This window comes from Solea solea, chromosome 20 (genome assembly GCF_958295425.1).
Source record: "Solea solea chromosome 20, fSolSol10.1, whole genome shotgun sequence".
In the NCBI taxonomy this organism is placed as follows: Eukaryota; Metazoa; Chordata; class Actinopteri; order Pleuronectiformes; family Soleidae; genus Solea; species Solea solea.
In genome coordinates, this window is record NC_081153.1 from 14,281,766 (window position 1) to 14,523,912 (window position 242,147).

Genomic DNA, 242,147 nt, shown 5'->3' on the forward strand with positions numbered 1-242,147 from the left:
ATTAGGCTAAACAAATGTGTCACATTTCATGCACTTATAACAAGCTTTTGACCAAGACATTAACTAGTGTTGTTGATTAAAATAGTAACCAACTGACTTCTTACTTTCCTTTGTGGGATTTGAAGTGTTGAATGATGGTGTTGGTGTCCCTCGGTTGCCAGGTTTGTACGCAAGGCCGCAAAAGCAGAAACCCATAATTGTTAACCCCTCAATATTTGAGAAAATGCAAATATAAGTCAAAGTAATTTCGAGTCATTTCACTCAAGTCTAAGTCAAGTCTTTTACCGATGTTCAAGCACGTGACTCGAGTCCCCACCTCTGTATCATATCTTTAATGATTGTTTACCACCACAACAATGATATTAAACTTGCCCTAACATTGTCTAATAAAAAGTCAATTTTAGCACTTTTAAGTCACTCTCGAGAAATTTAATGATTTAACCTTCTCACAGTTATCCCGCTAATGTAAATTCACCACGGTCAACTTAATGCACAAACACAAGAGTGGCATTAAAATTCTGCTATAACTGCAGCTAATAAAAAGCATGTAAAAAATGTTTTTTTCAAACTGCCTCACTGTTTATTTTAAGCATTTTAATGTGTTGGTGATCACAAGTAACAGGAGAGCATGGTTTTTATTTACAGTAAGACTGAGTAAGACACAGCGTCACTTGTGAATCTGCAAATGTAGACGCAGCTATCTGTGCTTTGGTCGTCACTGTGTGTAAATGTCTGTGCGTGCATGTGTGTTCAAGAGATCGAGTGACACCTCAACAAGTGAAGCTCATAAATATTAATAAGGACTTCATGAATATTCAGCATGCGGACTATGAATATTTAAACTATGATGGAGCATGTGGCTGGGTGACTAGACAGCCGCAGACAAGAAACCGACAAATAGACCTCCTCCTTTGCCTCTTCACCTCGGTGAGATGTAGCTCTCTTTTAGGCCACATTAATCCTAATTAAGAATACATAATTTTTATGATTTTGTTTTCATGTGAACTGAGGCTTGGGATAAGACTAATGATCTTCCTGATGTTTTACAACAGACCACAAGCATCTGTGTTCATCAGATGAGGTGAACCTGCTGAGTGCTGGCTTCCTAATTGTATTTACGATTAATTTGTTTCTCTACATGATAATATATATGTATATATCACTAATGTGTACTAACCCTGCACTCATTCACACTGTACAGTTTGTTTCATTGTTTTTATCACAATTACTTTAACACCACTACTGTCCTTATCACTACTACTACTACATCCATCCAACTACTGCTATTACTACTGCACTACTGTTAACACTACTCTTTCCACCACCAATATTACTACTATTACTATTGAACCACTGTTAGTACTACTCTTCCCACCACCAATACTACTAATATTACTATAGCACCACTGTTAGTACTACTCTTTCCACCACCAAAACTACTTATTTTATTATAGCACCACTGTTAGTACTACTCTTTCAACTACCAATACTACCACTACTATTACTACTGCACCACTGTTAGTACTACTTTTTTAACGACCAATACTACTACTATTGTTATGACTGTACCACTTTTAGTACTACTCTTTCCACCACCAATACTACTTCTTTTACTATAGCACCACTGTTAGTACTACTCTTTCAACTACCAATACTACCACTACTATTACTACTGCACCACTGTTAGTACTACTTTTTTAACGACCAATACTACTACTATTGTTATGACTGTACCACTGTTAGTACTACTCTTTCCACCACCAATACTACTATTATTACTACTGCACCACTAACACTACTACTCTCTCCACCACCAATACTACTACATCACTGTTACTACTACTCTTCCCACCACTAATACTAATACTGCATCACTGTCATTACTACTCTTTCTACCACCAATACTACTACTATTACTATAGCACCACTGTTAGTACTACTCTTTCAACTACCATTACTACTGCACCACTATTAGTACTACTCTTTCCACCACCAATACTACCACTACTATTACTACTGCACCACTGTTAGTACTACTCTTTTAACCACCAATACTACTACTATTGTTACAACTGTACCACTGTTACTACTGCTCTTTCCACCACCAATACACTGTTACTACTACTCTTCCCACCACGAATACTACTACTGCACCACTGTTATTACTACTCTTTCCACCACCAATACTACTACTATTGTTACTACTGCACCACTGTTAGTAATACTCTTTCCACCACCAATACTACTACTATTGTTACTACTGCACCACTGTTAGTGATACTCTTTCAACCACCAATACTACTACTACTGCACCACTGTTAGTACTGCTCTTTCCACCACCAATGCTACTAATATTACTGCTGCACCACTGTTAGTACTATTCTTTCCACCACCAATACTACTACTATGGTTACTACTGCACCACTGTTAGTACTACTTTTTCCACCACCAATACTACTAATATTACTACTGCACCACTGTTAGTACTACTCTTTCCACCACCAATACTACTACTGTTACTACTGCACCACTGTTAATACTCCTCTTTCCACCATCAATACTACTACTATCACTCCTGCATCACTGTTACTACTACTCTTTCTACCACCAATACTACTTCTATCACTACTGCATCACGGTTATTACTGCTACTGATCTGTTGAAACGGCTGTGATGCGCCTAGTGTGTAGGTGTAGCGTTAGTGTGCATGCCACCTCTCGCTATCAGCCCTCACCGTTGGCTAGTGGATTTGCTCGCAAAAAGAGAGCCGAGTGCGTAAGTCTCTCCTGCCAGTACATAGCCTCTCCACAGCAGTGCCTCCTCGTGGCTACAGATGGAAACTGGCTAAACTGCAGGGAGCTAGGAGGAGGTCTGGACCGCAGACATGCGGCATGCATGGCCCACCGGCGTGTGGACACACCCTGATGCCTGTGAACCAGACCCCCCCAACTATGGGCAAATAGCACGGGTTGAAGGAGCTTGTTAACCTCGGAAGGTAGTCCATCTAGGGGAAGGAAAACCCTGATTCATAAACCTCCACTGCCTTGCGGCTATATCCAATCCTGGAAAAGGCTTTGGAAGTAAACCCAGACTTACGTGAGGCGGTTAACTGTCTTTTTCTGGCATCCTTCTGGCAACTCCTGAAGCCCAACTGTCGCCAAGTGTCACGCCTCGCGTTCCCTTGGACCACATCCTTTGTGTAACAAATACCTTCTTCCAGAACAAAGCTATCCATAAAGCATCCTGGCGACACCCCAGATCTCATTACTGGCACAAGTTGGACCTAGTCATCCCACGACGTGCCTACCACAACGCAGACTGCGACACTGACCACTCTCTTGTTGACACTGGATGGTAGAGGGTTAGGGTTAGGGTTAGGTGGGAGTCACTCCGTAACACCATTCACAGCGTAGCTGTCAAGACTTACGGAAAGAAGGAGCACAAGAACACAGACTGGATCGAAGCACACATCTCCTTGTTGGAACCTATCATCGACATGAAACACATTGCTCAGTTACAAGCAAAACCCCAGCAGTCAAAACTTAGAAGCATTAAAAGCTGCCAGACGAGAAGTCCAGTGCTGTCAGAAGGTATCCAGTCTGCTTCTGACACAGGCAACATCAGGAAAATGTACGAGGGCATCAAGCAAGCAACAGGCAAACCAACCAAGAAGTGCGCACCCCTTAAAGCAAAGACAGGGGAGATCATTAAGGACAAAGATAAGCAAATGGCACATTGAGGGGAACACTACCTGGATCCCTAATCAACAGATAACTCATTCTCTCAAGACGCACTAGAGAACATTGAAGACTTACCTCTGGAAAGCACCGGGGGAAGACAGCATCCCAGCGGAGATTATTAAGATTGGTAAACCTATTCTGCTAAAACCACTCCATGAGCTACTATGCCTCTGCTGGAAAGAGGGTAAAGTACCTCAGTCAATGCACACTTACACAACCGTAGTGATGGGAAACTGTTCAACCTGGCCAGACTGAGAGCCAAGACCAAAGTCTGCACAGTCCTGATCAGAGACCTGTTTACTGACAACGCGGCTATGACTGCACACGTGGAGCACGAGCTACAACAGATTGCACATGCTTGTAGGGAGTTTGCGCTGACCATCAGCATTAAGAAAACTGTTGTCATGGGTCCTAACCCACCCACCATCACCATTGGAACAGAAGTACTTGAAGTGACAGAGCACTTCACTTATCTCGGTTCAACTGTCACTTACAACCTGTCTCTTGATAAGGAAATCAACAGACGGATAGCCAGGGCTGCAGGTGTGTTGATTCAACTTGGAAAGAGAGTGTGGGACAACAACCACTTGACTCTGAATACAAAACTTAAAGTGTATCGCTTGTGCGTTCTCAGTATGCGGCTGTACGGCAGTAAGTCCTGGACCACTTATGCCAGACAAGAAAACCGCCTTGAAAGTTTTCACATACGCTGCTTTAGGCGCATCCTTGGTATCCCCTGGAGAGACAGGGTACCTAACACCACTGTTCTGGAGCGTGCCAGCTCCCTAAGTATGCATCTCCTATAACTATTGTTACTACTGTATCACCGTTACTACTACTCTTTCCACCACCAATACTACTACTATTGTTACTACTGCACCACTGTTAGTACTACTCTTTCCACCGCCGATACTACAACTGTTGTTACTACTGTATCACTGTTACTACTACTCTTTCCACCACCAATACTACTACTATTACTACTGCACCACTGTTAGTACTACTATTTCTACCACCAATACTACTACTATTGTTACTACTGCATCACTGTTACTACTACTCTTTCCACCACCAATACTTATACTATCACTACTGCACCACTGTTAGTACTACCCTTTCCACAACCAATACTACAACTATTGTTACTACTGTATCACTGTTACTACTACTCTTTTCACCACCAATACTACTACTATCATCACTACTCTTTCTACCACCAATACTACTACTATCACTACTGCACTACTGTTAGTACTACCCTTTCCAGGACCAATACTACTACTATTAGTACTGCACCACTATTAGTATTACTCTTTCCACCACAATTAATACTACTATCACTACTGCACCATTTTTAATACTACTCTTTCCACCACCAATACTACAACTATTGTTAGTACTGTATCACTGTTACTACTACTCTTTCCACCACTAATACTACTACTATCATCACTGCACCACCGTTATTACTACTCTTTCCACCACCAATACCACTACCACTGTACCACTGTTAGTACTACTCTTTCAACCACCAACACTACTACTATTGTTACTACTGCACCACTGTTAGTACTACTCTTTCCACCACAAATAATACCACCACCAATACTACTACTACTACTGCACCACTGTTCGTACTACTCTTTCCACCACTAATACTACTACTATTGTTACTACTGAACCACTGTTAGTAATATTCATTCCACCAGCAATACTACTACTGTTGCTACTGCACCACTGTTAGTACTCCTCTTTCCACCAGCAATACTACTACTATCACTACTGCACCACTGTTAGTACTACTCTTTCCACCACCAACACTACTACTGCTATTACTACTGCACCACTGTTAGTACTACTCTTTCTACCACCAATACTTCTACGATCAGTACTCCTCTTTCCACCAGCAATACTACTACTATCACTACTGCACCACTGTTAGTACTACTCTTTCCACCACCAACACTACTACTGCACCACTGTTACTACTACTCTTTCTACCATCAATACTACTATCACCACTGCACCACTGTTAGTACTCCTCTTTCCACCACCAATACTACTACTATTACTACTGCATCACTGATAGTACTACTCTTTCCACCACCAATACTATTACTACTGCACCACTGTTAGTACTACTCTTTTCTCCAGCAATACTACTACTATTATTACTACTGCACCACTGTTAGTACTACTCTTTTCTCCAGCAATACTACTACTATTATTACTACTGCACCACTGTTGGTACTGCTCTTTCCCCCACCAATACTACTACCATTACTACTGCACCACCAATACTACTACCATTACTACTGCATCCCTGTTAGTACTACTACTACTACCACCTTAATACTATAATAGCATATAGTAGCTATTATTACCATTACATAACTGTTACTACTACTAAAGCCCATGCCTCTACTTATGGAAAGCCATTTGAGCATTTATTACATGTCGTTGATATCCAACTTAAGGTCCATGTACTAGTACACTCTTTGACCACACTAGTAAGACAATTCTGTGCACTAGTAGAACAACTGTGTCTTACTCGTAATGATTTGTCAACTACTAGTGACACTTTTAACCTGCTAATATGCAAGCAAACCTTACTAGTAAACGAATGTACCGCACAAGTAACACTACTAGGCCCAACTAGTAGGCATGTGTCAAGCACTAGTAGTCCCCCGGACCTTACTAGTGTCAAAATGCATGCAAGTAACACTAGTAGGGCATTTTGCACCTCACTATTACTACTAGTAATTGCCAGACTCTATTGGTACTTCCACCACCAGCTATAACACCACCGTTACCACTACTTAAACAACCATTCCATTCTGCCAGTGTCAGAGCACAGGAACATTTCCCATGTTTTCACAAACACTGAATTCAGACATTTTCTGGACATATTTTAGGATTCTTGCTCTTCACTGAGCATCTTCAGATTCTGTGCTTGACAAGACGTCTTTCACATCTTGGAAAAATAAGGCTAAAAGAAGCCACATTTCTCCAAATCCAGCCAGTAACTCACTTCTAATTGTGTTTATGCAGCATGATAAATTATTACGATAAATACACTGTAGTGTTGACTCTAGATTTGATTATCTTTAGATTTATTATTTATGCTTTTCCTTGTGTGCATCAATAACATTCAACTCAGGAAATCTATTACTCTATAAGAATTAAAAATGACAGTATTTTCCATAATATGAATTCTGTCATTGGTCCCCAGCCAGGATTATAAAGGACGAACGTTTGAGGGCTAGCGACCCTTTTCATGTAAACAAATGATACAGTATGTCACTATCTATTAGCTATTACTCACTTATTCCCTGTAGGTGTTCAATGAAGACACAGTGGTGAAACTTTGAAAATGAAGCAATGGTGAAAATGAAGCAGAGACCAGGGGGTGACCTCAGTAGTTGGAAGTTAATGGGAAAATAAGTCAATTTCTCACCTGATACATTGTCAGTAAACATTTTCCTGATGCGTCAATATTTTCATTTGCTAGTTTCTGCTCTCAACAGCATGTGATGTCAATTTTGTAAGTAGAAGTTCCCATTCAGAGGAAAATAGAGAGTGATTCACAGCACATAGTAGTGGACACCAGTGTGAATGACAGCAGTTATCGTCTGGTGACAAAGAAAACTGTCATAGTGCTGGATCTTGAGGCAAGATGGGAGTTTGTTTCGCAACTGAAAGACTACGTCCATTCCTCCCTTTCCACTGCATGTCAGGGAACTACGGTGGCCTTCACATTTCAAAACACAAAAAACGCTCTGGCTGGTTTGTCTGTTTGGGCTGCCTCTGTAAGGCAAGGCCCTTGCTTAATTTGCCAATTAAAGACTGATTCTCAGGCCACAAAAATCAAACAATAAAGTGTCTTTACACTTATACAAACATACTTCTGCACGGCATATTCAACTTCTGGTAATAAATCCTCCTAAAAAAGGAAATGATCATACAGGATATACAACTAAAATTGCACAACTAAATTACAAGGTCAGATGGAGCCACTGCAACTGAACGCGCTGCTGCAATGGACCAACGTGCCCAAATGTGTCTTACATTCATACATGTTTTGATGGTGGGAGGAAGCTGGAGAGCCTGGAGGAAACCCATGCAGACAAGGGGAGAAGGGGAGAATGTGCAAACTGCACACAGAGAGGTCCCACACCAGGAATCAAACCCAACACCTTTGTTGCTGTGAAGCAGCAGTGCTTACCTACAAATGAGATTTTAGAAATGTTCTTGCTAAATGTTGGAGATTAACGCATGTTTTCAGGATTTTTAAGTATTTTTAACTTCAGCATTGGTTTGACTCCTGTGTTGGACGTTGTGCTCATGACTCCTCCAGTGACGACTCTCTCTGACCAATCGGTGGCCGGCCGTCTGTCGACGTCACATTTCAGTATTGACTCAGCTCACTTTGAACCTCACCTGAGCAAGTATTAATAAAGTACCAGGTACCAGGCACTTTCGCTAATGGAAAAGCAAAAAAAAAAAAAAACAAAAAAAAAAAAAACCTGAGCCGAGTCGTGCTATAACTGTACAGTGGAAAAGTGCCATTAGTCACCATGCTGTCAAATGTTACACACTGGACCTTTAAAGCAGAAAACCAGGCTATTCCACAGGGTTCACTTTTTTTTGCTGCTGTCCATATGGAGTTACCTGAGGTTAAAAACAAACAAACAAAAAAAAAGCCCTGATGTAACTCTCCAGGGAGAGTGGATGATGAATTTAGATGCAGTGCGTCAGCAGCAGTCAGAATTACAAAGCTATGAGCACAGTGAGGAATAATGTGGGTCCAAACGTGGGCCGAGAGAGAGAGAGAGAGAGAGAAGGAGTGTGTGTGTGTGTGTGTGCGTGCACTGGCATTGTTTCAGCGCCGAGCTAAAACAGTTAGGAGCTCAGGAGAGTCGGGTGAACAGAGGCATCATAAGTTATGAAGAATCCACCTGACTAATTTTATTTTCTGATCAATAAGAGTGACTCACTGTGGATCACCTTCCACTGCAACTGAAATCATCCAGCACTGGGGCTGATGCTCTGTGGACAAGGCTCACATTGAATGTGCGTAAAAATGGCCACCTACACACACACACTCACACACACACACGTACATTGTATGAAAAAAAATGTGTGTGAAGGTGAAGGAAGTGCACCTGTCAAGTGATAGACCTCAGCAGTGCAATGGCTGTGTGGGTTTGTGGTCTATAACGGATGTTTGACAGGCTGATGAACACTGGCTCTAACACACTGCTTCTTCCTCCACACTTTCTTGCCTGTCCTCTCCTCTCCTCTCCCCTCTCCTTCTTTCCTCTTTCAGTGGTGGGTGTAAACTCCCTCCCTTCCTTCCTAAACACCGTCTTTTCCATCTCCACTCTCTTTTCTCCTGCTCCTCAAATGCCTCTGTGCTGTGTTGTTTTTCTGCCGATCGTGAGTTTGACAGGTCTTCAGAGGGAGAAACACAGAGGGAGAGAAATCAAACAAGTCTCCTCAATTAGGCGGCAGCCTACACAAATGTACGCCTGAACTCTATACCATCTTCATCAGCTGTCGCAGTTTTTCATCCTCCAGCAGCAGACACCTTTGTTTCACAGTGGAAAACACACTGTTCACAACAAAGGCAGAGAGAAACCATTTAGCTTTGAAGAACAGAAAGCTGCAACAAGCTTTTAAGATTTATTTGCATTGAGAGGAGACTCGGCTTTATTTTTCTCCCTCCTCTGCTTTAATTGACCCATCGGTTTGCCTGAAATTCACAAAGGCTGCACAGCAGCCACTAATGTGAGGGCATTCACAATGAAAATGGATGTCTGCCGGATTTTGTTATGAGATTTAATATAATCTCGTGTTTTAAAGTCTGCGGCTTAAATGCAGTTAATGAGGAAAGAGGAGATGAGGATGTTATAATGTAATAATTACACCTAACTAAGCTTGAAATGATCCGGTTATGTGTCTGACGTAAGGACGTCGGTTTCTAAGTTCAGAGTAGAACCAGCACACGCGCAGTTATTGGACGACATGAGAACTTCCTGTCATCCTGACCCAAACAATCACAACATTCATCCATTCTCGACTGCGTTGTCGTAAGGTCACGAGTTCATCACAAACAACCATCCACTCTCATACTCACGGGTCAATTTAGAGTGTTCAAGACAAACAAACTCCGTGCAGAAAGGCCCTTGCTCCAACCGGGGCTTGAACCCGGGTCTCCTAGCTGCTGAGGCAAGAGTGCTAACCACTACACCAACCATGTGGCCCACCATTCCCAATATTACTGTGGTTATTGTAAAAATGTGCTTAAAGCCTTCAAAAGGGCAGAAATGTCTGGCCGTACTCTACCTTCATTTGGTATTTCAGAATAACAGCACACATATGAAATAATGCTGCTAAGTGTGACAGTGATGCACATGTACCTGTTCATCCTGGAGACGTGTGTGGTCGCTCTGGAGCAGCAAAGAAGTTGCAGCTGTGTGAGAACTGGATTGAAAAGGCCTTAAACCCTGATTGGAGTGAACCATTCTCCCTCAGGAACAGGGGGAGAAGGCTGGAGTCACTTTGTAAGTCACTTACAAAAACATTACTAAGGATCCATAAAATGATTTTTTTTGATTTGGTAGGAGCGGCAGCTATTCTTCCTGGAATCCATGAAAAGCTTACAATTTAATCTTATTATCCAACGAACAAAGACAAAAAGACAACACACACACACACACACTCCCGATGATACATCACCGGAATGAATATAGTAATGTGATTAATTACACGACTGAAATGAATATTTCAGATAGAAGTCACTGCCACAAGACACATTAGAACTAAAAAAAACCCTGAGATAAAAGACAGTGTTTCAACAACATTTGACTGTTTTCTTGGGTGACAGGTTTTAGCACACCTGATTCAAATAAGCTTTGTCGTTAACAGGCTTCTGCAGAGCTTGATGACGAGCTGACCGTTGGAATCAGGTGTGCTGGAGCGGGGAAACATCGAAAACATGCACCACAATTGAGAAACAAAGATCTAGCCAGCGAATTTCATTCATACATCACTTTGTATTTAATCCTCTGTATGACTAATAAGTCATGTCACCAACATGCAGATGATTCACTGAACTCGCTGAAGTGAACTCAAGCGAGATTCTTGAAAATAGCAATGTAGAACACTCTGTAAACACTAGATCTACCAAAGCAGTCTTTTTTTTGGGCTTTTTATTGCCTTTTAATCAACAGTAGAGAGCAGAGAGAGAGAATAACATGCAGGAAAGGGCTGCCCGATGCGGGTTTTGAACCAGGGCCGCCTGCAGTGAGGACTGTAGCCTCAACATGGGGCGGCTCTACCAAGTGAGCCAAACACCTCCCTGAAGTGGTCATTTTGATGCTTTTGCACTACTTGACTCACCTCAGCATGGCACGACGCTACGCAGTTTGGGTGGTTTTCCATTACAATACAGTACCTCCTCAACGTGGGCGGAGTCATCACAGCACGGCTGCATGAAACTGCCATGACGCGACACAAACACACAAACTTGTGACTTGTAAAGCAGTCTGAATCATTAGAAGATTTATTTTTACTTACTTACTTTTTTACTAGTACTTCCTGTGTGACTCCGTCTGACACAGTCACTGAAATACCCACTGTATTTCAGTTCAGTTCAGTGTCACGGCACACAATTGCCGGCTTTCAGTAGTGTTGTCGCTAAATACTAAATAAATAATAAATCATTTTTTTGTTTTCAGGAGTTTTAAGTCTTTGTTAACTGATCTGCAGTTCGACATTGTTCGGTTTGATTCTTGTGTCCGATGTCTTGCGCTCTGACGACGTCACGCACAGCATCGGCTCAGCTCGCTTGGAACCTCGCCAGAGCAGGTACTAAAAAAGTACCAGGTAACAGGTACTATTGCTAAAAAAAACAAAAACGTGGCATTTTATGGTGAGTCGGGTCATGCTGGGACCATGTAGTGGAAAAGCGGCACATTTTTGACTGTTTTTCATTGTTCGTACTATCTGCATCAGTGAAAATGAGGGTCTCCCACTAATTGATTCCTGGGTTTTATATAAAGTTAAGTGGAAAAACACCAACACAGCCTCTTTGGTCTTATGTCACCTTTCAGATCCTCTGATTCACAGCTGTCTGTCTCTCTCTCTCTCTCTTCTCACACACACACAGACAGACAGACAGAGGAGAGACCGAAGGCATGAGAAAGTAAAACCTGAGAGACAAAGTGAGACAGGGTCCTACAGAAGCTCTAGATGAGTCAGTACTGTACTGATAGTGTGGTGGTGCACTGCAGCAGAGGCTCAGACCTGTTGATGCCATCAGTGATGGAAGTCTTCACTTTTCTCTTTCCTCCCATCAGTCGACTCTCCACTTGGCTGTCAAGCGTTCTCACAGCCCCCTCCACCATCTTTCCTCCTACAACTCCAGATTCCCTCCTCTCCTCTCCTCTCTCCTCTCTCCTCTCCTTTATTACATTCACTACAGGGAAAAGAAAATGCCGCCACTGCAAAAGTCAGTCCTTGGAGATGAAACAAAGAAATACGTACAGTACATATCAGCCTTATTCTCCACGACAACTTTCAGTCATTACGCTATTTTGGTCACGCGTTGCTTTCTTTTGTGCTCGTGTTGTGTCTTCCTCCTGCCCGTGTGACACCAGCTCATAATGTGATTTCTCTGTAACGCACCCAGATACAGTTGCACTGATTTGATTTCGCACTGTATTGCTAAACAACATTCACTGGGTATCGTATGGATTCCGAGGCGCTGGCGCTCCTTGATACGATTTTAGTTCAAGTGTAAAAGAAAAAAAACCCAAACTAGTTGACATTTGAAAGATTTTCCTTTTCAACCGCAGTGACAAACTTTCTTTCAGACTCCATCTTCTTCCTTTCCCCACACATTCATCCTCCTCCTTTTCTCCCTTTCTTCAGGAGCTCCATCATTTCCCCTCCCTTCATCCATATCTTCATTCCCCCCCCCCCTCCCTCCTTTCCTTCTAATTGTCTTAATCATTTTATCCACTTATCTCTGCCCATTTCTCCACATCCTCGCTCTCGTCTTGTGTGATTGACCTGGAGGCTCCTGAGCTTGTTCGTCAGCCGTGGGCATCATGACCATAAGCTGAGTCGCAAGGCTATTTATATTTGTTCCTAATGAGGTGAGATTTCTCTCCGCCATAGCAACAGTCTCTATGGATACGCTGCACTTGGATACCAGATCCCATCCTGTTTTAAACGTCTTATTATGGGCTGTGTCCCTTCCCCCTGTGTATATGCAGCCTAATTAATTCTGAATTATCAATCTTTACCGTGTGAACGATACAGAAACGCCATGAAAGTGTCACCGAGCCGATGGAAGCGGCACATGCTCACATCAAAAAGACAGATCAGAGCTTCAGTGCCAAAGAAACATGAATGCATGGGTCAAAATTGTGGTCAAAAAACTCTTCACAGTCAGTAATATAAAAGGAAAAAGAACTGTCGATTGTGGATTTCATGTTCAATTGTCATACATTATAATATCTTATTTGTCTATTCCTGTGTTTTTTCTTTTTAATTTGAAAACTGGCAAATTACATAACCTATTTCTCCCTGGGGATTAATTAAATATCCTGACTCTTTGCTGTTTCACGCCTGCAAAATAGTCTTCTGTCTATTTACAGCAAACTTTTTAAAATGCCCTTTTTAAAACTGTTAAAAAAAAACCACAGTAAAAAAAACCAAGAGGGTGACAAATACCATGCATTTCTGCACGTATTCCGGAAGTTTACAGATATGAACCCATGTGAGCCGAGTATTCCTGATAAAAATAGATCGTTCCAAACACGCAGCTGATTCCAAGTTCAGCCAAAAGCCTACGATCGCGTTAACAAACAGACGAAATAAAAAAAATCCCAACAACTTCAGAATGACTTTGCTCGAAAACGTGGATCCCAGAAGACGTGTCGTTAAGAAAAACAGCGGCAAAGAAAGAATATGTGGAGAAGAAATTAAACGAATGTTGCATAAATCAGCTGCATCAACATTAAGACATGTTTTACTGTAGATTCTGCAGGATAAAAGTGGAAATTTGGGATGGAGTAGTATACAGTTTCCATATTGAAACACTGATTCATACATGAATTAAAACATTAATCAAGGTGAAAGTTCATTTACGTGACGCTCCGTTGTCTTATGAGTGACCGTGTGACTCAGAATTGTTGTGGATCATGTTTGTGACATGTATGAATTATTTTTGGCCATGATGTGTGTCGGCATATACATGCTGTACGAAGACTTTTGAAAACGTGGCGTCAGCACTGACCGATGCACGTTAACAACTGAAAAAACAAGTGTAAAGCTCGTACACATGCACATTGATGATGGCCTTTTTTTCCCCAGTTTATTTTAATTGTCTGCAAGTGCTGCAACGAGCAGACAAGCATAAAGACCTCTGTGGGACCTGTCCTATGAGCAGCTGGGTGCGCTATAGTGATCAGGTCTGAGGCAAGTGAGGAAGTGGATTTTGCACAAAGACCCAGGCAGCCGAGTTCAGATCATTAGAGGATTCTCTGAGGCCGGGGTCACACAGGTGTGGAGACCCACCTTCTCAGTCCCTGCCACAAAGTGAGACAACCAGTCAATAAGGTGGCACGCACACACACACACACACACACACACACACACACACACACACAGATACGGTGCATCTTTGTATTTACAGTAAGACTTGGAAATGTTCTCTAGGATCTTCTGATGACAGACACCGAGACAGCTGCATGCACATGTACACACACAGGTACACACACACACACGCACACTGACAGGTGCTGCATTGTTATGTTACGTCCAACTCTGGCAGCTTGTTTTCCTCAGACCTCTCACCCTGTGTGATGACTCAGAGACAGTGAGATGAAAGGAGAGGCAGGGACAGAGGGGGGTGGGGGTGGGGGGGCGAGTGTGGGGGTGGGCGGGGAGGCGGGCGTGTGTGACAGGAGGAAGTGGAAGGGCCTGAGAAAGCTCCAGTGTAAGAAGGTTAAGTAAATCATATCATTAATGCTATGTTAAGAGATTGCTTTGACCTCTGCCTGGCTGTCTGCATATGCAAGTGTGTGTATGTGTTTGGCCTCTGTCCTACTAAAGCAGGTGGCAGCAATGACGTCCAGCGTCTTCCCAGCAGTGTACACACACACACACACACACGCGTGCTTGCACAGCGATTCTTCTGAGGACACTGCACTGACTTCCATTCATTTGCAGCCTAAACAAAGCATTCAATCTTACTTTAACCATCACCATAACCTGACCACAGTCAGAATCTACTACTCGCTCCTCAGAAATGAGGTTCTGTCTCATTAGGACCAGGTTTTGGTCCTGACAAGGTCAGTGTTTATGCCAGAAAAGGTCCTAAAGAGGCAACCAATTCAATTACACACACACACACACACACACCATCTCCCTCAGTGTGTACTCTCTGGTGTCAGTCCCCCCAGATTCTATCGTGCTTGAAATTCACCCATCATATCAAGTGGCCTCACTGTGCTGCTTTTCTGTCACAAGGGCGTGCATGCATGCAAAAACACCCACCCACACTCTCTCTCTCTCTCACACACACACACACACACACACGTGTGTGCAGGAACACTGCACACTGGACTGACTTGATTATACAAGTGAAGCAGCTCAACCAGACGAAGGAACCGACACCAAACAGGAAAACACGAAACAAATATAAAAAAAGGGCTTATTTTCCCATGTTGTATAAGCATGTTTCATCTTCCCACTCTCGCCTACCCACACCCACACAGGTTAGATCCAAGAGCTGGTGCCAGGCCTCTCTCCATCTTACAACACAAACATCTCCGCGTGAAGGAATATTGCAGTCAAGTTCTTTTTCATAATCTCTTCCTTCCACACCCACACATGCACACAGTGAGGGGGTGAGAGGGAGACAGGGGGGTAAAAAAAAAAAGGAGAGCTGGTGAAAGAAAATGAAAGGAACGAGGTGAGGGGAGGTGGAGAGCGAGAGAGACAGAGAGAGAGAGAGAGAGAGAGGTGCTCATGAGAGCCAGAAGGTAGTTGTTATAGTAACTGTTTCTCTATACCTGTCAATCAGAGCTATTTCAGGCATCTTGCTTCTATGAAAAAAATGAGAAAAAAAAAGAACGAGAGAAACCTCCATCGCACATACCAGGAGCACAGAGCTGCTTCACTGAGGCACAAATTATCAGCCAACGCACATGCAGTGATACTGGCAACTTGTAAACTGATAGACTGATCAAATTAACACCGTAAATGAGATTCCAGCACCACGTTATTTTTTACTTCTTCTTCTTTAAAGAAGAAGAAAAAAAAAAAAAAGGATTCTCACATTTTTCCTTCACACTGCACTTCATGGAAGTGATGTAGTCGTCTGTGGAAACTTCACAGCTCCATCAGATGAACTTAATCACCCATCCCCTCCCCTCCATCACATCACGCGTCATGTTTCTAATTTCAGTTTCAATTTTAAACGAAAAGAAATGACGCAACTGTTTTTTTTTTTTTTATCCACAACTTTTATCAAACCAAAACAACTCTCTCAACTATTGCACCACAGCTGTGTCATCAATATCTTGCTAATACGGTTGGATCAGCGGTGGAGGAGGTCATCTCCCACACGCCAGCCAGGGTTTTTCCCCCCCGCCGACTCCACTTGTCTACACGCCAATGTGTCCTTGGGAGAAGACACTTAACCCCAACTTGTGGGAGTGTGTGTGTGTGTGTGTACAACAGATGTGAGACAGAAACAGCGCAGCACACAGATGCACTGTATGAATGCATGAGTGAGTGGCACAAAGTCAAGTGTGAAGTGTTTTGAGAGGTCAGGAAGACTAGAAAAGCACGATATAAATAAACACATCATTTTCCTTGATCGCCTGAAGTGGCTCACATGTAAAACAGCAAATGTGTTCCTAATGACCAGGAACGAATGTGGGCATTTTTCCCCAGTAAAGATGCAGAGCTCCAGGGGGATTGTGTCATTTTTTTTCCCTCCCTCCCTCTCTCTGGTTCACTCGGAGTGGAGCAACCAAGTGACTTCATTTAAAGGCAGGATGTGGCCCTGATGGAAGTGTCAGGTACTGAGGGTCTGAGTCGGATCTGTGCAACACCAATTATAGCATCTGGACTTTTACTTGGACATTGTTCAATTATCTCTTACAGGGGTTGTCACAGTCTGTGAAACTGTGGCTCTCTGTTCCGATCGCGCCCGGATGAAAACACTTATACTATAAGTCAATTTGTAGATGCTCACGCAACCGTGACTCTTTTTACCTTCTTTGTTTGACCCCACACACCATCGGATATTGAAAGAAATGTCATCTTATACTGATGTTTGACATAACTTTGACAAACATCTGATACATAAAACATCACTGCCTCAAGGCTGGGCAAAGTTATAAAAAAAAAGCACATTTCTCCAGAACAGCTGTATCTCTGAACTGTCTTTTAACACTTAACTCTACCCTTTCCCTTACAATGACATAGGTAATGTAATATTTGATGTAACATGTGTGCTGCTAAAAAAAAATGACATGTAATGTAATGTAATGTGTCCTCCTCAGGCTCACCTCCCACTTTGAAAACCATCTGATCTTTTACAACTGCACCTTTAAAAAAACCTTATCAATTCATAGCTAAAAAGAAAAGGCTTTTCTGTCCCCGGTGGTTCCGGGTGGCATCTGTATTGGGTCACTGTTCTAAAAATGCAAGTAAATGAGCGCGTCATTTTCCGGAGGAATTGATCAATTTAGAGATAATGGAGGGAAATAAGTACATGCAGTGAACGTGCGAGCTGGCAAACGGCCTTTTTCAACAGTGTGCATTGTGTTAGTAATAACATACTGTTGTGCGACTTGACTGCATCTCGCAAACGAGTTGAAACTGTGGGGGTTGGTGTACAGGGGTGGAGGGGAATTTTTTTTTTTTCTTCTTTCTTTCTTTTTTTTAGGCGGCAGGAGAAATATTGTCTGGGTATTGCAGTCCTTTGTGTTGTAAATCAAGTTGTCATTTCTCTATGAAAACCATGTCTCTGTGGCCGAGAGGAGAATAAAATGGTGACAGGAAAGCGTGCGAGACCAATATCAGTGCGTGTTAACTATCTGTCTGTATGTGAGCTTGTATTTGGATGGAGGATAATGTACTACCTTTATACCCATATTATATATATATATATATATATATATATATATATATATATATATATGCATTTTAATGTTATGTCATTGTAGAGCTGACCTGTCCAGACTATGCATGCATGAAACAGGCTAGACAAAAAAAATCTGATTGATTGATTATATGAAGACTGTTTTTCATGACCTATTTTAGCCAGCTTGTCCATTGATTTATTTATTAGATTTCAACGCTGTATCCTTCATTCTAGCAGACTACAGACTCCCTAGCCTACTTGCTTACTTTTTTTTTTTTTTTATTACTTAAACTTTTCAGTCTTTTAACAACCCCCCCCCCCCCCCCCCCCGGCAAATTCAGAAATAGCCCCAGGTTGAGGATCTGCATGCTCGAAAAAGAAATACGTTTCTTTAATTTTAATAAAGAATTTCATGATAATTGTCTATAATTACTCGCATCACATACAGCCAAAAGAAAACCCTCGATTCAGCCCTATTGCAGATAAACACATGGTGAGGAGGAGAGAAAAGCGATGAGAGTGGGGGAGTTAGAATGGTGTGAACACCAGTATGGCTGAGTGCTGAGTTTGGGAGCCATTAGGCAGAAGGTAATTAATACCTGTCACTGCAGTGCTCTGTTCGCTGCCTTTATTCTGTTTCAGACCAATTAAAATATGACACTCCTCCGGTGGAGAATGTCTTGTTAAAATTAAGCGCCTGAGACACAAAGACACCTTTGATAAACACATCTAGAGCTACAATTGGCTTTGGCAGCAACTGCATGTTGTATAGATAGATGGATGGGTGGAGAGAGAGAGAGAGATGTCAGTGTGTGTGTATACGTGTTGTGTCACCTCCAGCAGATGCAAGTTTTTAGATCTGATTAAGTGTGTGTCCTTCCTTGGGAGTTTCACTCTGTAACACACACATACACACACAAACACAGGAGATGATATGATGATACCGTCCATGTGATACTGACCAGTGAAAACAACTCACTGCAAACAGCTTTGATGGCAAGGACAGACGAATGGTAAGCAAAAACAGACGAGCCAGGGGAGAGAAGAAAAATGGAGGAGAGCAGATGAGCGTATACAAAGACAGGTGGTATGCTGATAAAAAAAAAAAAAAAGCTGAGAAACAAAGAAAAATATGATGAATAGTATAGGATTGAAAGAAGCACCAAAAAACGGGAGTGTGGGAAAACGAATTGGAATATGGGTGGATTTTTTTGTAAGGAAAAAAAAAAAAGAGTTGAGTGGATAGGAACTTGAAAAAGACATTAGATGGGGAGAAAAGAGGAAAATGGAGAGGGGTGGAGTGATGGATGCAGGCAGGGGACCAGCAGCTCTCTGCCAACATCTCCATGCATCCTTCCAGACATCACACTGCGCTGCCATCTGCCTTCCTGCCACACTCTCTCTCACACACACACACACACACACACAGAGAAACATACACGCAGGGAAGAGATATGTGAAATCATTAGAGTCTCCCAACACTGAATAAATATCTTGGGATAAAATCAGTCTGTGGAGAAATCACCTGCGGGGAAATACAATTGGATGAGATCACGACCTCACTGAAACGTAATTTGCATGTCATCTAAATGGGATCTGCCCCAAATGCTCGGGAGGTCAAAATGTGCCCGATTAGTCGAAATGGGACGACTTCCTTCTCCCCGGATTTGCTGAAAGGAGCAACAATGGCATGTACAAGTTCTGTTTGGCTGTGACTGTTCTTCCTGTGAGCGGCAGGGCTGCCCTCTTCTGGCTGCTTCACAAACCTCCGCAGTTGCATTCAAACCCTTCTAACCTTCAAAAGACAGACAGACAGACAGATTCTGGCAGGCAGTTGTTTTTTTTTTTAATCACATTAGAGCTGAGGAATAAAAAATAAACACAAAAAGGGGGAAAGTGCAGCACACAGAGTCTCTCAGGTAACCACATAGAGTCTTATTTATACATAATATATTTATATAGTAGAACCATATCTCCCACTTTTACAGCCTCTGATTGTGACACAGAAATAGTAAACCCACATTCCCTGGGTGAGACAGAAAAGAGCAAAAAGAGAGCAGAGCTCCAACAGTCGTCATCTACATTAGAAAACCTGCAGGCCATTCATATCCATAGGTTTATACAGCCAGGCTTTAGTATTCATTATAAAAATAGGTTTAAAGATGATACAGATGCAGAGGGTGAGTGAGGATGTTGCTGCGCCCACCGATCAGTGGCATGACTCCTATCATCCACCCACACCACAACCAAGATGCAACAAGGTCCTGGGATTCTGTGCGTCTCCGCTCTACAGCAGTCCAGCCCAGACAGTCGGTTATTATTGAAATCAAGGAGGGTTTAAATTAGAGAAGAAGAAAAAAAATATCTATGAGTACATAAAAAATGCTCTTTGAGGATGGTAAAGGGGGGTTAGTGCATTGATGAAAGCTTAGATAGATTTGGAAAAGTGCAGTCACGGAAAGATATGGATGACACAGGAGTGGATGAGATGAGCAAAGAAACGGAAATAAGGAATAGCAGAGGAATAAAATGTTTTTAGAAAAAAGTGCAAAGCAGCTCTGGGGTCACCATTCACTTGGGTTTCAACAGCTGCTGGCGGTAAGAAGAAAAAAGGATCAGAGGAAAGAGGAGTTGATGGAAATTAAGTGTTATTGCTGGGGGTATTTTTTATTTGGTGTTAAGGTGTTAGAAGAGGAGTGAGGGCATGAGAAAAGAGTTATTGTTGAGGGTAGTACGGCTGATGCTGCTGCTGCTGCTGCTGCTGTGGTGGTTGCTGGGGGTAACCGGGGTAGGGCTGTCCAGCAGGAGGGGCTCCTGGGTATCCTCCTTGTCCTGGAGAAGGCTGGTAGGGCATGTAAGGCATGTTGGGCATATTAGGCATGTTGTACTGGCCATAAGCATAGGGGTTGTAGCCCATAGGGGCCTGAAAGTACCTGAAAGTACAACAGAGAAAGCAAACGTGAGCACTCACCAGTCACTTTATTAGGTACACCTGGTTAACTTCTTGTTAACGAACTCAGTGCATTTAGGCATGTAGACATGGTCCAAAAGACATGCTGGAGTTAAGAGTGAGAAGAGAGTAGAGAAGAGTGAGCATTAGAGAGAAGAGGAAAGGTGATTTAAGGGACTGAATGTGTTGTTTCAGAAACTGCTGATCTACTGGGGTTTTCTAACAGTCATCTTTGGGGTTTACAGAGAATGGGCCAAAAAAAAAAGAAAGGAAAATATCCACTTGGTGCAGTTCTCTGGGCAAAAATGCCTCGTTGATGCCAGTAGGTCAGCAGAGAATGATCAGACTGGTCTGAAATTATGGAAATGCTTACTCAAATAACCACTTGATACAACCAAGGTCTACAGAAGACCATTCTGATTACACAACACATCCAACCTTGAAGCAGGCTGACTATAACAGCCAGTAAGGTACCCTTTGTACCTAATTAAGTGGATGAGAGTGAACATTTAAACAATTTCAGCGCTGACCAAGATAGTAGATCAATCATAACAGTACAGAGAGTCTATGGACAGGAGCCATATCATTACAGCTTTGAGCTTAAAAACTGACTTAACCCTTTTTACAAGCAAAAAAATCTAATTAAGGTCACAAAATGTATCACACTGCCATGACATCAGTAAAAGAGTCATCTAAAAACAAAATCTAGTCCGAGATCGGGATGTTGATGAAAAACCTACCCTGGGTATCCCTGGTACGTGGGGTAAGGTGGTCCCTGGGCCTGAGCCATTGGGGCCACAGGTGGCGGGTTGCTGGTGGAAGCAACAGAGGGCGCTGTGTTGGTTGGAGGGGGGGTGGCTGCAACCTGAGGGGTGACGGTGGGAGGAGGAGGTCTGGCTGGAGGCTGGGGCTTGGCTGGGGGTTGCTGTTGGGCTGGTTGGGGCTGCTGAGACGTGAAGGTAGACAGAGAGGAGACATGCATAAATGTGTCTTTTCTACAGTTAAGGTATAGTATAGTGTTAGACTCTGTGAGGTGCTACTTACAAATACAGTCCTGGGTGCAGGTGTTGGGCCGGCAGCCGGGGTGCTCTGATAGGCGGGAACGTTGAAGGATGGAGCACTGGGCTCTCGGGCAATGCTCTGCTGCAGATCTCTGAAACAGGGATTGAAACATTACAGATTTTTCCTGCCCAAGCTGCAGCTTAAAAAGACTTCCAGATACCATCCATCCATTCATTTTCTATGACACTTGTCCTCTGAGGGTTGCAGGGGGGAAGAAGAAGCCAATCGCGGCAAACAGTCATTCGCCGTTCACTGTCCTTGTTCCAGTATTGTATTGTATTGTATTGTATTGAAGTGTGTGTTTGTCTATGGCCTCTTTTCAGCTTCTGGTTTAGCATGCGGCTAAGTGTTAGTGTCGAGCGCTGGCCCAAACTCTTCCTACCATCCATAAACTTAAATTTACAATTTGACAAGTTGACACAGCATAAAATTGGTCTCCAAAAATGAACCTGTCTGGATTTCAACATACTTTTGTTTCTGTTGTGTTAATCTTCTGTGTAGGGGCTTCCTATTATTTCTGGAATGGGAACTGTGGTGCATGTGAAGAGCGCCAAGGCCAATTTGAGACCAACTCTGGTCCAACTGAAGGTTTACATGCAGTAGTAAGCCAAGAAAGAAATGTGATTTACAATTCCAGACAGTAACTGCATTAATGTTTTTGTAGCCACATTATTCACACTGAATGCCACAAGATTTATTTTTTCTAATGGTTAAAACTTATCTCATGTTACTGAAGTGCAAGTAGAGGTTTGATTCAATCAAGCTCCTCTCATGCTTTCTCTCGCTCTCTCTCTGTCACACACACACACACACACACAAACAAACATGTTGACAGCAGAAGCATCTGCACAGTCAGACCTATTCACAACTGGATGATGAGGCCAGACCCAATCAATGTGATAACAGCAGAAGCGTCCAGGATGCATTTTAATGACAAGTGTGAAAAGTCGTACTTGGTCGTACTTGGAGCTATAAACCAGCGACTGGATCACTGAAGACCGATGTCATAACAAGTATGAATGTGGCCTTTGAATAATTAGCCTAACCCCAAACTGTATGTCTTTAGACCGCCAGAGGAAGTCAAAGTACCAAGAGAAAACCCACACTGGCAGAGAGAGAACATGAAAACTACACACAAGCAGTTTTCAGACAAGAACAGTTGTTTTCTTTCCACACCGTGTGCCCAAACTAAAATGCTCAGTGTTACACACAGGATTCAAACACTGCTGTTGTGAGGCAACAGACTAACCACTGCCTTCATTAATATCCCACAAACAGACATAAGTGCACACACAGACAAAAGAAGCAGAGTACATACTTAAGTAGTTCATCCCGCTCCGTCTTGCGTGCAAAAACAATGTCGCTGCACTTATTCTGGAACTTAAGCAGGATTTCTGTCAGGTCGTTGTAGAACTGCGGAAGGAGAAAACAAAAGAGGACAAAAATAAATGCCCTGACTTTGCAAACCACCTTGACACACATACACAAAATAAATAAATAAATCGGAGTGAAATGTTTCTGGCAAGACATGCATTACTGCAGTACAGTTCATTCCTGCATGTGCCGGTGTGTTGTGCTGAGTAAGTACCTTTGTGCCTTCGCGCAGGTTGTTGCTGATCTCAACGTAGCTGTCGTGGGCTGAAGCCAACTTCTTCAGGACCTCCTCCCTCTGGTTGGTCTCTGCGTTTGACTGCTTCAGACTGCTGAAATCCTGGTGGGACGTCTGGAGAGGGATCACAGGAGTGATACAAAAGATAGCAGACTGAAGAGGTTAACCCCTGAAGCGTTGTAGTACATAGGCTGATTTATGGATAGTGCAATAATAATTATTTTTCACACACAAGTAAAACCCTCAGACAGATGCTCTCTCTCTTAGGACTCTATCTGCATCTGCTGCCCGACAACCTACATGTTGTTTTTTTTAAACTAATCTGTTTATCCCAGTAATAAAACCAACTTTTTGTTTACTTTTGTTACTATTTTTAGAGGGTCATATTTCATTTAAACTACAAACAGCACTGTTATAGGTGGTAGAACAGTTCAGAGTCACTTCTAGAGGCCAACACACCATTAAAACATGGTCATGAAGAGGTCACCATGTGTATGTTCATATACCTGAACTTTTCCCAGCAGCTCTTCCTGCATGTGGAGTGAGGCTTGTACTCTCTGGTTGTAGGTACCGTACGACTGGTCCAGTTGGGAGAGTGACAGCTGCTCCTCGTTGATGGCCCCGTCCTGGGCCAGTGCCGTCAGAAAGGACGTAGACATGTCAAAGGTCACAGCCTTGACTTCTTCTTCCAAGGTCTCTCTCTCCTTTTTCATCTCATCCAGCTGGCTGAGCAGGGAGCGCAGCACATTCACCACCTGAGGTGAAGATGGAGAAGACAACTTGACTTTTTCTGCTCCACATGAACCCTAACCTATCACACTTGTCATAATGACTGCACAAATGCAGTGTGGCTTCACTGGCGTTGCACATGCACTTCTTCAACCCTCTCCCAGTTCTGCTTGCTTTAGTTCTTTAAGTTCCCCAGTGAAAAACAAAGCAAAGTCAGCTAAAAAAAGAAAAGAAAAATTGAGCAACTGTGGGGAGGAAGGAAAGAGCACACAATGTCCATTAGGTGTTTTGCATACAGCAGTTTCTGTATGTGGCACACAAAAACTTTAGTTTTATGTTAACTGGCCAAATGACAGAGTAGGCAGGCAGACTGACCTCACTGCCCTGCAGTGTTTTGGTTGGGTTGGCAGAGGGGATGGCAGCAGAGAGCTCGTCCTCTGATTTACACAGCAGAGCGATCATGTCACAGTGGGCGCTGTACCGCTCCCTCACCACTTGATCTGCTTGAACAGCCTTGTCCAAGACGTTGCGGAAGTTAGCGCCCTCTGAGGAACAGAAGGAGAGGTTTGAGGAGATAGGAGAGAGGGAGGATCATGGTGAACAGCACAAAAGTGTTGCCACAAGAACAGTTTCTTCACCTCAGCTACTGGCCTCCTCTAGGGTCCTCCTCTAACTCATATCCCTCCAACACTATGATGTATATAATGGTGCTATAGTGCTTGTTTTCTTATTATGTTTATTTAATTCATTTTATTTACCCCTAATATTTATAAGTTTTGGTCTTTTTATTTGCACCAATGACCAAAACTAATTCTTTGTATTGTGAAAGCTTTACTTGGCAATAAACCTGACTCTGATTCTGATGTGTGTACCTGCACGCAGGGGCTTATACAGATCACCAGAGGGGGTTCTGTTCCAGCGCTGGTTGAACTTGGCTCTCAGCTCATTGTCTGTTGTCTCTTCAGCATCCAGCATCTTCAGAGACTGATGGACAAAATCACAAAAGTGCCTTAACATACACACACATACTGACACATACATACAATATGTTAAAAAAAACAACAACAAATTGTGAGTATTTTGACTGCGATATGATAGATAAATGGTACGGCTTAAAGGTTAAATGTACTTTCTTGACTGTCATTTTCATGAATATATTAATCAAAATCATATAGATTTTACATTTTTTGGAGCATGTCAACAAACAAAAGATATTTTAATTCCTGCAATGCTACGGAATTTCTACATTAACTGTGTTTGGACACACATTTCTTCTTTATCAAACAATTGCAGTGTCTTTGGATTGTAGTTGATCATATTACATTTGATTATTTCTCATTAACTGTACCGACCACACACACACACACACACGATGATCTGATGAGTAAGCCTTTATTGCTCATTTTATCTTGGACCATGAGTCTTCTGTGCATAAGTAATATTGACTTGTGTGGGCCCGTATAGAATTCATTAACATAACCACTCAGAAAACTTCTGCTGACCATAGGTACATGCTGTAACGTAGGGCTGCAGCTCGAACACTTAAGTCAGGACATAGTGGGCTGTTACAAGTATGATATTGATGGCAATTTCTATGTAAAACAGAGCTGCAGGCAGACGCACACACACTCCTTGTGTGACCAACAGACGTACACGAGACGCAGCAGATTAGAGACACAGCTGTCACACACTGCACATGGATCTGGTCTGGCCTCGGCCTAACGTGTAGTAGTTCTCTCGACAGTTACTGATTGTTCATTTTAAAAATGTTTACTGGTTGGACTCCCCTTTTTAAATGTAAAAAAAAAAAAAAACCTATATTCCTGTATTCTAAAAAAGTAAAACTCACATCTTTATATTTTTCTATTTTAGGGTAAATTAGGGTATTTTGGTTTAGACTTTTTAACTCAGCCAACAAACTTGGAAGCAGATTGTGTTTATTGTTTTGTTTGTGAGGAAGGAGTGTAAAAAACAGTTTGGCTGAAGCTCATGGACACACAGTCCTTGGCTCGAAGATTAGTGGATTAGATTTCAGTGATGATCCTGATCTTGGATTTCCGCCATTGGGAAAGATTATGAGTTTTTAGGATTTAAGTGTTCTTCTGGTAGTGGTATTCCAATATTCAGGAGTTCCAAATCATCTGCTAAACAGCATTAGTCCCATATGCTTTTTGTCAATTAAAACAAGCCACACTACAACTTCTTTGTTTACTTTTTAAAGTGGATTTAGGATCAGGATTAACACTTGTGGTGAGTGGTGCGATCACTGGCGTGTGGCAGACTATAACATGTATAATTCAGGGTGTTTCTTGTTGCCTCTAAAACCAACCTCATCCAGGATTTCTCTGTTGCGAGTCAGAAGCTCAGGCAGGTCTTTGATCAGCTGCTCAATGCTCTGAAGTCCCCCTTGCTGCACAATGGATCTGGCCTTCTCAGCAATGGATTGAGGGACAGAGTCTCCAGACAGATCCTCCAGGGCAGCTGGCAGATTCAGCGATGCCAACACCCTAATGGACAGTTACACGACAAATTCATTTTCAACTGCCTTTTCAACATTTTACAGCAAATAAAGCAATTAAAAACAAATGTATGCACTAACTTTCAAAAGACAAAGATTGTACCCATTTTTTGTTGGATGAAATACTGGAGGTTTTTAAGCACTCATTAGTATCTCCATATTGTGAGACAGAAGTGCCTGACTGTTATTTGGGATGCTGCAGTAAAACTACAAGTACTTTTATTGGCATTTTAATACACCATTATATTATGAATTTTTAATAAGCCCATCCATGCCTGGAGACACAAGCTCTCATGGACACACTCACTGGAAGACAATTACACAAATCTACTTGAACATTAGAGATGCACGAGTCAAGTTTTTTTTTTTTTAAATATCATCCACGCCCGTCCTCCCGTTGGGGCAGCCAATCCACACTGTTCAACCATCAATACATGTTTTTATATAAACTGCCAACTTTATACTCCATAACATCCATCAGTGGGTGATTTGTGTTACTGCTAAATGTGTATTTTACTGTTTATTTCAGCAATGAGTAAAAATACCTTTAGATTGTACACAGTGGGCTGGGTTTATTCAGGCAATTCTGCAAATTATGTAACTGTAGTAGCACCCCATCACTATAATGCAAAGCTGACTTGAAGTAAATAATAACTTGCTTGTAACACTGCTTTGAGAACTACTACAACAGTAGTTCTCAAAGCAGTGTCAGGACAACTCACCCGTTGCAGAGGTTGGTCGCCTCCCTGAGTGACCCCACCAGCCTGTTAACAGTCTCAGCCTTCCTCTGGCTGTAAATGCTCATGGACTGCTGCACCGCCATAGGAACCATCTTCTCAAACAGGTCTGAAGAGGAAAAAGCAAACATTTAACAAAACAAAAAAAAATATTTGCTTTAGTGAACTTGCATGTTTTTACAATTTCAAGGAAGAGAAAAACGTATGTACTGTCATCAAACAACATAGACCTTGTTGAAACAAACAAGCATTGGTCTCACTTTATAGCACATCAGTATGTTGTCCTTTACAGATTAAAAATGTTAATTTGGGGGTCTACTACAGTAGTTTTATGAACTGTATGCACAAAAAAAGCTATGACACATTTAAGCAGTGGTTTCTTAACAGTGGGGAAACTGAGACCATGTGAAGGAGGGTCCTGTAGAACAAGTGTGGTAATCATTGCACTACAGGAAAGTGTTAAATCCAAAAACACATAATGAATGAGAGGTGACATGGCAGTATTATTGCTTAGGAGAAAGACTGAAAAACAGGAAGAAACAACTACAGCTGGTCTTCACTGAAAAGAAGAAAATCTACCTTCCAGCATCTCCACAGCTCATTAACTAACACATTATATCTTGTTTGTTTAATTAGCACAAACGCTGCAGTGCAGAGATGGCACACTGCTGGTTTATACTCTATTACAAACTCAACTTAAACTTCCTAAATGTATTTTTCTCACCATGAGGTTCTCGGGCAGTGAAGAAACCCAAATCTTGCCAAACAAAATGTATTTTTTAACTGTGAAATTATTCTTTTAAAACTTCTGATGCTCTGGACAAAAAAGGACTCTGCAGCAATCTGTCCATTTGGCAAAACACTTCCTTTGTCTCTTAAACTCAAATTTAGATCATTTGTTTTGTGTTTCTCTGTCTTGCCAATTAGAAAACTGTGTCAGTGTCTGTGTATGGTACCTGAGAATTTCTGGCTAAGTGGAGGTGAGATAGCTGTAGCTTTGACCAACGCTGCTTTGCCAATAGTCTCCAGATCCTTGACTTCAGGAACGCGGTCGTGGTAGATAAAATCGTTGTCTTTTTTTGCAGCGGTGAGGGCTCGGTTGATCTTCTCACTCAGGTCCTTAACGCTCACATAATCATCGTAACGAGAGGCCACGGTTTTCGCCAGCTCTGCTGCGTGCTTTAGTCACAGATTGAAGGAAAAAAACATTTTCTTTTTGACTTTTGATGTGTGTGTGGGTGATTTTTCTTTTCTTTTTAACTCTTCACAAGCGAAGAGCTGAAGTCAAAAACGTAATTACATACCTGAAGGCGAGCAATCTCCTCTCCAAAACGCTTCTTCTGCTTGGCCACGGCGCTCTGGTGAAGCTCAGCGTTGGCCTGCATGATGCAGCGCTTGGCCGCCAGGACCGGCATCACTTCCTGAAAATAAAAATACTGACCAGGGAGAGGCAACCACAGAGAAACACACAGGCACGCAAACAAATATAAACACACACACACACACACACACACACACACCAACAGCAAGGCAATCCACAAAATGGCAGACAAGCAGCAGCAGAGTCAAATCACAAATGACATCACGAAAGCCAATCACAAAGAGGCACAAGGGGTCAGAGGTGCGCAAACGAAACAGAAGCGTGTGCACATATGCGCAAGTACACACACAGACACATGTAACCAGTGCAAACACCACCAACACAAGGGATGCAGAAAGAAAGGAAGACAAGAGAGAAAACAGAACAGGCAATGAGTGTTTAACTTTTGAGCAAAAGCTGCTGCTGCACCCTCCTCAAATGCCCCAGACAGTGTGTGTGTGTGTGTGTGTGTGTGTGTGTGTGTTCACTTGTATTTGTTTACCTCTTTAAGACCTTTTCTGGCATAAATACTGACCTTATCAGGACCAGTAGCCCTCATGGGGAACAAAACCTGGTCCTGAAGAAGCAGAACCTCATTCCCGAGGAACTGGTTAAGGTTAGGGCTAAGATTTTAATTGCTGTTAGGTTATGGTTAAGGTTATGAATGGAAGTCAATGCAGTGTGCTAAAAAGAATAGCTGCACAAACGTCGCCGAATGGGTCTGTTTAATTTTAGGTTCTCTTGAACAAAGATGCTGTTTTCAAATTTGTATCCCCAAACAAAAAGCAAAAACGTCATTTAATACAATTAAAATGTGTTTTACTATTAAACAATATTTTTATTATGTATCAGGTAAGGTATGTTTATCATAGGTTGGTATGAATGTATTTAAAATGAATAACTAAATTGCATAATAACTAATAAATATAGAGAAAATCCTCTGTTAACGTTTGTTGGCAATTGTCAATCAGCCTCCCACTAAAAAAATCTTGACTTACCCGACAGGTAAAATGTTCAATTTAAATGATGCAATGGAATTTAAGTTTGATTTCATTTAACTGAAAAAAGTAAATGTGTTTTCTGAAACTGAGATCGTATGTATATCAGGGTTGAACAGACGGTCACTTTTTCAGATATCCATGATTATTAGATTGTAAGAAACATCAGAATGAAAACAGGTCAAACTTAAGTTCAGTAATAGTAACCAGCATATCAGAATGAAAATAGGGTGAAAATGAACCAATGAAAACAGAGGGAGGTGCAATGTGGACAGTCCCACAACCTGAGTACCACTCTTCAAACCTATCCCACCCCACAAACGCACACACACACGCACTGACAATACACACAATAAGGCACACCACACAGAATCTGTGTTTGGGTCTTCACCACAATGAACACATGACTGACTGGTTAGTGTGTAAGTGTATGTGTGATTTTCACATACCTTGGGAAGGTTGTCTTTGTACTGCTTGAAGGCGTCACCATAGAAATCTGCTGCTTGATTGGCCAGTTTAGCAATGACAGCATCTTTCATTCTATCTGTTGGTTGAAAAAACTTGCATTTAAGTCGAGCAGCAAAATGCACATTTCAAACACAGCTGCAGTAAGAGTTTGCTTTTGCAAACTGCATATCACACACCAATTACTGCCACTCAGTCATACATTCAGTAGGCAAATCAGAAGTAATGTATCAGCAGTGTTTTTCATCAGAGCAGCTTGTGAACATTTTATCCATTGAACAACGGTATTTATGTTACTACATCTAGATGACATTTCCCTTACATCCAGCAAAGTGTTTAAACTCATTTACAACAATATTATCCCTCTAGGAAAAAATATCCTACTTTTTTCACAATGTAACTTTCAAAACTGTTGTACTTAAAAACACTAATAAGCAATTGTAGAGACAGAACTGGGACACAGGCTGTGTTCAACCTGGACCAGAACTGTCTACTGCCACTGCTAAAACTACTCTACTTGTAGCAAAATACCCTCATGAGTGTGAAGTTAAAGACGCTATTTATTAACTTATATGTAAATTAAGTGTGTGCAATCACTCTAATTCCTATATATGGCAGATGTGTGACACCAGTATCCCTGTGGACGATGAAAAATTAAACCACAAATGCGGTTCTTTGTGTGTGATGTTCTAAAATGGAGCCTTGATCTCCTTTTCTAATTATTTACATGACATAAAGAGCCATAAATCATAATGATGGAGTGCTGAAAAGCAGAACAGTAGTTTGTGTTACATGCCCGTTTGTACAAACAATGAAGACTTGAATAACTGGGGCGTTTTGTCTTTTACCTGAAGTAGCTTTGAGGAAAAAGACCTCCTGGGCCTGGGCAAGCATTATGAGGCTCAGGGTGCCCACAGTCTCAGGAGAGATGTCCATAGTGGGCTCCCTATTCAGGGCAGACAGCACCGTGTCCTTGATGTGACCAAACGCTCCGCTGGCCAGCTTGATAGAGACAAAGATGAATGGTTACTTGGCAAAATCTTATTCAGCTTGGGCAATAATGCCAAGTTCAATGTCAATAAAGCAGCTTTGAAAACCAAACTAAAATAGAAACACAGACAAAACACTAATGGCATACACGCACATCAGTATGCCTCCAGTGTTACCAGGAAAATCAGTTCATGCATCATTGACTCTCAGCTTCGTTGCACTTAGTGGAGATGATCCACAAACAATTTGCTTGCACTGCTATTACATGCACTACACATGGTGGCAGCATCGTGTTGCACGAAAAGGACAATGCTTTGCAAATACAGTTCTGCAGAAGCTAATGCTCGAATGCAAGTATGGAAATGATTTTGATGAGTGACTTTTTTTCATGTCAACAAAATGCAGATACTAAATTAATATATGATATATTGTTCCGTAAATAAAAGGAGTAGTTTAGCCACATAATAGCTGTTACAATATGGTTTGTATTTATCTTACACGTTTCTAGTCTTGATGATCACTCAAAGCTGCTTTACACTACAGTTTTACCATTCACCCACACTTTCATACAGTGCATCTATGTGAAGCACATTTTTTAATCACATGGCATGTAGATGGGAATTTAACCCACAACCTTTGAGTTGAAAGATTTGACTGAACAACAAATGCGTTGGCAATCAGATATTCTATTGCAGCAAAGCTTCCAAAGGGCATTTAGAGAACATCAGAGCAGTGACAGTTTTGACTGAAAATCCTATTTTTGTGGATCATCAACATATATCATATAACACTTATATTCCCCACAAATCCCCACCCGGCCAAAAAGGGCTGGGGTACCCCTGAGCAAGGTACCCAACTCCCAATGCTCCCCGGGCGCTACTCAGTGTGGCAGCCCACGGCTCCTAATTCTAGGATGGGTCAAAATGCAGAGGAATACTTTCCCTAAGGGGATTAATAAAATTAAACTAACAATGTGGTGTTGCTCTCACCTGATAGTATTTAGCTGCAGTCCTCAGTCCTTCATCATTGTCGAGGTTCTGCTCTGAAGCGATCTGGCTGGCCAACGCCGCTGCATTGAACAGCACACACGTCTTCTCGTAACCCAAACTGGCCAAAGCTGCCAACACAAACACACTGTGGTTATTTGAAGGGACAAGTTCAACTACTGAATATTACATTTACATATCTCACTGTCAAACTGCACGGCTACCGACGTAAAGATTAACGAAAATTTCCTTTCACAGCCAAGTAATTACACAGAGTGGCAACTATTTAATATACTTTATATATATTGATTCATATTGATATCGACCACTTTATTTTGGTTGGCAGTGCTGTTTTTGTGAGGTTGATCTTTTATCCAACCAACTTTTTCTACCAATTCATTCTCGGTGAGAAATATCTAGAATGGAAAGAATCCCACAGTCATGAGCTCTCTCAATTCACCATGGGTACAAAAGATTCAAGCGTGAACTGAATAAACGTGCAGAGTGCACATAGCAACAAGGAGCAATCTTAACAATCTGGACATGTTTTTCTCTGGATGCAAAGCAAAACAAGGACATTTTTTCCTTGAATGTTTGTGTGATATAAATACAGACGCAGACAAAAACAGATTGATTAATAGATATTATGAGAGTGAGGAAAAAGTCCTATAATTTTCCCTCTATCTGCAGCTCACTACATCCCTGTGTTACATGCAAATATTCTTCCACAGACATAGATACACTGATAAGAGGCTGTACCTACCGAGCTTGACTGAGCCACCAAACAGTGACCCTTTTTCAAAGGCATCCTTCCATGTGAAGGTTAAGCAGAGCTGCGGAAAGAGAGAGAGGCCTTGTGTTGAACAACATCATTTTGGGGAAATACATCCAACTGACAGTTATGAGATGTCCAATCAATTACCTGGTTTTCAGAGAAGGGAAACTTGGGCTCGACAGCACACAGCTGGTCATAGTATCTGCAAGAAAAATCATGATGTTGAGTCTTTTTATTATAAAACATGTGATAAAATGTGTGTAGTGTAGTCACCATGAGTTTATTGGAACTGTGTGTGTGTATATATATATATATATACAGTAAAATGTCATACAGTGAATCATAATAGGCTGATGATTATTGTGACATAAATGCAGCTCAATATTTGAGAAAGCTCAGCCCTTTTAGAGACACTTGACCATGAGTCATGAAAAAACATCAGAACAGGCAATCATGTTGTGCGCGCACGCACAAAACACACTCACACACTAAGGCTGTGAGGTGAGCAGTCGTGGGAATGGCAGCATGCACAGGGGCTAGACAGGGAATCCCCAAGCACCAGTTTTTCCACCCTGCATTTCTAGTGCCAAGAGAGACTGGAGGGCAAACATATACATAAACAAATCCTTATGTAAACCTTTGTGTCCCATTCAACTTCACAACGACACACAGACACACACACACACATGTAAGCTGAGACAAGGTGTGCCACTCTAGATAGGTGAAGAGAAAAAGAAAACGTCCTCAACACAACAATGGTTACCACGGTAATACAATAGCTGAGTGTCCGCTCGCCTGTGAATGGGGTAGGACCTGTTGCCCTGGCTACCTGGCACGTTGCTAGCAGACATGTGCACTTGCGCAGATAATGCTAACAGTCAGCAATGGCAGGCAATTCTGCACCAACATGCTAGCTACATCCCCATCTCTAATTAGCCAAGACCAGCCCACAGCCATTCAATTTGTCTATACCCATGGTTCTCCAACAATGGTAGGTGTACCACCAGTGGTATGTGAGCTTTCTGTGGCAGTACTTAGAGGAAAATCAGAAATACTGTCTTACTGTATACCAGGGTATGTGATCAGAGTGGAACTGAGGAATTGTGTAGAAAATTAAATAAAAATTACGAGTCAGTCAACTTTTCTCGTGCTCCTACTTAATCTAATTTCACTATACCAGTGTCTGAAGTATATGTGAGGAAGAGGAGGATAATGAGAGAGAAAATTATCTTAATAAATCTGCCTCCTATGAAAAATCTGTAGCTGCCTTTCTTGGCACCACTGTATTTTATCATTGGCAATGTTAACTTTAATAGCTCAATATTTTCTCAGGTAGTACTATTGAATTTGAGGTTTTTTTTCCCTTTCTTTTGACAATAAACAATTTCTCTCCTGATACTCGTTCTGATACCACAACAAGCTAAATCTCAATAGATCAGATACCAGTACCAGATACCACTAATGCTGGAGAGGCATTAGTGAAAACAAACAGTCTAACAAATGACAACTGAATAACATAATTTGAATAGCATAATTTAAATTCTGGCTGCCTCTCAACGTCAGCACTTTACACTCAGCACCTTTTGATGGCATATTTCAACTGTCAAACCTTGGCAAATACTTTACAATTCCACTTTGCACTGCAGCTAAAGAGTAACTAATTTTGAAGGAGAATAGCAGTCCTACACCTTAAGTGCATATTTGGCCACTCACGTAATGTGTGCAAACCCTGTACACATTATGAGTCACACAGAACAAAGAGTAAAACGTCAAAGGGCAAAGTCTGAAGCTGTACATAGTAAGTGAGTGGGATGGTTAATTTAGAGCCCCATAACAATGGTAAGTTTTATAGATGACACCAAATGGATGAGGTTAGAAAAAAACTGTTTACCGAGTCAGTAAACAATTTTAAGTCTGAATACATAACAGTAAGATAGCAGTTGACAAGGCTGATGGGAGAGAGTTTGCTTTAGTCTCATAACTATTCCTTCCAACAGTTTCTCTAACAACTAGCATCTGTAACTCTGTTGCACTCAAAACATTTTTGTCAATGTGTAATTCTGTATTATTTAAATGTAAATGTTTTATTTTAATAAAAAAAAAAAAAACACTGGTTAAGTGCACATGTGAATGACATTTGACAATAATGTTGATTGTGGTTGGACTTCCTCACTCTGTAACTTGCACTGCCTTCAGGAGTTTCAGGGTAACCGACACACGCATGACAACTCAACTTTCTGCTTATGTCACGCCACAGAAATAAGGATCAGTTCAAGTCAGCTGATTATCAATGTTCTAAAAGGTGGAAACTGATGATGATTTGTTTGATTTTGACTGAGTGGCCGGTTTGGGTTTAATTTAACGTTTTATTGACACATTTTAAGCATTTTGTTATGGTTCATGAGTTTGCTCGGCCTATTTACACATGGTGTTATTTAGAGAGCTCAATGTTCTCAGTACGTTCGTTGGCGACAATGGTGATACGCATTTTGCTATGTTTCATGACCACGCAAACTGTTTGATATTATTGGAATAAAAAAAAAGTTTATTTTCCCCAGGGTGTAACTCAATGGCTCACAGAGCTGTCAACTGTGGGATGTGTGAGTGGAAGCTAACTCTAATGCTAAAGTAAACTCATAACCTCTGCAGTTAAACTAGCTTAGGCTATTTTCATTGTTTACGTGTCTGACAGTTTACTTAATCAAGTCCCAAAGCTAAGCGTGTGTTCTGTCATGTAATGCTGACATAAATAATACGAGGCAGACATTTTTTACAAGACTTTTTTGATGATTCTAACTGATTAGCTTGTGCACTTAGCTCACAAGTTAGCATCTAAAGGCTAACAGATGTGGGTGCGGCGATGACTAAGCTAGCTCACCACCAAAGGTGAGAGAGTAGCTCTTGGTGTAGGTACCATGGTGTTTAGATGGTGAGAGGTTTTGTTAAATAGAAGTTTACCTGAGGAGAATCTCCAGGGAGCTCTCGTGTTTGTCCAGCGGCCTCCCCAATGCGTTTTTGCGAAGCTTGTTCAACTCCTCCACTGAGCGTAGATATTCGGCTTGCTCGTCGTTCGCTTGGTATGTGGTCGTCACAAATTTCGACAGCGGTTTCACCAGATCCACTTCAGAGGACTTTTTCAGCGGGACTGAAATAAAAGTCGCCATTTCGGCTCGCGTGTGTGCTGTATTTGATCAGAAAGACAGGCAGCGATTAACGAACCGAGAAACACAACAACAGCGGGCGACGCGACTTCCTGGATTCTCAGTGGGAACGTGAAATGACGTCATGTGCAACGGAGAGGCGCAGAATCACCCCTTTGCGCACACATTTGCTCTTTCATGTTGACTCGTTTTAAACAAATACATGTGTTATTGTTATTGCTTAACGATGCGATTCAAGTCACTAAAATTTATGACATAAAAATATGCCAAAGTCATCTGTACATTAGTAACTCACAAACGGTATTTTTTATTTATTTATTGTTGTTATTATTATTACTTTATTTTATTTGCTGTTGTTGTTGTTCATGTCCCCAAAGAGAAGTTTAAATAAGTAAATAAATAAATAAAATTAAAGTTCCTATTTTAAACAATAAGAATTTTATTTTATATTATTATTTATTCATTGGCGGTTGGCATCCAACGTAAAAGGTGCATTACCGCCACCTTCTGATCCGGAGTGTAGACCAGACATTGCACTACAGTGTGTTCTGCTAATTAGTTCTGCTTCTTAAAATTAAACACAATATGTCTTTGTTTGTGAGATTCATAAGTGTATTAATGCTTAAGATTTTCTTCCATACATACTCTTTGTCTGTGATATTTCTGACACTGTACATATATCACCCTTTGTCAGTTCTTCGAGTTTTTTCCACTATACTTGGTCTCTTTTCATTTTCATGGAGGCTGAATGAAGAGGGAAAAGCAGAATTATATTGTGTTTTGTTTTCACAATGCCTAAAGTGAACTGAGGACTTCAAAAACTCTGAAGGGCACCATTGTGTGCAGTGCTGACTGCCAACGTTGACGTTGTTTGGATAAGAAATTAAGGCAATTTCACTGTTTTGCAATGTTTTCTTTGATCATTGCAAGTCTATTGCTTTTATATATTTCCTGTGGAGCACGGCAACTCTCAGTGTACATACAGCCTGCCAGAAATTATTAGAAGAGAGATCAGATATGCCAAACATTAAGTCTGATAGATGTATGATTGCCAAAAAAGGCATAATACTCTAGCTATGTGATGAAGGAAACTTATTGGAACATTGATACAGTTCTTCTGTCTTCCAATCCAGAAGAAGCTATAGTAAGTCAGAGAGAAACTTATCTCAACATAGATGCAACAAGTTCGTAACAGAAAGTGCTCGGGGATTTGCAATTTGAAGACACTGTGTATTGACCATACAGGAAAAGTCTATTATAGTGTCTGCAACACTAGGAAAGAACTGTGTAAAGTACTCGCAAATTTTAGTGAATATAAATTCAGGTTATGAGTGATTTTGACATGTTAATAAATCTCAAAACATACATCTGTGAAATACTTTTGTTTATAAATGTAACAAGACAGCAGAGAAAGTTATGAAATCATTTATTCCCAGCATGTGGTTGTGTACACCTCCAGCATACAATATTGTGCACACAAGAAGCATCTTCACTGACATTAGACTGTACATAACAGTGGTTACTTCTCCTGCTCACTCTTTCACACACTCAGACACACACAATTGATCAGGCCAAGGGGGGATCTCATCCACATTGTTCTTATTTTTTAGTCAATGGACAGTATTCTGTGTTGTGGTATTTGTGTCCTGGTAAACACCACAGGAGTGTTGGGCTCTAGTGTGTGGCGAGACAAAAACGTTTTGGACACTTTTTGTTCCATTTTCATTAGGTGGATAAAAAGAGGGTGTGGCTTTAGGACTAATGACTACACATTAAGCTTTAATTTTGAAATTTCAGTGCAGGCTTGGTCTCCGAAATCTTAGATACCAAGCTATTCCTCCCTCCCCTCCCCGTCTTCCACATGCTTTACTAAACAGCAAGCTAAACACAGTTTCATTATACCAACAAGAAAAAAAAAATGTTTGTGACTACTACTAACAATCAAGTTTTCCATGTAAGAACAAAAATGATATGCACACACATATACCTTGATGCTTAGAGGCGTGCAATCTGTATGCACTTCACCACTGCCAGACATCGTGCTGCACCAAAAGTAAGAGGGTCAACTAAGCCACCGGTGCGCCCCTGCTACTCCCTGACCTGTCAAGTTTCCTTGCACTTCTCAAAACATTTCACCTGCACTTCCCGTGTTCAGCTACATTAAAAACACAAGATTTTGAGGATGGACATGGAGCTGCCGTAAATCTCTGGTCTACAGGATAAGACTATTGAAACCAGGCTACAGCACTGATGCACTTTCACCAGTCTGCAGCGTGACTGGTTGTTACTTGCAGAGCAGATGCAGGAATGGAAGGTTTGTTACCCTGTACATGCACACAAGCAATTATAACAGATGAGGGGTTTTATTTACCCTTTTGATCAATTTCTTAATTGCTACTAATGATTAAATGTACAGAGCTTATAAAAAAACAAAAACCTATCAATTTTGAAACGCATTTGGTCCACATTATAGCAGGCTATTGGATTGGTGTTCCTACTCTGCACATCAGCCTTTTATCTTTTGTTTGCTCATCTTCTTCTGCGCATTTACGGCCAGAAGCCTTGAAGGCATAAACCCCACTCCACTCTTAACTAGTGTTTCAAAGTCAGCACAGAAAGCAGAGGAGTCACAGAGGTGTGTGTGTGTGTGTGCGCGCGCGCGAATGACTGTAAAAGATTGAGCTTAAAACAAAGTTGATATGGCACCAGAAATAAGTCGATGAGAGCAGTAGAAACAGCTTATCCATAAATTAAACAACTAAAAACAGTAAAAGCACTGAACAAGTAGACCGTACAATAAGAGTGTTTAGCCGAGTGTAACATCATGTCAACTGACAGAGAGATATGTCTGCAAGTCTCAACTCACACAGGGTGACAATTTGGCAAGAGTCATTGAAACCAGTCCATGTGACAAGGCCAAAAAAAAAAATAATAATGTTGACCACATCTTCCATAATTTCAGACTGGATACTTTAGGGGTCACCAAGCTCAAGTGATCAATATCTGGTTTGAGAAGACAACCCAGACAGAATGTTGAAGAACCAGAGGAAGCTGGGGTTCTCCTTTAAGCAAGTTACTATGTTGAGATTGCATGCTGTTCAGCAGCACAGGTTATCAAATACTGGCCTTGTGCTGGTTGTGCGCATTTTGTAGGAAGGGCAACAAGCAATTAGGAAACTCTGCTTTCTTTCCTTCTGCTGTCATACAGATTATCCCCTCCCCCTCTCTCTTAGAGCCCCCCAACCTTCTTTTTCCAACATATAAAACAACAAATAAAACAAAATCAAAATACATAGAAACACTGCTAACTCTTCCCCCAAACCCCAAATCCCCCCCAGTCTCTCCTCGTTTAACTCTCCTCCATTAATAGTGTTTTCAATATGAAACAGTGGACACACCCATGTCAGATTCTAACATTTACATGGCTTTAAGTCAGTCTTTCTGCTTTCCATGAAGTGATCGATTAAGAGAGAGAAGGAGGAAGTAGAAGGAAAGAGCAGAGACAGGTTTCTGCTCCAAAACGGAGGGTGGTGTATTCATGATGCCATCTGTCCTCAACACTACTTCAGGATTAGATGGAGTCCTTCACCTAGTTCATCTGGACAAGAGAAAAGTACATTTAATTATTGTCATATATGGATCATTTCATTACAGTTTTATGCCACAGTACAAGCATAATGTGCTCACCTTTGACGGTGCCGATCAAAAAGGAGCTCTCATCAGGCAAGTTGTAAACCATCTGAAAAGAAAACAGTGAAATGTTGCAAATTATTTCCAAGTGAGGGAAAAATAAAAGCACACATCAAACATGCAAAGTGAAAGAAAACAGAGTTGTTGTTCCTGGTGAGGTGGCGTTTCAAATGTTGTCCCACATTTTACCCAGTCCCTTTGCAAGCAACTTACACTTTCCACAACCTCAGCTTGATTTTAGCTTTTAAACTCGAGCCAGACCAACCATGAATTTCTGAGGCTGATATTAATATAGTAATATTAATATTTAACAGCTGAAACTTAAAATTGTCGTGCAAAACTTGCAAAAGTGCATGTAAATCAATGCAAAAATCTCTCCTGACTTTGTCACCTCACGAGAAAATGTCTTCCTAACCACATTGCCAAATTTGAATGATTAAAAGTGTTGAAGAATTATTTTAAAATCAAGGAAAATTCAGTGACACACACACACACACACACACTGTATGGATGTAGTATCTGCTACATTTTCCTTTTACAGCCTTTTCATGGACAGCCCAGACTTATAAATGAGTATTTGGTATATGCCAGTTTGGACCTTATTAAATGACACCACCCCTCTTAACAGAGAGCTCTTCACAACTGAAAGCTTGATACTCTGTGTTTGAGAGCTAAAAGGGAAACAAAGGGCCAGTGTGTTCAAACCTGGTCACTTAGCAGGATGTGTATGCCCGTTGGACCCTGCCTGTACACCTGGTTGATATTTCCTAGTGGAAGGCTGCACACGCACGCCATCTTGCGGATCAATTCTGCAGCCGTCAGCTCCTCTAGGTACAGAGCATGGTACACTGCGCGCACACACACACACACACACACACACACACAGAGAGACACATTTAGTCAAGACAATTCACATACCATGTCTACTCATTATATCAGAGACAAAGAAGAGTTTCAACATGTACCGTGTAAACTAGAGGAGATGCTGTGCTCTCCATTTTCATTGGTACCATGCGTCTCCAGCAGGGGGCTCTCCTGAGGAGACTCCTGGCAGACATACACAGTCAACCTGGGAGAAACAGACCTACAAACACATAAGCACACATCAACAAAAATTCAATTAGAATTGCTGACACATTGTCAAGACACATGTACAACCACAGAAACTGACACTGAACACACACACACCTGGATTTAAGTGCATTGAAGAGTCTAATCCCATCTGCTGTCCCACAAATCTGAACCAGGTCGTCCCGCGTTAGCTTCAACAAATCAGAACCTATGCAAAAGCAGAGGACCAGTCATTTGTACTGCTGCTGTTTGTCAGTCAACATGTGTGCTTTGTGTGTGTGTATAAGGGGATGTAATGTGTGTACCTGAGAAGTGAGAGAAGAGCCGTGTGTAGGAGTTGAAGCGATTTTTCAACAGCCACTTCTGTGTGTCCTGTATGGACGCAGTGGGACTCAGCTGCTGCAGAAACAGCATAGACACAGACTATGTCGAAACACGGACAAGGGTGTCAGAAATCACAAAATAAATACATCTCAATTTAAAGCTGCTTATTTTGTCTAGACAGATTTCAAAAAAAAAAAAAATTATAGCAGTACTTTTTTTCAAATTATTACATAAGCTCTTTAATAAGTTTCTGCTTCAGCAAACAATCTCAGAGCAGCCTTTATTGTATGACTATATCACTCAATTACATTTTAATAAACTGTGTGTGTGTTGGAAAGCATTTACTAACAGTACAAGTTAATTTACAACAACACACTGGAAGTATCAGTATTATGAGAGATGGCAGCAGCGTAAATGTCTGAGGCTGGATATCAAGCCATTGGTAGAGCTGACATGCACATGGCCGGGTCCTCAACACTGCAGTTTAATATTCATAAATGTCTTTATTGAAAAACTTTCCATACAGTAATGGTGTGTTGAGTGCAGATCAACTAACCTCTGAGTTGCCATGGCTGCCAGGGTCTGCCTGGTGATTAGGAGAGGACGAGTCACTAGAAAACAAGAGATGGCAATAAACAAAGATGAGACAAACACACCTCAATTAAAGGCCAAACTGCACATGCAAGGACATACACTCACACAAACACAGTCGTGTCTCTATGACTTCAGAGGTACCACATTCATTTCTTGATTTAAGCCCGTTTTATACTTTGTTGCATGACACTTTTAAATGGACAGATAAAGTGATGCAGATAGCATCATAGATTAGCATATATTGTCACTGGTATTTACCACCTCCATGTAGATGTTTCAATCTCCCAACTGTTGGACCAAATCATATTCTTCCTGCAGCTCTCGAGTGGATTGATTCAACCAATGACTACTTTCGGTTATCCTCTCAAAGTAAATCTGTGCCATCTGTGTTGCATTAATCATGCTTGAATGCTTTAATGGCCATATAATTATTCTCCAATCTTTTTATTTACAACTAGAAAATACAGGAAATATTCAAGCTGCAATAAAATACAGACAATTATCTTGAACAATAATAGGCACATGACTTTCTTAAATGGTGTGAAACTCTAATTAATGTCATTGGTAACACCTGTGTTTGACCTTCCATTTCAGTGTTTCCCAATCCTGGTCCTCAGGGACCTCACTGCCCTGCATGTGCTCCAACACACCTGATTCAGATAAACAGCTCGTTAACCGGCTTCTGCGAACTTGATGACAAGCTGACCATTTGAATCAGATGTGTTGGAGCAGGGCAACATCTAAAACATGCAGGACAGGGTTGGGAAACACTGCATCTATTTTGAAAATAGCTGCTGTGAATAAGGTATAATACAGCATCTCTCAATCCTGGTCCTGGGTACACACTCTCCTGCTCCAACACACCTGATTCAAATGAATGGCTCATTATCAGGCTGTTGCAGAGCTAATTGCTAATTGAAGACATGTTTGCGTATTACATATACATGTTACAAGTTTAACTTATTTGATGCTTGCTAATATGTATATATTTCAACCACATCATTCCAATTAAAATGCCAAAGGTCACAGAAATAAAATCATTAATTTGAATGATTTAAAGGCTAAGACTTTAACCCAGCACCTTTTATCAAAATGAAGAAAAAGCAGCACAGATACAGGCACAAATAATTATGCTGACCATACACCAATCGGGATGGAACAGCATAAACTAGAAAACCGATAGAGCTGGCTGGAAGTGTATGGTTACATGGAGATGACCGAGACTTTTCCTCAGAGCAAGCAATTTAAGTGACAAAAGAGTAAAAATCAGTCTTTACCCTGAACTTTTTCTGAACTTAACTTACCTAATTTTAATTCTTGTCTTACACAAGACACATCTTCACTTTAAAAGGTATGTGATTTAGGAGCAGCAGGCACACAGACTCATACAATTACCTGTCGGGGACTGAGGAGGTTGTGTAGGTAGACAGAGGAGTGGTACTGAAGGAGGGGGTAGCTGCCTGGTTGGTGCTGACATAGGCGTTGTCTGGCCATGGAGAGCACTAAGGAAAGACAAGTGCATCTAAATTCTTAGTTATACCAAAACTTCATAACGGTGACATATTAATGATTAATTACAGTGATGGCCAACACCAAGAAACCAGAGACAAGTGCTTCAGGGTTGAGGAAAATTCATTGGTTGACTGGGAATTTAGCTTTGCAACATCACCCAACCTAATGTCAAACACATGGCATGATTAAAGCATCTCATTCCCAGCAACTGAGGGTCTAGTGACTATGGATGGAGTGATGGAGAAGAGGAGTGGAGAGCAGGGTGCTTACACTGCCTCTCTTGGCCAGGGAGTCGCCACAGTCAGCGGGAAGTGTTCGCTTGCTGGACTTTTTCAGCTCGTGTTCACCTGCATCCTCTATGATGGGTTCAAGCCTCGTCTATATATACAGACACACAGCAGAGGTTAGCCAGCCAGTGACCGAGACACAAACACAACCACCAACTCCGATAAAAACACACTCCATCACCGAGTCAATAACCTGACAGAAATCCTGCTCTATCATGTGTTTAGGGTTGTAGCAGTAAATCAGTTTTACAGAGGTTTGAAACATATATGGTTTCATACCATCTGTAAGTACATATATTTAAATATTAACATTTAAAAGCTTAATCAAAGTAGACTTGTGCCTGTTGGGATTTGGGAATTAGATTGTTATTTGACAAATTGGTAACACTTTATATTAAGGAACACATATTCACCAATAACTAGGTGCTTACCAACATACACATATGAATATGAATATGAATATGAATATGAACATATATATCTCCACAGGAGGAAATGTATATCTGAGCTGTTTCTCATTTTTTACAAGATAGTTTTCTATCTAGTTTTTTTTTTTATCACTGGTGACCTTTTTACAGTTTGTAAAATGTATATTCATGGCTGTTGCCATAGGGAATATAAAGAATGCACAACGCACACTTCTATTGCATACGAAATGCAACTAAGTATTTTCGTTGATAAACATTCCTTTCAGTGCCTCCTTACTGGGGATGCACACACAAAACCTCAGAACCAGACAACTGGTTCTAAATATTCATATTTATTCATAAATTATTTATGAATAACTGCCTAAACCCATTACATTTTCCATACGAACCAACCCACAGGTTGAGGGTTAACAACAGCACGTCTCAAACAGCTTAGATGTTTTTTTTCTCCCCATGGCAGTTATGAACTTCTGTATAAACCTGTTGAAAATAATGATATACTTTACTTTAATTAAAAGTTAAAAGTCAAATTGCTTCTGATGAATTTTAAACCCTTGAAATTATAAATTGTTGAGTAGTTAACATGCATATGATTTGGATTGTGATATTAAAGAGAAATATCAGAATTTGAATGGCTTACAAATGCAGTAAAAGCATGTATCAGGGAAAAACCAACAATACTGTCAACCATTAAGTATTGAACAAAAGTTACTTATACTCATGGCACTAAAACACTAAACTAATTCTGACTCGCTTCAGACAGGTAATCTACGAGTATGTTTCCATTATGTGTTATCATTTGTAAGGTGTCAGATATGAAGCAAAAACACCATAAGACACCCAGATTTCGAATGGTAAATAATGTTTTACTGTAGTCTGAAGATGTTGTCTGAACTTCAGACACAATGCCTTCTTAGTCACTGCCTGAGACACTGGCTGTCTGGATGATTAAAAGGGGAACACACTTAAGACAATCAAAATCATTATTGCATGTTTGTGGAACGGGTTGGTGGGGTTGTGGTCTTCAAATCATAATACATTACTCCATGGTGGGTTCCTTAGTCTAAATAAATTTTATTTACTCTGGTGCATATGCACCCCCTACCCCCCCTTTAAAAAACAAAACAAAAAAACAAACAAAGCTGTAATGTTTGTTAGTACTAAAGCCACATACAGTGTGTGTCTGTGTAGCCCGACACTTCACTGCAGTTGTGTACTGACCTCTGACAGTATAGTGGTATCGTAAGATGGCTGGTACTTTTCCTTCTCTTGAGCTGTGCGTTTCTCCATCTTCTCCCGGTCCGTCTTTTGCTTACGGTCCGCTCCCTTTGGCTAAACGGGAACAAGAGAAGGACAGATTGAATTGCTTTGAGGGCCGACACATGGGGAATGTCAACATATAATTTCAGTCAGATAAAACATTTCCACTGTGAGAGAATGACTGTGTACCTTAAAGACTTTTATTTGGCAAGAGGCAGAATGGAGATGCTCAGTGTACTCTCCATTGTCTCCCTGGGCGAACGTGTCGATCTGGATCCTGAAGGGGACGCCCTTCTCCCCACCGTGTTTCCTGGGAGTGAACTCTGTGCTGATGCAGTGCACCTGCAGACAGAACAACAAAATATGTGTCTGATGTGGAAATGCAGTGGATTGTCCAACAGATGGCACAAAAGAGAACTCAGTGTGTGTTTGTGTGAATGAGGATGTGTGTTCTACCTGAACAAAAACAGAAGCCCTTTTGTTCAAGTCCCACAGGAACTCTGCTGCGTTCAGCTGCGAGGGATGCGTCTTCGGTTCCACAATGCCCACTGACATGGGGATATCTTTCTCACACACAGACACACAAACAATTATTTAACGTCAACATCGCACATGGGACCATGAAAAAAAACATGTATTGCCTGGCATAATTACCGATGTCAAGGAGACGGTCACCAGGACGATTCCACTTCCAGCCCTCCAGCTGCTGGTGCTCTGTGTACTGCAGCCGTCGGTCATGAAACACCACTCTAATTGTGCTCTATAGACAAACACACAGGTCAGTACAAAGTGCTCTAGATGAAATGCATAAGAGTTTTGTCCTTCAGCTGAGAAGATTACTCACCTTCACCATCTGGTTATTGAGCTCTGGTAACTCGTCTGCCTTCCTGTTGTCCAACATACGCACCTCATAAGACTGGCCTAAAACAAAGACAGAAAGAAACCTTGTGAAAGGGTAAGGACAGGTCAAAGGAACCTCACCTACCTCTACATGGAATTCTAAGACGGCTCCTACTCGCATCAATTGTTAAATTGCACATTTCTCTTGTTTCACATCAAGTCAGTCATACACTTTTAGCTATAGACATATTTTTAAATAAAATTAAATAAATAAATTTGACTTCTCAAGTTGAACACAGTCAACTTGGAGGTAACAACACTCTCACTTCTGATGTAACAAAAGTCAAAGTGGTCAGTGCAAGCACAAAATGATAGATCATATAAAAACAACTCAGTTCAATAAAATCTAAAACAAATGCACAACCAGGACCCTTGAATAAATGCACTGGATTATGCGTCTCACCTTGGTTTAAGTATGTGAGCGTTTCGTCGTGCAGCTTGACAGCGGGTGAGGTGGCGGTGCACAGCACATACTGGAATGGGGGATTTTTGGTCTCAGTTTCAGTGGGAAGGCTGGAGTCCTCCTGCTTAAAGATTGGCAGAGCCAGCACATCACTGAAACAGAGAATACAGACAGAAAGTCAACTTTGGTGTGACGCAGAAGTGACAACTGACAAGCAAGGATAAACCAAACACACAAAAAAAAGGATTTCCGTGTTGAGCTTTATTTATTTTTTGTGAAATTCCTCTGATTTTGACAAACCCGGTGTCTTAAGTAAAGGCTTAATACTTTCAAAAGTGCCACTTCCATTCAAATGGCTTCAAGTGAGATCCTGCCTTTATTCCTCTGGACTGTTTCTTCATGTTTTAAACTTTGCAATTATCTCCACAAAACACATTAAGTGGCTTGAGCCATTTACACTGTTGCACCACTTTCAGTAAGACAATACTTCACATCCACAGTGTGGAATTATTAAATGGATTGGCTTATTTTAGAATAAGTGATGCAGACCCAACATCGATCAAATGCCTCTCCTATTACGTATGCATGAGGCCGCTGCAGGATTAATGAACAAAAACACCCAGAGATAGCCTGAGCTGCTGACACATACTATCTCTCACACTTGGCAGCCACTCCAGACAACCAACCTGTCCTCGGCTCACCCTGACAAATGCTGCAGGAGTGTCAACGAGGGCGCAGTGAGTGGGAGTGGGCCTGTGTGTATATTGCAGTGTGCAGAAAAGGACACCATCCATGCAAAGACTTGTAGATCATGCCCTCTCATTTCCTGGAAAACTTCCTGGCATATCATGAGAACCTTTCTATAACTGAGCCAGAAAAAAATAGTCTGACAGTTTCAACACATTCCTGCAGCACATTCCTGGAAAAAGCAGAATGCTAGATGTACTCAGCCATCACTGCCTCTTGTTTTTATTGCCTGTCTGGGTGTCACAGCTATGCTGTGCCCCACTGCAGAGGAAAACTACATCTGCTTCCTGAAATCTGAGGACCTGGCTGAACCAAGACACATTCTGTTCCTACCAACTGCTGACTCCAATGCCCTGCAAAGCAGCCCACCACCACATATAGACACCCACTCCTTCAGCCAGTGACACCGACCACTTACTCTCATAAAAAAAAACAACATATGAGTAAACTGTGCACTTTCACAGGAGACATGCACACACTGAGATAAATGCATGGCTGCTGATAAGACACTCACATATCCTGGGAGCCTCTTGCCTTCAACAAATAAATATCTTCACCTCCCTTGACCTCCCTTGAAGGTACAGGTCATAGATACCAAGTTATTATTTGTATGACTTTGATCTCAAAAAGTCACTGTTTAACTACTTACAGAAAACAGAGACCTGAAGATGACCAACAAGTAGTCCTGACTAACCTGCGTGTTCCCTTATTGAGACTCCATGTTTGTGAATAAAATATTAAATCACACGAGTGACCAGAGTCTGGTATATTATTAATAAGCCACTTGAGTACATGGTTAACATAGGGTGTGAACATTTGTTACAGGGCTGCACTTGTTTCTAATAACAGCACAGAGCCAGGTGAGTAATGTGCGTTGCATCTGAAATATTGGACTGCTGTGTTTGTTTTTGTATTGACAAATGTGTAAAGTTTAAACACAAGAAATTGTGGTCAACTCAATGCCACTGCTTTGAGATATACACTGACTTCTGGAGATTCTCCAGAGGGGATTTATGTGTGAACACAAATGTCTGGAGTTGTCAGAGACTTTCCTGCCAGTGTGTAAATGCAGCAGGAGAAACTACTGATAATTCAGAGAGTGAATGACCTGGATCCAACATAAGATGTTCTTGTTGTTAAGAATGCATCTCACCGTGGCACTCTCCCACTGCAATCATTGTATGTGAACGGCACCCTCATAAGAGGACGGACGGACCTATTGTCTGAAGTTAAAAAAAAAAAGGTAAACAAATCAAATAATTTGGCAAGCACTGAAAGCAGACTCTTAATATATGACACTTTCTTGGCCCTAGAAATAAATTTTGGTCAGACGTGCTTTCAATATTTTGGATTATTCTTACAAAACACATTGGCTGTTTTGTGGAAGTCCATGTAAGTTTGGAGACTTATCCTAAAATGTAGTAAATGGGGGAATACAGTGAGCATGGACACAGTATCTTTCCTTCACAACAGTGACCCTATGTTACTGAGTGTCTTGTTTCTCATGTTCACTTTGAACTGAACAGTTAAGGCACACATAACAGTACAGTTCATATATTTTTTTAATGTTTAAGTTAGTTTATCTATGTCAGTTTTTATTATTATTTTATTATTGTTCAAGAACTCAGGGATGCCTGCCTGTCTGTGTTGTTTCTGTACTGCATTAAAACAATAGTCTTCTTAGATGAAGATTTTGGTGCCAACATCTCCAGGCCAATTAACTCTTTTTATGATCAGGACTAAAACCAGGTCAGTCTTTTCTGACAACACATACGCATTTTTCTTCTCCAACCACCATACTTCAAAAAACAAAGCTACTTATGTGATAACTGCTGCCACCATGAGGGGTCAAAGTAAGGCTTTTCCTGCAGACATTGGTTTTCAACGCACACAGACACAAGTGGCCTCGTTGCTTTTGAGCGAGTTTCTGAGAAATCAATCTCTGTCCCTGATTGTGGCACCCTGCCTGCCCTACTCCAAATCCCAAAACAAAGAGAAGCCATCACAAAGAGGATAGTGAAGAGAGACAGTGTGTGTAAAATGAACACTTCCATCCAGTGTGTTGTTCTTCATGACCCACTACTGCACCAGAACAGCGGGGTTTCGTTACGTTGACTCTCTAACCTCATGCTATATGCTCCAGCCCCCAGCTCCTGTCCGATACCGGTCAGGCTGGCATCGAAGTCGTGCACCAGCCCCGACTCGATGGTGGCGTCGTCCATCTTCAGCACCCAGGCCATCGGCCCCAGCTCCTTGTCTTCCGCTTCAACTCGGAGGGCCGCCAGCTTGATGCAGGTACAAGACGTCGGCTAGCGAGGAGGTGGGCTCTGCGGCTGCTGGCTGACGCCGTGAGGACAAAGTTATGCTGCTGGCCCTTTAGCCGCTCCTTGGCAAGCTAGGCAGGCAAATCCGTAGCTTTCCACAAACTGGGAGTACCGCCATTATCTCACTTTTGAGTTTTTCAGGGACCGTTGTCAAGTAACACGCGTCTCCACAAGTGACACGCAAGCAATGATAAGCGAGGGTCCACTCAGCTACAAAATATTAGTCGTGACTGACGACGCGAGTTGTCTGTCAGCATGCTAACATTAGCTAACAGCTAGCTAGCTGGCTAGCTTCATAAGGGCATTATAAGCCGGCGAACGTAAATTCAGCGGCGAGCAAATCTTCAAGTCTGTGGATTAATAATAAATAAAATAAAATAAAACTAACAGAGAGTTTATCGCTTTAGTCCGCACGCCGCATCCCACGCAGCGTCCGCACAGCTGTTGCCACCGAGCTATCAAGCTACCTAGCATCAACTTGACTGGCTATGGATCAACTGTGTGCGGCTCTCCTTTGACCTAAGAGTGACTGTCCGCTGACGACGCTCCCTGTACCCTCTCCTTTCTGCTCATTGCGATGCGGGAATCACCGCCGCTCCTCCAGGCGCAGTCCTTTAACCATCCGAAGTGCAGTGGTTGACCCAAAACCAGGCATCAACATGGCTCCCTCCGCGCATAGACTCACTACCACCACAAGCAGCCTCAGGAAGGATGCCAGGACGACGAGCAGCCAATCAGGGGCTTCCTCCTGTGCCCAGCGCAGGTGGATTAGCCAATCAGATTCCTCCGAGCTGCCGTCATTCTGTCCAACTGAAGCTGTACAGTAGAAAGCTGCGGCACCTCTATTTCCCTGTCTTCCGCAAACACAGTAACAACTACAGTAACAACTACAGTGACTCCTGTCTGTGCGTTCATTGTCAAATAGCTCGACAATTAGTTACTCAAAAAGTTACAATGTCACTTTATTTTGAATCTGCAACTTCTCCTTGTAACCTCAGCTTCAAATACGTTGTTTGTTATTATGTTAATCCAAAAATACTTTTAATACCTGATCAATTTTATTATCCTACAAAAAAATGAATTAAATAATCAAAAAATACTATTTATATTATATTGATGTTTATTTTCTCTGGTAATATTTGCTTGTTTTCTCTTAATGTATTACTTAAAATTGTTCTCTTTAAGATGTTATTCCTATCTTTAGGGCTGCAAAGATTATTCAGTTATTAATCGATTACTAAATGAATCGTCAACTGTTTTGATAGTCGATTAATCGTTTTAAATTAAAACAAGCTTTTTGATTCTTCAGTGTCTTAAATGTGAATATTTTACCAGTTTGTTTACTCAATATAACAAAGAAATCATTGAAACTGAATCATTTTGATTTGGGGACAAAACAAGGCATTCGAGAACATTTCCAACATTTTTCAACATTTTCTGACATTTTATGAACCAAACAAGTATTCAATTAATCGATAGTTGCAGCTCTGTGTGCTGTAATTATTATACCAGTTATGTTGTATTTTATTCAATTGTATCAGCTCATATGCATGTTGATTTTTGTGTTGTTTGAGTTCACAAATCATATAAAAAATAATTACAAAATTCAGGGTCAAACCCTCAATTTTATGCTGCAAATGAAGAAGCAGAGCTGTGACAGAAAAGCTATATTCTCCAAATGTAATATTTTTATTGTTTGTCTTGCTTTTTAATGTCCATATATTGTATAATTTATATAAAAAAAACATATATGATTGATTTATTTGTTAAGTATGTTGCACATGCAGAAACAGCAAACATATTATCTGTCAGTAAAGATAAGCCCTGTCAGACAGTGGTGGTGCGTTTAAGTACAAAAATAGAAAGTTATTTGGCCAAAGTAAGAAGAAGTAATAGCAGAGGTAGTTACACATTGTTGTGTAACGCAGTGTTCTTGAAACAAACAATAACAAAAAAAACACTCATATTTTGTTTGGGTTTTGCATGTCTCGTCATACCGTTTGTAAGTGCTGACGTCGTGTCTGTGTTCCTGAACGAGCTCTTTGAAGTTTTCAGTGTAGGACTGCCAGAACAACATGGTGTCCCACAGCAGCTGACTGTCTATCACTACCAACAAACAACACTCTGGCCAGTGCTGAAGAGGAGGAAGAGGAGGAAGTGGAGGAGGAGGAGGAAGCGGAGGAGGAGGAGGGAATGGCCCAGACCAGAGCCAGAGCTCCTCATGTTTAAATCCAGGTCCCTGTGGAGCACAAATGCAGTCCAGCGACTCCTGAACGCGACCTCTGCAGACTGGTCAATTATTATCCACAGCTTGGACTCTGGACGTTGCTCACAGTCAGGTTTATTTTTTCCTCTCCTTGCAGAGTTCACACTTCACACTATTTTAGTTTAGACCCGCCCTATGACTTAATATCCTCCTGTGACTTCAACAGACTGTGGTCACAATTTAACAGCTTTTTATTATTATTTTATACAATTACTTTATGTTTTCTTTTAGTTTTCATTCATTTTTAGTGTGGCCATGTTTTTTTAGACATCAGTTTGCTTTTAATCACTTTTGTTTTACCACCTTGGTCTGTCTTTACATTTTTTCTTTTGTAATATTGTTTTAATACATTTTTTTATTTAACCAGGGAGAACCCATTGATATCAAAATCTCTTTCCCAAGAGGTCAGCAGCACATGTTATAGTAAATATTAGAGATTTAGGAGACAGGTTACAAACAATCATTTTGACAAAAACAATCACAGTCATAAAATAAAAACACAGGCACTGTTGTTAAGAAAGTGCTGCATAAATAAATTATAAATTATATAAATTATTACATGCCACAGTGAGACACTTCTGACATAATTTGCTCATTTTTATGAATGACATCAGGGCCCAAGCCTTTATGGGGCCTTAAGCTGAATTTCAAGTAAACCAGTTTAATGACTTTGTTTTTTTTTTACAAGTTAGAACACATGTGCAAATGTGCACTAAATAAGCAAATCAAATAAGCAATAACTGTTTTATAATTGTGTATAGTGTTTATTTATATTATTATATGTATATTTAAAGTTTTACATTTCATATCATACACATTATTACTGTGTTGTTATTTTATTATATTGGACTATACCTGTCATTGTTTCATAATAACAGGCCTATTGTGTATTTATTACACTCACTGTCTCATTTATACCTATTTTTGTTATTCTATACAGGGCTACTGTAACTCCAGAATCACACACACACACATAATGTATGTGTACATATGCTAAATACAAAAATATTAGCTTAAAATATTTATGCAGTCAACCCAATGTTGTGTAGTTTCCTTTAAAACACATTGTTATGGGTATTTTTCCCACTGCAGCCAATGAGTGCCACAGTGGGAAAAGCCCTGGTGTAATTAATCTATTTATTAAATGGCTTGAGTTCCATTTAGTTTTCTCAGTCACAGGGTGCATGATAGTTCACTGTCAGACTGTACCGGACAGAGCCGTTGTTATTGTTATCAGCAGCAACTGTTCTTTTTCTGCCAAAGCAGATGAAAAACTGAACCTGCAAAGTAACAAAAAAGGGATTTTAAACTGAACAGGGTCTTTGAGAATCATTATAACATTATAATCATTAGAACTGCTCAATGAAATATATAATTATGATACTTGAGTAAGTACAGTGCTTACATGTCACCACAGCTTATGAACAGTCAGGAGGGTTAATAGGTCAGACTGGTACTGTAGCTGCTGCACCTACATTTACAGCTTAGAGAGCAAATGCACACTTGAAATTCAGCACCACTCTCTCAAATAGCTGTGATGCATAAGACATAAATATTATCGTTTGGTCCACGTCAGTATTAGCCCACTTCGTCAGCCGATACACGCTGCGAACATTTGCCAGCACATTTCTTGCCTGCACTTTCTCCACCACTGAATAACATCAATATCAACAACTAATCAGTGACTTTATTGAAAAGTAATGTAATCTCATGCTAATTTTGTCTCATGACATTGTAAAATGAAGCCTTTGCGTTACAGACTGTTAGATGTATAAATGTTTGATACCCTCAATACGGTCTTGAATTTCACCAGCACAATTGCTTACAATATAGAATGTAATTCTATGTTTCTATCACATTTATTTAGGGACTTATTGAGGCATTCAAAGCTAATCTTGATAACTTGCTTCCATTGATTAATTTTCAAATTTTCCTGATGAATTAATTATTAATTAATTCATCATCTTGGCTAAAAATTGTTCAAAGAAATATAAATTAAAACTATATGAAACCAAGAAAACCAGAACTCCTCACAACGGTTTGTTTTGTTAAAAAAAAAGAAGAAAAAGACTTCTTTATCAAAACATATCAATATCCTATCGACTGACGTACCAACTGTTCGTTTTGTCTTCGATTACAACTTCTCGCTGAGGGCCCTTCCCTCTTTTCCACCGCAAACATCCCAGAGGCAGAGAACATTTTGATCTGTACAAGTTCTTTACTTTATTGTAAGCACAGCTTTGTAAATGCACAGAGGAAACAGTGAAAACTAGAATGTTACAAGAAAGGGAAGCAAAGAAAGAAAGACACAATGAAGAGGAAAGAAAAGGGTGATGTTACTGATGCAACTTTCCTTTTTTTTCTGAGCTGCAAATAATACATTTCTACAATTTTCTCAGCAGAGAAAAATAAGTATGAGTGAGACAGCGAGAGAGAGAAAGAGAGAGAGAGCGAGAGCTAACATGTGGATGGGCACAGGTGCGTGCGTGCACGTGTGCAACCCCTCTGGATGACTCTCCTGAATGACACTGTTGCTGCGTAATCCATTTTCACAAGATACATAGATACTTATGCACAACGTCATTCTTTATGTAGTTAGCAACACGCACCAGTGGACTGATCCAAGATGAACTGGGAGAAATGGACAACACCACTGAGTTATCTGAAAGGGTTGGACACTTTCACATCAATTTAAAACCCCAGTCACATTTAACTCTGACTGTGAATAGACTCCAGATAAAAACGATTTTTCTTTTAAATTTAGTATCATGCATATGCGAGCACACAACGCCTCATATACTTTGGAATCTGCCTCTGCACTGTGTTTGCTATGAGCAGGCATGATCCACGGTGACTGGCGTTAGTACTGTGTAGCGTCGGTCGGGTCAGTCGTACCTTTTTGGCTCATAAGCACCTTTTTGAAAGAAAACCTGTGTATCTGTGTGTGAGCACGACGACTCCTGACATTAAAAGCTGCTGCAGTAAAACCTCACTGATTAAATCCAACTGTGACACAACACAATCCTTTCTACCTGGCCACTCTTACTCACTGATAAAGGAAACCTAGATGGCACCGTTAGTTCCTCTCAGTGCAGTTGGATGAATATTAAACTCCACTCACAGAAAAACGTTGATGTCGTTCAGAAGGTTGTGTTTGAGCGATAAAGGAGAGGACGGACATTTCATATCTTCATCCTTGAGTGATTACTGACAAACATGGGTGACTGTATGTGAGCGTTTCTTTATGTTTAATGCAAATTTAAGGACTCAGTTCAGGCAGCGATGACCAGGTGAACCCTCCAACACTCCTCTCCTCCGGGTCTTGTCGCGTGGCAGCACACGCGTGAAGACCGAGTGCGTGTATGTATGTGTGAACATCACTCTGCTGTCCAGAGTGCAAGCGTACGTGTAGGTGTCAGCAGTTTGCTCATGTGACAGAATGTTAGGACGTCAGTTTTGTTCTTGGTCTGTGTGGAGGTGAACACATGGGCAGATGTTTTGTGTTTGGTGGGCAGAGTTGCAGTTCTAGGTTTGCCCTGTGGGAGGGCACAGTGTCTCCTATAGACCTTCAGAAGGGGGTTCACTGCCACTGGAGCCGGACTGGGCACGTTTGATGTACAGATTCAACAGCTTCAGCTACGGACAGAAGAGGAGGACAGATGGTGGACAAGTCAGACTTTTGTCTTTAGAGACTGAAAGAACGGTCATGTGATTTCATATGACAATAATACACTAAATACTGTAAAACAACAACAATTGCTTTGTTGAGATTTTGAGGTTCATAATGAAAGAGGTGAATCTACAGCTGATCAATCTTTGGTTCATAGGTTGATTCTTTTCATGGTTTTATATTTTCATAATTTTTTTTTTTTTTTTAACAATAGTTATGGAAGATTGAATTGATCCAAGTTTAAATACAGAAAGAATGCAATAAATACTGTTGCATGTTGCTGTATAAAAATAAAACAAAAGATAAAAGAAGTGATCTTCCCCCACTGGTCAGTGTAAAATACATAAAGACTCTTAAATTCAAGGAGCAAATGTGATTTTCAAGTCTTAAGATGCCAAATTTAGCCATGCAGAAACAAAGTACATGTTTTCAAATGCTTCAAGTTGTGTTCACCTTGCTGCTGGAGAGTTGGCCGAGGTGTGGTTTGAGGTCCTCTCCGATCACTGCATAAATGGCCACCAAGCAGAACACGCAAGCTTTCCTCACACTGCTCTCAGAGTTGTCGTAACCCTGTTCAATCAGATAAAATATCAGATCAACGAGCTGCAGAGACCTTTGTTCATAACAAAGGAGCCGAACATTTGTGTGTGAATGTGTGGGTTGGCTGAGCCTAGGAGTGGCATTAGTTTCACAGATTTCATGAAACAAATAAGTCATGTAGAGCCAAGCTTTGTGTGAAGCATTTAACCTGTCAAACTGCTGAAAAACTGGGTTTGTGACCTGCAGAATTCACTTTTCGTGTTTTCAGTCATACTCCGGCCTGTTTGCAGCTTAATAGTACAGTGTTACTGTTGCTGCCATCTGTGCAGCACAGGAATGCCGCTGGGTGATTGACTGAGCTCTAGAGGCCCTGGTATACTGCATGTGTGTGTATGAATGTTACCTGTATGAGTCCTGGCACTATCTCAGGCAGCATGCTGGCCAGACCCTCTCTGGGAAACCTCTCCACCACTTTGGTCTGCATCTTAATGGCAGCCAAGTTGATGGGGTAGTCAGCTGACTGGATGATGGGACATAAGACCTTGATACACTGGTCTGGACTGATGGACAATGCCAACATGGCTGCTGTCTCCTCTGCTGCGCGCACCACCTGCAGAAAGAAACACAGTCAAACTTTACATCAATGACACGTCAAATCTACAACTACCATTTCTTTACGTTCTCTTAAGCACTAAAGAACACTTGAATGTAGTGATCTGTGTGGCTGAGTGAACTTACCTCCTTGTGAGGGTCTTTGTGAGCCTCCAGGGCCTTCATGATGGTGAGCTCTGCGTAGTTCTTGAACCTCCAGGGCTGCTTGCTGAGAATTTCTCTCAGCACCCGCAGAGCCAGTGTTCGAATCACATGCTGGGAGAATTAAAAGAATTCAATGATTACTATAAAATAGGGACTTTGGCTTGGTCTAATTGCACAGAGTGAAGACAGTCTTTAAATGAGTGTGGCTACCTCTCGGTCACCCATCGTCTCAAGCAGGAGCAACAGGATGGTCTTGAAATGTTCATCCCACACTTGCAGGGTGTTTTCGCGAATCAGCTTCAGCAGCTCACACAACGCAGCCTTCCTCTCCTCTATTCGCTCATTGTGATTTGACAACTCCTTCAGCAGCTCGGCCACCAGCTCTGACTGGTCCAGACTGCTGTCTGTTAAGAGACAAGAAAAAAAAAAAAAAATCACGGTATTGTATTCATGATATCATTTCCACTTACACAGTGTGTTTGCATTTTTCCATCTGAAGGTGATTGTGTACCATCAGTTAGAAGCTCCGAGTCGTCCAGGCCAGTGTCTTTACGACTTTGTTTAAAGGGAGAATCGGAAAAGTCACGGGCACCTCTTGGGCTGGAGGAGAGCAGCGGAGTGTTCAGGAGAGATGTCTTGTTGTCCAGAGCCATGCGGCCTCCGTCCATCAAATCTGACCCACTGCCACCCTACAGAACACAACATCAGTGTAGCTGCTTTTTAATTTAATTTTTACAATCAACCCAGAAAAGAGATACACGCTGACAGAAAAAACATTTTTGCAGTTTTGTTGACTGCCATGAAGGCAGAAAAATAAAATAGCCGGCTAATGTGGTAATGTGTACAGATTAGCCACAACATTAAACCTGGAAAGTAACAAGTGTAAATATGGAGCAAAATTGGGTGATTGGTAGACTAACGACAGGTGGGCTGGTAAGATTTCAGATGCAGCGCATGGAGAAAATGTCAGAAGGTCATACCTTTGTACCAGAGTACACCATGACCTTTAAAGGGGTCAGTGTTGTAAGGTGGGGCTGCAAAAAGACCTGGCACGGCAAGTTATGAATTTGGCCTGACGTCAAAATAAGCAAATATTACAGGAGGATCTGCTGTATATAAAATCTTCTTGGTTAATAACAATTAACATGTTTCTTTTCAGTAGCCAGAGGGAATTAAGTTCACAGCCATCCGTCCCATAAATGCTTAAGTTATGATGGGACAGATGTCAGAGTCAAACCCTTTACACCTGTTTTCTGTGACTGGATTGCAATCAGATAGCGCCTGAACACTTGTGAGTGCAGTTGTAAATACAGCCAAGGACGAATTGTTATGCAATCTGCGAAAACACTTCAGGAGGTGGTCAGCGACGCATTGTGACAAGAAGTGGAAATGTAATGGGCCTCCGGTGTGACAAAGAATACATTAAAACTGAATCATGACTTTTTCAAGACATTCAAGAACATCATTTTCAGGTTTGAGAAACACTGAGCAGGCAAGTACTAGATTAATTGAGAAAATAACCGGCATATTAATCTATTATGAAAATAATCATTAGATGAAGCCCTAGAACTCCGTAGCAAGTTCCTTCAACATGCAATACTGTGCCATCATTTCCAGCCTGAATTACAGATGCCTAAAAACAACAGCACAGAGAACATCCCTGTGTGTGATTGGGTTGTGTGAATTGTTGGGTTTCTCATCTCTCTATAATATTGTAAAGATTTCTGCCTGACTATGTCCAGTGCCTTGAGATGATGGATGTTGCAATGTGGCGCTATACTAATAAAATTGAATTGAATTGTGTGTGCTGTACTCACCTCCTCTCCTTCCCGCCGTTGAACAGGTTCATTCATATCTTCTTGGCTGCGGAAGCTGAAGTTCTGGATGGCTTCAGTGACACCTTTCAGCGAGCTGTAGATGTCTTCCGAGTTCATGTTTTCTGTGTCGTAATCAAAAGCACTGCACAAGAAAGAGTTACAGCTACATTACATTGTTTTTACTAATACACATTTATTATCTTGTCTTTTTTTCATGCTTGTTTGTCAAAAGCTTCGCTTACATGTTGTGTACATTTTCCCCATTCCATGCAAAAACATTCTGCTTACAAATTACACCCCCCGTTTACAAAGATGTACAAATAAGTAATCTGTTTATGATGTGCGTAGACATGCATCAACCATTTAATTAGAATAAATCATATTGACATGTGCAGGGTTGTCCATTGTCAGGAAATATTAGTAGTAAAGAAAGAAGCTTCACTTCTGCCTGTATATCCGCAAACAAACGCTCTTGTTGCTCTCAGATATTTCTCCTCTGCTCATCCCCTCACTGTGCACCATTGATTTATTTCCCCTCTTCTCTACTTGTCTTATCTTATTTCTAAAACTGACCTATTTTCATTACTTCTCATCTCCATAATGAAGATACTGGCACAGCAGTTAGCAGATATTGCTTCTGCATTCGGTAAACAGGGGAAAGGGCAGGAGGATATTTACATAAATCCAAGCCATTTAATTTACTGTCCAACAATCAGGAGTTCTTTTAAAGTCCCTGATGAGAAACACTTCCACCAGGTTCATATCAATACATGAACTTTCTTTACAAATGGGCCATGTTGGACCAGAGTATTTGGCTAGTTTACATTTTAATTCCGATCAGGTTTTTAATATAGCTATATGTAAATATAGCTAAAGACTAGATTAGAGAATGGATGTTTACCTTGGCGAGGGTGTGTTCTGGGAGGTGTTGGTGGGGGAAGTGACTGGACTGGACCAGCTGGCTGGAGATCGGGGTGTGTGTCGTGTCAGAGGGCTTCCCATTGTTGCCTGTGAAAGTAACCAATTAAATATGGCATTTCTGTCAGAGTAGAACTGCTAACACGTGTGTCTACGACAAACTTGAAACTGTAAACTGTAGGAGACTGTTTAATTTACTTGTGCAACATTGCCAGTGTTCTTCAGATGGTTTTGAAGCAGTTTGGTGGCTCCGTCCTGAAAGGTTTTGGGCAGAGCTGCCAGCAGCATGGTGAACTCTGGAGTGTTGAGCTGGAACAGGGAGATGAGCACCGACTGCGCAGCCTGGTGCACACAAAATATATCCCTTTCATTTACGATCCAATCGCTTAAATGTACAAAGATCAAATGCACAAAAAACAAAAGCAAATCTATGTCTGTAATGTGCATTTTGTGAGCATGAGTACCTTTCTGACATCAGAGCTCTTGGGTTCAGTCGTCCAGGTGATGATGCGCGAGACGGCCAGCCGAGTCTCACTGAGGTTCACAAAGTCTTGAGGCTCCATCTGTAACGTCAGCGTTTCGATGTACTTCAGAATGGCCACCTTCACCTACAACACAAACAATTTTATACACATCATTAGATAATCCGGTCAATCTGACAGAAACTGCATGGACAATATTTACCTGCAAATAAGTAAAAAGTGAAAAAACACCAACACGCACACACACACACACAGAGAATAGTGACCACCACTGTTCACAGTGGGCAGATACAACCACAGCAGAGTGTATAACTCTCGTAGATCTGGGGAAATGTAATGATCTCATGAACCAGTGTGAGAAGATGCGTAACAATCACTTATAAATGTAATTAACATAAAAGCAATGAGAAAAGTGACAAACAAAGGAACCAATAAATCCCATTCTCCACAGGCTCCAAAACAACACAACTGCCTTTCCTCTACTGCACTCTCCATCACTGTATCTATATGCACCTCAAGGACAGGAACTTCCTCCAAATCACTTAGAAGTATCGTGCGCGCCATTTAATTGCTCCCCCCGGAGCACACTGACCTGGGAGGACTGGCTCCAGGCTGCAGCCTGCTCGTCTAGAGAGCAGGCGTGGCGGCGCGCTCTGGGGGGGAACAATTTTACCCCGGACCCTCCCCTGCCTCGCCCTCGCCCGCAACACGAGCTCCGTACAGGCTTCAGAGAGAAAGAGGAGAAGCACCGCATCAATCGGCGAAGAAAGAGAAGGAGACGAAGACATGGAAGGGCAGGGGGAGACAAGAGAAGAGAAAGAAGAGGGAGGGATGGAGCAGAGTTTCAGAGGAGTAAAAAGGTTGGAAAATAGGCTTGGGTATGGTAACTTTCTGTACAGCTGTCATTACACAATGCATTACTTCAGCCACAAGATGGCAGCAAAAAGCTGTTATGCCAATATACCACTATAAACTGATGGCTTGTGAGGCTGCATGCAACATTCTATGAGCTGGATGAATAATGCTACACGTTATCATAATTAAACCTTATGAACTGTATGTCAGAAGAATTCTCCCAAATCACATTTGTCAAAATCTTATAATTTTATAATGATTAAAGACTGCCATAAAGCAACAGTCCCTCAAATTTGTAGCATCATGTAACTCCTTACTTGCAGCACCTCTTCATACTAATCTGTGCTAGTGGGAAATGAGAGCTGTATAGTTCTGCTATGAGTACTGGGAGTCTCAAAAGTTCATGCTTTTTGACAACTATGTTTTATTTAGGCCACAGTGTAGGTCAGTGTTCCTTAAACCACTTCTTACAATACCAAAAACTGTACAGAGTAAAAAAAAAAAAAGACATCTTTGTCATTTTTATCCTTTCACAACCCAAGCCTGTTTGAAACAAAAAAGCTGACTGATAAAGTGCAGTGAAAATAAACAAAGATTGTGTTAAACAATACAGGAAATGGTGTGGGGGAGGCAGAGTTTGATAGTGATAAAAGGGTAAGGAGGACGAAAAGTGCGAGATGACTTAAGATAAATTTGTAGGAAGAGCAGGGTGAGGGGTTAGTGAGAGAGACGACGGAAATCACGAGGATGGAGAAGCAGTTAGAGGAAGAGAGCTTGAAGGGAGTGTCAACACACAAAGCCAGTGGAGTGGTTAGATCAACTGCCATCCAATCACAGCCCAGGATTCAGGGCTTTGTGGGGTTTGGGAGGAGGAGCCAGCATGGGTAGGGATGAGGTCACATCAGTACATCAGTTACCATGGTTATAACATCCTTGAATTTCCAGCTGTACGTCCACTCTTCCCATCAACCACCTGCTTAAGTCAAACCTTGATACACTCAGCCTTCTCTCTCTCTCTCTCTCTCTCTCTCTCTCTCTCTCAAATAAAACACACACCCACACATGCACACACTTAACAAACTTGTCCTTTACCTTAAGGTTGGGTGTCTGTGTCTGGTCGACAGTAAATCTCATGAGAATTGTAAACTGGAGATCATTCGGGAAAGACTCTCTGCAAGTAAAAACACAAATCCACATTACAGCAGCAAGACATGTAGAAAATATACCTCTGAGCTAAAGAATCTTCACAAGTTAAGATTTTTGCCAACATCTTAGCATTATTTTGCTAAGAAAAGAGACCATTGTCTGTGTGGTAAAATACAGAGAGAGAAAGTGGCATTGGTGATGAGAGGCCTATCAGTTCTTTTCCATTTACACTACTGTGCAATATTTTGGGCACTTAAGAGGAACACGGTATCATCAGGGAGGAAAATGATCCGTATCATATTCATTCTGCAGTATGACGACACCCCAGACTAACAGCCAGAGACATAAGGCACTTTCCGCAGGGACTACAAGAACAAGGAGAAGTACAACAGATGGAATGGCCCCCACAGAGCTCTGGTGTCAAGTCATTCTGGGATTGAATGAAGGGACAGAAGATGTGGAGACAAACAAACACAAACAAATTGTTCTCAAATATACTTGAAATAGGGTACCTACTAAGTACCTTGAAAAACTGAGTGACTAAATTACACAGTGCTGTATTACAAATACTGCAAACTAATTACAAACAAATCTCACAAGGTGTTTAACAAAGTCAAGAAGGATCCTCAATCAGCTGAATATCCCACCAAAGGACTGTTCCAATGAGAAAGATGAGTCAAATATTATGAAGGAGTCTTTCCCACAGTGGATTTACAAGGTCTCACCCTCAGCATAAGTACTCACAATCTATTATGCATGTGTTCTGCCAGACAGAAATGACAATAATGCACACTTGCTTGCATGCTCCTAGAATGCTATGAGGGAGTTTTGGAAGGATGCACTAAATAAGGAAGGATCCTTGACTTTGAAAAACACCACGTCTCGAAATAAAGGTGTCCCTTTTAAGATTAACTTCTTTAGCAACATGTTAATCAATAAGATAAAGAATTAGCTGCAATGTTAATAAATATGCATATACTATAGGACATAACACTGTGTTGTGAGTGACACACCCACCGTGTGACATCCAGCGCTTTCTGAACTTTGGCCTGTACAGAACCCAGCAGGTCAGCTCCCATCTTCTTCAACAGCTGTGTGAGCAGGACAAACAACCAGTCGTGTAGGTCGTCCTTATGGACCACGACGAAGTCTACCAGCGTCTCCAGGAACATGCTGAACACCTACAGTAGAATCACATATGTATAGATGTTGAACACACTGAGAACACAAAACACTGCCCATTTTTTACCTCTTCACACACGCATGCATGCACACAAACATTCAGTTCTTGTATTCAGAGGACAAAGATGAATCTGTCATTCCAATTGTGAGGTTAGTGGTTATTCACTCATCATTGCAGCAGTCCACCATCATTCCCAATCACCAAAAAAACACAACACCCAGATTAATGGGGAGAATTGATAACGTAAGACAACCACAATGAGACATTAAACGACTTGAATTATGACACAAACAAACAAGCTGTATGGTGACAATCTCTACATGCTAGTGGTTGTTTTCAATAAAATAGTGCAGTTACAGACAACACTGTGAGGTAGGTTAGTGAGAGTTATGTTGTTGCCTTGGTAACTGGTAATCCAATTAGATTAATGAAGCAGATTTTTTGTTTTAACAAAAATAGTAAGACTGAGTGGCCAAACTTACTCTCTACAGAGAGTTCCAAAGAGCGACGGCATGTGGGGAGAGAGAGACACATCTGTTAGAATACTGACAAAGACTGTACTCAGCTGGTGAGTATGCACTTCTAACGTTATCTTTCAACACACAACCGGCAAAAATACTTTAGCATCTTCAACCAAGTAAGAAACATAAAGTGAAAAATTTGAAGAGCTGAAATGAAATAAAAGATGAGAATCTAGGTCAATGAGAAAGAAGATGAAGAAAGAGAATGTAGTGGGGGGGGGGGGAACAGACCAAATCTGGAGAACCATTGATCGTGAGATGCAGTACCTTGAAGGAGGCTGAGCTTATACCGGATTCTGCCGTGCCGTACACCCTGCCGCAGTCTCGCTGAAAATTCATCAAATCGTCAAAACGTCAAACGAGGGGAGGTGAGAAACTCACACACCTTACGACACGTGTGAGGCGAGGGGCACTCGGTAATGCCGAAAGAGAAGTGGCGGTGTTAGAGAGGGGGCGAGCCGTAGCTAGTTAGTCAAGAGAGAAGAGCTGGCAGCTCAAACACATTCGTGCGCGTGACTGTACATGTGTGGACAAGTGTTTACTCGATTAAGACTGCAGATAGGCAGGTGAGAGACAGGAGGGTGGCAGTAAATGCGGTGAGCACAACAGCTGAGTGGCTGCTGAACAGTAACAGAGCAAACCCACAGGACGGCGGAGAGGGTGAGGTCACACGCAAACTCAGGTGGGCGCATGCCGAAAGAGAACAGTCTGCTGCACGCTCTGCATGCCTGTGTTAATGTTTTTTGTGCGTATATCCATGTGTCTTCAATTCAGCTTCACCAACTTCACCTCTACAAGTTTTGTTGAAACATGTCTGGGTGTGTATAAACCATAATATTTTCTTGTTTTGGCAGAATCCGGTACAGTGAAAGATGGTGGAATAAAATAAGTATTTGAAACCAAAGTAAAACGGAAAAAAAAGTGGGTGAATAATGAATCCATGTGACATGACACTGTGAATGAGTGCTGGGTGAGAACTTTGGCCACATGCACCCATACCTTACTATGAGGGTCTGCAAACATCCTGGTGAAGATTTCACACAGTCTCTTTAACTCCACACGGCTGCAAATAATAATAAAGAAAATTAGATTAAGTAGAATATCATTTTGTACAGTGAAGATACATTTGCATGTTCAGTGACTGACCTGAGGGTGCGGTGCATTTTAAGTAGAGCCTGTAGGCCCAACAGTCCCTCCTTCCTCTCAGACCAGTTGGAACTGGCGCAGCGATTCAGCACCTGAAAATATAAATACTTGTATTTATGATATATAAAAAGACTTGTCACCACTTCTATAAACAGACAAAAGTCAACTCCTGATATTAGAACCTGAACCAAACATGTATTTGTGTTATCTCAAATTTAAGGAACGTGTTTTTCACTGCAGATACAGATCATGTTTACTCAGGAAAAAAGGGTTATTGTTGTTTGGTCTAGTGCCTGCCTGGTTTCCTGAATGTTCTGTTGTGTTGCTGTTGCCACTAACCTCAGCCACGTCCTCTGTCTGCCTCATGTAGGTTGGGATAGATCCTCCATTGCGAGAGCTATAGGATCTTTCTGAACAGGCACTGGACGCGTCACTGTTAGCATCGTCATCAGAGTACATGCTGTAGTTCTCATACCGCCGCCGTGCGGGCTTCTTCTGTGGAGAAACAGACAATGTGTTAAATAAAATATTTGATTTAAAAGATAGAAATTAAAAAGAGCATGAAGAAAATCTACATTTATAGAACCAAAAGCTAGCTAAACACACAAAACACAGATAAGAGACAGGCAAAGACGCTGACCTTGGACCGCATGTCTCCCAACAGCTGACAGCATTAAACAGAGGCAGAATCAAGGGTTAGTTAACACACAGACACACACTCTAGGCAGTGTGAGCTGCACATCCTGACCACTAACTAGAATGTGCACTTGAGTTATTGTGGTTTTTTTTTTTTTTTTTTTTTAAATGTATTGTGTTTGGAGCTGTGTCATTTTCTTACTAGTGCATCTGCGAGAGCCTCTTCTACGTCAGAGCCCGTGTTAAGGACCCTCATGGCACTGACAGATGATGAGAGACGACTGGACTGACTGATGCCCAAACCTGATCCTGAAGAGAGAGAGGAGATAGCCAGAAAGACAGGAAGGACAGATAGACGGACAACAGAGGACACCATTAAAGTCACCTTAAAATAAAGGGTTCAAGTCTGCGGTCTCTTCCCCACTCATCAAATTGTCTCTCACTGGTCCACAGACAATCCACCATACGACCCATCTCTCTCTCTCTCTCTCTCTCTCTCTCTCTCCCCATCACATATTCTCTGACATTTAGTCAACCCACACACGTTGTTAGATGACATTGCAGGTACCACTGGGGGAGAAAGTATGATGGACATAAAACACACTGAATGCACTGGTGTCCCCGCAGAGAGGGAGCAGAGATAAATAAAGAAATTGAATGGACACTTGTAAAACTGGCAACTGAACGGGCGGAAGCATGCGATTCCACTGGAAGGTTTGACATCCTTGAGCAGAATGTTAAAAAAAAACAAAAAAAACAACTGAGGCTGATGGACAAGAAAAGACAGTGGCTGACAAAATACGGGACAAGATGCGCGGGGCTAATGACCATAAAGAAATCGGAACGAACACAACTTAAGGCAGAGTGGGTGGGTGAGGAACAGATAAATAGTTCTACTCAGCCTTCACCTGCAGCCCCAAAAGCATCAGGTGTGTGAAGAGCTCCGGTGGAGCGAGAGTAGCTCCGCGTTGCTGCAACCAAAATTAAAACACACACACAGTTTAACATTCGCACACTCACACACACGACAAACACGTACAATCCTCACACTGGCTGAGCAGTGGCTGAGAGTAGAAAGACAGGCTGAAACACATGCAAACAAATGCAAGTGACTGCTTTTTATTTTTGTTATCACTCGCAAGTTTTTAAATTGATAACATTTTTAGAGGGTTAGGTTTTTTTGTTTTAAGCTAACTTTTATATTTATCTAACCCTTGACACATCCTAATTTTCCGACTCATCCCTCCTCGGTGTGAGTCCACTACTGCTACTCACCAAGTGGTGTGAAGGAGCGTACGGGGCTGGTGTCCCGGCTGCTCTCCCTGCTGGCTTCTCTGCTGCAGCCCTGACTCATACTGGGCCGAGGGATACGACTGCCCCGAGCTAAAACCACCCAGGTTACAACGCCACACCGCAGAGGAGGAAAAGAGGAGAACAGGGGAAAGAAAGGGCAGTGGAGGGAAGAAAGTTGGTTTTATAAGAACACGAAGGACAAGGGGAAGGGACGTACAGAGGATGGCAAAAACACAAACATGAGTAGTTGATGAAGAAGAGGATAGGGAAGATATGTGGATATAGACATATATAAGACAACAGAGCTAAAAGTAACAGACTGAAAAAAAGAGACGATGAGCACAAGTCTGAGCTTAGGGCTGAAACTAACAATAGGGTGATTCCAATCAACAGTTATTCTGCCAACAAACTAATTTATAGTACCACTTTTTGACTTTATCAATTAAGCAACTTCTTTATTTACTTCATTAGTCAGTCTAAAATGTCACACACTATTTGGTATTTGTGTTTCTTTAATGAGTAATAAGTAAATTATTACTTTAAAAGTAACAAATGTCTTGATGTGACTAAATGTCCAACAAGTGAAAAACAGAAAAATAACAAGCACATCCAATAAAAACATTTAGAAGAGTGCTGGATCAACCAAAAATCTTCCTAACAGTAAAAATAAGAAAAGGATCCACACACCTTAATAAATAACTATCCTTTGAATGGTTTTTGTAAGGATCATTTCCCTCTTTTTACTGACTAAATGCACAAGAATACAATAAAAAATCAAAACCAAATGAGTATGAGTATTTGGCATCATTTTCCATTTCTGAACAATTTGAGCCGTAAATGAGATGCACCTGAAAAGAGCACCAGACTGCTGAGCTCACGTTTAAAAAACAAACAAACATGCTAATATTCACACACGCACACACAGAAAAGAGAGGACGTAATAGATGATGGATTTAGTGACTGCGGGGAGGGAAAAGGGATGACTTGCATTTTCATCCAGTAGCATTGCAATCAACTTCCCCGTTCAATGCTCTGTTCATCATCATCAGCAGCTTCAGCATCTAACAGCCAATCACGGTTAATCACAGCGTACCAGGGAGCAACAACCAATGACCCCGCGAGAAAGTTCATTCATCAGCCACTCACAACATGTTAGTACAGAGAGAGTGGAGGTACTGTATGTTTACAAAGCAAGGGCATTTGCTCATCATGGGCACCCATCATCATGACAACACAGCCATGAGGTCAGAGATAGTTAAGAGAGATGGGTTCTGAGGCAGTGAGATTCTGCTTGATTTTGGATGGCAGCGGAGATTTGCAGTGACGGATAGTGACAAAGAATGAAGAATGGAGGGATGATTCCATGAGAGGAGAATGTAAGGATGAGACTAGATATGATTATGGTGGAGGGATGAATAGTAGAGTCTTGTCGAGGTTGGAGCCTTACCTCCTCTACTTGCGCTGCTGTAGATGGAACTAATACTGGAAGGAGCTAAAGGACAGAAATAAGGAGAAGGGAAAAGGGAGGACAGAAAGAGGAACGGAGGAGGTACAGGTGGACAGGGAGCCAGAGGGAAAAACAATGTTGAGATCCAAACGTTTATGGCTAATTGAGGGTATTTGTGTGTGATGCTTTTAAGATAAGAACACCAGTGTAGTGTTTAGGGCAGACATTCTGACAAATCATTGATTAAAACTGTTCAGTATGGTATGAATATTGATATCTGGATCTATCTGGACAATATTGATTCTTCAAGAACACTTTTCAATATATGACACTATGATAAAATTGTTGAGCTATAGAGCAACTTTCTGCTCTCATATTAATCCTGTGCACTTCAGATCAGTCCTAAATCAGGAGTGTCATTAGATCTCTGTCAAGAAGGTTGCTACATGCTTTTGAGGTACCAACATTTTCACATTTTCAATACCCAGTTGATACTACAGAAGTATTAAAGCTCAATATCCAGCCCTAACCACTGGTTACATGGAGTTAATTGCTTACTGACCAACAGATAGCCGAGTGGGTGAAGAGTCTCTGGAGCAGCCCTGGCTTCGAGGGATGCGGCTACGTCTGCGTCCGTCTCCACTGGCTCCAGCCAACACCCTGTGGGCCCCTGAGCTCATGGTGCTCAGCGCCGTACTCGTCAGCACACGACCTGGAGAACCACTCCGACTGCCGGCTTGAGAGAGAGAAGAGAACAAAATATAAAGAAAGGGTTACAGGTGGACTTTGACAAAGCAAACTTAGCCTTAGCTTATCTTTTTTGAGTGAAATTGTGACAATTGTACAAACACTACATATATTAAATTATTTAAATAATTAGGGGGCTTGAAGAGATGAAAACCAGAAAAATAGGAAAGTGCATTTTAAATTGTTGAATGTTGTTAAATGAACTTCAAGTGACATTTCAACATGACAAATTCAATGTTTGTTTGTTTGTTTTTATCTTTAAGATACAGAATAATTTTAACAAGATCTCATGCAAAATAAACATAACATTTGGTGATGGAAGTCTCCAAGTGCAAGGCCAACTGTGTATCTTCTCTCTACACCAAGTGACATTAAAATCAAACTAAGGACAAACAGTTGAGGAGAAGCTGCTCTGCAGTGCACAGTATTTAAGTATTAAGTATTGTGTGTGAACAAGCGTTTGGGGAACAGGCTCCAAGGCACCACACATGATGCTGGATCGCAAATATTTCAGCAGGCAGAGCAGAGTCTCTGATTTTCTCTCACTGACACAAAAACTAATGCCAGGCACACCCGCGCGCGCACACACACACACACACACATACATGTACTCACTACACACGAAGAATATTATACTAGCAACTAGAGTCACAGAGCTACATACATGTGATACATCTAAAAGCAACTAACAAGAAAAAAAACATTGTTTTGATTACTTGAGGGAATAGTGATCACTAACTATAATTTTAATGACATAATGGTAATATGAGGGATATTGGAAACTCCAATGACCATCAGTCATTCAGTCAGATCTCCTCTGATTTCTTCCCCTTAGATTTACAGACATAAAGCCAGTTTAGTTAAAATAATTGACCTACTTTGAATCACATTAATGTAAACTACCTTGATATAAAATTTCCTCAGGTTTAACATATAAAAATAATACATAGATACGCAAAGTTGTCATTCCTGGGTGACTATTTTCCAAGGTGGGAGTCCTGTTGTTAAGGTTAAACATTGATCATAGACCAGATTGGACAATAGAACAATATGTGCCTTTATGTCCCAGCATGCTTCAGCCAGAGTGGAAAGAACTGAAGTGAACTTTTAGGTGCATGTGAAGAAAAAAGGAGTAAGAGCAACAGATGAAAGGCAGTGAGGATAAAGAGAGTGGGTAAAAAGAAGTAGCGTTGTAATCTTACCACCAACAGGGGTAGCAGACTGAGATCCTGAGCCATTAAGGCCATTGGTTGGGAGTAGGGGGGAAAGCAGAGGCGAGGGGGAAGGAACAGCAGGTTAAATCAGATGAATAATGGGTGTTAACGCAAAAAAGCATAATGGGAGTTAGAACACAGAGTACGATGGGAGAGCATCCGGGTGTTCATTACCAAGAATGAAGGCAAAGCTGAAGCACTTTGGTCAAACAAATCCATTTATTTAAGATAAACTTTGCTTAAACAAACACAAACATCGAACCAACTGCTGATAATGGCCCTAAAGAAGCGGTGCATGTCGAGACAGTGGATAAATATATACGAGGTGAGGCCTGTTCACAATAAAGACGGAAAAAAAACCTTAAAGAAAATATGCTTAAAATATAAACCACACACAGTCTCTCACACAAAACATGTAGAAATTATTCTGACCCTCTGTGCAGCTGTCTTTCTATCCCTAATCTGTGGTCTGGGATTTGACAATTTGGATTTGGTCCTTTATTCCAATCTCCACATGTGATCAGCACAATGAGCTCTGTTGCAATCACTTATTATTTCTGATTACTTTTAGTGTCCGAGTAAGACACAAGCATTATATTAGAAGTCTTGGAAAGCAGTACTGCTTCTGTATAGCAAAGCAGTTAGCTTAGTGGCTGGTGTTACACATTTTACAGTGTACAGCTTTTTAAATAACTTGAACAACAGCCAAAGCCAGGCTAGAGCAGCAGAACTAAACCACCCACCATACCATCCTCAGTGATGAGACACAGCATGCAGAGAAAAAAACAACACACCACACACACGCTCGCTCCTCAGTACACAAAACACCTTGATCAGAATGACAGCAATAGCAGGTGGGCCACCTTTCCCACAGTGGTACACAGAGACACAAACCAACTCTGACACACAAACAGAATACCTGGTGTGCAATCGGATTCGTCGGAACCTGAAGGCACAAAAACACGGATCTTATCGCCACCTTGAAGGCAATATGTAAACAAACTCCACAGAAAGTTCCTAAGTACTACAAACACACACACCCGCACACACACATACACACAAACCATTTGTGTTGCTATGTAAGTTGTGTGGTAAAAGGACTTTTTTCCGATTTTCAGCCATTTAACTGATTGAAGTCATGCTATGTGTTCAGGGGTACTTACGTTGTGACTGGGAGACGATCTTGGTACGACTGCGTCCTCTTGAGTCCACTTGGCTGGACATGCTGCTGGCAGTGGACAGGGGCTGCTTGGTACGTACACGGCCTGTATATACATGTACGAAGGGTGAATTAATACACAGAAAAACCTGCAAACACATCTCAGCATTAACATCCACAGGTTGTGAGCAGCCCAATTTCAAAGAAGCTACAAAAGTTGACAAAAAGCAACTAATACTGAAAGCTTAATGATCACACTCTAAACTAAACAGCTAGATTCAGGCAAATGCACACACACAAATGGAAAAGGGATGTTTCAGTCGATTGGAGACCAGTCTTTGTTAGAGATTTGGTGAAAATGGCGACCTGTTGCAATATTTAATAATTAGGGGGCTGAGAGTTATTGTTATTGCAGCTGCACTACTACATAAATACTGATTTGCTTCTTAATCACAATGGATTAACTGATAAATCAATTACTGAAAGTTCTGTAAGTTATCATTTGGTGCATTTCCAGCGGCTCTACTCGCCTCGCCCCGCCACGGTTTAAGTAGCGTTTCCACTAGCATAGTACCTGGTACCAGGTACTATTTGTAGTACCTGCTCCGGTGAGGTTCCAAGCGTGCTTAAGCAGGTACTATGCGATGATTGGTCAGACTGCTGGCCACTGACTGGCAATTATGTTGCTTCAATAATTGATTGAGTGATTTAAAACGCAACCCTGTCTTCTTTAAGACGGTGCAATGCCATATCTGACCTAAGAAATAAATAAGAACCACTAAGGAAACAAATATATAATGGAGGGAACGATTAAGATTTGATCACTTCAAAATCAACAGTCACAATTTAGAAACTGTTGATGAACATGTTCCAACTAGAACATCCCAGAAAAAGCAAAGACAAACATATCCACCTAACCACCATCTTACCATTGTCTGACCTGGTCCCTACAGACAGACAAAGAGGGAGCATGCCGTAAATACCATATTTACCACATTGAGTATATACAATTATATCACATACTTGTGTTCTAATAAAACTCATAATGTACACATACAGGTGTTAATGGTCAATTCATTCCAATATTTAATATGAGATTAAACTGTGATAAAGCAGCAGATGGCATCAAAGGTGTAATTCATTAGATTCATGATGTGATGCGTGGGACAGTGATAGAAATAATGGTTGAATGTATAACTGGCAGCAGGGGGCGCTGTAGCCACATATTGCAATAAAAGGAGTGAAATGGACTGGGTTGAAGTGAGGAAAGGGAATGTTACAGTAGAAAAAAAAAAAACATGAGTAGGCTGGTGAATCAGAGTGAGATGATCTTACCATCCGTTTTATCAGAGGCATCATCTTTAGTAGCAAAGAGAGACAGAAAGACAGGGGGTGGTGAAAGGAATAGGAAAGAAATGAAGGGGAACAAAAAGCAAGGGGTTGAAAGAAATATTAAATAAGATATATAAAAGAAGGGATCATCCAAAGAAAGGGAGTGTCGGAAAAGTAATAAGGTAAGACGGAACATAAAAGGGGTAGAGAGAAGAGAGACAAGAAGAAAGGAGCACAGTCTGTATTAGTAACAGAATATTTGACAGAGATGCAAATGTAGGGATCAACATTAAAACACAATGAGACAGCATTCCTCTTCAGATCATGCAGACACACAACACTGATACACATAGAGGAAACAGTAACAGGCAATGAGGAGGCAGTAGGAGAAGAGAGTACAGGAGCAGAGAGGAGAAAGACCAGTCCAGTCACTCAGGTGTGTGAGTTAGAAAGTCCATTCCTATTGACTGTTTTGGAAAAGGATAAGCTGAGTTGCACTGGAGAGGATGTGTTTTTAACCTGCTTCCACCTCAACAGTGTTACCTCTAAGCTGATCTGAGCTGACTTGTGTAATGTCCGGCTGATTGCATGCTGGCCAGTGTCTGCGCTGTTTGATTAGTTGTCTAACGCAACCAACACAGCCCTTACCCAGTGAAGAGTAGGAGCCAGGGGGCAGGCGGCCGGCTCCCCCCCCAGCCTTTCCGACGTGCCGGTGCTTAGCGACTGCCGCTGCGTTTACATCCACATCACTACGGGAACGTTGCAGGGACACCGACGACACCCCACCCTTTGAACCCGCAGGGACTGATAGGGCAGGAGGAGGAGGAGTGTTGGGGTGGGGATGGAGGTGAAGAAGGGATAAACATACAAGACAACACAAACACATGCAGGCACCACACTAAACGTACACAATATTGATACCAAAACCGAAATACACAAAAAGGTGTGTGTACAGACACACATGTACGCATTTGTGCGACAGTGTGTTGTACCACAAAAAAAAACATAACTTGGTGTGATTGTACAGGACTGCACATGAGCAAGATAATGGTAATGAACATGATATATTTACAGATGGACTGAGCTGCTGTTTTTTTGTTTTTACATCACAGTGTAGTGTAGTGTGTGTGAGAGAGAGAGAGAGACTCACCTCGCCCTGGAGCTGCTGACCATTTAGAAGACAGAGGGCGACTGACAGACAAGGGAGAGAACTGGGTCAATACACAGCAAAACATTCAAAAGCACAAACAAATGATAATAATTAGGATGTGGTGGTACTAGTGCTGGGCGGTATGACCAAAACAATTTTTATTATGCTATCTTTCAAAAAGTCAAAGGTTTCATGATAAACAATGGTATTGTTATGCATGAGCATGAGTGAGTGCTCCAGCACGAGAGAGAGGTGCAGTTGTGTGTGTGTGTGTGTGTGTGTGTGTGTGTGTGTGTGTGTGTGTGTGTGTGTGTGTGTGTGTGTGTGTGTGTGTGTGTGTGTGTGTGTGTAAACTGCATACAAATTTTGAGTCAGCACTGTAATTCTGCTTATTCTCAGACTCAACTACAGGCTTTACAATAAATGCAATCGCACTGAAGACTACTCATGGGCAAGAATCAATAATATGATAAAAGCAGAGTTACAATATTGCTGTAGTATTAATAACATTTTGACAAAGCAAAATAATACATTTTAAGTGCTAGGGTAGATCAACAGGTTTAAGCACTTATTGGCCTTCTAAGAATTTCTTTGTGCAACCTCCTCATAGATTTAACTCTAGTGGATGAATGAGTGCAGATTTTGGAGTCAGTCCACTTCCCTTTAATTGAATACTTTTTGCTTATTTACGGTAACTGACTGAGAACATAGGAGATTAAGTTCCTGACAAAACACTCGATGTGTAATGTATTGGGTATAAACACAGACTCAAAGCAAATTATGGAGGCACAGTATTGAGCACTGATTACTTGAGGCTCTCCTGAGAGGAGGATGAGGAGCGGTCACTCTGAGGAAGTGAGGCCACACTGCCAGAGCTCTTCAGGCAAGACTGAAGGGTCCTCTGGTACGAGGACTCTAAGGAGTTGTAGAGGGAGTCGGCCTCTGCTGGAAATTGGTTCCTTAAACCCCAGTAGGCCCTGAGAGGGACAGAGGTGAGCAGAGAAAAAGCGCAAAGAAGAAAAAAAAGGATGAGAAAGGAGAATGTCAGGAGATGATGGAAAAAAGAGAACAAGCAAAGAGTTCAAACGGGAAAAGGAGGGTGGTGAGATGTCTAAAACGACCTCTCTTTCACATGATGTAATGTTAGGAAATGCCTGTGTGACTATGTCTTACTTGCGGGCCTCCACTCTGGCCTCTGAGTCGGCATCTCGAATTCCCTTCTTGATGCTCTCAACCAGAACTGTTGTGTGCCTGCAAAACAAGTTTGAAAGTAAATTTGTTCTTTGGACATCACACCAAAACAAAGTGTTTAGTTTACAGTCACGGTGTATTATCCGATTATTTATAACAAACACACACACACTTTGACCTGCCTGAGCTGTCAGAGGAAAACAGGTTTAAAGGTAAGTCTACAATGACTGCATACATCCTGGAGAACTTAGACCTAGACTAAAAGCTAAGCAACACCACATGACCAGGAGGATGAATAATCATCAGTCTCTTAATAATGTCTTTTTAATATACTCACAAATAAATCACACACAAACAAATATTCATGCCTACACCATGTCAAACATCCATCCTCACCTCTCTAGAGAGTGGGTTTGCCATTCCTGTAGCAGAAGCTCCAAGAAATCATAGCAACGCCTGTAAATGACATATTTCCATCAGTTCCATCACCACAAAAACAATGATTTAACAACATCACCATGAGCATTCTGATTATAGTTTTATGCCTTTTCATTATGTGATGTCTGCTCAATAGCCCACTTAAACTGTTTGTCATTGCAGTGCTCCTGATAACCTCACCTTCTAACAGACACAGACTTGGATGTGCAGTTGCTGGTTATCAGAGGGATGAGCCGAGGGACGTGTGTGTGCTGCACGGAGGACAGAGAGCAGAGAGTGGGTGTGTGTGTGACATAGAAGATTCATGAAAATTCAATATTCAGATTATAGCAGTAGCACTCAAACTGACTGTACAGCATGTAAAAAAACAACAACTGATGAATGAATTTGTGTGCTTGTAAAACTACTAACCCGTATGATGATGCGGATAGCTGACACACCAGAGGTTGCCATGATTTTGGCACAGTTGGGAATGAGGTTGAACAGGACAGGAACAATGGCTTCTGCTCCATGGTCAAATTTATTACCCAACACTGTCGAGAGGTGGCTGCAAGAACCACAGACAAAAACACAGCAAATTTAAGTCAAATATAAAAAAAAAACCACATGTCACACTTAACAGGCCATAACCACAGAACATGAGCATAAATGAGAAGCTTAGAATGAAAAGATTCTCATAACACTCTGCACTTCAAGAACTGCAAGAATCCTGTTAAAAATGTACAGTCCCACATAAATTAGTTACCACTTCAGGTACAAAAAAGTTTATTTAGCAGAATCAAACATCTGCTGCCAGGAGGGAAAATACATCAAATAATAGACACCTATGAATGCACACTGGAAAATGTTATGGTCTATTTTTTATACATTTACCCTCCAGTAAGTAAAAAGTATCTGTAATCAATACTCACGCCACAGTGATGCAGGCCTCTCTGACCACTTGTGAGCGCAGGTCTTTAGCAGACAGCTTGAAGGCTCCGTCTAGTAGCCGTAGGTGCTGGTAGAAGCAGTCGTAGCTGGTTGCTCCTGCGACCAGCAGTGAACGAATCTTTTTCATCTGTAAAAATATGTCAAAGACGCCATTAAGGATCAGATGAAGACAAAAAATATCTGGTTATTTTATTGTTACAGTAAAACTGAAGAAAGGGTTGAAGGTAAAACTACTGACAGCACTGGCTCTCTGGTCCCAGTCGTGTTTATCATCAGAGCAGATCTCACGGATTTTATTCAGGTTATCCTCAAGATCTCTTGCTGAGTAGATCTGCAAAGAGAAGGAGGGACACAATCAGGAGAGAGGGAAGGGAGCTTTTTCAGAAAAGTCTCAGGGTGTCTGGCAGAAAAGTCACGCAATCAGGCAATGTGTGATTGTCTTGCATTTATTCTCCTGAGTGTCATGTACCTGGACAGCAGGGACATCTGTGAAGGCTTTAATGAAGTCATCTTCATCAACTCCCCCAGTACTTTCCTTAGATACTGGAAGAACAGAGCAGAGTCAATTAAATGCGTGTGCATGCGTGGACATCTTTATTATACAAGCTCTGAGAAGTTTACAATTCTTCTTTAATAAACAACAGCAGCAAAAAATAGAGGTCCAGTTCCACACAAATGCTACACAGTCCATGAGAGCAGCCTGTGTTTTTAATGGACTTCCTGGCAGCAACAGTAATGTCAATCACATCTCTCTCTGGGGGCTGGAAGCTCTGTTGACCACACCTTACCTCTATCTCCCCACCGAGAGGGAAAGACAAGGCAAAGAAAGAAAGCAGACACACACACGCACGCAAGCATGCGCACCAAGATGGCAGGAATGGAGCGAGCAATCCAGGAGGATGGGAGTAATAAAACACTGAGAGAACACAGAAGGTATTATGAGAGGAAGCAGCTAAAGAGTATCTATGAACATGAAGGCAACAAGTGAATATAGACAGGACAAATCATTTCTGTCTGGTTTCAGGCTAAAATAAGATTGTTACTAATGAAAAAACCATTCACAGCTGCACAAATCAGATTTTAAAGCAGATTGTATCTAGCTTGATTTTTTCAGCAGTTTGGACAGCTAAAAAACACATCAGATTTCTTCCATAACCGATTCAAACCACATACGGAGGTGGTTTCAATGTAGCCAGCAGGTTAGCTGTAGCCTCTCAGGGTGTAACATAATCAATTATAAAAAAAAATTGTTATTTGCAGCCCTAGAGGGTTCTACATGCATCAAATGGTTGAATGGTTGATTTCAAAATATCACAATTGTGTGCCGCAATGTAGCCTAAAAATACAGCAATATTAGTTTTAGTATTATGTTTTAGTGTTTGTGTTGCCCAGCCCTCTAAGAAACAATTATTTTATCACAAATGTGCTGCTGTGATGACAGACCATATTGGCCTTTGAGAGAACCTAACATGGATTTTAACTTTTTTGTGTTTGGCAGTCTTTTCTGTTAGTGTAACACATGGCAGAAATGAAATATCTGTCTGTTTGAGCTTTGCCAGAGTGTGTGGGCGTTCTCTCATCTACATGCAGACAATAGGTCCTCCAATCACTGCCATCATGGAGACACATAGACTCACATATAGCAGCAGAAAAGCCAGACAATGAATTTTAAAAAAAATTAAGAAAAAGAAACAAAGACTTACAGCAAAACCATCTCCACAATGCGCACATATTACAATTCGATGGCAAAGAAATCCCAGTCTTTGGAAGTAACAATGACCTCCTTGATTTCAGCCTCTGAACGCCACTTCATTATCAATAAGGCTTTAATGATCCTACAAGTGAACTGTATGTATGTATGCTGACAGCGATATAATTACTATTATTATGACATTATTATTCAGGCAGCACGGATTGACACAGCATGGTTGCGCGTGAACACAGCCATCTTCCAATAGAAAGAAAGACGATATAAAAATCAATGGATGCCAAGAAAAAGCAAACATAACCACACCATTTATCTGTGCAGCGGGAAGGATGACATAAAAACGGTTTCAAAGGCAGATCTGCTGCCTTGAGATATGAGCAAAGGTATGAGGTTGATAAGGACGCAAGAGGGTATCAGATTTCTGACGAGAAGTAGAGGGAGTTTGTCACTCAGTGCCAACCAAAATTATTCAGTTTTAATGATTTCTTTGTTATGTGGAACAAAGAAACCGGAAAAAATTTCCATTTAAGAAGCTGAAAACGCAAACACTCAAACTGAAAAATTGATTATCAAAATAGTCGTTGTAACCCTATGATTCACGGCTTTGTTATTGCTTATCTTGTATGGTGGTATTATTGTCAAGTCATGTATAGAATTACAAATGTTTGAGTGCAAGTCCAAGTGATTCATCTCTTGAGGCATTTTAGCACAAGCACCGAGGATATGTACATGAATGTGCATGTAGGCGTGTAGATTCACAAATGTCTGACCTAACAATAATTTGAATAATGTTATGGTTTAATGAAGTGGTTGCTTGTGTCAAATTCTTATGGAATTTTCACCTTAATGTATATACAAAATAAAACAGTAATTTGCCCACAAAAGGAGGACCCTTTTCAAGCTTTTTGATCCTTTGAGTTGTCTCTCATTCTGTAGATTTTTGTTTGATGCTCAAAAAAAACCCATCAGCTTCACCTTTAAATACAAAATTTTAATTTTAAAAAATGATACTAGTGAGCACTGGGTATGGAAACGGACTGCACACTGAGTAAATGGTTATCTTCTGGCTGCCAGAATAAATGATAGAAAACACACTTTACTGACTGATATTGCTGTACATGTGATTCACTGTGTGTGGGTGGAAATGTGCGTTTATTTAGGTACCTAGCTTGTTGCCAGTAGCACTGGGTCTGCGTGCAGCCGAGGACTCTGCAGGCTTTTTGGGAACCTTTGGGACCTTGAAGGCAGCCTGAGCCGAGGAAGAACGGCTCCCATCCACACTGTCGTCATCTTCAAAATTACGATCTTAAAGCAAGAGGAGAAAGTACAGTTATCAAGTGCTTGTTACATAAATGCTTTGCCAAATCAGAGCAAATAACACTCATTCAAGCTCAGGCTACACATAACAATTATTAGTGATTTAACACTTTGCTCATCATTATCTTCAGACCAAGAAACAGTGTAAATAGAGGAGCAATTGAAATGCTTTCCGGAGACCAGCCTTTTAAATATGTTCACTAAAAATGTATAAATAATTCACACACATGGGTTGTAAGGTATTTCATATAATCTTAGATGTTCACTGCTCCTTTGATGCTGAGCATAAGAAGCTTGAGGAGGTTTACAAACAGTGAACGGTGACATAAATGTAAAAACGAGATGCTAAACATGGAGGAGGTTGTAGTTTTCAGAGAGCTTGGTCAGGAGTCAATAAATCAATACTAATTACAAATACAGTGCAAGTAAGAAAAAAAAGGGAAACTCATGCACATAATGAATCACCTCTAAGAGCCTAACAACACATCTAACGAGCAAACTGTCCACCCATGGACACAGTGATGGACAGAAGTCTCTGGAACCCACATGCTAGCAGAAATATGGCTGGCTAGAAAGCAAAAAGTGAAACTTGAAACACACAGGCAACAATGGTGCAGCCTTTTGAATAAGCCAGCAAAACACTTGTGGAAGACAATATGGGAGGACACACACACATCATTGTGGAGATGAAACTGTTGGCATAGGAATGCACTTGTGCTCTGGTCGCTCTTGACAACCATCCCTAGAGAAATGCGACACGGCCACCACCCTAACATTAAACTCCTGCATCAACTTACCTGCACAAAAAAGTCAACAGAGACGAATAGGCACGAAGGGAACATGTAAAGAAGCAGACACGTACATCCTCCCTCTATCGTCCGACATATACACACTCAGTCATCAACACCGCTAAATCACCCAGGTCCATCCCTGCACTCACGGTCACAGATCCGCTGGCAGATAAGTCGCCTCATGCTTCAGGGAGGGTGTGGTATCGGGGTCACCCCTCTTCTCCAAGCCGTACCCCAAGACACATGAACGCTGCTCACACACGCTTCATATTGGAGCTACAGCTACACATGAGCGTGTGTGCACACACCTCACAGCAATGTGCTGTAAACCCCTCCACCCATACAAGTGCCGGCATTTTCTATCAGTTTTCTCCACCTATCCTCCACCTCCTCTCTCTCCCAGCATCTCTCCTCCTCCTCTCAGCAGCCTCACAGCCAATCAGACGAGAGGTGACATCATGGTGTTGCAGCCAGTGCGGAGGCAGGGCTACGAGTGTGTGTGTGACGGGAGAGGAAAGGAGTGAGATGCACACACACACACACACTCAAACACCCCAAGAATATTAACATCAGATTCTGTGTGTCTCTGCCAGACCAGCGAACCTAAGCTCATTACCATGGAAGACACACACACACACTCCAGAGAGAGAGTCCTTTTCTCTAGCTTTCATTCACAATTCAAACCAACCTCTTAACACACTTTCTAGGCAGCTACATTTACCTGCAACCCATTTATTAAAGCCAACCGTTCTCTCTTCACATCCACATGAGGACAAAGGATGTTGCGTGAATTATGAGAGGAGGGGTGATGACTGAGGGGGTGGGGAAACAACCACACCCCTCCATCTGAGACCATAACCCTCCCACTCAGACAGAAACCTGTGTACAAACACACAGTGCAGCCAGAATGACATGATCTTCATTGTTTTGACCCTGCAGTCCAGAATAGTAGTGGACTGGAAATGAAACTATGATGATGGCTCTTCCTGTTTCAGGTTGAGAATGTTACCATGCATTTCAGAAGAGCAGTGGGGAAAACAAATTTGGTATAACCCTAAATAATGTTATTATATATATATATAGTAAAACTGGGTTATGAATCATTTACAATAATTGACGAACTGAAGGAGTGAAGGCTTCACCCCACAGTCTCCAGCAGCTACTTGGCATCTTGCCTTGAAATGTTTGCAAAACGTTTAGTACAGTAGCTATTTTCACTCCTGGCCCTTATGGGGGAAATGTTTCATTCAATACTGTCCACAAGAAGTAAAATGTATATGCAGGTGAACTTGCAGGCTGCAGTTTCTTGTGGCACGATATATAATATCTATCACGTAAACCCATACAGCATTGTTACAGCTTAACAAACTGATTTACATATTTCAAAGCTAATAAATGAATTCAGTGTAACACTATTTCCAAGCACAATATATATAATGAGGAAATATAGGGGAAAAACATACACAAAGTTATATTTTAATGTTTTGTCTTTCAATCAGATGACATTTAGCAACAATTTTCCTCAATAGCTTTATAAATACCACATCCTAAAAACCCAGGTTTAAAATAAATCTTATTGGTCAGCAGTATAAAGGGTGAAGAGCCGTGGCCAAGACAACTAAAAAATATGCATATGCATAATCACAGTGCAAACAACGGTTACATTTTATGACAAAGACAGCAGTAACACCAAATAAATTAACAGTATCAGGTGAGTTTAATGGATTTAATTTCAATCTATCAAAACTCAGAGCAATTAGCAATTAGCACTCATGCATCAATGAATCTTAGCATTCATTTGCATTAATATTAACATGATTAGCATCTCCTGCTTTTGTCTAGTCAGTCCCCATGGGAATAAATGTGTCAGGGTGAAGGCGAAGACACCAGAGAGCAAGAGAGAGAGAGAGAGAGAGAGAGAGAGAGAGAGAGAGAGTGAGTGTGTGTGTGTGTGTGTGGGATATATGAAGAGAAAATGAGAGCCCAGACTGCACACATGCTGTTGCCATGGCGACCTGTGCAGAACAGCTTCTCAAATGAATCAAGCAGCAAACAGAAAAAGAGATGTCCAGTGAGCCCACCTGTACACATGCACATTTCCAATTTAGTTTCATCAACATGTTTATGGTTTAGTTATCAACTTAAAATTGTGATTTATTACATAAGGATGTATTACGGTGAGCTTCCCCCACCCCTAAAAAAATAAAACATCCATGGTTACATGAAGACACTTTAACACACAGGTTTCAGCTGTGACCACCTGGTGGCAGCACTGGCTCTGCTTCAAATAAACCATACTGTAAAAAAGCTACAGGTAATTATAACTTCTAAGCAGTTTCAGTTACACAATACTGACAACAAACATAGAAGGTGACAAAACAAGCTAACATGGTGATAAATAGTGTATGTATTTAAAAATACTGACTAAATTCTGTGTGTGTGTGAGTAAATGGTCCGCTCAGTGCTCATGTTTATAACTTTATCATAAAACTTCATCATTCTGCACAAACCAGACTAAACACAAACAGTAACAGTAAAGAGACAGATCTTCCTTTCTGGGACATCTGCCAGAGCACTGCAGGAGACATCATCTCATGTATTACAGCTGAAAATCTTAACATGCCTCTGAGAGCATAGCCAGGCATCTTCTACACAGAGAGCCTGTGTTTGTGCTGATCTGCTAAAGCTGCAGGGGGACATGCAATATCACACAGACTCACAGAGGACCATGTGGTGTGGAGCGGCGTTGCATGCAAAAGATTATTTCCCAGTACCGATACTGATTTGAGAATGAAATGGAAAAGAGAACATGAGAAGCAGTGCAACAACTGGGACAAAAGCTCATGACTGCACCAGCTCCAAAATAAACTACAAGAGGTATGCAAGTGTCAGGAGAAAAGGAGAATAAAAAAACCACACAGCTTTTCATGCAAAGTTCTATTACTATCTTCAGAGATGAGTGGTTATTGTTGGGGGAAATTAAAAGCAACGGTTACTTCTCAAAACAATGCACACAAAATGAAGAGCATACTTTATAACCACACTATACACTGGTAGTAGAGAGTTAAATACATTCTAACATCAAGCAGCAAGAGTGAAACGCACATTAGGCCTACACTGACTAATAGAGAACAGAACACACACAGTCACACACACGGGTACAATTTGAGTTCCCATTCCCAAGTGCAGGAGAAGGATAAACCATAATATTCAGAGGAAAGCTTTGCCATGGCAACCAGCCTAGCCTGGAAACAGGGTCACGGTCTCCTTTGCAGAGCCAGAGATGCATTGAAGCAGAATGAGGATGTCTGCGAAAGACTGTGTGTGAGTGAGTGTATGTATATTTGTATGCTTCAATCCCTGTCAAAACCTAAGTACTGTGCAAGCAACAAAAGCTGCTGCGGCTGCTGATAGTCAATTTGCAAGGAAACAAATATCTCACAACTTCCATAGTGAGCATGTCTGTGTGTTTACATTTGGGCAAACTCATTTTCAAAATCGCATGACCTATGAGTTTAGGACATTGCAAGTAGCAAAGACACTCTTTACTTTGTCACAAGGAAACATGGTGCATTCACCTTCACACATGCACAAACACCATTCATTTTAAATGAGGGAAGCTTCATTTTGATTTAAGTTTTTAACACAGGTCATTCATTATTATTATTATTATTATTGTTATTACAAGTTACCAATATTAACGGAGAAAGAAATCTTTATTAATTTCAATGTTTAGTCATGAATACATCTTTACATGTCCAGTTCAAATCTAGTATATTACAATTACAATTAATGTCTGTCCTTTGCTGCCAGAAAATATCTTGTTCAATTTGTAACTGACATACATATTACTATTTTAATTTGAGAGACCAACTATTGCAACAACACCGAAATTAAAGTTTTGCAGCTATATTTAGATGGCATGCACAACAGTGATTTTCTTTGTCCTGTATAAACTGCCACACTTGATGACGATACACCACATTATTGACGTGAACATTTTTAAAGAGCCAGAAAAAAGAGGCACTGAATACTCTGAGCAGAGTCCATTATGTTTTATCTATATTTAACAGCAGTCAAGCCTGACTCTTCAAAACTGGAGTCAAGACAAGTGGAGATAGCTATAATGAACCATATCTTTAAAATGATTGATTGTTCGTAATTACCAATCATCATACATATGTACAAACACAAAAATATTTATTTATATGTATAAATAAATAAATAAATAAATAAATAAATAAATAAATAAATAAATAAACGTTTGTCTTGGAGCAAGAGCTAGAGATAGAAAGGCTGCCAGCACAGACCACCACAAATTTCATCTTAATGTTACTACAACAGAAAGAATTTAGGTGGGAGTGGAAAAGCATGGAAAAGCACTGCAAAGTTAGGTCACAGTATTAATATAAGACCCATTTGGCTTCTGTGGTGCACATGATAACATTCAACCCCAAGCTAAATCTTGGGTTTAAATCAGCCTACAAGTGACACCATCTCTATTAACAATGTCCTGCTAGTTTCACATTCATAATATGAATTAAACAAAAACAATGGAAAGGAAATATACCTGGATATGATATTAACGATGCTCTGGCAGACTGGCACACAGGCTTTTTATACCTTTATTCATTGTGACATAGTGGAGACATTTTTATAAATTCGACACCTCAATTTTCTGTTTTACACATGCAGTTGTAGTCTACATCTAAACCAGAGCACTGATATGCTGACAACTTTGAATCTCTCTCTCCCCCTCCCTCCCTCCCCCAATTGCCATGATTACAGTGTGTACGAGTAAAAAATAAGCCTCTTCTTTGTACTTGCTCCTTTCCCTCTGTTCTCCAGTTCCCTCTGTTGTTTCTCCTTTATCTTTACCCCTCTCGTTTGTTCAATCTCTCTCTGTGTCTGTCATGATGAATCAGGGAAAGGCAGTGATAGGCACAGCGCTGTGACTCGGCTACTCCAAGAGATCTCTTTCTGTTTCCTCCCTCAATTTTTTTCCCTCCCTCCCTCTTTCTCTCTCCTCTAAACAACAGCTGCCACAAACCCTTTACAGCGAACTCCAAAAGCTTGGCTAAAAGACATGTAGGACAAGAGCAAGTAAAGAACAAATTTGTGTTTGTGTGTGTGATCAGAATGTTAATTCTTGGTAGGTATAATGCTAAGTGTTAAGTCATAAGCTGGTCACCGCCTGTGTTCGACCTTCCACCACTGTTGTTGTTGGTGGAGTTTCTTGCCAAATATTGGATGAACCAGTTTTACATATTGAGTGCAGAACATTAACTCACAAGATGTGGACACTATCTGAATAGCAAACGGGGGACTCCTCTGCTCAGCCTCCCTTTTCCAAAAGCAACAGTGGAACTACTGTGACCTTAACACAACAGCAAGGCTGTCGTTTTTCTTCGTTTGTGTAGTAAGCTTCCACTTCAAAACGTGAAACACGTGCTCAGGCTAGTTAGGGCTTCTGTAGAAACATGGCAACACAAGATGGCCACCTCTGTAAAGCAAGGCACTTGCTTATTTCAAGGCTACAAAACCCAAACAAATTTATTTGAAAGTGATTATACACTAATACAAACAAACTTATGGTTAGGATATTCAAAATGCCAATAAATGGCAGCCTTCCCATCATTATCTCAATGCATTGTTTTGCAAAAATGACAAAATCAGGAAAAAGACAACTTTAGTCTAAATCTGTAGGGAGGTTAGAGTAATTAGCTACACTCCCTCGATCCCTCGCCTGCCACCAGAGAGTGCATCATGGCAACTATAACCACGACATGCCCTGAGCTCCTCTAAATGTTTCTCCCAATGTCTTTCTCAGTCCAAGTAAACAGGCTGCTACAGATTAACCAGTTACTATCCAACTCACTGTGACTGTTAGACACACAGATACAGTGACACGGCAGCCTAAAGGTACAAGCGGACAATGACCGTCTCTGCTAGACACAAAAAAGCAGACATAGATGTAGAAAACAAACTCAGCTTAAAACCCACATCAGTTTGGGAAGAAATTATATAAACAAACATGTCATCAAATGAACAAACCCCCTTTGCTAAGTTTACTTACAGAGATGACACCAAATTTACCAAATCTCTGACTACATTAGAGATTTGATGAGTAACATCAGGCATTTTATTGGTGCAATATTGAATGGCTCGTTCATTGTATATTCTAAATTATAATTTGTTGATCTTACACTGTGAATTTATTTATTCAGAAGCCAAATGCTAAACCCAATGTTAGTTGTAAGCTTCTCTACAACCATCTCTCGTATTAGTGTATTTTTAAAGCACAATCTAAACAATTTCATTTGTTGCGTTTCAGATGCTGTGATTACGTGCATGTTGTTTGTTCGATGACGTTCTTTATAAGGTTTGTTTTGCTTCAGCTGCAGGACACTATCAAATTTCACACTGTATACAATGATTTTACCATTGTATTGTTGCCTTAACAATGCTCTTGCATCAATTTGGGGTTGGACCTTCTGAAGAAGCACAAAAGGAACAGCTGTATTTGTTTCAGCAGTCCTCCAGAATTACTCTGCTAGTGAGGCAATCTTTATGATCTGAAGACAAAGTGAAACACTGCTGTGAGATGTGGCCAAGTCTAACTTTCGTAGTCAAACGACAAAGACTTCTGTTATTCTAAACCTGACAACAGAAAACAGAAAAGGCACCAGCAACCCCCAGCTCAGGTCTGGCTCTGCCAGGAAATCTCACAGCATCACAGACACACAGATTAAACCATTAATCCTGTTAGGTCCTCTTACAGAAGCTCATGGTAACAAATGACCACGGCCGCAAGAGCACATGGTGATTTAGGCATGCACATCACCCACCAACACACAAACATGCACTCTTCTCAAACCAGTGCGCAAGTCAAATTGATGGCTAATAATAAATGAGAAAGGACACTGACCGTGACTCGGGCTGAGAGCCATGTTGCCTGAATTCAAGGCTTCATCAAAACGAGCAAATATCGCCTGCAACCTGCAGTGGAGAGAGAAGAGGAAAGGTTAGAACAACACACATGTACATGAAACTGACACTGATCTGTTACATGTGTAAATGGAGAGACACACACACACACACTCACAAAGCCCAGGCTTTGACCTAGAGACGGACAATGAGATGTGATACCCGGGAGAAAGTATCATCAGTGGCAACATGTGAACAGCCTGCATGCCTGTCTGTCTGTCTGTCTGCAAGCTCACTGGTGGGTGTGTCATTATGTCAGTCACAGTGCAACAGCAACTTAACAAGAGTCTTCCTAACATCCTAAGATCAGCATAAAACAAACACACAATCATAACACAAATTGTGTAATTTAGAGTTAGGAATGACTGCATAGTAACAGGGCAACAATCTCTCAGATTTCACAGACAAATCAAGATAAAGCAATTGCTTAGCCGCAAGTAAAAGCCTCCATCAACCTCATTGTTGGGACACATTGGTTACGCATGACTGGTATGACAGAAATAAAACAGACACAATGACCTACATTGCTCAGTAATTGCCCAAATGTAAAAAAAAGCCATTTGAGCACACAAGATTAAGAGCAATACACACCTTCCTCTGACTGTCCACCTGTCTGTCAGTCTTGTGGTATCTGGGTGCCGGTCCACAACCAACAGACAGCTTAGAGTCTCCTGATAAGTGACGATTAGTATTGCACCGGGCTGCTCAGCCGTGTAGCGTTTAAAGTGGTTCCCTAATTTTCATTAGCATTTTAATGTACGTTCTTGGTTCAGAAATAATCTAGCCTATAGTCTTCTGCACTTGTTTGCCTCAGCATTTCCCAGTGGGTTGATAAGTAGGTTGCTGCGCAACGTTGCATTAGCTCCCATGCTAGTGACACACACAGTGATCCTCAGCTCCCCTCAGCTCTTTGTATCCAACATGGTGCAGTGACTCCAAGAGACAGAGAGGAAGAGGGGAGGAGGGAGAGAGAGAGAGAGAGAAAGAGAGGGAGGGAAGCAAACAGCGAAAGACCAAAGCATGCTACACGCATGCGACAAAGCACCACCTACTGTCACACATGCGCACTGAATGCTAAGCTCACACACCCACTGAGAAATCTCCGGAGTGAAACAAGGAGTTAAATCTCAGACAGGGTCTTTGCGAGAGATAGACAAGTGGGCCAGTTTGTGTGACCGCCAGCAAAGAGATTCAGTTACCCTTTACATAACCTCCCTCTCATACCCAGACGAGCACACACATTCACAATCATCAGAGGGGGAGGGGCTGTACAGCCAAAAGCAGACAGAAAGCAATGTTGCTCTTCCTCACTCATTTTCACCTCACTTGTCCATGTCCTCCTATTCCTCTTTTTTAAAATTCTACTCTCTTTTTTCCACAAGTCAATGTGTTATTTCCATAACACTGCACCTTTTACACCAAGCTTTCAATGCTGAATAACTGACTGTCGTTAAGAAAAAGTGTCACCCCAAATTTAGCAGAGGTGACTCAAACCCTTCAGGTAGGTAGTTCATTTCATGGAACATGAAATGTGACCAAGACATGTCTGCTGAATGCTTCTTTAACGTGCATTTCACCTGCTGTCAGGAAACTACTGCCACAACCCTTACCGTTTACTGTACAGAGATTAGTGACTTAAAACAGTTATTCCATACACGTCCCGACTACACCTCGTAAATATATACACTTAGCAAAACACACGTCCTGTTCTCTGAATATGATCTGCTACCTGCAGGCTGATGTTATAGAGCAAGCAAATGTTGTCTCGAGCTCAATGTCTATTACACTACTTACTTACTACTTACACTCTCTGTCATGTTTCATGATACTGTACTCTTTACAGTGTTTTGTATTCAGGTTTTTTTTTTAATGCCCACATTATATATATTCTTTGTTTTTATGTGTTTAAGTTAGGCACAATGCTCATTTTTAGGGCAGGTGCAACATCATTTTTTCTTAAATTCAGTGAACTATACATCCTTTGTTAGCCTTTTGTTGTCAGTAATACAGTGTATTGCTCTAGTTGTATTTAGTTGTATGCTCTTTGTATTATCAGCTTCTCAAATATTTGAGAATATCAACATTTTTCTACACTTTTTGGAACCAACAAGTAATAATTCATCAACAAAATAATCAACAGATTAATCAAATTAAAATAATAGTTAGTTGCAGCCCTACAGCAGACTACAATGTAAAAAGAAGAAAGCAAGAAAAGCAAGCACTGGTTTCACAACTAAAACAGACACACACAGGTCTATATAAAACCTTAGCACACAGACATTATGTTTACACTGGAGACAGACAGACTTAATATGAGCAACACATGACACACTGCAGCAGCCACCATTCACAGACACAGGACTTATATTCATTATTCAACAGTGCAGAACACTGACTGCTGCTCAGATCTCACACATGGGAGAAAGGGGGTAAATGGGGAGAGTCTGGGGGTCACGGTCTGCTCAGAATAACCCTCAACTGGGCACATGTATCCAGGACGACCACAGAGGCCACTCAATGGACCACTTTAGATGACATGAACACACACACGCTCTCTTCAGTTTTTCCACAACTGTGTTACTCCACCCGATGCCTTTGTCCCCCATCTGCCCCCTCCCGCCCCCTTCCACAGGCAGTCAGTAAGCATTGTGCTCAGGATGAAAGTGCCTCTGTGTGTGTGAAGGGCAGGGTGGTGCATGGTGTGGCCTGGGACAGCCTTGGTGCCAAGGCCACAGGACCCTCCACACAACTTAATCCCTGCTTGATTAAGCGCACATACAAACAAATACAACTCATCGCAAGTGACAAGGACAGAGACGATCAGCAACTCACCGCGCAGCAGGCAGGCCTCGCTTTCCCACGTCTGCTCTGACCCTCTCCCCGACGTGACGATAAACATCCACCAATGACGTAATGGCGGCCTCACGTACCTACAAACAGCAACATAAATCCATTAAAAGCCCTGTCCTCCACACACACACACACATAAATAAAATTACATTCCAGCACACAAGCCAGCTTGTAATGTACAAAAATTAATCTACTGTATATCAATGTCAGTGTGGACGTGTTGAAAACCTGTAAATACACAAATAACTCTTAATAATAATTCCTTGGAGATTACAGTCTCTCTCCACTGCCTGGGATTAGAAAGATTAAAGGTTGCAAATGTAAACGTATTAAAATAAAAAACTGTTAAAGCCCCCATACTCATCCTCCAGACATGTGATTTGCTAGTTATGTTGAGGCTAATGTTGTGATAGGGTAGTGGGATAATGTTTAAGGGATTCTGTGGAACTGAGGGTGGGTGGGGTCTATGGCATTGATGATTGGTCTGAACAGTATGTGGGTAGATAATCATTGGGTAGAAGACAGAGGCAGATTTCAGCGTTGGGGTGCAACTCCACTGGAGGTTTAACCAACCTCTCTCTACCCCTCTCTCACTCACTCTGACACACACAGACAGAGTTAGTACCGCTGTGTGTTTTAATGGCTGGGTGTTGAGTGCTCATGATTCAGCAGTGAAACTTGCTTCAGGGCCCACAGAGCCCATCTCCTCACTAATAACAGTAATAATCACAGTGCTGCATTGAGATGCCTGCTGCCACCACACTTAGGATGCAGAAAAATACACCACAAGCTTGGCTACAAGGAAGACACATTGGAATCTGTCCAAACACAAACATACACAAGACACACATGTGCCAATGTGATCATCACATCATGTTATTAAGTGCTTTGCAACTTACCTGTGGGTTCTGATCTCCAGTTAGAGAGCAGAGATGAGGGACTATTTTACTGAGGCTCAGTGACTGGGCTCCATACCTTTAAGAGACACATCAGAGGAAAAGGAAATAAAGGGATGATTATTAATAATAATGCAAAGCAAGTAAGCAACAGATGGTGATCATTCTGTCAATGATGTCCCAGCTGTATTTTTTTTAAATCAAGTTTTCAGGAAGCAGAGGAAACATTTAGATTTCTTTTAGTCTAAACTAGTCTAAACTGCAAATCAATGTATACATATATTAAAGTTACAACACACAAGTTTACAGGGGTAAACAAGTGATTATTGAGTGGATTATATAATGTGGAAGAATGTCAGCTATGTTAAGGAGGATTACGCAAGGATAGAAGGACAGAAATAATACAAAGACATTGATGTTAAAAAAGGCATGATTTCCTTGCCTCACAGTAATATTTTGACTTGAGATACACATCAATCTCAGGCTGCATCAGTCTCCTGAGGTTTAATGGTTACCGTTGTATGCTCAGCTTTACTATCAGGTTGCAGCTCAGCATTTAGCACAACCATGTCACTTTCCAAAAGTAAAAGATGACAAAAGTAGCACTGTGACTCCAAGTAGCAACTTTAAGGTCAGAAAGAAAAAGAACCTACACCAACTTGAACTGCCGATGACTTATTCTCACACGACATGAAGCAAGCACTGTGCAGTCAGTACATCCGTTTTGTTCGTTTGTCTGTTTTGTTTAATGACACTTTAAAATTCTACAGTGGTGGAAATCCTCTCAAAGCTAACGGTAGAAAATTACAACAAACATATTCCTTCAGTAAAATGTGTCAAAAGTCAAAAAGACACAGTAGTTCAATTCGATTTGAATTCAAATAACTATTTTTTGTCTAATTGCGTCATTGTGTATCACATCATATCAACATACTACATATCATTTCACTCATAAACATACTTATCACCTTAACATTTACAATTTGCAAATATATACTGAGAGACATTAATAAAAGACTTATTTCTCTTTTCTCAGATGTCCACAGGAGTTGTGGTTTGTGGGGGAAAAAATGTCTCCACCATGCTTTCTTTCATCTTTTACAGTAAAAAAGACACAGATGAAGAGGAGGAAGTTACTCACGCGCTGAGTGTGGCACTGAGACAGAGGCAGACTCCTTCTCGACTGCGGAAGTTCTTGTGTTTAAAACCAAGAAGCAGTCTTTCCCAAACGTACTGGAGAATGGAGAGCAGGAGGGATAAGTGTGTGGGGGGAGAGGGAGAGAGAGAGGGAGAGAGAGAGGGAGAGAGAGAGGGAGAGAGAGAGGGGGGGAGGGGGAGAGAGAGAGAGAGAGAGAGAAAAAAAATGAGAGAGTGTCATTAAGAATGAACAGCAGATAAAGTTCCTCATCAGGACTTTGAGTAGATTACAGATGTGAATCTCTCTGTAACACATGAGGAGCATGTATTTAACACAACATGAAGTTGTGACATGACCCGTGATATTCCTGGTATATCCAGGAGAGGGAGCCCAAACACAGAGCTCCTCTCTGATGTACTGTTTCTATTATTAATGTGGATGTGATTTGTCTGCTATTGGCTCTGCTCTTTTATCCTTCATCTGAATTTACTACAATTGACCAACAAGTTTCACAAATTTGTAGAATTTGATATTATGTCGGGGACTGTACAGGAAACTCAAACTATTTTCAGGAACAACCAATATGTAGATTTGATCAACTTCTAACAATCCATGTCTTGATATCTATAGTCTTACAATGGGTGCTTGAAATTGATTTGGTTTAAGGAGTCTCTGACTCTGATACTGAGACTTTTATGTACACGTGTGTGTGTCTCACCATGGGTGACGCAGTCTGCTCCATGCAGCGAAGGATTAGAGCTTGGCTGTTCTCCCTGACCTGGTCCTTCCCATCACCCATTCTGTCCACCAGAGCTGGCAAAACTACAAACACAGAGGGAATAAGGGAGAGAGAAAAAGAGAGTGTCAGTCAACAAAGTCAATAAATGAAAATGCATTTCAGTGGACAATTTGTTTAATTGAAAACAGGGGAACATTTATCATACTTGAATCTGAAATGTTACCAGATTTAAGGACACAGGGCGTTTAAATTAAAAAATACAAAAGAAAAAGGACAAGGAGAGAGGGCAACAAATAAGAAATGGACCATGATTAAAATAATGCCAAGATGATCAAATGCTTTCACGTCGGTCTCAGATGTCTGACGTATTAGTGACACCAAAGTAATGAGATGACGCACTGTAAAGAATAAAATATAACGGCCCATAATTTCAAATGAACGGCAAGTATTTTGGCAACTATTCAAATATTTCAGATCTTTTCTTTAATCCTCCATAAGGAGGAAGGCAGTGCCATCACAGCAAAGGCCTACACAGCATGGAAGGGTAAGTCATGTGCTAATTTTTCACAAATATTCCCTTAAACGCCTGTTTCAAAAACCCCTTGCATCACTGAAAGGCTACCACCAAATACTGATGACTTTCTGTTTCCATGGAAGGGCTTTGAATGATCTTCTTCCACCGCAGTTTGCCTGCTGGTGGAACTGATCCACAGACACCACCATCACACCTATGACTATGTGGACATGCATTTTACATTTCACTTCAGTCCATAACAAGGTAAGATAGACTTTACTGAGCCTAAGGAAATGTGTCACATTTAAAAACAAACAAACAAAAATTCTCATGACCACATGCACACAAGAGAGCACATTCAACTTCTCCCAGTCATGCAGGACATCACCACACACACAGCCCAACTGGGTAAAGAAAGACCCAAGTCACTCCAAACATAAGATCACCTCCAGGTGCTGTACCTCGAAATCACGTTAAATGGCAAACATGCCAGATAAACAGGTCCTTTCCTTGCATTTGTAGTTGCAGAGTTTATTAGCCCACATCTATTATATACCTAATACAACACATACTGTAAAATACATAATTATTTCCATTATATAATACTAAATTACATCGATGTGCTTACATGACATTCTTTACTACATGTTTTGACACTGTGACAACTTAAATATTATTACTGACACTATTTGTTCCTCCAGCGTTTTGAACAGTAAATACAGAAACATGTCTGAAAAGCACAATAAAATCAGCTTTTAGTAACAAGACCCCCTTCACAAAACTAAAATATTCTCCAGTAAATCTCACAAGCTTAAAACAGTCCCCAATAACTGAGCTACTTACCTCTGTTTTAGTAATGTTTGCTTTTGACAAAACAGTATCTATCCTTTAATAATGAATGACCGTTTTCACTAATTTCTTCAAAATGTACCTCTGTAGAAAACATTGGAATAGAATATTTCCAGCCTCATTTTCATCCTTTAACACACCAAGTCTAATATTTACAGCATACAATGGTTTAAACGGCCTGAATTCATTCCAATTGGAATCTATGATTCCATTGTTTACATGGACGCAAAATTAAATGATCCGATTATGGCATGTGCAAACATGCATCAAGAACAGAAGAATAGTCGGAACAGACTATTTTGACATGTGCAGTGTTATATAATTCACCAAAAGTAGAAGAAGAAGCTTCACTTCCGCTTCTGTAGTAAACAAGCGCTGCATGCATCTGCTCGTCTCTTTGCTGTCTGCAATCCGTCTCATTTTTCTCCTCATCTGTGTCTGTGACTTTCGCATCTGCTCATTATTCTTTTTTGGAAAAGAAATACAGCAGTAACAAAATGGAAAATACATCCTGTTTATGTGGATCAGACACATGATAGTGCCAAACCAGTAAGTCATAATCAGATCGACTGTTTATATGAATGCCGATCGGCATATACCAGCCCTCTCGTTGGGAATGGCATGTTTACGTGACATATTTTTATTCCGATAATTCTGTCCATGTAAACATAGCTTTAGTCACCAGCCACCAACCAAGCTTAAACACATTAAGCCGCTTAAAGTCCAATCTCTCGTCGACAGTCACATGGAGACACTAAACTTTTTTGAATCGCTCTCACACATACACACACACTCCTAGTCTAAAACACCAGGGGGAGGAAAGGGTGACATTGTGATGTCATCTGTCCTTTCGTCAGTCTCTGTGTACATGTGTGTGTACATACGTTATGTTTCCAAAACAGCTGGTTGCCTGGGCAACACGGACAATTTCCTCAGACAGAAAAATAAAACCCTCACAGTGGGGCATTGTTGCAGACAACAATGTCATCGTCTGTAGTAAAGACAACATACTCACAGACACATTTGTCTTGTATGAGGCATGGTGACTCACAGTCATTTTTCAACTGAATAATCTCACTGTAAAACCACACAACCTCTGAGCCAATCACATCACCCCATCTTATCTAGCATGTATTCAGTAATTCACTTTTTACTTCCCATCTGGGAGCTACTTGGCAAAATGTCCAGCAGCACAGAGTCAATTCCTGGGCACGTACGCACATACGGTGTAATGGCAGCAGCAGCCTTGTACTACGAATCTGTCCTGTAGATCAATACAGTCACTCAGTCTCAATGATCTCATCCTCCCCTAAGAGAGCTTGTGTGTGTGTATGTGGGAGAGTGTGTAGGAGAAGGGTAAGCAGAGAGAACTAGAGCACAGGAAAGCAGAGATGGAAGTCAGATCGAGGGAGGGAGATTCCAGAGCTAGTGGTGGCTCAGAGAGATGGTTTTACCATCAGCCAATACACACAAACGTCTGTGTTTGTGGTGACAGGCTTTGCACAGTGTGACAAGCCCAATCACCTCAGAGCTTTACTGCAGGGTTGAGTGTTTGTTGGTGTCATCAGGCAGCCTGGCTGACAAAGACAGCTGGTGACACCTTGAGTGGGCACAGTAAGGGCTGGCATAACACACACATACACACACACGTTTACCCGTAGTGAGGACACGCAAAGACATAATACATTCCCTTGCCCTTTACCCTAACCTTATCCATCACTAAACCCAACTCTAACCCTAAAACCAAATTTTAATCCACAAATGTGAAGATCAGCCAAAATGTCCTCACTTTCCCAAAATGTATTCACTCCCTATGGTCACAAAGATACAAACACACACAGACCATGTAATCTGATACAAGATTACAAGATTCAGTCAATGAGGTCATATGAATGCGAGGTGTGGTTTTGGGGGTGCAATAGGGTGAGCTACAGAATGGCAAACTATTCCGAGTCTAAATACAGATGCTAGAGGACACATAACAGAGAGGAGGTGGTGCCAGGCCAAAGAGCAGTCAGTGCTGCTGGTTTGTCTCGGAGGAAGCACGGAGTGGAAGTGAAACCCAAAATGAAAGGACAGGGGCCAGAATTATCTACACAATATACAACAACGTGGCTGTTTTTAACTACTAAAACAAAAAATACAAAAAATACAAACTTCCTGTCAATCCTTGACAGCACCATAGACTATACATAAGAAATGGATGTATCCTTCCAATTTGATATTATAGCACATGTCAATTGTATCAATCATGTTTCATTTACAGGACAACAGATGATAAAGAATGCCACATATACTGTAAGTGACTGAAAGCCGGTATCATTCAACTTGTGCCTGGTTGCAGCTGGCATCGTTGAACTTCTGGGTTCAAAAACTGACGTGGCACTGGTCAAATCGCAAATCTGAAGGCTTTAAAACAGGAGTTCATTCTGCAACTGGAAGACTACATCCATTTCTTTTATAAGGTCTATGATTAGGACTAAATGCATTAACTCTAAAGCCTGATTAGCTAAACAGAAATAAAACACCCTCATAATCCTTTGGGAAAGAATAAGCAACTAAAAGACAACAAAAGAGTGTGTTGGCGACAAAAACACAGGAATATGGTTTGTACTGTATGTGAACAGTTTAATGAACAAATATCAGAAAAATTCGACAAAATAATAAAAGTACTCGCTTCCTTAAAGTGCCTATAAAGCACCTCATTTGCCCATCCGTGCTAGTGGCTCTCCTCTTCACACATTATATATCTTAGAAAATAGTAGAGCATGTGAAAAGAATTATGGAGTAAAACTGCTTTTTTGGTTTGCTAGCTACTCGCAGGGCTGTCACTTTTTATTCGAAAATCAATATAATTAGTCACATTCGAACTGTAATCACATGCTCAAAAGGCAAATACTGCCGTCTCATAAGCGCCTATTAAATTTATTCGAACAGGTCATTATAAATTCATTTGAACTTGAAAAACTTGACTTGGAAAAAAACTAGCTGAGATGTCTTTATCCCAAAGTTTAAAACAAGTTTATGTTGATATTCTGTACAAACACTGACCTACAGTGACGTTGGTGGTTTGGTGTAAAAGTGTAAAAACCAGAATGTGTACATAAGGAGGAGGGGACAGAGCTCCTCCAGTGGACGCCGACTCTAATACAGATGTAGTGCTACCAAAGTAGGTGAACCTTGTTGCTCTAAAACAGTGGTTTCTCTGTATTTGTGTTGAACAGGAGGTTTGATAGTTATGCGTTTACATTTTGCACATGCCATAATCAGATCATTTAATTTTGCGTCCATTTTACATTTTGTACAAACTTTGGTTCCCATTAAAGCATATAAACCTGGATGTGTGTAAGTGCGTGTGGCAGCTCCTCCAGCAGACATGCTAATACTTAACAGTTAAGTGTTAAGTATTAAAAATATACATGCTGTGATAAAGACTGGCATATCTCCTTCCTCTCTGGTCAAAAACAGACTGAGCAGCACCTTGTTAGACAGCTACAAATCTGTGTCAGTTTTCATTGCCCGTTGCTCTGCACTCTCTATCCCTCCCTCCCCCCCTCCCTCCCCCTCCTCCTCTCATTTTCAATCAGGCATTGGTTGGTGTTAGCTGCGGAAGTGGGAGTTTAGTTACACTTTAACACTTTGCAACATTTTTTATCATTAAAAACAAATATAAACATTTGATGAATGAGATTCAGTTCCTTTTGAGGGTAGGAAGGATAGCTCACCTGTGGCCAGGTTTCCTTTGAACCGCTCTCCCAAGCGATCTACAAATGCACCGCAGATATCTATCCCCATCAATGCCACCTAAAAACAGGGTGAGACAGACAGAGACAAAGGTTATGACATTTATGACCTTTCACTGGAATTCCCTTTCATTCCAAAGAAAACACATTTCTATCAGTGTCTGATAACATATCAGCCTCATTGTTAGCAGTGATCAGAGCACACGAGGGCTGATTGTTCATCCACATACCCATTGGCCTGATGGAAATGTGAAATGTTTGTATCACTGAAGACTATCCACAAAATAAAGTTCCAATCGCCCATGATACACAGCCACATAATGTACTAATGATGACACCCGAGCATTCTCCAAACCTTGTAAGTGGAGCTGTGAGTTGAGATGATTTCATTACATCTCACTCATATGGTGCTTGGCTGAGGTTGAAAATGTGCTTGTGTGGATAACCTGTAAAACTCTACACTATTAAAATCATATTTTGCAAAGAAAACATTTTCTCAACAGTTATGCAAACAGCTGATAATAATCCTGGACATGCTACCTTAATGTGGTCTTAATCAGGATCTGAAAAGCAGCATCTGATGTAATCACAGAACATGCAAAGTCAAGCACAGGCTAAAATACTCAGGTGAAAACATGTTGATATATTCCAAACATTCACTATGTCATGTTTGTTCAAATAACCCATGAAAATCTATTTCAACATCTTTATTTTCCTCCACTGCCCTTATTGAGCTGAGGTCCTTAAATAGATATATTGGCTTGTGTGATATGACTCGAAGGGGGAAGGTAGACTGAATTTTTGTGTCTAGTGGTGAAGTTGAGTTTTCCACTGTGTTTCTGATTAGGATCACATCCCACACTGCGCTGTGCTCCTGGAATGCTTGTTTTGGCAACACTGTGGTAGAACTGAACAGTCCAAAAAGAAAAACCATTAAAACACAACTATCCAGACTCCTCTGTACTGCTTTGACTGTGAAGTCAGACTGCAGTTTTTCCCTTTTTTAGGTAAAGGAAGAGTAGAGCCAGGTAGCTTCATAAAAATAAAGAGGTGTTTGGGGGACAAATAAAAAGGGACAGAGGACAAAAAATATCACAGAAAGTAAAACACAGTCACCTGGAGAAGAAACCTAATCTCAACATGACTACCTTACACTGACCGAATTTAGGGAGAACAGTGAGGATAGGAGGAAAAACCGTGGAATAAAGAAAACATAAAGGAAGGAAACCACCCCAAGGCCTCCCCTCCCCCCTGTACCCAGCACCCCAACAAGCTGAGCGCCGACAACCATATGGCATCTGCATATGGAGAGAAACAGAGAGGTGGAGTTGGAGAAGACAAAAGATGGAGGAGACTGTGCTTGTTATCCACCTCAGAAGCTGAAGAGGAGGAGGAGACTCCTTCTTCCTCCACAGATCTACTGCAGTAAAACATCTGGCTAAGGGTGAGGAGGCAAGGAAGACTGGCACCTAAACGCCCATTAGGTGTCACCCCCAAGTACTGAAGACATCAACCATGTAGACAAAATTTATCTTATAAGATAACACAGCCATACTCGCAAATGTTATCCATTACACAACCACATCTCTAATCTGTAAACTGCAGAACATGAAGAAAGCTGAGGTATGCAGGAGAAAAAAAAACACAGTAAATATTTAGCCATGTATGAATGGCTCTTTGTAAAGACTCAGGTTGCTGCCTATGGATACTTTGCCTAACACCTTCAGGGTTTAGTCTGGATTCTCAACAGGCTTAAGTGAGTGTGCTTGAGTGAGAGGACAAAGGGAGCAAAGATGGAGTGGAGTGCTGAAACTATTAGACTGAGGCTACAATTCACAGTTGTTTTAATCAAAGAATTTGTCTATAAAATGCCAGAAAATAGACAACAATCTTAACTGTCTTAATTTGCCTGACCAGCAGGAATTGTCAGGATGGTAACTTATCTATGACATGAATCTGCATAAATTTGTTAACAAATAAATAAAAGGGATTGAAGCCTATTGAATTTGAAAATCAGCAATAGAATTCAAGATGTGTTGGTAAATCAAGACACACTCAAATGTTGTGATACAAAACAATGGAAAAGCATGCCATTGCTTTGTTTAGGGGTCAAATTACATTAGCCTAATTTAATGGCATACTGGCCCAGTAAACATTTAATTCAGAACACCATTTCTCCCCTAATAAAAGTATGAATGGTGTCAATCATAAATGTGGGGGATGGCAGAAAAGCGGCAAAGATATAGCATAATTCTGAGTTTTGACAAAACCGCTAACAGTACCAACAGCATGTATATAAAAAAAACCAATAATCAACCCATAATAAAGCACCAAAAATGGTTAAGTGTAGCCATGGCCATTGTCTGACACTGCCTAAAACGAAGCAATGCTGACTGCCTCCATCTCAAAAGTCCTGCAGCTGCTTCCCCACTAAAAGCTGCAATCAATTCAGTTTACTGGGGAGATTTTACTATGAAGCACCTGCAGGAAGAGTCCAGTTTGCAAGAAAAAAATGTTTTATTGTTTAGATGGGGAAGTACTAACATATTAATGTTGTAGTATCATATATTTAAATGCTAAATGTGTTTTCCTGTTTGACCATTGTATCCAGTTCCTGCATTGTTATAGGTGAATCATTTTATCTTGTGCCAAAAAGTTAAGGGAGTAAAACGCTCCATCTTTGGTAAATAAATGAGCTTCCAAAAGAGAGTGTGAAAGTGACTCACTAACAAAAACTTTGACCCAGTCTATGGTACGCATATGAAGTAGAGAGAAAAACATACAACGGACATGTGGAATATTGTATTTTAGACATCCTCAAAAGAGGAACTTGAGGCAGCAGTCTCGTCCAAACATTATTTTTAGGTCATGTGACTTTTTCCTGTTTTCCACCTACCTACCCTTAACACAAATGTATCACTCTAGTTCTCCATTCTCCTCTGAACCCCCTCTTTCATTCTCCATCTTCTGTCAAGTCTGCATCATCGCTCCTCTCTTTCCTCTCCAAGTGCTGACGCAGCATCTTGTGTCCAGTTAACTCCTCCCCTTTGCCTGACAGAGAGCCAATCTGTATCACTAAAAGCCGGCTGTGTAAAGGCCTCTATGGGTGACATCTCATTTGCCCATCCCTGCCAGACAGTGATCTGATATCAAGTTACAGTGAATGCCATCTATATAAAAAAGTTAATCTGAACAGCCCACTGTTAGCTTGCCACAGACAAAGTTGTACTGATATTGATGGGTCACCTTTTATCTTAAAATGTGTTTGGAGGGTGAAAATCAGATAATGTTGTCAGGATAGGCCTAGACAAACTCTACTAATAAAGTCTTATTATGGTGCATCTTTTTAACTTCATTAAGGTTAAACACACAATTAGAGCTGAAGCAATAACTCGTTTAATTGATTACTAAATTAATTGTCAACTGTACTGATAATCGATTAATCGGTTTGAAGCTTTTATCCTTGTAAAAACAAGATTTCTGATTGTTTCAGCTTCTTAAATGTGAATATTTTCTTCGTTTCTTTGCTCATATAACAAAGAATCTTAAACTGAATAAGTTTGGTTTGTGGACTAAACAAGACATTTGAGGGTTTTCATTTACAGGTTTGACAAACACTGATCAACGTTGTTTAACATTTTCTGGACCAAACAATTACTTGATTAATCATGGAAAAAATCTGCAGATCAATCGATAATGAAAATAATCGTTAGTTGCAGCTCTACACACAATTTGTAATTTTTGCTTTTAGGAGTCTCTCAATCAAAACAATAAAAAGACCTAGTTTAATGACGTCAGGAGGCAGCATAGGATCATGGAAATTGTTGGTCATTTGGTTCTAATGTGCATTTGCACTTCATAGGGAGAGCTACAGGAAGTCACAGGAGAGACAGATAACGCAGAGGACATCATTAAAGGGCAACCAAAATGGAATGGTCAATTACCTTGAATATAATGATTTTCTGTGGATGTGTGTTAAGTGCTACTAAGCACACTCCTCAACATACTACTAGATATTTTAATGCAGAAATGTTACATATTATATCTTTAAGTAAAAATCGGTTTGTGAAGTTGTATTTGCTTGACAATGAAAACAAATTAAAGCCAAATCAAATAAGCATATTTTACTGTGCACGCTATAATATGATGATGCATTTGTTTCCAGAATGCACAATTTCTTTTTTACTGCATATCAGGACAGACATTGTTTATTTGTTCAAAGAAATATATGTGTGGGTCAAATTACTGCATGCATTGAAAACAGATTGCAGTCTGTTGACTGTCTTTAAGGATTGGTGTCATATTTCGGCAAAAATGTCACATTCCAACATAAATGAAATATGGCAAAGAATGCAGACAAAGCAGTCAACACACACACATGCCATGAATAGGAAAACTGAGATAAGCCAAACGGGGAGACTGAGAGTCTGAATGAGAGAGAAAGCATAGGTCATAACAATAAGTCTTCTGAACCCTCCCCCCACACCATCCAGTCCTCCAGTTGTCTACAGTGCTGACAATGGCTGCTCTTATTAATGACACAGACTCAATCAAAACATTTATGTAAACCCCAACAAACCACAGGAATGCCTCGCAAACAGCCAATTATGTCACTACTGTACATTTTAAATCATGTCTTCCTCTCGTGTTATACGATCACGCCGCGCTGTAAAACACACAGCCTTCAGCGTTATGGGACGTACGGTGGATGAATGAATCACGGTATACAATTTCATTATTTTATTGGATTAGCTCACAAAAGGGGGGAAATCACATTGTATCATATGTTTGAAATCACACCAATGTGACCACAGCCTGCACAAGTTCTTCGGCCAATATCTCTCACCTTGAAATTGCTGGAGTTTACCCATCCCGTCAGCTCATCTATGGTCTTATCCAGCCGAGGTTTGTCCTGCTCCACGTCCTGTGACCGGAGAGGGTCGTTCAGGTAGTCAATAAGGTCCTGACCGACCTGCAGCCTGCGGGTAACGTCTTTTTGCACGACCTGCTGGTAAAAATAGTCCATGTTGTCATGTTCCTCCATTGGGCACTCCGTGCCGAGGGGCCAGCCACTGAAGCCGACCAAAGACAGTAGACGGCGGTCGGCGGGACGAGGAGTCAAGAACGGAAATGTATACAAATATTAAATTATAGTCCAGACGAGGGGCAGCGATTATGTGCGGTCTGGCCTGCGTCTAAATAACGTTCGATCATCAACATACAGTCCGTTGTATGAATAGTTTAACACCCACCAAAACAAAAGCTAAACTTTGTGAAACCCATACTTAGCTCGCTAGCTCCCATACTATACAGTGTTGTATTTTTGGGTTAACATAAAACTACTGGAAAGTTAAAAACAACAGCGGTTGACCCCTGACAGGTTCACTCAACATACCCAAACCAAAACAAGCCAACACCTCCCGGGTCGCTTTCTGTTATGCTAACAAAAATAGCACCTAGCTAGTTAGCACAGCGCCCAAACAAGGACAGACCGCCTTCACATCAGCTAGCACGGCTAGCTAACGTAAGATCTCCACAGGCCTAACGCCTGGCTCCTATCTGCCCCGCTATTCCATAACCACAGGCTGGAAAAGTCTGCGGGGGTTCAGTTGTCCACTCCTTCAGCGGAAAACTTGCACCAACGTCCAATAACAAGGACACAGCTCCAGTCCTTTTGTTGGGTTGGCGAATTATCACCACTACCAGTGAACCCGCTAGAAGGCGCTCAGCTCTGCGTGACGCCGGGCACTGCGGTTCACCAGGAGGCGCAGCCGATCACCGATCAGGCCGATGGGTCTTCGGGCACCGCACAGCTGGCCAATGTAATGCCTGATGTAAAATGTCAAACGGTCAAGTGCACAAGGAACACCGCTGATACTCGAAGAGTTAAACATATCTGAAGTGGTATTTTTGTAATTGCTTGTAGCTGAGTGTTCTATATTTTCTGGAGGAGTAATCAATCAAACAAGCCGCACTGGGTTTGTGGGTGTGTCAGGCGTCTACACGGCTCTTTGGTGACATCTAGTGGCGAAACTCGTTAAAATTTTGCCGCAGTTGACTACCAATCATGGAGACAAAATTTGACACGGGAAACAAAGTACATTTACTATTAGTCACTTTTATTTATTCATTTATCTGTTTTTATTTATTTATTTACTTCCTTATTTTTTTAAAACATAAACCTGTTAAAACAACAGTCAAAGAGAGGGCATTAGTATCACAGCCAGTCAAGTCAGCTAATATACGTCCTTTGTGGCTGTTCTCCTTTGTTTCAGTCTTATCAATAGTTCTGATAATCTCTCCAGTCTTTGCCAGCATCCTCCTCTGGTGCAATATTGCCAGCTTCTTCACTTTTGCTGTATTTTCTCTGCAGTCATTGGTGGTGTTTCATGCCTCATGTAGATTCCCCAGATAATGTTGAGATCCCACTGATCAGAGGGAGTGTCTGTATGGAGTGAAATAAACTGCTGATTCTCTGGCTTTCTGCTCATATCATAATCATGCTATGTAGATCCATAGATGAGTGTAAATTTGTTGCTGTTCGAATAATTACCAGATCTGTGTCAAGTGCTACTTTTTTTTAACAATTCCTCATGTGCTGTTTTGGGCATCAAGCAAGTCTAGTGAATATTTAATTATATTCTAAATCTTCTGTAAAAGGCCAATTACTCAAAACTAAACTAAATTAATTTTGAAATACATAAATTCATGTGATTGTCAAAAGGTTGAGGTGTCTTGTGTTTACACCAACATCTCAACGAAAATATTTCATTTGGAAATTGCACCAATGTTAGCCCTGACTGAAATCCACACACATGGCAATACATTTGAGTGATGGAGTTCTACAGTTGTATCCATGTTACTAGACTTAATCTGTATAGTAGGGAAACTGGAAACCTACTGATGTAAACAAGTTGGTCTCTGGTGCTCACCTAATCCAGTGTGTAAACAAAAGCTCAAGTAGTCAAGGAGGAGCTAGTGCACCGAGCTACTGACAGCATTGGATCAGGGTCTATGAGCCAACGAAACCACGCAGTACACAAGAGAGGCCACTTATCTCGGCAGCACGCAGAGTCAACAGAATGCTTTTTTGTGAGTGGGAAATATAGGTATAGGTCATGTTTCTTCTCCCCTTCTGTCTCTGGATAGACATACATAGACAATTACAATAAGCACTTGTCTGCAAAAAGAAAAAATATTGTGTTGCTGGCCTTCCCATATTTTAAATGACTTTGCCATCATTATTTTTTCCCCCATGGCAAAACATTCTCTGTACAAACTGAATCATAAATCTCAAAGGAAGTTTCTCAGATGCACAAACACGTCACATGTCACAATATGTGCTCCGAGTTTCTCCCCGACTCCTCCACACCAGAGAGCTAAGCTGGCTGTGCTGAAGCATCTCCGTCTCCTTCCATGCTGCGCGTTTATTGGTCAAAGCAGAATGAATCACAGAATGGTCACACAGAGCTGTCATGTGATTGGTTGAGATGATGCTCCACGGAGAGCGAAATGTTGTCCAAGATGATGACAACATCATCATTTTTTTTTCAAGTCTGAACATGAGCCAACCCAAACAAACACCTCCAGCTGCCCAGGTGCCATCCTCAACGTCCACGGGGGGTCAGGGGGGGGTGTGAGAAGCTGAATGAAGAGACCAGTTTTTTGTCCTCACAGAGAGAGAAAGAGAATGAGAGAGAGTGTGTCCATCCATCCATGTTCCTTTCCTCTATCCTCTTCATGCCAAATCCTGGGGCTGCTGCAAAGCTGACCGGTGAGCAAGAGGTGAGAGGAGGGGTGGGTTCAACTGATCAGGGACCAGTGTTGATCAGTGCATGTATTGATCAGTGATCAGGAGCAGTGAGTGGGTCCAGCCCCTCCTCTCCCCTTTGACGATATCAGTCTTCTCCTCCTCAAACCCCATTAGTCAGCACATATCAGAGCAGCAGGACCTGCAGACAGAGGTGGCCCCCCCTGGCCCTCCACTGTCAGAGGATGATGCAACAACGGCACAGACGCTGGCCACCTCCATGTACAGAGGGCGGGGGTGTCACTGGGGCAAAGTAGGCGTGGACCTTGATCTCTGGAAGATGGGCCTGTGTAGGAAAGAGTTGTGTTAATATAAGAAATACAAAGAGGCAAAACAAATATATATATATAACAGTGTGACATTTTCTGAAATGTGCTTTACTCCCTTAACTTTCTTGCTTAAATAATTATTGAATAACAATGGCCTGTTTCTCCAATCTGCATTATGTCTGCATATTTGACACAAAAACACCTAATATTAAATACATGAAACAGTTAATCAAAAAACTTTAGATACCTTTAGGATGAAAAAATAAAGTTAGCTGATTTAACAACATTAACAAGTTTATAAGACCAATTACGTAAACTTACTTAATAGTAGTCAGCCGATTCATAAAATAATAACCAGTGGAAGCCGATTTAAAAAAAAGAAGAAGTCAATACTCCCCAAAAAGAGTAGAGGAGGAAATACAGCCTTGATTGTTTTTACAGAATTATTTCCACTGACCCGGATGCGTTTGATGCCAGCCCTGGTGACTTGCTGACAGTCATAGAGCTCAATGCGCTCCAGGCGATGGCAGCTCTTCAGGTGCTCCAGGGTAACATCAGTGATGAGAGGGCAGTTGTCCAGCTCCACCACAGTGAGGCGCTCTTGGCCACAGGTACTGCTGCTCAGAGCTCTGATGCCGTCATCTGTGATCAGCTCGCAGTGGGACAGAGACTGGGATGGAAACACACAGATAGAGGGATTAAAGCTCCACAAAGCAGGATAAAGGGATGAGGAAGAGCCTGGCACAAAGTCAGAACTGCAGGTGTGAATTTACCAGGGCTTGGAGACGAGGGCAGTGGATGGACAGCTGAACCAGGGTGTTATCTGTCACCTGATGAGAGAACAAGCTTGATTAAAGGACTCACATGTCTCCAGACAGCAAAGAGGCTCAGTTCATACTCTCTTTGGCAAAATGTGTCAAACTTATTGTCTAGTTCTGATTACCATAAAAAACAGGAAGAACTTTCTCCTGTGTAACTCCTTATCCACCTCCCATTCTGCTTTCTGTCAGAAGTGATTTAAACACTAAAGACACAGGACTGCTCTCTCTCCCTCTTGGCAGAAAACATACCCTGTCATGTACACAATCACATCTGTGTTTCTTCATACTATCTACTGCTTAGACAAACAGACAAAAGCCAAGCATTATTCCAGATTCAACACAAATAAAATACCATGCACATGAATAAGGGAAATCTCTTACCAAAATACATTCTTCTAAGTCCATTTTTTCAAGCTCATGACAATTCTGTGAAGATAAACGGACTGTTTAATCTTTTGTGTGGACAAACATTTAGATGGAGGTAAAATTGAAGTTTGGATTAAGGATATGAGGACAAGAAAGAGAGCAAAAAAGGATGCAAACTATACTTACCCTGGCCAGCACAGTGAACCCAGCATCTGTGACATGGGAGCATCGTGCAGCTTCAAGAATTCTGAAAGCACACACACACACACACACACACACACACACATAAGGCTTGTGGAGAAATGCTGGTATGAATCAACAACAGGCAGGATCACTACAGGACACAGCAGGTTTGCATTTGCAGACCTGATTTAAGAAGAAAGGATGTTTTGCTCATTTACAGTTATTCTAGTCCATTTTTAGTCAAACAGCCCGAGAGGTTTTTTTATTCTGTAGGTATTGAGACATGTAGCATGTTTGTGTGCGTTTCATACTTAAGTTGGGGACAGTTGAGTCCCAGTGCAGTGAGGGAGGCATCCGTGATGTTACTACAACCAGACATGCAGAGAATCTGCAGCTTGTGGCATCCTCGACAAAGACTGACCAGGCCTTCATCTGTTATTTGCTGCAGGCAACAGAAGGAGACACAAAAACAAATTAAGAAAACCAAAAAAAAGAGGCATAATGTCCTACATTAATTATTTTCAGTCTGTTCCCCTCCCAACATTCGATCACATGTTCTTCTTACTGTGCATGACTGCATGTTGATGGTGGTGAGTTCTGGGCAGTGTTTCTGAAGGTGTTTCAATGCTCCATCGTCCAGCTGGGTCAAAATAAAACACACAATATTGTCAGTCAGGACAAGGACAGGACAGGACAGGACAGGACAGTCTGTATGAGTAGCTGCTACAAATGATAATCAATAATCTGTGGTTTGTGAATAAATGACTCTTAAAATGCATATAAATAAATGAGTAAACAGAGAAACATTTGATAACGTTCACCCTGTTCACCCCTCCAGTCAGACAAATAAACAGTGACAGTCACATATGACCACTGAGTCTTTGGTCAGGAAACAACCGAGAAATGGCCTGAAAATGTAAAACGAACAAATAGCACAAGGTTGTAAATATAGTGTGTTGCGAACAGCAATTGAGAAAAGGGGCACCTTTCTCTTCAGTGAGGCCTGCAATAAATGTTCAGTGGGGCAGGTGTGTGCTGTGTACTGCTATATGTTCTTTATTCTTCAAGTCATTCACAGTCATTGTCAACAACACACAGAGGACCAGAAGACAAAAAAAAAACATTATTGTTTAATGCTTTCTTTGTGTTTAATCAAGTGTTTGATCACCAATATTAGCACAAAAAAGTATCCTTAAAAGGACGACACACATATTTTTTGCCAGGTCCTACAGGTGTGTGTAATTTTGTGAAGTACAGTACCTGTGTGCAGCCTCGGAGGAACAGTGCTCGTAAACCGGAGCAGCCTCTCGCTAGAGCCTCGATGCCATCACGTGTGATCTGGTCACACCACGACAGGTTCAACATCTCCAGCATTCTGCAGTTGTCACTGAACACACACCCAATTTGTTTGTGAGTTAGGAGGGTGAACGTGTGCATGAGGCTTTGTGGAGACCTTTCCGTTTTATTGCTGATAATGTAATGTCTTGGGTTTTTCCTGCAGTGAGCCAGTGTGTGTGTCGGTGATACAGTACCTGAGAGCCTTGAGAGAGTGGTTGCTGACGGACACACAGGAGGTGAGATCCAGGTGTTTGAGTTTGGAGCAAAACTTGCTGAGGCTGAGGCAGGTGCTGTCTGTGATCTTGGTGCAGCCGTTCAAGTTCAACACTTCGATGTTCCTGCAGTTCTGAGCGAAGGTCCTGGGAAACAAACAGTGAGGAGGCAGGAGGAGGAATTACTCAGGAGAGGCTTCATTGAATAAATAAGCTCAGGAAGTAATTAACAGAGTCATTTACAGGCCCTCGAGGGTTGCTGTACTACAGCCACATGTTTCTTTTTCAATGTCATTTTTACAAAACCCTCTGAAGATCTGCTTCATTTATGTTGTTTATTTAAATGATTTGCTTATAGAGGTGCTCGGGATCTTCAAGGGAAGCCATGTAAAGCTGCAGATCAAGAGCAAAAAATTACATCATCACGGCTTTCTTTTGTTTTTGTTTGTTGTTTTGTTTGTTGTTGTTGTTGGGCATGTACATAATGACTGGGATTAAATGGACTCAAAGAGTCTCTAGCTAACAGTCCCGCAGGACTGAACAGGCACAGTCGGCTTAAACTTTCAACATAGTCACGCAGGGACAAACACAGAGAGTCATCTCACAAAACCTCACATAAATGGCTTTTATTAAAAAGCCAGAACAAAACCACGCAGTAATTAGTGGTCAGTGTGTGTGTATGTCAGGGAGACAGTGAGACTCTCACTTCATGGAGGCATCTCCCACACTCAGGCAGCCTCTGAGGCTCAGCTGCCTCAGGAAGCCTCCACAGCGCTTTGAAATGTTCTCCACCACCCGGCCCTGAGAGACACACGGAGGAAAAAGAGAAAGAGAGAGTAATAATATGAGTTAGGCCACAGGACAGGGGATCAGCTGTGACGTCACATTCGGCACCAAAGCCTACTGACCCAGCACTAAGCCTTGGGCTGGATAATGCTACTCAATGAGCACAAATGTTCACACACACACCAGCACAGATATGCAGCCAGGCCCTCGCACAAATACCTTCCATTCTCTGCCCCCCCCCCCCCTTTGCTCTCCTCTTTTTTTTCTATCTCATAAACACACACCCCTCTCTCACCTCTATGTCTGTCTGGAAGTTAAACAAATCAATCTTCTGCCAGTTGCTGCCATCGAGAGCCAGAACATTCCACGCCTGAGAGAGTAACAGACAGGTTGTGGACAGACAAAGACAAGTGGGTCAGACAGAGAAGGGTGCAAGGCGGGTTTTTTTCATTGTGATAAAAACCTGTGCAGTCAGTGGTTTTACACTTATTCCTTCTAAAACTTCTGAACTGCGAGGATGTGCTGCTTCCCCCAGTTTTATATACGTAAAGTTTATGTCACAAGCTTTAAATAAACCAGAAAATAACCAGAAAAACAATGTGAGTGGCTGTGGATCAAGAGGATGAGCTGGTCGTCAATTAAACAGAGGATTGGTGGTTTGATTCCCAGGTCCTTTATTCCACATGTCCTTGAGACACTAACTTACATAGTGTAAATAGGGTGGATGTGGCCTGTAGTTTATAGTGTTTGACTGGCCTTTGAGAATAGAAAGGTGCATTTAAATGCACACATGTCACCATTTTAATAACCATAACAGTGGCTGAAAGTATAGGAACAAAGACAACCTGTATGGAACTTAGCAGAGCAGATATAAACTACCCTAAAACATAACACTGACTAAACAGTCACATGGGCACAATATTATATTAACTAGAGCTTTTATGAAAGAAGCAGCCACCACAGCTCTGTGTTCCCAGTCCACATGCCAAGCACTTGATATTATTCACAGAAACCTCATTCATTAATGGCTTTAAGCTGCAGTGCACAAAGGCAAAGCAGTGGTAGGCTTTCACATGACCAGCAGATGGCACTATTCTGTAGCCATTTCAAGAATTCCAACGCTCATAAATCAATTTCAAGTTAATTGTACCATAGGGCTTGAGGTTGTTTGAGGGTAAGGGATAGTTTGTCTTACCTTGGATACCTGGGCACATCTACAGAGCGTGACCACATCTAAATAGGAGAATATTCTAGAAAAAGAAAAGAAAAAAGAAAGGTTTGTCACATACCAATGATCGGTGACAGGAAATAGATCCTTTTCAGGTATAACTCAGTGTTTTTCATTATGAGTTATGATGTTTAGATGTATAGAAAAACATAATAATCCCCTGTGTTTGGTTGAGAGCAGGAGAGCCACACACACACACACACACAGTGTTTGAGCTGTGTGCCGGGTGTCCACAAAGGGCTACATGCAGCAGGCTACTGGGTCAGCTCAATCCATTAATGTGCCAATGAGTAATTTCTGGAACTCAGACAAGCAAGGGCACAGACAGCCTAGGACAGATAGGTAAACATATATGTATAGCACACAGGACAAACAAACACATGATATCTAACATGTAAATCTCCTTTCTAATGCTCTGTTGCTGTCTTAAAATGATATTTTAATTCAAAAATACTTGAGGGATACAGAGAATTGTCATGGTGCCAGGGCTTAAAAGTTCAGCTGGGGTTTCAATGTGTGTCCGTTTAGCCCCAGGAAACAGGAGCTGCCCATTGTTTCCTTCGTATAGATGCAGACAAAGACTGTGTTCTAATGTGCATTTGACTGGGGCATGTTGGGACATGCCTGTGTAATCTATACAAGAGTCTTGTGTCAGGGAGTACATGCATACAATTAACAAAACAACACAAGGACAAACACACACACACACACAAAGCCCTTGATATTATTTTAGGCCACCAGTGAGGCTGACCAATCAGACAGGTGTCCATTGATCTAGGTTTTATAAACTGGTTAATGGCTGTGGCGCTGATTATCGATTGACTGTCTGCTTTAATCAAACCCAGTTTGACTTTCCATTATGTGTGAGACAGGCCTTTTACCTTCCTGTGAAGAATTCTGCTAAACATAGTCACAGAGAAGCAATCGATCAACAAATCCACCTGATCTGGTGTGTCCAGGTTTGAGTCCTGTTAAAGGTACAGTGTGTAAAATTTAGCAATGCTGCATAATGCGGCTGAATATCCCTCACCTCAACCTTCCCTTTCAAGTGTGTTGGAGAACCATTTCAGTTCGCATAAAAACTCAACAGATGTTTAGTTTCTCCAGTGTGGGGTATTGTGAAAGCATGGTGGTTCAAAATGGCAGGCCTGGCTCCTGATATAAATATAAAAGGCTCATTCTGGAGTTATGAAAAACAATAATTCATACAATCAGGTGATTGTTCTCCTGTAAAATAAACAAGTTTAATTATGTTACCTTCAATAATCTGCCAAATGAAAACTAATTTAGCCCACACTGGACTTTTAAAATATTTCTACTTTAATTATTTCTCATAAATAAAAGTATTATAGTTGAGTTTTTGGATGATGTTGCTTCATACAGACAGACTATAACTGTATCACTGACCTGGGGGTTTAACGAGAATAAAAGAATACAAATGAGGTGATATATTCAACAACATTGTGAGGGCTGTCTGTTTTATAACTTTACCACATTCACAAGGAACCCTTAATGCTGCCTCTGAACACAGGCCGTTTAAAAAAATATGTAACTCTCCTCCAATGGCACTGTCAGACCTCTTTTCTGGTGTCGTGCGTAATGGGATTTTAATCGATCATCGTTCCATTTGTTGACAAAATGTACACCTGGCCCTTCAAGCATGGTTAGATAAGAGAGAGTCAAGCCTCCACCACGAGTCTGGGACTGGTTGCTATGGTAACTCCAGTCAGACACGATTTTGGCTGGTGGTAGTGAGGGTGCTGAGTCAGTGCTTTCAGGTAAGAGGACCCTGAACTACTCTGCACTCACTTTGAGGCTCGTCAGTCAAACAAGGTCCGTCTATATATCACTGAAACACAGCTTATATTCATGCTGCTGCACAGGCCAAGAGAACAACTGTTTACACACAATACAAGTGAGTGACCCCCCTCCCCCACAATGATACATTCAACATAAACAGTGAAGCTAATCAACACTAATTCATGAAAGTGTGAGGCTCATTATTGCTAAGACACAACCTTCCAACACATACCACATGCATTGAATATATGTTCCAGTGATTATTAACCTTTTTGGATGGTGAACCACTGACGTAAATTAATATCTTCTTGCATCTCCTCGTTACAGGATACATGTAGGAGTTCTGATGACTTTAACCAAAGAGTGTATTTCTCCTGTAAACCTCTCACATGTCAACGAACTGCAACAGTTATCTGAATAATTAGCTGGAAGCCTGACAGAACACTAATCATCTTTAAAAAATATTGTGAAATATAGTGGGGATTGAGGTCATGTATTAAAAAAAAAATGTTGTTTACCTAAATGTTATAAATGCTACGAAGACAAAATGTTCCTCACTACAGTGCTGACAAGGCACAGCATAATTATTAAAAATAAAAGTGGCTCTAGTCAACCCACTTTCCATGGTTGATAAACAAGATTTACCTCCATCACAATGAGTCCTCTTCACAGCTGTTGTGTAAGTGTCTCGACGCGACACATGTGACAGTAGGTCATGTGGTGGAGAAAGCAAAGTGCATGTGAGTGCATGGGTTTGGTTTTTTTCCTGGCCACCAGTGAAAGTACGCTGGTGTTAATGCGCGAACGGGTCGTCTCTGTGGAGACACAGCTGGAGGAGCGGAGGAGCACAGCACTGCGGAAATCCCCAGCAGCTAAGACTGTCTATTTATAGCACTCCGACACAGACGTACAGTTTGCATAGGAGTGTTGAGTGTGCACACACACACACACACACACACACACACAAACAAATCAGTGTCGAGGGTGAACACGGGTGAGTGCACATGTGATGTCAAATTTATGCTCAGCTGCTGTTTATATTGGTCTGTAGGTCACACAGTCAACACAACCCCATTTCAGACTGGTGACCAACACACACACACACACACACACACACACACACATAATCAATGACAAACAAACAAAAATACAGCACATACACACTCCTACACACTGTTCAAGGCTATTTCAGCTAATGAGTAACCCTGACCCTTGTCCAAGGGTATGTTGTGTTGCATCGTATGTGTGTCTGTATACAGTGTGTGCATGTGTGTGTGTGTGTGTGTATTAATCTTACCTAAGAAGAAGCTCTTTGGGGAGCTTCTTGTTAATGGGGGCTTCATCGCTGTTTGAGAACACCTGCCAAGACACAAGATAAACAACAACAATAAGCGTGAGAGAGTTAATGTGTGTATGTGCACTTTCTGGTAAAAACACTGACTTTCTCATTCCTCATGGGGACCAAAGCCTGGTCCTTATGAGGCAGAGCCTGCTTTCTGAGGCAAAAAGAGGTGAAACGGGAATTGGGAAATCCACCACTTGAGGACAACATCTAATAGATCTAAACCGGCATCTGTGAAAATGAGATTTTACTTCAAAAACGGAACATTTCTTCAACAAAAGAAGACCCTTACACAATATTTGCAGTTATTAATTAGACGCTAATAAACCAGGCTGGGCTGCATTTTGTTTTCCACCTCCCAACTTCTTACAAGCTTATAATTCTGTTAGCCTGGTCAGCTTGTTGGCATGCTTATCTCAATTAGTCTACATGCTGGATGTCTGGCCATCTGCTGAATGGGGAAACACACACACACATACACATACACATACACATACACATACACACACTTGCAGGTGATTCAAGTCAGACCTGTTTGTGTAAGGAACAGAGATAGAACATTCTAGATGAGGTGGGCTGTATTCAGCCATGAATTTAAATTACGGCAAACACCCACATTTGCTGCGCCTCTGCTGCACACACTCATGTTGCCAATGATACACTTGTATCCTCAAAGACTCAGGAGATGTATCTAATGAGGGGGGACTCCCCGCTGTTTCAAATGCAAACATGAACAGTGCGATGTCGAAATCACAAAGGGGAGTGCAGTAAAACGCACAGGAGGAGAAAAGGCTGGTTGTGAGAATGCCTCGACTCCAGCTAGTTCCATGACGGACACGAGCTCCTCGAAGGAGAGCGCAATAAAGAACGATGGGAGAGAGAGAGAGAGAGAGAGGGAGGAAGTGGGGGAAGCAAAGAAAAGGGGCAGAGAGACAGAGGCCAACAAAGAAATGTGAAAGGAGAGTATGAAAGGAGAGAAGGGAGTACAGTGAGGAAGAATGAAGGCCATTTAAAAGGAGGTGAGGTTAAAGATAAAGAAGTCAATCAAGTCAAGGTTCAGCAAAAGATTAACTCACTGGTTTGGTTTTAACATCCAGTGACATTCAGGTTACACCATAACAAAGCAGCCTGAAACACCGGTCTGAACCTACTGATTAACTATATCCCCTCCAGGTAACCTTGTCCATCAGTGCTTCAAGACTCCGGTCATCACCTCTTTCTGTGGCTTAATAAACTGAAGTCCAACATTAATGTCCCTGTCCTCTTTTTCAGTGAGAATAGGGAAAATTCATTCAACAGTCACTCAGGCACCTGAATTTGAAAACTTCTGATGAGATGTAGGACATTGTTAATACAGGAAATAACTCCAGTGATGCAACCTGCAGAACTAAAGATGTTATATAATAATTGTATTCATTCAAATCAGGTTATACAGTAGAGCTAATAAGTGGACAAAAACCACCTCAGTTGAAATAATAAAAAGTCTGAATCCATATTCTTTTAGGATTTAGTGCAAAATCTGACACTGTTGATCACAACATTTTACTTCACTTCTCTTTACTGCACTCCCCTTTTTGAGAGACAGGTTGGTTTCGGTGTTTTAGTACTGGAGGAGAATTTATGTTTGTGTAGATCAGTGCTTCACAACCTTGTCCCTGTTCACACCGAAATAATGAAAGTGAATAATAACAAACGTTTACATGCAAAAATAAACAGCAGTTGTAGGATATAAAACTTTGGTACTTTTATGTTTCCCAGACATGATATTTTGTTGGACAGATGCTGACAACTGGAACGCAACCAGGTATAGCCGCTAACTGACTTTCTGAATTTCTAAATTTAACATGCACAAATATAATTTTAATAACCTCAGCTGGGGCCCCAATGTGGTCTATGGAGCCCCCTTGAGGGTGGCTTGGATCCCAGATTGGGAACCGTGGGCCTCGAGAATCATGACTCTGGGAAATATGACCAATTGGTGTAGCCCAAGGAAGCTGTCTGGGCCCCCTGCTATTTTCCCCTGCCTTCACCAATCATCATCACGAATAAGTGTAATATATCCTTTTACAGCAGGTTCTTTACTTTCAAACAGTACCTCCTATCATTTGTTTAAGTAAAAAGCAACATATGTACTGTATGTTGCCATAGTATCACCTTGACAACGCACCTCAAAAATAACGGTGAAATACTGTGCCACTGACTTCAGACGCAGATGTTTGTTGGTCAAAAGAGCACGAGTGGTTTTCACTGACTCAAGTTAGCAGTGTGCCAACAATGGACCTGACCACACCTTATTTTGAGATTTATTGTCAACTTTTTTATTTATGAGCACTCAGACAAGTGCATTTTCTTTTTCCTGCTGTTAATAATTATGCACCAAAACTGCAGAAAGCTCTGCCTTTTGTATGTCAAATGGGCACAATTTACTTTTAAAAAAGAACTAACACCATCCCAGATATTTAAGTTAACTTGTTTTAACCTTGTTTCCCTTCTCTTTTGACTCTCCTTTTAAAACTGTCATCCATCATCTTGCTGCATTGTTAGAGCTTGTTTTAATGCATCAAACATAGCAGCTTAGTGAATGAAAGGGGCCATAAAGTAACTATGACTATTATGTGACTCAGTGTCACTTATATAAATGACATCATCAACTGTTTATATTAACCAAAATGACTGGATAATCACTAAAGCCAGAGGTTGCTTGGGATTTAGGACTAAATATAGACTTAATTACCAACCACAGCTGTAACACATCGCTTACAGTACCTTTGACCTTTGCCTCAACCAACACCTGGTTACAATCTACACAGGCAGTGATCTCAAACCTCAGGGTTTTATGCCAGACAGCACCAACCAATAACACAAGCAAGTGATGTGGTTTAAAGCTAAAAATAAATAAAATTACTTTAGTCATACACATCAGTGTAATGACATTTGGTGCTAACCAGGCAAGCCTCCATTCTCTGTGTAGGGCTGAATCTGAGTGTTCATTGTACTGGATGGGTTTTTAAAAATGTGGTGATGAGAAATGCCCAGCAAAGCTTAGTGAGCTAAAGGCAATATTCCAAAATGCTATGGTGTTCAACTAAAAGTCCAAAAGCAGCAAACTCACATAATTGTGAACCTGGGACACAACAATTACATTTAGGTCCATGAACCTAACAATCCACTCATCAAGTAGTTTATATATTATTGTGAAATAAGAAGATCTGATGGTCAGACAATGTTACCTTGAGCAACTGAAATTTGTACATTATTTTACTTAAAAAAACAAATAAATCATCAATCCTACCTATGACCCACTTCCTATAACGGTCATTCGTGCATCAGTGGAAAGACAATCTTCACAAAGTCGATCTTCACGTTTGCAAACAGTCACGATAACAATGTTGTGTAACACAAACTCCATGAAAGGTGTTGCCAGATGGCATGAACTGAATTTGGCGTGTAATCTCAGCCACAGATATGGAGCCATGACAGCAAGAGTCAAAAAGCCATCTCTGCTGGTACGCATGCCTGATCAAAATTATCACCTCAGCATTCTGGTGCCCTCGATCTCAGTGCCAGTAGAGCAGCATTCCCAAGCAGGGAGTTCCTCTCTGCAGTCACACTCCTATTCCTAGACAGTGCCCACAAGTCGAGATATAAATCTAGTTCTTGAGCTTACATGGAGCAAAGAAATTTGACGTGGTCGTACGGTGTGTTAAGACGGGGTTTGTGCCAGATGTTCATGATTAAGCATCATCTCGGCTGTCAGGCAACACTCCCAAGTTCGGCTCTGTTCCCCTGCACTCCTTTCTCCCATTTACATACCAGCTTGTTTCCCAGTGGTTTCCATTTAAGAAGCTTACAGCTCTGTTGAGAAATCCACAGATATGTCAACACACAAGTATACTGCCCGCTGTGCTCGCTGTTTTCACTCACACACACACACACACACCACACTTATGCATAAGCAGACAAATACCTGATGGAGACAGTCAAGTACCATCAAGTCAAAAAGAATCTCAGCAATGTATGAACGATATTAGGGATGAACAATGTTTACAGGAGTCACAACTAGTTAGACTGGAGTTGATTTAAGGCTTGTACACACAACGATGAGAACAAAAGATTAGCACAGCAAATGTCAGCTATGGTGATTATTAAAAGACACAAGACTTAAATGAACTAATCTGCACTTTAAAATAAACTGTGCACAGGTGAGCGGGATTGGACGTGAATTTACTGAACTACTGCACCTGTTAAGAACAGTTTTGGGGTATTACAACTTTCTTTGTAGTAGCTTTCTTTATGTTGTCATGAAAAGCACAGGTAATAGTAATACCTGTTGGCCAGGATAGGAACCCTGAAACTCACTCACTCATCTTCTACCACTCGCGCCAATCCCACAAAGCAGGCTACACCCTGGACAGGATGCCAGTCCATCAAAGGGACACATAGAGACAAAAAAAAAACCGGAGAACCCAGAGAAAACTGCACCTAAAGGGATTTCTGCCATTGTTTGTTATTGTTTACACTTGTGCTTTTGCTATAAAAACCTGTTAAAATGTCTGCCCTGAAAAAGGCCTATAATTGTCACAAAAAAGCAAAATTGGCTTGTTGAGCTTTCACCCAGAAGCAAAGAACTATTTTTTTAATATATAACATTCATCACAATAATTATTAATAGACTAATTTAATCATGATTCTTTATTTGGCCACATGACTTACTTTATTTCATTAGCAAATGTTGGAATTTTTACTCTCCCACATTTCATGTATTTGACAGCTGTGGTTAAAAGTTGCTTTGAAGTATCATCGCATAAAATAGGACTCACTGTAACTGTACTGTATATGGAACAATATATGATGTACAGTATATATGGATGTAAAATCCTGCTTATTCAGCAATAACATCCAGTTTTATAACAGCACAGGGATTAATCTGCCTGCTTATAAAATCTTGTGTTGATACTTTGCGGCCAAGTAAGTTTTTATTTACATGTTTGATCCAGATATGACAACCCCGAGTATTGTATCATTTCACAACTCCTTTTGTTAACAACACATTTTGTGATGATGATTTTCCACCGAGGTGAGGCGTAGCAAGTCATTTCAAAACATAATTCTCCAAACTGTGCCACAAATATTCTGCTATCATCAGGAAATTAACAGGCAACAACATGTCAGCTAAAATGGTTGTTTTTTCACACTTTAACAGCTTGTGCTTAGTGAAGCATATTATATCAGATTTAGGGCTTTTTAGTTATATTTAGTCATTTTCTCCAAATATCCAATCCCGGTTTGTTCATCCCTAGTAAATGTAGGTTACAGATTGAATGCATGTATGCGAGTCCAGTGTTTGACACTGACTTTGTTTACCACATTGCTGAACAAAAGTACAGAATTATGAAAAGGTTGCAGGAGGAAATATAAGAACTTAGAGCACTCAGCATAAAAGACTGCAGTGTATCAGTGGCACTTGTCGTTTACAGCTTTTTACAGTGGTACGAGGGCTGAGTGATTAAAAAATATAGATCTAAGAGGGGTTATTTTGACAGAAATTGTGATTGCGATATGATTCGTTATGGTCATTTTCATGTGAAAAACATATTAAAAATGATTTCAGTGTTATATTTGTGCACATCTGTGAGAAACAAAGAGGTTCCCTTCAGTCTGTAGAATAAGATTTGATGTAGATCAAGACAATAATTAATCTAAAATGAACTGTTTGGCCCTAAGTGGCACCTGTCATTCACAGGTTTTTGCAGTGGTACCTATCAAGACCAAATGCATGGTGACTCATTAAATGCTGTAAGTATTGCAACAAAATCTGCAGCCTTCCTCCTGAGAGATGACAGAGGCAGCCAGCCTCAGCCCCGACACACTGACAGAACTCAGCCACAGCCCTGCTCTGCTGCTCCATACCACTTTTTCTGATATCCAGTCCAGTGATTCTAACCAGTATTGGGCCGAGTATCGTATCTGCACAGTTAAATTTTGAATGCAGCTGTGTGAAGCCCAGGATTGGAAACCGACATGCAGTTGTTTACCACACGGAATACAGAAACATGGAAAGCTTGTGGGAGGAAACATGATAGCGTGTTTACTACTCAGTGTAGCATACATGCATTCACCACAACCTGTCATTCACAGTTATGTTGCAGTGTTACCTGTCAAGCTTAAGTGCATGGAGACTAATTAAATGCTGCTTGTATTTACAAAACTACTCTCCATCTCATTAATGCATGTATAACATCAATCGACAGTAGCAGCCTCATACACGGAGTCCTCTCAGCCACAGCCCTGCTCTGCTGTCCCACAGTCAGTCATCTTGGGATGCCTCTAAACACTTTTTCTTTTTCTGATAACAATCCAGTGATTTTGACCACTATGGGACTAATATCAAGTGGTGAATTGGCTCATCCCTTGCAGGTGTCTTAAGTAAGTTTGAAATTGACATGTATGGATGTGTTTGTTTAAGTATAGGAAGGTTTTTGGTAAGGAAACCTCACTCTATTTACTAGTCAGTGTAGCACAGTATATATTTAACCAAACACCTGTCAGTGACAGGTATGACAGGAGGTGTTTTTTTCAGTGTTACATGTCAAGCCCAAGTGCATTATGGCTGCTTGTTTTTACAACATGACTCCTCTCCATCTGCAGCCCCCCTCCTGAAAGCCTGTGTCACTTCAGGCGACAGTGGCCGCCTCGGCCCTCACACACACACACACACACACACACACACACACACACTGACACACACACACACACACACTGACACACACATACACTGACAGTCCTCAGCCACAGCCCCTGATGCTGCTGTCCCCCAGTCCTCACAGCCGTGGTGTCGCAGGACAATGACAGGATTTGGGGATTATAATCACTTGACCAACAAAACACCTCAGCTCCAGGCTCCGTGTACAATGACACACAAACACACACACACACACACACACATACAGACACACACACACACACAACAAACAGTTGAACCACTGGTGGTCCACTGTTACTGTCATACCTCGAACCGGCCCTTGGTGATACCGTTCATGTCTGCAGCGGCGGCGCAAACACACACCAAAGCCGAATGACGAGAAGCTGTTGTTTTGTCGCCGTTTTATATTTGGTCGGTCGGAGAGTAGGAGCTGGAGCTGGAGCTGGGTCCTCACACCCTCCTCCTCCCTCTCCCTCTCCCTCCTTCCTCCTTCTCCCTCCAGCCGTCAGCGAGGCTCCTGTCTCCGGGTCAGTGAGGGCGGTGGTGTCGCGGTGCGGGGCGGCCTGCGGTGTCGTTAGCGGCGGTTGTCTCGGAGACCAGCGGCACCGCAGCCAGTCTCATTGCACGGCTACCAAAATAACAATAATAACATGGACGGTCTGTCAAATGACTTCACTTCCGCCTCTCCCTTCATCGCAAGTCAGCTGGTCTCACAAGTTAACTATTAAAACACACACACACACAAGCGTGTGCGCGTGAGAAAAACGCCAAAACCCAACGTCCGCTTCCATTCCCGCAAGTGACCTTTAGGCGTCAGACACACGACACGAGCGTTTCTCTCCTCGGTTTTCTGTTTACTTGCGGGGAAAGGGGGAGGGGCCTATGTGACGTCATGGCTGCGGGAAAAGGCACGCGTGGTCGATTTGTTTTGATTGTGAGGGGTCTTGCGGAGATTGTGGCAAACGGGCGTGATGTCTGTCATTTTAACGACCCGAGGTGACCGAGGTCGCCGCGGGGACACGCGACAAGCCGCGAGACGTGACCCGACAAGAGCCCGTGGCTCAGATTATAAAGAGAAGGAGAAGCTCACGTCTCTGATGAACGAGCTGCAAAGATCTTCTCCGCAGTGGAGATGTCCAACTCTGACACAGTCAGGCTTAAACCTGCAGAGACACACACACACACAATACGTTCATTGTCATTCCTGTGTTAAGTAAACCATATATAAAAGAAGAAGAAACAAGACAGTATAAGCCTTTAAAATACTCTGTTGCAGTTAAATATGCTGTAATCAGATTTTTAGTGCAGTCAAATTACAACAACATGAGTTTAATGAGTTTAAACTATAAAAGGGAACATTACTCACTCATTGTATTATTATATAGACTTTATTACTGGTATATTATCACATAATGACTAAATGAATGTTTGTTTATGTTTAATGTATATATATGTGTAGCCTAGTTTGTGTATATTAGCCTAAGTGTTATTTATATTCTACTCTGACTTAGTGGTCTGTATCATTAGTAGTGTTTTGTTTTGTGATTTGGGATTGGCATATTTTCTATGCATGACATGATAATTAAAAATAAAAAAATGAAAATGAAAAATATCAAGTACATATAAAGGCTATGTCACACAAAGGTCAGGGGCATGTTTTGACATTTGGAACGCAGCAAATGTTAACTATTGCATATTAATGTTTGTCTAAAGACACTTATATTGTTATTGATCAAAAATGAAAAATAAGCTGAACGATCCATATTTTTGTGCCAGTGTTCGTGCAGGATTGTAGACAGAGCTGCTGCAGACAGACTCGAGCGCGAGTTGTAGATCTCGGATAGAAAAGAAAATCTTTGGACTAGTCCTCACCATTCACCACGAGAGGACGCTCTATTCCACCACACTAATACCTGTCATCAAGAACTGTAACGGTGGAATTTAAATCACTTAAGCACTGTTATTTGGCAAGTGTATTGACAATATCAGTCTTGTATAAAAGTACCTTAAAAGTAACTTTTCTTAAGTAAAATGACTTTGGTAGAAGTAGATGTCACTTTTTATAATATTACTTTAATAAAAGTATATGACATTTACTGTACTTAAGTATCAAAAGTAATTTTCTGATATAAAATGTACTGAAGGTTTAGGAGTAAAAGTATCAAAAAATGAGTTGTGTGAATGGCTGAAAACTAGTGTAATGCAGCTCATCAAGACTAGAAAAGCTCTATATAAATACAGACCATAATACCAACTCTTCTACTTCTGATTTTATTTGGTAGTAACGAGTAACAAAGATAGTTAGAGGAAATGTAGTGGAGTAAAAGGCAAAGTTGCTAGAAATATAAATAACAAAGTTAAGTACATATATGTAAATGTTGTACTTAAGTACCGTAACAAAGTATTTGTACTTTGTTTCATGACAACACTTCTCTCACTCATGTCTCTGCATTTTCAGTTTTTCAGTTTCAGTTTCAGTTTTGTTGCCTATTACATTTATTACTATACTAAACCATTTATTATCATAGGTAGAGCAGAATTTGTAACAGCTGTTCATACGTTTATTGACTCAGATACTGTGATACTGCACATACTGTGTACATAATGTATGTAAACATGCTGACACAAAGTGGAACTCATATATTTTATATGGCACTCATGTTACATCTAGTCTCACATCTCTTCTTTTTTTCAGTCCTGTGGCCACAGTGTCTGACTGAACTTCATGGTAATTAACAAACGCTCATCAAAAGTCAAATTAATGAAGTCATTTCCTGGAATAGCTCTGTGCCTTTCTCATATCCTGACTCAGCTGTGGCTGGCAGCTCACTGTTGAATGTGTCCCGGCGATCACAGTGACGATATTTCATGTCGAGCGAGAGTCTGTCTCTTCTTTCAGACGAACCCTTCTGCTCAGACGCCTCAGATTGTGAACATCTGACATGTTTGTGGAGTCATTAGGTGTTTGAATACTTTTAACTTATGTCCTTTATCCAAAGTACACACAAAAAGACACATTTATAGTTTGACACTTCGCCCTAATCTGTAGCCTCATTTATTTTGAATAAATTATTTTGGAAATTAGCCTATTGGGAGACAACGCAGGTTGAGATGGTTTGGTCATGTGAATAGGAGGGATAGTGATTATATTGAAGAAGGATGATGAAGATGGAGCTGCTGCCTAAAGGGAGAAACCAAAAGAAGAGGAAGTTTGTTCATACTGGTTTTAAAATTTCTTTTATTGCACCTTATTGGTTTATTAACCCTTAGAACACTGAGCATTCTGGCTGCTTTTTTCCACAATTATTTTTAAATGTACAGTATATACAGAGGCTATATGAATGTGCAATATAGAGTGTATTATATCCTCTTTTTCAGCACAACCTAGACAATCTGATGATTTTGTTTTTCATTTTTCACCAACTATATTAACACACCTGAACAAAAAGTACTCAAAATGTTGAAATGTGTCACAGTTAGGAGTTCGCTTGGCTCGTTTTTTTGAACAAAATAAAAGAAAAACTGTCTAATTTTGTGACTTCTGCACAATTATTGCTACTTTATACTACCTTAAGAGGCGAGGCGAGTAGAGCCTGGTCTGGTTTGATTGTACTGTGTGTGTGTCTATGTCGTCACATGTTTCAATAATTGTTGTTTTTCTTGTTTTTCTGTTGTTTTTCTTGTTCTTCACCTCTGTTAAGTGCAACTGTCACGACTCCTGGCTTTTCCACGTCACCTTTAGTTGAACAGTTGTGTGTAGTTTTGCTTCCTGTGCTGTCTTCCCTGATTGTCTGCCCTGTCCTAATGAGTTTCACCTGTGTCTTGTTTGTCACACCTGTGTCTTGTTTGTCACACCTGATGTATTTAGTCTCTGTGCTCCTCAGTGTCAGTGTTTGGTCATAATTCAGTCGGCTGTGTTTTCATTAATGTGTTTGTTTCTCGGCTCATGTTTTACTGTTTACATTTTGCTCTTTTTGTTATATTTTAAAATCTGCGTTTGGGTCCTCTGTTTTTTTACACACCTGTGACAGTAACAGGTCTGGACACATGGTGACTAATCACCATGTGTCTTTGGGTTGAATTCCTTTTCTTTATTGTTAGTTTGTTTCAAGGTGGATATGCTGGTGATGCAATTATTTGTAAACATAAAAAGACTCGGCCACTGTCACCATAACAAGCAATCAAAGTGTAAATAAACACAAGACTCGATAATCAGGATAAGTGATCAGATTGGCTCCTACATGTATGTACACACATAGTTTATCACTGTCCAATACAAAAACATGTTTTTCCACTGCACATAAACATGAGTCTTAAAACCACTGTTTTCCCCCTGTCCCCCATCGCGGTTTAGGTTGCAGTTGCCAAGGAGACACATCTAGTCTACCCTCTGTCATCCGGGCTCCGACAGTATGACCAATGATTTCCTCTGAGTCAATCACACACCTGCACTACAGCTCACTCTGACAGGACATGTCTCACATGGAGAGTCACTGCTTTCACACATACTCACACCAATCTTGTGGTTGACGTGCGTGAGTGCACATCATACTGTATGTGTGTGTGTTTATCTCCACAGGTCGTCTAATGGGCGTCTACTGATTACACACCTGTGTGATGTGTCCCCCTCCCCAACCCCAACACCTGCAGCAAACACAATTCTCACCCGCCTCCTCTGAGATGTTGCAGGTGTGAATCACTGTCTCTCTTGCCATCACTCTCCCTTTTACTAAATGACCTCCACAACCTCGTCTTCCTCCTCCTCCTCCTCCCAAAATTGCTCTAAAAATGCATGACTCAGGATCTCAGCCCACTTAAAACCCCCTCACCTAAACCTTCTGAGCAGCACATTCAGATGGTGAAAGTATGAGGGAGGCCTGAGTGCATGTGAAAGAGAGAAAACAGAGAGAGAATGAGGGAGAGAGTAAACAGAGTGAACTGAGGGACTTGTGTAGAAGAAATGGGAAGGATGTGAAAGAAAGACAGAACACACGTTTGCACAGCATTCGTAGTGAGGACACTCATAGACATAATGCATTCCCTTGTACCTTACCCTAACCTTAACTATCACAACTTAGTGCTCAACTCTGACCCTTAACCTAATGTTAACCCAGTTCTGACCCTAAACCTAAAACCAGGTCTTAACTCAGAAGATGAGGACCAGCCAAAATGTCCTCACTCCCTGAGGTTTGTTTAAGTCTTAAAGTAAAAGTAGAATGTAATCTAGAATATGTCCACTCTCTTTAATGTGTATATTTGTTTTTTTAATTTATACAAATAATGCAGTATATTCGACTTTTAAAGGGTGTTGTACTGAGATCCACGTAATCCAGTAGATTCTAAAGTATTTCAGTCATCTTCTTCATGAGGTCATAGAGTTTCCCTCTTGTCCTAGAACTGCTGATGATCAAACCTCAGTGTTTTCCAAATGATTATCACCTTATAAGAGACGTTCAGAGGCTGGAAAAAAGTTCAGGTTGCTTCTAGATGAGGAAGTGGCCAGATATTAGTTCCAATGAGGCTCATACTAAAAACTAAATCTGACACTGCCTCCGTGCATGTGATGCATATGCAAATGAAAGAGGGAGAGAAGGAGTGGAATGGTTATTTGTTGTGTGGACATGGTGCATTTATTAAAAGAAGCATGAGTGCACACAGTGATAACCCAGGTTCGCTTTGCAATGTGTTATTTTACTGGTTGTAACGTTGCCGTGGCTTTACTGCTGTGGCTATAGTATGTGTGTAGGTTAAGGATATCTTCACCTGCAGATTCACTGCAACAATGAAAAACACTGCTCAGAGGCCAAGGTCATCTGTCTTTATCTACCTCACACATGCACACACACATTCTTGTACTTGCTGCATACTGAGGACCGAGTAAATGTGCTCACATAGTGAGGACCAGCATTTCCACTTTATAAACCAACACAGTAGGTATCATCCAAAACCTATACATTTATACAACCATATAACAATCCCAACTCAGCCTAAGCCTAACCCTTACCCTAAAACCAGGTCTTAACATGGGGGCCCAGACAAAATGTCCCCACAGATAGGTTTCACGCTTTTTGGTTCCTCACAAAGATATAAATAAAAGCACACACCCACACACACACAGATATATACTTTTAATCGTTTGAAGGACTGTCACTCTTTCATTCCTTCAATCCTGACCTTAGCCATGACCAGTTAATGTAACACCCACCCACAACAAACACATACAGTTAATGAACAGTTAAGACTTCATGTGTCTTGCTCAAGGGCACTTGAGCAGCAGCAGCAGCAGCAGCTTTTCCACTCTCCCCCTCCTCTTCCTCTCTGCAGTCTCCTCTTCTGACCGCTTTTACCCACCGAGAAGATTTTGAGGCCGTGACGTATTTACTGACGGGGACGCGCGAGTTTTCACACCGGTGCTCCATCTGCTTGCGAGGGCGACTATTTGTGGAGACAAACGCGCCTCGCACTCGAGCCGCTCTGACCGTTTTCTTTCCGTTAGTGGCCGCACTTGTCACTGAACCAGCCCGCCTCTCCTTCACTTCACTCACCGGCAGAGAAGAGCAGGAGTCTTGCTCTCAGTTTGTCACTTTCACCTTGTGAGACTGTGAACTTTGTGAAAAATATCTAAAGTTTTTGGAATCTTTTTTTACCCCCCCAACATAAAAATTGAGATTTACGATGCTGGATCGCTGCAACCGAACAGTTTCATCACTGGTCTTAAGATGCCTGGCTTGTCTTGTGGTCACCTCTGTTGTTACTGCAGACGGTAAGTCAACGTTCGTATCGTTATCCAAGAGTCACAGTTACATATCGGTGGATGAAGCTAACACCGTTACTCAGAGCGCGCAACGGTGGAAGCGCGCGCGCGCTAATGACCAGCACCTGTCTGCTGTTTTCTCGTGTCTTTATTCTTCGAACGAGATCATTTCCTCTCACACAGAGAGTTTTGCTGCTCTGTAATCAAAATGTTATGTAAATATACCAAAATACAGCCGTACACGTCTGAAAACATTGTGCGTAATGGACACACATGGCGTTAGAGCGCGCAGTGCGCACTCAAGTTCAGCTTGGTTCAGTGTTTTTACGCAGAGGTTTTTAACAGCTTTTCTTTAGTTTATATGATGTGGTGACGAACTGACCGTGAATGTGTCCTGCAGCAGCTGGCGTCGATTAGGCTGATTTTGTTGTGGCTAAGATGTTAATATGTCTTGATTAATTAATGATCTGCACCTGCATGTGGATGTATTTATTGATTACAAAAGCCTTTTATTCATCTTAGCACACGTCTTATTTTTTTTAATATATCATATATTATATATGATATATTATTTAATTTTCTATATTATTTGTATATCAATTGCTGGATTTTTATTGTTTCAGCATTGTAAAGCCCTTTGTAAGCTTGTGTTGAAAAGGGCTATTCATATATATATGTATATATATATATATATATATATATACATATACACACACATATATATATATATATATAGTCTCCCATACCAATATCACAATCTCAAGTATCTGCCGATACTGATATTAGTCCGATGCACTCATAGAACATTTGTGAACCCATTTGTGCTGAGTCATTCCAACGACATAATTCTCGAACAAATATTGTTCTCCCATAAATAACAAATGAACAGGCCAAACACGACTCAGCTGAAATGCTGTTAGAGATTTTTATTTACATTTATACAGTCATAGCGCAAAGTGAAGCACGTGATATGTTGGATTTTTGGATTGTATTTGAAATTTTTCTCTGTCCGATATCTGATCCAGTGATTTTGACTGATGCTGAGTATGGTATCGGCTCATCCTTAATCATTAGTAGTTTAAGAAGAAGTAGTAGTAGTTGTATTATACTAGTATGATTTCTACTCTGATTACTAATCTGATTTCTTCACACGCCTCATCAGATTATTGCAGATCACAAGATGCAGTTTATATGATAGTGTTTTGATCAGACTAATTTTAAAGTCAAGCTTCAGTTCAATATTTACCGTGCCATAGATTGGAAACAAGATGGAGCATTACCACACGAGATACCCTCTAAATATCCACTTCCATACTCATATGCAAGTACCAGAATGTGTCATTTTAATTGACGTGGCGATTCATAAACAGAGCAAGTCAAGTGAAGCCTTTGTGATTTGCTAATTTGGCCTTAGTCCACAGTCAGTATGTCCACCTATGCCTGTCACAGAAGTTCCAGAGGGTTTCCTCTAACTCCCTGGTGTCTCTCCTCTCAGGTCGGGTGTTCGTGTTGGACTTGAGAAACTCTTCTGGCCCGCTGGGCTTCAGAGATGCTGAGCGGGCGTGTGCCTCACAACAAGCTCGCTTGGCATCAGCGGAGGAGCTCCGTCATGCTGTGGAGGAGTGCTTCTTCTCTCCGTGCACGCGTGGATGGCTCCACGGAGGCACAGTGGGGTAAGAAATATCAAAGAAGTGTTTGTCATTCATTTGTTTTCTGCAGGAATGTGTAGAGAGGACTACTGATTTCTAGTGATGCCAAAGGTCATCACTTGTGTGCCAGTGCCTGTGCTTGTGCATGAGGAGGTCGCAGGAATGGATGAAAGAGAAAGGAAGTAAAAGCAGCAGCGGCGGTTAAAGGGAGAGCGGGGAGATAGAAGAGGAGAGTGACACATTTCAAGAGGGAAAGAGAAAACGCAGAGGGGAGAAAGGCTCCTCTGTTCTTTCCTGGAGGAGGAGGGAATTCAGAGCCGGGGTGTCATGTCGACAACTGCCTCCATTTACACCTCTCGTCTCCGCAGTAACATGACACACAGCTCTCAGCACCCCGAGACAGAGTCAGAAAGAGAGAGACAGAGATGATTTGGGCCTGAAGAAAGAAGAGGGGTACAAGTACTGACAACTTTGCAATAATTGCATATGACAGAAAAAATATGTCAGCCTGATTTATGCAGTGTCACATATAAGATGACACGCTTGCAAGTTACATGTTGTTCAATATGGTGCAGGTGCCTTTACTTATTTATAGCGATTATCTGCCAGTTAAACATACTGCAGATCATAAATACTCAAAATCACTATTCAGTGCACCTCCAGAAGTTTGTGCTCAGTGGAAATGCTGACGGATGATTTTTTTTTTTCTTTTTAATTTTCTGCACACTCCCTGCATGTTGGACAGTGGACATCAGCTTTCACACCCACTTACTATGTTTCACAGTGTCTCATCTATCTGTGGCTCTGTCCGTCTCGCTCAGTTCATCCTCTCACCACCTCCTCAAAAGCTTCTCCACCTGCACTCACTTCATATCCCTCTTGTGCAGTGTTAGTAAAGATGATGATGGTTAATGTCAAAAACGTGTCACATCACAGTCAGAAGCTCCACCCTCTGCATTTCTCAACCAACGTGACATATAACGTCCGCTATGAAAAAGGTTTTAATGTCAAGCATCAGCACATGATACAGATACTTCAGGTTGTGTTTTACTGTGAAAGTTATCACATGTGAAGACATGTGTACTTTTTGAAGACAGTAGAGAGGGTACACAGACTGAGAGACATGAAGAAGGACAAACATGCGCAGTAAGATTTGAATCCACGATTGAGACCATAGGCTCAGTGTCTTACACCCATAAACCACTATGTCCCAATTCTTATCTTTTATCCATTCATGCCTAACATGTGAACACTAAACATTAAACCACCATGTGCCATTTCCCTAGACATATCGAGAAGATGTGCAATACAAACTGTGCAGTTTACACTCTCAATGGCATGTCATTTCCAAAGTAATATCCAGGTAATAGCTGGGAATTGGAATTGGTAATTAGTAAATTACTATATTATAATGTTGGAATTTATTATGTCCAAGCTGTTATTTGTTTTTTTTACTGTATAAATAAGATGGTTTTAACCACAATACCACGTCCCTGTTACAAAATGATAACCATATTTTACTGTGCTGCCAAATACCAAATGAATGATGGTTGAGTTCCATTCAGCTTGCTCAGTTTTCTGTCTGCACGCTTTACTGACATGAACAGAGCCATCATCCATGTTATCAGTGACACCTACATTTGTGCCTTTCTTTAATAAGCTTTACACGTTGATGTCCATGCCAGTCGATCCATATGCTTCAGAAACGCATCAACATCATTTTCAGGTCTCTTTTGTAACGACGTAGTCCAGAGCCCTAACATCTGCATCTCACCTGTCAGTCAAAGAACTGCTGCCATAGAAACCAATCACAACAATACCAACTTACTGTATGAACACTCAGTCTTATACAAACACACATATCTTTAGGGTTTTTCCTGCAGTTACGTCATGCCAGCAACACACACACACAGATGCCTGTTTGAGATATAGCTTGATGTGAAAAGAATCTTGGGCTCCCTCTGACTGTTTTCTTGGTGATTTCTGGCTCACTCACTCCTTTTTGCTTCTCTCTCTCTCTCAAGCTTTTGTCCTTATAAGCTAATGTTGCCGTCGCACAAACATTCGGCATGACTCACGCTGCTCTCTTCTCACAGCCTCGAGCTGCACTGCCGCTCAAATTCTTTCAAATTACCTTGACGCTTTGATTAACTTAACTAATGCACTCACTCTGGACCATACCTTTTTCATTTAATGCTATATGATTTAGAATATTACCGGTGTAATCATTTCCAATAATGTCTTGGAGCTCAGTGAAACGTGTGCAGCCCAGAGCTGCAATGGGAACATGATGATGATTAGCCTGGGAAGTTTGAATCGGCCTTATCTGCAGCTTTTGGATGATAAATGATGTGACGATGATGCAAACGACGTGAGACAGCACAGCTCAGCGTTTTTAGCCACTACAGCTCGTTGCAGGCCTTGTGAACTGACCACATCATTCATTTGGTCTTCATGGCATATGTGTTGTATTAAATCCCCGATGTTGTCTTTGTTCTATATGAGGTCGGCTGTATCTTTTGGGGGCGAGTGCATGGGAACATCTATTCCTGAAATGTCATACTGCGATAATATTGTGCCTCGGCCTACGACTGCTGATACGGCAGCATTTTTGGAGCCACGATGTCTGTTGTTGGCCTCTGATGTCACGCTGGAATAATATTTGACAAAGCAACACGTCTGATGGTGACAGAGTGAGCACAAATGTGTGTATGTCGTCACCCAAACACATAAATAACACAGAGCTGCAGTTGTTCATGAGATATTCTTTCTCACGTCAGGTTTGTCATTGGTGTAGTCAGTTGTGGATGTACTCCGGTTATGTTCATATTCAGAAAAGTTTGTATAGGTACATTTTAGTTGGTTAGTAAGTAAAAGTGGGCCACACATTTTCTCCCTGTGTGTCTTCTACAGTCCCGTGCAGATTTGAGGATCAATAAAGTAAATCTGACACTCTTAATTGCTTGAGTGTGAATGGTTGTTTGTCTCTATGTGGTCCTGGGATGGACTGGAGACCTATTCAGGGTCTACCTCGCCCTTTGCCCCATGTCAGCGATCCTCGTGTGGAGGATAAAGCGGTAGAAGGTGAATGAATGAATGACCAAGTAAAAGTCCTGCATTCATAATCCTAGTTCAGCAGGATAATGCACGTTAAGTATCCAAACTAAAATTACCTTTTATGCAAGAACAAGGCCTCTTTCAACAATATGTTCTTGTGTATAACACGTTGAACGATTTCAACATGTGCATATATTTTAGCCGATACTAATGTATGCTGTGAGGAATTTTAGGGGTTGTTGCATCACAGCAGAAAGGTCACTGGTTCATCTCCCGGTTTGAATGAGGGCTTTCTGTGTGGAGTTTGCAAGTTCTCCTTGTGTGTACGTGTCGCTTCTCCAGCCTTCTCCCACAGTCCAAACACATGCACCTCTGGACCCTCTAAATTGATCAAGTGCGTGAGTGAATGGTTGTTCGTCTGTGTATGTTGGGGAACGGATTGACGAGTGTCCTCTCACCCCACGTCAGCTGGGATTGGCTCCAGCCCCCTTTAACCCTCGTGTGGAGGATAAGGACGTGGAAAATAATACATTTCAGACATTTAGAGTCTCTTTGGTTGCAGCAACTTGTAGAAACCTCAAACATAACAAAGGGACCCATCCAGACTTAGCCTTTTTATGAAAGGTGACAAACCAAAAATATTAATCATATTCTGCTAAAGATATATGGTGAAACAAAAAATTAAATTTCCCTCTAAAACATCCATCCATCCATATATATTGTAAAAAAAAAAAAATTTAAATAAAGTACCTCAAAACTGTAATTAAAAGAATAAAGATTGCTGTAAATGTACTTGCCTTGTACCACAGGATGTAAGAATCCCTGTACATGATGTGTGTACCTAAGGGATTTAATTTGTGTGCATTACACTTTCACACATTGACTTTAATTATGACCGCCCACAGTGCGACCGTCATTAAAGGGTGCTTTTGTGCTTCGCTCCCGGCTGTTTGCTTTGTGTGTTTGTGAACGTTCAGTTCCTCACCAAGCTGTGGTTTTAAATGACATATCATAAATGTCGTGTGTGTTTTCTAGGACCACAGTGTGTAATATTGTGGGCAGCGCACTGAAAGCCGTGGATGTGAGAACAGAAAATGTCACAGCGGACACAGCACACCTGGAAGCCTTCTGTGTCAAAGATAAAGGTGAGTGAAGACACATGATTTGTCGTTCTACTCCAGTACATACAGGCAATTCATGTCACTAAAGGTTGGTTTTAATACTAAGACGGCAGCAAAATAAATACATACAGTAGTAGTTGAAGTATTACAATAGAAGTACACAATGCATCAGTGTGTAAGGAAGAACCTTGGTCTGTGACAAATGATGTCATTTTCACATGATAACTGTAATTCTGTATCTTTAATATAAAGTGATGCAGATATTTGTCTGCACGATAAAACACTGAGGGTCATGAAGCCAAGACTGTCCCAGTAAGTGATTCATGTTTGCATCTGCTGGAGGTGGAGTTAGTCTGGACTACATTTGATACAGTTTTATTTACACAAGATAAATCTGACGGGTCATGTGATGATTAATGAGCGAGGAAATATAAAAAAAAAAAAAAAACCTGTTAAGTCTTGATTCGTACAGAATCTGATAAAAAAATCTTCTTAAGTAGCTTTCCAAACCTGACCATTGTGGCATTGAATATTTAACCTAAAAACTATAGGTGTTTTTGTATTTTGTAGATATTTTTTAGCACATAATGATACATAAGTAAACATTAATAAAAGGTTAACAATGAGCAAACCACGTTGCTCCCTTTCCCTTGAGTTGTATAGAATAATGGATAGTGACAGCATCATTTTTATTTAACAGTGTCAGATTCCGCAGTCACTTCCCACTGTTTATACTGAATGTGCCTTCTTCTTTCTTTTTTTTTTTACTTCAACTGCACCTCTGTGCTTGCTGTTGGCAGGTGTGCCATGTGGAGACCCGCCGTCTTTTCCTAACGCCCGTCTGCAGGGTCACTCTGGCTTTGAGATGGGTGACGAGCTGCTGTACACGTGCGTGCCAGGTTACGTGATGCCCAGTGGACACAGTGCCTTCAGCCTGCTCTGTGACAGCTGTGGAGAGTGGTATGGACTGGTGCAGATTTGTGTCAAAGGTAAAAAAAAAAAAAAAAGGTGTTAAAGCTGTTTATTTTAGAGAACAGGGCTGAAGTGTAAAAAAAGGCAGAAAGAAAAAAGTTATGAGCTTTGAGCCAGACAGGACAGCACACAAAGGTCAGCCTCCTCACTTCCTCGTTTGTTAGCTCCCAGTGTTATGAGCCGCGTTTCATGACTGCCTTTTGGGGAAACAGAGTCTTAACTGTGAGTCGGAAAGAAAAAGGCTGCGATGACACCCCAGCGTGACATACCATAGTGTGGACCAGTTCATAGCAGAGGGTCTGACGAGAAATGACTCTCTCAAGGCAGAATGCCACACTACGTCCATGGTTAGCTATACTTGATTGATACTTGATACTTGATTTATACTTGTCTTGTATAAAGTATCTAAAAGGGAGACTTGATAAGTATCTGACCAGAAAATGACTTTGGTAGAAGTTGAAATCACTTTTTATGATATTACTTAAGTAAAAGTCTGAAAGTATATGACATTTACTGTACTTAAGTGTCAAAAGTGAAGTTAGGATTGAGCCATGGTGGCTCAGTGGTAGGGTGAGTTGTTGGTTCAATTCCTGGCTCTGCAAGTCCATGTGTGTCCTCGAGTAAGACACTCAACCCCCATGTTGCAGTGTGTAAATGATAAAACTGTAGTGTAAAGCAGCTCATCAAGACTAGCCAAATACTATATAAATACAGAGTATTACCAACTCTTCTTCTGATTTTATTTGGTGTGTGACATAAGTATTGACTGTAGATAAAAAGTGAACATAGTCTTCTAGTTGCAAAACAAATTCCCAAAGTGAAGCCTATCAAAAATCCCATAGCTCATTTAACTGGAAATATGGAAATATGCGAAAGGTACTAATCACTCCAAAATGTAGGCACTGTGTAACAAGCATGTTTGCTTCCTCTTTGTGTTTCCTCAGATGAGACTGAAACTCACATAGACTATGAGGACAAGTACACAGATTCTTATGAAGAAGAAGAAGAAGAAGAAGGAGATGAAGAACAACAACAACACCATACTGAAAGACCAGAGGAGGCTCATGGCGAAGTGTACGAGGAGGTACACGGAGCTGCATACTCAGACGGGAAGATTAGCCAGGAGCAACAAGAGACGAGCTACGGTCTTGTGGAATATCAAGACCGGCACGGAGAGCATGTTGTGGAAGAGGAAAAAGACCGGGCTGTTGAAGACTTTGTAGGACACCCGACGTGGGAGCAGGAGAGGAGGCAGGTGGTGAGGATAGAGGGTGCTACAGCCACAGAAGCACCTGTCTCTCTTCTCTCCCAGAAGCACATGTTCTGGTTCCCCTCTGAGGCCTTTCAGGAGGAGGGACAGTCTGTGTCCACAAATCCAGGCACCCAATCAGCGGAGAGCAAAGAACAAGAGAGCCAAGAGAGGCACCAGCACCACGATGATGCCGATGACCATGATCATGAGCCAGAAAGCTACGGCGATCGTGAGCCAGATGGCAGAGACGATCACGATGACAGCCGACACTATGATCAAGACGACCATGACAGTCACCACGAAGAAGACGATCAGGACGATGTTGTACAGCAGCATGTCCCAGCGCAACCTGACGATCTGGACCGATGGGACCACCATGACGACGACAATGACGACCACAGTGATCACTATGACATGGGAGAACATGAAGACGATGAAGTTCCCTATGGCAGTCGGGAGTATCACGAGCGAGACGATACTTACGATGACCATGAAAGCTACGAGAACCACGAGGATGAGACTGGCGATCGTGACGCTGATGCTCGAGAGCCCCCCGAAGTCCCCCCAAGGGAGCATCCAGACCATGATGATGATGATGATGGTCAGGAGCAGTATGATCTAGAGGACAACAAAGACAGTCTCGCCGAACACGATGATCATGTCCATGATGACCATGACAGCTTTGAAGAGCATGAGAGCCATGAAGACGATGGTGACGAGCATCCACATGTTATCTTTTCTGTAGCGACAGATGTGCCTCAGAACGTCACCAAGAAAGGAGCAGGAGAAAAGACAACGACAGATGAGACCTGGCTTGATGGCTACCCTGTCATTCCAGTGGGGGCAGAAAAAGGAGAGTCCACAACTGAGAGCGTGAAACCAGAGCACAGAGAGAGAGGAACACTTGCCAGGACAACAGATAGACCCAACGACGTGGAAATTCGTAGACCTGTCCCTGACACAATCTCACCAGAGGAACACGAATCTCCTACTGTAGAGTCTGGTAAAGCTGGAGGGATGGAGGTTTGGCCTGGCTACATCCACACTCCTGCTCCGTACCCTGAACTTTTAGAGCCCTCAGACTCCACCTCATACTCTGACACGCTTGACTATGACACACAACAACCAGCTCCCACTGACTCCTGGCATGGAGACCTTACCGAGCACCCGTTCCTCAAACAAGGCCCAGCTCCTCCCGTGCACGACAACGACGTCCTCTCTGGAGTGATCGAGGAGCACAACCTGCCCGGTGAGACTGGTGAGAGGGGGGAGATGGAGGGGGAGATCGGGGAGACGATCTGTATAGGTGATAACTGCCCTCCCCGTCCTCCAAGCTCCTCCCTCCAAGGTCCCACAGTTATCGCCATAATCGTGGCAGTGTGCGCGCTAGCCGCGGCCGTCATTGTTGGAGTGTGGTGTTACCGACGCCAGCAGCAGAAGAGCTCGATGTATGAGATGAACGGGAAGGGCCAGAGTCACACCAGACACGGCCAACAGATAGAGATGCAGCAAAAAGTGTAAGAGCCAGGGATGAGGAAAGAAGGACACTGGCAGAGGGCAGAGACGTTCAGGAGGAAGTGGGATGATTCAGATGAAAGCATGGCCCCTCATGTCACCAGGAACTACTGCATAATTGAAGATGTTAGATGGGTATGAACAAAACAACCCCCACATTTAAAGAGCTAAACATTTCCTCAGTGATTCAGAATTCATTGGAGGACCTCTTTTCTCCTGCTTATCAAGTCTAAGGAAATTCTCCCACCTTTGTCATACTTATTCAGAATATTTGAAGCTCTAGTGTGTGGCGGGGGTGGTTTAGTGCCTATGTCTGGACTGGACTCAGATCCAGGAACTGGTAAAAAAAGAAAAAGAAAAAAGGGATTGCAATGAAATGACCAGGTTCGAAAACTCCCAAGATGGCCTGCCTGCCTGAATAGAACTGAGACTTTATTCTCTAAAGCTCTTGGATTATTGTCTGTATTACTTTTGCTGTCATTTATGTTGACTTACATTTTCAATGTGTGCTGTTCTGGATTTCTGGATTTAAATCTTTTGTTTTGTTTGCTGCATTTATATAAAAAAAAAACTGAATCCATGTCAGTCTCTCTGAAGTTAAGATAACTTCAGACGATCACAGAAGCCTTGGACCGTTTGTCCCAAAAACAGATACCTGGCTTTTGTCACACGTGCGTGAAAAAACAATAAAATGACAACGATGATGATGATGATGATGATGGTTTATAGTGGTATGAGGAGAAATAAAAGGGGAAAAGAAAATGAAAACAAGGCTGGGAAATGGTGAGAGTGAGAAGTATGATGAGAGAGACATTTTGTGACTCTCCAGCCTCTGTTGGTTTTGACAGTCAGCTGGTGAGAAATTTAGATCGGGTGTCCAGACTGCAGACTCAGCCCTGTGTGTGTGTGTGTGTGTGTGATCGAGAGAGTATGTGATGTGTGTGTGTGTGTGTGCACATTTGTCTCAGGTTTGTGTAATCCGCTCAGCGGTGCGGCGAGTTTGAAGGAGCAGAGTGGATGCTGACAGCATTCAGACCAGAGATCATACATTGTGGTGCTGCCATGGCAACAGACAGAAACAACCCAAATGTTAAAGTTTGATTAAATGCGTGAGTTTTTGTTTATTTTTGATAAAAACAGATCAACTGGAGAGATTTGGGTTAAAATTGGCTCCACAACATTATCATATATCATATCATATCAGGTATGAGGTCTTAATGTTTCATGGTTCATTTTCACACTGTTCTCTCATGATAAATGTTTTTAAGACAACAATAGAAGTAGTTTGTGTTTACTTACTTATTTTCTGACACATTATTTGTTGTTGATTGTTGATTGTTGTAGAGGGTTGTTGTTTTTTAGGTTTTTTTCAAAGATACATATTCCTTTAATTTGTTGAGCAAAATTATGAAATTTCGGTTAAAACGTTATGTGAGTCATTTGATAAATGTGGTTGTCTTCTCCTGGGCTAAAAGCTTTTACTGTGGTTCTGTAGCATTCTGTATTGTCCCGTATGATTACTCTAATGAAAAAATCAAGAAAAGGTGCAAATGTGATCGAAGTCCAGTAGTTACAAGAGGGTTTTAACTTAGATATTAGAGTTTGTTATTCTTGTCATGCACACGGACTACAAAATATTGGAATAATTTAAATTGAAGTGCTTTACTTACTATAACTGACAGCACAGGGTGGTGACTGGTCAGCAAAGCAGATATTAGTGACCTCAGTCATGAATGTTAATTCAATATTTCTATTGTGTTTCCAACATAACGTCTCGGCTGGTTTATAAAAAGTGTTTTTGTTTTGTTTTGAAATAAGAGTTTGCTGGATTTGGTTCATTTCATTAACTATTTCTATGTTGTGGTACGTGAATAATACATTAACACTATTCGTGGGTGAGGGCATGCGTTATGTCTATATTTGTGTGTAAATATGATGTTATGACCCGATTAACTTGCTGTACATACTTGTAAGCATAACTAAGACAAGCACAGTTCACGTTAGACATGAGCTCCTCTCGTCTTTTCTGGGAGTCGACTCTTTTCCACCACTATGAATCTCACCCACTGCCTGTTACATGTACTTCTCCACTCTGCTGTTGAAAAACAAAGTACTGTATAGTCCCAATAATCGGCTGCTGGGGTAACACTTTAATAAAAACCAGATACCAGATTGACCACATGATCTGACGCCTCCGGACTGACATTAATCAATCATTAGAATAGCTTTAATGGTACTAATGTTGAATTTTGTAATTTTGTGCAGATGCTTGACGTGCATGAAATCCAATTAAGTAAAACATCAATTTATCCTTTATTTCAAGCAGCCTGGCATGTGTGTGTGTGTGTGTGTGTGATGTCAGACAGAAGTGTGTACTGTACAGTTTATGTGTTCTTTTAGTCTCAATAAACTTCTAAACATGTGACTCCGTGGTGGTTTTTTAACTCTGTTTCCAGATTTGTGTCCAGCAGAGTCAAACATAACCACTCACTTTTCACATTGTGTAAGTGTGACATGTGACCTTGACCTGTGACCTCAGTTGACCATTTCCAAACTCCTTTTAGCGGCTATTATCTTCTGCTTCTCTCACAAAATGTGGTATAAATTAAGAGGACATTTGTAGAATAAAGCATTCTTACAAAGAGAAGCAATAAAATACGAACGACAATGCAGAGGAGACAGCGAGCCACACACTGTAATACAGAGACAATGTTCCCCTGTGGGTTTTTAACATCACTGTGTGACAAACTGCACGGAGACTCAATGTTCAAACATTATTAAACAACTCAGTGTTTTCTCTGGCCGTGTCTCTTCGTCTCTTCTCAGCACAGCACTGGGTTTCATCTGACGGCTTCTTTGCAAACATCCTGCTGTGCTGTTCACTCCTTCAGATCCGTCCAAAACATGAAACACTCCCCTGTTTCCACCTTCCATGTTGTCACGTTTCGCAGCTTTCTTTGAGCTCATTGGTTCTTTTTTGTGTCCTGGGTGGTTGTGGTTGGACACAGAAGGAGGCAGTAATAAAACGTTACGGGTGTCAACTACTGCTTTACAACAACTAGAACAGTGGTTCTCAAAGTTTTTATACCAAGTACCACCTGAGAAAATATGGAGTTCTCAAAGTAACACTATTATCACCAATGTTAAAATACAGTGGTGTAAATAGACTTTTAACAGGAGGCAGATTTATTCACAATAAGATAATTTGCTCGTCCTCACTTTTACTTCACACACTGGTAAAGTGACATTAGATGAAGATCTAATAAGGTGACTCTAATTATTATTTTATTTATCTTTTTTTTGTTGTTATTTTTTACCCACATATACTGGTATATACAGTAGAACAGTATTTCTGATTTACCCCAAGTACCACCAGAGCAAGCTTGCGTACCACTGGGGGTACACGTACCACAGTTTGAGAACCGTGGACCTAGAACAAACAAAATGAGTTTTTACTCTCTTTTAATAACCTCCTTTTAACTTTTGCATTCTGTTGTGAGTTTTATATCTGCTGCTATCTTGAACAGGACTCCCTGGAAGAAGAGATCTTGTATCTCAATGGGACCTTCCTGGATAAATAAAGGATAAAAACAAAAACAAATGAAGCCTGAGGGGAAACTGCATCATGTAATAATTTTATGACATTTTTTATTGACCAGAACATTAACTGTATGACAGCATTAATTGTAAAATTACACTTTTTGAAAGACAACATCACTATTAGTCACAGTAGAGGAGAGGAATTCATTAACTTAACAGTAAAAAATACTCTAATGTCTCTGTTTTCAGTATTGCCTTTAAAATCATTCAACCACTGTGTGTGTATCCCTCTGAAATGGATGAATCCCAAATTGTGGACGATTTAGGATTAATATTCAGGACGTGAAGCTGCAGGTTAAAACCACAGTGACCAAACAGAGCCTTTTACAAAAAAATAACAATAAATACAAACTGGTGCTGCTTGATTTTCTTTTGTGTGTGTGTGTGTGTGTGTGTTTGTTTCTCAGTGTTTCCAACGTGGACTATTTATCCTCATCCAGGAACTCATCTATAAACTCGACCACCTCCCCCTGCAGACACACAAAAACAGAGATGACTCAGGACGGTCTGTGACATGTTACACTGTGTGGCTGTGAATAAATAAACCCGTCTGTGCTTTGTCTTTCTCTGCATTATGACACAGGTCACAATCAAAGTGTACTAAACATTGGTGTTCCATGCAGCGTACTGTATAATCCTATCTAATGTTGGGCCGCCCTCAAGTCCTTGTGCTGCACCAGAATAATGTTAAGAAATGCAATGTGATGCTGCCACCCCGTGGCTGTCTGTGACACTGCAGCCGCGTAAAGACAGGACACACGTCGTACTACTGCAGGACGTCATGTGACCACACTGAAGTCGGTTTTTTTCACAAGTTACCTGAGGACACAGTCCACGGGATCTGCAGACGACCTAATCCACACTTTAACAGACTCCATGGGAATTTACTGGCTGATCCTAGTGGGCTAGAAGCTTTCTGTCATATTTTTACATTACAATTTTTATATATGTTGTCTATGTGTGATGCAGTGACACACCAGCATCTGTAAACACACACACACACACACACACATACCTCATCATCACTTGTCAGACGCTGTCTGGAGAACTCCAGCATCTGTAGCTGCATGGTGGTCTGATTGTAGTACCGCACTCCCTCCTGCAGCAGACACACACACACACACAAACACAACAATAATGTAACGTCAAACAAAGACACAATGGAGAAACAAACGCCAAATCAGTTCAATCAATCCTTGCAGAAATAGTAACAGGGAAACATGCTGAAAGTAAGATTTGTGTTGTTGTTGTTGTTGTTGCTGCTGTTATGATGTAACATTATGGCAACATCTTACATAATGAGTGCTTCAGCCAAACGTCTCCAAACGTCTTTTTATTTGGTTGTAGTCGCCTCACACACCACTGTGAACTATATCTTAGATCTGGCTGGCCTTCATTGAGCAAATACATTACATACGAATACATACATACATACACCTCCTATTTGTGTTTTTCTGCAAAGAACTACAAGCCCTCACGCTGCTTCACACGTTCAGACTGAACTGGGGGAGAAGAGCGTTCAGTTTTGCCGCCACCTCTGCTTGGAGTATTCTCTGAACTCAAAATGACAAAACTAATTTCATTTGAAGCTTTTTCCTTCAAATTCCATTGGTCAGTGCCCGTGTTCTTAAAAGTATTGTTACTGCGTTCACAACTCCTGCTCTTGAACTGTCTATGACGATTTGCTCTTTTACAACACTGTTTTATTTGAATACAGAGAGAGTCGCGTGGAGCTGCTCCGTTAAATCATCACTAACAATGGTTTGAAAGGGATGTGTCACCTGGTCACTTTTAGTTAAACATTTATTCAACTTGTGTTGTTTCCTGTTTTATTTTGAAGTTTTTCTCTCTCCTGTGTACCTTGTGCGTAGTTCTGCTTCCTGTGCTGTCTTCCCTGATTGCCTGCCCCACCCTAATGTGTTTCACCTGTGTCTTGTTTGTCACACCTGTGATTGATGGTCCCTGCCTCCCTGGAGTATAATGCCGCTCTTCCACTACACCTCACCTTAAATTATTAAGATTTTAGACATTTCCGTGCCAAATGTTGGAGATTAACGCAAGGTTTCGGGATTTTTAAGTGCTTTTAACTGATCTACAGTTCGGCATTGTTCGGTTTCATGACTCTTCCAGTGACGACACTCTGACCAATCGATGGACGGCAGTCTGATGATGTCAAACATAGTATCGGCTCAGCTTGCCTCAGCTCGTTTGGAATTTCACCAGAGCAGGTACTAAAAAAAACTAAAAAAATACCAGGTACTATCGCCAATGGAAAAGCAAAATAACTGCCTGTGCTCCGCAGTGCCTGTGTTGGGTCATTTGGTTTGGTTTATCAGTTAGTCTTTGGTTGTGATTCAGTCCTGTGTGTTTCTCCTGTTGTTTTCCAGCTTAAGTTTCACTCTTTACATTTGTACTCAAATTCTTTGAGTGACAGGACGGACATTTATTTATAAGTTACATGCTATACATTGCCACATTTTCCCACTTTGTTAGTTTTTTAAGATGGATAGATGGATGCATCTGTATAGAGGTGATGTAGACATTGGATAGATCTAATCAGGTAGATTAAAAAAACAAAATTAAGGCTTTTTTGTGCTTGATTTTGAGTTTATAAGTTGCATTTTATGAACATGTCTTACTGATCTGGGCAGGAAGTCCTCTTCTGTCAGCTGCCACTTGTTTTGGTGAAACTTGTAATAGGCAACGTTGTTCTTCATAACTTCATCATTCGGGTCAAACAGGAGGTAGCTGACCGCACATGGTACTGCATTCTTCAGGTCGTTTACTGAAAACACAAAACACAAGGACCTCGTTCCAGGGATTTTCTTAAAAGTTAGACACGAACACTACTGACCTTCCACTGAGATCCTGAAGAATAACTATGTTGTGGTCACAGGTGGAGTACTCACATTTGTAATAAGCAAACTGCAGGTAGTGGTACATGGTGGCCACGAACTTCTCAACAACAAATCCTCCGACAACTGGAGTCAGGTCACGTTCACAATTCACTTTCCTCTCGAGGACTTCAATGTAGTGATCTGGGTTGAAGAGAAATCAATAATGAACAAATAATGTTAAAGAGAGACACAGAGAGAGCCTGGAGGAGGATCTTTCTATCAGTACTGACCAGCTATGGAGGGATAGAAGTCTTTGAAGTCCTTGACATCGCGTGGACCCTCTGATGCAGCCAGACACTCATCGTAGACTTTGAAGAAGTCCCTCAGCGCGAGCTCCATGTCCGATACTGAGGTACGGAAGTTTTCTCCATTATACGCCCTCACTGCACGCACAAACAGTGTCTGCGATACAACGTGACAAAACAAACTGCTCAGTTTTTAACTGTCGTACGATCGAAAGATTCACACGTTGAACATTGGGGTCCTACAGTATAATAGTGGCTAACATTGTTGCCTCACAGCAAGAAGGTCACCAGTTTGAATCCCCCATCTACCGAGGGCCTTAATTAAACACTCTAAACTGACCACAGGCGTGAATGTGAGAAAGAAGGGTTGTTTCGTCTCTGTATGTTGGGCCTGCGATGGACTGGCAGCCTGTCCAGGATCTTCCGTCTTTCGCCCCTCATGTGGAGGATAAAGCGATAGAATGAGTAAGTTAGAATATGATGGTTGTTTTTTTTACTATTATTATCTTTATCACTTTCTGCAGAGACGTCTAATGAGTTGACATCAGTGTCTGTACAATCTGGAGCGTGTACTTCACAAAAAGCGAGTCGCCTGTGCTCTGTTTTCCTCATGAATGAATGGCTCCTGCTTACCAAACACATTCGTGGGATGACGTAGGGAGTGGGGGGAGTTGAATGCTACAGCAGACGTTAGGAAGTTGAAGTGACCCAAAAGTCAGTCAAACACTGACCTCGCTGACAGCAGTTTTAAATATTGAGATGTAAGCCGTGTTTTCATAGCATCCACAGTTCAATTCCTGGTTTGCTGGACCTTTCTCTTACTGTTTAAAAAATGTAATATAGCAAGAAGGAAATATCACCAATCCAAGCAATGAAATGAACCAGCTCTCCTTGCGTGCGTGGGTTTCTCTGCTTTCCTCCCACAGTCCAAAAGAACATATCAAATTGGGCACTCTAAATTGTATGAGAGTGAATGGTTGTTTGTCTCTATGTGTCCCTGTGATGGACTGGTGACATGTCCAGGGTGTGACCCTGCCTTTCACTAGCACCGGTGCCCCCCCCCCCCCCCCCCCCGCGACCCTCATCCTTTATCCTGGAGGATAAAGCATGACAACTTTTTTTGCTGTGAGGCAACAGTGCTAGTTATGAAATGTTTTGTCTTCTTATGTCTGCAGTGTGATGTTTTACATGTGCTGATGCATGTATTGGTGAAGTGTCATTATCTCAATAGCACAACATTACATTTTATCTGTGAGACAATGAAGGTGGTAAGAATACCTCTATGATCTCCACCTCTTTAACCCCTGCCAGCCCTTGATAATTACGGGGAAGCACAAGCTCAGTATTACCCCTCCCATGACAGCGTCCACGTCAGCAGCCACAGAGCCATTTATAGGATGGTTTGTGTGTATGTTCACACACACAGAGACATGTGGATTTATGGGTATAACCTCTCATGTGTATTTCTCACAGTATAATGTATAATACCTCGTAGGAGTTTGTCTCCAGGTCTTTGAGATGTTCCTCAGCACCGGGCAGACTCTTGTAGTACGCCATGTTCCTCTGCATCATCTCATCGTCTGGGTGTTTGAGCAGGAAGGTGTGGGCTGCAGACACGGCCTTGGCCAGGTTGTTCGACTGAGACAAACACATATTATTGTTGATTATTTTGTTTGTGTGTGTGTGTGTGCTTCTCATTACAGTAAACTATACAAATGCTGTACTAACCCTATGTTATGCCAGATAATATGACCAAGAACTGCCAATTTATGCCAAGTTACTGGATAATCTGAGGTGCCAAAATCAAACTACTACCTTAGTAGAGATTAGTTCATTTCCCATTTTCTCAAGAGGAGTGTTTTGATGATGGTGCCAGCCAACAAAGTGATCCTTAGTCATCATCAGTTCACTATGCTTCTTAACAGACAGGTGGGATCACGTAAAACTGTATAAACTGAAATTATTCTTGGTCACTGTTCATACTGGCTGTACAGAAATAGCTTTAAAATCAAATCCAGTCAATACCTTGCAGTGTATCAGTCCAAGAATGAACTTTTATACTCACAAAGTCTTGACATTTAATTTAATGTCCAATGCCAAGTTAATTGAAATCCCTTTGGAGAGAGTTATTTACATTCTTCTTCTACTGTCTGTGCACAAAGGGGACTTTAAAAATTTGCTTTTGTTCCTTAAATATCTTTACACATTAATAACTTAGCGGTAAATGAATGCAAACCAGAATCCCACCAATGCATGGTGGGATGCAAAATGCAAAATGCATGAATCCCACCAATGTGGTAGCTTTTGCATTTGTTAAATGTCTCATTTCATTTCATTTAATTGTGATCTGCCTTTTCCCTTTGATTTAACTCATCTGTCTGTGTATTATAAGTTAATTTGAGCTCAACCTCAACAACTACAAACCTCTAAATGTAATATTACAACTTTTGGCCTGATTTAAATCTAATCCAACTGTGATCCCAAACTGTATTCCTCCACAAACCACTTGCAGACACAAGGAGGAGCTTGTACAGTCTTAACACTTTGACGATGATTAATAATTAGATACACATAACAGAATTAATTTAGGAGCTAGTGTAGCATGTATAGATTTATACTGATGCCTCTATTTTTGATTGATTCGTTTTTACTTATTGTCTCTACCTACGTGTATTTTGATGCAGTATTATTTACATTAAGAATACATGAATATATGCACACTTTCATTTCATACCCAGTTGTCAATAACCTTCAGTCCTACATTTGAACATTTGTTGATAAGTTGTAGGTGGTGTTGTTACATTGTATTGTTGGTCATTATTTTTATTTTTACAGTTTTCCTGATGTTATCTGATTTCTTTTGATCCTGAACTGCTATCATCTTATCTTGTTGTTATGTTTGTTGTTTTTTGTTATAATACTGTTTGGTAAAACCTACTTCACATATGAAACTGGTGAACCAACATGTAAAACCAATACAACTTATATTGGTATATTTCTAGCAACTTGTACTTTTACTCCACTACATTTCCTCTAACTATCTTTGTTACTTGTTACTATAAAACCAGAAGAAGAAGAAGAGTTGGTAATGGTCTGTATTTATATTGTCTAGTCTTGATGAGCTGCTTTACACTACAGCTTTATCATTCACACTTTGTAACATGAGGTTAAGTGTCTTGTTTATCAAATGTGAGGTTGTGGGTTCAATTCTACATACGTGTCCTTATGTAGAATTGAACCCACAACCTCACATTTGATAAACAGCTCGCCCTACCATGAGATATCATTAAGTTCAGTTATTGTCATATACTTTAAGCCTTTAACTTGAGTAATATTATATAAAAAAAACTGATGCTGGTGCTTTATACAAGACTGCCTGAGGATCCCCATGCACTGGAAAGTCTGCTTACTTTGAAGTAGGCATACTGCAGATATTTGTAAGGCTCTCTCTTCTCAAACTCTTCGAGGGTGTCCCGGCTCGGCATGGTCTGTCTGAACGCGGGCAGCCCCTGCTTGCAGCGCTTCAGGCACTGCGCTCTCTTCACGACGTTCCCGAACGCACGCAGCTCTGGAAACTCCGCGAACTTCTGCTCGTCGTCCAGGCGCACGGAGCTGCAGTTGAGGTTGCAGAAGGCCTCGCTGTCCCGCAGCAGCCGGTAGAGACGCAGAGACACCTCCATGTAGTCCACCGTGTCCTTCCACTTCTCCCCGGTGTACTGGTCCAGCGCGTACTTGTACGCGGACTCCAGCGGCATCAGCTCGTGTCGGGGGAAACTCCTGAAGCTGTATTTCTCGTACTGGGAGTTCACGACTGAGGTGGAAAACACGATGACAAGCGCACACAAGAGTTGTGAAGTGGACGGTGCCATTTTTTTTTTTTTTTTTTTAAAGTTTGGTAAATGGTGGACTGGGAGCTGCTGGGTGGGATGATCCCGGACTATCTGTGTGCGTGGGACTCAAGGACCGCCTCAAGTTCCACCACGTATCCGGACAAAGTCTTCCCTCCCCCGGGCGCAGGGTAGAATCAGTCGGGCAGCGGGTGGGGGATGCGTGAGCTCCTCCTCCCAACACACACACACATAAGAATCCTGTGCTAAATCAGTGCTACTGCTCTGTATTTACAGTGAAACTTTAACATCATCATTCATCATAACTCTTGGATACTTGTGCTACACTCTGCGGTAGGAGCCACACGCCTGATGTTGTTATTTAGTTTGATTTTTGGGACCAGAAAGTATCATGAAACACGTCCCTTTAAAGTTTAAATCTACTTCCTCTCATGCACTAATTGGTCCCCGGGGGAGAGTGGATTGTTCCTCCTCCCACTGCCACGTAGAAACATTCCTGCTCGCGCTACCCCCTTTCAAAACGCGACCCGTACACCACAAACACAACAGACTCCATGTTCAGCATCACGTTCAGGATGAACTTTTATGTGCTGTGCCAGTGGTTAGAGTCTCTGAATGTCATTAGGCGGGACTCGATGTGTGTTTTTATTGTGTGTCTGTGTGCGTGTGTGGGTGTGGGTGTGAGAGAGAGGGAGAGAGAGGAGTGGAGACCCCAGTGTTACCACGTTGACACATCTGAGGGGCTGCACTGCGCAAGAGCGATACGTGGTGCCAAACTATCCCATTCAATCCCCAAATCCCACAGTACGTTAAGTTAGCGAGGGAGGTAGAGACACAGACAGGAAGTATTTCAAAATAAGAGCACCACAACGTACGTTTTGACTGAAGTTTATTTCATACATTTAAAGAATTAAACATAAAAATCACTTCTCTAACGAAGATAACAATACAAAAAAGTAATATATAAAGGAGAGAATCTTAAAATATCTGCCTTTCCTTCACAGTAATTCTGTTCACAATACACACTTTATATATGTATACAAAAAAAGAGAGCTTAATTACGTCATGTTTATTCGTATTATGTTTTTAAATATTGTAATTGATCGTGATCCCTTTTTTTTTTAACTAATCTCAATTTGTCTTGACTTCCTACACCGTGGCACTGTTCCTTGAAACTGGTTTTGGTTCTTGGTTTTTAAAAAGATATCTGTTCTGTTAATGTTGTAAATTATTTACATTTTCTTTAAGTTGCTTGAAATAATTATCTTGTGTGCCTTATACAGTATTTGCAGGATGAGGTAATCTACTAGATCATCATGGTGTTTAAAATGGTGTGTAAAATATATATTTTATGAATGTTATATTCCAATATTTTCCTAATATTTGTATTGCTGTGGATTGTTTAGAACCTATTTATTTACATTTCATCTATCTATCTATCTGTTATGATTTTTAATCTTTGCACTGTAACCGGATGTTGTGTTTTCTTGATTGTAGCTTGACACTCGGTCCTTCCTGTGCTGTAACGCTGGGAGGGAGTTCAATCCAAGTCGCCGTAAAGGGAACTGAGGTACCGTGGAGCAGGAAGGCCAAACATACACACTCTCACACACTCTCACACACACAGGTAGTGCTCAGGCTCATCTCCCATCGGTTCCGTGGTTCGTCGATAGTGAAAATGATCCAGTGCTTGCAGGTCATGTTCTTTCTGTCAATTCTGGTGGCGTTCGCCGCCTGCGACGCTCCCCCGGTACCGTTAGACGACATCCTCATTGAGAAAACTTTCGTGCCGGAGCAGTGCGTGCGCGCCGTCAAAGTGGGAGACTTCGTGAGGTATCACTACAACGGCATGTTTCCAGACGGGAAGAAGTTTGACTCCAGGTGAGTAGCATGCAAAAAAACTCCTCTCTCTCTCTCTATCTCTATCTATCTCTCTCTATCACTATCTCTGCAGAGCAGCACAGAGCGGCTACACGGTGCGAACAGCGTGCGCGATGCGTAAAAGTGCGCGTGAAGTGGTTCGCCCCTGAGAGCCACGCAGGCAAGTATTGGACTGAGCTGTGGAGCCACATATGATCGACTCCAGCTCTCCCAGACTTTGTTCATGTGACGGACTTTACAACAATGATATACCGTGATATCATTTTCGTCAATATAAGAATATTTAAAAAAAAAAAAAAAAAAAGTTCACTGCATATTGACATAATGTTAAGATTAAAACCAAATTTGAGATAGAACACATGAATGTTTTGCCTCAGATACTCAACAGGTGTGTTTAATGTTCTCTGACCATAAAGACGTTTAAAACCAACCTGAGCAAAACCTGTCCACCACTGATTAAATCCTCAGTGGTGCATCTGGTCGGCTGAATCAGAAAAATGGGCAAAGTGAGCAGCAGTGATCCCAGCTGCAGACTGCAGACCTTCACTGGTTCCTAAGAAAGTCAGAATGATCACTTCATCACCCCAGGGCACTGATAACAAATGATGTAAATCATGCTCAACACATATTATACTTTGGATATGTGCACCTATTAACCTCACCCAAATTATCAGTACCGATATCACAGTCATGGCGATCTACCAATACCAATATCAGTCCGATACAGCAGCCTTGTCTTTCTTTCTGAACTTTTTCCTTCTTTTATCTCAAAATACCTCATATGATCACTGCATCCCCTACTCACTCTGATCACACAACTTTAGTGATGTATGTTAAACTGAACAGCCTGCACTTAACTATTTAATTGATATGTAAGGATTACAAAGGTGAAAAGTAATAGGTCTTCCCACACCCAACCTCATTGAGCTCAATAGCAAAGCTTTTAAACGCATCGCGGTGTCAATGAACCAGGAGACGCCACACACCCGGAGGTTCAGGTGCAGGTCTTTGAGGTGCAGCAGGGCCCACTTTGGACTGAGCCCGATTCCCTCAAACCATCACATCCCTCAACAATCAGAACTGTCTTATGTGTAAGGGTGGATGGATGGTGGTAAAGTATGTTGAATCTATTAAACAAGTGCAGTGCTGTGAAAAAGCAAAGTCTATTTACTAATATGCCATCCAGTGATTTTGCCCAGTATTGAACCAATACCAACACTGAATATTGTATTGTCCCATTCCTAATTGTTACCTTCGTACAAGCAAGGAAACTTATATGTGTACTTCCATGTCCTTATATAATGTGCTTATATATATATATATGTGTGTGTGTGTGTGTGTGTGTGTGTGTTTCAGTTATGATCGTGGCAGCACCTACAACGTGTTTGTGGGTAAGAAGCAGCTGATCGAGGGGATGGACAAAGCTCTGGTGGGGATGTGTGTCAATGAGAGAAGGCTGGTCAAAATCCCACCTCAGCTGGCCTACGGGAAGAAGGGATACGGTGTGTATATACAAATGCCACAGGCTGAATGAAACATGTCCTCTGCACACGCTGCTTAGAGTCGTCACGATAGATTTTCAGAGGAAGGAGCGCACAGCTGGCACCGCCCGCTGCAACAATAAGAAACTTTAGTAGCAGTAATCAAGGTTTTGGAGTATCAGAGTCTTTCAGGCTGTTCCTTTAGTGAATGATGTCAGAGGGACATCACACAGGACGTAGATCAGCCGTGTTGTAATGTAACAAGGTACAAATACTTTGTTACTGTACAAACTTCACATTGTTTGTTATTTATATTTCAAGCAACTTTCACTTTTACTCCACTACATTTCCTCTAACTATCTTTGTTACTCGTTACTAACAAATCAAATCAGAAGGAATTGAACCCACAACCTTCCAGTTGAAAGACAACTCGCCTGGTCAATGAGCCACCATGGCTCAAGCCTAACTCCTCACTTCTAAAGCTTAAGTACGTTTTATATCAGAAAATGACTTTTGATACTTAAGTACAGTAAATGTCATACACTTTTAGATTTTTACTTAAGTAATATTATAAAAAAAAAAGTGACTTCAACTTCTACCAAAATCATTTTCTGGTAAGCTACTTTACTACTCAATGTAAAGTATTCCATTTAGGTACTTTATACAAGACTGCAGATGGCTGAGCTGCTGAGAGGCAGGCAGATAAACATTCCCATCATGATTTATATGGAAATAAAAAAGTCTGTCGGGTGTGTTTGTGTCAGAACATAAGACGAAAGTGGTTTAAATAGCTGTAGGAACAAGAGAAAATAATGTCATGGTCTGTTTTTATTTAGAGACCTGTGTGTGTATTTGTTACCTCTTAAGGACATTTTCTGGAATAAACACTGACCTTGTCAGAACCAGTAGTCATCACGGAGACCAAAACCTGGCCTCATTTCTGAGGAAGTGGTTAAGTTAAGGGCTAAGATCTGAAATGCTTTTGTTTAGACTGTCCAAATAAATTCATTGCAGTGCCCGAAGAATGTGGGTTTCGGCGTGTGCAGGAGAAATACTTAGATAATGGGAGAAAGAGGGAAGAGAGAGGGGCATGTGTGGACAGGTAAAAGCTCAGGCTGTTAGAATGTCCTCTGTATAAGACGGAACATGAGAAAAGAAAGTAGAGAAATAAGGTGGAGAGAGAGTTTTAACCAGAAAGTGACCTGCCAGCTCATAAGTAGTAAAGATTTACTGTGCTGTCTCTCACACACACTCACTCAAATACACACACACTCACTCACATACACACAGCTGCTGCACTCCTCATGCAAGAGAAAGACCAGAGAGGTTATTTTATGCCAGGGTTGTCCCGCGAGCCTCTGTCCATCCGTAACCAATTTAAACTTTTTTTCAAAGTTTCATTTTCAGTGAATCTGAAACCATGTGACTTACAACTTCCTTAGCTTTATACCAAATTAACCACACCCTCGCCACACATTCGTCTTTTCTCTATTGACTGGGTAGAAACTACTTACCATGCAGTGACAGTGATTGGTTACAGGTTTCACTTTCATTCATAACACCACATTCACATTTGTAAACTATCATTTTATCCTCTATCCTCTTTAACTATTGTCAAACCTTTAAATCACTCGGACCATGGACCATCTGATGTATGTTTTTTTACATGGTTTGATTGGTAGTATGGATAAGGATGCACAATTTAGTTTTGGTTTAACTTATTTGATACTTGCATGGTGAAAAGCAGGCAGTGTGTGTTTTTTAATATAACAAACTAAGTGATGCACAAATGCTCTGGAGAACTGATAAGACAGGCGAACAGGAGTAAGATAATTCAGCTCAAATGTTAGTTTGTGTTGATTCTGATTTTCCCATACTCACAGTAAGAAAGAAAGAAAGAAAGAAAGAAAAAAGAAAGATGCATACAATCTTTTACCTTCCATCTCACCTTGTTACTGTAAATCCAAATAATGTCTTAGCAAATGCATCGATAAACCCTGTATAATCATAAAATCACACAAGAAAGGAAAGTAATAAAGGAATTAGGAAATGAGTGCATTTTATTTAGACCTGAGTTCGAACGAGCCATTTCTTTAAATGAGCTCTAAACAAACGTTAATGGTCCAGTTCTCTTGAAGTTCTTGGGATAAGGCTGATCTTTTTGCCATTTTTTTAATAATCAACCCATAAAAGATATTGATAGTTTACTAACATACGTGTGACAAAGACAGTCGTCAACGTCTCATGTTTGAACAGTTGAACCTTGGACAGTTTAACTTGAATTTGACTGGAGCTGATATCAGAGCAGCTCAGTGTAGAGATGTATCTTCTGTGACAGGGACTGAGGAATGTGAAGACCTCCGGACTGACCTGTTTTCCTTTTTCTCTCCTCTCTGCAGCTGACGTCATCCCCCCCGACTCCATCCTCCACTTTGACGTCCTGCTGCTCGATGTGTGGAACTCCGAAGACGGCGTCCAGATCAACACCTACCACACACCGTCCACCTGCTCCAGAAAGGTGGAGGTCTCTGATTACGTCCGCTACCACTACAACGGCACACTGCTGGACGGGACGCTCTTTGACTCCAGGTTTGTTCCGCACAAAATCTGTTATATAAAAAAAAAAAAAAGCCCTCGCACTCACAAACCTCTCTCCTCCATAGTCACACGCGCATGCGTACGTATGACACGTATGTTGGGATCGGCTGGCTGATCGCTGGTATGGACCAGGGGCTTCTGGGAATGTGTGTCGGAGAGAGACGCATCGTCACAATGCCTCCATCACTTGGGTATGGAGAGAATGGAGATGGTGAGTGTTCACTATTTCTTCTTTATTAATTACACAGTCGGGAAGTGGCGAGCACTGTTGCCTCACAGCAAAAAGGTCCAGGTTCGTGACCCAGGCTGACTGAGGGCCCACGTGTGTGCATGGGTTTTCTGTGGGTTCTCCTTTCCTTCCACAGTCCAAAAACATGCTGATTGAACATTGACCATAGGTGTGAGTATATGAGTAAATGGTTGCAGTAAATGAATGAATGAATGAATGAATGAATAGATAGTCACCAGTCCTTAAAACCCTCCACTCTAGATTATGTAGAAATGAGCTAAAAGTACATTTGAATAAGGTTTTCACAAATGACTTTGTTTGAGTATGCAGGCCGGTCATGTGCAGTAAAACACATTCAACAATTACAACAAAGAATCAAGGTCGAAAGGCTCAGAGATATAATATACTATTTTGACAAATAGAATTGTCAAAATGATCACTACTCAGTCGTACTTGCTTGTCTCCTTGTGCAGCACAAGATGATAGAACAAGATGATTATGTTGCAAGATAGTTTTTTAGGTGACTCTTAGGCATCATCACCTAATCCATGTCCACGTGTACTGAACATGTCAGACTTTAGATTTCATTTAAACTTTGATTGTTTCTTTACATTCCAATCCAATTCAACTTCATTTATAAAGCACAAAGTGCTGTTCACCGACATGACGACAAATACAAAAGTAAAAACAATAAAAGACAAGTAAAAGCCAACACATTGAACTTAGTTAAATGTGTTTTCAGAGAGGACTTAAAACTCTAAACTTCATCTTAAGGACGACTAACAGTGACTGATCTGTCGATCTGAGAGAGCGTGAGGCATGTCGGACAGATACCATGAAGACATTTAAAAGCAAATAAAAAAATGTTAAAATCAATCCAAAAACGAACCGGTAGCCAATGAAGTGACGCTCAAAATTGGATTAATGTGCTCTCATTAACCTTTTTTTTCTGTCCTGTTTCTCCAGGCAGTGACATCCCAGGACAGGCGTCTCTGGTGTTTGACGTCATTCTCCTGGACCTGCACAACCCCAGAGATGGAATCGCAGTGACCAATCAGAAAGTGCCCGAGTCCTGCACAAGGAAGTCCGTCGCTGGTGACTTTGTGCGTTACCACTACAATGGCAGCCTCCTCGATGGAACGTTCTTTGATTCCAGGTGTGTGAACTTGTTCAGTGTTCATCATCACAATCAGACAGTGAGGCTTTACATAGATGTTTGTGTTCAAATATCAGACCAGATCTATACAGTTACATTTTAAATGTAAGTATCTGTAAAAGAAGAACAAATACACATACATTCACTTCCGGTTTGATGCCTGCTGTTCCTACATCAGTCTCAAGGAGGCAGCATTGCTCTATGCACTGAAGACACACTGTGAGCTGAATAGAAACCTAAAAACCACCCTGTGACATTTCCTGCTTACGAACCACAATAATAATGCTTTTTCACCTTATGTCAATTCAAATGACTAGTTACGGTTTTTAACATCATTTCTTAAGTCTCATAAAAGAGCAAAAAAAAAAAACATTGCTCACATTTAAGAAGCTAAAAGAAAAAAACTGATTAATTATCAAATCATAGATTAGCTGTTGCAGGTCTAGTGTGCAGGTGTCACATGTTGATGTGTGTTATAAGTAAAAACGTTGCCAGTGACCAGGGGTTTTGACAACGTTTTAATCTTGCAAGATAGCAGTTAGAGTGCAACAACACATGTTTGAATGCGACAGAGAAGTTCAGGAAATGTTACAGTGGAAGGCTTCTTTTATCCCCCCCCCCCCCCCCACGCCCCCCCGACATACTTCTGTAATTCTGTACTGTCCCTCTCACATGATTATTGTACAGTCAAAGTACAGAAAGTACTGAGCTCAGAGCAGTCTGCAAAAGAGCATTTCTTCTGCTAAGAGGCCAAATGTGTGGCTGTGTTTCCTGTCAGGTACAGACAAGCAGGAGAAAACAAGGCCATACAGTGTCTAACATCAGACTGCAGTTATATTTGAGCAGGCACATAATGTTGTAACATACATAGATATGTTAGGACAAGGTCTAGGGGAAAACCTGATCGCAACAAGAATGTGGAGACTTCCTCTTCTTCCCAAGAAACTGCCAGCAGCACACTAAATAAACAATGGTAAAGGTAAAGGACCAAAATTGTCGTAAATAATGGGGCCTCTTGTACTCAGGATCAATCAGCTCCCAGGATCCACCTAGACTCTCTCAAACACTTATACCTGCAACCCATCACACACTCACATACAGACACATACAAATACTTTTGGTTGTTGTTACTTCGATCATTGACAGTAGGATTTTAAAAAGTAAATTTTGTAAAGTGTGAGTGAGAGCAGTCACACGTCTCCTTTCATTCAGCCAATGCATTTGGGTTCAATCAGCGTTCAAGCATGAAAGAACGACTCACCCACCTTTCTGTTCCTCAGTATTATCACTTTAAGTGGGAGTCGTCCTTATCTCAAGGTCTATAAAGTGTGTATGTGTGTGTCTGCATCTACGGGGCGATGTGTGCCTGGGAATCCACAAGTCACACAGGAAATGATGGTCTTTCCTGTGTTTCATGAGAAACCTTTTGTTGATACACATGAGGTATAAAGCACTATCTTATCTTGCACTGACAGTTACAGCTAATAACTTCCCCCACATCGCTGTGGTCCTAAGTTTCTTAAGTCTTTCTTTGCCGTAAGGATTTACTGCAAACACCAGGAAAACTGGGACATGATCGAAAATAAATGATGTGTTGAATGTCTCAAACCTTCTTTATATGTGTATAAAAAATGTGAAACACACTCAAAAAAGTTGGGACTGTTTGCAAGACTGAGTAAGTAACGCCTTTATGGAAAGTTCCACAATAAGCAGGCGACAAGTGAGTGTAAAAGGAGCGTCCACCAAAGGCTTAGGCCACGTCCAGACAGAGGAAATAAAGGGCAAATAATGTCTGTTTGTTTACGTTTGGTGCCGTTTCCCTGCACACATTTAGCAACTTTACAGGCAGTTTTGAAAGCAGTTGGTTTGTTGGCCACCATTTTGTGTCAATCCTTGTGAGGGAATTGTCAGTCACTTCACATCTACAGAACATGGTATTGTGAAAAGAACGGGGGAATCGAACGCAAAAACCGCCGCTGAATGTGCATGAACATCGAGCCCTTGGTCTTATGAGTAGTATTTCTTCATGGCAGTATGACAATAGTGGAGTAACCTGACTTTTCTGCTCCACAGCTACTCTCGCAACAGAACCTACGACACCTACATCGGCCGAGGCTACGTGATCGCCGGCATGGACGAGGGTCTGATTGGAGTCTGCGTTGGAGAGAGACGCACCATCACCATCCCCCCACATCTCGCCTATGGAGAAGAGGGCACAGGTAGATTACATCTGCCTCGGATCTCACATATTTAATACTATTCTTCTTCTATTATTTTTACCTGTAACTCCATTTCCAGTGTTGATTCTTTCCTGCATCCCATCAAAATTGATCTACACTTTTCATTGTTTAATGAGTGTTTTTTTTTCTCTACTTTTTCTTTTTCATACCATGTCTCTCTTAGGCACCAAGATCCCCGGTTCGGCCGTGTTGGTGTTTGACATTGACATCATCGACTTCCACAACCCGTCAGACAGCACCAAGATCACTGTCACGCACAAGCCCGAAGAATGTAATAAACAAACAAAGAAGGGAGACTTTGTCAAATATCACTACAACGCTACCCTGATGGACGGCACATCCATCGATTCCACGTGAGTAGATGTGTTACTTTTTTGTGTTTTTACGTGAATTTTAATGTGCACCTACATACAGATGTCAACAAGTTCACAAGGTAATATTTTTAAGAGTAGCCAAAGCACAAGAAACACATCATGTGAAAAATGGGACAAATCCGTTCACATGAGACATTTGTACATCAATATCCCTACTCTCTTTACATTTGACCTAATAATATGAAACAAAAGTGGTTGCACTTCTAGATCATGTCAACAGGGACGAGGTGTTTTGATGAATATTCTGCATCATCATGGAACTTCACCACTACATGTTGCTCAAACCCACACATGGTACTTTTAGGTAATGCGCTCCATGAAGGGCCATCTGGTCAGTGCAGATTGCAGAACTGTGATTTAGGAGTATTTGTGCTCTACTTCCCCTCTGGATGGAAAACCTCCTCCCCCACACCTCCCTTTTTAAGCTGACCGTTTCTCATGGGTTAGAACTGCCGACCCCTCACTTCAGAGGTGACCCCCTGTTACCTCGAGGCCATCAGACTTTTTCAATAAATTCCATGTTGTTAGTTTACTAAAATTATGTTTGCTTAGCAAATGGTTTAATGGAAGTTATAGCCATGAGGCTCAGTGTGAGTCCTTTTACTGCCGGTTGGGGAAAAACATGGGCAGTAGACTTGTTTTCATGAGCATTGGCTGTACCAACAATCAAGTGAGCATAGTCAATATTAATATACACACGGTATGCTAAATATGAATCTTTTAAGATAGGCTTCAAAGACTTCAGGTGTGATTTACAACAGTATCATTCTTTAAAACCATTTTTCCTGGAATTATCAACAACAGGTGTTGAAGTGTTGAGTGAGACACAAGACCGACTATGCAAATGCTAAAGATGCAGACAGTGTCCCAGCATGTCACCCTTGCCTCAGGAGAATCAGGAGGCACTGTGTTAACGTATATGTGTCACTTACAGTATATGTGACCTCATTTGTTTCAGGCACAATTATGGGAAGACATACAACATTGTCCTGGGCGCCAACCAGGTGGTCCCAGGGATGGAGGATGGACTGTTGGACATGTGTGTGGGAGAGACGAGGCACGTTGTTATTCCCCCTCACCTGGGCTATGGAGAGCGAGGAGTCAGTAAGTCAAACACAACGTCCTGTTGTCCTTGTCGAGCAGTCAAAAAACGTACTCTGAAAAAATGACAATGAGGGCGCTAAAGAGCCCACACTGAAATTTAGCTTATCCTCTGGGTTGGGGGTAAAACCCCTCCCCTGACCCGCCTTTCTATGTAACATGATATTTTCATTGGTTCCACTATTAGCATTTACTCTCTCTCTCTCTGGGTTTGAAAAACACGAGCTGGTCCCTCTGACCACGTTAGACCCTTTTGAGAAGCATTTTAATCATTTCTTTTGGGCTCATAGCTTCAATTATCAATTAAAAGTGTGCGATAAAGCCCAAACATTCATTTTTAAAATGCAGTAATGTTGTAGAACGTTTTTCAGTAGGCCGTGTGTGTGTGTGTGTGTGGTTTTGCAGCTGATGAAGTCCCAGGGAGCGCAGTGCTGGTGTTTGACATCGAGCTGGTTGAGATGGAGGAAGGACTTCCCGACGGCTACATGTTCATCTGGAATGACGACGTGTCACCTGACCTCTTTGCAGAGATGGACAAAGACCAAAACAAGCAGGTGGAGCCCTCTGAGGTACGAGATGACCTGTTGTTTGTGATGTAATACTTTTTTTTTTTAAACATGGAAACCTGTCGTATTTCACCCTCTGTGATTTCTCCTTTGCCTCCACAGTTTACGGACTACATCATGCTGCAGGTGAGCGAGGGCAAAGGTCGCCTGGCGCCCGGCTTCGATCCCTACCGCATCATCGACAACATGTTCTCCAACCAGGACCGTAACGGAGATGGAACAATCACAGAGGCAGAGTTCAAACTTAAAGCGGATGAATCCACCACCCACGATGAACTATGACGGGAGTGAATGTAAAACTCGGATGAGGGTACAGGAGGGGAGGGTCAGACAGTTTGGGAAATGTGGGTGATATAGTTGAAAAAGGGCGGGGTTGTATGTGTAAGTTAAGCAAGTGTGGAGTGATTGTTTTATTTTAAGGACTGACATGATAGTAGACTCATGTCTTGTCCTTTTAGACACAGTTTAAGAGTCAAATGTGTCAATTAAAATGAAAAGTTGCAAAGAAAAGACCTAATATGAGGACTATGAAGACAATGTTGTGTTTTAAGTGGTATGTTTTTCGAAGGGTATAAAAGCACTCCTGTGTGATAGAACAAACCTCACTCCATTCAGTCTTGACATCTGTTGTCATTACCTCTGCTACGGAGGTTGTGTTTTTATTTGTCTGTTTGTCTTTGAGCGGCGTTACTCAAACGTAAAGAGCAGATTTGGATCAGGTTATGGTCTAAGGAAGAAACTAGAACATTTTGTTGGAGATCTGGATCCAGATCCAGGATTGAAAAGAAAAAAAATGGGTCTTGGTGGAGATTTTGCGCTCTCTGAGTACTTTCTCTACTTAATAACATGTTGTTGTTGTTGTTGTTGTGTGAAACTTCTTTCTCTGGGTATTGTATTGTCTCTTTTCCCTGATATTGGACAGTCTTGTCTTACAGAAGCATCACTCACAGTGATATACTGTACTTATTTATAGGTGAGAATAAGTGATAATGTGAAGTGAGAGCTTTCTGTTAGAATGACATTTCTTTTCACACCATGTACAGAAGAGCAACCAAACAATTCTGAAAATACATGACATTATATATTTGATTTCTCACAGAGGAATCATGATGCAATAGCACATATCCTAACTCTTTCCTTTCTTATATTTAATCAACTTTACTGCCTCTCCACATCTTGTTGATTAAATTCTTACTGGTGAAATTTACAGGGTCCAATATGAGTATTTGCCACCATTTCCAATCTAGAAGCCTATTGGTGAATGACTTCACCAGACACACGTTTACTGTTATTTGTCGTGGTTATTCCATCGCTTGTTTTTGTCTGCATCCAAGTGTCAGAGTGAGTGAATGAGTGTGAACGTAGTTTATGTTTTACTTTTTTTTTTTATTCAGGAAACTGCTGAGGCTTGATGATTTCAATGTAAGCAGCTCAACCTCTAATTAAATGACCTGACCTACAGAAAACACCTTTGGATTGTGTTTATTTGTCCTTTTGCTGAGTGTCATGTCTTTATGTTCCCTTTTCCTTGCATTGGCTTGATCTTCTGAAAAGGTTAATAATCGTCATTCATGCCGAAATCTCCAAACAACTGCCTGCCGAAGATCAGCTCCATCCTTTTAAAGGTTATCTGACATCATCATCCTATACATCCCATTTGTCCATTTTCGGTATTCTATCGTAGTATAGAAGCCACCTGGTGATAGAGAAGACCAAAATGGTCCCCCTCTGTCTCCCATTGTCCAGGTGACACGTCCCTGAAAAACAAGTGTAGTTGCTAAGTCCAAACAAGGCAGTGTCCAGGCCTGACCTATAGACCTCTGTTGTAAACCTGTTGTAAAACTGTCGATGCATCTAAACCCTGAGAGATCACCTGTTTGCTTCTCAATGCAATGAAATGCACGTCTTTAACACATTCAAGACAAAACTTAGCTGTGTTAATGTGTTCATCTGAATCAGATTCTTCAATACCTCCAAATGTTTCTCTGTTATTGTGATAAAACAGCTGAAACCCCTCCATGGCGTTAAGGTCTTCATGTTCTTGGCTCATGTTCCTGGTCAAAGCATTATCTTCCTGGCTCTGTCGTGGTGGGGTTTCTTGGGAAAAATCAGTTTTTATCTTGATAAATCAGCTATTTGTTGCAGCAAAAATAATAAAGAGTCTGGATCCACAATCAAACACCTAGGTGAGCACACAGCAGGACGCTGTGACACTGACTTTACAGTCGCTGAGCATCCCTCATTTATACACTGAAAGTATCCCCCTCACTTCCCCGTCTTTCTCTTGTTGATCTTACGTCATGTGTTTTTCCCCATTAGCTCATGCCCTGCTGTCCTAAAGGTGTCTTAGCTTCTGTTTTCTTCCCTTTTTTTACATCATGGCTCTCAGTAAACTTTCTGTGACTTCACACACGAACATAGTTGCTCAGTGACCTCTGTGGTGTGCTCTTTTTTGCAGCATCTCTGCAGCACGCCAGCTTAATATGGAGCAATACAAAAGCAGTTTACATTTATAAAGATATACAAAACAGAGTACATTTATAAGAATATAGATTATTATTAACTTGATTGTCATTATTTTTAGACTGATTTTCCTCATCACGAGTAAACTCATACACGAACATAGTCGCTCAGTGACCTCTTTCAGATGCGCCTCTTTGCAGCATACCAACTTAATGTGTAGAAATACAAAAGCAGTTTACATTTATAAATATTTACAAAACAGAGTACATTTATAAGGATATAGATTATTATTAACTTGATTGTCATTATTTTTAGACTGATTTTCTTCATCAGCTCCTTCAGCTCCTTGTTTGGTTCTTTGACCTTTGTCGTTTCTGCAAACACGTGTCTTTTAAACATTCTTTTCATCAGCAGAAGTATTAAGCTTCTGCATGTTTTTCAGTTTTAGTGACCTTCAGCACAAATATCTGTTTTCCATGCTCATTAATAGTGGCCTTGAGTTTTATCATCAAGGCCACTACTAGCTCTTGAGCTGTCCTTAGGTTTGTGTTAGCGTGAGAAAATGATTCACTCATAACAGACTGAGTGGCTATGCATTTCTCTCAAACTATAATCAAACTCTTATTCTTATTGAATATGTCAACTCTGCAGAAACTCTCCCTCTACATTCTCATGCTCCCTTTGAACATACAGTACATGTTCTAATGCATGACAGCAAATGTGACAACATGTTTGTCGGCTCTCTCATACTCCAGAAAACACCTGGGTTCTCTCCCATCAGATTTAAGCATCACTTTGTTAACTTCCTTTTTGGCTTTTGTTTGGATTCTAATACATTTCATATATGTGTATGTGAGGGCCTCCAATTCAAAGGAAACCTCAAATACTAAACCCATGTCTTACATATCCTGGTTACTCATTAAAGTATTGCATATACAATTATATTATGATTTAAATAAATGCAATACAATACAAAGCACATTTACTCTCAGTTTCACTTCCAGCTCACAGTCACCCCCAAACTACTCCGAGACACTTGACTGATGATGACACAGAGAAGAGGAGGAGGAGGAGATGAGAAGAGAGGAGAAGGAGAGGGGAGGGGAGGGGAGGAGAGGAGGGGCAGTGATAGAACACAGGCAGCTGCAGCTCGTTTCATTAAAGTGGACGTGCGGGTGTGACAAGGTGATTAACCAAACGCAGCTGGCCACCATTTAGACTTCTACGCTCGACGTCTCTTCAGTCTCGTCCTGAATAGGCGCCATGGACCAGCTCGTGTTTTACTCTCTCTAGTTCAAGAGACATTTTTCTGCCTGCAGACTTTTCGCTTCCTCTGTTTTTGTCTTCTAACCATGGACTACGTCAGTCTGAGCTGCCTGGTAAGTTGAACATGTCCGCGTGTGTCGCTTTTCCGCTTTAACAACCGAGAAATAAGATGAAGGAGGAAAAAAAGAACTGTTTTTACACGTTACCTCTCCGTGTTCAGTTAATTAGTTAATGGCAAGACAAACTTGAGGAAACGGTATATGGGAAACATATATACTACTTGCATAGGCGAGGCAGAGAGCAGAACATATTTTAAAATTGGTTCAAGAATACAAATCTATTAAAAAAGAACAATTAAAAACAGTACCCTCCAATACCAAAATATAAATTAAGAAAATTGTTGCTAAAGGAGTGCATTTCTAGTGCAGAAAAGTGATGTACTTTGTTTGCTATGGGTCCCCTTCCAATCAAGTATTCCATCATGCATTTACATGTATGTTAAAAGTCAAATTTCAGTCGGACTAAGACACTAATTTGGTTTTCTTAATGTGAACAAATTAGTCTGACTGAAATTGAGCTAGTTTTAGTCGGACTAACGTACTTGGATAATGCGATTAATAGTCTGATTACCCCTGCATGTATAGCTTAGTCCGACTGGAGTTGGACCACGCTCTGTGCATACACCAAATTTTCTCATTTAAACTGCACTACTGTTGCCGGAAATCCTACAGCGACATGGTAACCATGGTGCTCCATCTAATTTGTATCACGATTAACATGTACAACAGGTACCAAACATACAGAACTACAGCACCATCCATCTCACGATCCATCTGGTCGTTCACTGTTTGTTTCTCTGATTCAATAGAAAACTGATTCAGTATGTACCAGCTGATAGAGAGATACAGCGCCACCTACAGAGGCGAAGTCAGATGGCCAATAAATCACTGACACTATGGAGATTAACCGAAAGTTTAAAACAAGCAGGTGGTTGGATAAATTCCTGTTGTAAATGTACAAACATTACACTGCTCTGCACCAGTAAAAACAGTTATTGGTTTTAATGTTGTGGTTGATCAGTATTAGGGCTGGGCTGTGGTCTCCCAAAGGGCATATTGAGTTATTCATAGATTCTGAAGTGTAGTTTCTAAGCTTTCCACCTGATGATGTGGCCATTAGAATGTTGGCACTTAGAAATGCAGAAATCTTGCAGGTTTCTGCAAGATTTGGGGAGCTCAGATGTGCTGCAGTCACAAAAGCTGTCTGTTTGTATCAGATTTATATTAACCCTACCAAAACCAACCCCCATGGTTCTGGCTGCTTAGCCCACTGGTAGAGGACAGCCACTATAGTAGTATCAAAAGGAGTTCTGGCAACACCCAGGGGTCCTTGAGGAGGTACCACTGGGTTCCCAGTAGGAAAAGGGTATTTAATGATGTTGGAAGTTATTTGCCTTAAGCACTTTAGACGACAGATAAGGGAGAGTCAGGCGCCATTGCGCTTGGTCAGGCCACAGGCGAGACCCTAACCCATTTATTCATAAATGCTCACACCTGATTACATGCATATCTACAGTATGTCACCCCACATTCTTCCAATCCTGGAGGAAATTGTAAACAACATGACATTGGCCATGACAGAGGCATAGAAGATCCAATATCACACCCACATCCTCTTCTGTGTACTCTTCTGTGCTGTGATTATTGATGTTGGGTATGTGATGTCTCGTCAGAACCGAGCAGCCTGATCTTTTCATTAGAGGTGGGCTATATATATTGTTTGTTTGTGATAGTACCGTCATTTGTGTTTTAACGATGTGCAAAATGGCATTATAGAGTATGTAAATGACTTTGCAAAAGCCGATGATTTGCATTTCCATTCAATTTCTTCTCACTTATGGGTAATGGGTGAACATTTTTTTTTTGTTTTACGTTACTGAGGTTTGTAGCGTTTACTACCAATAGGTGGTTGATTGCAGCACTACAACGAGTGTTATTAGAGTGACAAGGGTGTTTGTTGTCATGTCCGCATGTGTCTAAACTTTTCAGCATAAAGTTGCAGTCATTATTTTTAGTCAGTCATGATATTTTAGACAGAATTGTGATGTGAAGAGTGTGGTAAAAGAATTGTTTTGATAAGGTCAGTAGGGCAGAATAGTTGGACATTGTTGAGGAGATATTTGGATAACTGGATAAGTTCATCAAACTGGGTTTTTCACACGCTCGGGTACAACTAAGAAGGAGTAGATGGGGGGGGGGGGGGGGGGTGACAGGTCAGTATTGCATCCCTGCTCCATTGCTCTATGTTACTGGTATCTTTTTGAAAGGTTGTTCTGGGATTTAGTTGAAGTATCTAATAGATATTCCTATGGACTCACCTCGACGGTGTTAAAAGATTGTCAGGGACAGTGGAGACAGTACAGGTGAAGTTCCTGTGCTGTGGTGTACTACGATTTTGAAGCAACCGAATTATGACATAAAACTGTCAGCTTTTAGATCTGTAGTAGTCCAGGTTTTATTTGGTGTGTGTGTGTGTTGTTGCCTTACCATCATTTTGTTATTTGGCAATGTATTCTGTGTAAATGATCTGATTCAGTAAAGGAGAAGCATATCATGAATTTTGGGAGTGGAGTGAATTTTAGTGCCATGCAAGATCTGGAAATAGAGGTCTGCCCCAAAATTGACTGGGAAGTAATTATGCCAATTCAATTCCTCCACTCACATAAATGGAGGATTATAAGGCGATACATTTCTAAATATATCATGTGTTCCTGAAACACCTAGAAACACTATATTGTGAGGTTGCAGATAGACATAAATATGGACTGCTTATGTTGGAGATATGGAGGTATCCATATCTGCATCGGCTCACACTTCAGAGGTGGTGAGTGAGCAGAAAGCTGCAGAAGCGGGTGAGTGTGAACTAGCTGATTTACTTCGACTGGCTGTTTTGTTTAAATGCCAAGCATGTTGTTGTTGTAGGGCCGATCAATTAGTGTTTACGTTCTCATGATTTAAAAATTGGTTATCGGAATCAAATCCGTGGTCAGGAAGGAGCCTCAGTGGGCTAGGTTGTTTGCAGATGATATTGTAACCAGAAGTAAGAGTAGGGGACAGGTCAAAGAGAGCCTGGGGAGGTGGAGGTATGCACTGGAGAGAAGACGGTATACCTGCTTCTGAATGACAGTGATACGTGATTTGGTGAAGATGCATGGAATAGAAGTAGTCAAAGTGAATGAGTTTAAATACCTGAGGTCAAGTGCACAAGAGGGGTGATGAGGACAGTGCTGGCAGGGTGTTGTGGATGGAGATGAGTGTTGGGGGCCAATGTGTGACAGAAGAATAGCAGTGAAAGGGGAGGTCTATTAGATGGCAGTGAGACCTGCTATGATGTTTGGCTTTGAGACAGTGGCACTGTCTCAAAGAGGCAGAGCTGAAGATGCTGAGATTTCATTGGGAGTGACCAGAATGGACAGGATGTCGTTGTGGGGTTTCTGAGAGAATCATTTCATCATTGTTTTCCATCTTGATACATCAGCTATTGAAGAAGCAAAAATAATAAAGAGTTGAGGCAGTTGTCTTCAGATCAAAAAGTATTTATTTTCTGGGTCCAAAAATCAAACACCATGGTGAGAGTACAGAAGTACACTGAAAATCTGTTCATTGAGCATCTCTATTTATCCTCTGGGTTGGGGGCCGCCTCTACATTAACAGACGAACATTGACAATATAGACCAGAGTGTATTTATAAGATTTTCAGTATTATTAGCTTGATTTTCCCCAACAAGGATCAGAAATAAGCAAATTAATGGGACAGGGAGGTGTGAAACGGCAGAATAACAGAACTCCTGAAATTGGTCACGTTTTAATGTCAGTTGTATTAATATCTTGGCAGAAATAAAGATGACAAAGAAACAATGCAACATAAAATAATGCAACATTTAAAAAAAAGAAAAAAATCCATTACAAGGAATTTCAGTGATCTACTGGTGACCAGTTAACTACTCACCTGGGGATAATACTAATGCTGAAGAAGCAAAAGCCAACAACCAAAATGACTCTGTGACACACTCTTAGTCCTATTCATTTATGCACCTTTCTAATAAGCTCCCCCCTCCAAGACAAGAAATGGCTTTGCATAGAGGCCACTGACACCAACCTAACGGTTTGCAGGCTGTGGAGATTTGACGGGTAGGCAGCAAATGTTTTTGATGCCGTTTACCTATGTGACAATCCTTATTGTAAGAGCATGTGGGTGATGTCAATCGAAACCTTGTAGGAGGTGTGAAATTACCATCGGAACAAAGTTAAGGTTTACTGGCTAGAACAAGATTTGCAGAGAAATATGGTTTACTAATCTTGGTTAATTAAAAAGAAAACACTCTTGTATTGCTGATGTCTTTTTTTTGTCCATTCTTTTGTAGATCTGTCTCAACAAATACAGCAAGTTTTTTGAGATAAAGAACCATGTATGCACAGGGCAACATCGACAGGTGAGCATTATACTTGTACTATGTCTCTTCGGAGTGGAACCTTTTCACCAGGCACAACTGATGTCTCATTGGTGGTGGATGGTGTCTCAATCAGTAACTAGGGGTGTGCCCTCCCATTTTAGTCGCCTTGGATGTTTTACCGGCGTGCCATAGCCCAGCTGCTTCTCCGTTACCTGACAGTACACAAATGAAATGACGTAGGGATGCATTGGTGGCTACTATAAAATTGAGGTTTTTGAAGTAAAGCATTTCATTGTTCCTCAGAGGAGGAATGTGTTTGCTCAACCTGTCACCCAAGAGGCTATTTAGTTCAGTACTGAAGTAGCCCTGTGGATGAACAATTCTCATGTTGTTGTTGCTACATTTGGTTTGGCATTAACAACCTCCCGCCGCATGTTTCCTTTGTCTACTCACAGAAATTCAAAGCAGTCTTTCAGGAAGGTAATATTTTTGTTTACATTTAAATTCTTGTTTCTACGCACAAAGAAATCTTTTAATCACACTTAATGTCCAGCTCATTAATAATGTCTTTCTTTAATTGTAGAACAGTCCTATTCTAAAGGTAAGCCCCTTTCTCTTTTCTCTTTTGTGGTGATGGTACTTTAAAACACTGCCCCTGTCTAAGTTGTTACCAAAATACTATATATCTTGTCATTGAAGCCTTAAGGCTCTGGTATACTTTTGTGCACGTGGACCCAACATGCACCGTGCGCATGACAACGTGCAGGCAGGTTTTGGAACTGTGCGCAAAGAGCATGTTGGGTGCGCATGGACAGTGTGGTCGTAGTCATAAAGGATAGTTGTCCGAGCCTTAACCTGGCGACCCTCAAACCGGCTGCCACCCCCCGACTCCCCTGCCTGATGGACCTTTCAGCTGTTAGCCGCTCTAACCAGACATGTCCGAGGGAGCTGTAGCATTCTCTTCCGCCACCTGATGGTGAAGTGGGATACTACAGGACCCTGACACGCGACTATATGTGCCATGTGCGTGTTGCATACTGTGGGCTTTAACCTGATTTAATCTTGCATACAGTGGATTCAAAATCCCCTTTAGCTATAGGTATCTAAGGTCACAACTATTTTATTACCGTAATGAGGATATTGGCCGTGTCAGCAGCAGTTAAGGAGTGGAAAGGAACGTTTTGTAAAGAAGTCTAGATCTCTGACTCAGAGTTAATTTCTGCAGAAGGAGAACTTCTGCAACGCGGCACTATCAGTGGTTTTACCCAAGTCCTTTAGTATTCAGGTGTAATCGTCGTCTCTTATGTTGTCTTCACAGCATGGGTTCCCTACATAGGTTTTTTGAACCCGCAGAACCTCAACCAACTCAAAGTAGGTGAGTAAAAATGTTATTAATGAAAATGTTTCGCAAAAGCGATCTGCCTCCATCTTATCCTATCCATTGTGTCTTCTTCTATTACACCAACTGTCATGTCTTTCACAACATCATCAAACCTTCTCTGTGATCTTTATCCTTTGTCCTTTTTTCCCATAATCTAGACCAACAGGTTTGGAGTTCCATTGCTTGAGAAAAACAAAAAATATTTATTTTTATTTGGATTTTGGCCAAAGATATGGTGTTAAAGTTGCATTATGTTTTGAAGTAATTATACAATTGCTAATAATGTGCTTTAAAATGTACTTCCTTCCAGGTGTGTCTCTACTAACGGTGTATTACTGTACAGAGTCAGAGACTTTTTTTTACCTGTGCCATGTGTGTGAGGAGAAGTATGGACCAGTTGGGATTTTTTCCCATCTCTTTTCTACTGACCATTGTATCAAATACTTTGTAAGCACTGAACATTATTAAAATTTACCAATGTTTTAAATCTGTGAACACGATTCAAACTATGTTTCTGTTTCTGTTTTCAGTGCTACACAGACCCAAATTTACTGAGTTTCTCCTGGATGCCCAGCATGGATATTAGTTCCATATTGAGGCCTTGGATCATAAAGGAATCGATTAAAAAGGAGTCTGGAACTTTGCAGGTTTGTACTTTCATTAAAATCGTATAATTAAACCTTGAAGAAAAAGTGTATGGTTATGTAAGGGGTCACTCAAAGAGGAACAGAATATTTATCACCAGTTTCACAACCAGTGCAACTGTAATGTAGTGGGTTGGTGTTCAGAGAGCTTTAAATGCATCCATGCTTTCATTACATCACACCTGGACGACTGCAACGCCGTCCTGTTTGGGGTCCCCAAGAAAACCCCGGATAGGCTCCAACATGTCCAGAACACTTCACATCACCCCCACGCAGAAACAACGTCACTGGCTCCCCGTTAAGTTCTGGAGGTTTCAGTTTCTCCTCCTCTGCTACAAGTCTCTTCATTCACTTGCTCCACATTATCTCCTCCACGTGCACCGTCCCTCCTGGAACCTGCGGTCTGCTGACCTCGGTCTCCTCTCCATCCCCCACACCTGCAGGCAAAACCTTGGCAACAAGGCTTTCAGTGTCACTGCTCCAACCCTCTGGAACTCGCTCCCTCTGGCCCCTATGTGTTAGGTTATTTGCTGTTTAAATCAGTGTTGAAGCAACACTTGTTAGTGTTTTTTGTTCTGATTTGTTTTTTGTTTTTTTTCCCCACTTGTACAGCGACCTTGTGTTTCGTGCTTTATAAATCTAAGTTGTTATTATTATTCTAAATGTGAAGGACGTGTCATTCTCATGCATCTTGTTCTAAAGCAACATGGACCCTCATATTTTCACATGTGATCCTGTAGAATCTACTGTACTCAGAAACCAGCACCTTGCAGTTGGTGAAGACTTGAAGTAGAGCTAAAGGGGGTTGAATACTGGACTTAGATTTATCAGGTGTCCAGAAACACAATTCCATATAAATGGTGATGTTGCTTTTGGAACTTGTTTTGCAAAAGTAGTGACACAAATCAGCTACTTCCTTTTAGTTGAAGTGTGAGTGGCTGAACTGAAACCAATTCATGGTCAGTTTTCCCTTGTCTAAAACCCACTGCAGTATTTCACTTCATAGCATAAATAGTGATTGATTTTTAAATCATGAAGGATGATGTGCTTTTTCAACACATTTTCTTTCTCTGTAGTTTTTGAACATACCTGAAAATCTGAAAAAGAAGTTTGATGCTTGTTCTTACTCTGAAGGTATATTCTAAAAATTAATCAATGAAATATTTCTTAAACATTCTTTCAATTGCCAATGAAAATGCTGTGCTCCATATCCCCAGTGATGGACACTCTGAGAGGAAACTACAAGCTCCTCAAGATCTTTGAAGGTATGTGCACCTCAAGGTCTGATTATGGTTGAGAGTTGAAAGTATACACATGTAAATATACACAGTAAATGTTGGTGTATTTAATTGTCTTTTCTTCATGGTTATTTTTTTTCTTTTTCTATCTAGCTGTCAAACCACAGAGGATAATGATCCAAACATACCAGAAAGATGGCAACAGAGCGCACCAACTCCTTGGTGAGTAAATGTACTAAACCGCTCTATATATCCTTCAGCTCTATATTGTGCAAAAGTCTCAGGTCACCACCCACTTCATTGGCATTTGGATTGAAATGATGAAAGTTGGTCTCATCTATAAACTAGCCGTCAATGACGTTTAACTCGTAGGTCATGATTAAGCATGGTTTAATTCAACCATTTTTTTTACAGTGGTGTTGAGCCCGTTCAATTCCCTGTTATATTATTATTGGTTATTTCCACAACCAACTATTCAACCATTATTTTAGAATTTTGAATAAAAACACAATCGTTATTCTTCCATCATGAAAACAAACTCCCATTGTGATGATTTACAAATGTTGTTGTCGTGTTCTATTGAAGTGTCCTTGATGGTGGAATACAAATTGATCACTGAATTTTTGTGTAATGATGAAGATTTAAGCTGTTGTCCTGCCTCTGTTTTGTTTTTTTTAATTTTAAGTAAAATGTCTTGCTCTTCTAGGTTTGCAACACCTTGTTGAATGCATTTGTGTGGGACAGACGGACAAGCGGTACTACCTTTGCACGCTCTGCAAACAAACTGTGGCCACCAACATGATCATCGCTCACGTCCTGAGCTTTGACCACATCCATAGTTATTTTGTAAGTAGTTATGATGATACAACACATTCAGGGGAACAAACACGAGTCCTAAAAAGTATCTGGCAATAATAAGAATTTAATATTTGCAGGAAGTGAAGCTTCCCTCTACTCTGCTGCCAAAAGAGAGCTACAGTTACTCCAACTCCCTCGTCAACACAATGATTGATCTCGCAAAGCGGACAGACGATAAGGATGGAACCGCAAACGCTGAAATGAAGGTGAAATAATTAAAAGTAATGTGTGCATGTACAATGGGTGCACTTGTTTGTTTTAACGTGAACGTGTACGACTTTGTGTTGTAGCAAGTGAGCCTGGATCCTGCTGAATTTGCGTCAGTGAATTTCACTTGTTATGAAGAAGGTGGATACTTTTCTTTTTTCCTCTTCCTTTGCCGTTTTCTATTTCTGTGAATGTGCTGAACATTTAGTCGAATTCATAATAACGTTATACTGAGTCTTTGGCTTTTTAGCTTTGCAGAAGCTAGAATCCATCACCATGGAAAAGAATGGAAGAAGCTTGATTACACACAGTGAGTATTATTTCATGGTGATTTCGGTGAAGTTGTGAGAACATTATTGCTCAGCTTGGAAAACTAGTGTGCTGGTAAAGAGACACAAAGAAATGGACTGAGATAAATGTTGCAATGGTAAACTTAAAAAACTTACCCTTACTCCATCTGTTACTTGCTCAATGTTTCCTGTTAGTCTAGAGTTGTGTTAAATGTAAAAGCAGGAGGGACTTTTTGTAGAAATCAGTAATGCACTTTCTTCTTTCAATAAGCAGATAAAGTTGTTAGTAAGTAGGGAGGAACATAGGCTTTAATGCAAAATACGATGTTTACCAATACCAGTCACTTTAAGTATATTAACATGGTCGGATGTAGCTAGACTTTGTTTAGTACGGCTGCCTCTGCAGGGATAAGAGCGAGGCCTCGCTCTTGACCTCCAACCACGTCCAGGTGGGACCCCACCTGAGCACAACATCCATGCCGTGACTAAGCAAATGCAGCAAACACACCATGATGCAAGGATAATTGATAAACACTATTTACCATACATTTTCATTTTTTACCCACACTTCACAGATGGGCAGAGTCTGAACCAGTCGGACATTTAGCATGACTGTTGGCACAGAAATGTAGAAAGTTAGTGTGTGAGGAGGAAATATTCGAATCGGCAAATGTGAGGGTAACGGACTCGATTCGACCCGACCTCAGACGCAGTCAATCGGACATGTTTGAATTTCTTGAGCCGACTCTGGACACAATCGGGTAGTGTGTACTGATGACTGACCTAGCTGCGAACACGGGTAGCCAACAGCTAATGAAAAAGCTTTTCAGTGGGTTTGACAAATCACACAGTCTGTGATCCCTCATCATACTCAAGGTTCTAAAAACCTAGGTTCTAATTCATATCATAATGAATAACTTTATTAGCCAAAAAATGTAAAAAATAAACAAGCATTAAGATTTTATAAAACAGTTTTGAACAAAGGCGTTGTTGGAATTTTAAAATATAATTTTTTCAATTTCTCTGTTAATCTGTTAAAATAAAAAGCCATTAAATGGTCTGTATTTATGTAACAAAGCTCGGGCATGTAGACTAGCAGAGCTGGGATTTGGATCCACAACCCTTCGAGTCAACTTGCTCTACCAGCTCCTGTCGCCTTTATGTACCAATTTTATTTTCATTTAACTAAATCTTTTTTTTTTTAAACTTGCAAATATTTAAAATTGAACACTGAATTGACACGTTTCATCTGTGTTTTTCTAGAATGTTGCAGCGTGTCGGTAAAGTCTGAAGCACCACTGTACAAACTGCACTGCCAGGTGATTCATTAATCTATGAAGATTTTTATTGTAACATGTATAATTTGAGGTTTTTTTCCCATGCAGTGAACTTTTCTATTGTTGCAGAACTGCAAAGTCCTCTTTGAAACAGAGTCCAAGTATATGAAGCATTTGTCGGAGCAGACACACACTCGGGTATCAAAGCAAATTTCACATTGTTCTACAGACTTTTATTATTCATGATATGCTACTTGATATATTTCTAATGGTTTTTTTTTCTTCCACCAGATGTGGGAGAAACTCAAAGAAGGTATTTTCTTATATTTTTCTATTTTTAACTAATTTCTGTGCATTGTTAACCTCATTTAATTATGATATGTGAATATCTGCTCTCTATTTCAGCTGTAGGCTCTCAATGTTATGAGCAAAGAGGTACAATTTTCTCTCCTGAAAACACGAAAACATTTTATACACCATACTAATAAACTTAATAAAATCTATGAAATATAGCTTCATAGAGTAGCCTGTGCATTTAAACATTAAATGTTCATGAATATGGTCAAAGCTTTTTTTTTTTTTTTTTTGAAAATATCCATGAAATGATTAAATGCAAGTCGTTAAAAGAAACAAACAAATGTACAAAGCAATAAACCTTGTTTATTTTGTCTCTAGTAACTGTCAATTTCAATCTGGACTTGTGCTTGTATCTCCGAGAGAGTATGAAACAAAATGAACCAGTTGTTGGTGAGTTGACGCACTTGTCATCAGTGTGTTTTTTTTGTTTGTGTGTGACACCTTAAACTTCTGTTTTTGTTCATGCAGGTGTGTCCCTGGTCGTGGCATGTGTGAGCTCTCGAGTCCATGTCGAGCCCATCTACATTTGCTTTGCCTGTCAGAACTGTTTCCCAGAGTCTTTTCTCCGGCAACACTTTAAATCACAGAAACATGTCATTCTTACCTTAGTGAGTTACTGTATGTACTGGCTTCAATAATGTGTTGGTAGTTTAGGTGGTGTTTGTGGATTGTATTTGTGATGGAACTCAGGCTGTGACTAAATCGAATGATTTTAATTGCTGGTGTCACTTTTTTTTGTTGTTTTTGTGTAAAGATGTGTTTGTAACGCTGGGATGTGAAACCCTCATTAAATCAGGCAAACTAGAATAAGTCAGTTACAATGAACAGAAATAGTTTTAGTTTCAAATTAAAACAATTTAATATGAACACAATATTGTCCAAGTCTTGAATGAAAAGGCGCAGAAAGAAGAATAATCTTATTTACTCTACCCCAGTAAATGAATTTACATGGTGTGTGTGTTTATATTACAAATTATAATAATATACACAAAAATAAAACGAGTAAATAAAGTCATAGTCCAACACAGCCACTCACTTTCCCAGACAAACAAATACATTTTGTTACATTTTATTGTAGTGTGTTGTGAGTTGTAAAACAAAATATAATGTATAAAACACAACAAAATAACCATATATTGCTTTCATCCTTTCAGCTCTACCAGAATCCCTGGCGGCTTCCTTTTGCCTGGAAGAGTCCTCAGGATTTAAAAGCCCTGAAGACGATGGCCTGGGAAGAGGCAAAGGCAAGAGGACCAGATGACATGATTCTCAAGGTAAAGTCATTTCTAAAGAACCACAAATAAATTAGCCATAAAAGGCAGTAACTAACAGTTAAAGTGTTGTTCATATAATACAGTATTATCCTTTTATTTCCCTTTTCAGGCTTTTGATATCCCCTACTCGGTATTTCACTGCCTCATCCCACCAAATTACGAAAAAGGTGAGTTGTTTTGGAGATATTTGATCTATTTGAAGATAGATGAAGATGATTTATATCGTATTTATTTTATTCAGTGATGAGACAAATAAGAGGTGTATAAAAACTAAGATTTCAGTGTATTTAACTAAATTCAAAATAGTGACTGTCTCTTTATTTTTTTGTCTGCAGTGATGAAGGCACTTGTATTATTCCACGTTTACTTGATGAATAAAGGTTTGTTTTATTGTTAAATTACGTAATGGTGTATAAAGATGTACCGTATACGTCTAGTCATTTATCGTTTATTTTTATGCCTGCACAGTTCCACAGTGTGAGACGTACAGCAGACTCCAGCAAAATGAGAGATTTCCTCTCCTCGGTGAGTATTCCTGAGAGAAAAACAAAGGTTTCCTTTGTCTAAAATCATGTGTGCTCTGTGAGTGACATGGATGTACTTACTTATTGTAGGCAAACAGTTCCTGGTCATTCATGCATGTGGGACTAAAGTGGGGTTCGTGTGCTTACTGTGCGAGCAAACAATGATGGATGATGAATTTTACGCCCATGTGTTCAGCTGGAAACATGTTGCAACATTTCTGGTGAGTATTTTTGCTTGCAACCTCTTACTTTTTGGTTTTCTCCTGACTATTTTTTATTATGTGAAGTAATTTACATAGGGGTTGTGTAACACAATGAGCAGTCAATGCATAATTGTAATTGTAATTAACACAGGGAGCTCTTTTTTTGTGCCACATACTTAACATAAATATGATTCCAGACTTTTTAATTATTTCTAAAATAAAAACAAAAACACACGGAACAGACTTGCTGAAGACCTGAGGGCAGCAGAAATTATCAATATTTTTAAAGGTAAAGTTGAAACTGCTGCTTGCCTCTCAAATGTATTTTTAAATGATTTATTATTTTCTCTCCTTTTTTATACATTTTATTATTGTTTATTGTATTTTCTGTTTAAACCTTATTTTCTCTCCTTTAATTCTACTGACTTCTGTTCAGTCATTAGTTCTTTGAATCTCCAGTGTCTCCTCGTCTTACTGTTCTGTCTCTGCTCCTTTATCTATTTAACATGCTGCAGGAGTGGGTGGTGAGTGACAGATGCACTACTGTGGCTTTGTTTTATCGTTTATATTGTGACACACTTTGAATTGTGTAAAGAGAGTCTGATTGACTGACTGATTAATTCATTGTGTGTTTGTGAATTCAGAACCGGTTCCACCCAGGTTCGCTGAGTGGAAACACTGACACTGCAACCTTACTGGACTTGGCAAAACAGGCGGCAAATCTTCACCCCACATCTAATGAACAGGTATCCTACAGTAGGAATGAAGCCTCTGCACCGTCTTCATGTCACAACTCCTCTTTAGGTGTTTAAATGTAATATTTTGGCTTTTGAAGGGGATCAATTTGGACACGCCCATCTGCATGCCATGCCCCTATGAAACAGGTGCGTGTGTATTTCCATGTATGTTATCTGTATCTTATAAAATAAGAAGTCTCCTGATTTATTTTTGCTGTTTTGTTTCCAGTGGTAGAAATCCTGGAAGCTGCAAAAAGACAACACGGGGGAGGACAGCTTGAACCCACCATAGCCCCTCGCTACAAGCTGTGTAAGCGCTTTGACAGTTTTATCAAGGGCCAGATTTCCTCTCATGAGCCATGGCAACATTTGTTTTGTCTCATCAAGCACTCTCTCTGATTTCTCAGCCCCCAGACAATCTCTAATACAGGTGGGCAACAACACCGTGAGAGACAACACACAGGAAAACAGTGGGGCTGTGGTGGAATTGGAGAAAAAGAACTGCGTTAAATCAACTGACAAGGAAGACACCATAGAAAAGGTGTCAGTTGAACCCAGTTCTAAAATCATCATAAAATGCAGCCTGAAAAGTGATGAAGCCAGCAAGGAGACTCCCACGCCATGTGGTGCACGCCCAGAAAAGACAAAAGAGGTGTATTCAAAACCGTGTCCAGATGGAGTTCAGAATGCAGTCAAGGAGACAAGCCAGCGGTTAAAGGAAGAGGTAGCAGAAGACACAAAGGTACAGATGGAAAAGGACATAAAGAAGGAAGTAACGGAGGAGTGTATAACAAGAGAACAAATTTCAGAGGTCCCACAAAGCTGCCAGAACACAGTCGGCAGTGAACGCACAGAGGCTGAACAAGAAAGTAGCATAACTAGCAAGGACGTCCCAACACTGAGGGATGTCGTGTACAGCAACAACGACAGAAAGAGGCCACACAGCTCGTCTGACAAATCCGAGGGTCTGGAGGGAGAGATTGCACTTAAAAGACAAAGAATGAACGCTGAAGAAGACTCCCCTTCGAAAAAATCACAAAATATGCTATGTGGTGGACAGACACTCACAGCCACCATCAACCAGAGAGAGAATATCGAACTATGTCAGAAGACTGCCACGACCCAAGGTACACTATCTGAATGCCGTATTTCATGTAGATTTTCTTATTTTGTGTTAGAATGTTTAAGTCTGTGGCTGAAAAAGATGATACTCTCACAGTGTCTTCGGACAAGGAAGTGCTCCGACCAAGTCGACTTTGGAATTATATCAAAAACATGAACCGGGAGCCTGTGATTGGTCAGTGTTTTTTTTTTTTTCTCCCCTCCCCCCTGTTTTGAAATGCTTAACATTTCAAAACAGTAAATGATAAATCTCCATGTTAATGCTACTCTCCTTGACTGTGTGAGTTGTTTCTGATGCATCAAAATATGAGAAATATACAACTATCTTGTGCACACTTTCATGTTTATTACTTGTAAATCTTGTTTTTAGCTTTTGGTTTAAAATTGTTAGCTGATGTCACAAATGGATAGACAGAGGGACCATTTTTAATAATTGTTCCCTTTATACCAGATCTTTATTCATCTTGACATTCAAATAATTTCTGTATCTAAAACATTTCTTGCCATTATGGATAATTGTCATAATAATTACACTAAACATCATATTTTGTAGGCTTAAGTGCGCTGCTCGAATGCCACAGTGATCAGCATAATCCAATCTACCTCTGCCAGAGCTGCGATGTGAAGCGCAGAGATAGCCGCATCATCTCCCATGTCAGTAATTATGAACATCACAAGAACTATATGATGGTGAGTGGCTGGGAATGAACGGGTAACATGGTGTGTCTTTTACATAGTGATTCATAGTTTCTACCATATTCTGTACAAATTGTTGTAGATGATGTTAGTTGATGGCCTTATTCCCACTTTTGCCTCTGGATGCTTCTGTCTCTAGAAGATACAGAAAATCTCATCTCAACAGGAGAGGAACATGAGCAGGAAGAACATCAGACAATTGGCTGCTTCGGTGGAACAAACTGAAGGATTTGGAGAGGCCCAGGTTTGGACCCTTCCCAGTTTCTCTTCCAAGTTGACATTTTGATGAATTAATGACTTAAAAAAAACCAGAACAAAATCAAAAGAAGGCTTTATCAACTGGGCCAAAAAGAAAGTTACCAACGCTAAGCGAAGACCTGAGACTTGCTTTTGTGAAATCATCAGTGTGCATTTTGGTCCTGAGTAAAATAATGCAGCCTCCTCAGATATTGCTTTTACTGGAAATCAGGATGGTAGCGACGAGACTGCACCTTAGTTAGCCACGTGTTGCTATAGAAAACGGTTAGAACTTTAAATATTTAAACCAAAATAATGTGTACTTTTTGCTAATAGTGTGTTTTATGTCTGGACTTCTAGGTTATTGATCTGGATGAAAACATTTACCAGCTCATCTCAAGTCAGGAATTTAATTTAGGCAAGTGTGCACCTGACCTCCATTTTGAGCATTCTTTTTTGTTCTTGGTTGAAGTTAACGTAGTGTGCAATTGTCTTTTATTATTCTGTATCAGCCATACAGACTGTCAAGGAGGTTCAGGCTCAACAGGACGGCAAACATGTTTTCCTTTTAACTTCAGCTCTGCAAGATACTCATTCTCACGCTGAGGTCAACTTCCAGGTCAGTGAATTAAGCGTTTCTTTTGTGAAAAATATTTCTATTTCAGTCTCAGTCAGTTCTGATAGTATTGCTTGACACAGTCTGTTTTCAGATGAAGAACGTAGCATACAAATATTTCTGTTCACAAAGACCAAACAGAGGCTGAAAATTAGCATCAGCTATTTGAAAAAAACACTAGAACTATGCACTGCAACTTTTAATTGAGCTTCATATAGTATATTAGTGTAGATATTATGTTTTGGGGTACACAATAAACCCTGTCTAATGTGGTTTTTCATTTTCAAGGTGGAGGAGATGGATTCAAGTGATTCAAACTCTGAGACTAAACCATCCTCCGTAACTGCACCCATGTCTGTCGTGATTGGAAGCACTTCCAAAGAAGTCCCTCCTGAATCAGAATCAAAAGTTTCTGTTTCCAAAAGTGTTCAAGATGCATCCAGTGTTCATGTGTCCAAAAGCAGGACAACCATGGCCAGGTTGCATTCTGACTCCACAGAAAATAACAGTCATAATAAAATCGCTCAGAATACGACTTTCAAACCTTTAGTAACAGAAACCACTTCCAATATGTTGGCCATGTGTCCTCGAAACACTACAATGACCGTAAGTGCACGTCCAGTCAGCATGTCCAGCTGCACTGCAGCCACCACCTCTTTGGGAAAAACAACCTACAAATGTTTATCTGCCACTGATGGTACCACCAAACTGACTGCAGGCAACCCCAGCTCTAGTGCAAACACCATATCAGCCTCACCATATCACCATATCAGTCTCACAGGAACCACCTCTACGTCCAATGTGGCCGCCTCGGGCAAAGCCTCAACCACAAAACCCACATTGTCAAAACCCCTGAATAGCACAAATGAAACATGGTCCAAAATGACAGAAGAAGCCTCAAGTAAACCTGTACGCATTTCTCAAACTGGATCCACTGCGTTCCATGAAACCGCTTGTATGTCTGCACACTCTGAAAAAGCATCTCAAACTAAAGTGACGCACTCTAAGGCTAAAACATCAGTGACAAGTGAAAATAATAAAGCCTGTGCCAAGGCGGCGCGTATGAAGACTGTGAAGGATGCAAGTGCTGACATTGCACCACGTGCTTGTGTGAGTAATCCACCTGCTGCTCCCCTCGAAGCACCGGCCACGTCTGTCAAGTCAGGACTCGTCAGTCCATCCGCGGAGCCGTCACATACCCACACAATGAAGATTAAGCCAAAAGAAAACCGACGTACAGTTGGTAAGATTTTTATTTATATATATATATATATATATATATATATATATATATATATATATATATATATATATATATATATATATATATATATATATATATATATATATATATATGAGAAATATGTCATTTACTGTTCATTTATCTTCCAGGCTTTTATGAGCTGATCTTGGTGAATTGTGAAAAGAGGCGACAGGTGTACTGTAAACTGTGTTCCAAGCGGATGACTGACTCCGCACATACCTCTACTTTGACCCACCAATCTAATTATGTGGTACGTACCTGATGAGTCTTGTGGAAGGAAATGTTAAAGTCTTAACTGAGTTGACTGCTCTGAATTTCTCCTACCAGAATAAGCTGTACGGGCCCAACATTGAGACGACTCATTTTGAGAAGATCATCGCGCACTTGGCTGAAGCTGAAAAGTATGCTGGAAATCGAAAGGACCAGGTGATATGGCATGAACTGAAATGAACGTTTTGTACTGCATGTGTAAATATTCTCTCCCAGGACATGCTCAACCAATGAAGAGCATGTTAAATAGGCCACAAATATAGAGCCTAGGTTAAAAGCAAATGCTGACATGATCAAGGATTTTAGCAATATGCAGTGCGTTTAATGTGTTATTTGGAGGTGATAATTTGATAAACTGGAGAAAGAACTGCAGATTGTGATTGGCAGACAAAAAGACATATATATTTTTCAACCTTTGTACAGATTAACAGTCAGAGCGTGGAAGTGAAGAATGATGTGTACCTAGAGCTGGCTGCTCTCCCTGATGACAAAGGTAAGATCTTCTAATATCCTTAAAAGAGTTGTCAAATTCTATGGGTCTTACTGTTTTTGTTAAATAACTTTCCTTTATTTTCTTTTTTTTAAGTAGAAAATACTACCATGTTTTTGCTGTAGTTGCATCTAGATAAAAGCCCCAGTATCGAATGGGTTGATTCTCAAACAGGGAATAAATCAGTTCTGTGTGAATGTCTATACTAAGCTGTTGCCGGGGTTAAATGTCTAAACTAAACTGTGCATAGGTGTTTAGACAAGTGTCTGGAATGTCCGTTTATGTATATGTTATGTGGATGTCCGTATATGGTGAAACTAAGCTATGAAAGGATATACAAGCACTATAAGGAGTAAGTGTTATTGTCCATTACGGTCCCCGATCAGACCTGCTCGACAGCACTACGCACAGATCTGAATGCTCCCATTATTTCCTCAGATCTGATCACAACAACCATATGTAGATGTACCTTCAATGCTTTTTCTGAAAGTGTTTGAATATCAAAGAACGGGTTATGTCAGTCTGTCTGTGCTGGTTCCAAATCCGGATCCATACCCAGAAGTTTAACTGCAACAGTCATGCTCTTGGCATAGAGAATGTCCAGCTTCAAGAGCACCTGTGGTGTGTATTCAGTCTGGTGGAAGTGGACAGTTAAATGTATACATGTGGTCATTATTTCTCTCTCTTTATTCTCAGCCATAGAAAAACTGCAAGACATTCTAAGACAGAAGGCCTTGCAGGTGCCATCAGTCTCCACAAGTGATAATGCACAGGTGAAACTGCAAGTTGTCGGTTCCAGTCGCTGTGAGGTTTCAAGCCCAGATGATGGTAAATACTAGTTTTTGAAGATTTTGTTTTTCCAGTCATTATGCAAATTATTATTTTGTTTTTGAAATTGTCTAACAATAAATGTTCGGTTCACATTGTTACTTTGTCGAATATTTACTATTGATTACTGTACTTGCATTTTACAAATGCTTCAATTTCTGAATTTCAGGGATCTGCGTGCCACTGAATCAAACATCTGGACTTTCTGTGACAAATCAGCCAGTGCAGGAGAACGTACATGTGACGGAATCACCCTGTGCATCGGGTAATAACACACATTCAAAAAAATATGATTTTTATTTATTTTTTAATTCTCAAATGTTTAACGTATCACTGCTCTTAATTCAGAATTGAGATCGAATTTGAAAGAGCAGGCCGATCATTCAGGTGGAGCTCCGAGCGGGACTGAAAAAGGCCCAGGACCCAGTGACCTGACTCCAGAGCAGGTTCAGCCTTTTTTGCTATTTAAAAGTGATCCAGACCCCATCCCACCTCCTAGCATTCAAGAGGCAGACACAACAGGTATAATCTAACAACATAAGGACATAATGTACCAATTAACAGCTGCACTAAGGAATAATTTCTGCTCAGTTTTAGTCCCAGTCAAACAGGAAAGGTTTGATCCATTTTTTGATGCCCCGGCTCATATTGAAGTCATGCCTGCTGTTCAGAGACCTGGTAAATATCAGTCCAGTGTCATCATTGATATGTTATTTGTGTTTTAATGTAATGTCAAAGGAATTAATTGCAAATTCCACTGCACAAGTCAAATATGAAATGCGCCATTGTGTGTCATCGTTCATTCACACTGATCTGCTGTTTCTTTTCCCGATCTCCCCACAGTCCCAGTGGAGCACCCTCAATGTTGTGCACATTCTATTGCCGCTCACTCTACACACACATCACTGGTAACGTCCATCAAACAAGAGCCACTGTCTTTAGATCTGCTAAGAACAGAGCGGGAGAACGAACGGAGGCCCAGCCTCACAGAGGAACATGTACCAGCCATGTTTGTCCCAGGACCTGAGCAGCACAGTGCATCAGTGCATCAGGTGCTCCCAAGGACATCAGAAGGTAAGCAAAATGGATTTACACCATATGAATTGGTTGCCTTTTTTTTTTATTTCACCCATCAAGATTATTGCTGCAATGCTTCCCCAACAGAATCATCAACAGTTGTATATATTTGTTATTTCTTGTTGGTGTCACAGGGGCTGCAAATCAGAGCTGCATGGAAAGACTGGACCCTGAGCCAGTCATAGGTAGGTGTGGGATCCTCCTTGAATGACCATCCGATTTATGAAAATGATGTCATAGATAATGTGTCCTCATCAGGTCTAGGTTTTGTGTGGAAGTGTCGAGGAACGTCTGGGAATACGTTCTACTTGTGTGAGAGCTGCGAGAAGACGTTCTCCACCAGTCACATCGCACATGTGTCGAGTCCTAATCACTGGTATAAATACATTGTGAGTATTTTCTCAGTAAAGCCTCGAAAACCTCTGAATAGCAAATCTCTTAACATTTGTTCCCTGGGTTTTAATGACGTGACATCTGTGTCTTTCAGCGATGGCAGCACCCCAGTTTTATGAGCTACTGGGAAGGTGATCATCCTCTCGAGAGGAAATTGAAAGCTTTGAGGGCCACTGCTGTTTGCTTATCACTGCGTGAGAGTGATGTAACTGTGCAGGTATTCTTTAAAGTCACATAATTGTTGTGCTTTTTTTTTTTTTTATATTACCAACAGGCAGTTGCATCATTTACTGATGCATATAAACGTGAACTGTGCATGTTAAGTCTCTTCTGACCCCACAGAAAAATGTTTAAATTCAGCAACATTCTCTGCTCTGACAGATGATATACACTTTAGTGGTGACCAAAACAGATGAGCACCACTGTTTGTCAGTGTTTGTACACATTAGAAACAAACCACAAAATAATTTTCCCCATTTTGGTCACAGTTTAGCGGCGCATTGTGCTGTCCTGTCTTCCTTTGCTCTCTGTTCTTCTTTCTGTTCTTTCCTAAAAATGAGTTCACTCCTTCAATACTCTAAAAGTGTCATGTTTGATGTGTTTTCTCCCACAAAGGACGTTCCTCTGGGGCCTGAGCTGTATGAACATGTGCACCGCGCTCCGTTCGGTGAAGGTAGCAGTGGGTATAAGTTAAAGTCATTGCAGACTTTTGTGGGAATATACAATAATCAACCGTGCTGATTTTTGTCTTTCCAGCTTTACAAATCGCTCAACATATTAAGAAAGAAGAGAATGGGAGCAGCATTTAGACTGTAAGTCGCTTTCCTCACGTCATGTCATGTCATGTCATGTCATGTCATGTCATGTCATGTAGCAGACGCTTTTATCCAAAGCGACTTATAAGGGAATTGAGTACAACCACCCCGTAGACAATCTGAAGCGGATATATGTAAAACATGAACAACAGCGACCTTTAAAATTGGGATTGCAGTGACTGTTTTAAAAGTGTTAAACAGCATGGGCCACTATTAAGGTTTTTATGAACTTTGAATCTATTGGGAAAGTGAGTCTGCTTTGGAGTCACAGATGCAGGGAAATATGTGATGAGAGGAGATGGCAAGGAGACAGTAACGGGCTGTAAAACATTTTATATGTTAAATACCCATGTGAGGCAGGGAGAAAGAGGATTAGCTACATTTGGCTGAAGCTCCCTGCTTCATGGGGTTTCCTGCACTCCTTATTTGGCTTGTCATACTGCCTGGCCAGTCCAGCCTCTAAAGAGCAGAGCCATCAGTGCCAAGACCAACTGTATTTCCATTTGTTGCAATAAATGGTTAGTTATGATGAGTGTCCTTAAGTGAATTTAAGCTTTTCCCTTGTGTTCCCTCATTGCTTTCTTTATTGTCTCTCTTAGAAGCTAGACAAACAGAAACACATCAAGAGATGGTGAAGGCTGGAGATGTGTCCAGAATCTCCTCAAAGGTGGACCTCCACTTATATCTCCATATATCTCATGGTACTGGCACCAGTCTAGAAGCCCATAGGAGCCATATTTCACTGCCACAGCTCAGACCACCAGTCTTCTCACAACAAAACCCTCATGCCATGTTGCAAATGAAACACAGTGGGGTGAACTCAGAACCCCAGACTTTTCATCCCACTTGTCAACAACGTTGCATTGAAAGTCTCAGCCATGTTTTGGTCTGTTTGTTTACTCATATCAACAAAGGTGCATTGTTCCTTTTGGATTTTATCTGGAAGATGAAGGAGATAACGCACATATGTTATCTCTTAACTGCTGAAACTGCCATTGGAACAAAGTCTTTATTTTCCTCAAAACTCATTTTGTGTTTTCATAATAGTCTCGTCACGGCAATTCTAATTTATTACATGGGATGGTGACAATCTTGCTTTGTTTTAGAATTTTGTTAATATTTGTCTTTTAGTTTATTAATCCTTTTTAGTTAATGGTTTATCACTTGAATGATAAAGGAATTTACTGATGTCACCATCTAGTTTTCACTGTGTTCATATGTATAGAGTTGTTTACATATGTCGATCTACTGTCTGTTACAGTTGAGAAGATGCATTCAGTACAAACGCCCTAAGGAAGTGACTTTTTAAAATTATTTTTGATAAATTTCAGTGAGGTTTTGAAATCAGTTTAAAACTATTGTTGACTGAATAGGAAGCCACAATTTGGGGGGTTTTGTGAATTTTCACATCACATTTTCAGCATTTATGTACTGTGCTTTTGGATGTAGTTTTATATTTGTCTTCAATTAAATAAAAGAAAATTGAGATTTTCTTTTGTCTTGCCAAACTTTTTGCTGAATCACTACATAGCCAATGAACACAGAAGCCTTTGTAGTTCTGCACCTAAGCGGGTACTTTTACTCATATTTATTGAGCTGATACTTCTGTGAACTCTATATAAATTACATAAATGGCTGTTCCTTGAATGGATATGAATATACAGTATATGTGTTGTGGAAAAAGAGGGACAGCTTTACCAGGCTATTATATTATACCCTGTCGTTTTAGTCAGGTTTCTTCCTTGCGAACAATAGGTGATGAGTTGATGGTGTAGAAGGGAACCCCCTCTGACACAGGACTCGTACCCAATAAAGGGATTTATTAAGTCGGTATTGTTAAAATAATTTAGATCTGGAGGAAGGAGATCGGAGTCAGCTCAAAATCCAAACAAGGGTTTAATCTTCTTCACTAGTGTCTTCACTACAAAGTGAAGACTCCCTGTCTTGGAGGAAACACATGGTATTTATCTATCTCAATGGGTCTGCTATCACCCTGCCATAAGGTGCAGACCCCCGCCTCTGTGGGTCTGTTATCACCTTGCCCTAAGTCGCAGACCCATTGTCTCTATTCACAGGTCACATCAAACAGTTCCTAAAACAATACAAAGGGTCACTGGTCACAGGTCACATCAAACAGTTACATTGAACATTTCTCTTCATGTATTACATGAGGTACATCATTTCCATCACAGGCATCAGACCAAGCGCTGCAGCAGTGAGTATATTCATGCCGAAATCTCCCAACAACTCTGGCCGCAGAAGAGCAGGTCCATACTTTTTAATGGTTCTCTGACATCCTTATCTTAAACCTTACATTCGTCGCCACTTTCTCTTTTTTAGGGCCCCCTTTTCCTGGAAAACAAATTGTGGCAGCTCATTCTCTAGGGTGCACAACAACAGGTTTTGACATTGGTGCCATTTGGTCAACACAGGAAGCATCTGTGCTTCTTTGACAAGCATTGTTCAGGACTGGCATACAGGCTTCTGTTGTAACCAGATTGTAGGTGATGCGTCTAAAGTCAACCCTCAAGCAGGAATCTTCTTGTAAATAGTTAGGACTAATGACTGATGACGTGTTGTCTGTGAAAGATCACAGAATGTATTTGCTTTGGGTTAAAGCAGAGATTTCCTTCGCTGTCGTCGATCATTTGCGTCTTTTTTTTGTAATTGACATAGACTTAATTGTGAGCATTGTCCAGTATTGTAATATAATTTGGTACATTATGTCCACTACATTAAAATCTTGTCAAAGATTGCAGGTCAACTTCAAAAACCTTTTAATCAGCCTACTGTAAGAATGGCTACAGCTCTAGGATCAGATTGAATCTTGCTTTTGTCCAATCTTTTGAAAACTCAAACCTATGCAGAACCTTGATGTTTATTTTGGCCTTCTTCAAATCACAACAGGTGATGATGGTGCAGGAAAAGACTCCGCTGATACGAGCTCATACGGACATGGAGAACTTTTATTTTGCAAGCCAGTATTAGTTCCTGACTCTTGAACGTAAATATCTAATAGATCTGACAGCGGCACCATCAAGTCAGCGCGTTGGTACCTCTGCCCAAACAGAAAACATCTGGATTGTCACCAAGTAGAGTCAAGAATCCTCCTGGAAAATCCTCAGAGGAATCAGCTCAGCTGACTGTTGGCCTAAGGATTACTGCTTTGTCCTGTCAGAATGATGGATTCCTTTTAACATAACAGTGCATAACTTGGAGGTCTGAGTGGACTTGAAAACTAACATATATGAAGAACTCTCTGTATTAATATGCATTTTAAGGCGGACACCTCAACCTGCTCTGCACCCTTTTATTCATTCATCTTCTACCAATTTATCCTCCACATGAGCGAGAGCGCAGGTGCCAATCCCTGACGGTGAGAAGTGGGTGACAGACAAACAACCATGCTCATGCCTAAGGTCAATTTATAGTGTCCTATTTGTCTTATCCCCAAATCTGCATGTTTTTGGACTGTGGGAGGAAACCGGAGAACCAGGAGAAAACCAATGCAAACTCCATGCATCCTTAATTTCTGCCAAATGAAAATAATGTCACATCACATCACATAGATTGGGTTCACATGACCTGCATAAAGTGGCTCATATCTGATTTTTTGTTTCTGTTGATGTGATCAGAACTGGGGGGTTATTTCAGAGTTCAGTCATCCATTGTGATTGTGTTGTGAATAAAATGAGAACCACGACTGGGTCAAATGTCTCACAAAAATTGTCGTACGGTGCCTGGCGAGGTAATAAAGTTGGAGGATCAAAGTTGATTGTTGAAGCGTGGTTTATTTCTTTGCAAAGAGCGAGAGTCAAGAAGATGGACAACAGCTCAGAGGCAGGTCAAAAATGGCTCTGGGGCACGGAGACAGTTTACATAGTCATGAGCTCATCTGTGCAGCAGGGAAAGGTTGGCCTTGGTTCTGTTGCGGTAGACTTGATAAAAACAATACAGTTGTCTTATCTATGTACTTGGGCTGCCAATGATACAAGAACTCACACTGAAAAAATAAAGAGTTGAGGCAACTGGTCTTCATATTGGTCTTTTATTGTAGATCTACAGTACTTTCCCATGTTCCTTTTTTAAAAACATGATGATATGCCCCTCCTATCCCCCTCGTTCGAGGGGTCCATCAGGTGCCCCTCAGATGTTTAGTGATGTAACTAAGCTACACAAGTGTGTATGTTGAAACAAGCAATATATTATTGGGCTTCTTACACCAACTAAAAGTTACTTAACTTAAAAGGGCACTGAGGACTGAAAGACTTGGATGCAGTAGAGGTCATTTCTCTCTAGTTGTATATATTTGTTATGTCATATGATCATGTCCCATGGGGTTTGGAAATAACTGAGTCAGCAACTTCCTAACAGCCAATGCTTCTTTTTCCCACAGCTGCTCTGTATACATTTCTTTTCCTTATCTTGGTGTAGTCAGATTTGTGACATTGTGGGAAATAACTGGTTTTCTTCTTGTTTCCTGTAATGTTCGAAGACAACAATTAACAGTCAAGCTGTGAGTGAATGCTGGGGTGATTATATGATAGGGAAAGGTCACCAGAAAAGGTCAACGTGAGGGATGCACATGATGGCATCTGGTAAAACATCAGATAACATTTACTGGGGTCATAAGCATTAGGTATGGTGTTTGGTCTGTTTGTAACTTTGATGTTTGTGTGATGTTAAGTGGTGAAGCTTTTTGGAGGAAGGGGACAGACCATTTTAGACCGTCCTCGGTGACAGTGTCTCTCCCTCATGCAAAAATCCATGCATGCAGTAAAGATATGATTGACTCAACACTGATGACTCAAGAATTTCTTTCACAACATGCAGTCTCATGCATGTCCTGTTTGGACCGAGTTGTACTCCTGTACCATCATGCTGTCACTCCTGTCAATATAACAGCAGGGTACCTTCACTGGCTTCCCTGCTTTCTGCAAAGCCATGCATCGACCGTGCAAACTGATCTGAAAAACCTCTCAAGTCAAACAACAATATCATCAGACACATTTGTCAGTGGGGCAACTCAGTCTACTGAGCAGACTGGATATACACAATATTGTGAGACAAATTCAAGAAACATGTCTTCTTTAATTCAGCAAATACATTTGGGTTCAGTTCACCTTCAAGCAAGAAAGAACAACTCACCAGTCTGTTTAGTAGTGCATGTGGGAGCTGTCCTTATCTCATGGTCATTGGTAAAGTGTGTTTGTGTGTGTGTGTGTGTTTAATCCCTCTATGGGGAGGATGTGTGTCTGGTGCAGAACAACCCCGCACCAGGCATGTGAAGAAAATCATCTATTCATGTGGGAAAACCTCTGCAAAGACACACAAACCCTCAATCTCTGATTATGGTTATACCGTTTATATATAAGTACAATATATAGGAAACAATAAATAAATGAAATACAGAGCAATATTCGGTGCTGTGCTTCAATTATGTGATGTTATTATGTCTGTGTTTGGTCTTTGTGAACAGATGTTATGGAACTATCTGTATGCTGCATCCTTGAAAACTGTCTATCAGACGTGGCTGACTGGGGGAGTTTTTTTGGCAGCAGAACTTGCTTCTGAAACTTTTCACAAGCGCTTGTGAAGTGTCTGACTTAGATGAACACATAAACACGGCTGATTTTTTTAATTAGGAGAGTGTTAAAAATGGACTTTAAGAAGCAAGCACGGGATCTCTCAGGAGAGGGTCATTTTCGGAGTTAGACACATGACAGATATACAGCATGTTTACAACAGAAGCCCGAAGGTCTGTCCTGGACATGGCATGTCAAGGAAGTACAGATGTCTCTTGTTTGACTAACTGACGCCATTGTCAAACTTGTTGTGCATCCATTATATAAGATCATGAGACTGTATGGAATATCGGGACATAAGTTGTTTTTCTGTACACGTTTCCACAGAAACACAGGAGGAAGGGGGGTACCAGTACATGTTATGCATAGGATGATGATGTCAGATAACCTTTAAAAGTATAGTCCCACTCGTCTGAGGGCAGAGTTGTTCTGAGATTCGGCTGAAACACTCTCTCTCAAGCAAACGGCAGTGCTTGATTCTGATGCTTGTGACAAATAAAATTCTCTTTGTTCGATATGCAACCCTTCTTTCTGCACCATCATCTCACCACCATGTTGTTCTTTCAAGAAGGAAGGCCCGTTTAACGACACTTCTTTGTCCTTGAACCTGTTTGCAGTCGTCTCGCTTTATTAGCGTAATGTTGCCGTTGCCTCCATCTGTTTGACATAAAACAAATGACTTTTTGTGTGCAGTGTGGTGATTGTTGAGATCTAAGCACTGCTATACTGAGATGCACACAATCCTTTTAAGGACTCTCATTGACTCCCTTTAAACCCCTTATCAAAGCATTGGCCCTCACCTTAACCATAACAGTCCATGCCTAACCTTAACTTTAACCTAGCCAGAATACAAACAACAGCCCAAAACTAAACAAGTTACTCAGAAAGGAAGCTATGCCTCATTAGGACCTGGTTTTGGTTTATGAGGACTTCTGGCCCTGACAAGGTCAGTGTTTGTGCCAGAAACCCACACACGCAAACTTGTTTCTATATTTTGGTGAGGACACATCATAGACATAATTAATTTTCATAACCATAACCATCACAACCAAGTACCTAACCCTAAAAGCAGGTCTTAACCCTGAAAAAGCACTTTAAAGTTAAAAAGTTAAAAGTTAAAATGTCTTTACAAAAAAAGTTTAAAAAAAACCTCTTTTGGACCTCACAAGGACACACGTTTGCAGTGTTGATAGTGGGGACACTCACTCAGAGATAAGCCCCTTACCCTTAGCTTAACCATCACTACTAAGTGCCTAACCCTAAACCTTACCCTAACAATAACTTAAACCAAATTATAACCCTAAAACCAGGTGTTAGCCCAGAAAAAGCCCTTTAAGGATGCGAGGACCAGCCAAACACACACACACACGTTGAGCGGGCGACCTGTAGATGTAATTGGCCAAAGGCGAAAACCAGCCCACTACGCATGCGCCGCTCACTCACGACACTCACTGTGGGGCAAATTTTGGCTTCGCTTGTCTTGATTACACGCCACACTAACGAGGTGTACTCGTGTGACTGGATTCACCAGCACAAAATAACACTTAGGAGGATTTTCACGGTTTCTCTGTGTCGGTAAGTGAGTGTTTTCTTTAGTTTGTTAAACTGTTAAATGAGCTTAATCGAGCTGAAGCTTGTTGGTCGTGGTGGAGATTCGACTGTTGGCCAGTGACTCTGAGCGCAGCTGTGGTGATTGGTAGCAGACATCACTTGTTTGACATGACGCCACTAACATCACTAGAAAATTGCCTTCAGTTTTCTGACATTACTTATAATGATTATAATGATATAATAATAAGTTATACTTTGGGGAAAAGTGTTTACTTTGCCATTTGTGTTCGTTAATTCCTCAGTGACACAGAACAGTCCAAGAACTCGAACGCCACTGACTTGTTTGTCCAATGTCCCTGCAGCGCCATCTGGTGGTGGTTAGTTCAACCTGCAGCCACAATACATTTACAGTATAAGTATTGTCTGTTGGTCTTGGATTTACATGCAGTGTTGAATTTGAGGTTCAAATAAGTGCGTACGTGAATAATATACTAACTAAACATTTTGAGTTGCACTCCACATTATTGTGTGACCCACTTAAACCATTTATAAATAAATATTATATGTGGCGTACAGGGTAAACAAACTATTACCTTATTAAATGGTTAATTTAATGTTTATCTAATATTTACTTTGTATGATCATTATGTTTGTCTTTGGTTGGTAAGGTTTAGGGCTGAAACAATTACTCTATTTATTAATATTAAAATAATCATTAACTATTTTTATAATCGATAAATTGGTTTGAGGATTTTTTTGAACATTACAAGTTTTCAGATTTTCTGAGTTCTGAGGTGCTTACATAACATTGATAACATGTTTCAGGTAACTAAATGTAAAGAATGTATACGTAATCAGTGTAAACAAACATGTAGGATATACATTATACTGGGAATATTTGGTTTATAAAATTGTGTTTTCGTTTAACTGTATCAATGAATATGTACAATGTCAGTGTTCTCCTTCACCCCCTCCATGACCTGAACAACCTCTGCTTCAGATAAACAGATTTCAGGATACCTACGTCCCCTTAAGGGCATTAAGGGACACCCTCCTCTGTTCTTGGCTCATTTGCTCTTTCAGGCTCCTCCAACCCTATTCCGCTGTATCCTGAGTCCGTGTGCAGATGCTGGATTAAAATTTACAGCGAGATCCATCATTTGCCCCTTTGCTTAATTGCAACGGAATTGCAGCCACGTTCTACAGCTGCAGCATGCAGTCGAGTGAAGCACAAAAAGGTATGTCTTTCAGTGTGTCTGTGTGTGTGCACCACTACCCCAGTTTGACCAGATGTTAACACATGACCTGAGTGATCTGATCACTGGTGTGCAGATCCTAATGCACCCCTCTCTGACCTCAGTGTGTCTTTTTAAACAACCCAAGCTTGTCTTTGACACACATGCTACACCTAAATGCAAATTGGACACTCTAAATTGACTGTAGGTGTCAGAGTGAGAGTGGATGGTTGTTTGTCTCTATATGGCCCTGTGATGGTCTGGCGACCTGTCCAGGTTGTACCCCGCCTTTCGCCCTATGTCAGCTGGGATTGGAACCAGCGACCCGTGTGATCCTCATGTGGAGCATAAAGTGGTAGAAAATGACTGAATGTTGCCATTTAGAGGAAGATGGATCATGAAACCTTGCCACATATGATTGGACACCAGTGTTAATTGCTAGTACTGTCCAATAGGTGCCTGTTTGGGGTGATGTTTGTGTGAACTTTAAATTGTAAATACTGACATGGTTCTAAACAAATCGCACATTTTGAGGCTTTAAAACTGGAGTGAATTTTGCAACTGGAAGATCGTGTCCATTTTTAAATAAAGTCTATGACGTTCACACAGGATGCATTTTGATATCAGGTGTAGACACTTAAATTAGAGTTGTTCACATGTGACAAAATCTCTCTGGACATATGTTTAACACCTGGTCTGAACAGCTCTAATTGTGTTTAGAGGATTTAAGCATGTAATTATTATTGACTGATGCTTTCTTTCTTTGTGTAGCAGTTTCCAGCAAAAGTGAACTGTTTGAATCTTTGAAGGTGTATCTGACCAACAGGAAGAGACTACAACCTATTATTGGTAAATAAAAACAAATATCTACATGTATCTTTGTTTGTGGTGGTGTTAAAATACTCTGTCCTTTCATGTACATTTAGGCCTTGGCAGCATTGTAGAATGTGTGAAGCAGGGAGCGCACAGCAGAGAAGTGCTGTACCTGTGTGAGGTGTGTGTGTGTCGACTCGGCAAAGCTGACATGCGGAACCACATCATGGGAAGTCTCCACAGATATAACTACATTGTAAGCAGTGCTGTAATGATGGCTACTTTTGAAGGGCATGTATCCTGTAGTTTATTAACAGATGTGTTGTTTGACAGAAAGCATGGCACCCTCATTTATTGTCTGAATGGAAGGAAAACTCTGACTTGTCTAAACTGGCCTGGCCTCTGATGGAGATAGCCAAGAAAATCGAGGGAAAAGAAGGAGTTGGAGAAGTACAGGTATTTGTGCATATGTTTGTTTTCATTTGCACAAACAACTGTTTTGGATATAAGAGCTCATATTTTTGCACCTTAATATAAAGTTATTTGAGGTTGAAGGAGCAGTATTCCAGAGGATGGCAACACTAAGCGAGAGAGATGGTCAGTGACTCGTCTTGATCTCATTTCCTTTATCTGTCACCATGTTGTTGTTGTTTTTTTTCTTGGCATGCTTTTCACATTTACATTTTTATTTTTTAACATGGGTCTCTTTGTCTCATAAACACTGCAGCAGTAACTTTCTTAAGAGATTGTCAGGGTCAACCAGAAAGAAATGCAGAGACTCCGCCTGTTCAGCTGAAGGAATCTCCCATTCAATCACAAAGGATTGTGTTGCTTGGTCAGAATCAACAGCAGTGGACTGAAAAATCCATCAAAGCTGAATTCATGCATGACCCACCTGTAATGCAGTCAACTGTAGCTCCTCATATGAAGACAGAAGGCTGTTTAAGAAACACCTCATCACCACAGTTAGACAGCTGCAGCTTTCTCAATGTCTATACAGGAACCAAGCCTATTATTGGTGAGTATACTGTAGATGGAGAGTAGTAACAATGTGCTCAAGTTACAGAACCTTTTAATTTATTAATGCAATATCCTTAAAACATGGGTCATGCTTCTGTGAGTCAGCATGTCCAGAATTCTGCCCCTCTGCTGCTCAGCTGCAAGAAGCATTTATATTCCACCAAACAGATGAACTTTTCTTTGCAGTAAAATTCACTTCTGAAACTTGTTGTGGGACTTTCAGTATGCAGTGTGGGAATCTCGCTTAGGGATAAGAGAGTCAAAACAAACACGGAGTTGCACGATAGGCTTAAAGGGCAGTTTCACTCATTTTTTTTTACTTGGTCAAATGAAGAAGAAACCTAAAATCATTATGATCTGCTGTGTTTGTTTAATTTGACCCAATTTGTCCAGTTTTTATTTATTTATTCATTTATTTTTACTCAAAACTTGACAATGACTTTGACGTTGAATTTTCGTCAACTTCCTCTGTTGTGGGAATGAGACATATCTCAGATCCACTGTCTGATGATCAAATAACACATTTATCTCTGTAAATTAGTAAAACAAATTTTTTGGGTGAAGTGGTGCTTTAATCACAACTGTGTGAACTCATCTGGCAGTAGAGTTAATATAATGGACATTCATTATTATTGAAAAGTTACACACCCAACAGTGTTAAATTAACATTACATTAAATTTCCCCAGAATTAGGCTTTTCTATTTACTGTATACCAACACTGTGTTTTTACAGTAGCCACAGTGGACAAACTAAAAACCTTTTTCATTTTTTAATGATAAAACCTATTTGGAAGGAAGGGTGAGGTGCAAAATATTCAGCTGCAATTTAACCTGTAGATGTTACTAAATCCTACTCTTGTATATGTCTACAACAGGTCTTTTCTGTGTGGTTGAGTGTAGGAGTGACAATGGCCACACGTGCGTTTTCTTATGCCATTGCTGCCGCATCCGATTCAACAAAAAGGACCTCATTGTTCACCTGACAAGCTCTTCCCATCTCAACAACTACTTGGTCAGTTTTTGACATACATGAGCAATTGAAATGAGGTATTGTTCCTTCAGAGGCTGTGAAGAACATGCTAAGAATCGGGTTAAAGTTCATTGAACACATTTTTGCGTAGATGGAAACTCATCATGAGCAGGTGGAAATATTGTTGGAAGATAATGATGAGCCCAGTGAGTTTCTCCAGTCACTGGCCAGGAAAGTGGAGCGAGAGGAGGGCAGAGGAGAGCTGAAGGTATCATACTATCTTTTGTGTTATTGAACTTGCTTTGGTTATTATGTATGTGAAAGGGACTTTTGTGTCCTTCACCAGGAACATTTTGAATACACTTGTACTTGTCTTATGTTCCCAGGTGATAAATGTACCAGAATCACTCTGTATCCAAATGAGTGGCAAAAGTTATCACTGGTGTAAGTACAGAACTGTGTGTTTTTATGTTCATAGTTTCTTTTAATGGAGTAACTTAACAAATAACATGTATTTTATTTGTAATCACATTATTAGTCAAAGGATTTGTGTCTTGTGAGGTGGCAGTGTAGTACTGTACATTAAAGCAATACGTTCTCATATAAGTTCTCAAGTTTTGAATCACAAACAATAATGCCTGCAGTAAAGGTGGCAAACTCTGCCACAATTGCTGTATAGGAAGTGAGTCTTCAATTGTTTGGAGCTTAAAAAGACTTCTGTAGTTTTATAAATTGCCTGTTTTTTTTCTTCAGTCTGTGTTCTCTTTGTACTTGATAACCTAATTTCACTATCTATTAATATACCTTTTGGTTTGCCTCTTCAGTCTGCTCTTTCAACCAATGTAATTGCCAAGACTTAAGTATTTTAATTTCATTTTCAGGTATCAAGATGTTATGTAGCAGTGGGACACAAACTAGCAGCCAAACAAACAAAATAACTCTCCAAGGTGTGCCTTTCAACTATAAACTTCACTTGAATGGGCCAAAACCTATGTTTCTCTCTTGACAATGAAATATTTCCTGTTGCTTTTCAACTTCTGTGTCCCAACACTTTTTCAGGGCTTAATGAGACCATGTCTTCAGCTGGAGACATGCCAGACAAACATGCTGTAATGCTGTCAAAGTGGGCACAAAAGACGACATCAAAAGGGAAGAAGACCAATACTTTATTCAAGGTAAGCCTGCCTCTCAAAAGAGGTGCATTGCTGCTGGAGAGGACGTCTTTCTGTGAGGACGACTTCCCTATGGTACAATCACCGGCCTCCGGTGTATCTCCATCCCTCGAGAACCTGACAGAAGACGAGTTGGACTATGATGCTGGATCTTTTGAAATCACCCACACTGAACACAACATGACAACTTTACCTCAACCAGACTTGTATAGTCGAGACGCAGACACCCATCAATACATGGAAGCAGAGAGAAACAATGCAGACACTTGGTATCAAGAGGTGGACGGTTACTTTGCTAACAATGAATACTTAAGCCAGTCTGAAGACAAAACATGGACCGATCAAAAGGCTTATCAGAAAAGCAACACCACCAGACAATATGGTTCTCAAGAAACATCAGGTATAAAGTTAGAGAAAGACTTGAAAAATGAAAACCCACAAAATGTGGGGTGGTCACATGCTTTGTCCCACACTCAGGACTGGTCCTCTTACAACTTTCCCCACGGACAAGAGGGGGTTTACACTCAGCAGTGGTATGGCTCAGCTTCACAGAATACCGTTGGCACTAGTCAGAAAGTGTCAAGAGACGATTGCTCGATGGAGATGAGCTCAGATGCACCTCAACTTTACCAACAACTGCCCCAGAATCAGTACATGGCACCAGATCACAACAATTATCAGACGGGTTGTGTGGGGCATCACGGCTCATCTGCTGAAGTCGCTCCTCCTTATGTAGATTCTGCAAGGATTAACATGTATCCTTATTTGGGAGCTGTCCCTCCTCAAATTGCACCAGAGATGAGACCACATGCTCCTGAAACCGAACAGAGACAAATGTATATGGCTTTTATGACGAGCCATGTCCAGACAACTCCACAAAGTTATATGATGCAACCTGTGGCCTGTCAAGCCATTCAAATAGACCATAGGGGTATGCATAACTCTAACTACTATCATGAACCCACCTGGCACGTCCCCGAACCACACAACAATAGCAGTGGTGGCGGCGGTGGTTGGGATTTGCCCCAGTCAAGTACTTTAATCCCACCTGTGCAGAGTACATATTATGGATCTTATTTTGAGTAAGTCCAGAGACACTGGGTAATCATGGTTGGTGATTTCAAGAAGTGTAGCTGAAACTACTCCATTTGTGTGTATGCCACCCATTTAATTCTGCATTTATTGCCACTATGTTAATTGCAGTTATTAAGACAGTTCCACTTAAGGGAATGCTGTCCCTACTGAAAGACCCCGATGGTCTGGCATGGCCTCTAACCATGCTGCTTTGGTACATTCTTTGCGATTGTTGATGGAGATTGGAGGTTCCATTACTCATGTTCATGAATGTTTTTGAATGTAGTGACACCACTAGCATAGACTCTGGGATCAGTATTGTTTTGTTTCTTTTTTTTACGACTTTAAGTTTAAATTTAGTTTGTATAATTTTGACATTTGTTTTTTTTCATCTATCTGAAACTTCTGAAACTGTTTCATTTGCATCCATGTCGAGATGAAATTGGTCTCTACTTTGACATTTTCCTTTGGACATGGTTACAGCTGGTTACAACAAAAACTAAAGTAGATTATTAATAACTTAGAAAGTGACTCTGATTTAACGTCTAAAGTGCTGGAATCTATGGACCTGCAGTATTTCTTGGTTTTGTGTGTAAACCAAGTGGAGTAATGTGACATATTTTCACTGATTTATTATTTCACATTGAATGGGATGCAGGGGTTAGTTGGTTTGTGCTTCAGTGAATTTGTTTTGAGTACAAGAAAATGGTATTATTTACCCCCTTTGCTGCTGCTTGTACTGTAGAGGTCCAACAGTATTTCTTGATTGTATATCCAAATGACATGATATAAACTACTGATTTTCATTTTTGTTTTTGTTTGAGAGAGTTTCAAGTGCCTTCAGTTCAGCTAATGGGATGTGTTTGGAATCTGTATCCATATTTCCTGGCACGGCAGCTAAAGCCTTTTGTTCAATTGTTTGAAACGTTGACTAAATCTGCGATGTAACTGTGTTGAATTAAAGGGTGAACCAGTCTCCATTAATATTTTACATACATGTCCAATTAAAGATGGACATTTTGTTCATACATTGCTACCTATAATACTACTACTACTACTACTACTACTACTACTACTACTATTTATAATAACTGACTGGTAAAGCACTTTTCAAAACATGGCTACAAATGCTTTGAGTAACCGAATGAAATGAACATAATACATTGACAACAAAATGTGAAAAACGAAGATAAAAAAACAAAATAGACCTTTGGATCAGTCCAAACTATAACCTTATTTATTTTTGCCATCAGTTGTGCTTTAAGTTAGTGGGCAAACTTAAAATCTTATTTCTAGCAGCAACATTCAACATTAAAAACACAAAAAAGCCACTAATTTCTTGAATTAGTTCAAATTAATGTCAGGAGTCTGATTATGACACAAACCATCGATCCAATCACACGTGCATGCAACAAAACAAACTGAATTTATAATATTAAACTGTATTCCACATGCATTTTTGTACTGTTAAAGTACATGTTCAATCGTTTATTTTCGAAAAAGCAAAAAACGACTGTAATGATGTACTTTATTTGTTAACTTTTTTGAAGACACTTTAATGCCTCGTGTGTAAAAAATATCTCAAAGATGTAGAAAAGTCCAAAAGAAAAGTCTGGCAAATTGCACTAACTGTAATTTCCGGCAGACATGAACGCAGCATAGCTGTCGTCGTACGGAAGCGACTGTAGTGGCTTTTCCCGATCAGAGCATTGCAACTGTTCTAGCTAGTTCTGCGTAAACAGTGTTTTTTACGCACAACCGAGGTGGCGTGCGTCATTTATTTTTGTATGGTTAAAACTCTGCAGTGACTGGTTTATTTGCTGGACATTACACGTTAACTGAGGGGAACCTTGAAGCTGCTGGTGTCCCACTCCTCTCTTCGTCGAGATGTCAGCTTTCTCTGAAGTGGCTCTAGAAAAGAAACTGTCCGAGCTCAGCAACTCTCAACAAAGTGTTCAAACGCTGTCGCTGTGGCTCATTCATCATAGAAAACACTCGAAGACCATTGTCAACGTGTGGTTCAGCGAACTGAAGAAAGGTAAGGGTGGAACGAGCAAGCTAGCTCCTCGACAAACACTGCCTGCTAACATGCTATAACAACCTGGATGTAGCATGTGGCTACAGAAGCTGGTCAAGTTTTGCCTTAAGGTTATTGTGAATTTAAATATAAACGTGTTTAAACTTTAGCCGACCGTAGCTAGTTAAACAAATGCCCAAACTGTTCAAATGGATTAGAGCTGAATACATTCGAATTTGCCATTTTGATTTGACCCATTTTTCCTCCAAATGACATGCACAAGAATGATTAGGATACATGGAAACAGTGCAGGGTGAGGGGGGGAAAAGTTTATTAAACCCTCCACTTAAATGTGACCTTCCAAACGTTATTCAGAAAACAATATGCACTTTGTTTCAAAAATCAGTCCCCAAAATACACTGATAATTTCTTGTAAAATCTCAACGGAGCTGTAAAATGTATTTCTTTGTGCACATTTGCAAGGACAACAATTATGCTATTAGATGATTTTTAAGGCAGGGGTCTCGCACTTGGGGCCAATGAGTGTCCAGTCTGGGTATGAGGGGGCCATTCATGTGAAAAATAATTAATCTATGTGGGAAATTAGCTTAGAATCACATCACAGTATTCAATCATGATAACGCAATAACGGAATGAATGATGATATTTCAAAGTAAAAGTGTTTTTTATGATAAAGAACTATACACCAATGTAAAAATTAAATTGTAACATATGGACAATTGTAATAAAAACACTTAACATGCTCATATATATACAATTTTACGATAAATACATATACAAATTCGATGAATATTACCTTAGGTATTATTATTATTATTATTATAATAATAGAAATACTGCTCACTGTTGATGACAATAGCTAAAAATCATATTTAGTATAATATTCTGTCTATAATCTAGCTACAGGTCATGGAGATTGTGGGACAGTTCTCATTATAACTTGATATTAAAGGACCTGCCGCATAAAATCGAGTGGGGGTTTGATACCTCTGTTTTAATTTCCTCTGCAAGTGAGACATTTAGATCTGCCATACATTGAAGGCATGGTAAGAATCGGACTCAACAGCATTGATAGATCAACTTGCATTTAACTGTGCACTCAAACACACTTTTGTTTTTGTGTTAGCCATGGTAAGAATCGCTGGAGACGTTATCAATGACTGATATACAACATGCAATTTAACACCTATTTTTTACACACTGTACACAGTATACACATTAGTTGTATAAAGGGAAAAAAGAAAGTGCAGTTACCTGTAGTGTATTAGACAGTCAAATGTTACATTATATACTGTATGCAAGTATGTAATTGCGCTGTAGGAAAGCTTTCTGTAGCTTCTAATACTAGCTCACTTTTCCTTAGGGTGCTACTCTACAACCTAATGACATCTCAAGTGGATGTTGTATTTTAGGAGCCATTTTAAGGACTCAAAGGAGTGTGCAGTGGGAATACAGATGGCACAGTTCTCTGGGGCTTAATGTTTAGCTCAGTGTAGACTGGAACCTGTCTAATAATATTACACAATCATTGTTACATGTATGTGTGATAGTCTATGTTGGTGAATAAACTCCAAATTGAAAATAAATACAAAAGAAATTTGATTAAAGCTCAGTTGTGTATTGTTTTTGATCAGTGAGATTCAGTTTTGTATATGATAACAAATGCCCCACTGTAATATGTGTGTGTGTGTGTACATTTGAATACATCCAGCTCAGGTATCACGCAAGTTGACCTTCCTTTACTTGGCCAATGACGTCATTCAGAACAGCAAGAAAAAAGGACCAGAGTTTACCCAAGACTTTGCACCGATCATCGTCGATGCATTCAAACATGTATACAGGTCAGATTTACATAACACTACCTAATTGTGTTGTTTATTCAAGTAATGTGTCCATTTCTAGACAATGCACAAAGCTTTCAACATGAGTGTATTGTTTCCTGTGTAGAGAGGGCGAGGACGGCTTTAAGAAGCAGCTGGGTCGGGTTTTGTCCATCTGGCAGGAGAGAGCTGTGTACGAAAACAACCTGCTGAATCAGCTGTCACAAGTCCTATGTAAGTTCACGCAACATGAAATTTGTATCTGTACATGCCAGTAAGTAGTGCTCACCATCCAATAATGTCCACATATTTGTACGTCACATAGGGGTGGGCGATATGACCTAAAATTAATATCACGGTATTTTTCATCTTTTGAACGGTGACGGTATAATATCACGGTATTACTTTTTTTGGTAGGTTTTGGGAGGAGTACATATTTTTTAATAATATTCTAATCTGATATTTGTAGTTTTTTTTCCTTTCTGATCCGGTCCCCAGAGGAATCACGGCTAAACAATACTAACAACGAACAATACAATACTAATGTGGTGGCCTTAAATTTGTTTTTGTTTTCTTTTTTTAATTCAAACAGAAAAGGACTTTTCTGAATATGAAATGTTAGGTTTACATAGTGTAACTTACCAATAGCGTTGTGCAGTCTGTGTCCAAAACATGCGAGTCTCGTATATTTATTTATTTCCAGAGCGCGCACCATGTTTGCAACGCTGTCAGTTGTCATGCACATCAGACGCGCTTCATCCAAGCACCAGTCAGAAACGCAATTATTGCTCCGGTGTGGTCTTCGGGGAAGAAGGCGGTCTGGAGGCATCTGCTGCGCAACTTCCAGACATTGTCAATGAAGTGGATGGTGAGGCTAATGTATGGCTCAGTAGTCCGGCTGGACCATAAATCAGTAGTGGCCGAGTAGGCGTCAAGGTGGCGAATTTCGTTTATTACCCGTACCTCCGTGTACAGCTCTGGCAAGTGCTCGTTACGCTAATTTAATGGCCACTCCCCTTTTACCACCGAATATGTTTTACTTTTTTATTTGCAACAAGATATACAGTATATAAGGACAGATATTCAGACCACTGAACGTTTGAAGAAAATGTAATGCATTATTATTTAGAATTAGGAGATTATTGGCGCTCAATTGATTTATCACGGTATTGACGGTATTGCAAAATCCATATCATGGCGCAATGTCACACCGGTGTTGACTATGACACCGGTATACCGCCCACCCCTAACAATCGCCCAATCACAACAATCTATAATTGTCTAACCTGCCAGTTTGAAGGTTCAAGCCTTGCTTCAGGCCTTTCGTGCAAAGAAAAGTTTAGTCGTGAATATTTTAGATGGAAAAATACATGGAGCTAATTGCTTTATTCTTATGTTTTTATTTAATTTAAAAGGACATTATACAGATAAAGCATAAATGTTACCACTTGATGTACTGAACCAGAATATACTGTACATTAGAGTAAATTCACATCTGCATTCCCTCAGCTATTCAGAACAATGCAAAGAGTACACCATGTAGTATAGCAACAATAACACAAAAAAAACCCAACAACATACAATACACAAAATTGTACAGCACAATCTAGTGTAGACGATGTTCTGGAGGATCTATTGAAATTTACTGGATGAGTGTGTACAAAAATCACATAGTGGGGGCAGGACCAAACCATTTCAAACTAAATTCTCAATGCTGAGATAAATTCATCAGCATTTTTGTTTTCAAAGTTTGTTTATATAGAGTCTGGAGAGATCTTATGGCTGTTTCACCCACACAGGGACTGTGTAGTGTTTTAGTTTCTTCATGCTCTTTTCCTGTACTGTACATCGCAGATGGAGAAAAGAAGGCTAAGAAGAGGACTTATGAGGAAATCCGACCAGACGAGGACTTCGCCTCACAGAGTTCCCCTACTGAACCCCCACAGGTGATGTTCAGGAAACACAATGTAGTCATAAATATGGGAAGTAAATGAAATTATACTTTTAACTACATTTAAGCATTATATTTACTGTTGAAACATTTACTCCTGTATGGATTTGTTTTGTGAAACTTCCCTTCTCCGCTACAGTTCATATCTGATACATACTTATTCCCACTTATTATTGTTGATGCATTTTGGTCCTCCTCTCATCCTCTTGGCTATTTCACCTCTAACCTCAGACAGCAGAGTTAATCCGAGCTCTGCAGGAGCTGGAAAACGCAGCCTCTGGTGACTCAGTGCTCCGTCAGCGAATCTCCTCCCTTCCTGCCGAGGTGCAGGACACATCACTGCTTCACAGGATCACAGGTAGGTGATAGGAGTCTTCATTGATTCAGTGCGAGTGACAAAGTACAAGTACACTGGTTCTCCAAAGCAGTCTTCTGATTTTAAACCTCAAGATTTGCGATTTAGCTAGTGTGAAATAATCCAGTTGTCACCTGGTTAGTTTTGGTGAGCATATGCCCTCTACAGTCTCATATTGCTGTTCTTGGATGTTAATAACAATTATAATACCTCAGCTTTCTATAGCCCTTTTCAGGTCACTCAAAGACACTTAACAAAATGGCAAAAGAAAAGAACAGTAGAAATAAATTCATAAATAAAATAAATAATGGAAGTCTCAAGCTGTCTTAGCTTAATCCACTTCAAGGATATATATTATATATATATATATATATATGTGTGTGTGTGTATGTGTCGGTCTACTGAAATGAAAAATACTGAACCATTACATTATTGTTAAGGGTTGAGACATAACCACGGAAGAAACTGTTAATCTGCTCAACCTGCGCTCACAGGAGGATTTTTGTTGTACTGTTCTGAGGAAATCAATAGTTTGAGAGATGCTTAGAGGAGCCCGTCTGCCATCAATGTGGGCTCTTTGCACAGCAGCCATTTTGACAGGTCACAGTAGGAAAGTCTTAGGTGTGAATACAGAAATTGATAATGTGCCATTTAGCTTCCTCAGTTTCAGGGTGCATAATGATTGACTGTCCTGACATACATGAGCTGAGCAGAGCTGTCATTAATGTGGTCAGTCACATCTGTGTGTTTCCTGCTAAAACATGTCAAAATGGCTGCTGTGCAAAAAGCCCATTAATCCCACACTAGCTCTGTCCTAATCCACGGCCTGGATCCTCCTGAAAGGAGACAGTCTGGCCCACAGAGAACTTACCAGTTCTGTCACCAATTCTTCCCCTGGTGTGTGTAAATGTTGGCACCATTTGAAGGAGCCGACGAATCGTGATCCAGCTCATGGATTGGGACATCACTGATGATTGAACGTTTTATTACCAATTTCACTCTTTGTACAACATAGCACTCGTCGTCTTAACGAACACTGCAGTGTGAAATTCCTTTGAGCAACAGTGTTGTAAAACCAAACAAACTTAAAGTTAAAAAGTTACCTGGTTCTGTTTAAGCACACTGCCCTGTTCTTTCTGTCGCTGTGTGTGATTTAGATAAAGAATCGGGGGAGCGGCTTTCCCGGCTGGTGGAGGAGGCCTGCATGCTGTTGGCAGACTACAGTGGTCGCTTGGCAGCAGAAATAGACGATAGGAGGCAGCTCACACGTACACTCACCGTCTTCCTACAAAGCCAGAAGGACGGCTTGGCCCAGAATGAGCAGAAACTTGAAGTGCGTATCACACTTTCTTTCTTTATTTCACTTATTTCATACATGTCTGTCTCGTTTCCTTCAACTGTGGTGTCATTACCATTCGTCCCTTTGTCATTCATCTGTTTTTGAAGCTGTGTACTCACAAGTCGTGTTTGCCCACATTTCAAATAACACTTTTTCTCATGTATTGCTGCAGCAGTCACAAACTGCTGAGTTTCTGTTTGGGTGTGGTGTCCTAAATAGATGCACACCTGAAGACTCAGGTTACTCAGTCCCATGCCTCCAAATGTAAATATCATCCAAATTAGTGTGAGGAGGTTTTGACCTAAAAAAAAAAGTAACCACAGATTTTCTTTCACAGATAATCATTATTTTTTTGTTCTGACAATAACTGTCCAGCCTTTTTTCACAGGATGCCAAGAGGATAAAGTATGTTATGTTTGTATCTTTTTGTAATAAAAAAACTGAAAATAAAAAAATGGAAATAATTGTGTGAGTGCTTTTATTTTACTTTAACAATTGCAGTGTGAATATTCAATGCCAATGTTTCAATAAGTCAATTTTGAAGGCATTTCCACCTTCTTTGTGGTATTGACACTTAATTCTAGCTACAACTGAATTAAGGTCAATATGCTCATATAGAGGGAAACTCATGTTAGTACTGGTCAAACCAAATTGTAAGAAAAGAGACGTTAAGTATCTTGATTCAGACACAAATTCACATTTTTGTTTGGAAATCTGTGATTCATACTGTTGTGCTTGCATGACACATGTAGATGTCAGCAGATCCACAATTACACACAAAATGCTCTTGAAAGTGACAAAGTGAGCAACACGGGTAGAGCAGAGACGATACATTTCATCTTTAAGGTGTCAAAATAATTGTCTATACAGTATTTGGCTCAAAAAACATCATGTGGTTGGCACACTGGTGATGTGTAGTGACGTATCAAAACGTGTTAACTGCTATTTTTTTCTCCTAACTTAATTATATATAAAATAAATAGCTAAACACACATACGTAACTAATTGTCCAGGCGCTTAGAAAGAGGAAAGAGTTGAATGTGAAACAACCTTTTTTGTCCCATTCAATAGAAGTTGACAGACTATGGATTCACAACAAAATTACTATATTATTCACTGATGTTATCTACATTTTTATGCAGGCAGTATATACTTGGATTATTTTTTTCTTAATATATATATGTGGTATTTATTACCGTACACTTGCTAAAGTATTTGTTCTTCTGTGGACTTTTTCAGGAGTACAAACGCAAACTGGTGAGAGTAACCCAGGTCCGAAAGGAGCTGCGTGCCCGACTTAACAATCTCCCGGGAGGAATCTACAATTCTTCCGATTTCACCTCCTGAGCTCACGTCTGACCTCCGTCTTGCTGAAACATCTCGACCCGTTACTCAGATATTGGATGAGAGACTTTGCCATAGCCCTCTGTTTATGAAAGTGTATGTGTGTTCCTCTGTATGGTGACCTGTGGTTCTTATTCTGTCTCAACTTATTTATCAACATGTTTTTCGTTAATAGGAATGTATTTCTTTTGAGTTTGTGAACTCATCTCTTAGTGCTGTGTGTTATCAGTACACTACATGAACAAATATTGTCCATCACACACACACACACACACACACACACCTGCCGTGCTTTGGCCCCTTGCTCATTTAACTCTTACAGCTTTAAACTGTCATGGATGATGCTGGTGTGATATTTTTGAGAGATTTAGACTTTTGAAGATACTGCAACGGAGTTTACGCTTATCATTAGTTATAAATCTTCAGTATTTTTGATTGCTGTCAAAACTGTTCTATTTTGACCCTTTGTAGTTATTGGTTCTAGAGTTTTGGAGCAGTTTTTCATTCTGGGATCTCTTTCTTTTTGTTATGTTGTGCGATATGATCTCCAAAGAGTATTGTGTACTTTGTGACATTATTAGGAAACCACATTCTGAAGCTGAAACCTATGTAATAATAATTTACATAAAGCCTCTTTGTGAGAGGGCTGTATAAATCATTGTTAAGTGTACATATTAAAAATTGCATGTAAATATGATGGAGTTATACCTTAAAGTGCTCATGGTTTATATCCATGTGAACATGGTTCAGACAAAGTACAGATTTATCTCTGTGTAATGTCACAGTTGCCCGTTCGTACACAACAATGACACAATGACTGAACGAGTCTGTTGTCTCGTTTACTTGTTAAATATTCTACTTCACAGTTTTATCCTCAAGTCGACGTACTGCTGCCGTGCTGAAGCCTCTCACAGTTTAATAAGTGCCGCAGTTTACTATAAAGCAGCTGTTTGTTTTTATAGCTTTGGAGAAAATTATTCCTAGAAGCAAATAGACAAAATAAATAATAAACAAATCTATGCAGTCCTGTCTGTAGTATGCCACACTGTGTTTTACTGCAATGACAAGCTTGTTCAACAGGTAGCATAAATGGATGTCCATCTTTAGGTGCACTTTTTTGAAATTAAAGTTTTGAATTTAGTGATAATTTCTAATCATGGAGATGATCATTACTGTTGTTGTTATTGCTAAACAATAATAATCATAATCATAATTCTATGAATGTAGTGCTATTTTCCTGCCAAGTTTCCTGATACACACGCCAGTAGGTTCATACAGTCCAGTAGGTGGCGGTAATGGGCCTTTAACCTGGTTAACAACCGCTAACAACCAAAAGAGGAAGTAAAGCAAGTTGCTAGCTAAGAGCTAAACACGTTACTTTTGTTTAAAAACCAACAACACAGGCGTGTTTTTACACAGCCGTGGTTTATATTTATTTGTCGTTCGACAAATAAATATACTGACGGTTGGTGCTGGTGCAGCAACTGACGGTTTCCTGAGACGGCAGCGGTCACGCAACTGTCCCAAAACACAACAATGGATAATTTCGAAACGCCTTACGAGGTTGAGGATGAATTCATTGAATGCACGGTAAACTCTGTGATATTATTTTGGATTGTGTATATAAGGGTTCAGTTTGACTGTATGTGTTTTAATGGGAGTTCAAACTCCGATGTACACCATCGAGTTGAACGTAATGTTGTTAAATATGTAACAACAAAATGTATTAATCCATAAAAAAACCAAATCGCCTTTATCTTTCTATCTATCCACGGACTCGATTCACAGATTAACAAACTAGTAACTGAATGTTTCACATTCTCTGTAGCTATGACACTGCTAGTTAAAGGTGTTCTTGTTTGTCTTGTATGTTTTTACTACAGGTCTGTGAAAAATCCATAAGAGGAGAAACCTTGTATAAGATACACCTGACTACGCTTGGACACATTAAGGTACACAGCTCCATGTGCTGGTGCAGAAAGCAGTGCAACCTTAATGTTGTGTGAAGCAGTGCAGAGCCAAAGCGTCCAGTGACTAACATCACAGGTCTTCCAGTGTTGTGTAATAGTAAACAAGGAGTGATATTTCACTATCTATCCAGGGTGTTGGAAACATCTGTGGATTGTTGGTTGGTTTATTTCTTTTTTTCTTTTTATGTTTTTCTTTTTTGTGCCCTGTGATCTTCTGGTACACTTAGCCCTCCAATGACGGCAAGAAGCATCGGATTTCTACTGCTTGAAGTTGAAAATCTGCAGATTTTTCTGTGCAATGTTTTGCATTCTTGCCATCATGACTTAATATCTGCAAAATGTGCATTCACTTCTTTAGCACGAAGAAGCAACAAGACAGATAAGTACTCCAATTTCCAATGGCCATCTTAAGAATGGCACATTTATCAAAGACTGACTTGCAGGATTTCCTCTACCTTTCGCTCTTGTTGTCTGAAATGGACAGTTGTGATGGACACAACTATTTTTTTCAAGAACCACAGATCCTTTTGTGGTTTGTTACATACAGAAGATATTCTTGAGCCACTTTCTCACAGTAACTTGCATACGTTTTCTGATCTTTTTCTTCTTGGCTTTCATATGGAAAAAAGTATTTTCCAAAGCATCTGTAGACCTAGGGTTGGAAGATTCCTGGAAATCTTATGCCATAAACGTTGCTTTGACCAAAATTGCAACATGTCATGGTGAAGCACATTTTACATATCATGGTTATGTTTTGAACAATAGCCAATGATGACACTCTGAAGTTTTGTTTTTACAACTGACTTCATTCTCAGTGTTTTTGCATTCTGTACCACTGGAATATCACTCCACTGGAGATCAATAATAAACAAAAAAATACAGATGCAAAGATGTCTTCTACACTGGCATGGTGGCGAAAGAGCCATTTCAGTCAGTGTTCAGTGTTTATTTACACTTCTGCTGTGTAATGAGCTGCACTATGGCAGAGCATACAGTTGACGTGTGCTTCTCTAATTTTATAAATATACCTCAGTTTGGAGACATTCAAATCTTACATGAGTAAGACTTATTTCATCTGGAAGGATAAGTTTTGATTTGACAACAAAATGTTGTGGTAAGGAAAACCAATGCACCTCTGCAAAGCAATTTTCACATTGAATTCAGTCTTTCATTGTTATTCTCACCTCCTGGTTAGGTGTCTTAATACTTAACATGCTGTTACTTGCAGGACGATGTGCTCCCTTCACTGTAAACTGCTTTTTACCCCTAATGTAGCTGTCATTAAAGAAACTTAACTTTTAGAAGGCAGGTAAGGATATGTACATTCACAGCACATCCAGTGAGCTGTAGTTTTTGGTCAACAATTAAGTGCAGAAAGTATGTTTGTGTACATGATATAACCTGTTCTCTTTCTTTAGTAGTGGTGAACTCTAATCAGTGACCTGTTCACGCGACACTGATTGACTGATAATAATTGCTCTCCTTTCATTTCTGGCAGAAAGAGGAGGGCTTTGTCACAGGGGGTAAGTAGAAATCATCTTTAGCTTTGTTATTTTGTTCTATTCTAGCTTTAAGTATTGCGTTTTCAGAGTTTGCTCTCTGCTCACGTGAAGGTGGTCACTTTTACAGAAGGTAAACCTTAATGAGTTAAGCTACTTTGTAGAATGTTTTATGAACTCAAAGCAAATCAGAGGAAATACCAGGACCATGTTACAGTGTCACAAAGGCAGGTATGCAAACCTGTTCCCTTTCGATGTCAATAAGGGGAATCTTGACACAAAACCCGGACCTTGTCCCTTTGAAAACCATTGGGATGAATGGAATCCCCAAGCTCAACAGCAAATCACTGACAGGTTAAAAAATATTGTGGAGAGCTTTTCCAGAAGAGCGGATGGGGCTGTAGCAGCAGATATATGCCATGGTTTTGGAATCTCACAAACATAACATTGTGTACAGTATGTTGGACGAAGCTGAAGAAGCCTTTTGGATCAGAGGTGAAATGTCTTCAAGAAATCTACAAATCCAAATTCAGCGATATTTCAGAACTACAGAGTGACCTGGATGAACGAGAATCTACACGGACATTGTGTTGGACAATAATTCATCATTGTTATTTTGCCAGGTGTCCAATTTGGCTTAACAGCTGAATAAATCCAACCCACCTGATGACCTGATTAATGCAGATCTTGTAATAAATTGTGTGCCAGAATTGGCCTAGTTACACTGGTTTGTTACTGGGTACTGAAATTGGCCAAAGCTTGCCAGAGTTTCTAACTGGAGCTGTCTGATCATTCCATTCTGCATGCCCAAAACAGTGGACAAGAGGTGTTGTGCTGTGATCACACTTCACTTCATCCTCAGTGACTGATGTATTGGGGTGCACTCCTTTTGTTGTGGTGCAGAAAATCAGTCAAAATGGCCTCAATTTAGGCTGACAGGCTCTCCCACATACAAGCAATGGAGCACTCCCGGGATACTACTGGATTCAGCATCGGATGGAGTGTTATCAGGGACCTGGTTGGCAGATAAAGTTGCCTTCATGTGTCTAAGTGGTGCAGGATGGAACCTTTGTTTGCTCTGCCTCTGTGCTTTCAACGGGCAATGCAGGAGTCGTTATGTTTTCACATTGTCCCTCTGTCCACCAATCCATCTTATTTTCAAAACTGCATTTTGTTTGTTGAAGTATTGTTCTCTTGGACTCAAAGATATAGTCGACGTTTGAAGTGACGAGTTTTCCAATCACCAACATCCTTCACATGGATGACCATCCAAACTTACACGGCTGCACCGAAATCTAGTGTAGCATTCAGTTACTCTGGAGCATCAGTGACTGCACCAAAACTGATCTGATATCATCCTCACTCGACTGGTGACTGGCTACGTAATTAAATGAAATGTAAGAAGATTTCTCTGATGGTCTGTACAGTGAAGTGTATTAGGGAATTGTCGGTGGAAGAGACTTGGATGGGAGCTGATTTTTACCCTAAATGTCAGAAACATATCATGCGTCCTGCACAACAAACAAGCTGTTTGATCTGACTGTCGGATGAGCTCAAAGTCAAAAGGGAAAAAAATACATCAATGTTCCCTGTATTAACCCTAAAAGAAGCATCCTGCAGAAGTCCCCCGTGCATGTTAGTAAACATGCAGCCCGGAGAAGCCTGTTCCAGAGATAAAGATGATGGTGTACACTCAAATGCTTACCCGAAGACTACTACAGGGCACAATCAAAGATGCAGGAGGCTCGATCCTATTTTTGTTTTTAAAGGTGTCTCTTACTTGCTGATGTAAGTAGAACATAATTTGAGCTCAGAAGAGTTCAATGCTGTACCAGTGGGGAAAGGAAGAATAGCTAATTTTCAGCGGTCAGTTTTCTTTTTATGCCAACGTGTAAACGGGTGAAATCAACTCTTATTAATGTAGTTACAGTACTCAGGCTTCACTTATTACTTCTCGCACACGTGCTGGCCTGTTGTATGCATAGAATATGAGATTATCCTCAAAGAAGGCTAAAGGGGGCCACATGCACATGGAATGCTCAGTTCTCAGCAAATCTCATGTAACGATGCCTCCATCCTAAGCTTTTGGTCAACGCATATCAAGTGCAGAAGATACTATGGTACTGTTGCAGGTACCAACAGTATTGTAACAGAGTTACAATAAAAATAAGGAGCAGCACACTAAATGCATTCTTCATTTAAGTTGAAAGCATGCTATTTTCATGTTCTGTATCTTTAAAAACACTCAGGTGTTGTTTGCTAACTACCAGTGATTTGGTTTCTTAGGGTGTGGATTCAGAAAACGTGCCATACCGGATTTCAAGGACATTTCACAATATTTGGATTACTTGAAGCTTGATGAGCCCATCATTGGTGAATAGCCTGTTCTATTTCAAATTGTATTGTAATTTGTATTACAATTGTAATTTTCTGCTTTTGTTTTTTTCTTTTCCTTCTGCTTTTGTTTCTTAGGTTTACACTATCTGGAACAAGTGACAGCTACTGACCCGCAATCAGGTCCCAGATATTTATGTAAACCATGTCATCTGACTGCAAACCTGGCGGAAATGGTTCACCATGTGATTGGACGTAAACACAGACAGAAATATGTGGTAAATCGTGTGAACATCTTTAAGTAAACATCAGCTGAACTGGTGTTTTTGCTTTTTGATAAAGAGGGATTAAATAAATGAAAAAGCCTTAATTCTTTTTTTATGTAGGAAGTGCAACGGCCAGATTTGGTGACCTGGGATAAACAATCTTTAACAAACCAAGGAGGAAAGATCATGCGAGCCAAAGCAGAAATAATAGAGAGACAGGATGGACGAGGACAACCAGTGGTGGGACATTAAAATATCATTCACAAGACATGCTGAATATTATAATATGTGCTTTTTAAATTAAGAGAATTTTGCAAATAATGTATGTTGTTTTTTTCTGTTGCAGCCAATAGCAGGCAGAGGGAGTGAAGGCAGGTTAAACATGTCAAGAGGTACATATATATTATATTCATGTCCAATTCCCGGTTTTGTATTTAAAAGGCTAAAAAGGCTAGTTTTGTCTTTCATTGCACAGTTGTTTAAAGACGCAGTGGAAAACAATCTTTATTCCGTCCTTAAAAGTATGACATTTAGTGCTTTTTAGGTAATCTACTTTAATCTGCCCAGCTTGCATGTTATGGTTAACAACCATTCTAGTTGCCTTCTCTGTTTCATACATGCCATGTATTAATGTTGGGTAGATGAACAAACCAGACGGCAGGGTTAACATTACGTTTTGAGGAAGGGAGTGTGTGTACAATATTAGTGCGAGACACATGATTATGCAATTGGCCAACAAAAGCCACTCCATCTTTAAAGAAGCTATTTTTTTTAGTTTTCTTCTTTTAAATACTATTCAATTGCACCTGTATTGGGTTTTATTGATGTATTAACTTTGTGCATTCCTCTTCCATAGCTCTGCCAAAGCAGTATAAAAATAGGGACCAAAGTTTTTTACAGACCCGACAAGATGTTCCATCACGCTTAACAGGACCCAAGGACTATGAGGATGAATACGGCCATCAAGAATTCTCAGACACACCACAATTCCACCAAGAGGAACCTTACAGGGAGACAGACAGAATGGTCTACCAATCGGAGGATGATCGCAGTGATGCCCACATGGAGGAGGAGCGGGGCAGGGTTGATTACAGAAGAAATAATTACGGAGGACAATATGTTGAAGATCCTCAAGGAAGCACCGCATATGAGCCAGGTGGTGATGCATGTTATTATCCTCAGGAGAAAGTGCCAATGCCCCATGGCCATAAACCGCATGTAGAGTATTACCCAGAGAAGGCTGCTTCTTATAGAAGACCCAACCCAGAAAGCGATCCTCTGAAGGAGTTCTACTCGGAGGAAGTTCGGCGCCAGCAAATTCGTTCTGAGCATCAGCGCACACAGCGGATCTACCCAGAAGAGCAACGCCAGTGGTCTCTGGACAGGGAATCTGTTAGACATACGAGTAAGAATAGAGCAAGTATGCAGGGATTTAGTGAACCGGAGGCTAAAAGGCACTGCATTGCTCCAATAGAGAATGAGCAATCACATCATCATTTGTTTAATGTCATCAAAGATTATCAGCACACATTGAGAGAACCGTTTGAAGAGCCAGGGCCAAGTGTAAATGCCCTCTCTTCCTCCGAGAGAAAGATGGATATTACTAAAAGCATGTCTGGTATCCCTGAGCCCTTCAGACGTTTTTTGACAGGTGCCATGGGTGAAGAACAACATGGCAAAAGAAGGAGAAAAAGTCGCTTCTCTGATGCCACAGCAGAGGAGGTGGAATTGACACAGGAAATGTAAGTGATAATGTAACTGATCTTTCAACAACAATAATCCAGAAATGCAAATGTTTTTGTTTTTGTCTTTACACATGAATTTTCTCAACATGTGTAATTCCTCAAAGGATCAGGAATGAATTTGAACCTCCAAATCCAAAGTTTGCCAGACCCTCTAGACTAAATGTGCCACTGAGACCCGAAACCCGTGCAACACATCATGCTGAACTCTACACAGACTCACAGGTAGCTTGCTGTAAAATCACATTTTTTCTTGTTTCCTAGTTCATTTACAGCAGTGGTTCTCAAATGTGAAAATATTGAGCTCTCAAAGTAACACCACTATCACCAAAAATAAAATACAGCGGTGTAAATAGGTCGAACAAAGTCGGCCACGGACTTTTCACAGGAGGCAGATTTATTCCCAATGAGATAATTTGCTCTCTCATCATCCTCCTCTTCCTCACATATACAGTGAACTTAGATTAGGATGGAGCTAGAGATAAATTGACTCTATTATTATTTTATATTTTGTCATGAGTCAAAATCCCTAAGCTGAGCTCCGATCACATACCCTGGTATATACAGTAGAACAGTATTCGTACCACCAGGGGAAGCTCCCAGTTTGAGAACCATGCTGTTACAGTAATCAGAACCAAGTACTACTTTAGTATAACGGATAACAAACCTTTTGCTTTCCAGACCCCACATCATTCTGAAGACTACCGTGGAGGGGGCTCAGAGAATGTTTTTGATATGCTGGTAAAATCATTCACTTTAATTTTACTTGTGAGACTTTGACAAGTGTCCTAGTGTCTTTTGTTGCTTTATATGTTCGGCGTGCACACTGCTTGGTTAACCTTTTTTCAATGTGCTCTATAAATATAATTATTATTAGACCAGTGAGGTGTTTTTCAGCCTTAAATCAATTGCTAACTCTCTTCCCTCTTCACTTTTACCCCTTCCAGAAAGGCCTTGAAATTGAGAATGCAGAAGATGCCAACTTCCTGAAGAACAAACTTTGCAACCTTTTGAAAGAATTTAAGGCCAAAAAATCAGAGAAAACTGTGGTATGTGTCACCCTGCTCAGGCCACATTTTTCTAATAGATGTGTTCTTTATAATCTCTACCTGCAAAATCATATTAAAAAGGGATCATCTTTCTTCTTTTTTTAACATAAGACCCAAGGCGGCACAGTCTTCAGCAGAGATTACAACAGGTTAAACCCTGATCCACAGCTGTCTTCAGGACTCCAGTATGATAGACGCCTTGATGAAGATTTAGACCTTAGACGGCCACAAGACTTGAGCTTCAAAGGTGACCACAGAAGACAAAGCTGGAAGCAGCAGGAGTATACACCTGATGAACAGCTTCAAGAACACCATCATTCTGTACGCAGGGAACCTGAACACAACTACAGGGGTCGTTATGAAGGTAAACTGTAATATACAATACTGAACTCTGTTTACTATTGAGATTTTCTATGTGCTAAGAACCAGGCATTAATGGGTCAGTTCATACATTAATGGGTCAGTTCATACATACCTTAATAGGTTTTTAGTTTTAGTGTTTGTTAATATTTAACTAATTTTTTATTTAAATTATTCTATGGAATAACTTCTTATACTGCAAGAAAATTCTCTGCTCTTATATTTTTTTACTTTTATAATTTCTATTTAAGGTTATGTATAATCATGAAGGCACTGTGAAGAGTGTGCACAGTTTATGTTCACGATGTGATTTTTTTTATGATGTGATAAATACTGCATATTCTCATTCCTTCTGTTTGATGTTTGCATCAGTGCTCTTTTCCCAATATTTTTTGTTGCAGACGTTTTTGGGAGCCCTGGAATGTCTCATACCTTTCCTGCTACTTGTTCAGATGAGACGGTACAGTATACTGAAAGGTTGGAAGAACCCATGCACCCCCTTGACCACCGACCTGCTGCTAAGAGATACTTCGACTCCCACTCCCCTTCACCTTCCCGACACATGGAAGAAGGACGCAGGATGCACAGGATCCCTCGTTACTCCAACAACCTGGATAAAATAACCTCCACTCTTCTGGAACTTGTGGCGAGGAAATAATGACTTATCAGAACCTCTTCTGTAAAATACATATCCATAATGTATATGGAGTATGTATTTGTATCACTGATATTTGATTATTAATTTACTTCTTTTACTTAGCAGTTTGATTTAGACTTGCTTTAGTTTGCCATAGATTTTAGGCATTTTGTGAATAATTCCATTAAAGGGTGTCCTGAATATTGAATGTGTCAAACTGCCACTTAATTACATTAGTGAATGCATTAATATATAAATATCACTTATTATAATACTGTTACACACACGGATATGCATATAAAATACCTTATTTAATTGTCAAGTGTGCGTGCGTTTAATATATGATTAAGAAAATGATTGGTAACAGATTCTCATATATGTTTATATATGTTTATATATATATATATATGTATATGTTTATATGTGTATATATATGTTTGTATATATATATATATATATATATATATATGAGTTTTAAAACATTTTTATTGCTAAAAGGTTAGATTCACACATTATTTGAACTGCCGCTCGAGGAACCTATAACGTCATCACGTTCATGCGTGCAGCTCCTTCCGGTTCCAACAGCAGCAGCCATCTTGTTTCCCAGTGCTAGCTAAATAAATTAATTATTACGCCGAGTCGAGACTTCTCTTCGAACCCGTAAAACAGAGTGAGTAAGACATTCAAATTCATATTGTTTGTAAAACGTTTACGTAAATTGGCCCGTGCCGTGTCAAAGTAGAGGCAATCATGGTCACTTCATTTCATTTGCCGTTCTTGACCAATAGACGATTGTTTTGGAAGATGAACATAGGCGCCATTTCCCTCCCCGCTGTCTGAGGCGCTTATTGGTGGCCCGCTGAAGGGATCACGGGTGGTCAGGAAACCGATGCATACTGTCCACCATGTTGGCTCTTGTCGGTGTGATAGTTGGATGGAGTGGCCACTTTGACTGGGCCCCGAATGGCGTCAGTTGCAGAACGAACTTAGCCCTAAAAACCTTGATTGGTGGAATCTAGTTCGAGGTTTGATTGGTCTGAAGGACAGATCCAAACGTTGTCTTTATTGGTTAGACTGGTTCTTCCAAGCTCTGGAAAGCTTTGCAAACTTTCATTTGGTGTCAGGACGCATTGTCTATGGTGTGATTGTAATTATCTACATTACCTGCACAGCAGTCGGCAATGTGCATCACTAGCAAGCTAACAATAACTTAACAACGTCAGCACCGAGCCACAGTCAGTAGCACTACCGTGACGCTAAAATGTATGCTTTTCGTGTAGATGTCAAAAGTGTTACTTGGCCGTTATGTTACAAGGCTTAAGTGCATTTCAGTGTTTTACCTTTTAGCGACAGCTAAGAGTAATGATTAAAAATGATCTCGCTTCCACTTGATACCCTGGGAATGTTGCGTTGGTTCCGTTGTCATCAGCTAGCCACTTTGTTATCCTTAATTTGAAATTTAGCGACCTAATCAGCGTGCGACACTGTATAAAGTCTGGTACGTCCAAGTTGTCCCATGCCTAGTAAATTATTAATGGATATTGTTAATATCAATCGTGTCTTTGTTTTCTCACACGGCTAAGTATTGGCAAATCTCCTCACCTTGATAAACCTTGACATATCCTATGACGCTTAAATAATGAAATATTATACTGGAGACGGGACAGTCACCAAGCTGCACTCAAGTGCTTTGACTGCATTTTCTTCCTGATATGTACGGAAGATTAAATGCATTTGGCCTATTAGAAATGTACTTGTCTCTCATTCAGTCAAAAAAAACCCTCTGTTTATATCCCCCAGTGAACATGAGGTTCAAAGATGCAGCCTCTTATACAACTACATTTACGTCAGGATTGTTTTATATTTAAATTAATATTCCAATGTTCTTCATTTATTTGATTGATGATTTTTATAATCTTTTAATATGAATGGCAAATTATATTTAAATGACTGAATGAGTTGCATTTATAACACAGGGAAAACCAGTCAGATAACATGTAGTCACGTATTTATGTATGCACACAAAGCAGCCAGATTACCCGGAGGGTGCGCTGTATTTATGAAACTCATGGTAGAGGTTTATCTCTAAACAAGCATCAGAGTGAGCAAACATGTCCCTGCTACGGGCAGTGTGGGTCATGGGAAGGTCTCATTTGTACGGTGACCTTGCCAGGTGTCCTTACTGAAGCATTTTGGGTAGCCAGAATGCACCTACAGAGAGAGAACTGTTCTGGCCTAGTGCCACACCGAAGCGATGGATCTTTGTGCTATTCCACTGTAATCATTAACTGGATAGCTGTAGTATGCCTGCTCTAGTCCCAATGCTCCCTTCTAAAATAGAAAAGGGAACATTTAGCTTTGTTTCTGGAGTCTCTATCCTGTTCTTGTGCCTCACTCCACTTGTTCCTCCCCTCCCATCCTGTAACAACTCTCCTCTCTGTCCTTCTCCATCCTTCCGGTTCCCCTCCCACTCTTGGTTTTTCATTGATGGGGCTCTCTTTTCCTCTCTCTGAAGCCTGTTGTATTTCTCACTACCTTTTGAGATTTGCAGTAATTTTCAACATGAAGCTTTAGGTCATGCAACCATGCTTTGTACAAAGTAGCAGCTACAAAAAGGTACTAATTACAAAATGTCCTCATACCATAAGGTTCTATGCCTTGTCCACACTATTGCCTTAGACTTGTCTTGAAATTACTAATATGGTAATGATGCATCAAAACAACGGATGTTTCACATGAGCAGAGCACATTAGTACTCCGTCTTGGTATTCCAGAGTTAGTGTTAACTCACCTTATAACCTTTACAATCTTGTTAAGCAACCTTGAACAAGAAGGTCATTGTTTGTTATTGTTGACTTTAAAAATGTATTTTAAAATGTATTTTTAATATTAGAAGTTGCTGTGAATGAGGTTCTGGAGTCAAAACAACAGTGTCTTTGTTAATAGACTTTTACCCTTATCTCTTAAGCTGTGTTTATCCACAAATAGGATGACAATCAAATCCGTTTTGTTTTTTTTGTTCTGGCTCCTTGCCATTCAACTCGTGCTTTTTTATTTTTCGCAATTATCTGTTTAGCACCATTTTCTTTGACACCTCAATATTGCAGTAAGGTTTCTAAGTTCCATGTTGACTAAAATGTGATCCAACTAATTCATATTCTAAACAAGTAATGAGTAACCATAAATGGAGTGTGTTTTTGTTGTTCCTGTGTTAGCTCATGAATATCATTATAACAAGTAGGTTGGTTAAAGGCTAGATGCCTGTCACGTGTACCAGTGGCTGAGAGCAAGGATGAATGTGAAAGCAAGGACAAAAGGTGCATGTGTGTGGATGGGCTTGTATGCCGGTGCACACGTATGAGACAGCTAGTCTGCCTAGGATGCTTTTGTACTTTAAATCATGTGGATGCAACATGCGGCATCCATTCTGGCACTTCTTTCAGCCAGTGAGAGCCTGCGTGGCTGCCTGCATCACTGTGCTGTCAGCCTGTCGCGGCAGGGAGAAGGCGGGGAGGAGGGAGACATTTAGTTTGACATTGTAAATAAGCAGAGAGCAGTTGTCAGAGAGCAGCCCGTGGAGCCTTTCTCATCTGTTCAGCCACAGAAGAGCCAGGGATCGCGAGAGGACAAACCATGCTGAGGCAAGCCACTATGAGCACACCCGCACATACCTTTCCACAACTTTATTTGCGCTTTTTCATCTACTCTCCTCGCTTCTCTCTCTTCCTCTTTTCTTTTCCCTGACCCCTATCCTGCAGCTCAAGGTAACTTAGAGCAGGAAGTTGGCTGTCTGTAAAAGGGGGTTGGGAGGAGGAAATGGGAGGAGCAGGGGATGTGTCAGAATTGATTGGTGTGTGCAGTATCCAATAGTATAGAAGGACCCTCTCTCATTAGTGGTTGCAAGTGTAGGACAGAGGTGGGAGCTGGGTGGGAGGCGGGGTTTGAGTATCATGTAGCATGCTAGATTGATTACTCTTGAATGTTAAAGGGGAAGGAGGCTAGAGAATTTAGTCTGAAATACGGTAGTGCAGTTGTACTGTTTGCCTGCTGTTGCTCTGTTGCCTGCTGCTGTGCTAGCTTTCTATCCCCCCCATGCCAATTTCTCTGTGCTGGGCCAGGGGTCAGCTGAAAGACAAATGCACAGGTCACTGGTTGTAGAGCAAGAGACAGGGGTTACAAGGGTAAAAAAGACAGAGGTCAGCGAGTTGAGGATACTTGCTCAGAAAAGAAACAGGACAGACGGGGCTGTGTGTTTATGCAGGAGGAGGACACAGGGGGCTGCTGAAGGAGACAGGGCAATGTGTAAAGGGAGAGAGGGAGAGAGAAGGGGGAGGGTAAAAGAGGGGAGGGGGGTGCTCTTCTCTGTTTGTCCGGCTGAGAACCTTTTTAAAGCCATCCAGTGGAGCCAAAGTGCCTTTTGTCTGTTGATACTATCAGGGGACTAGAGGAAGTGAAGGAGCTTGAGAGAGTTTTTCTGTCAGCCTCTGTGCCTCTTCTTCCTGCTGCTGCTCCCAAGGAGACTCGGACAGTGCTTTTCGTTTCCCTGTGTGCTGCTCTGCTCCAACAGGGTAGACCACTCACCATGAAGGGCACAGGGGTAAGTCCAATTGCTAAAAACACACACAGTTAAAGAGACTTGTCAAGTTGGTTTAGTGCAGATTTTCTGAATAAAGTCCTCTCCACTGTTCACTTTTTGATGTCTCTCTCCATCATGGTCTGCAGTGATGAGGCAGTGTCTGTCCTTTACAGCCCCCCCCCCCCGTCCTGTAGTACTCTCCTCGGAAGACAGAAGTTGAGCTTTTTGTCTTTTGTGTGTTTACCTCTCATCTATGCCCTTCTGTTGCCACTTCGCAACAACATTGATGCTGGTAACAGAACCTTTTAAATATTATCAGCATTTTTGTCACATGTTTTTTTTATCCTCAAAGAAACAATATAGTATGGTCTCTCTGCCTTTGATGGTCATTGTATTTTGACAAATACTTGAGCACTCGTCTTGTCATTGGGCACATGTAAGTACATAGCTGCCAGACGTCAGCATTTTCTTAGTTGTGCTTCACTGCCTTGGTGATATTGATCTATTGAAGGCCACTGTACTTCAGGATGCTCACATAGCCGTTGCTTTTTTCAATGTGACGTCAATGTTTATATGTTAGCTTCCGACAGTAATGCAGATCTCAGCAGTGAAGGTCACATCAGTGTTTGAAAAGAGATTTGATTTATGTGGAGGATATTTCTCTGTGTTGGTGTCATTGTTGGTGTCAGGGGTCTCCAGGGGTGGAGGTGCAGCTGGTTGCAATGACCTCAGGACCCTTCCCTTCCCTGACAGGGCCAGATGCCCAGATGGGACATACTGCGAGTCTGTCAACTTCAGGGCCAGAGGAGGCTAATGGTTTGATCTGATCTCTTCTGATGGAATCTTTGGAGGGTGCCTCTGTTCTCACTTGCCTCTGACTGATTTTCTTTCTCTCCCTTCTCTTGCTTCTTCATTGAAAGTTTCCATTGGTCCCTTTGACAAAACAAAGTCCCATTGGGGATAAAGAGTGAGAGAGTGTGTTTGAGAGAGACAGAGAGGGAGACTAAAAATAAACTTAAGTTGAAGCCCTTGCTGCCAAATCCCAGGCCTGGCTGCTGCATGAGATTTGAATATAATTTGTGCCCTCTGTCGTACCGTAGCTTGTGGGGGGGACACACGAAATGCGCAAACCACTCAGCCATAACTAGGCATTTATTCTTATCACTAAAGTGACCACAACTACCGGTGTGCACTTTTGTCCTTGCCTCCTCTCTGTTTTTACATGTGTCCCATTGTCACCAAGGACAGTGTGTGTGGGGGTGAGTCAGATGTATTCCAGTATGTAATATGCAGGTAGCTTTAAGCCCTGCCCACTTAGACGTTAGGGACTGGGCTTAGCAGTGGATGAAGGTCACAGGAATGTGATATTGGCTCCCTGCAGTCTCTCTGTCAGCACTGAGAAGAAAATGTTGCAGGAGATGAGAAGCAAAACTCAAACTGGGATACAGAACACATCTAATATGTTAAGTATGTGATGTTTTCACTAAGCTTCTTACAAAGTACATAGCCTGAACCACTGGGGTCACTTAAGTGGTGCAGTGAAAGTTGAAAAACCTGTCCTTTTCTATCGCCCCCTTTCCCTCCCCGTTTCTCTTTCATCTGGTGCGCTCTCTCTCTCTCTCTCCCTCTCTCTCCCTCTCTCTCCCTCCTCCCTTTCTGTTCTCTCTCTCTTTCTCCTCTGTTGAATGACCTTGGGAGATCAGTGACTAGCACTTCCTGGAGTTGGCTTGAAGCAGAACCAAGGGCAAAGTTTGCAGCTCTGGTTGGTTGGCTGGGTCAGTTCTTCTCCAGCCAAAAGGATGTTACACTGCAGGTCACAAGAGAGCACATCTGTCATTATAAAGCTGTCTGTATGCTTTTAATCCCAAAACATTTGTAATGGCCTCTGTGAAAATGTGCGTTTTGCAGTAGTTAATCTGTAATTCCTGGCTGGGAAATTCTAGTTTTTTGTTTTGCCTGAGTAAATCATTTACACTGTATGATGTAACCATTTGTGATTGGTTCATCAATGTAAACACTTTCATAGAACAAGATTTGTAAATTTACTTCCTTTTCTTTTATGTCATCATTCATATCGATTGTTAGCATGACATTTGTTGCTATCTGTCAGTGGATTATTGATATGCTATAGTGATGCATTTGTTGTAAACAGAGTTGCATTTATTTTCTTTCTGCTTAGGAAGCCAGCAATCCAAGCAGACATTGACCTTTATTGACCTTCCTGCAGAACAGTCCTTTCTGCATGACTGACAGTTTGACACAGCAGCCTGTGGAAAACTGACTTCTTGCTCAAGAGAGCAGCAAAACTCAACACATGGCTGGTATTTAAAAATGTCTTTCACCTGATATCATAATTTAAAATGAAACAGTGATATCCATCCATGTGGTTGCATATTTGATCTTTGTACAGCTGGATGCGTGTGTGGAGGGGTGCTTTAAGGTCGGACTGTATAGTTATTTTTGTCTCTTTTATTCACTTGTTTTTAATTTGCCCTCCTTTTCTTTTGTCACCACAAACATGTGCAATTTTTTCATCCATGTTGAAGAACATTCACCAGTCTTTGTAAAAAGAGCTATGTGACATACAGTTATTTAAAGCACTGTAGGAAAATCATATGTATGTAATGAAAGTCAGTTTGTCAGTGAGACTTGAACATGCTTGTAGAGGGTTACTCATCCACCTGCTTGCTTTGACGTATCTCTCTGTGTTTTTGTGTGTGGCTGTGTCCAGATATCACGTGACTCAGTTTGTTTACGCCGCCATGGTTGCAGAAAAAGCATATAGTGTAAAGAGTTCACTGCACACTTAAAATCCATGGAGATTGATCAATATCTCACTGACTGAATAAATCTGACTCAATATCCCCATGGTGCTTTTCACAAGTGTGGAAATAGCTGGAGCAGTCACTATTCCAGACCTGCAGTATTCTGACATTTATAACTTTCTGATAATACTGATACACTTTCCCTCACCCTACTTCAAGGAACACTTTGCGAGACATTGCAAGGAAAGAATATAAAATAAACAAGGTATTAAAGCTAGTAAGCATTGGATTCTGTATCGGATACAAAATGATCACTGCACAAGCAGAATCTGTTGCCTGTGGGCTCCCATTGCTCCATCTAGCTTGAGGTCATTTTATAGCAGTGATACACACCTGCTGCCTCATGGGATATTTGCAAATATGGTAAAATGCTCTCCCCTATATTTGTCCCCACCATTTTGGTATCCAACGGCACAACAGTTATACACTATCTCGGCAAAGAGATGAGCATCCTTCTGTTGCGCAAGTGGGTTGTGTGTTGTCAGCTACTGGAGCTCTATAGGCCCTCAGGTTGACCCAGACTGCCATGCCTCATTATCTGCCAATGACACTTGGCAAAACTAAACAAGCTTTACATCAATTGTTAGTTGATCTTTGGGGGAATGTAACATTTCACCTTCATTGATTTGCTTAACTGTAGTATCTTTTCCAATGACATGTGGAATTGCTTGCAGAAAATTTTGTTTTCCTCCTCTAAACATATAAATCAATAAGTGTATGTTTAACTGAATCTTTTTCTGTTATTTTGACTGTCTGTCTGCACTGATCCAAAGTCCTATCAGGATTGTTTGGACGGAATTAAAGGCTCATGTTAGTAAAGTTGTGTGATCTCAGAGTTGGAGTGAGTCGCCGTGAGTCGCTGCTTTAAGTGCCTACTCGATGTGACGTGCCAGTAAGCGTAACAGGGAGGGAGGGCTGAGAGAGCAGAACCGGGAGAACGTTAGCGCTGATTCAGCTGCTGCAAGTAGAGCAACATTGACTTTCCAAGGGAAGTTAGAAGAGAGGGATCAGGTGAAAGTAAGTATGACAGGAAGAGGAAAAGCACAGCTATGAGTGACAAAGAGCAATGGGAAGTATTAGAGAAGAGACAGATATAGAGCTGCTGAAAGAGGAAGAGCAAGTTGCTGTGTTAGAAAATGTTGACAAAGCACAGACATCACATTTGTCCTCAAAGATACACACACACATACACACAGAGCTTGGTTCGTACGAAACCCAACACCAGCATCTCTCTGTCACTATGACCTAATCAAGGACAACAGAACCGCAGGGAAGAGGAGAGATGGATAGGGCAGAACACGGCGTATCCTAATAGAGCAGCAAAGACGACCAACAGCATAGATGAGCTTGTCATTTTTATGGCGAATGATGCAGTTCATTATAAAAAGAAAAGATGACATGAAAGCAGAGAACATTCAAAGCATTTATCTAGAGCAACTTGCATTGCTGACAACAGTTAGCAGGAAGTGAGCTGGATCTAAACTTCAAACCTAGCATAGACTGAAGATCTGAACTTGAACTACAGAAGCAAATGGTACTTACTGTATCACTGCAGATACAGTAAACCATGTGAACTCTGGCTTGCTCTGATATCAACGTCAGGGTTCAACATTTACGCCCTTCATAATGTTAACTTTTATTAGCTCCCAGGGAGTTTCATAATGAAATTGATTTTATTTGTGTAGTGGATCGCCCTTCTCAGTGGTTACGTATTTGACGAGACCAGACTCGGACCATAGAAGGTGTTGCATACAGTCTGCAGAAGATAAAATGTTCTGCACTTTTGTGTCAAGATATTTTCTCGCTCACAAACATTCCATTGATGGAAAACCTTGTTAAATATGGCAACATTGGTTCAGGCTGTGTGTTTCCATGCACAGTTAAGTGCTATGGTTGCGGCTACTCTCGGTCCTTTAATTGGTCTCTTGTCCTTGTCTCAGTATACACACATGAGTGGGGAATTTACTAATTTTATGAAGTGTGTCCGCCTCTGCTGGGCTAGGTGGGATATGTCCCCGTTTTGCTTGTTAGTGTTGGCTATTTTCTGGGTGACCTATTACGTCACAGACTAAAACTACTTATGCTGGAGAATAGTTGTAGTATGTCAAGCACCCTTCCAAGTATCCATGAACTTTAAAATATTCAATTATTTGAGCTGGCAGAGCATAAACCTGGTCTCTTTGTCAGTCCAAAAAAAAAAATGCACATGCTGCAGTAGCAACACTTGGGGACATTTTGACACATATTCATATGTTCTTTTATTTTTGACTCTCACACTTCAGCCTGTCTCTCATAACACTTGCTTGTTACTCCCATCCACCCACTGCTGCTGCGGTTAGTATGTGGCAGTGTCTTTTTTATGTTGAAGTTCACAGGGTCAGAGAGAGGGGGGTTGGGGTCTGTCTGATTTAAGAACAGCTGTCTGCAATATTTTTATATGAGAGGCAGGCATTTAAGGCAGTGTAAGAGACGTGATGTATACTGTACATGAGAGAGCAGACTGTGGCGCCTTGTGCATGGTAGTCATTTTTTATATCAATTGAATCATCTGCTAGTTTAGTTTTGCACCTATCCTCCCCACTGTTGTTACCATGGTAATTAGTCTGATGCTTGTTATAATGCTGTTAAATGAAATGCCTAATCATTTATTTTTACCAGACTACCCTGGTAGAGAGAGCCATACAATCAGGCAGACAACTGAGATAGACAAAGATGTGTTTTTCAAAATGATCACAAGTGATGTGGGTGGTCAAATGCCGTTTAGCTTGAAAAACAAATGGTTGTCATTGAGTTTATTTTGTTCAACCTTTGCTTGGTCGTGATTCTGCAATGTGACTTTAAAAGAAGTGGTTGCTATCAGTTCACCCATTTAGCAGATGAGGTATAACGCCAATTCCCATCAGTCACAGTCATTCCTGCCCCATGGAATGCTGGGGTTGTTCCAGTGACTACAACATTTCAGTCACCCTTGAAACGAAGCTGTACACTGGAGCATCAGACAGAGAAGGGGAGACATTGTCAAGGTCAATGTAGCCTGACATGTCATAGCCACAAGCAGCCCGATTGATTTATATAAAGCCACACCCACTGCCATTCTGTCTCATCGGTTTAGGTTACTTTCTGTCTCAAACTGAACAACAGAGCAGGAGCAGTGCAACGGCGCTTCTTATAAACAGATTTCTTTTTTTTTTTTAAACTCAATCAGGTTGAGACGTTGTGTTCTGAATTTCTAATTTAACCGTGTAAAATATTTACAGCTTCACTTAACTGGTAAGAATAAAGGAGCTAATGTCGGCTGAAAGTCAAAACAATCCTCTTCACTGCCGTAACTGAAGCTAAAGTGGGAAACCATAGATGGTGTTTGAATGGCTGTCTCTTTGTATTGTATTCATCTGTCAGTTGGAGTGGTGCTGGCTACATTCATGGTTGTTGCCCAAGAATGTGAAAATAAAAAGATTCCCCATCCTTCTTATACTCTTATACTCTTTTTATACTCTGTCATATCTCTGTGTCTCTCTTTCAGTCTTCTTTGACCCACATATCTAGTTTGCACAGCAGTATGTCAGCCCTGTCTGTCTCTTACCTCCTCCTATTAAAGCCTTTGGCACTTTGTCTCAGCACTGAGTTAATGCCGACTTGGACAAGACCCTACCCCTTGCTCAGTAACATTCACAAACACTCTCTGTCTCTCTTGAGTAACTCTACACACTTTATCTCTTGTTCTGTAGCCCCTGTTTCATTTTCTTCTCCTTGCTGCTCAATCCACTGAGGTAGGGAGGAAAGGCAGAGAGTGAAAGAGAGCGATCCAGACACACCAGGCTCGGCATGCACAGGCAGGCCAATATTCCCCTAGCAGATTCCTGGCATACCATAGTAACCTGCTGGATCATCTTTCAAACTGTCAAGTCCCCTTGCAGAAGCAAGCTTTTATATTTACTTGTATAAAAATTGGTTTATTTAGGTTTAAAACTTTTTAGTAGTTTGTGACCACATATCTTCATCTGTGCATCCCTTAGGAGCTAGGACCTAAGGGAGGTTGTTAGATGATTCCCTTGTTTCCCTATGACACAAACACGTGTCCTCACTGCATTGTGTCGCCAGCAGCAATTGACTTGCACATGACATTAATGTTTGCAGGAGGCGGCGCTGCAGCTATGTGCTGAAGGTGAACAGCGCCATTCATAATCAGGGAATGTACCACCAGTCTGGTGTTGGGTTCATGGACATGTCAACATCCTATAAGGACAAGAATAGAAACCTGTTGGGGATCTATTTTAGATTTCACTGTAATATAATTGTAGACTGTAAGTGTTTCTGAAAAAGGAAAAGAGCTCTGGGCACTGGGCTGTCACTGATACAGAGGACTGACACTTTAGTTTGTGTCCTCCCAACTTAATGATTGTCCTGTCTTGGTGTCATTGTTCCATCATTTTCTAATCATTGACATTTTGTTTCTTCCTTTCTCCTCCTCATCATCCGTCCATGCAGCAAAGTAGGAGATGTCTACAGACACGTTTGGAGCTGCGGGCAGCGATGCCCAGCAAACCTTGCAGTCCTTCTGGCCTCGGGTTATGGAAGAGATCAGGAACCTGACTATGGTATGCAAATAAAATATTTTAAATATAAATAAAATATTCATTACAGATTGAGTGGTTTTATATGGTTTCAAACAAAGTTAATTGTAGACACTGTAACTGTGATCTATTTTTCTGTAACTGACCCTTTTTGGTTCCTTTCAGAAGGATTTCCGTGTACAGGAGCTTCCCCTGGCTCGAATCAAGAAAATCATGAAGCTGGATGAGGATGTCAAAGTAAGAGGAGCGCCTAAATAAATTACTCTAATGAGAGAATGATTATTATCACTGCCAATGCCTCATAGCATAGTGATAACATTGCGTATTGTGGCCATGTTTTGTCAGACCACTTTTTGTACCTTTTGTAGCCTTCTGGATTTAACAGTAAAGATTACTTTACAATGGAAAAAATATAAATTGTTCCACAACTACCTAATTGCTGTTGTTAAGTCACTTATTTATATCAAATCAGCATCGGGGTATCAGGACGACTAAGGCATCATTACAGGAAATTATAAAACATATTTTGTAGCTGCACATATCATTTTGCAAAAAATAGGATATAACCGACCGACTCAAACTCTTTTTAAAAGACGCCTCTGTTTGCCTCTGGCTAACTAGTACTGTAAGACCTTGTGTATGCGTAAAAGCATTTTCAATAAAATAAAAAACCAACAATCTGAAATTTAATTCAAGCACATCTCGATACCAAGACCTTATTATTCTTTGCAGTCCCTGCTTTTTTGTGGCCACAAGATCTATTCAGAGGAACCTACCTGTCCCTATCTTCTAACATGTCGAAGGTTACTCCACATTACATCATTTTATTGTTTCACCTGTTGCTTCAGAATATCAGTCGGCACTGTTCATGGTCTCTAAAGATAAAGTCTTGGAGTGCGTTTGTGTCCTGTCATGTCAAGTGCACTATCCCCTTAGTTAAGCAGCAGCTTAAAGTGGTAACGAGATTGGGAGCTCGCTAACATTTCTGAAGACAAGATCCTGCTGTCAGCTCTGATCTATTCATTTTCACTGCATGTATGCAAGCACATGTGAGTAATGTGGAAACACTATGTTATGTAATCATTGAATGGCTCTCAGGGTGAAGAAGTGGCAGTTAAGCACTCCTAAGTCGTTAGGGATAAATACGGGTTTGAATGTGGCTTGTAACTAATAAAATACAGTCTCTTTGAGTAGTGTTTTAGGCTTGTGCAATATAGTATATATTTTTGCAGCAACTGTGAACGATGTGTGCTTGATGTTATCTAGCCTACAGGTATATTTAATCAAGTGTAATTCCATCTCCTTTATGTAGATGATTAGTGCAGAGGCTCCAGTCTTGTTTGCCAGGGCAGCTCAGATCTTCATCACAGAGCTCACCCTCAGAGCATGGATTCACACCGAGGACAACAAGAGACGCACGCTGCAGGTCAGTTACTTGTTTTACCTCGATCAAATCTCCCTTTAATGCACTTTACGTCGACTGACCTGTCAGTTTTCAACCTCTCCCTTTCGCTCTCCCCACTGTCGCCTTACACTCATTCTCGCAGATATGTTTCTTTACGATGTAGTCATTCCTCCTTTTGTGCACATGCTTGTTTTGCCACCCGTTTTTCTTTTTTAAATCTTCTCCCACACCTTGTCTTTTTGGTTTGTCGCTTTTTTATTTACTTTGTGTCTGTGTGCATACACAAGGAGAGGCTCCATACTAGAATCCCCTTGAGAACTATCCCTCTCTTTAGTTCTTTCTCCCGCTACTGACTTTAAAAACAAAGCCAGGCATCTGCTGGTGACCCACATTTCCCGCTGGTGCCATTTTGTCTGCACTACTGTCCCAAAGTTGAATAAGATGGACTCTGGGATGATACAAAGGGAAAGGAAGCAGAGGGTTGATGAGTGCTGAGGGATCAGCTGGGAAAACCAGGCTAGAGGCTTTGTCTCACCTGGATGTCAAGAGGGAAAAAACTGTGCAGCAGAACATGAAAGCCCTTAAGTCCACTTTATCCATTCACATACCTATGAGAGATTAGCAGCCCATGGATATATGTGTATTCCAATGCAGGTAAAAAAAAGAGGCTGGAAAAAAAAGAAGTCTTATATTGAAGGCCTACTTGGGAAGGTTATTCGCTTTTCTGTTGTCTTGGTTTGTAGTCGTTAAAGCACAAAACTTTCCATTGTAACCCCTCATTGTCTGTGTAGGTAAAGTATACTTACTATGCAGGTTTACGTGTTAATTGCATTTATACAACAGATGGAACTTGCGACGCTTCACTTCATGAATGTGCAAATAGTTTTTTTCATCCCTTTCCATGTGTTCGCACATACACACACATACGAATAGCCTGAATCCTATCGTGAAGTGGGCACGCCAATTGGGGTCACCATAGCAACGCTCATCAATAGAACAAGTGTAGATGTGACCTGGTGTTACCAGATATTAATCAAGCCACTATAAATAGACAGCAGTGCAGGGAGGGCCACAATGGGGGTCCCGACAGCCAATATCCTGTGGAAAATTCCACAGAGATAGCACACTGCTATGGATATAGGAAGGTGTATAGCAGCAGAGTGTTTGTTTAAATATAGCAGCTTGGGTTTATTCACCCATTTGCCCTGATCTATGGTTAAAATATGTAAAGGACTGCTACTAATTGCTAGTTTGAATATCAAGCTTACAGTATAAGGTTATTTGTTATAAGAAAATGTGCCCAAAACTGTTGGTCAAGGTGACATGTTGAGACTGACCAATGGTTTAAAACCAAAATATTATTTATTTACTGTCAAAGAATGAACACACAAGTAGCTACACGCATGTTGCCTCTTGTGTGGCTATTTTGAGAGAGTTGACCATATGCACTGTGGCATGTTTATATATAGGTTGCTGCATATATTGAGTTTGCTTAATTAAACTCTGACCCCATCTTTTAACCTTGTCCATCTGTTGTGTTTGCAGAGGAACGACATTGCCATGGCAATAACAAAGTTTGACCAGTTTGACTTCCTGATTGACATCGTGCCTCGGGATGACCTGAAGCCCCCAAAACGACAGGTAGAGATGCATACACTTCCAGGGTCGTCTCTCAACTTGCAGTACAAGTCAAAATGTTGGTCTATCCAAAGTGCTGGCATGCAGAGTAAAGTTACAGTAGAAGCTGATCCTTTTTGAGTTTTTCAATTGTTGGCAATGTGGAGGGGCTGTAAACATCCTTGACTGGAAGCTGGGATTTGGACACTGAGGGCTTTCAGTCGGATGTTTGCAGCACCTTGTTGCCTCTGACAGCCAACACTAACCTCAGCATGGCTACTAGTTGTATCATATAGTAGGTTATAGTTAGAACTGTAACTATAAAGACTCCAAACATGTTTCTTCCTTGGAAGTTTTTAAAACACAGCAGCATTTCATGTTGTTTTGCTGAAGAAGAACATTTGATGTGCGGTATAATAAATTGCATACCAGATGGAGAGTGGGGATATTTAAAAATGAGTTGTCAAGTAGACCGTCTCCAGGCATGTAAACATCCTACACTCTCAGCTGTGTTGTCATGGAGCTGGGAGAGGGGTGTTTACGCTCCTGGTGATGGAAAAACCTCATCAAGATGAAGTCCTGCTTAGTTACAAAGTATGTTGACTGACAATTCATTTTCTGGAAAACAAATGTATATTACACTGGAGTTACAAACATTTAATACAGTTTTATCATGTAGATTACTCCTAGCTCATCAGAGTGAAACTATCACTACATTCCACCTTGCGAGGTCCAGGCCTGCAGTGTATGGTATTGACCGTATGAAGCCTGTAATGGAGCTTACCTACAGATTGCATTACTCCTTCCCAGCCACATCCCATCAGTTATTTATCACACTGGCTCTTCTCTACTGTTACACCTGCAAAAATAATTCATGGAGATGTAATAGACTGATAGGCCATCTCCGATGCGTGTGTGTGTGTGTGTTTACAAGCATTTGTTTTATGCCTCGCCTTCAGGAGGAGATGCGTCAGTCAGTAGCTCCAGCAGAACCGGTGCAGTACTACTTCACCTTGGCCCAACAGCCAGGAGCTGTACAGGTGCAGGGAGCACAAGGTCAGCAACCTGGGGCACAAACGGCTACGACCATCCAACCTGGACAGATCATCATCGCACAGCCTCAACAAGGACAGGTACTGCTAAGACCTTGTTCCAAGATGGTCTTCTCCTCGAAGTTTACCGCAAAGCACTTCAGGGTACACAGGACATGCCATAATTTAGACAAGCAGCTTCAAAATGAAAGCATACTGCAAAAGGCTTGTGAGTGAGGGTTGGCCTCTTTGCACTGAATTGCTGAAACAAATACCATGAGTTGCACATTGCCAATAGTGCGGTCATAACGTTTTTCAGACCACACAATAGCAACTCTGTGTCCATGTTGCCACTGAGCAGCGCCACCTGAATGAAATGAAGTAAGCAGTAAAAGTTAGTTATCAAACACTTTTTATGACTTTACTGCTCTTCCTCATCAACTCACTCACCGACACAACTATCTCTGTATAGTTGTGAGGATATAATTCCTTACCTTACCCAGTTTTTAACCTGTTCGTCAGGACTGGCCAAAATATCCTCACAAGCATAGAAAACTGAGCATGCACTCTTACAAAGACGAGTGAGTGTACAGAGTTCAGCACTGTTTCACTTCACAGTAAGATCATATTAATGCACAATTAGGAACTCGGGCATTCTTCTCCTACTGCTTATGCTCCAAGGCAACATGTCTCTCCACACTGTCTCTTTACGTCATGTAGCTGTGCTGTGCTGCCGTGGTTCTTCATGCTGCTTCAGCAGACTGCCTTTAGCTGAGCTGTCATAGTCGTATAGAACTGTACTGATTCACCAATGCTTCTGCTGCTGCTGAGAGTATGCTCACCTTACACAGACCTAATTGACGCCTATTTACGAGGTAACTCCTTAACAGTCAGGCCTCAAGGTAGCAAGGGAAAATGAAAACAATTAAAGGTATCTGGTTTATATCCTCCCTGATAGCTTACCTGCTATCCACCTTCTCTGAATTGCTCAGAGTTCAAGATCCTGTCAACTTCAGGTTTAGTCTGGATTCAATTGTTGGTGTTGGAATTTGGAGGTTTAAAGAACAAAAAAGGTGTAGAGATTTAAAATAGTGAACAGTGCTATCCCTGTGTATCCGTGCATCAGTATGCAGAGCTTCCAGTGTCACTAGTTGTCACTGTTGTGTCATTTTTCTGTTAGCTCACCAACTTTGTCATTTGTACTTTTTGAAAACCTTAGTTGCTTTAATGTATGCCACTGCTAACATCACTGTGAGGTACATGCATTTTAAAAACCTCATCTATACCCTGATGTTAGGTGTCATTTAGGGCTAATGTCACTGCATTGGCATTAAAGCTTTCAATGTATACACACCCCACACGTGCTTATTCATGCGTTCAGTTGTCGCTGCTTTCTCACTGTGTGTCTTTGTCTCATTTTCTCATTCTATCCCGTCGGCCATCAGATGCTGCAAGGTGCCACCATGCAGCAGTTGCAACAAGTGCAGTTGCAATCACAGGGCACACCCATCACGGTAAACACTCATGCACACAAGCATTTGTATGTTCATTAACCCCACACACAAACTCCCACTCACACACACACACACACACACACACACACTCCACAACACTGGTTGCCCGTTGCCTGTGAGCTCTGTCCTGCTCAAATGACTGAGGTTTGCACTGATGGATGCAGCCTGAGATCAGGTGGCCTCTCCTCCTGGATAGTGTGTCAGACAGGAGAGAAAGAGACGTCTCAAAAGCTGCATTGTCACCTTATGTCCCCTCGTCCTTTGCGTCTGACTGCTGACAATAGATTTGTGTGATATTTAAAGACACATGAGCTTCATGCTTCTGGTTAAAGTCACGTTACAGGGAAGTTGGTGATCTTTACGCTTTACAGCGTATGCTGTGCCTTTGTCTCCTCGTTTTTCTTGCTCTCTGTTTTAACCTTTCCTTTTCTGTCTCTTCTTTTTTTTCCCTCTGTCAGAGTGCACCAGTGACCATGCAGGTGGGTGAGGGCCAACAGGTACAGATTGTCCAGGCCGCTCAGGGTCAGGCTCAAACAGCCCAGGGCCAGACCATGCAGGTCATGCAACAGATCATCACCAACACGGGAGAGATCCAGCAAATCCCGGTGAGAAAGGACACCATGCTGTAACGCATAATACTGGGAACGATGGTGTTAACAGAGCAAAGAAGGTCACGCTGTGCATTTCAGGATTTGGTTAACACATATGGAAAGATTCTGTGTTTGTTGCTCGGTGGAGTAGTGGGACTGCACAAACATGGTGTTTTTTGAAAAAAACAACACAAAACACTCCATCCTTCATTGTTTGACATACAGTTTGTAACCTTTATAAATTGAGCGATTGATTCTTCTTGCTGCTGCTGTTTAGAGAAGGAAAATGGCTGTGACCTCTGCATTGGAATGACCTTTTCGCCTCAACTACGCTTTGTCTCCCTCTTGTGTTGCTTGAGTGCAGGTGCAACTAAACACGGGCCAGCTACAGTACATCCGTCTCGCCCAGCCTGTCTCTGGAGCACAAGTGGTCCAAGGACAGATTCAGACACTTGCTAATGCCCAGCAGGTATACACGGTAGCAGCAAAAAGTCGCACTCAGAAAGGAAACTATCCAGTAAACCACACATTTACATCGTTCAATTGTTTCTTTTATTAAAAATGGTTTTGTTTTCAGATCACACAGGCGGAGGTACAGCAAGGACAACAGCAATTCAACCAGTTTACTGACGGACAGGTAACAACTGCCACAGATATGCTGCACATTTAGTTCTGTATTTGTTTTTGCTGCCAGGTGGCACTCTACTATCATTTCTTGTATTAACCAATCAAGCTGCTAATCAGTGCTGTTACAGTTGTAATTTTCTCCTTCCTGGCTAAGATACGCCGTAATATCAGTAACTTATAATCAGTTATTGTCACAGTAAGCACAGTCATTCTTAGATAGACATGTATTTTGTGATCCTGAATAGAATTTGTAATCCAAACAAGTAAGGTGTTTCATACCAGAAGCAACTTAAACGGCACCTTCATGAACCCAATATTATATATTTAATCTCCTCATAAAATCCAGCTCCAATTAAAAACCCTTTCTTTCTGTTTCACAGCAGTTGTATCAGATTCAGCAGGTGACAATGCCAGCAGGACAAGAGTTGACGCAACCAATGTTCATTCAGTCCACCAACCAGACAGCTGACATACAGGCCACGCAGGTCAGCACTGAATGAGTCCATCCCAAAACCTTCACTACACACACACACGCACACGCACACACACACACACACACACACACACACACACACACACACCAGCCCACGTGGTGCCAGATGCCACCACCTTCGACAAAGGACCCCCGAAACTCTTGATTTAGAGCACTGCTCATTTAGATGATAGACATGTAATCTTGTAATGCTTATTTTCCTGCAACAAATCTGTAACACTGGATCCAAAACCAAAAGTACACAGACTGACTCATTTATGATCACATGCTTCAATATTGTTTACATTTTTTTTTTTGTACTTCTTTCATCCTGAAATTATGCATCTACTGCCACAGTCAGCTGTCTCTCCACCAACCGACTATTCTTGTCTCTGTCTTGTCTGAGCTCCACATCATTTTTATTTTGTATAAACAAAGTGAGCTAAATTATGCCGCCTCATTGGAGCTGAACTGGTGGAAGTGTCTGCGTGCACGATGTTGCCCTGTCATACCTGTGATCAAGGAAGCCACCAAATTCTATTCGTCTCCACCTTCCTTATTGTTTCTCATGAAAAATATGAATAGAATTAAGCCATATACCTCACTTTTTACGGACACTCAATCTAAAGGGATCATGCAGCGTTTTTGAGTTTAATATAAAATGTCATGTAGTTTAATTGTGTTCCTCACAAATGATGAAGCATGACTTTTAGTTGCAAGAGCATCAACCTGTTAATGTTAACTGTATATGTGTGCACGCTTCTGGTCTCAGTCATCTTTATGCTTCCATTTTGTTCCTTAATTCACCGTGTTCTTTCACCCCAGCTCGTAGAGCAGTGAAGCTCTTCCCTACATTTGTGCGGTTTCACACAAACTTCTGTGACCAGTTGGGTTTATAGTCTCGTGCTCTGGTTTAAGTCTCATGTAAATACACATGACTACATCTGGAGAAAAAAAAAAAAAAAAAAAAAACCCGCACCCTTTTTATGTATTTTTTTTAATGCAAGTGGTTTTCAATTGTTTGACCTGAAATCTTCCCCATTGTCTTTTTGTACAGTAATGATCTCAATGTTCTTGTTGTTTTTGCATGTAGTTCCAACTGCCAGCATGACATGCAATAGATAGGTACAATTTTTATTTTTGATGTTCCTTTTTGTAAACAAACTTTGTTTGTGAGAAAAAAAAAATAAATAAAAAGAACTTGTCTAAGACTCGTGTTTTTACAGTGTTGTCTGAGTTTGTCTTGTCATGTAGTGATCGTCTTTGTTCGTTGTTTATTCTGTTGTAGGGAAATTAAGGTCCTTGCTATTGTGTGGAGTGTAGACAGAGAGACGAGAGAAATTCTACTGCACACCAAGAGAAATGATTTCATCCCCTCAGACCCCCACCTTATTTCCAGGTAGACGCATCACGATCTCATTGGTTTTGTTGCCATACAGGAACTTTAACCTCAAGAGTATCATGTTGAAACAATAGCATAAAGCTTCATTTAAATACTAAATGTTCTACAGCAGAACTATTCTATTAGAAACTCGGTTGTGGCGCATTTTCAAACCAAGACATTCAGCTGGGTCAGACATTTCATGCAGCAGTTGAGCACAAATAGTACATCAAAAAGTGCATTAAAACATAATAAAATAACTTCCAATAAAATTATTTAGGTCATATCTGTCAAAGTGCGTAAAAAAAAGTGCACAGTATTTGTAACTATTTTAAATAAAAAAAAAAAAGATAGATAAATACTTAATTGATGCCCCGTGGAAGAAATTCACATTGTCCAGCAGCTCTTCAGTATAATGTATAAACGCGTTTGTCATCGCAAAGTGCATGAAATCAAAAAGGTTGGCATTTGTTTCTCTTTGAAACAAGGTAAACATATGTCATATGACCCACAAACATCTCACATTGCCTTTAACAGAATTTTAACAAAAACTAGAAAACAAAACTATCAATGCTATCAAACCTGTCAGATTACTGTAGGAATGTATTTAGGAATCTTTGAGGGACAGAGAAAAGTTTTTCTCTAGTATTTTCTCAGTGTTTCTTGTGGAACCACACTATGAAGTTGGCTCTGGGCCGCCATTAGACTAGGTTGGTTCCAGAGCGACTCGGATGCCTCTTTTTGTTTCATGTGAGACCTGTGCTGTTTTCCCAAACAACCACAGGAGGGCAGCACTTATCTAAAGAAATGGAAATGCCACTGACCTAAGCCAGCAGCTGATTTATTGCAAAAAAAGGTGTATAATTTTTCACCAGGGGCATTGTTTAATAAGTATGGACATACCCAAAGTGCACAGCACCACAATTGTCTGGCGAAAATGTGCAATCAATATCCACCTACATTGCACCCAGTCCACTGTATATGAGCCACTAATCTTATTTCTGCTGCCGCCCTCAAACGCTGGAAAAGCTTCATGTGCCACAAAGGGCAAAGTAGTTAACAATGGAGTCACGAGTTATTAGGCAGCCGGCTGCTCAGCTCTCACAGATCAGACTGCATTCCTCATCCGACCTAAATCTTAAAAGGAAGAAAAGTAATTATGGCGGAACAGAAACTTGGATAGAACGATGCATGGGGCTCATAGTGTCCCACTTTTCCCCAAGTGAAAGGTCACATTCTGCATGGTGTCGGCGTTATAAGTCGAAGTTCAAATGCTTCAAGTAGTTCTTTGAACTGAACGTGTGAATTGAATTTCCCCACACACATGCACCCATTGTGACCACTCACCACACTTAATCCTCAGGTAATCCTCAGTAGGCCAAGCCATAAGTAAACGTTATTCAAACCTGAGGGCCATTACTTAATTGAATTAATCACCAAAACAATAAGTGCATTAATGATTGCACGACCCATGCAACGCTCTGTCTGACACGAGCAGCGAGGACTGTGAGAGTGTTTGAGCTTAAGTCGAGCATGAGAAGTATTGTCTGCTGGTATTTTTCTTGGCTGACCCGTTTGGTCAGATCAGGGCAACCTTGGCCAGATGAACTGAGGCCGACTGCCTTGGCAGTAGCCTGGACATTGCGATTGAGGCACGACAGCAGTTGGTCTCATTAAGTGAGCATAATAAAAAGACAAAACCAAAAATGAGAGGACATTTACTTGGATGGGGTTTGTGTTGAGTGCATGTTTATTCTAATCACTATTAAACAATAACTTTTCCCGGGTCTGTGAATAATGCAACAGCTGAGAAGCCTAAGTGTGTTTTGAGTCCGGAAAACATTTTTTCCTTGGTCAGATTTGTATTGTATGAATTTTCACGTTGACAGAAACAGTTTAAGCAAAAACTACCCTTTAACTTTACTGGATTTTCCCCTACGACAAAGGCCTTAAGCTCTGTCCCTGTGTCTTCTGTGTGTGTTTTCCCTCAGTATTTTCATAGAGTGTGGTTTAGGGTTTTAAGGGTTTTTATTCGGACTGAAGTGAGGTAGTGTCTACACTACAGCCTCCTCCACCCTTCTGAATGTTTGTCAGTAACATGGAAAAGCATGCTACAGAAGCCCTCAGAGTGGTCGTGAGCCACAAAGAAACCTTTAGACTGCTCATGAATGAGCCATAGAGTGAGGTCTCTACCCCACACTACTGTAATTTCCTGACTTCTTTCCTGAATCACTGCGTGCTGTGTTTGACAGTTACTCATTCATGCGTTGTGTTGATGCACGCTGGAAACCTGCTTCGCGTCAGCTGACATTTTTACAGGGTCTACATGATAGTCGGGAGCGTGGTAGCTCAGTGGGGGTTCTTGCTCTAAACACAGGACTGTTTGTAACAATGTCATTGTATGTCTCCAATGACTAAAACCAGACTTATCACAACAACACTGACCCACAACAGACGCCGTCGCAATAATTCATCTGCCCTCCCTCTCCTCCCTGATCCCTTCATGTCTCTGAAGAACAGCAGTCCCTCTTAGGTTTTCCATTAATGAAATCTGTGTTAAAGAGAAGGAAACAGATGAAAAAAAATTAAGGCAAAAAAAAGAACGTGTTCTGGGAAAGCTGTGAAGGAGTAAGTAAATGTCCAAGTGTGCAGCGGAAGCACAAGGTTGGTGGAGGGGGGGGGGGGGGGGGGGATGTCGTACTATACTGCACTGTACTATATGTAGTGCACAATTGCTGACGTGAGTATTTTTAAAGTTCCCCCTGAGTGGCTGTCGACTCCCGGAGCTCAGCGGGCTCTGTGGGGCGTGAGTGAATGCTTGTGAGCGAGGAGTGCAGTGGAAAAACAACAGAGATGACAGAGGTGGGCTCCAAGAGAACACAAGTGACTCTTAACACTGGGCACCCCCCCCCCCCCCCCCCTCAACCATTCTGGGTCATCCCTGACTGTAATTCCACCCGCGTACTAAAGTTGTCGACGAGTGCTACAAAATCTCTTTATGTGTGTTTAAGTGAGCTCTTTATTATGGTGCGCTAGAGCACATTTGTGCACGGAACCGTGCGTTCACATTTAACAGCCTTTGACCTTGCTCAGCTGTTGTGTGGTGTCACACAGCGGCCTTTAGTCCAGGGGCCATGTTGGCCGCTCCACCCAGCTCCAAGTGTTGATTACCAAATGAAAGTAACGTTGCAGCAGGCCCGATACAGTAATAGAGAGGGTGTGGCGGGGGCTTTTTCTCAGTGAAACTTTGATGTAAATCTCTGAGGGTACAAGCAGAGCTAGCAGGTCTGTCAGCAGGTTGCCCCCGCCTGGCTTCGCCTTGGGCCGTTGAGAAGAGGAGAGGCTGGAGAGAAAGTGGAGGAGGGACGGAAACCCCACTAACAGAGGGAGTGTTGTAGTGGGAGATTCCCAGTACAGGATGCTGCTGTGTTGATGTTTAGTTTGTACCTCCTCCTTTAATCATGGAGCGGTTAGGATCCACAGGTCTCTACTATTAGATGACCTTCTTCCCAAATTAGATCTCCCCCCCCCCGTCCTTTATTTTCCTGTCATTTACATTTATATAGCCATTCAAGGAAGGCAGAAAAGTGTTAGCCCTATGCAAACACAAGTTTCAATACTAACAAAAATACAAAAGTGTTTTTGTTTTTGAAAAAGTATTTGAAAGTATAATGTTTTTAAACCTGGCCAAACATTTGATGCAAGCAATACTTGGTGCTATAGTTACACTTTTATGGATGCAAACTGTCCTTTCTGCATGGAGTTTGCATGTTCTCCCCGTGTGTATGTGGGTTTTCTCCATGTTCTCCAGTTTCCTCCCACAGTCAAACAAACTTGCAGATTTGGGGATGAGGTAAATTGGACACACTAGATTGACCACTGGAGTGTGGTGGACTGGCGATCTGTCCAGGGTGTGACCTTGCCTTTACCCCCATGTCAGCTGAGATTGGCACAGCTTCCCCTGCAGCCCACATGTGGGTGATAAAGCGGTAGAAGATGGATGGATTGATGGATGTTTCCTTAATCTCTAAAACACATGTCTTACATATAGCTGCTTTAAGTAATTCAGACTCAAAGATGGAGACACTAGGTCCTGTATGAGACAAATGACAGTAGTAGTGCAGCCGTAACTGTATACAATTCATATCAATCCCAAGTACACTTTTAAAACACTTTACATTTTCTCATATACATTAAAAAGTCATGTTAACCAGTCCCAACACATTGCCGCCAAACATTGATTCAGTTTTATAGCTGACAGTAAATCCGTCAGTGTATACGTTTGATGCTAAAGTAAAGCTTTTAAGGATTAGTATTGTTGAGTCATGTAATGGCAGTGGGCCCTGGGAAATAATGTCCAGATCTGCGACTTGTGAGAGGCTCCGGTTGCATTCCCACACGTCATTCCACAAACCTGCATGTCCCACACACACATGAGCAGCCACAATGGACAGGAGTGCACATAATTAGCCCGAGCAGCCTGCAACTGCTGTTGTTATGGAGCGCCATAAAACCTACACAATATCAAACACATGTCTGAGGCACACAGTCAGTCTCTCTGTTTGGTGCCCGCAGTAATAAACATTTCATTCAAGACTTAAATCATACATTTCACACAAATGAGTGCGTTCTAGCAGGAAAACTCCGTTTCCTCTTCCTCTTCCAACAGGTTTACATTTGACTTTTTTTGTGTTTTGATGTCATTGGTTTGTGGATTATCTTGGCATCAATGTCACTTTTGTGCATGGGGACAGCAGGAGTTTGGGAACCACCTCTCACTGCATTCCCTCTGAGGCCCTGTGACAGGTGATCTCTGCACAGGCACCGTGCTCCATGACCACAACCACAAGCCTGTGATGTGTCACTGCAGTAGAT

The 242,147-nt window shown here is 40.9% G+C and overlaps 12 protein-coding genes across 67 annotated transcripts; 7 read left to right on the forward strand and 5 right to left on the reverse strand.

Moving 5' to 3' along the window:
* Positions 1–19,734: 19,734 nt before the first annotated feature.
* pdcd6ip (programmed cell death 6 interacting protein) lies at positions 19,735–36,366 on the reverse strand. 3 transcript variants are annotated; one of them, XM_058619409.1, is made up of 18 exons: positions 36,051–36,366; positions 33,240–33,294; positions 33,081–33,150; positions 32,321–32,448; positions 31,190–31,343; positions 30,326–30,420; positions 28,823–28,954; positions 28,475–28,697; positions 27,504–27,627; positions 26,593–26,770; positions 25,136–25,247; positions 24,639–24,808; positions 24,041–24,289; positions 23,514–23,648; positions 23,244–23,338; positions 21,908–22,016; positions 21,604–21,806; positions 19,735–20,846 (listed from the first exon to the last, which is right to left on the reverse strand). In XM_058619409.1, the coding sequence occupies exons 1-18, from the start codon at positions 36,254–36,256 to the stop codon at positions 20,630–20,632; spliced, it is 2,655 nt and encodes an 884-aa protein (XP_058475392.1). In that variant the 5' UTR covers positions 36,257–36,366; the 3' UTR covers positions 19,735–20,629. The 3 variants fall into 3 exon arrangements, with proteins under 3 accessions (XP_058475392.1, XP_058475393.1, XP_058475391.1); XM_058619410.1 differs by having other exon boundaries at positions 21,604–21,809; positions 28,823–28,939; positions 36,051–36,365; XM_058619408.1 differs by having other exon boundaries at positions 21,604–21,809; positions 36,051–36,365.
* A 1,296-nt stretch (positions 36,367–37,662) lies between these two features.
* ubp1 (upstream binding protein 1) lies at positions 37,663–51,940 on the reverse strand. Of its 5 annotated transcripts, none has more exons than XM_058619227.1 (16): positions 51,791–51,940; positions 46,723–46,874; positions 46,264–46,340; positions 46,074–46,179; positions 45,876–45,982; positions 45,609–45,761; positions 45,381–45,491; positions 43,715–43,822; positions 43,328–43,434; positions 41,895–41,949; positions 41,320–41,437; positions 41,132–41,222; positions 40,909–41,027; positions 40,649–40,791; positions 39,941–39,992; positions 37,663–39,851 (listed from the first exon to the last, which is right to left on the reverse strand). In XM_058619227.1, the coding sequence occupies exons 1-16, from the start codon at positions 51,868–51,870 to the stop codon at positions 39,814–39,816; spliced, it is 1,617 nt and encodes a 538-aa protein (XP_058475210.1). In that variant the 5' UTR covers positions 51,871–51,940; the 3' UTR covers positions 37,663–39,813. The 5 variants fall into 5 exon arrangements, with proteins under 5 accessions (XP_058475210.1, XP_058475209.1, XP_058475207.1 ...); XM_058619226.1 differs by lacking the exon at positions 51,791–51,940 and adding an exon at positions 49,594–50,555 and having other exon boundaries at positions 41,320–41,413; XM_058619224.1 differs by lacking the exon at positions 51,791–51,940 and adding an exon at positions 49,594–50,554.
* Positions 51,941–54,257: 2,317 nt separating this feature from the next.
* On the reverse strand, positions 54,258–103,965 carry clasp2 (cytoplasmic linker associated protein 2). 36 transcript variants are annotated; one of them, XM_058619575.1, is made up of 44 exons: positions 103,009–103,965; positions 98,145–98,223; positions 93,036–93,139; positions 92,321–92,412; positions 91,183–91,258; positions 90,266–90,363; positions 87,375–87,445; positions 79,503–79,643; positions 77,100–77,173; positions 76,869–76,961; positions 76,612–76,757; positions 76,112–76,247; positions 75,881–75,951; positions 75,659–75,718; positions 75,245–75,322; positions 74,881–75,048; positions 74,072–74,112; positions 73,570–73,725; positions 72,925–72,948; positions 72,519–72,536; positions 71,594–71,695; positions 71,350–71,376; positions 70,419–70,445; positions 69,032–69,205; positions 68,470–68,514; positions 67,005–67,112; positions 66,638–66,700; positions 65,932–66,038; positions 65,734–65,757; positions 65,433–65,585; positions 65,094–65,185; positions 64,947–65,010; positions 63,261–63,424; positions 62,190–62,268; positions 60,225–60,368; positions 59,959–60,102; positions 59,744–59,850; positions 58,843–58,984; positions 57,537–57,714; positions 57,236–57,429; positions 57,008–57,136; positions 56,673–56,879; positions 56,183–56,299; positions 54,258–55,695 (listed from the first exon to the last, which is right to left on the reverse strand). In XM_058619575.1, the coding sequence occupies exons 1-44, from the start codon at positions 103,204–103,206 to the stop codon at positions 55,618–55,620; spliced, it is 4,593 nt and encodes a 1,530-aa protein (XP_058475558.1). In that variant the 5' UTR covers positions 103,207–103,965; the 3' UTR covers positions 54,258–55,617. The 36 variants fall into 36 exon arrangements, with proteins under 36 accessions (XP_058475558.1, XP_058475557.1, XP_058475564.1 ...); XM_058619574.1 differs by having other exon boundaries at positions 65,433–65,588; positions 103,009–103,961; XM_058619581.1 differs by lacking the exon at positions 65,734–65,757 and having other exon boundaries at positions 103,009–103,962.
* Positions 103,966–104,260: 295 nt separating this feature from the next.
* Positions 104,261–122,045, reverse strand: fbxl2 (F-box and leucine-rich repeat protein 2). Its single transcript, XM_058619644.1, has 14 exons — positions 121,327–122,045; positions 114,273–114,334; positions 111,143–111,197; positions 110,243–110,317; positions 109,868–109,962; positions 109,144–109,308; positions 108,872–108,998; positions 108,177–108,251; positions 107,923–108,053; positions 107,615–107,675; positions 107,444–107,488; positions 107,015–107,071; positions 106,699–106,911; positions 104,261–106,258 (listed from the first exon to the last, which is right to left on the reverse strand). The coding sequence occupies exons 1-14, from the start codon at positions 121,354–121,356 to the stop codon at positions 106,151–106,153; spliced, it is 1,299 nt and encodes a 432-aa protein (XP_058475627.1). The 5' UTR covers positions 121,357–122,045; the 3' UTR covers positions 104,261–106,150.
* Positions 122,046–127,292: 5,247 nt separating this feature from the next.
* Positions 127,293–138,668, forward strand: susd5 (sushi domain containing 5). The gene is made up of 5 exons (XM_058618718.1): positions 127,293–127,783; positions 129,270–129,447; positions 133,516–133,625; positions 134,402–134,590; positions 135,518–138,668. The coding sequence occupies exons 1-5, from the start codon at positions 127,696–127,698 to the stop codon at positions 137,344–137,346; spliced, it is 2,394 nt and encodes a 797-aa protein (XP_058474701.1). The 5' UTR covers positions 127,293–127,695; the 3' UTR covers positions 137,347–138,668.
* A 2,295-nt stretch (positions 138,669–140,963) lies between these two features.
* Positions 140,964–148,086, reverse strand: crtap (cartilage associated protein). The gene is made up of 7 exons (XM_058618721.1): positions 147,493–148,086; positions 145,571–145,720; positions 144,068–144,239; positions 143,850–143,978; positions 143,580–143,725; positions 141,956–142,039; positions 140,964–141,410 (listed from the first exon to the last, which is right to left on the reverse strand). Exons 1-7 carry the CDS (start codon positions 147,949–147,951, stop codon positions 141,363–141,365), a joined length of 1,188 nt encoding a protein of 395 aa, XP_058474704.1. The 5' UTR covers positions 147,952–148,086; the 3' UTR covers positions 140,964–141,362.
* An 89-nt stretch (positions 148,087–148,175) lies between these two features.
* Positions 148,176–161,024, forward strand: fkbp9 (FKBP prolyl isomerase 9). Its single transcript, XM_058618720.1, has 12 exons — positions 148,176–148,263; positions 149,214–149,261; positions 149,428–149,811; positions 151,168–151,313; positions 153,692–153,881; positions 153,956–154,101; positions 155,086–155,275; positions 157,349–157,494; positions 157,679–157,868; positions 158,848–158,993; positions 159,396–159,559; positions 159,659–161,024. The coding sequence occupies exons 3-12, from the start codon at positions 149,609–149,611 to the stop codon at positions 159,836–159,838; spliced, it is 1,701 nt and encodes a 566-aa protein (XP_058474703.1). The 5' UTR covers positions 148,176–148,263; positions 149,214–149,261; positions 149,428–149,608; the 3' UTR covers positions 159,839–161,024.
* Positions 161,025–163,153: 2,129 nt separating this feature from the next.
* LOC131447913 (uncharacterized) lies at positions 163,154–186,027 on the forward strand. Of its 4 annotated transcripts, XM_058620004.1 has the most exons (49): positions 163,154–163,398; positions 167,709–167,777; positions 168,194–168,218; positions 168,322–168,339; positions 169,057–169,113; positions 169,430–169,566; positions 169,650–169,766; positions 170,840–170,897; positions 170,981–171,028; positions 171,155–171,223; positions 171,708–171,847; positions 171,937–172,065; positions 172,150–172,207; positions 172,317–172,376; positions 173,620–173,675; positions 173,763–173,831; positions 173,925–173,946; positions 174,039–174,068; positions 174,309–174,380; positions 174,459–174,598; positions 175,145–175,264; positions 175,374–175,431; positions 175,600–175,644; positions 175,733–175,789; positions 175,879–176,009; positions 176,636–176,737; positions 176,827–176,875; positions 176,958–177,038; positions 177,136–177,855; positions 177,948–178,025; positions 178,404–178,540; positions 178,686–178,790; positions 179,144–179,201; positions 179,296–179,402; positions 179,688–180,642; positions 180,792–180,913; positions 180,991–181,089; positions 181,357–181,426; positions 182,120–182,251; positions 182,421–182,516; positions 182,600–182,773; positions 182,843–182,929; positions 183,095–183,325; positions 183,463–183,513; positions 183,587–183,717; positions 183,816–183,938; positions 184,337–184,394; positions 184,478–184,533; positions 185,136–186,027. In XM_058620004.1, exons 1-48 carry the CDS (start codon positions 163,372–163,374, stop codon positions 184,528–184,530), a joined length of 5,631 nt encoding a protein of 1,876 aa, XP_058475987.1. In that variant the 5' UTR covers positions 163,154–163,371; the 3' UTR covers positions 184,531–184,533; positions 185,136–186,027. The 4 variants fall into 4 exon arrangements, 1 of the variants encoding a protein (XP_058475987.1); XR_009234097.1 differs by having other exon boundaries at positions 184,337–184,533; XR_009234098.1 differs by having other exon boundaries at positions 182,849–182,929; positions 184,337–184,533.
* A 5,528-nt stretch (positions 186,028–191,555) lies between these two features.
* Positions 191,556–198,931, forward strand: LOC131446914 (uncharacterized). 4 transcript variants are annotated; one of them, XM_058618299.1, is made up of 13 exons: positions 191,568–191,696; positions 191,975–192,049; positions 192,756–192,910; positions 193,679–193,756; positions 193,834–193,976; positions 194,054–194,176; positions 194,260–194,317; positions 194,448–194,738; positions 195,616–195,752; positions 195,862–195,978; positions 196,097–196,154; positions 196,592–196,657; positions 196,770–198,931. In XM_058618299.1, exons 3-13 carry the CDS (start codon positions 192,886–192,888, stop codon positions 197,966–197,968), a joined length of 2,295 nt encoding a protein of 764 aa, XP_058474282.1. In that variant the 5' UTR covers positions 191,568–191,696; positions 191,975–192,049; positions 192,756–192,885; the 3' UTR covers positions 197,969–198,931. The 4 variants fall into 4 exon arrangements, with proteins under 4 accessions (XP_058474281.1, XP_058474282.1, XP_058474284.1 ...); XM_058618298.1 differs by lacking the exon at positions 191,975–192,049 and having other exon boundaries at positions 191,556–191,696; XM_058618300.1 differs by lacking the exon at positions 191,568–191,696 and having other exon boundaries at positions 191,704–192,910; positions 193,682–193,756.
* Positions 198,932–199,626: 695 nt separating this feature from the next.
* On the forward strand, positions 199,627–207,834 carry LOC131447906 (regulation of nuclear pre-mRNA domain-containing protein 1A-like). Of its 2 annotated transcripts, XM_058619992.1 has the most exons (7): positions 199,627–199,994; positions 201,706–201,835; positions 201,942–202,048; positions 203,669–203,760; positions 203,997–204,123; positions 205,278–205,453; positions 206,699–207,834. In XM_058619992.1, exons 1-7 carry the CDS (start codon positions 199,844–199,846, stop codon positions 206,804–206,806), a joined length of 891 nt encoding a protein of 296 aa, XP_058475975.1. In that variant the 5' UTR covers positions 199,627–199,843; the 3' UTR covers positions 206,807–207,834. The 2 variants fall into 2 exon arrangements, with proteins under 2 accessions (XP_058475975.1, XP_058475974.1); XM_058619991.1 differs by lacking the exon at positions 206,699–207,834 and having other exon boundaries at positions 205,278–205,927.
* A 294-nt stretch (positions 207,835–208,128) lies between these two features.
* si:ch211-13c6.2 (uncharacterized protein LOC100000125 homolog) lies at positions 208,129–216,868 on the forward strand. Of its 3 annotated transcripts, XM_058619545.1 has the most exons (13): positions 208,129–208,393; positions 208,687–208,755; positions 210,272–210,296; positions 212,559–212,645; positions 212,745–212,884; positions 212,993–213,112; positions 213,219–213,264; positions 213,729–214,614; positions 214,722–214,839; positions 215,296–215,355; positions 215,562–215,663; positions 215,775–216,027; positions 216,425–216,868. In XM_058619545.1, exons 1-13 carry the CDS (start codon positions 208,340–208,342, stop codon positions 216,679–216,681), a joined length of 2,217 nt encoding a protein of 738 aa, XP_058475528.1. In that variant the 5' UTR covers positions 208,129–208,339; the 3' UTR covers positions 216,682–216,868. The 3 variants fall into 3 exon arrangements, with proteins under 3 accessions (XP_058475528.1, XP_058475529.1, XP_058475530.1); XM_058619546.1 differs by lacking the exon at positions 208,687–208,755; XM_058619547.1 differs by lacking the exon at positions 210,272–210,296 and having other exon boundaries at positions 208,358–208,393.
* Positions 216,869–217,207: 339 nt separating this feature from the next.
* Positions 217,208–237,102, forward strand: nfyc (nuclear transcription factor Y, gamma). Of its 6 annotated transcripts, none has more exons than XM_058618954.1 (11): positions 217,209–217,330; positions 228,550–228,659; positions 228,801–228,872; positions 229,948–230,061; positions 231,586–231,681; positions 232,617–232,790; positions 234,134–234,202; positions 234,661–234,807; positions 235,157–235,270; positions 235,370–235,429; positions 235,800–237,102. In XM_058618954.1, the coding sequence occupies exons 2-11, from the start codon at positions 228,561–228,563 to the stop codon at positions 235,917–235,919; spliced, it is 1,065 nt and encodes a 354-aa protein (XP_058474937.1). In that variant the 5' UTR covers positions 217,209–217,330; positions 228,550–228,560; the 3' UTR covers positions 235,920–237,102. The 6 variants fall into 6 exon arrangements, with proteins under 6 accessions (XP_058474942.1, XP_058474937.1, XP_058474939.1 ...); XM_058618956.1 differs by having other exon boundaries at positions 235,157–235,261; XM_058618958.1 differs by having other exon boundaries at positions 228,804–228,872; positions 235,157–235,261.
* Positions 237,103–242,147: the final 5,045 nt, after the last annotated feature.

What these genes read in the sequence shown, in the direction of transcription:
- pdcd6ip (XM_058619408.1), bottom strand. Translation starts at nt 36,256, where the DNA reads ATGGCGACTTTTATTTCAGTCCCGCTGAAAAAGTCCTCTGAAGTGGAT. An exon ending in GTATAAGCCCCTGCGTGCAG is followed by an intron (nt 24,809 to 25,135) that starts GTACACACATCA and finishes TCTGTTCCTCAG; the next exon opens with AGGGCGCTAACTTCCGCAAC. An exon ending in ACGTACCAGGGATACCCAGG is followed by an intron (nt 20,847 to 21,603) that starts GTAGGTTTTTCA and finishes TTGTACTTTCAG; the next exon opens with GTACTTTCAGGCCCCTATGG.
- ubp1 (XM_058619224.1), bottom strand. Translation starts at nt 49,709, where the DNA reads ATGGCCTGGGTGCTGAAGATGGACGACGCCACCATCGAGTCGGGGCTG. An exon ending in CCCTGGCCAAGAGAGGCAGT is followed by an intron (nt 43,435 to 43,714) that starts GTAAGCACCCTG and finishes GTCTTTCCTTAG; the next exon opens with TGCTCTCCATGGCCAGACAA. An exon ending in ACATCCTGCTAAGTGACCAG is followed by an intron (nt 39,993 to 40,648) that starts GTTTGAACACAC and finishes TTTTCTTTTCAG; the next exon opens with ATGGTTTACAACTTGCCTGA.
- clasp2 (XM_058619574.1), bottom strand. Translation starts at nt 103,206, where the DNA reads ATGGAGGAACATGACAACATGGACTATTTTTACCAGCAGGTCGTGCAA. An exon ending in ACGCTCCTTCACACCACTTG is followed by an intron (nt 66,701 to 67,004) that starts GTGAGTAGCAGT and finishes TTTTGGTTGCAG; the next exon opens with CAACGCGGAGCTACTCTCGC. An exon ending in TAGTGCCAGGACTCATACAG is followed by an intron (nt 56,300 to 56,672) that starts GTAACATTCATA and finishes CTGATTGAACAG; the next exon opens with GGTTACGACAACTCTGAGAG.
- fbxl2 (XM_058619644.1), bottom strand. Translation starts at nt 121,356, where the DNA reads ATGAACGGTATCACCAAGGGCCGGTTCGAG. An exon ending in ACTTCCAGACAGACATAGAG is followed by an intron (nt 109,963 to 110,242) that starts GTGAGAGAGGGG and finishes TGTGTCTCTCAG; the next exon opens with GGCCGGGTGGTGGAGAACAT. An exon ending in CTGGCATCAAACGCATCCGG is followed by an intron (nt 106,259 to 106,698) that starts GTCAGTGGAAAT and finishes TTTCCTACACAG; the next exon opens with GCCCATCTTCCAGAGATCAA.
- susd5 (XM_058618718.1), top strand. Translation starts at nt 127,696, where the DNA reads ATGCTGGATCGCTGCAACCGAACAGTTTCATCACTGGTCTTAAGATGC. An exon ending in CTCCACGGAGGCACAGTGGG is followed by an intron (nt 129,448 to 133,515) that starts GTAAGAAATATC and finishes TGTGTTTTCTAG; the next exon opens with GACCACAGTGTGTAATATTG. An exon ending in CTTCTGTGTCAAAGATAAAG is followed by an intron (nt 133,626 to 134,401) that starts GTGAGTGAAGAC and finishes TGCTGTTGGCAG; the next exon opens with GTGTGCCATGTGGAGACCCG.
- crtap (XM_058618721.1), bottom strand. Translation starts at nt 147,951, where the DNA reads ATGGCACCGTCCACTTCACAACTCTTGTGTGCGCTTGTCATCGTGTTT. An exon ending in CTTCTATCCCTCCATAGCTG is followed by an intron (nt 143,979 to 144,067) that starts GTCAGTACTGAT and finishes TCTTCAACCCAG; the next exon opens with ATCACTACATTGAAGTCCTC. An exon ending in GCAGTTTGCTTATTACAAAT is followed by an intron (nt 143,726 to 143,849) that starts GTGAGTACTCCA and finishes TTGTGTTTTCAG; the next exon opens with TAAACGACCTGAAGAATGCA.
- fkbp9 (XM_058618720.1), top strand. Translation starts at nt 149,609, where the DNA reads ATGATCCAGTGCTTGCAGGTCATGTTCTTTCTGTCAATTCTGGTGGCG. An exon ending in CTATGGAGAAGAGGGCACAG is followed by an intron (nt 157,495 to 157,678) that starts GTAGATTACATC and finishes TGTCTCTCTTAG; the next exon opens with GCACCAAGATCCCCGGTTCG. An exon ending in CTATGGAGAGCGAGGAGTCA is followed by an intron (nt 158,994 to 159,395) that starts GTAAGTCAAACA and finishes GTGGTTTTGCAG; the next exon opens with CTGATGAAGTCCCAGGGAGC.
- LOC131447913 (XM_058620004.1), top strand. Translation starts at nt 163,372, where the DNA reads ATGGACTACGTCAGTCTGAGCTGCCTG. An exon ending in CGTTTACTTGATGAATAAAG is followed by an intron (nt 175,645 to 175,732) that starts GTTTGTTTTATT and finishes ATGCCTGCACAG; the next exon opens with TTCCACAGTGTGAGACGTAC. An exon ending in TGAGAGATTTCCTCTCCTCG is followed by an intron (nt 175,790 to 175,878) that starts GTGAGTATTCCT and finishes TACTTATTGTAG; the next exon opens with GCAAACAGTTCCTGGTCATT.
- LOC131446914 (XM_058618298.1), top strand. Translation starts at nt 192,886, where the DNA reads ATGCAGTCGAGTGAAGCACAAAAAG. An exon ending in AAGGAGTTGGAGAAGTACAG is followed by an intron (nt 194,177 to 194,259) that starts GTATTTGTGCAT and finishes CTTAATATAAAG; the next exon opens with TTATTTGAGGTTGAAGGAGC. An exon ending in AACACTAAGCGAGAGAGATG is followed by an intron (nt 194,318 to 194,447) that starts GTCAGTGACTCG and finishes TAAACACTGCAG; the next exon opens with CAGTAACTTTCTTAAGAGAT.
- LOC131447906 (XM_058619991.1), top strand. Translation starts at nt 199,844, where the DNA reads ATGTCAGCTTTCTCTGAAGTGGCTCTAGAAAAGAAACTGTCCGAGCTC. An exon ending in TCAGCTGTCACAAGTCCTAT is followed by an intron (nt 202,049 to 203,668) that starts GTAAGTTCACGC and finishes TGTACATCGCAG; the next exon opens with ATGGAGAAAAGAAGGCTAAG. An exon ending in ACTGCTTCACAGGATCACAG is followed by an intron (nt 204,124 to 205,277) that starts GTAGGTGATAGG and finishes TGTGTGATTTAG; the next exon opens with ATAAAGAATCGGGGGAGCGG.
- si:ch211-13c6.2 (XM_058619545.1), top strand. Translation starts at nt 208,340, where the DNA reads ATGGATAATTTCGAAACGCCTTACGAGGTTGAGGATGAATTCATTGAA. An exon ending in GGAGGGCTTTGTCACAGGGG is followed by an intron (nt 210,297 to 212,558) that starts GTAAGTAGAAAT and finishes TTGGTTTCTTAG; the next exon opens with GGTGTGGATTCAGAAAACGT. An exon ending in AAAAATCAGAGAAAACTGTG is followed by an intron (nt 215,664 to 215,774) that starts GTATGTGTCACC and finishes TTTTAACATAAG; the next exon opens with ACCCAAGGCGGCACAGTCTT.
- nfyc (XM_058618954.1), top strand. Translation starts at nt 228,561, where the DNA reads ATGTCTACAGACACGTTTGGAGCTGCGGGCAGCGATGCCCAGCAAACC. An exon ending in ACAAGAGACGCACGCTGCAG is followed by an intron (nt 230,062 to 231,585) that starts GTCAGTTACTTG and finishes TTGTGTTTGCAG; the next exon opens with AGGAACGACATTGCCATGGC. An exon ending in ATGCCCAGCAGGTATACACG is followed by an intron (nt 235,271 to 235,369) that starts GTAGCAGCAAAA and finishes TTTTGTTTTCAG; the next exon opens with ATCACACAGGCGGAGGTACA.